The 262,271-nt window shown below is 41.8% G+C and overlaps 7 protein-coding genes and 2 pseudogenes across 19 annotated transcripts; 3 read left to right on the plus strand and 6 right to left on the minus strand.

Annotated features, from left to right (window-relative positions):
- Positions 1-8,320: 8,320 nt before the first annotated feature.
- LRIT3 (leucine rich repeat, Ig-like and transmembrane domains 3) lies at positions 8,321-25,013 on the minus strand (the record flags this gene model as incomplete). The annotated part of the gene is made up of 4 exons (XM_084877319.1): positions 24,862-25,013; positions 21,791-22,260; positions 11,190-11,495; positions 8,321-9,465 (listed from the first exon to the last, which is right to left on the minus strand). Exons 1-4 carry the CDS (start codon positions 24,975-24,977, stop codon positions 8,321-8,323), a joined length of 2,037 nt encoding a protein of 678 aa, XP_084733445.1. The 5' UTR covers positions 24,978-25,013.
- A 2,155-nt stretch (positions 25,014-27,168) lies between these two features.
- Positions 27,169-38,192, minus strand: RRH (retinal pigment epithelium-derived rhodopsin homolog; the record flags this gene model as incomplete). Its single annotated transcript, XM_084872920.1, has 7 exons — positions 37,756-38,192; positions 36,997-37,187; positions 35,346-35,445; positions 34,489-34,642; positions 32,265-32,433; positions 28,753-28,931; positions 27,169-27,265 (listed from the first exon to the last, which is right to left on the minus strand). The coding sequence occupies exons 1-7, from the start codon at positions 37,859-37,861 to the stop codon at positions 27,169-27,171; spliced, it is 996 nt and encodes a 331-aa protein (XP_084729046.1). The 5' UTR covers positions 37,862-38,192.
- Positions 38,193-40,929: 2,737 nt separating this feature from the next.
- Positions 40,930-50,195, minus strand: GAR1 (GAR1 ribonucleoprotein). Of its 5 annotated transcripts, none has more exons than XM_084873049.1 (7): positions 50,057-50,195; positions 49,292-49,538; positions 47,651-47,805; positions 47,060-47,119; positions 43,399-43,540; positions 41,620-41,691; positions 40,930-41,239 (listed from the first exon to the last, which is right to left on the minus strand). In XM_084873049.1, the coding sequence occupies exons 2-7, from the start codon at positions 49,524-49,526 to the stop codon at positions 41,226-41,228; spliced, it is 678 nt and encodes a 225-aa protein (XP_084729175.1). In that variant the 5' UTR covers positions 49,527-49,538; positions 50,057-50,195; the 3' UTR covers positions 40,930-41,225. The 5 variants fall into 5 exon arrangements, with proteins under 5 accessions (XP_084729175.1, XP_084729176.1, XP_084729177.1 ...); XM_084873050.1 differs by lacking the exon at positions 50,057-50,195 and adding an exon at positions 49,894-50,015; XM_084873051.1 differs by lacking the exon at positions 50,057-50,195 and adding an exon at positions 49,694-49,875.
- Positions 50,196-63,714: 13,519 nt separating this feature from the next.
- On the plus strand, positions 63,715-110,005 carry CFI (complement factor I). 6 transcript variants are annotated; one of them, XM_084872372.1, is made up of 18 exons: positions 63,715-63,763; positions 64,115-64,253; positions 73,595-73,642; positions 75,130-75,198; positions 75,588-75,668; positions 85,106-85,385; positions 88,402-88,555; positions 91,951-92,132; positions 92,982-93,095; positions 93,304-93,414; positions 95,351-95,374; positions 95,582-95,629; positions 98,236-98,271; positions 100,244-100,347; positions 100,690-100,793; positions 103,373-103,650; positions 107,906-108,010; positions 109,577-110,005. In XM_084872372.1, the coding sequence occupies exons 2-18, from the start codon at positions 64,197-64,199 to the stop codon at positions 109,792-109,794; spliced, it is 2,013 nt and encodes a 670-aa protein (XP_084728498.1). In that variant the 5' UTR covers positions 63,715-63,763; positions 64,115-64,196; the 3' UTR covers positions 109,795-110,005. The 6 variants fall into 6 exon arrangements, with proteins under 6 accessions (XP_084728498.1, XP_084728497.1, XP_084728499.1 ...); XM_084872371.1 differs by lacking the exon at positions 63,715-63,763 and having other exon boundaries at positions 63,787-64,253; XM_084872374.1 differs by lacking the exons at positions 63,715-63,763; positions 64,115-64,253 and adding an exon at positions 70,195-70,378.
- A 7,301-nt stretch (positions 110,006-117,306) lies between these two features.
- PLA2G12A (phospholipase A2 group XIIA) lies at positions 117,307-132,177 on the plus strand. The gene is made up of 4 exons (XM_084873121.1): positions 117,307-117,632; positions 127,284-127,360; positions 128,373-128,538; positions 131,137-132,177. Exons 1-4 carry the CDS (start codon positions 117,425-117,427, stop codon positions 131,253-131,255), a joined length of 570 nt encoding a protein of 189 aa, XP_084729247.1. The 5' UTR covers positions 117,307-117,424; the 3' UTR covers positions 131,256-132,177.
- A 2,514-nt stretch (positions 132,178-134,691) lies between these two features.
- Positions 134,692-145,067, plus strand: CASP6 (caspase 6). The gene is made up of 7 exons (XM_084872906.1): positions 134,692-135,278; positions 136,357-136,399; positions 137,152-137,298; positions 138,543-138,619; positions 142,006-142,181; positions 143,908-144,064; positions 144,710-145,067. Exons 1-7 carry the CDS (start codon positions 135,203-135,205, stop codon positions 144,943-144,945), a joined length of 912 nt encoding a protein of 303 aa, XP_084729032.1. The 5' UTR covers positions 134,692-135,202; the 3' UTR covers positions 144,946-145,067.
- A 3,725-nt stretch (positions 145,068-148,792) lies between these two features.
- On the minus strand, positions 148,793-234,466 carry MCUB (mitochondrial calcium uniporter dominant negative subunit beta). Of its 2 annotated transcripts, none has more exons than XM_084872800.1 (8): positions 234,294-234,466; positions 173,361-173,441; positions 172,679-172,849; positions 166,031-166,135; positions 156,938-157,098; positions 151,864-152,067; positions 150,876-150,992; positions 148,793-148,998 (listed from the first exon to the last, which is right to left on the minus strand). In XM_084872800.1, exons 1-8 carry the CDS (start codon positions 234,379-234,381, stop codon positions 148,921-148,923), a joined length of 1,005 nt encoding a protein of 334 aa, XP_084728926.1. In that variant the 5' UTR covers positions 234,382-234,466; the 3' UTR covers positions 148,793-148,920. The 2 variants fall into 2 exon arrangements, with proteins under 2 accessions (XP_084728926.1, XP_084728925.1); XM_084872799.1 differs by having other exon boundaries at positions 173,361-173,439; positions 234,283-234,466.
- LOC311616963 (nascent polypeptide-associated complex subunit alpha-like) lies at positions 157,107-162,010 on the minus strand (annotated as a pseudogene). The gene has a single exon. The product of its transcript is annotated as a nascent polypeptide-associated complex subunit alpha-like (transcript).
- LOC311612526 (mitochondrial fission 1 protein-like) lies at positions 180,353-182,009 on the minus strand (annotated as a pseudogene). The gene is made up of 2 exons: positions 181,934-182,009; positions 180,353-181,137 (listed from the first exon to the last, which is right to left on the minus strand). The product of its transcript is annotated as a mitochondrial fission 1 protein-like (transcript).
- Positions 234,467-262,271: the final 27,805 nt, after the last annotated feature.

The following is a 262,271-nucleotide window of genomic DNA, read 5'->3' on the forward strand; positions in this document are numbered from 1 at the left end:
GCAGATTTAAACGACGCACATGCGCAGACACGCACACGTGCTGACCCCCACTTTAGATGGTGAACTCTTTGAGCACTCCATCCGCTCCCAAGTGCTTGACACACGGTAGACACCCCATAAAGGTTTGCCGGATGCCACCGCAGGCAGTGCTTGAGATGGGGGTCAACCAACAAAGGACCCCTCCTCTGCTCCACGTTCTATTGCCCTTCCAGATTTTGCTCCAACAGCCCATACACGCAAACCACCGGTAACCTACACGGAGCTCACAGGGACAGCCCACTGCCGGAGGTGCGGTGAGTCCCGGCGCAAAGGATGCCCTGTGGAGGTGGATTAGCAAATATGGTTTGAAATTAGGCCAAAATGAAGCTTAAGCCTTCGAAGCCCCTGAGACAAACATGGGTCAACAAAGAGACTAAGCATCTGAAGGACCACCAGCTGCCTCGGCAGCCCCCCAGGCACCCGCAGAGCAGACAAGTGGGCTTGTCCCCACCCCAGTTTGCTTGTAGCACACAGGACCAGGCCCCGCAGAAGACATCTCGTCCTGATCTATCCTGGAGGCAGCGGTGGGGAGACAGTTCAGGTGTGTGAGGCCACTGCCTGAGACCAGGATCCACTTAATGCCTGACCTTCACCAGTCACTAAGCAGCTCCTCTTCCTTAGAAGAAGAGGAGAGGAGAAAAAAATAAAAAGGAAAAACAAAAAACATGAAGAGAGCTCATCAGAATACTTCCCTGCAAGAAAATATAAAGATTAACACACACACACACACACACACACACACACACACACACACACTGTGCTCCCCCTTAAAAATGAAACAATTATTTCAATTGTGATAAATTTAAATCAAATAAAATTGATACACAAGGTCCCTTTCTTCTGAGAGTTTGGCCTCTCAAACATGACCAGCCAATAAACTTGTAGCCATACATCAAGAACTCTATTGGAATGCCAAGGGAGTACGAGAGGGCCAGTTTTTCAAGGAGCAGACTGCTGTGCACGCCCATAAATACACACACACAGATGCACACGCATATTTGAAGAAGACAAGAAGCCAGGACGCACCCCGTAAGTAATGCCAATGCTTTGAAAACTAAAACCCTAAGTGTCCAATTTTATAAATGTGCAAATTGCTGAAGGGACATAAGATTCTGTTAAGGGGAAGAGCATATCCGGATCAGCAGGAGTGTGCTGGGAGGTGGGGGCGGGGGGGAGGAAGGTGGTGAAGGAGGTCTAAGGAAAGAGAATGTGCAGAATGCTGAGTTTGTAAGTATTTCCCTGGGCTAAGGACACTACTCCACTTGTCCAGAAGAGAATCAGCTGCTGTGTTTGGGCATTGGCTATATATATATATATATATATATATGTGTGTGTGTGTGTGTTGTGAGTGTTCTGTGTGTTCGGACCTAAGGGATAGATCATGTTTAAATGAATACCAAAAATGCCTGCCTAAATTAGCAGTCATATTCTAATAGCATATATGCACCGTTGAATTTTATCTAAAGATACAACTTAATTACATTCATATAAAAATCAATTTTTAATTTTTTAATTTTCCTTACATCCCAATATTTTAATTTTCACAAGCTGAGGAACCTGATCTCATCACTGATGTTCAACTGGTGCTCTGTCCACTGCCTGTCGAACATGTGAAAAATCATTATAATCATAAGCTCTGCCAATGTGAACAAGACAGTTTCATTACAGATTTCCAGCTATCATTCAGAGACAGGGATTTCGCAGGGTTTTCATTTCTTGCCTTCATTCTAATTTTTTATCTAGTAACCTGTATTTACTTTACTTGGGGGAAAAAAATCAAACCCACAAAAAATGTGGCCAGTGAACTCCAAAATAACCTTTATCCAGATTGCCAGTTGTTAACATTTTGCCACATTTGTATTTTCAGTTTCTTGCTCCTTCCAAATATATATTGAAGTATAGTTTGAATACATCATATATATCACATCCCTTCACTCCTCAGAATTACATGTGCAACTCCTAAGAACACAAATGTTGAATTTATTTGTAAAATATATATATTTTTATTGGTTTCAGAGAGAAAGAGAGAGGGAGAAAGAGATAGAAATATTGATGATGAGAGATAGTTGCTGATAGGCTGCTTCCTGCATGCTCCACACTGGGGATCGAGCCTGCAACCTGGGCATGTGCCCTGACCAGGAATCGAATCTACCTCCTGGTTCATAGGTGGATGCTCAACCACTGAGCCACACCAGCTGGGCTGAGTTCATTTTCTTACATAAACTTAGCACAGTTATTAAATTCAAGAAATTAAACATTGATATACTTATCCCATCCTTATGCCAATTTTATCAATTCTTTTAATAATGTCTTTTATACTTTTTTTTTCTTCAGTCTCCAGGAGCTAGTAAGGAGAGCATTGAATTTAGCCATTATTTAGTTTTTAGTTTTCTTTAATCTGTAATAATTTTTCAACCTTTCTTTATCTTTAATGACATATTTTTAAAATTTTTGTTGAATTTGTTGGAATGATATCGGTTGATAAAATTGTACAGGTTTCAGGTATGCAATTCTACAATACATCATCAGTACTGTATTGTTCACCACCCAAAGTCGACTCTCCTCATCACTTATTCCCCCTTTACCCTCTTCCACCTCCCCTCTTTCCCTCTGGTGACCACCACACTGGTCTGTGTGCGAGGGTTTTTTTTTTTTAATCCCTTCACCTTTTTCAGCCAGGCCCCCAACCCCTCTCCCCTATGACAGCTGTCAGTCTGTTCTCTGTATTTATGAGTCTGTTTCTATTTTGTTTATTTTGTACATTATATTCCAAACATATAAAGGGAGATCATATGGTATTTGTCTTTCTCTGATTGGGTTATTTCACCTAACATAATACTCTCCAGGTCCATCATGCAGTCACAAATGATAAGAGGTCTTCTCTTTTTTATGGCTGAGTAGTATTCCATTGTGTAAAAGTACCTCAGCTTTTTTATCCGCTCATTTACTGACATTTGGGTTGCTTTCAAATCTTGGCTATTGTAAACAATGCTGCAATGCTATAGAGGTATATATAGTCTTTCAAATATTTTGGTTTTTTTCAGATATGTTCTCGGAAGTGGAATTGCTGGATCATAAAACAGTTCCATTTTTAATTTTTTGAGGAAACTCTATATGTTTTCCACACTGGCTGCACCAGACTGCGTTGCCACCAACAGTGCATGAGAGTTCCCTTTTCTCCACATTCTCACCAACACTTGTTGCTTGTTGATTTATTTGTGATATCCATTCAGATAGGTGTAAGGTGATATCACAATGTGGTTTTAATTTGCATTTCTCTGGTGATTAGCAATGTTGAACATCTTTTCATATGTCTATTGGCCATCTGTATGTCCTCTTTGGAGAAGTGTCTATTCAGGCCCTTTGCCCATTTTTTAGTTGGATTGTTTCTGTGTTTTAGTGTTGAGTTTTCTAAGTTCTTTATAAAGTTTGGATACTAACCCCTTATCAGAGGTATCAGAGGCAAATATGTTTTTGCCATCCAATGGGTTGTCTTTTCATTTTGCCTGATGTAGTCCCATTTGTTTATTTATTTATTTTTTGTTTCCTTTGCCAGAGAATGAATATATATATATATATATATATATATATATATATATATATATATGGTAATATGCTAAGTAGACTGGATAGACCAGATGTCTTCTGGACATCCTTCCAGACCCCAGTGGCGGAGGCCAAGGCAGAGGCAGTTAGGAGCAATCAGACCAGCAGGGGAGAGCGGTTAGGGGTGATCAGGCAGGCAGGCAGAGTGGTTAGGGGCGATCAGGCAGGCAGGCAGGTGAGCAATTAAAAGCCAGTGGTCCTGGATTGTGAGAGGGATGTCTGACTGCCGGTTTAGGCCTGAACCCCTGTGGGACTGGGCCTAAACTGGCAGTCGGACATCCCCCAAGGGGTCCCAGGTTAGAGAGGGTGCAGGCTGGGCTGAGGGAACATCCCCCATGCTTGAATTTTGTGCACTGGGCCTCTAGCATACAATAAAATACAACTCTGCCATAATAAAGGAGAATGAAATCTTGCCATCTGCAACAACATGCATGGACCTAGAAGGTACTGTGTTGAGAGTGAAATAGATTGGACAGAGAAAGACAAATGCCATTTCACTTATTTGTAGAATCTAAAAACAAAATAAATACGCAAAACAGGAACAAATTCATAGATACAGAGAACATTTTGATAGTTGACAGATGGGAGGGGTGTTAGCAGTATGGGTTAAAAGGGGAAAGGGACTCATATGTGTAAATTTTATAGTTAGTAATATTGTTATAACTATGTATAGTGTCTGATGACTAGTTTTATCAGGTGGTCACTTCTTAAGTTATATATGCCTAATAACTATGTTGTACACCTGAAACTAATATAATATTGTATGTCAAATTTAAATTAAAAATAATTTTTTAAATCAAGGAATAACATTATTGAGAGGAGGCAGCCCATATTACTCCATCAAGTCAGGACAAATAACAATTGCTAGCTGCTGTTTGCCTTTCACACAGTCCTTTAATCAATAACCTCATAAAAAATAAACTATATTAGTTTATCAAAGTTTCTCCTTAGTTGTCATTTGTTGGCTGCTAATGACCATCACACTTATTTCTGCATGCTCAAAAACCAGCCTTTTAACAATTGGTTGTCAAACCTGCAAACCTCAATTAAGTTTTCTATAATTTCTGGAATCCGTCCTATTACCCTCTTCAAAAATAAGATAAAAATTACCCATCTCTGATCTTTGGTATCTCTCCTATTTGCCACAAGTAGACTTTTCAAAGACTACTAAAGAGTAGCTCTGAGATTATGGATGAAAACTCTGTTACCACCCTGTTACCTAATTCATTTGGCCTCGTTTTAAACATCTTGGGGTAAGTTTACTAATCTCTCATCTATATGGAGCTTAAAATTCTCACTTTTTATAAGTTTTTCTCTATATTCAATTTAAAAACATATCTAAAAAAGAGAAGGGAAAAAATAGGAGTTGAATGATTCTGCTACTTCTTTAATATGCTTTCTGTTATCAGCTCTAAGCAGTACACTTATCATTTCCTTCTTTTTGACTAAAAAAAAAAAAAGCATGCCTTATAGTTCCTATGTCAACTTTGTTTTCTTTATCCTCAATTTATTGAGAGTTTAAATAATTTTACACTTTTATAATAGATTTCTACATTCAACCTTGGTTACTCTCCCTTCTTTGTGTCTTTTACATATACGTATGAATTTTTAGATTACTAGGCAGCCATTCAACTTTCCTGAGCTATCTTCCATTTTATTTGAATTATTTCTCATTTATTCAACTAGAAGTTTTGTTGTGGTTGTTTTTTAATCTCCCTTTGTTAGCCATATCCCTTTCTGAGACTCAAGTCATTGGTTAAGAACTGTTTTCCCTGAACTTTTTATAAAAGTTTCTCGAAGTCCAGGGCACTTGTCTGACTCTGAAGCCCAGGGTGTGCTCCTCTGGCCATCATAAACTATTAGCTCAGGGTTCTCAACCATTTTTTACATCACAGCACTTCATGGATGAAAGTCTCCCTTATGACACACCCTCACATGTATCCCAAGTTTTACCAACCTCAAGAATATTTTGCCTAAAAGTAAAATCATATTTAACTGACACCTATATTGGCTATATGCCAGTTATGATTGCTCTCCACAGTCATATGGTAACATTGATAAACAAGCTGTGGATTATCCTATATAATAAAAGGCTAATGTGCAAATTGTCCTCTCTACCTGGAATTTGACCAGAGGACAGGGCCAGCTGGCCAACTGCCTGTGGCCCCTTCCCTCAACTGGCCAGCCCAATTAACCCCAATTGGGGCAGGCCAGCCGGACCCCCTCCTGTGCACAAATTATGCATTGGGCATCTAGTAAGAATATAACAGCTATGATATCATCGGGATAACCTTTTGTGTGTTTACACACACACACACACACACACACACACACACACACACACATACACACATATCACTAATTTCTGTCAAATCCAGTGTTTAGGAACAGGAACTATTTTCAATAAACCAAATCTTCCTTAATTCTACTTTTGTACACCAAAAGGTCATGGGTTCAATTCTCACTTAAGGCACTTACCTAGATTATGCATTTGATCCCCAGGGCAGCCAAACATCACATTATGTTTCTCTCTGTCTCTCTCCCTCTCCCTTCCTCTCTCTCTAAAATCAATAAAGTAACATCCTTCTTAAAAGAAAATCTGGCCCTGGGTTAAAGTGTCGACCGATAAACCCAAGGGTCCTGGGTTCAATTCCAGTCAAGGGCCCATACCTAGTTTGCAGGAGGCAACAAATTGATGTGTTTGTCTCACATCATGATTTTCTCTCTCTCCTCTCCTCCTCTCACCTCCTTCCACTCTCTCTAAAATTAGTGGAAAAAATCCTCCAGTGAGGATTAATAAAAAAATAAATAAAAAGCAAATCTGTTTCTTACATAATATATAGTGTTTGCTTAGAACTTGCTTCAAAGAATATTTAAGGTCTCCTGACACACTTTCATAAATCTATTCTAGCCAAGACCGGTTTGGCTCAATGGATAGAGCGTCGGCTTGGGGACTGAAGGGTCCCGGGTTCGATTCCGGTCAAGGGCATGTACCTTGGTTACAGGCATATCCCCAGTAGGGGGTGTGCAAGAGACAGCTGATCGATGACTCTCTCTCATCGATGTTTCTAACTCTCTATCTCTCTCCCTTCCTCTCTGTACAAAAAAATCAATAAAATATATTTAAAAAATAATAAATCTATTCTAGATTTATGATTTATACTCTAAACCTTAGATGAAAAAGGAATATAACTTTTAGTAAAGGTGGTGAACACTTTTAAAAAACCCTAAATTTTATTTTTAAAGCCCTTTTTCTTTCTAGTCATGTAACCCACTCCAATTCAATTTCCCTTATGTTTTTAACCTAGAAAATTTGACCAAATAAATCCACTGAAGCTGCTCTTCCATAATCCTAATACGTCTTTTATTGGATCTAAAAAAAAAAAAAAAAAAAAAAAAAAAAAAAGACTTTCAAAGTTTTTTTTCTTTATCAAAGAGGTCAAAATATAACATAGCATCATGTAAACAGCTTAGACGTGGTCCTTTGACTACCTGAATGTCTCTGACAAAGCAGAAGGGGCGAAAAGAAGGAGGGGCAGGGAAGAAAGAAGAGAGGGAGGGAAAAATAAGAGTAAATATCAAAATATTAAAGAAATTTTTTTTAAAATGAGCTCTTAAAAAGACCCACACAGTCTGTTAGCGAATGCAACAGTAACTATTTTTAAAATGGTCTTACTAGTTTTCATGTCCTCTTTTTAAACATATATTTGCTAATACCTGTGTTTCTAAGGACTAGGGAAATAGTTTTACTTGGGTTATGGATACAACCATACAATGTAGTAATGCACCATGGTACCAACAGCTGGAGCCCTCCCTCTCCATTGGGTTGGGTTGAGCCTTAGTCAATGAAAAGTTCTGTACTATTCCACTCTGGCCCTCGAGGCAATGGCATCAAATGTCCACAGCAAGAGCCACTCTCTGGTTATACTAATCTTTCCTCAATGTCCCCAAATCTATCTTTTAAAAATTCAGGCTTTCCTTTTTTACAACTTCTTTTCATGAATTCATTTTTAACAACTAAAACATTACCCTAAAACATATGTCTAACTTAAGACATTGAGGACCAGTAGTTTTATTGCTAGCTTTACCCAGTGGCCAGATAAGTTTCTATTGAATGTTAAAGGCACACTTTAAAATTAAATGCCCATTGCATTTTGAAGTTATTACATGTTTTTAAAATATGATTGCTCGCAAGCCTTAGATCAGAAAACACGGGCATTCTCGTAATCCGTCTGCAATGTGTTAATAAGCACTGTTCTAAAGCTTATTTCTATGTACATCTTCCACACAAAAAAATCAAGATTGTCTGTTCATTGTATGCACATATGCATAACCCAATGGGCACAGACAAAAAGGTGGTGAAGGTTTGGGGCAGGGGGCAGGTGCAGGCTAGAAGGGGTCAATGGGGGGGGGGGGGAAGGGGAATATAAGTAATACTTTCAACAATAGATATTTTATTTAAAAAATAAAAAATATTGTTCAGTTCAGAGGTCTGATGGTAGTTTTTTAAAACACAAAATCACTCCACTTGTGATTATTATGGAAGATGTGAAAATCTGTCTAAAAGTCATCCAAACAAAGAGCCAAATACACCCTCAAATTCTTCATTTTTTGGAAGATATTTTGTGCATTCATGTGTGCCTGAGCTATATAATCTTGGCAACAACAATCTGGTCTAGATCTCTTCACTTTTAAAAGTCATCCGAGATTCCACACTTGACCCAGAACAAAGCAGCAGTTTTTCAGGATCATCTCTGTGCCTTCGGGTCCAGAGTTCCCCTATGCTTTGAGACCTTGGGGAGAGGGTTTCAAACTGGATATAAGTCTCTTTTTCCAAATCTTCTTCCCAGAAGGACTCTGACTTACATTGCAGTTTGCAAACTTTATACAACAGGAAAACAATCAACGGCAAGACAACAACGCAGGCGGCACCGCTCACCGCCATAAGGAAGGGCTCTTGCGAATGACCTTCTTCAGCACCGTCGGTAGAAAAGGTGATACATTGGTCTTTCTGGGGAGGTGCCCCTTTTGGACAGACGCATGCTATGTACTGCCTACCAGGCTCCAGGCCGTCGATGGTGACTTGGTTCTTGCTGAAGTCTGCATCCAGCAGCAGCAGGTCCTGCTCCCCGTGCTTGGAATACAGCACGGTCACCTCTGAGTTAGGCACGGTGTTGATGGTGTTCCACATCAAGGTCACACTCTCCTTGGTCTCACTGACTGCCCTGAGGTTTTCTATCGTGGTATTCGTCTCCCTGGGCCTTGTTCGACCCAATGATGCCAGCTCTTCTTGTCTACTTGCACTAGCTGGGGGGCGCTGACTTCCACCCATCTCCACCTTTACATTTCTTTCCCCATCTGGAGGCAGCTGGAGGGACTGCCGGCTGGCCAGGGTGGTGCTTGTTGAAATTTTAGTGCTTAGAGCTGTGGTTGGAGAAACCATGGAGGAGGAGAATGGGTATAAGAAGAAGGAAGCAGCAGAAGGAGGAGATGAAGTAGAAGTAGAAAGAAAAGCAGAAGAAGAGGGAGAGGAAGAAGAGGAGGAAGAAGGCCAGGGAGATGGCAATGAACCAGGTGTGGATATAGACCTTCTAGATCCTGGCTGGCCTTCTCGCCCAGGGTGATCTCCATTTCTTCTTTCAGAGCTGTCTGATGCGATGGTGGTCGTGACAATACCAACCACTGTCACGGTAACCAGGGCTTCTGACATCCCAGCCAAATTTTTGGCCTTACACTTGTAATCCCCAGCATCCTTGTAAGAAATGTCTGTGAAGCTTATTACCGACCATCTGACTCCTTCCCCTGGAGATTCCTGAATTACTGGAAGAAAAAATAAGAAAAAATAAATATATATATAATTCTGTGAGGAGGAAAAAAGCAACATGCCAACTGAACAAAGAAGCAATTGTTTGGATCTACATGCGTCCCTTTTTCATAAGCCAAGAGGGAAATGGCATACAGCAAGTCCCTAATGGCAGCTGATGCTCTAGGTCATGCTAGGTGTCATGAGTCTATACAGAAAATAGTATTTTTAAGAGACATGGGACTGTGAATTGGGAGACTTGATTTTAGTAAACTTTTGTCCACTAAGTAGTATGTAATTTCAGACTTGTCAATTAGTGTCTTTAGGTCTTTGTTTCTATATTTTTAAAATAAGGGGATAAGAAAAAGTGATCTCAAAGATCCCTTCTAATTTTAATTCACTTTTGTCCACTAAGTAGTATGTAATTTCAGACTTGTCAATTAGTGTCTTTAGGTCTTTGTTTCTATATTTTTAAAATAAGGGGATAAGAAAAAGTGATCTCAAAGATCCCTTCTAATTTTAATTCACTATTGTCCTATAAAATGTTTATCACAAGGCCTTAATTTAATATTTCCACAAATATTTCTTCATTGTAATAAAATGCTATCTATCTACAGAGGGCATAGCAGATCATTTTCTGGCATGGAGGAGTCATCATTTGTATTCTCAATCTTTTATTTTATATTTAGTTTATATAAACTAGTAAATCATAGGTTCTTTTATTTGTAGAATAATATATAGTTTTTGAAAAATTGGAATTTTACTTTCCTAAACACTTAAATCTGACATATTTCCATTCTGTCTTGATTTCTGAAGCTTTCTGAAAACAAATACACTAAGCAGTATTCCGAGAGCCCCAAGTTTAACTCACACCTCAAGGCATGGACCATTTACTATCTATTTGTAAGGATAGTAAGCCTTGAATTTCTTTTTATCAAGTTTCATTATTTGAACCTTGATTTAATTTAACTTTCAGGAGTTTTAAGAGTAGATTGCTCATCAGAATATTACTATAGAAACTGAGGCCAAAGCATTGGCTTGGACATAGTAGGATCTGAAAAGTCTATGAAAACAATATTTCTAAAAGTTATACTTTTTTATTCACAATAATGTTTGCATGTAATTATTTACACAATCATTTAAAATGAGAAACTGATATGAAAATCCCTTCTGAGGAAATTGCAATCATTATACGTACGTTTTAAAGTGAGCCATATCCAAGATGACAAAGCAAGACAAAGGCCTTCCATGCAGTCATTCATGCAATAGATCATGTTTTCTAAGAAAAGAATCAAATTCTCTAATTTCTGCCGAAACTGGTTTGGCTCAGCGGTAGAGCGTCGGTCTGCAAACTGAAGGGTCCCAGGTTCGATTCCCGTCAAGGGCATGTATTATACGTTGGTTGCGGGCACATCCCCGGTGTGGGGTGTGCAGGAGGCAGCTGGTCGATGTTTCTCTCTCATCGACGTTTCTAGCTGTCTATCTCTCTCCCTTCCTCTCTGTGAAAAATCAATAAAATATATTTTAAATTCTCTAATTTCATCTATGTAGTTAGTCAGATACCAACTGAGGAAAATATTAACTAAGAAAATGAACTTTCAAATCCCTTTTACCTAACACTCTTGGCATATTTTATTAGAATTAACAAGCAGATTACAAATATTCCCCAAACTGAGATTAAATATAGATCTTTGAAAACTTTGTTTCAACATGGCACCCAAATTAAAAAAAAAAAAAATACCTGTGTAATTAACAGGCGAGTGGTCAGATCTGCTCCATGTGAGTTGCGGGGTGGGGTAGCCAGTGCCATCACACCGCAGCAGGACATTACTGCCCAGAGTAGACGTGATTCGGGTGGCCGAGGTCATCACCGATGGCTTCACACACTGATCCAGCTCAGCCCGCTGGAATAAAATCCCTGTCAGGTGCTCGGGCTCACTGCAGACCATCAGTGGATCAAGAAGTACTATGGCAGGATCAGCAACTTTGGATATCTCAATCATTTGGGAAATGTGACAGTCACAGAACCACGGGTTGTCCTGCAGACCTAACCCAGAAGGAGGAAAAGGCTGGTAAAGGTTATTCTGATGGCCTTAGTTTACATCACAGCCTCTTGGAGAAGCAGGTGTTTGCACGGTCTCCCTAAAAACAGAAGTGCACTCAGGGATGAAGTGGAGTCGCCTTTCTATCAGTTTTGCCCTGGATCCAGTCACGTGAATGAACAAGTCCTCTCAGTTCAGATCATGAAGGGTCATAGCTAATAGTCATTGAGCACTTACTCTGTACTTTGTTCTAAGCACTTACTAGTATTTTCTCATTTAATCCTAACAACCCTATATAGAAGACAGTATTTGTTATTCACCCTGTAAAGATGAAGAAGCTAAGACACAGGAAAACCAATAATTTGACCCAGGTCACATAGCTAATTAGCGTCAGAGCCAAGATTTGAATCCTAGTAACACAGAATGTCATAAACAAAGTGATAGAGATACTTCTAGGGTGCTATGAAATTACTTATATTATTACTAGAGGCCCAATGCACAAAAATTTGTGCACTTAGGGCGGGAGGGAGGGCATCTCTCAGCCCAGCCTGCATCCTCTCACAGTCCAGTGGCAGTCGGACATCCTTAGCACTGCAGAAGAGTCAGGAGAGGCTCCCACCACCACTGCTGCACTCCACCTGGCTTGTGGCTTAACAGAGCTCCCTCTGTGGGAGTGCACTGACCACCGGGGGCAGCTCCTGCATTGAGCGTTTGCCTGGTTGTCAGTGCATGTCATAGCAACCGGTCGTTCCCAGTAGTTCTGCCATTAAGGTCAATTTGCATATTACCCTTTTATTATATAGGATAAGTATTATAGGATGCTAAGAGGGACCTAACTCAGCCTGCACTGCATCATGATTGTGTGTGATCTGAAGACATATTAAGGTAGCACAACTTTGGTACAGCAAAAGCATTGAGTGAGATGCAGATAATGTCAGAGATAAGACTGGAAAGATTGGTAGAGGTTAGAACATGGCTTGGCATGAATTTCATCTGTTGTAGCCATGAAGATATATTGCCCAAATTCCCCTTCTGGAGAGAATCAGCCACCAGGAACAAAGTTGGTTGACAACCTCCTGTTGCAAGTGCCTTCAGGATCTGCCTCAGCTGTCAGAGTTATTAGCCGAGATGTGCTGGCCTTCCAAAAGACTGTCAGTGTGAGCTTAAAGAAGAGTGAGGAAAATGCTACTGGAAACTAAGGGAAGGAGACCCTTGTTATGGGAGTGGCAAAGTTTAGCAACACTGTCACCTGTGTTTAACAGGAAATGTAGGAAACATACTCAATAAATAAAAGTTCTAGCTAAGGACATTTCCACACTGAGTGCTGCCTGGTATCTTCTTGCTGCTCATAATAAACTGTAAAGAGACATCAGATAAAAGAAGATATGAAGTGTAAATATAAAATATTTTTATATATAAAAGCTAATATAGATATAAAAGAACCAAAACCTGCTGGGTCCATAATAAAATTGTTTCAGTACGAAGATTCCTCAAAAAATTAAAAATAGAACTGCCTTATGACCCAGGAATTCCACTTCTGTGTATATATATATATCTGAAAAAAACTAAAATACTAATTGAAAAGAATATGTGCACCCCATTATTTACAATAGCCAAGGTAAGGAAGCAACTCAAATGTCCATCAATAGACCATTGGATAAAAAGGCTGTGGTATCTGCATACATTGGAATATTAACCAACAATAAAAAGAATGAAATCCAATATATGTGGCAACATGGATGGGCCTGATGGGTACCGCTAAGTGACATAGTCAGACAGAGAAAAACAAATACCATATGATTTCACTTATATGTGGAATCTAAAGAGCAAAATAAACAAACAAACAAAAAAAGCAGACTTATAGATACAGAGATCAGACTGATAGCTGCCAGATTGGAGGGGATTTGGAGGGCTGGGTGAAGACTGTGAACGCATTAGGAAGAACAAATTAGTAGTTACAAAATAGTTATGGGATGTAAAGTAGCATAGGGAATATAGTCAATAATATTATAATAACTACCTATGGTGCCAGGTGGGTACTTGAAATATTGGGGGGATTACTATGTAAAGTACAGAATTGTCTAAGTCTTATGCTGTACACCTGAAACTAATACAAAATAATATTGAATGAGAACTATAATTGAAAAATAAAAAAATAATAAAACTTTTTTTTTTTATGCTGAGCCTCTCCAAAATTTTCAAATTAAAAAAGAGCTTCAGAATGAAAATTAATCCAGTGTGAGTGGGACCATAATAGCATTTGCTAAGGTCTCAGAGGGATCTGAGATGGTGCTTCAGAGCCTGCAGTCAGACAAAGTCTCTCTAAGGATCTTAAGGGTGATGTCCCATAGCAGCCTCCCACAAAGCCCCAGGTTGAAAGGATTTATCTCTGGAAGATTTGAGGTTGTGACTTTTTACTAATGGAGTGGATTATACAATGATTCCTAAGGAGAAATGACAGAATTGCAATTTTAAAAAATTCTAACCATGGTGGAAGATTTAACTGTTCACTATAAATTCTAGATTCCTATTTATGCCTATCTATAATTAAAAAAAGCATAATATGCTAATTAGACTGGACATCCTTCTGGATGACCTTCTGGACGAAGTCAGAGCTGCAAGGGCAGCCACGGTCCCAGGTGCCAGAGGAAGCCAGTGCCGGCAGCCGGGGGAAGGAAGGCCTGCTCTTGCATGAAGTTCGTGCATTGGGCCTCTAGTTTTTATTATAATAGCACTTCATGACTGATGGTTATTTTCTGCCAGCATTGATAAGCATTTACTGTGTGTGTTTTTTCAACTATCTTAACAATTCCTTTTCTTTCATGGTCAATTACCTTAGACTTCTTTCTCTTACAATTAGTCCCGTGAATCTATGACCATTTCCCTAATATTGATTTGAATTCTATTCAACCTGCCAACAAACATCAAATTCATCCTGTCATGTAATAATAGGTGTAGAATACTTTATACTTTCAAAGCACCTGCTGTCCAAGACTTTTTCTTTATAAGATAACAATACCAGTTGACAGTTATTGATTGCATCCTCTGTTGCAAAGACTGTATTTGTCAAGAATTGTAAAAGGTCCAGAGTGACCAACTCATCCCAGTTCCCCAATTTCTTAGAAGTTGGCAGAAGACACAAGACTCCTGTTCAGAGATGAAAGACAGTTTATTACTCATAGCTCTGAAGGGAGAGGTTATCCTTATTGCACTGGGCAGTAAGCAAGCCTACCCTTTGCTCTGGAGGGGGACATACCCCTACCTTTCAAAGCTACTCTCTACACAAATATTCTTGAAAAGGTTGTTCAGAACAAAGGGCAGTCAGTGCCTGCCTCTGCTCAGAAGATATGCAGAGATGTGAGGGACAATGACACATTATCTGCCAACAGTGCTCAGCATGCCAAAGGATCTGTCTGACAACAGCATGAGGTGGATGACATTAGTATCATCCTCACTTTAAAGAGGAGAAAACCAATGCTCTGGGAGGTTAAGGCGTCTGCCCAACTGGAATGCAGTCAGGATTTGAACCTCACTATCCTGACCTTAAAGCTCTCATTCTCCACCACCGTGTCTATGTCTTACACGGACCTCAGGAAGCTACTATGATTTTTCCAATTTCACACCAAAGAACATTAAAGCACAGAGATCATTTTCGTGGCTTTGTAAGTAGTCCTAATCCCATACACTGTAGCCTTCTATCTAATACTCCTACCGTAACTCATTTCTTCATCACCTAAAAACAGCTAGAGCCACAGGTGGCAGTGAGAAGTACTCTTATCTACAAATAACCAATGTCCAAGCAGTGGTATCTGGAGTACAAACGTCTACATAGGGAAAGATCAAAGAGCTGTAACATTAGCAGTGTCATTCGAGCCTTGAAACTGTTATAAAAATGTGTTAACAATGAAGTAAAATTCTTTTAAAAATTAATCCAACTGGCTATATCTAAAAGTTATGTAAACCAGGGAAATAGTTGTTTCAAATCCCTCAAGAACAAAACGTGCATTTATTCCAGTTTTGAAATATCTAAGGTCAAAGGTACAACTTAAAAAACCTGAATAACAGCCATCTAAGTGCTGAACACATTCATCAAGTGTTTTTTCTTCTGGGGACAAAGGTACAAGAGCCCTCCAGAGTTAAAGTGTTACTTGTACTGCATTCCTTCAAAGCAACGTGCCAACCACAGCCACAGCAATTTGCATTAATTAATTTATTTTAGATTGCTATTCTTGGCCAGGGCCAGATGGACTTTGCCTTATCTTTTTTCTAAAGGGGTAAATGCTTTCCATGCATCGCAGTAATTGGATTAAATGGGCTAACAAAAAGTAAATAAAAACAGATGGATAGCCGAAGCCGGTTTGGCTCAGTGGTAGAGCGTCGGTCTGCAGACTGAAAGGTCCCGGGTTCGATTCCGGTCAAGGGCATGTACCTTGGTTGCAGGCACATCCCCGATAGGGAGTGTGCAAGAGGCAACTGGTCGATGTTTCTGTCTCATCGACGTTTCTAGCTCTCTATCTCTCTCCCTTCCTCTCTGTAAAAAATCAATAAAATATATTTTTTTAAAAATAGTTTCTAAAAACAGATGGATAGATACAGAGAACAGACTGACAGCTGTCCGAGTGGAGAGGAGTTGGAGAGCTGCGTGAAAAAGATAAAAGCATTAAGCAAAAATAAAAAAAAATTAAAAAACACCTCAACAACACAGATGAGAGTATAGTGATTACCAGGGAAAAAGGGGGGTGGGAAAAGGTAGCAGAGGATAAAGAGGAGACAAAGGGGATGGAAGGAGAGTTGGCTTAGGGTGGTGAACACACAATACAATATACAGATAATGTATTATAGAATTGTACACCTGAAACCTATATAATTTTATTAATCAATGTCACTTCCAATAAATTCAATAAAAAGTAAAAACAAATAAATAATAAGTAAATAAGCATTTAAAGAATAAAAGAGGATATCCCAGGAGATGGACTATGATTAGAAGCTTGACCCCGCCTCTTTATCAGCTGGTGAAGAGGATGTTGATTACAGTCCCACCTCACGTGGTTTTTCAGAAGGCTGAGATGCCCCAGGAGTCCTCAGAAGGGCACCTAGCAAGGGGTAAGCCTTAGCTATGTGGAACTTGCTACCATGTTTCCCCGAAAATAAAACATCCTCCAAAAATAAGACCTACTTACAGGTTTCCTTCTGAGTGAAATATAAGGCATCCCCCCGAAAATAAGGCCCTCCTAGTCTCTGTCTCAGAATGAAAATTAATTTACCATAAACTTTGTGAAACCTAAACTGCAAGTGTTGTGACTTGGGTGAAAAATTCATGGGAGAAAATCACTGACAGTTGCATTGCAAATGCACTGTGAGCAGGCTACCTTGACAAGAAGTACTCATTTAAAGACAGTGCTATTGCTAAACATGAGAGATTTGGTTCACTGATTCTGAAAGAAATGGAGTCACAAGAAATTCAGCAGGAAATTCAGGAATTGGATTGTTATGATGATGTTCCAGAAGATGATGACATGATTGTCATTGAATAAATGAGTAAATTCTTGATACTGTAGGATTCACAGTTTGTCTGATTTGTGTTGACAACTACCGTACTACCGTACCGTATACAGGTAATACATTTCCTTTATTTTCATTTAACAATAAATGTGTACCGTATTCTTCTTCATGGAAAAATAAGACATCCCCTGAAAATAAGACCTAACGCTTCTTTGGGAGCAAAAATTAATATCAGACACTGTCTTATTTTCGGGGAAACAGGGTAGCAGAGGAGAGGCACATCCATAGGGATTGAGGAGTGTTTGCTGAATTAAATGAATGCCATTTCAAAAATTCTGTGAAAGTACCAGTGCCACCACAGCCCTTCAGGTGAACTCCATTCTGATTATGGAAAAACCCGTGTTTAAAGGATAGCAATTTGGGTACCAGGGAAAAACACCCAAAAAGGCATTGAATACCTCTCCTACTGCAGGCTTTTTCCTCCAAGATAAACAGTGTAAGGCCTATGGAGCCTGCCTACATAAATATTTGCTTATTCTCGAGGAAGAAGCCAGGGAAATTTACCTGTATTGCAACTCAAAAGTCTAATCTAGTTTCATAGTTAGTTTAAATGCTTACTTGCAGGACACTAGTTTATGTTTTGTGGCTACCTTAAAGGACAATTTTATTAAGTTGGTATTTTCACTCATGTGGAAGAGAGGAGGGAGTAATGGAAAAGCCTCTGCCTAAATTTCCATTAAATAAATACAGGATATAAAGAGCTCAGAAAAGTAATGCATTTGGGAGGAAAGTGAGTCTGGTATTATTACATACTATACCCCGAGTTACAAAGGAGTGAGGAGGAAGAGCATGGATGCCAGTGCCAAACAGCCTGCACTCATATCCCAGCTCCATCACCACGTGGTGAGCGAATTTGGTCAAGTGGCTTAGCTTGTGCCTCATTTCCTCATCTATAAAATGGGGATGAAATGGTATTTACAACAGGGTTAATATGAGACTAGAAGAAGACATACCTGTAAAGTATAAGAATTAGGCTTGTCCCTGAGTAAGCACTCCATCAATGTTAGCCATTTCTATTACTATTATATTACAATTAGAACCTTCATCTGCTGACAATCATAAACACTGGACAATAAAAATGAAATAGAAGCAGATTGTGTCCCAGTCTAATAAGACACAAGTAAATTTTCCAGGGCGCCTGGGAAGATATAATTGCTACAGTGAAATACTGAGTTCTAGAAAATCTAGGATCAGTTCTCATTGCCTTTGTTTAATGATGAGTTTTGAAGACTCAAATACATTTCAACAAAAGCAATACTAAATCCATTTAAATGCTGACACAGCATTTTCTCTTTTTTTTATTTAAAAAAAAAATCTCAAATTATCTTTTCTTCATACTTGACTTCAGCTAATATTTTATATGGTCAATAGGGATTCCTGGGACAAATTTAGCATCTAGTTGCTTCTCACTCCAAAATCGTTATAAGTTACCTCACTAGCCAAAAGCTCACTAGTTATTTAGAAGTACAGCCTCATCTCATGGACACACTTTGTGCCCTGATAACAGAGCCTTACTGTTGTGAGGGAGTTTACATTTTAAGAACCCAAGACAGAAAGACCGGGCAAAGATAGTTGTGAGGCACCCTCCCACAACCACATCAAAATTACATCTACACCACAGAACAACCATCTGCCTTAAATCTGGATGAATGGTACTAGAGAATTAAAGAATAAAGCACATCAAATCTGGTAAGAGGAGCAGATGCATGTAACAGGCTGGTCCTATACCCAAGCATGGCTTTTTTTCTTTTTTTTTTTTTTTTTTTTTTTTAAATAGAGGGCTATCTTGGCTATGGAGATGTCCCATGAAGAGCAAGGGGGCCCAGTCTTACATCAGACCCTCCAATGCTGGGAAAAGAAGTCCCCATAACTTTGGGCTGTAAAAACCAGAGGGAATTGTGGCTGAGTGACAGAGGCTCCTGGAAAACCAGGAATTCCTCTTAAAGGGCCAGAGCATATATTGGACTCATTTCCTCTGAGACCCAGCAGCTTTGGGGCAGCAGCTTGAAAGGATCCCAGGACAAATAGGGAGGAACTAATCTGTCTGACATCAGGGCAAAAACTAGGCAGCAGCTTTCTCCCAGACAGAGGTGCTAGAAGAAGTAATTGTTCCTTTGCTGAGACTTCCCCACTACAGTGCTGACATTGTCACTATATCTGAGTCTCTGGCCCACACTGTTCACCCAGACCTGGTTATTCCCTGAGACCCCACCCAATTTGTAACCTCACCCAAGCTGTTTGCAGTGGCTTTCCCATATGAATGGTCTGTCCTTTCCTAAAATCTCTCAAACAAGCAGCTGCTGGCCTCAACATGTCCCATACCTCATGATAAGTGGCCCCAGGCCCAGCACTCGCAGCAGCCAGCCTTGGTTCATAGCTTGGACTCTCTGAGGCACCTTCAAACACAACACAAGTAGCAACTATCTGCAGATCGCACTGTAGCTCATGCCAGGTGGCCCCATGCATGGCACAAGCAGTAGCTGGATTTGTATCTCACGAAAGGCCCCAGAGCCAGTACACCTAGTGATCAGCTTCAGACCATGCTAGATTACAACCCTATCACATCCACATATGACACACTCAAGGGGTAGACTTGGAGAGCACCAAAGCCCCACTGAAGCAAGTCCTGCTTCATAGGGGTGTGTCATGCACAGCAGCTCTTCCACTATAATCATACTGGTCCTCACAGCTAATTGGCCTGGGGTCAATCCTTCCCAGTGACCAAATAGCAATCAAGGCTCAACAACAACACAACAGTGCACACAGCTCAGGTGACTGGGAAGGCTGAGCCACTGGGATCTATATGACACTTACTACATAAGGCCAATCTACCAATTCCAGCAAACATAGCAGCTCTACCTAATATATAGAAACAACATAGAAGCAACCAGAATGCAGAGACAAAGAAACATGTCACAAATGAAAAAAATGGAAGCAAGCAAAATACTGGATACAGAATCAAAACAATGGTTATAAGGTTACTCAAGAATCTTAGTGAGAGCTTCAAGAACTTAGTGAGACTTTGAAGGATCTTGGTGAGAATTTCAAAGATAAGAAAGGACCAGTCAGAAATTAAGCATACACTAACTAAAATAAATAATAATTTATAGGATAATAGAGGATTCTGAGAACAAATCAATGATTTGAAAATATGAGGAAGAAAAAAAAAAAAAAAAAACACTCAGAAGAACAAAAAGAAAGAACAACCCAAAAATATGAAGAGAGTGAAAGGAATGTCTGGGGCAACTTCAAATGTAACAAAATCCTCATCATGAGATTACCAGAAGGAGAAGAGAGGGAACAAGAAATTGAAAAATCTACTTGAAAAAATAATAAGAGGAAACTTCTCTTACCTGATATATGAAATAAAACATAAAAGTCCATGAAGCACGGAGAGTCCCAAACAAGAGGAACCCAAAGAGGCCCATACCAAGATAAATCATAATTAAAACACCAACGGTTAAAGACAAAAAGAGAATCTTAAAAGAAGCAAGAGAAAAGCAGTTAGTTACCTAAGGGAGCACCCATACAACTGTCAGCTGATTTCTCAACAGAAACTTTGCAGGTAATAAAGGAGTGGCAAGAAATAGTCAAAGTGATGAATAGCAAGGACCTACAACCTAGATTACTCTACCCAGCAAAGTTATCATTTAGAATTGAAGGTCTGGTAAAGAACTTTACAGACAAGAAACAGCTAAAGGGGTTCTTCCCTACCAAACCAGTATTACATGAAATGTTAAAGGGTATTCTTTAAGAAAAAGAAGAAAGATTAAAAATATAAACAATAAAATGGCAATAAATACATATCTATCAACAATTGAATCTGAAAATAAAAATAAATGAACAAGGAATCTAATAAACAAAAAACGTGATATATAAAATAGAACCAGAGGCATGGAAACATGGAACAGACTAATGGATCTCAGAGGAAAGGGGAAGGGGGAGCAGAAAGAGATTAACCAAAGAACTTATATACATACATGCATTATCCATGGACACAGACAATAGGGTGGTGAAGGCCTGAGGAATGGCAGGATCCAGGTGAAGAAGATAATTGGGGGGAGGAAACAGGGTGATAATCTCAACAATAAAGTTTTTTTTTTAATAAAATTTTAAAAAGTAACACCCAAGGCAAATATCCCTAGAACCTAAACAAAGTCAAGATTGAAATATATAAAACTAATCACAATTAAATTAAGAGACTATGTGCATTAGGAGATCTATTTGGGGCCAATAAAATAACTGCAATCTTCATCATTTCTTTTTAGGTTACAAAAATTTGGCTGCTATCCTCCCTAACTAACTAAACTGCTGCCACCTCATACAGATAGTGATGCCCCTCTCCCCTCCTGCAGAAGCTGATGAAGGGTTGAAAAGAGACCAGAGCAGAAGGTGGACCATGGCAGGATGGAGCATCAGTGTCCTCAGAAGAACCAGGGTAGGTTGGTGGATTTTGTCACTCAGCTCCGGGCTCTCTAATAGCGGCATTAGTCTCTGCGTTTATGAATCCAACTCTCCTCCCAACTTCAACACACACACACACACACACACAACCATTATACCTACACAGGATAGATGGGTAAATTGACTTAGGTCAACTGATAAAGTGCTATTCCACGCAAAGGGCAAGTACAGAATAAGAAACCAAACTCAATAACCAAGAAACGATTGCACAACTGAGCAATATGCTGAGTGAATTATCTGGACCTGAGAGGAGCAGAGAGGCTTGTGAGCTTACCAAGAATAATTCTTGCTGAAAGCTTCCGGCTTCCAGACGATGTTGTAAGTACATGGGACCAGCTCTCCAGGAATTCTGGTGGCAGTGTGGTTAGTCTGTTGCTTGATAAATCCAAGTAGGTGAGGTTCTTCAGGTACCTGGCTGCCCCATTTGGCACACTGGTTATTTGGTTGTTGTGCAAATCCAGGATTCTTAGACGGGGCATGTACAGCAGAGATGCCCAAGGGAAGGCAGCGAGAGAATTCCCATCCAAGCGCAACTCATGCAGCTGCCCCAGGTTGTAAAAGCTGCTGGCCTCAAGGCTAGACACAGAATTGTAAGTCACCCAGAGGTACTGGAGCTCCACCAGGTAGTAGAAGGCCTCGGCGGGGATCGTGCGGATGACGGTCTTCTCTATGCGAAGCTTCGCAGTGTCCACGGGGAAGTTCAGGGGGAGCTCATTCATATCTTGGTCATTACACAGCACTGTCCTAGTGTCACAACAAGAGCAGTGGGAGGAGACCTGCTTTCCGAGACCCATTGGAAAAAACAATGCTCATTTGAAACATGCATCAAATGAAAACTCCTTACTGGTTTTCACAAAATATTTGTGGAGCCTGGTTGACCTGTTCATTAATAGTTTGCCATCATTATCTTCTTCTATGTTAAACCATATGACATAGCCATTTCTGTAGGTTAAAAATGATCAAAGATAAGAAATTTCATACGGCTCACCTACTATTGATGAAGTTCTTTATAAGTCAGGCCTGTCCATCACACACCATATTCATTACCTTATTTAATTGCTGGGCAGCCCTGTGAGGTAAAGGCTGGGTAAGAGGTAAAGGCACCAGCTCTGGAGCTGGTTTGATTTTGGCTCAGATCTAAGCTCATGCCATCTCTTTTGTGGCAAAGTCCATCCTCACCAATGGCCCCATATAGGATGGTTAGGATGGTTCATGGAAACGCATGTAAAGTTTTATACCTTCCTGACACATAACAGGCATTCAGGGGGTGCCTGCTATTTTTATCATCAATCTTCTTTTTACAGCTAAAGTAACTGAGGCCTATCACCATTAGGGAACTTGCCAAGGTTACATAGCTAGTGGGTCACACAGCCACCTTCCAACCCACATTGGTCCAACTTCAAAGTGCACACTTCACCTCTTCACGAAATGGCCCATTTTTAAAGAATCCCCTGCTGAAGTTATAAATTGATCTCTTTTAAGGAAGGAAGGAGCAAGTATTCGCAGTAGAGGCTTAAAGCTGAGCTCTATTTTAACAATGTGACTTGTGCATTGCTTCCAGCCCAAGGAATAAACCAGAAACTACAAGTTTATTATGTTCACCATTCAGTAACTTAAGTGACCTTGAGCAGGTCACAGTGTGACCTTGCTCAGTGGCACATGTAAAATAGGCATAGAAAAAACAAGCATGCCCCATGTGTAGGTATAAAATATGAAGAATCAGAGAATTTAGATGCATTGTAACTTTAAATCTATTAATCTCCCATTGCATACTCATTTCCTTTGGACTGCTGAAAATGAACAATGAAACATAAATTATAATGCATTATACATGTAGTAAACAAATCAGCCATTCGGTGAAATATATCACATTAAATGGGTGAACTTTAAAAGCAGCCTACCAGGTAAAGAGGGGTAAACACAGCGTAAAGCTGTGATGTCCTGCTAGCTAGCATCTCCTGTCTGTAACTTCAGGGGAAGACCATTCGGAACTATCAGAATTCTATGAGGACACTTCCTATTCTTCATCTCTGCTCTCTCTATCACAAATTTCAGTGCTACTTGAGACCAGAATGATCCAATTTCTACTCATTAAGTTAGCATTCCAGTGTAATGGAGGAAAGCCTGGATTGGAAGCTGAAAGACCCCGTGTCTTTATCAGCTCTGAGCGGTGACCTTGCACAGTCCTTTAGCCTCCACTTGGCTTCGTTTCTTCACTTGCAATAGAAATAAATTCTTTCTAGAGTTCTTGCCAAGAATAATACACTACGGTTTTCATAAAATCCATCAATAATGGGGCCACCATTGGAAAGGAAACATTTCTGGGTTGTATCTTAGGTACCCTGGCGTGAGCTGTGAGTGCTACCTAGCTTTTGCCAAGTAGGGCTTTGTAATTTGTTATATTCTTCTCACTGTCTTAAACCACCTAGTAAATCTCTCAAAAAGATACCAAGAGTTACTAAAAGTTTATAGAATAACAAGACAAACTACTCAATAATATGTTTAAATTTTTACTAATTTGTTTAAAGGTATAGAACATAACTCGAGTGACTCAACAAATTACTTTAAGAGGCTCACTGTTCAAATAACCTCAAAAGTCACAAAACCATCAACAAAGTCACACAAAACATCTGATTTTGTCATGAAATATCCTTTTTTAAAAAATTATGGTCTACCATGGTTAGCTAACAAACGTTCCTTTTGCATTTAATTTCTATCTCAAAGGACTCATGTATATTATGAGTATTTAATTATTTTCACTTCACAGGTAGATGTTAAAGCAACCCAGAGATTAAATAACTTCTGTGAGGCCCGACAGTGTCAGCAACTGATAGAGTTGATTCTTATCTTTCAAACCTCCTTTCTTTGTAAATTCCAATATCTTAAAATGAAAAATTCTAATTATGAACGTCTGTAATTTCACTCTTATAAGAGTCCTTTTTGCTTTCTAAAGTCTATCTGGTTGGTATGAATAACCCTCAAAATGAAATGGAAAACTTGGGAAGCAAATGATCTGGGCACCTCCTGATCGGCCCTGCTCTCTGTGTCAGGCTGAGCGGGCCACACACACTTCAGCTGGACCTCCTGAAGTGAACATTTTCTGAACACAAGTGCAATGAACATTTTTGTATGTGTCTGAAGCTCTCAAATAAAAATTAGGAGCTTTTAAGAGCTAAACTTCTGAAAATAAAAGCATAGAGTTAGCAAACAGTATTAACACAACTAAGTTAAAACTTATGTAAATTAAACCTTCTCTCCTCTGATTTCTGATCAACAGTTTGCTTTCAAATAAGGCTGATAGTGGAGTCCCTTTCCTCTGAATCATTAGGACACTTAGTAGCATACCTTGATCCCATGCCATCATTTCTGCCGTGATAATCGCAGGTGCACTGTGAAGGACATAAACAACTCACTCCTTCCAAAAAGCTAAGCACAACGCCCAGACATGCTAAGAGACGCATTGCTCCTTTTAGAGGTTATTGGAACAAAAGGTAAAGACCAAATCCTAAGCATTCAGAGGCTGGTGTGCCTGGAACACAAACAGCCATTTAGTAAGAGCAGATTACACAGGATTAGCTGAGATCTCTAGTTACTACTTAACCTTCAAGTGTATTTTGCAGGGGTTCAATCTTCCTAGCCTTTGAATGTGGTTTCAGGAAAGTAACACGTTATAAAAAAAGTGAAAACCAAACAAGTTAAGAAAATTTCAATAGTTGCTTGTATCTAGATTTGCAAAGAAATGCCTATTAAATTCCTTTCCTATGGATGTAATTGCTAAGTACATGATATAAAATTGATTTAGAATAGAGTTATCAATATTGCCAAGTATTGGCTATCTTCAAAAATAAAGTAGACAAAGTCTGGTACCTAGATTTTTTTTTTTTAGACTAAATGCCTCAATCCACCAGTGAAGGATGGACCTAGGGCTCCAGTTAGTGTGTCCTGTGGCTCGTGCAGGTCATCTCAGCACAGTGTAAGGCTCCTCCCAGCTCTTATTTCCACCAAAAGCTACCATCTCTCTTTATGAATATGTTTTATTCTAAGCTCTTTTCCCAAATTATGGGCATCAAACCATAGCTAAAGATGAACTGATATGTCTTTTAGCAAAGTTATGCTCTATCAAAAAAAATAAAAAGGTAAATTGAAGTTAAAAAATTACCTGAACACCCATAAGGTGGGAAGAATCCACAGCCATAATCAAGGGTTTATGTGTTTATATTACAAATATATATGGCACTTAATCTTCCTATTAAGTGGTTCTATCCATCATTTTGAAACCAAAAACTCTTTTAAAAGAATCAATTTTATAAAAGTAAGAATACTATGGGAGATATTATTTAAAACTAATAGAACACATATAGAAACAATAAAGTCAGAAAAATTTGCTCAATTAAAATAAAATACTACATATTTTAAATGTTCACTAAACAATCGTGTATTATCTTGCTATGCTTAATAGTTATTTAAAGTGGCAATTATGTGACTACAAATTTACTCAACATTCAACAAATATTTTATTGAGTGCCTACTATGTGCCAGGCAAAACAGGTGTGGCATGCTCAGGACGTATCAAAGAACAAACATACATCTAAATTAACAGGCATAAAGTTTCAGTTAAGCAAGATGAATAAGTTCTAGAGATCTGTTGTGCACTGTTGTACTTATACTGTATTATACACTGAAACATTTGTTGAAGGGGTAGATCTCATGTTATGCTCTTAACACAATAAATTTCAAACAAACAAAAAGATAGGGGGGAAAAACATACATAAACCCCCACTCTGACTAAACTTCATTCTAGTGATAAATATATAGAAATGCACACATAGAAAAATGATAATTAAAAAGCAGATTATATAATAACATGCACAGAGATTATATTGCTATATAAAATATATATGCAATAACTGGTATGTGATTTAGAAACAATAGGATTTAACAGTCCTCTGATCATTTTTGTTAAATAGTATGTTAATAATTGCATTAAGATTTTAAAGTTGAGAAATGCTAACAACTCATTTCAGTAATTATTAGCTAATTAATTATTATTTATTAACTATTATTATTTTTAAATATATTTTATTGATTTTTTACAGAGAGAAAGAAAGAGGGATAGAGTTAGAAACATTGACAAGAGAGAATCATCCATAAGCTGCCTCTTGCACACCCCCTGCTGGGGATGTGCCCACAACCAAAGTACATGCCCCTGACCGGAATCGAACCTGGGACCTTTCAGTCCACAGGCTGATGCTCTATCCACTGAGCCAAACTGGTTTCGGCTATTATTATTGTTTTTTAACATTAACATAACAACTACTTCTTGTCTAATGAAGGGCCCAGGCAAGATACCAGGCCATAGGTACAGGGTATTGCATGCATGATAGGGAAAAAGAGAATCATGTGCCTGGATTCATCAAAGGAGATGAGCAATAAGTTTTTATATAAAGAAATAAAGAAGCATTCTCTACAGCCAATGCACAAACAGAAATATAAACTACATTTAAGGAATTCAGTCTATTAGAATAATAATGTATGTCTGCATTTGATCTAAATGGCCTCATATTTTAAGTAAAATTAAAACATTGCCAAAAAAAAGTAATCAAAGTATATTAATAACTTGTGCTTTCCTCTTATTTCAGATTCTTCCAGAAGTCAATGGGCTTGATGTACATCCATTGGTAAAAAACTCATCATGGTCATAGTTTGATGAGTCTGACATTTGAACATGGCAAACATCGCCCTCCGAAATCTACAATAAAAAGGGGGAAAGCTGGCATTATTCTATAATGATTTGAAATCCTGTATAATAAAAGGCTAATATGCAAATCGACTAATTGGCAAATGACTGGTCGCTATGTAGCACACTTACCTCCAGGGGGCAGATGCTCAACACAGGAGCTGCCCCCTGGTGGTCAGTGCGCTCCCACAGGGGGAGTGCCACTCAGCCAGAAACTGGGCTCACGGCTGTCAAGCACAGCAGCATCCCCCAAGGACCCCTGGACTGCAAGAGGGTGCAGGCTGGACTGAGGGACCCCTCCCCTAAGTGCACACATTTCATGCACCAGGCCTCTAGTTTTAAAATATTTTCAAATATGGCTACGCTGCCACTACTGCCAATTGACATCTCCAACTTTAACATCTCCTGCTGTGAACCTTTATAAATATAGAAAGTATATGGACAGTTAAAAGACCAATTTTGTGAAATATTGAAGACATTTGGTAAAAATTAACAATTATATGTTTAAATGATGTTTCTAATATCAATTGCAATAATTTATTTACTTGAACTAAGGATATGCATTTCATGCATCCGTTCTGAGCAAGTTCAGCTGAAATTAAAGGGAGTTTGAGTATTACCGATCTTTCCAAAAGAACTACCAATAGGCTCTGAATTTAAAATGTATTCTTTATTCTTCTTATGTGGTCTGAATGGTCTTAAAAGTTTTTCTGTTTCTTCACATACCTGTAACTAAAGCTGATCTCCCAGACATGAGCATAAATACGTAGGTTTCATAGAAGCAGCATTGGCATTCAGCATCAAATTACTTGAACTCTACTAGGATTTTTCTGGTCAAATATTAAGCACAATAGATTGGTTCATTCCATCTTTCAGCAGCAACAGAAAACAAAATAACTTGAGCTTCAGGGAGGCCGCCAGAAAGAAATCCTTACTGAGGACCCTGACAAAGGGAGTAGGGTTCTTTCTCTGTTATCCTGAATGACTCCACTCTCCAGAAGCCCTTCATGTTAGCACTGGATTTTCATCTCGCATTTGAACAGCATGTCTGCTTTTAGTAAATATATGCTCCCCATTTAGGGAGTCAAACATTGCTTTACTTTGTCCATGTTCTAGTAATAGAATCACTCTTTGCTTTGAAATACCAATAGCATGTATTTTGGGAGGGATAACCATAAGAACTCGCTGAGCCTACCTCCCAGCAGTTTTTCTGCCAAGGACCGGGTGAGATGAAACTCGAATTTGGAGCTGCTTGGCTGGTAGAACTTGGGTTTGAGGCTGCTTGTGACCACCTTGCCTCCATGTGGGAAGAACCTATCACAGATCTAGAGCTCCGGGCATTTGAGGTTTCCAGTTGCCTGAGTCAAATAACTTGTACACTAGTTCAAAGTGAGTTTCTGTCACTCACCTCCCCAGAAGTCTTACATATCATCTATTGCCTTTTTAACATTCTTTCTGTATCTGTTATTTTGATCAGAAGCATTTCAGGCATTACTTACTTTTTGTTAGCAAGCACATAAATGCAGGGGTTGTAGAATGTAGAAGACTTTGCAAACAGCGGGGCAATGATGGCCATGGAGGGGGGGATCTTCTTTGGGTCCTCAAAAGAAGCCCATAAGCACACAATCGAATAAGGGGACCACGCCACCAGGAACATGAATATCATTATCACAGACATCTGTAAAAGAAATCAGCATCTGCCAAACCCAATATCTAACTAGCTAACATATCTAAGATAGCATAAAATTATCTAGATTAGAATTTGAATAAGTTTATATTGTCATCAGACATAAAGGAAACACACACACACATACCACGTGCTGCTCTTTACTCATGTACACATAAAGAAGTCACCTATGATAGCAAGAGCTTGTGAGGATACAAGGTGGCACAATTGTAAAGAAGGCCTCCTTTCCTTTGGTATGCTCGGGGAGAACACAAAAGATGGCTTTGATGAAAAGCAGATCTATACCCGCTTCTAACCCATTTCTAGGAACTGTGCTTAGACTCCTGGCTTATATAGACTAATAACATAGCCCGGAACTCAGAAAGTCTCAGGAACTGGTGGTGACAGCTACTTTTATGAAGGTGGGGCTACGCATGGAATTTAAAACAACTCACTGAAATCTGCAAAAAAGAAGCACCTAGACTTTCGAATTCCCTCTGCACTCAGGCCTGTCCTCTCCCAGAAGCACCCAGAAGTATAGGAGGGGGGTTGAAGCAGGGAAACTCAGGACTGGGGACACTGGGCTCAGCCAAGAGCCGGAGTGCTGTACTGAAAAGAGGGGTGCTGCATGCTGTCCCCTTCATGCTCTGAGCCATCGCATACAGGTAGACAGACTTGTATGTTCCACCTCGGAACATACAGGAATCTTCTCCTTAGAAACTGACTAGCCCAGAAGAAAATGCTCAGAGAATCAGATTGCCAGAAAGCCCCCACAGGAGCATCCCAACAAGAGCCCACGCAGAGCCTTCAGCTTTCTAGCAAATCGCTTTCAACACGCAAGGACAGTCACTGGCCACCAGACACTGAGGAAACATGCAAACCCCCAGGCAAAGTCCAACGCGGTTCCGAAAATCAGGAGAAACAAAAAATATGTGAACAGAAGGAAAATGGAAATATATGCATAATAACATCACAGAAGTGAGAGAAGATATAAAACAAGAAGAGGCTATTAAAAAGAGTGTGAAGTATAAGATAGTTATTTTATCTATAACAATGGTTTTTATCCTGTATATTTAAAAGAGCAGAAATTTTTTAATGCAATAGAAAGGGTAAGATCAATGAGGTGAGTCGTGCAAGTGCAGGGTCAGATCCTATCTTTATTTAAAATTAGATATTCTGTTCACTATGCATTATACTCAGTGCAAAGTTAAGTTATGCATTAACTTTGATTTTTTTTTAATACTTTATGAACTACTTTTCTTATTACTGAGTTTTTGGGGGTCTACTTAAATTTTACACCCAAGGCTTGAGCCTCACTCTCCTCACCCAATCCCAGGCCTTGACAAGGTTGAGGAAACCTCTCAGAAAATAAAAACGAAAACAAACAAAACAAGCAAACAAACCCAAACAGGGATAACAAAGGAGAGAAAAATTTTAGTAACTGGAAGATAAACCCAGGAGACTAAATATCCAAATAAAAGAAGTTCCAGGAAAAGAGAACAGAGAATGCAAAGCAGTGTGGGAGATCACCAGAGAAATGATACAAGAACCCCCTAAAGGCAGATCCTGATCTCCACTCGCCAAGCACTTACCAAGCACCAGCACATGGCTGAATAAAAAGCCACTCCGAGCAATCAGTGTTAACTTGCAGAAAACCGGAGACACAGACGCTCCTACAGCTTCCAGAGATAACACAGAGATTGCTGCAAAGGCTCAGTCAGCAGAATGCTGTCAGCCTTCTCAATGGCAACACAGACGTTAGGACTACCCAGCACGCCTTCAAAATTCTTTGAAAATCATTTTCGACTTAAACTTTTATACCATCAAGCAATCAGTCCAATGTGATAGTAGGATTTTAAGACATTTTCAGACATGCAAAAATCTTTTGAAATTTACCTCCTGATAACGTTCTCGGGAATCTCCTTGAGAATGTGCTCCACCAGATGAGAGGAGTAACCAAGGAAAAGGAAGACAGGCAACCCAGACACAGGCGATCCAACCAAGAGAGAGGCCTACGGCACTCCCCGCTGGTGGTGAAGGGGACCTGAGGATGCCAGCTTTCGGGACTGTGGTTTTAGAGAACTTCCCGTGTAGAGCAGAGCAAGAGGCCCAGAAGTGCCAGGAAGCAAAATTCCAAGAAAAGAAGAAAGTCGCTGATGCACTTAAATATACTGAGTAAATTGACTCTTCTGGTGGAGAGATTAGCGATGAATTAGTGATGAATTAGTGACAGGTACACATAGAAGGAAGCAAACAAAACTGCAAAGAGAGGGGGAGGGAGGGAAAGGACAAGAAAGGGAGAGAGAAAAAGAGGGAGAGAAAGAAAAAATTATTAACTCCATGGGAAAAGAAAGTTTGTGTGTGTGTTTAAGATTTTTTTATTGATTTTTAGAGAGAGCAAAGGAAAGAGAGAGAGAGAGAGAGAGAGAGAGAGAGAGAGAGAGAGCGTCTATGTGAGAGGGAAACATTAATCAGCTGCCTCCTGCTTGCCCCCTACTGGGGATCAAGCCCAAAACCTGTGACCTAACTGAGAATTGAACCAGCAACCTTTTCAATGCACAGAACAATGCCCAACCAACTGAGCAACACTGGCCAGGGCAAGAAAAATGTTTAATAAAAAAAATGAACTGCCCTAACCAGTTTGGATCAGTGGATAGAGCATCGGCCTGCAGACTGAAAGGTCCCAATTTTGATTCTGGTCAAGGGCATGTACCTCAGTTGCAGGCACATCCCCAGTGGGTTTGTGCAGGAGGCAGCTGATCAATGTTTCTCTCTCATCAATGTTTCTAACTCTCTATTACTCTCCCTTCTTCTCTGTTAAAATATCAATAAAATATATTTTTTAAATGAATCATAAGTTATATAAATGTCTAATCTCTGGTTTGGGCACCTGAAACTAATACAATGTTATACACCAACTATAATTGAAAAATTAAAAAATATTTCAAATGAAATAGAAATCATTGACTCCTACAGAGTCAATAAATAAAATGTAGAGAATCACAATAATCTAAAATTGACTCTTCATCTAACCAAACAAGATGAGGAGAGAGAAAGGTTGGTGTGTGTGTGTGTGGGAGTGGGAGGGGGGAGAGATTAAAAAAGATTGGTGGTATAAGAGAAATAAATTCTCATTGTCCATAGTAGGAAACCAAGAGGTAATGGTAAACAAAAATATCCAAAACAACAGATAAGCACATTGTTCAACAATATGGAGGCAAACACCAGTCAAAAGAGCCAAAGAGTAAGAATCGAGGGTGTGTGGAGAGGTGACTGCAGGGGCCAGGGGACCACATATGTATAAAGGCTTGATTGCAAAAATATTTTAGGATTTTAATGTCTTACCTTTGTTATATCTACCTGTTCTGCCCAATCTCTGTTGAGGTACTCAGTACAGTTACTGGTAACATGACATTTAATGGATCGAGTGACGTGGTAATAGCAGTAAAACATCACAGTCAAGGGCACAATAAAATTTATTGCAATAACTATCATTGTGAAAGAAACAAAAGATCTGAAAATAAGAAAAGGGAATCTAAATTACTACTTATTTAATTGGGGGAGGGAAATAGGATAATTATTTGAAACTAGAGGCCTAGTGCACAAATTTGTGGTCCTTCAGCCTGGTCGGCAATCAGGGCCAATTGGGGTTATCTCAGCCAGTCGCAATCGAGGCCAGCTGGCGTGGGGTGGAGGGGGGTGGGGGGGACCATGAGAGGTTGACTATGGGAGCACACTGACCACCAGGGGGCAGCTCCTGCATTGAGCATCTGTCTTCTAGTGGTCAGTGCGCATCATAGTGACCAGTCAACCAATCATTTGGTCAACCAGTCATAACTGTCACTTAGGCTTTTATATATATACCAGAGGCCTGGTGCACAAAATTAGTGCATGGAGGGGGGGGGGGGGGTTCCCTCAGCCCAGACTGTACCCACTCCAATCGGGGACCCCTCAGGGGATTTCTGACCACTGGTTTAGGCACGATCCAGTGGTTGGACACCCCTCTCACAATCTGAGACTGCTAGCTCCTAACTACTCACCTGCCTGCCTGCCTGCCTTATTGCCCCTAACCCCTCTGTCTGCCCGCCTGATTGCTCCTAACCTCTCTGCCTGCCTGATCACCCCTAACTGCCTCTGCCTGCCTGACTGCCCCTAATTGCCTCTGCCTGCCTGCCTGCCTGATCACCCATAACTGCCCTCCCTTGCTGGCCTGATCTTGCCTCCAACTTCCCTCCCATGCCAACATGGTTGCCCCCAACAGCCCTCCTCTGCCAGCCAATTTGGTTCTGATTGGTCATTTTCTATGCCAATCAGTGTTAAAACCTCTGCCTCCTAAGCAGCTATTGGCTCCTCACAGTTGACCCAGATTTGGTTCTAAATAGTCAGTTTCTATGCCAGTCAGCATCAAAAGCTCTGCCTCCTAGGCAGCCATTGCCTCCTTACATTTACCCAGATTTGGTTCTGATTGGTCAGTTTCTATGCCAGTCAATATCTCTGGGTCTATCGACGGGGCCTGATCAGAAAGGCAGGGCTTATCAGCGGCCCTGGTGGAAGCCTGGAGAGAAATGCAGAGAGTGCCTCAGGCCGATGGGACTGCTGGAAGTGGGGGGTGGCATGGAGGTGGTACCCGCTCTTCTGATCACTTGCACACTGTGTTTTATACCACAGTATGTGGCAGCAGCTGTGAAGGGCGCCAGGACAACCCAGCGCTGACTGCAGGACTGACTTCCGGTTGGTCAGCCTTCGGTCGTGATCAGTCATTACAACCCTGGGCTTTTATTATTAGGATAGATAATATTGGTGCCATCCAGCAGTCACTATATCATTATATGGCTTAGAATGTATACTTGACTTTTAGCCCATTTAGATTAAGGTTTGGGACCACCTATCGTTTAGATACTGTCTATGACTGCTTCAGAGGCAGAGTGGAATGGTTGTAACAGAGAAAGTATCACCCTAAAGACTCAAAATATTCACTTGTCAACCCTGTACAGAAAGAGATTTAGAGTTAGATTTAGTTTGAGAGTTAGAAATTTTCTATTTGTTTTTCTGAGTGATATGTCACCTTCTTTAACAAGCTAAATTATCCTCTTTTCCCTGGTAAATAGAGAAGAGCATCACCAGCTGGCAAGTAAATCCTTGCAGTGATGGTGCTTTTGTGCGTGACTCTCTGAAGATACTTTATCACCACGTCAGTTTGAAAAGACAGGAAGGGGCCAGCCTCGATGAAAGCAGGAGCTACATGCTGTCTAGTGATACTGTCACTCCCTTATCCCTCCCAGATTCTCCCTCCAACGTGCAAATATCAGAAGGGTGTTCTGCATCCCCTTTTCTGCCAGAGAAGAGAGAAGGAACCGGGTAGGAGTGGGGGAGAAGGAGGCTGTCGGGGGGAGCTGGGTGGCATTTACTTGTAAACAAGCGTAATTCAAAGCTTGGAATCACATTACCACCACCAAGAAAGCCCTCGCCACTCTGTACGAAAAACATCTGATCTGAGCTTAAACTTGAAAGGCTGAGAAAATGTCTACATTAGAAGCACTTCGTTATAAAGTGTGAAAGTGTCTCTTACACATCATTTTTCCGCCAGTTTATGGTACAGGTGGCCCCAGTAGGGTCTGGGGCATAACTAGCCCACCCTATGATAGGCATCAAAGCCCAAAAGAGCCCATTGATCCAGGCCCCCAGAATCATGCTGATGTAAGTGTGGGTGGTCATTCTTCTTCCTATGAACAAACATATGAAATATTAGCCTCACTTGCCCATAATGAAATTCATATCCCCACTTTGTTTTAACTGATTATTCAAAGTTGTTCTCAAGTAGATTGTTTATAGAACACTTCAGCTCACTCAAAGCCTCACTCCAATGGATAAAAGGATCGTTGGGAGGATAAGCAGAGAGAAGCGTTTTCCAGATCTGAGGAAGCAGCGTCTCCGAAGACCCCAGAGTGGGAAAGGGAGTGGCCAGGACCCCAAAATGAGAGGACCCGAGCCAAAGCTAGAAGGGTAGCAGGGCCTTGGAGGCGGCTGTGATATTTGGATGTTATTCTAAGTATAATAGGAAACCATTTAAACTTTTTTTTAAAAATATATTTTTATTGATTTTTTTACAGAGAGGAAGGGAGAGAGATAGAGAGCCAGAAATGTCGATGAGACAGAAACATCGACCACCTGCCTCCTGCACGCCCCCCATTGGGGATGTGCCCGCAACCAATGTACATGCCCTTGACCGGAATCGAACCCGGGACCTTTCAGTCCGCAGGCCGACGCTCCACCACTGAGCCAAACCGGTTTCGGCCATTTAAACTTTTGAACGATGATTGTTAGAGAAATAAAGTTGATCACAATTACAACCATTTATATTCTAAAGTGAATGTATGTCAAGTGGTACTTAGGCAAGATAGGAATTCATTGAGAAAAGTGCTGTACCTGCATCAGGACGGCAAATGGTCAGGTATCGATCCATGGCCACAACTGTGAGTAAGCCAATACTTGCCATTCCAAAAAAGATATTCAATCCAGCATAAATCTGAAAATCAAAATTGCAAAGAACCCACTGTTCTATACCTCCCAAGAAACAGTTACATTTTTACCCCAGTGCTAGAATATAAATACATTAAATGTTCTAGTATTGTACTGATTTTAAAACACATTGTCAAAGTGTAACTGGTTTAATGGAAAGTGTTTTGAGACTTCATTAATTAAAATAAAATTTAAAAAATTTTTAAGACTTATCTCTCTCTCAAAAAATTTTAAGACTTAAAGTAAAACTTCTAACAAGCATACTTTATAAACAGGGGGAAAGACTCTAAAAACAGAAAAATAGGCTATTCATGAAAGAGGAAATTGAATGCTTGTGACATAAAAAAAATGTATACCACATTATGTATTCAAAGAAGTGAAAACTATGAACACCTTTTTACACCCATCAAAATGGTAAAAATTTAAGTCTGACAATCCCAAGGGTTGGGGAAAATGGGGAGTAACAGAAATTCTTGTAAGTGGCACAACCATTTTGGAGAGCAATTTGGCCGCATCTGATAAAGTTGAAGATGAACATTCTCTATAACCCAACCAAACTCTCCCACACAATGTATCTAAAGAGACTCTCATGTATTGTAGGAGACATGGATAAGAACATTCATTGAAGCCTTTTTTTATGACAGAAAAGCATTGGGAATAAATGTTCAATAATAGAAAAATAAATATGTTGGTATGTGTTCATAAAATGGCTAAAACTAAAAAATACTGAAAGTTGCATAATGCAAACAATATGTTGATACAAAATTTAAAATATTAAGATAGTATTTAGTTTATGTACACATAAATATGTAGTAAGATTAAAACATTCACGGGAGAGAATGGAATGAGATTGGGATAGTATGCAATGACCTCCAACTATATCTAAGTTTTTTATCTTTAAAAAGAAAAACAACCTTAAGTATATATCGATAAACATTGTGGGGGAAAGATAACAAATGTAATACTGTCAACAATAAAGATTTAAAAAAACATTAAGATTTGACAAAACTGGTTCATGTATAAATGGATATTTTATCCTCTATTAGTCTTATTTTGTTCTTTATGATTTTATAGCTTAAAATGGTAAACTTAAAAAATCAGGCAACGTCTTATTTGCCTACTATCTTAACACAAATTAAAATTAATTTATTTTGTCAGTAAAAGAAAATCAATGTGATAGGTAGCCTAACTACATTACTTAGATATTATGATATATCATTAATATTTGTTATTTCAAATGAAAGCAGGATATACCTTTTTGAACTTGCAATATGCAAGTTTTCATTTGAAAATGCACCTTTTCACTATTCTTGTCTAGTTGAATGTTAATTTTTTGTTTGTTTTTTTTTCTTTTTGGTTGCAAAAAAATTTTTAATATAATATAGCAATTTCATTTCTCTAAAGAATACATTTTCCAGTACTTGTGAAACTGTTCTCAAAAAAAGCACTATACCTATTATCTACATGATCTTATTTAATTAAAATCCATGGGTTTTTTTTTTAAACATTTAAATTTATATTAATATTCTTTAACTTTAATTCCAAAGATCTCCAATACCTGGCATCCTGCATATCCAAATTTCCAACTTCCATGCAGATCTGAAGCAGCAGACATGGGATAGCCAATGCTGCTGACCCCTATGTCAGTAACAGCCAGGTTAATGATAATTGCATTTGTGGGTGTCCGGAGTTCCTTGTACGTAATGAAGATGCCCAGAACTATTATGTTGCTGAGAATACTTATCATACCTGAAAACATAATAACCAAATGTATAGATTATTAAAGAATTATTAATTTTATAGAAAACTTTCTCAGCCCTAAGTCACTGCTCTCACACGGTGTTTCAAGATTCAAAGTTGCCCTGGTTAGGTAGCTCAGCTGGTTAGATCGTCGTCCTAATATGTCAAGGTTATGGGTTTAATCCCTAGTAAGGGCACACAGAATCAACCAATGAATGCATAAATAAGTAGAACAACTCTGCTTCTCTACCTTTTTTCTCTCTCTCTAAAATCAACCAAATAAATATTCAAAGTAACTTACGATATTAACCATTAGCAATGCTTTCACTTATCCTCTCACTGACATTCTGTTACTTGATCTTGACAGCCAGGAAACAGTGCAACTATCATCACCCTCATTTCCTAAGCACCCAACTCAGAAAGCAAAAGTGATTTCGGGAGGTTGGCTAACCATATGAAACTTGAGACATTATCTCTAAACCTATGCCTTTTCTACTGCCTTATGCTGAAATCCTCTGCTTTTCTTCACCCACTTGAAAGTAAAATTACTATTAAGAGAGTAATTAAACATCCATACCTGCCATTATCAAGTAAGTTGCAACAATATTGTGTTCAGTCTGTGAAAAAACTGAGTCATCTTCATTTTTAAAATCTGAACTTTTGCTCAAATTATTCTTTAGCATTCTGGAGGGAAGATATTGAGTCAGCCTTCAATAATTATAAAATGCTATAAATGCCACTAAGGGAAGAATTTTCAGAACTAATCATTTCCACTTCAAGACCTCAAAGAATAGCCTTTTCATAAAGGCCCTCCCTTGACAAATGTGATTGGGCTAAAGAGAAAAGGATTTTAATCCCCAGAGCAAGGGGAAACTGTATTAACAAAAGAAAGAGAAATACCAGGCCAAACATTTTTACCACTTTGGGCATCAGTCTTATATCTAAGATTATCAAGTGCAAACATCCCATTTAAACAATAAACACACTCAAAAAATGGTAAACTTAAAAAATCAGGCAAAGCCTTCTTTGCCTACAATGTTAACACAAATTAATTTTTTGTCAGAAAAAAAAAAAAAAAAAAGCTGACTTAACTGTTCTCTGCTGGAAATCAGTTCTGAAATTAAGAGCCAGGCTTAATTCTAAAACCAGTGAGATTAAAGTCCCTGTTTTCAGTTGATCCTTTAAAGTTTTTCCATTTTAGATACTTTTGTTTTTTTCCATAACCATTTCACGGAGACAAAGAAGTAATCTTACACATCCTTCCAAATGTCACTCAAAGATTCTTTGTCTCTATAAAAACTCTTAAGGTAATATTGTTTGGTTTATACCCTTTCCGCTTTCTTTGCTTATACAAACATATTTATAAAAGGGTTTGAGGTGACTCCCACTTTCTTAAAAGCAAAAATAAGGAGCTATATTTATATAAAATCATCCTGTAACTTGTTTTCCCCTAAAGCCACATCATAAATCCCAGGTCTGGAAATGTAACTTATTAATAGCTGTGTATTTCATAGCATGGGTAAGTATAGCATGATCTACTTCACACTCCAGCTCAGTTAATTTACCCTATACTTTAACATGCACAAGTAATTATCTGATCATACCCACAGCACGTATCAGCCAAGTACCTGAATTCATCAATCTTGTAAAGTACAGGGCAATTGTAATATTCTGAACCACCTTATTAGAACTCAAAAAATAGGTTACATAAGTGGATTACAATCTAACATACATTTATTGTTAGACTAAGATAACCCCAACACCTTCTCCCCCATACTTTTAAGGTCATGTATTATTGGATTCTTCTCTACAATGAATTTCTTAAAATCAAACTCTAGAGAAATGCTACATGCACCAAATAGTGCAAGCATGACAGAACCACTAGAGGGCTTTATTTCCCCATTTAATTTAATTACATAATCTTAGAATGGCACTGAAGGGACCAAAGGTAATTGTTTTGCCCCAATTCCCTCAGCTGTATATAAACTGAAGAAACTGAACGAGACTGGGTGACCTGTCCCAGATCTTATAGCTATCAGAACTCAAATTTTTAATAAATGTAAATACTGCAGAGTATCAATGCCAGTGAAGTGAATTTCAACAGTATTTCAGTAATAAAATTCTTTTAAATAACTCCAGGCAATAAACAGAATACCTAAGTGGAATTCTCCCTTTTAAAACCCTTGTTGGGTTAATTTTTTTTCATTCAGTATGCAGAATTTTTAAAAAGTTGAGTATGTTTTGGTTCATAGTCCCTTCCCTTTCTGTGATTATAACTAGCTCTAGCATACACTTAAAGTACCCAGAAATAATTTTTTATAAAAACTAAATAATTCTAAAGATGACCAGCTATCTGCTATAGATAATATATTCAAAGTACTTTTTTATGCTTCCTTCATGAGTGATACAGAAAACTTATATTGGAATGAGGCATAAAATACTAAGAAATATAACTATTTCTTATCAAGATGTTCACAGAGCTCACAATTTTAACTTCATAAACTTCAGTTGTCTAAAATCAACCTGCTTTCCCTAACTCTTCCCAAATTCTCAGGAAAATGGGCAAATATTGCTTATATTTTATTCAACTGCTTAATTGCTATGGGAACAATGCATTTTAATATGATGCAATCAGAATGTTATTCAGTGAAATCAAAAGATTTAACATGTTTGAATAAGCATGAAAATATCTTTCACAATGGAACTAGGCGATTTCTTAGTACCATATTCATTAGTGTTAGGCTCCCGACATATGTGAAATTGATTCAAAACTAAATGCCCCAAAGGAAACCCAGAATGAACTACATTAAGGAAAAAACAGGAAAAATAAAATATGAAAATAAAAGATTAAAGTTGGCCAATGACCAAAAGATTTACCAAGTAAAAGGTGAAAGAAATCTCCATGTTGTAAAAGCAAAATTGCTTACTGGTAAACAGTAATTTTCAACATATTTGTTCATCATATATATTTATGGCCTACATATTAATCCTGCTACAATTTCATCAAAAGAGTAGCAAAACCCACAATACTGACACAGGCAATACTCTATGGTACTCAAATGAGCATTAGGTTGGAAAAATTCAGGAAAAGATATGATACTATCATTCCTGAGAAAAAACACAAGGGGTTAAAAATTAATGCAGAGGAAATGGTCCCATATAACAGTACTTGCTAACATGGCTACTGTATGATACAACAGCAATAGGGATCAATACCAATTTCACTTGTATTATCTCTACCTAGGAATCTGAACATGTAGCAGGAAATCAAATATTTGCTTATGGTGAATAACAGCTTAAACCTTTAGATCTCCTTTAAAAATGAAAAATAAGAACAATCAGTAAAATTTTCAACATTCAATCTATATTAAATGTTGAAAAATTAAACATCTCTTCAGAAATTTCTTGAACTTTAGTTGTCTTTGAACAAAGCTGTCCCAACTTTAATAGTTGTAATCAATACTAAAATTTTGTAATCAATTAATCATTACAATTAGAGAAACTGCTTTACTAACACACAAAATGAAAATACAATAAAGGGTGATAATGTCCTAGTACATAAAAGGCAAATATTTAGGAAGGATGTTGGTTTATAAATAATGTTAAAGTGTTCCTTCACTAGCATTATGTTTTTAAAGATGTTATATATGTAAACAGATCATTTTTTTCTACATGAAAACCACTGGGCTTAAGCTTTAGTTGTTCATTTTAACCTCAAAAACAGCTCTGGTTTAATAAACACAGTTCTAAGTAATTTAAAGAAATAAGACATTTTATTACAAAAATTCAAATATGTTTCATGTGAAAACTGTCCATTTATTAAGCGATCACAGTTCCCAACATTATATAAAACAATAAAGCGCTTGTCCAAGCTCCGAAGTGTCTATGCTGTTGCCCTCTGTTTGTGTGACGTTGACATCTGAGTGCCACTGTCATGCAGTAACTGGTTCTTCAAGACTTGCTCAGAAACAAATTTCTGATCCACAGAAGTAGACCATGCAGGTTAATGCAGAAATTAATTGGTGAAGTTCCTGTCAACAGTTACACTTAATGTCCTCTCCCTGATTAAGAGAAAATGAAAGTATTAAAGGTATGGAAATTAATAATACTATTACCCAAATCTCAAGTTTAAAATCAGCATTAGTTCTTGTAATGTTTAGCAAATCTACTTTATTAAATTTAACTGTAGTTCATATTACACCTTTTTATTTTTCTAATTAAAAATACAGCAAAATAAACTGGAAGTAGGTGATAAAACTCAAAGGGAAAAGCAAGGAAGAGTGATATAAAATGAAGCTATAAATTAGGCTAAAACAAAGAACATCATGATGTTCTACAGACTTGCTGGCAAACAAAAATAAACCTAAATAACAATTTTTAAATGGCAGATAATACCAATTCTAGAATTTCAGTCATTTAAAGCTGTTTTTTTCATACTTACCTCTGAAACCACCACCCCCTCCTCTTCCTCCTCTGAAGCCTCTACCTCCTCCTCTTCCACCTCTAAAACCGCCTAAAAATAAAAGAAACATTTATTAAATAACTGTAGCCTATCCTATTCTAGTAGGCCTACAAATATCAATACAATTCCTAGTTATACAAAAAAAAATTTCACAAATTATCTTGCACCTCTATTTCACTGTAGCATTATTTAGAATAGCCAAGATATAAAAGCAACCTAAGCCGGGACCGGTTTGGCTCAGTGGATAGAGCGTCGGCCTGCGGACTGAAAGGTCCCGGGTTCGATTCCGGGCAAGGGCATGTACCTTGGTTGCGGGCACATTCCCAGTAGGGGGTGTGCAAGAGGCAACTGATCGATGATTCTCTCTCATCGGTATTTCTAACTCTCTATCCCTCTCTCTTCCTCTCTGTGAAAAATCAATAAAATAAAATAAAAATTAAAAAAAGCAACCTAAGTGTCACTTGATGGACAATTGAACAAATACAATGTGGTACATATATACAATGGAATATGACTTGGCTAAAAAAAATGAAATCTTAGCATTTGTGACAACATGATTGAACCGAGGGTATTATGCTAAGTGACATGAGTCGGAAAGACAAATACTACAGGATTTCATTTATATGTGGAATCTAAAGAACAAAATAAAAGAATAAACAATAGAATAAACAATAGAAACAGACTCAGATACAGAGAACATTTTGATGTTTGTCAGATGGGAAGGGGTTGGAGGGCTGCAGAAAAAAGGTGAGGAGATTAAGTACAAATAGGGAGCTACAAAAAAGTAGCAGGGATGTAAAGTACAGCATAGGGAATACGGTCAATACTGCAATAACTATGTACTAGACTTAGGGGCCTCCCTTCCTTCCCCCCGCCGACCCCACACCCTGGTCCAACTCCCCGAAGAACTCCCAGTTGGGACAATTTGCATACTATGCTTTTATTAAATAGGATACCAGTATTTGGAAGTACATGTTTTTTTTCTTAAAATTTTTTTTGTCAATTACAGTTGACATATCTTAGTTTCAGGTCTAAGGCATATTCAGCCTGGGTGAGGGGCTGAGGACCATTTCCAGGCTGGTCACACACCCTTTGGGGTGGGGTCCCTGCTGGGGGTGAGGGGCTGAGGGCCGTTTGGGGGTTGTTTGCAGGCCTGCCAAGTCCCCAGCTTTGTCCAGGTCTCCCGGTCTAATTAGCATATTACTCTTTTACCAGTAGATTAGTATAGATCACATATGTCAAACACAAGTCCCGCGGGCCAAATCCAGCCCGCCAGGCCTTGCAATGTGGCCCGCACCGCGCTGTCATCACTGCACTCCGCTGTCAGTTTATGACATTGTCAGTTTATGACTGTTCAGTAAACCATTCGGCCCGCGATTTAGGCTGGATTTTAGATTTTGGCCCCTTCTCTGATTGAGTTCGACACCCCTAGTATAGATGGTCTTTGACATGACACTGGAATATACAGATGTTATTTCTGGGCTGCCAAGTGGGATGTCTGACTGCCAGCTTAGGCAGGATCCCCCAGGGAAGCAGGCCTAAGCTGTCAGTCGGACATCCCCTGAGGGGTTCTGGATTGTGAGAGGGCATAAACCAGGCTGAGGGTCGCCCTCTGAGTGCACAAATTTTCATGCACTAGGCCTCTAGTAAATAAACAAACATTTGGGAGGTTTGCCTATGTATAAAATTTAATTGTACTATATGAATTGGCTGAAACTTTGAAATCTCATTAGAAATATTCTCCTACAAGTAACTTACCGCCTCTACCGCCTCCGCCTCTTCCTCCTCCTCTTCCTCCTCCTCGACCACCCCTGCCACCACCTCTTGGAGGTCCCTTTTCACCTGGAGGCCTAGGTAAAAACCTCTGCAGTGGCAGCAGCTTATATGGGTCTATATAAAACTGAAGTAAAACAGAAACAATTAGTGTGATGACTTGGTTAATATAGTATAGTCACTAAGATTATATAATTATAACTATACCTAGACTCAAGACTGCCAGGGTTCAAATCCCAACTCTACTACATACAACTGTGTAGCCTTGGGCAAAAAGTTAGTTTTTTTGTGCCTTAGTTTTCTGATCTGTAAAATCATAATAATAAAGTAACTACCTCACATAGTCCTTGTGCAGATCAAAACAGTAATGACGTAAACTTTGGCACCTAACATGACCAATTCCACCTCCTTAGAAACAGACAATGCCCTCCAAAAATTAACTACAACTTAACAGAATTGCCTGCCATAAGAAAAAGGAAACTATTTAATACTTAGCATTAAAATAAAACATTGACATATAGCTACTTCAATATCATAATAAATGATAATTACTTTTTATTGAACATATAAAGTAACAGACCGGGGGTCGGCAAACCGTGGCTCACAAGCCACATGTGGCTCTTTGGCCCCTTGAGAATTCTAATGCCACTTCTTCAAAACAGACTCGCACAGACCGAAAACCTACTTCTGTGCAGGGGCCACGAAGTTTCAATCACACGGTACATGCGCACCCAAACATGACATTTTATGGAAGAGCCACACTTAAGGGGTCAAAGAGCCACATATGTGGCTTGCAAACCTCAGTTTGCTGACCATGTAATAGATGATTTGTTGAAACTAAACCCACCCTATATTTAGAACTAAGAATATTTTTCTTCACAATAATGAAACATGAGGTATAGTTCACAATTTTGCACAAAACACACACGAGGACTTCAAAACTATAATCTATATACTAGGTGTACCGGTTAATAATGGCAAATTTTGTAATAAAAATAAAATTAAAAAAAAACACGATAATTTCAAGAGAAACATCAAAAGTGCTTTATTCAAAGTAATGTCCATCGCTAGCTACACATTTCCCCCATCTTCCAGGTAATTTGTGGATACCGTCCCAATAGAACTTTTCTTGTTGGGAGGCAAACCATTCAGAGACCCAATTTTCCACTTCTTCATAACGCTTCAAGGTTATATAGTGTGTGTGCCATCCACAGAGCAAGTGGTAATCTGAAGGAGCAAGGTCTGGTGAATACAGCAGGTGCGTTAATACTTTCCAGGCAAGATCTTTTAACGTACCTTTCACTGGTTTTGAAGTGTGTGATGGTGCGTCATCATGAAGCAAAATTACTTTGCCGTGTCTTCTGGCCCATTCTGGTCGTTTTATGATCAAAGCGTGGTTCAAACTGATTATTTGTTGTTGATAACAATAAGTATTAATGGTTTCACCTGGTTTTAGAAGCTCATAATTCACACTTTCCTGATCCCACCAAACGTAGAGCATTGTCTTCTTTCCAAAGCGATTTGGTCTTGCAGTTGATGTTGACGGTTGACCTGGTCAACCCATGATTTTGTGGGTTTGGGAGTCTCCAAATAAATCCACTTTTCATCGCCAGTCACAATTCGATGCAAAAAAAGATTTTCTTCGTGCCACTGACACAACATTTTACTGATGACTTTTTGGTTTTCCATTTGTCTTTCTTTCAGTTGATGTGGCACCCATTTTCCTTCCTTTAAAATCCTTCCCATTGCTTTTAAACAATCGGAAGTTGTTTTCTGAGCAACATTTCATCTTTCTGCAAATTGTTTTTTAGTTTGACACACATCTTCACTCAATAATGATTATAATTGTTGGTCTTCAAACATTTTCAGTTGACCTGGACATTGTCTTTCACATCAAAATCATCACTTTGAAAGCATTTAAACCAGCGTTCACAAGTATCTTTAGATGGAGCATGTTCACCGTAATTTTCCCAAATATATGATAACTTTCAGCAGCACTTTTCTTCAAAATAATGAATTAAAACTTTCTGCAAATGTTCTTTTTTTGCTACAAAATTCGACATGTTTAAGATAATGTAAACACCTTCAGAAAATTTGACATAGCAAGTTTTGAAGTTTGTTGTCAATACAACAAAATAGCATACATATCATCGAGTATGTATCAACAACATACATGTAATCCATCTATTGAAAAAAGATCCGCATAATTAACCAGTACACCTAGTGTGTCCAAAACTGTCCTTCCTCCTCCCCCAATTCCCTTCTTCTCCAGTGTTGCCCATTTCAGTGAATGGTGACACTACCCAGAAAGATGCTGACATCAAGACATCTGAAAGACGGTGGCATTTACTTTAATTTCAACAGCTCATCAATTATCAAGACCTGTCAATTCTACTTCATCTATCTCTCATAAATCCATCTATTTTTCTCCATTGCCACTGCCCCAGTTCAAAATCTCTCTTCCAACCTGGCCCCTTCACATCGAGTACTGAACCCTTCCCAGGGAGTTTATTTTTCCAGTACTTATAGGTATAAATTTAACCATATTTCCCGAATATTTAAAAACAAAACTGAAACTAAAGTCTGAACTCTTTCTTATGATCTGACAGCCTTAAGTAATCTAGCTCCTGCTTACCTCTTGTCATAATTCATAACTTTCTCATTCCTAAATGTTCTCTGTCCAAGCTACACCTCTGCCTTTTCTGGATCCTTCAAGTGGCTTACTTTCTTGGACTTGCACACAGTTTTCTCTCCTTATAAAGCACATCCTCCTCCTCTCTGACTAGGGCACTGGTTCCCAAGCGCTAGCCTAACCACATCAAAGTCACCCAGGAGCCTTCCTTTTTGCACCGAGTCCTGGTCCCCACCTAAGACATAGCGGGTCAAATTTCTTGGGATTGCAACCCAGACATACATCTTCTTAAAATCACCCCCAGGTAATTCTGATGTGAAGCCAGGTTTGGGAATAACTGCTAGTCAACTTTCATATATATATTTAATTGATTTTTTTTACAGAGAGGAAGAGAGAGGGATAGAGTTAGAAACATCCATGAGAAACATCGATCAGCTGCCTCTTGCACAGATGCGCCCACAACCAACGTACATGCCCTTGACCGGAATAGAGCCTGGGACCATTCATCTCTCATATCCACTGAGAGATGCTCTATCCACTGAGCCAAACCAGTTTCGGCATGCTACTCAACTTTCAAGTCTCAGCTTCAAGCTCACTTCCTCAGAAAGCCAATACACTAAATTTGGTCCCACTAGTAGTAACATTTTCATAGCTACCTCGTGCACATATTTAATGTCTGATTTTTTCCAAATAATTCAAATTTTATACTTTAATGATTTGTTTAGAATTTTGGTCATGATAGGCTTTTCAATAAGACAGTTTTACATAAACTAAAAAACATACTCTAGCAGTTACAGAATTTGCTCATGAGCAAGAAATAGTTTCTGAAAGCCTGTATTAAATGAATTAGACTTAAAGATAAGTAAGTTCAATGTTTGATGTACAGAACATCTCAATTTAAGCGCTTCACTGGTGATATATTGAGGGAGTCTCAAGTGCCCTAAGCAGGACTGCCCTGAGGTAAGTCATTCACTTATAAAACCAAGGACCCTAGGTATCATGAGCTTGACTCACCTTCTGTAGCTTTTTAAAGGAAGATGCCTTCATGTTTTCTGACAATTTAACTGAAAAATACTATTAATTTTATTAAGGAAAAAGCAATTAAGATTAAAAAAAAGGAAACCTGATTTCAAGTGTAATTTTAAAAACAAGTGTTAGAATACATAGAAGTGTTTAGGAAAAGTAAGATAGGTGTTTCCAAGAGGAAATTAATATTTTCCTTTAAAACTTTCAATTCCACCATACCATTCCAGTGGCACAATCATAGCCAAAGCAAAGTACCTCGATCCTGCAGCACTTATCCAAACGGCAATCATTTCTAAAACCTTCCCGAAAGGACCTATCTTTACAATACAGGGGTGGGCAAAGTACATTTTCAGTTGAGTATGCAAACCTGAGTTTATCCCTGTATTACTTATTAGTTATTGTATTTTCCACACAAGCTGTAAACTGTACTTTCATCCATCCTTGTATATATGGAAATACATTCTCCTTTCCTGTAAAGGTCTGAAGCAACAAGTTTAATTTAATTACTACTTAGCTCCACAAAAAAGCAAACAGTAACCTTCCGATGAGATCACTACATCTCCCAATTAAAAAGGATACAAAATCTCTAAGTTGTCCAAATATTTCATCCACTTTTCCGATCTGTTCTTTGTTTTCTAAGTAAACTGGAGCGTTAAAATAAGGCACCTTGTTTTCATCTGTGGTACACTTACAGACTATGTCATCTTCACAGGGGTGCAGGAACTCTCCTAACACTGAAACAGGACAAGAAAACAGTAAAATATAAAACATTTCATCTTATACTGGCCAACCACTTCTTGTTTATCTGGGATTTCACCATATCTGTTCTTCTGGGATACAAAAGCCTCCCTGAGTTATTAAAACAATCTATAACATACTGCCTATGTGACCTGAGGTAAGGCTCTCACCTTCTCTCTGCCTCAGTGTCCTCATCTTTAACATATGGCTAATAACAGTTCCAACACCTAACACACAGCATTGAGAGCAGTAAATGCAATCTTTAAAGTCAACTGCTTAGAAAAGTGCCTGGCACATTGAGACTCCTCAACCTAGAACAGTGATTTTTATTACAATAACTATTATTATTTGATTAAACACTGTGTGGCATTTTACTGTCTATTCCTCCTTCTCCCCAACCCTTAACTACAAAACCAGTCTTGGTTGCTCCCTTTCCTTTCTCCCTTTTTACACCTTCCCACTACCACCTCTTCACCACTTACTTCAATCTTTTCCAGAAAAGTGTGGAACCTCAAAATAACGACCTTTATTTCTAATTGACTATTGTCACCCCAAACTAAAATACTCATTGCACTGATGCAAAACCAGCTCTCCATCCCTATCACCCAGGCTCAAAACCTGGAAGCTTTTAACAACTGCCAGTGTTAGCCAAGTTCTACTGAGCCTGTTTCCATTAGAATCTCTCTCCCATCCACCCCTTCCTTTTCTTCTCACTCCCACCATGAATGCTTCCTTCCTGAACTGACTGTGGAAATGGCTTCTGGCTGGGACCTTGGACTCCGATTACCTTCTTCAAACCATCCTGCATACTGATCCAGCCTATTCTTTATATTAGACTGTGTGCATCCTTTCTCCTCTCCGACAGGATTCTACCGTCCAATCTCTCTCACTTTCTATGACTTCCATAGACAATTACTCCAAAACTGCTCTAATTAGGTCTTTTCCTTGGCTTCCACTTTGACGTTTCCCTCCCAAGCAAAATTCTGACTTCTCTTACTAAAGAGTAAGATACATTCTGGGCTTTGGAGTCAGTAAACTTGCCCTGTACCTCAAATATTTTATTTACTGATTATCACTATTCCTAAACAATAACCCTAGCAAAGACACTGAACTGAGTCAGACCCTTATCTGATTCAAAAAACGGGACAACAGGGGTAAGCATAACATATTACCTATTGAATACCTTCCTTTCAGCCCAAGCTCCAGTTCCACCCCGATGGTGCATGCTAAGTGTCCTCCAGCTTTCTTAATCTCCCCCCTTACATGCCGGAGCAGGACTTTAAGTCAGTTTACAGCATCTCCAGAGCTGTGCCTCACCCACCAAGCAGGAACCTCTGCATGCGAGCTGCTGGATCTATTTCACAGCACCTGACTCCCAACTTCCTAAAACTCCCAAACCCACAGCCTCAACCTCACCCCTACTCTACCCCGCTCCCCTCCCTCCCTCACCCCCACGCAGGCTCAGCTTTGAAACCGACATACAGACTACTTGTTCCGGAGGCCCTAGGTCCTGGCCTTTGTTAAAGCCGCCGCGGCCACCGCCTCGTCCAAAGCCTCCTCTGCCGCCTCCTCCTCGAAAGCCGCCGCCGCCTCCGCCGCCGCGGAAATTTCCGCCGCCGCCGCCTCGGAAGTGGTTGTTGCCGCCGCCACGACTGAAGCCGCCGCCGCCTCCACCGCCTCGGTTAAAGCCTCCACGGCCTCCGCCCCGAAAGGACATGCTCGCGCCCACCTGGAGAGAAAAGCAAGGCGTGCGGCGCTCTGGTCCCTGTGGCCTCCGGGCACAGCACCCAACCTTCCCGAACCCCGGCCAGAGCGCCGTCAAGGGGACAGTATTCACGGCAGCACCCCGCCACCCGACCCACTGCCACGCCGCCAGGGACGAACCCGGAGGGGGAGCCGTGTGGCTTCCCCGGTCCGATGAGCGCCGGCCGACCCTCAATAGCCATGGCGCCTCGGTGAGCACCTCCTCCCGCCGCGGGCAGCACGGTCCTCACGCCGCCGTCCCTGCCTGCCCGCCTCCCGCCCTGCCCAGCGGGGCTCCGCGCCCAGCCTTCGCCGCCGCCCCGGCTCCCCGCGCCTCTCACCGGCTCCACGTGCACCGCTAGCCCGGCTGCGCGCGCGCACACCCACCCGCCCGGGGCTTCCGACGCACGTTGGGCCTCCCAGGCCACCGTCCCGGCACCAAGCGAAGGGGAGAAACGACCAGAAGCTCAAATGATTCGTTTATTTAAAAATAAAAATACTCACTGGCAAAACCAACGACGCTGTCAACTTTCCAAAACAGTCTTCAGCGCGGGAAGACAACAGTAAAACCCAACTTCAACCACTAGTTTACGACAATTTGCGACAGTCAGGCCAACGTGCCTTCCGACAAGCAAAGGAAGTGACGTAAAATTGCTGCGACCGGGGCATCCTGACGTTCCCGGAAGTGTCACCGCGGTGTTGCCCCGGGATATCCCGGGAGGGAGGGAGGCAGGAGGCGGAGACCGTCCCCCTTCCAGCCGCCCGCGGGTCTCCGGGGATGCCGGCTGGCCTCGCGTGGTCCTGCTTTTCAGGCTGCGCGGTGGTCGGTGCCGGCTCCGATCTGCTCGCCTCGGAACCCGGGAGGAGGGCTTGTCTGCGTTCTCTGGAGTTGTTTTTTTCCCTCCGTATCTTTTATTTTTTCCCGTCACTGTTTATCCACCCTGTGCCCTCTTCTAGCTCCACAGTCACCACACTGTTGTCCTTGTCTATACTTTTGTTCTCTGATTTCAGAAGAAAAATATGCTGATTGTACTTTTACTAGCCAATAACCGAGCCATATGGTACCTTCCAGATTACCAGGCTCCCTTTTATTTTACATGGAAGGAACTGACATTCAGAGAAGTGAGCTAACTTCCCCAGCTCATTAGAGGGGCAGCCTAGAACTTTGGATTCTCACCGTCCTCAGTCCCTTTTCTGGCCCTCTCCTCTGACTCTTCCCAAATAGTTCATCATTCCAGTTATTCATTTGTCCTCATGGTAGTATCATTCTCCTGGTTTCTGAATCTTTTGACTCAGATCTTTGAGCATTCTCCTTTTCTATCATTATCAACATCCCTACCCCAGCCTTGGTTGCCATCTCTTTTATCCAAAGCTATCAATTTCTGTTCCTTCTAAGGTACATTTTTGCATTGTTATCATAGGCCTCCTGTTGTCACTATGAAATGGGATTTTTGGATTGGAACATGTGGTGTTCCCTGGGCATACTGGTCCCCAGGTTCTTTGTGGGAATAGAAGGTTGAATCCACGGATGGAAGGTGGGATAGCAATGGTGAAAATTTACTGAAGAACAAGTACAGCACAGGAGGAAGGAGAAAGAATCTCACAGCACAGACTCCACGTGGGGAGGGGAAAAGAGTTCCACTGAGTTCCTTTTCTCTATGGTTTATAAAGGTTGCAGATCTTTGTGCCTTGATATCCCCTCTGATTGGTCACTATTCCCTTGGACTGGTTACCATGGTAACTCCTGAGCTCAAAGGTCAAGCTCACATGGGACATGTGAGGTTTTCCTCCTTCCTTCCTTATTATTTTCCCTTTGATCTTCTCCTTCTGGATGAGGGGCTTCCTTCCTTTATTTTGTAAATATAGACCTTTTGCTGCTCCCAGCTCCCTCATTCTGTGGAAATGTACCTGTTGCAGCTTTTCAGCTTCCCTAGTCTAAGGAGATATACCTTCTGCTGCTCTGCAGCCCTGTGCTTCTTCCATGGTCTCCTTAATTTCCAAAATTTCATAAACCTGTCTTTTTCACCCCTAAAAATTCCTGTTTCACGACCACACTTTCTTGTTATTCCTATCCTAAATCACCCAATATAACTACAAGAATTCAAAAATTCTGAAATAATAAGAGTGAACTACAACGACCTCTCACATTCTGAGCATCTTTGTTGCCTCAAAATAAATATTTCCAGGCTTTCCTTTTCTTCCTCCCATCTGTATTTCATATGATGACATGCTGACCTTACTAAAACAGTTTCCTTAACCCATAGCTATCCTCAGAACTCCGAAAGCTCCCCATTTCCTTTGGAAACATCTCTAACGTAAAATCTATGGAGGAGGCCTTCTGTATTATTACTACACACCTTCCTAGCTGACATTATTGCCTTGTTTATCTTTCTCTGCCATTGTTGAACACTTCCTGCTTGGAAAAGCTCCATTTCCCACTCCCTAGACTAACTTTTTCTACCTTTTTACCCTGGAGGAACTCTTGAAATAATTTTCAGATCTCAAACCCTATTTATTACCATACTCTGTAGATTTCTCCTCCTCACAAAGTATTTAAAATCTCCCACAAATTAAATGGAAGAGGAAACTTTAGTTTTTCCTTTAATTTAGTAAAGGTTGAAAATTTATTTTATTAAATGTTAGTATCTTTTTATAGGCTTGTGGGCAAAGGAATCGTCCACATGCTAACCTGACTAGCTCAGGGAAGGCCTACATGGCAGCCTTGCAAACTCAGAGACCTAAAGTAACCACAAAGGATAATCTAAAATTAAAACTTTTTTTAAAAATTAAAAGCAATTTATGGTGGGTAGGCCAGTATCATTCCTGACCAAGGTCAATCTTTACCTTAACTGAGCCTGTCTCTTGTCTTTTTGCATCTACAATAAAATATCTTTTGAATGTCAAAGTGATTTTCCTTTTTCCGAATCGCTCAAAGCATAGGCACCGATCTGCAGAGACCACAAATCCCCCCATTGTTATTGAGTTAATTGTTGCTGTTAACTATCCTGCACCCACCTAAGTAAAAGAAGTGTGTTGTCTATCATTTTACTTCTCATCCAATCCCAGATGTTTCCCTGCTTTGCTTTCTCCCTCCTCCCTAATCTATCACCAGTGGATTTCATATAACCCACTTACCTCTCCTTTTTTTTATTGTAATGTATAAAATAAGGTGCAAAACTGCCATTCTCTGGAACAATATCTCAATCCATTGAGATTTTGCTTCCCAGCAATTATCAATAGTTTTGGCTCAAATAAACTTACAAAAATTCTTCACAAGTTTGAATGTTTCTTATGTCAACAGATATAGATATAGATATATATATATATATATATATATATATATATATATATATATATATATATATATCACTTATGTAATAAAAGCCTAATATGCTAAGTGTTCGGTCGGCTGGTCAGCTGTTCAACCAATCAAAGCATAATATGCTAATGATATGCTAAGGCCTCTCAACAGCTCACTATGACATGCACTGACCACCAGGGGACAGATGCTCTGACCTTTATGTGGGGTCCCTCAGCCTGGCCTGCACCCTCTTGCAATCTGAGATCCATTGGGGGATGTCAGAGAGCATATTTCAGCCCAATTGCAGAATGACTGGTCTCTCTGATGCACACTGACCACTTGAGGGCAGACACTCAATGCAGGAGCTGCTCCCTGGTGGTCATCGTGCTCCCACAGGGGGAGCACTGCTGAGCCAGGAGCCAGAAGCCAGGCTCATGGCTGGCGAGCACAGCAGAGATGGTGGGAGACTCCCAGTTCCCCCAGCAGTGGTAAGGATATCCCACTGACAGTTTAGGCAATCAGACATCCCCTCCCCCACCCCGCCCCCAAGGGCTCCCAGACTGTGAGAGGGTTCAGTCTGTGTAAGGGTCACACACACACACACACACCCCACCCCAGTGCACAAATTCATGCACCAGGCCTCTAGTGTGTGTGTGTGTGTGTGTCTGTGTGTGTGTGTGTGATTTTTGAAACTAAAAATAATGAAATTTACCTATTTAATATGAAATCTTTGCTTTTGCTCTGTATATTCTCAGATCTGAGTCAGTCTTAAGACTGGCAAACTCAGCCCGCCAGTGTGGCTCAGTGTTTGAGGGTGGATCCATGGAGGAGGTCATTGGTTTGATTCTGAATCAGGACACGTGCCTGGGTTTGGGGCTCAGTCCCCAGTGGGGAGGGGAATGCAGGACCCAGCTGATTGATGATGTTTCTCTCTCATCGAAGTTTCTATTTCTCTATCCTTCTCCCTCTTTTTCTAAAAAGAAATAACATTTTTTAAAATATTTTTCAAAAAAGACTGGAATACATAGATTTCATTTGCAACCAAAATGAGATGATTTCTGTTGTTGTTTTAATGCTTATTGGACAAAAAGCTTACACAAGAAGAAAATTATAGTAAAATGTTTATTACTTTTCTATGAATGGCAGAATGCCTTTCTTTCACAGAAGTCTAGAACTTGTAATATTGCCAATCAGTAAATTTCATCGTATGTTAATAATAATCAACTCACAAAGTTCTTCCTCTTCTTTCACAGTCAGGTGCTCAGCCTGAAAAGAGGATTCAGAGAAAGGAGCCCTCCTTCAGCCATACACTTGTGTTGAAAGGGAGGGAAAATACTCTTCAGTTTTGTTCTGCAATTTCTCCCAGCGATTTGGTCAACTTGACACTTGAGACTTCCTCACAAGTGCAAGCAGCAGTGGAACTATTTGAGGATTTCTTTTTGCCGCATGATTTTTCCAAAGATTCAATTTCTATTTAAAACCAAGAATCTTGTCACTTGAAATAAAAATATTTTCTCCAGGTCCTTGAAGATACTTGTTCAACTACTTCATGTGATAAAAAAATGTCACATGAAGTAAATAGGCTAAGTTTCTGCAGCCATTCTTGATCTTCAGAGCATTTGGCAAAATCTAGCCTCCTATTTTCTTGAAAGTATTCCAAACATTCACTTTTTTAGCTCAAGCATCCTATTAAAACCCAAAACCTGCATTAGTTTCTGTTACCCTAATACCTAGTGGCTTAAAACAATAAGCTTTATTTTGAATAATCTCTGTAGGTCAGATATTGAGGAGCAGCTTGGCTTAATGGTTCTAGTTTAGGGTCTCGTGGTTGCCATCAAAATGTTGAGTTGGAGTGCAACAATCTGAAGGCACAACTGGCGATGGAGGATCAATTTCTGAGGTTGCTCACTCATGTGCCTATCAAGCTAATACTGTCTCTTGCCAAGAGGGCTCAGTTCCTTGCTACATGGGCCTGTTTACAGAATGCTTAAGCATACTCATGACCTGACAGCTGGCTTTCCCAAGAACAAATGACCTCCTAAGCCATAAGATTTTATGCACATAGCAGATTTATGTGGTCTTTGTCCAAATTTCTACATAGTTGTTGTTGTTTTTGTTTGTTTGAAGGGTTTTTTTTTGTTTTGTTTTACATTCTTGAGTGAACTTGCCATTCTTGAGTAAGTTTAGCCATTTTTGTAGTACCAGGCAGAATTTTTTTCATTTAATTTCAAAAATATCAGACACCAGCATTTCTCTGGGAGGAAACAAGTATGTTGTGAATACATCAGGATTTTTTTTCCTCAGAGAACAATGCTGAAATCGCTGATAGGGTACCATCAGTGCAGATGCCAACACACTTTCTCAAAAACGTACCTTTTGTTTCCAATATGAAGTCAAAACAGTGCATATATCTTGGCCTTTGTTTGGGGCAACATTTTACTATCATGGAAAAATTTAATTTCACCACAATTTACATATCTTGAAAATGCTACCATATGACATCTGTTATTGACATCAGGGAAGATAAAAAGTTGTTTTTTGGTTTACTACACAAAATCTCTTTAGCATCTTGTAGCATGTCATCAATCACATCAATTTATTAAACTTCCAGGGGGAAATCTTTTTAGTTTCTTACATTATGTATTATTCTATCATTTTACTGTCTATAAATTTATATACTAGAATTGTAAAGTTCTTACCAACTTTGGGGGTTTTTCTTTCTTTTTTTTTTTGGTCAAAAAGTTCTGCTACTTGTTTTTTAGACATTTTTACTGAAGGTGACTGGCTTTTTTAAAACAAATTTTTACTCTGGGATTCCAAAGTAAATTATTTAAAATTTAAAATTTTAATTTTAATTTAAAATTATTTGCTCCTTTAATGTGATTTGTAGTTGTATCTTCAATTTTGCTGGAGCCACTGCTGCATTTATAAGTTGTGATTCTTCATTATTTATCAAATTACTTACGCAGGCTAAAAATCTCTTCCATCTTTCACTTCGTCTTCAAAAATCACCACATTGAACTCTTAAGTCATGTTTATAAAACAGGTGCTAATGAAGTGTAAAGCAAGCAAACAAAACAAGGAAATCACAAAAGAAAAATGAAATCTTTAGAAATACAATTCACTTTTAACCTACAACCTCTGTTTTGCAATGTTTACAACATGATAAGGCAATAGTCTGAATCATAGTATGTACAAATCTTTTCTTAGAATTAAAATTTACCCCTTGATTTGATATCATACCAGGAAAGCTTGTTTGCTCTCAGTTGGCTGGGGTAACGGGAGGCTGGAGGAGGCTAGGAGATAGAATTCAAAGGAAGAGGCTGATGCAATCAATCTATCATCCCTCCCCTTGGTACAGTTCAGTGCTCAGCAGTTTATCAACAGCCTTTCTTTCCTATCTCACAACCAAAACAGAACTGACTCAACCAAATGAACGTAGTCATGTGGAGCTCTGCCATAAAGGTGAACCATCGCTAGCAAAATTGCTACCAGGGCTTCTTGAGCTGGCATTGTGTGAAGAAGGCAATTTTTTTAAATTTCCTTCTGGAACTCCCAATAAGCTCTCACAGAACCCCTAAGGCAGGGGTCCTCAAACTTTTTAAAGTGGGGGCCAGATCACGGTCCCTCAGAGAGCTGGAGGGCCGGACTATATGAACTACTAATTCCTACTGTAACACCTCGGCTGCGCTCACTGCCCAAAAAACCTGGCGGGCCAGATCAGACTCCTCTGCGGGCCACATGTGGCCCGAGGGCCGTAGTTTGAAGACCCCTGCCCTAAGGATATCTATGAGCCCCAATTGAGAAATCTCCACTAGACTATTTAAGCTCCTAAAGGGTGAGAAGTACTTCTTACTTGTTTTGGTATCCTAAGCATATAGCACAGTGCCTGTAAATACACACACACACACACACACACACACACACACACACACTGTTACTTAGTAGGTATTCATTGAAGTTAACTGAACTCTTCTCTATACTTTGAATTTCTGCCTACCCATTAAAATTCTGCTTGTCAACACATGACTATACAGATCTCTGAATGCATAATAATCTGACCACTCATGTAAATCTTATATAATAAAAGGCTAATATGCAAATTGTCCCCTCAACCAGGAGTTCAACCAGCAGGCAGGCCAGCCAACGGCCCATCTCCCCTTCCCCTGGCCAGGCTGCCCAGACCCACCCATGCAATACACACACACACACACACACACACACACACACACACACACATACTGAGTGGCCAGATTATTATGAGTTCAGAGATCATAATAATCTGGCCATTCAGTGTAGAACGATCAACAAAGAAATTAGAGATGGAGGGCAGAGAAAGAAGATACTCACATTCTAATTATGAAATATAAGATCTAAGAAAGCATACATCCAAATGTGTTTCTGAAAGGTTATGAAATCTAATTAAAATACTTGGTAAGGAGATAGTGTAAATGACAGAGAAGAGAAAGAGCTAAAACTTTATATGGAAACAAAATTTTATTTTTTAATCCTCAATCAAGGATATTTTTCCATTCTTTTTAGAGAGAATGGAAGAGAGATGGAAAGACAGAGAGAAATGTTGATGTGAGAGAAACACATTGATTGGTTGCCTCCTGCTTGCGCCCCAACCAGAGCCTGGGTGGAGCGGGAGCCTGCAACCAAGGTATGTGCTCTTGACCAGAATTGAACCCAGAACCCTGAGGTCCTCAGGCTGATGCTCTATCCACTGAGCCAAACCGGCGAGGGCTGGAACAAAATTTTAAAAGGCCTTAGCCAAGTTGCCATTAAATTGGAAACATTAATATGAACTCATTAATTTCTTTTTAAATTTTTAAATTAAAATTTCAAGCATAACCAAATGTTGAGAGAACAGTAGAATGAACCTCTGTGTATCTATCATCCAACTTCAATAGTTACCAGCTTTTTGCAGATCTTGTTTTTTTCTACCCCCTATATTTTTTAGAGTATATTTTTGCTGGAGTAATTTTTAGTTAGCTCTAGATCGCATCTAATCCATAAATCTCCAAAAGAGGACATTTTAAGCACAAGCATCATACCATTACCACACTGAACAAAAGTAATAATTCCTTAGTATAATCTAACAAAGTCCATAAAAGTTCCCAAATTATTTCAAAATATCTTAATAGATGGCTTGATCAAGTGGAGATCCAAACTATGTCCATGAATTACATTTGATTGATATGTCTCTTGTGTGTCTTTTATTCTTTATCAGTTTTCTCTCCCTGCTTTCCCTGCCCCCATGGCATTTACTTGTTGAATAAATTTTCTTTCATCTTATAGAATTTCCCATCCTCTTTGTGGCAGAAACCATGTCTCTATTCTCGGTATTTCCTACCAATTGGTAGTGAGATATAAAGAATTAACTATGTTCAGATTCAATTTTGCCCCCAAAAGTCATCTCCTATAGCACCACATAAGGAAGCGTGATGTCTGGTTGTCTCTCTTTTGGCAATGTTAAGATTGGTCAGTGGGATCAGTAGCATCCGGATTCATCTATTAGATAGTTCCCACTTCCCCCCCCCCCCACACAAAGATGGCGCTGAAAGTGAAATAGGAAGCTCCTGTTCCCCTCCTCCCCGCCCCCCCAGCCAAAGTCAAAGCAAAGGCTTTGAAGGCAAAGAAAGCAGTGATGAAATATGTCCACAGCCAACAACAACAAAAAAGGAAGAAGATCTACACGTCAACCACCTTCCTACTGCCCAGGAGACTGCAGCCCCCAAAGCAGCCCAAATATCCTGGGAAGAGCGCCCCCCAAGAAAAACAAGCTTGACCACTATGTCATCATCAAGTTACCCCTGACTACTGAGTCAGCCATGAAGACAGAAGACAATAGCTGAACCGGTTTGGCTCAGTGGATAGAGCGTCGGCCTGCAGACTAAAAGGTCCCAGGTTCAATTCTGGTCAAGGGCATATACCTTGGTTGCAGGCACATCCCCAGTAGGGGTTGTGCAAGAGGCAGCTGATCCATGTTTCTCTCTCATCAATGTTTCTAGCTTTCTACCCCTCTTTCTTCCCCTCTGTAAAAACTCAATAAAATATTTTTTTTAAAAAAATGACAGAAGACAACAATGTATAATACTTGTGTTCATTGCAGATATCAAGGCCAATAAGCACCAGGTCAAGCAGACTGTGAGGAAGCTCTATGTGACATTAATGTGCTCTGGATGTTGTCAACAAAATGGAGTCATCTAAACTGAGTTTAGCTGGCTAATTCTAAATATGAAAATTTTTTCACTCTAAAAAAATATATATATAATTTCCTTCCTGTCAGCTTTTTACCTGTAGCAACTATTGACGATCATCACCTAGATTAATTGGTTCATAAGGGCCTGCACGAATGTGCTAATTTTATCAGTTCTTCAGTAATTATTAGCTAAAATAAAGAAATTTCCATCATTATTTTAAGTTTTTATTTCAATCCTTTATTACTATTGTTTTTATTAAGGCTTAAATTGTTTCATCTTTGGTTGGTGAGAGCTTTTTCAAGTTGCCTCCTTTGTCTTTTAACACCACTCACGGGCCTCTGATAGCTGTCTTGCTTTCTGACACTAGGTGTCTCTGTTTGATTTATATATTTCCTCCCCAGCCCTTTCTCCAAGGCTTAGCATGCTGAATGCTGTCATAAGACACGTATGATCCAGAGGGCAAGACAGAAGTAAAAACTTTAGGAAACCAGTGTTCAGGAACCTGCGAGGACATTTCCTCTAAAATAAAAGACAAATTATTTCATCTTGCACTTCCATTCATAAAGAAGGAAGCACAAAGCCCAGTGCGGTCTGGGGGAATATCTGCTTTCTCAGGGACTGTTTCACAAGGAGGAATCCTGCTCTGGCAGCCAGAAAGGAAAGGGTTCTGAGTTGATCCAGGAGACCCTACGGTGTTGGAGGTGTCAGTGGTGGGGAAAACATTGCATAACGTTTAAGGAAGATCCAGTGGGAGAATTACAAGACCTCAGGGTTCAGGAGCAAAGTCACGCCATCTGCAGCCGAGAATTGTACTCTTTTTGAGAAACAATCTGTGCACTGCTGGATCCTGGCAAATGTGGTGGAATAACTGGGACACTCTGTGGCCAGAAACGCCCAGTATGAGCTGGGTCCTAACAGACCCCAAGACATAAGGTTGAGCAGGCAAGAGGGAACTGGTTACATCCAAAAACAGACACGGACAAAGGACCAAATGGCATGAACAAAGTGCATGAGCAGGTAGCCCAGATTCCTCACTTCCCACCCAAATCCAAACTGCTGCATCCGTGCTCTTCTCCCAGCTCACGCCTGTGGCTCAGTATGCAAGCACAAGCCAAAGGTAGCAGCTCATTACAGCCACACTCAGAACAGTTTGAAAAGACCACGATGAGGGCCCTGGCTGGTGGCTCAGTTGGTGGGAGTATGCCCCTATACACCAATAGGTTGCAGGTTTGGTTCCTGGTCAGAGCACATTCCCAGGTTGCAGGTTTGAACCCCCAGTTGGAGGCAACTGATCAATGTTTCTCTCTCACATCGATGTTTTCCACATAAGTTTCTCTCTCTCTCTCTCTCTCTCTCTCTCTCTCTCTCTCTCTCTCTCTCTCTCTCTCCCTCTCAAATGGTCCAGGCATTTCTGCCCCCTTCCCTGGCTCCCTTCCTCCCTCCCTTCCTCTGTTTCTAAAAACTCAATTCTAAAAAAAAACAACAAATAAAACAGAGTGGTGAGGGAAATTTTTGCCAATGGCAGGGCTTCAGTAGTACACCTGATCATCCACTTTTCCAGCCATGGTTTGACACATGGAAACACAGGCAATAGTGATTGTACATCTTCTTTCCCTAGAATAAAACATATTTTGAAATTAAGAATAAGAAGTGTCGGGAGCCGAAAAAGAATTAGTGACTACATCTTAAAAGACACCTCCATCTTAGACACTGAGTTTCTGACTTACCAGAACTCATGTGACAAGCTGCGGTGTGGCAGTTAACTAGAAACAATCTAAATGCCTCGCAGCATATCTGGCCATTGAGCAAGGCACACCTGTTGTGATAACTCGCCTGCCCGGAGAATCTCTGCTGTATCCTCCCCTGCAGACACATCCTGCTGATACACAACCCGCCCCGCCCTGGAATGTCTCCGCGGCAACCTCCCCCTACAACCTGTGTACATATATTGCGGCTGCAACAAATAAAATTTGAGGCTTGATCAGAACCCTGTCTTGCCTCCATTTCTCCGCGTCTCCTGTCCTCCCTCATTCCCTTCCAGGTGTCTCCTCGCTCCCACGTTGCTGTCCCGCTGGCCGGGGCAAAGAAGGTCTGTGGATGTACATATAGGAGTGGGGATAGAGTATAAAAATCTTAATATCACATAATGGTCAGATATGTTGCTAGGCATTTAGATTGTTTCTAGTTAACTGCCAAACCTCAGCTTGTCACATGAGTTCTGGTAAGTCAAAAATCTTAACACCCACCAGAGAAAAAGACATTAAATTACCAACAAACTGACTCAGCCGATTAATATCAGCCAGTTTCAGCCGTCAGCCACGCCAATGCTAGCACAAGGGGCGCAAGAATAAAGTGACTGTGACAGTGGAGATGGAGGCTTCCCATGAGGCCATTAGCATGAACCCCCCGAGGTTTATTAGCTACTACCATCAACAAATGTTCAATCTGACAGTGACAGAGACCAGTGTGGAACCCCCCAAGATAGTGCAATTCATCAAGGATACCAACAAGGCACTTGGTGGCAAATTCACACAGTTTGTCCTTTTGATCTTAAAAGAGCCAGGGGCACATTCTTACAGGAATAGACGTAAGTCCCAGGTTAAAATGTCCCCTTGGATCATGATCCTAGCTGGGCCGCAACTAGGATCATGATTCAAAGGATTGCAAAGTAACCTTTTAACAGGGGATCCCATAGGATCCCCTATCATCAGACCAGGGGACCCACTTCACAGCAAAGAAGAGGTGAGAGTTGGCCTATGACCATGCTTCACGGTCATCACACACAGCACCACCGGGACTCTGGAAGCCTCCCGGAGCGCTGGGCTGCTACGGAAAGGCACTCACTGCTCTGAAGACCAGGAGCGCTCCTCCAGGAAACAGGATACGCATTGAATCAAAGACCTCCAGAGAGCATTGCATCCCCGAGAGAGGGAAGACCCAGGTTGGGGAACCAGGAAATAGAGTCAGGAATGCCAATGATGTCTCAGTCTTCACTAACATTTAGGAAGTGCCCAGAGCTCTTTACCTGTCATTCTTTCTCCCTAAACCATATCATATATCATATGTCTGTACCATGACAACGTCCCAATTCCCTCTTCCCAGTGACCAGTTGGGGACATTTATTTGCTTCCTGTCCCCACAACCATGCACTCTGCAGGCTTAGAGGGCTTGTTCTCCAAAGGGCACAGCAAGAACCACACTGAATTAGGCTAAGCCTTCTGCCCTTTGCACACTGGGCTCCTGATGGCTAGAAGCTAGCAGGAATGAGGAGGACTCGTCATCTTGACAGGGTTTACTGGCCCCGATCATTTGGAGGAAGGAGGACAGCTGTTATATAACATGTATGAGGCCGTAGGAACCTGGACACCTTGGACACCTCTTGTGACAGGCAAGGCCTGATAACCGGGGGCTCAGACCACACTGACCACTCCTGGGAGAGGTAAGCCACCGAGGCCGGGAGGTAGGAGGTCACGGTGAAGGAAGTCCAGAATGGACCAGATGAGTGTCAGCTGCGGCCCCAGGATCAACAACAAGGATACCTCCCTCTTCTAACATTTCCTTCCAAAGGAGAGACCCACAGAGATTCTGAAGGAGCCACTCGGAGCATAGGTGGCAAGTAGATCTAAAAGGTGTACACGGTGGGCTCTGAAAGGAAATGATTTCCCCAGATTCCTTCTTCAAGAAAGGTTTTGCTAATAACACTTTCTTCTGACAGAATCTGTCAGTTCCCCGGGGGTCTGCCTCAGCTACAGAAAATTGCCGCACCTGAAGGCAGGGTTCAATAGTTCAGGCATTTCTGCCTGACCCAGGGCACTGTGGCAGGCACACTCACTCCGGAGTTCCCCGGAGCTGCCCGAGGGCCTGCCTTAGTCAGTCAGTGGTGTGGTTGTCCAGGAAAGACATGCCTTCAGGTGCGGCAGTTTTCTGTAGCTGAGGCAGACCCCCGGGGAACTGACAGATTCTGTCAGAAGAAAGTGTTATTAGCAAAACCTTCCTTGAAGAAGGGATCTGGCCCGAAACTGATTTGGCTCAGTGAATAGAGAGTCAGTCTGCGGACTGACGGGTCCAGGGTTCGATTCCAGTCAAGGGCATGTACCTTGGTTGCGGGCACATCCCCAGTAGGGGGTGTGCAGGAGTCAGCTGGTCGATGTCTCTCTCTCATCGATGTTTCTAGCTCTGTTCCTCTCTGTAAAAAATCAATAAAATATATTTAAAAAAAAAAAGAAGGTATCTGGGAAAATCATTTCCTTGTCTTCCAGAGCCCACCATTTACACCTTTTAGATATACTTGCCACATATGCTCCGAGTGGTTCCTTCAAAATTTCAAAAGAAGTAGCCCGACTCCTCTCTCTGCTCATTCCTGCTCCTTCTCCCTTCCTCTCACTGGATCATTCCTAACGCGCATTTTGCACCCACACTTTTCCACCCTCCCTTCATTTCCCCCCCCTCCTCTCCCAAATCTGTCCCACCTCTGCTTCAGGAGAAGCCAAATGGTGACAGCAGAAATTTATTTATTTATTGGGACCAATTAATAAAATTGGTCCCAAATTTATTTTACAAACACACATGAATCCTGCACTGTCATTGGTGCCAGGGCAAGAATACTTGTTTTTAAAAAGTATTTATTTTTGTGCTCAGAGAACACAACTTGAACACAGCAGAGCCAGTGCATGCGAAAAGAGCTGTTTGGTTGAGGAATTTAAGGTATTTGGCATAGCCTTTAATCTGATGCACTTTTACTTTTTGCCATCGCCTAGTCTTCGGCCTTGAGGGGAAATATGATTTATTTTCCTCAAGCACAAAAAGTTATCTTGCGGGGTGGTTTCTGTCCTCCCTAGGAAACAGAACAGAGGCATTATTCAGTAATGAGGTGGGAAATCAGTTTCCTCTGGAGGAAGCACAGTTCCTATTGGTCGCCTCCTTCTGCTGTTTGCTGAAAGACCTTTTTTTTTTTGTTTCAGTTACGGTAAACTCTTTGGACTGTAGCCAAATTCTCTTTGAGTTCAAAAGTACAAAGCTCTTTAGAAGGCTTGATCTTCTTAAATGTTTTTCCAGAGGTTAAAAATTAAATTTGAAAAAAACTATCTGGGGTGGAGAAGCATCCACAGGAGAGACACAGACCCTGAATGTCTCCACCATGAAGCTTGCTCATGCTATCCTGTTACTTTTGTGCTTCTACCTAAGCTTTTGTAAGGTAAGCAATTCAATGTTTATGCAAACTATTTTAAAAAATATTTTAAATATTGTAAAAATACGTAAAAATCTTGAGACATTATTTTTATTTAAAGATCACACCGTTCAGTTACCAACAATGGCAGGATATAGTCAGTAACAGAGACCTTTGCTAGTATCTTGATGAAAGAGCTTTAAGAAATTGCTTTTTTTTGTATGCTTTTATCTGTGCATATGAATTAAACTGAATGAGAATTTTAGCAATATAGATTGTAATTTATAGTAATCATATTCAATAAATAAATATTTTCCTGGTTGGTGTGGCTCAGTTGGTTGAGCGTTGTCCCGTGCACAGAAAGGTCACAGGTTTGATTCCCTGTCGGGGCACACTCCCAGGTTTCAGATTCCATCCTTTGTCCAGCTCCTGTGAGAGGCAATAGATTGATGTTACTCTCTCACATCAATGTTTTTCTCTCTCTCTCAAAAAAAAAAAAAAATCAATACAAAACATATTCAAATATTTACAAAGCTCCTTCTATGTGCAAAGTATAGTGCTGAGCAAATGGCAAAGCTGACCTCTACCTTCAGTCACCTTTTGGTACAGTTGTAGCAAGATGATAGAAATATTCCAAAGAGGGAGTAAGAAACAAGATTTAAATAACATCTGGGGGGAAAAATATAAGGAACTGTTACAAGACAGTATGTATTTATTGCCCCCAAAATGGTGCCAATATCATGTGCCAAGGGACTTCAATGGGAGGAAAAAATCCTTTCTGCTGGGAGATCGGGAAGAATTTATGGACCAAGTAGGATTTGAGCTAGACTTATTTCTGAATTAGATTTGATCCGTGGGGAGATAGGGAAAGTGATTTCCAGCCTGCCCAGTCTGGAGAAACAGCAAGTGCTATGGCAGAAAGATAGCCAAGTACAAGGTGCCTTTCTATCACCAGGTGAATAAACCCATTTGACCAGAGTGGAGACTTTGTGGGCATTCGGGAAGTTAAACTGAAATGGCAGATGGTAGCCCGGTTGGAAAGTCATCTATCAAGCTTAGAAATGTTTAAGACATTTTAGATATTTATTGAAGATTGCCTACTTTGGTGATCATAGCATTTTAAAATATGATTCCAAAAATTGTCTTTGTCTTGGGACAGTTCATAGAAGCAAATATTTAAAGAAAACTATCTAAGAAGTAAGATTTCATACTTCAAGTTTCTTATAACTTCTAAAATATATATGCAAAAAATAAAAATATATATGCAATGTTTATAGCAGAAACCAAATGAAAATAAACTAAATGCTCATTTATAAGAAACAGATTAAATGAGTGCACATCCATAAATGAACCACCATGTACCCATTAAAATGATGCATTCTATATTTACTAAAAAAAAAAAAAAAAAAAAGACCTTACTAAAGTCTGTTTGTTGCCCTAATTGGTTTGGCTCAGTGGATAGAGCATCGGCCTGTAGACTGAAGGGTCTCAGGTCAATTCTGGTCAAGGGCATGTACCTTGGTTGTGGGCACATCTCCAGTGAGGGGTGTGCAAGAGGCAGCTGATCAATGTTTCTCTCTCATCTATGTTTCTAACTCTATTCTTCTCCCTTCCTCCTGTAAAAAAATCAATAAAATAATAAAAATAAATAAAGTCTGTTAAATAAAAAATATACACACATATGTACATATGTATCTGTGTGCATACACACACAAATGTAGCTGCTTAAATAAATGTCAATTTAAAAGTTCTTGGAGAATATATATCAAACAGGTAACAGTTGGGAATCTCTGAGTGATGGGATTACTGGTGACTTATTATTTTCTGTTTTATACATTTATGAATTTTCAGAATTCAGAAATTCTGTCTTACTCATCCTTCACTTTTCTTTTTTAAATTCCAAAAAGTGTGTTGATTTATAATGAGAAAAAAATTGTCTTTTGAAAAATAAAAAAAAAGACATTTCAGCTACATTTTCAGTTCCTGGAACAAAAACAGAATTTTATTAAAAAATAAATAAATAAATAAAAAAAAAAAAAACACACAACAAACCTGAAAATAATAGTTTTCACTTACAAAAAGAAAAAAAAAGCCTCTTTTTTTCCCACTAACCAATAATCCAACAATAAAGTTGTCTTTATTCATTTAACAAACAGCATTTTGAGAGGAGTTACTGTCATATTTGTGAAATTTTCAGAACTTTTAAAAATACTAATTTATAAAAGAAAAATGGAATCTGGGAAGTAACTACATTTAAATGGAGGTTACCATAGGAACAATATGCATGTGTTTAAAGAAGTTCTAAAATGTATCTACATTTTCAAATAAAACAAAATATATACAGCTGGAAGAAATCTTTGTTATTTTGAAAGCTGGGAGCAGATTTCCTTCTAGGTAACAAAGAGCCCTCTCCCTTCTTGTGCTAATGGCAGAGGTGCCGGGAGTGGTATGGACCTGCACTGTCCTGAATAGTGAGATAAGAAGTTGCTGAACCTCCCCAGGCACAGAGGGGCAGAGACTCAGGAGTGAATGGCAGCGAAGTCCAGAGCGCCGAGGGAGAGGCTGCTGTAGGAATAAGCAAGCATCTTGAAGAACAGGGAGGCCAAGTGCTCCAGGCGACATGGCTGTCCACTGGGATGGCTCTGTGCTGTGATACAATCCCTCCCTGAAATCTTAAATATCTCTTTTACTCTAAAACTTGATGATAAATCTAGGTTTAAACGGGTAGCATTTCAGAAAGAAAGAAGGATACTACTGACCTAGACTCTTGATTCCAATAATTATAGGCTGTTGTTCCTTGTGATTAAGCCCTTATCCCAGTGGTCCGCAAACTCATTAGTCAACAGAGTGGCAAATCAAGGCTCACGAGCTGCATGTGGCTCTCGAGCCGCAGAATGCCGACCACTGGACTAGAGTGATGTTCAGCAGAGTGACAAGATGCTGGAAAGAGAAAATGCCCAGGAGGCAACACTCAGTGCAGAGAGGGAGGTCAGTCAAAATGGCAGATTAGGCAAGCACCATAAAAAGACGGAAAAATCAAGCCAACTGTCAGAACTAACCTAGTCAGAACTGGTTATCAGTCAAAGGTCAATAGCACCTAAGTGAGCTCTGAATGAAAGAAAAGGCAACTTTAAAATGGTAAGAGAGTCAAAACAGATTTGGCTCAGTGGATAGAGCATCAGGCTGCGGACTGAAAAGTCCCAGGTTCGATTCTGGTCAAGGGCATGTACTTTGGTTGCAGGCACATCCCCAGTAGGGGTTGTGCAGGAGGCAGCTGAAGGATGTTTCTAACTCTCTATCCCTCTCCTTTCCTCTCTGTAAAAAATCTATAAAATATATTTTAAAAAATGGTAGGAGAGCTTGGTGGCATTTCTACTTACCCTTGCCCCACCATGTCCCCAGCTCAGTGGCTGTCTTGAAGATGGCAATCTGCATTCCCAGTGTGGAACTCTAGTCCCAGCTCTAGAAGGAGCAGAGCAGACTTTATTTTAAAATAAATGCTTGAAAGCCTAACACAATGTATTGTACTTGTCTTTCTTTTACCTAACTCAGAACTGTCAAGTAAACAGCCCACAGCCATCTGGGACAGAATATTACAGTTGAGACATATACTAGGATGCTAAAGCTTGGGAGGAAAAGTTAGGGGAAGAGTATCCATAGGAAATTAGGACATTCAATGGCACCTGTAAATATTTAGGTATTTAGAAATTAACACACATGCCCAGGGCAGGATGCAAACTCAGAAAAGACCTAATAAGACCCTAAGTTTACACCTCTAGGAAATATCTAGGCTCAGTGCAAGCATGAAGTGAAGGTTCAACAGAATTGTAAATGACCTGGCTAAGCTTGAGGGAGTGCTCCAGCACAGAGCCCATTTGCAAAGTCCAGGAGAAGTTTTTTGGTGTTGATTTGAACAGTTTCTTTAGTTCTTTTTCCCTTCCTTCCTTCCTTCCTTCCTTCCTTCCTTCCTTCCTTCCTTCCTTCCTTCCTTCCTTCCTTCCTTCCTTTCTCCTTTATTCTCTTCTCTCTCCCTTTCTCTTTCTCTGACTCTCACTCTCTTTCTCTCTGGCTCCTTATGTTCAAGGAAATCTTTGCCTAAACACTAGCTGAATACAAGGTAAAGGAACAGAGACTTCAAAGACAACACGCAAAAAACAAAGTTCACAAAAACTGTTAAGAAAAGTCACTAAACAAACAGCTACAGTCTGCAGCAATCAAGAAAAGCAAGCTCTGAGAAGAAGAAAGAATATGATTTCTAGAGTAACTACAGTATAATATTAAAAATGTCCAGTCTTCAACAAAATATTATGAAGCATGCAATGAAACAAGAAAATATGGCCTATTCGCAGGAGAAATTAACAGATATGGTCCCTGAGGAAGAACAGACTTTGGACTTCCCAGGCAAAGACTTTACATCAACTATCTTTAATACATTCAAAGGGCTAAATAAAACTGGGAGGAGGGTATGTGAACAAATAGAGCATTTCAATAGAGATAAAAATTATAAAAAGGACTCAGACAAATTCTGAAGCTGAAAAGTGTAATAATGGAAATGAAAACACTCACTAGAAAATGTTAACGACAGATAAGCAGGCAGAAGAGTAAGTAAACTTTAGGATCAGGCAATTAAATTATCCAGTCTCAGGAGTAAAGAGAGAGAAAAAATTACAGGGGCCTAAGAGAACTATAGGACACCATCAAGCATACCGATATATCCATAATGAGAATCTCAGAGGGACAAGAGAGAAACACTTACAGAGAATATCAGAAGAAATAATAGCCAAAACCTCCCAAATTTGAGAAAGAATGGGAATCTACAGTTTCAGGGAGCTTACTTACCCCACAGAAGATAGCATAAAGAAATCCACACCAAGCCACATTATAACAATACTATTAAGGAACAAAAAAAAAAAACACAAAAAAAACCTTGAAAGCAGCAAGAAGAAAGCACCTCATCTTGGACAACAAATCCTCAATAAGATTAGCATCTCTCTCATCAGAAACCACAAAGGACAGAAGATAGTGAGATAACATTTTTAATGTCCTGAAAGAAAAGAACTGTCAACCAAGAATTCTATATTCAGCAAAGCTTTCTTTTAAAAATGGAGAAATTAAGGGGCACCAGAGCCAGTTAGATGGAAGGTCAGTGGTAGAGGAGGATGAGGTGTTTGTCTTCTCTGTCCTCGACTGTTATTCATCTTCCTCTCAGTATACTTCATAATTACATTGTCTGATTTAGAATATGATTATATTAATGCTTGACATTAAGCAAGTAGGTAATTACAGAATTACCAGATTGACCACTATCACTGAATTAATGCTCATTTCATCGCACTGGTTCATCTTCCTTCTCAACTTGCCTGTTGCTACTTGGAATATCTATCACTTCATTATGGTGCCAAGTCGTAACATGGGAGCGTCTGATCCAACAGGAATAAAGAATCGAGGACGGCTGAAGTCACACATAAAATAAGCCATGATCATGATTGGTTTCCACTTGCTCTGTTTCTTCATGTTTCTTTAAAGCATGATTTTAGCTTTGATAAATGGCTGATGCTGGAGAAGTCATGGTTGAAGCCAACCCATACTATAGTATAGTGCACAGATGAGGAGCCAGACACTACTTAAGTCATCCTTAGAAATGTAATCACAGCCGAGACTGGTTTGGCTCAATGGATAGAGCGTTGGCTTGGGCACTGAAGGGACCCGGGTTCGATTCCGGTCAAGGGCATGTACCTTAGTTGCGGGCATATCCCCAGTAGGGGGTGTGCAAAAGGCAGCTGATCAATGACTCTCTCTCATCGATGTTTCTAACTCTCTATCTCTCTCACTTCCTCTTTGTACAAAATCAATAAAATATATTAAAAAACAACAACAACAACAAAAAAGAAATGTAATCACAACAATATATTTTTTCCTCTTTTGAACAAAAGATGGTTTTGCTATATATTTTTACCATATAAAATATTTAAAAAAAAAAAAAAAGTGGAGAAATGAAGACATTCTCAGATGAACAAAGGCTGATGGAGGTGGTTGCTGGTAGACCTGTTCTACAAGAAATGCACCACCAGGAAGGGAGTGCTTCAGGCTGAACAAAAGGACACTGTTCAGGAACTTGAAGCCACTTGAAGAAACAAAGAGCCCCTGAAAAGGTAAATACTTTTGTGTTTATGTAGGTAAATACAAAAGCCATGTTATTTTGCTTTTAGTTCATATCTACTCCTTTTATTTCCTATATGATTTAAAAGGCAAAGGTGTAAACATATATTGTAAATCTATGTTAGCAATGACACAATGTATAAAGATGTAATGTGTGACAATAATAACAGAGTATTATTATTATACTATGGAATTATACAGAGGCTATGAACTATACAGGAGCAGAGTTTTTATATGCTTTTGAAGCTAGATTGGTATTGAAGCAAACAAAATTGCTATAAATTAAGATTTTAAAGTATAATCCCTAAGGTAACCACAAAGAAAATATCTTTAAATATATCCCCCTGCCAAAAAATAAAAATAAAAAAAGAAGAAGAAGAAAGGAAATGAGAAAAGAATCAAAATAGCACTATAAAAAAAATCAACTAAACACACAAAAAAAGGCAATAATGGAGGAAATAAAGAACAAAAAGGTACATGGCATAGAGAAAAAAATAGTAAAAGACAGAGGTAAGACCTCCCTTAGCAATTAATTTAAATGCAAATACATTAAACAGGCAGAGATTGGCAGAATTTATTTTTTTTAAACTATGATCAAGCCATATGCTGTCTACAAAAGACCCACTTTAGATCCAATGACAAATAGCTTGAAAGTAAAAGATTAGAAAATGATATTCCATGCAAATAGCAACCAGCAAGGAGGTGTAGAGTCCACACTAATGTAAGACAAAATTGACTTTAATTGTCTCGTGCTACAAGAGACAAAAAAAAAAAAAAAAAAAGGACATTAGACATGATAAAAGAATCAATTTATTAAAATCCTATCTAATAAACAGGGAATATGCTAATTGACCCTCATGCTGTCACAAAGATGGAGGTGCCCACAGCATACAGGAGGGAATATGCTAACTGACTGCCATGCTCTCAAAGATGGAGGCTCCCACAGCCACAAGATGGCAGTGCCCAGTCCCTTCAGCCCCACCAGGGAGGCAGGTGGCCAGCCATTCCACAAGCATGCCTCCGGAGTTCCAGAGTCCCTTCAGCCCCTCAGCTACCCAGGGCCACCCAAGGCTCAGGTAAGCAGGGCTGGCTGAGGCTTGTGCTGCGGCAGTGGTAGCAGCAGAGGTGTGATGGGAGCATCGCCTTCGCCTGATCACCAGGTTGCCTCCCGCCTGAGGGCTCCCAGACTGTGAGAGGGGGCAGGCCGGGCTGAGGGACCACCCTCATGCACCAGGCCTCTAATATATAATAATTATGAAAATATACACACCAAACTTTAGAGCTCCAAATATACTAGTATGATTAAAACATTGACACAACTGACGGGAGGCAAAGACAACTCTATAATAATAGTTGGAGACTTCAATACCTCACTTTCTATAATGGATAGAAAACCTAGACACAAGATCAAAAAGAAAATAAAGAACTTTAAGAGTACTAAAGCCAAACTGATCTAACTAAATATGTATATACCACTCCATCCAAAAAGAGCAGAATACACACTTTTCTCAAGTTCACATGAAATATTCCCCAGGATGTACACTATATGTTAGGCCACAAAGCATGTCTCAATAAGTTTTAAAATGTTGAAATGATATGAAGTAGTTTATCTAAAGACAATGGAATAAAACTATAAATCAGTAACAGGAAAACTGGAAAGTTCACAGATGTATGGAAATTAAACAACATTCTCTTAAACAACCAAAGGCCAAAGAAATCACAAAGGAAAATATAAAACCTTAGAGATAAATGAAAACAAAAATACACCATACCAATACAAATGGGATGTGGCAAAAGGACATGTGCTCATAGAGAAATTCAGAGGAGTAAATACCTATAACAAAAACAAAACGGGGGGGAGAGGGGGCAGAGACCTCAAAACAATCTATCTTTATACCTTAAAGGACTAGAAAAAGAAGAGCAAGCTAAATCCAAAGCTGGGAGAATATTATCTTTAAAACAAATAATATCTTTAAAATAAAGTGTATTATTCTTTTTTATTCATGTATTTAAACATTGTTAAACTATAATATTATTATTCATTTTTACCACAGACCTATATAGAGGTATAATTTTTCCCCCTTTTCTGTAAGTACATTAATATAGTTAAAATATTTATCTATTACTTTTATCCATATTTGTATTGTACTAAGTATTTGATTTTTACAGGCATAATTTCATAAATATCTATATATACAGTAGCCCCCACCTTGTTCATGGGGAATATGTTCTAAGAACCCCAATGAATGTCTGAATCTGCATATAGTACTGAACCCTGTATATACTATATTTTTCCTATGTATACATACCTATGATAGAGTTTAGTTTAATTTATAAATTAGGCATAGTAAGAGATTACCAACAATAACTAATAATAAAATAGAACAGTTTTAACAATATATTATAATCTAAGTCAAGTGAATGGCTTTGGTCATTGTTAAGTTACTTGAGCAATATAACATTAAGTTATTTAAACACTGCAGTACCACTGACAGTTGATCTGATAATGACTAACTAGTGGGTAGCATATAGTATAGTGTGTATATGCTGGACAAAGGGTAATCCTTATCCCTGGTGGGACAGAGTAGGAGCACAATTTATAAAACTTATAAGTTACATAATTCTGGAATTTTCTATCTAATATTTTGGAATTTCAGTTGACCACAGATGAGTGTAACTGCAGGAAGTGAATCTACTGATATGGGGTTCTTCTTTGGTAGGCTGGCCATGTTCTTCTCAGAATATATGACAGAAAAGCAAAAGGATAAAACCAGTTGCACAAACATCTCTTCCGTCACATCTTCTGACATCCTATTGGCCAAAATAAGTCTCAGTGCCAGGCACAGGGTATAGAGGCAATAAGATGCACCCAGTCCCAGGGAGAGGCACAGGTCAGGACAGAGATGAAGGGAGGATAGAAGAATTGGGGCCATATGCAATCTACCACAATCCCATCGTTATAGCATTTGTATAGGATCTTAAATGTTCCTTTGTGCCCTCCCATGTATTTTCATTTGATCCTCACGACAACTCTGTGAGGATATTATTTTTATTTTCCACATTTTATAGAAAAAGAAACAAAATCAGGAAGGTGAAGTCACAGCTAGTTAGCAGTAGAAGGGATCTTTCTACTTGTTCATAAAAAGCAGTAGGATGGAAAGCAGTGGCCTTTGCCTCGTTTTGAGCATTTTTTGTTTGTTTGTTTATAGGATGAAGAACAAAAACCTGTAAAATTGAATCCGAGGAAGATACCAAAGGTAATGCTGGGGTTGACTAGGAGACTGTTTCTTATTTGCTTTCCAATGGCCTACCATGTATTAGATTGACTGTCAGTGCTACTGCAGTGTTTAAGTAACTTGATAATGTTTATATTGCTCCTCACAACAGCTCTGGGGACATTATTTTTATTTTCCACATTTTATAGAAGAGGAAACAGAATCAGGAAGGTGAAGTCACAGCTAGTTAGCAGTAGAAGGGGACTTTCTAATTGTTCATAAAAAGCAGTAGGGGCCAGGCCCGGAGTGGCCGGGCCCGGAGCAACCGGGCCCAGAGCAGCTGGGTCGGGTGCGGCCAGGCCCGGAGCAGCAGCAGCCAAGCCCGGAGCAGCTAGGTCGGGAGCTGCAGTGGCCAGACCTGGAGCAGCTGGTTGTGGAACGGACCAGAGCAACAGAGGCCAGGCCCGGAGCAGCCAGGCCCGAAACAGCTTGTTCCTCGCCTGCCCCCGACCCAAGGCTGCCTCTCAGACATGGCTGGAAACTTTTGGGGGAACTTGAGGGTCTGCTGAATCAAGTGATGAAGACTTAGATCTGGATGTGTTGAGTTAGTATAGCGCTGGGATGTTGATCTGTGAGTGCCTTGTGTGGGGCCTGGATGAGGTTGGTTGATCTATTTGGAAATGTCTTTTGTGTGAAGTGTATCCTTGGGCATGTGGAGGTATTATTGATTTGAGAAAATGCTAAGTAACTGATTTACTATCTGAAAAATTTAAAGTTCTGAAAGTTTAAGGTCTCTTGCCAAAAAGAGATTTTAAAGCTATCACCTTAATTTTAATGGAGAAAGGGAATGACAAGCCCTTCCCACCCAGAACAGGTAATCCAATTCCAACCAGCAGCTATGTTTAAACAATGTGTCCATTTACATTTGAATGGCTACACCTTTTGACAGCCTACGGGCAAGTTTACATGTAAACAAGTTTGCTCTCAATTCCCAGGGCAGAAAAAAAACAAGGTTTAAAATTATTAGATTTTAAAATTTATTCTTAGAAGTGTAAAAGTTTAGGGGAGAAGAAATGAGGAACCTTTGTAATAATATGAACAATAAAGATTGATTAAAAAAAAAAAAGAAGTGTAAAAGTTTATTAATTAAAAAACAACAACAACAACAACAACAAAAAGGAGATTGAAAAACCTGATGAACAATAATAGCTGTTCATTATAGTAGAGTCTGCGATATGGGAGGGGATTGGACTGACTGCTCTGGGGGTGGACTGACTGCTCTGGGGGGAGGGGGGGAAAGGGAGGGAGGAAGAGACTGAACATAAACTGTGCACCTATGGATGAGGACAATGGGGTGTGGGGAGGGGGCGGAGGGTGGGGTGGGAACCTGGTGGAGGGGGGAAGAAATGAGGAACCTTTGTAATAATATGAACAATAAAGATTGATTTTAAAAAAAGCAGTAGGAAGGGAAAGTAGTGGACTTTTCCTCGCTTTGGGCAGAGTTGAGCATTTTTTTCTTTTGTTTATAGGATGAAGACCAAAGCCAAAAAAAACAGAGTGAGGGGAGGAGACCAGACCAGCAGGGGAGGCCAGCAGAGGTAAAGCCTGCTGGGGTTGTCTAGGAGACTTTCCTATTTGCTTTCCAATGGCCAACCATCTATCTAAAATGGTTTCATGTAGTCCTTTCTAGAACAAAAAAATAAAATTTATCTCAAAATAATTGTTACATCATTACAAATACCAAAAAAAAAACAACCCACCACCCCCGCTCCCCCTCCCCCCCCCCCCCCCCCGCAAAAAATAAGTCCATATACACAAAAAGCAGCCTCTGCTAAAGAAGTTAAATCACGTTTTATAGATGACTAGGCTATAGTAGTAATTGCTAACATTTTTTAATATGTGCTCCCAGGATATGTGAATATATTTACTTTTTTTTAATCTGAGTGGCCAGATTTGTTTTTTAATATACTTTATTGATTTTTTACAGAGAGGAAGAGAGAGGGACAAAGAATTGGAAACATCGATGAGAGAGAATCATCGATCAGCTGTGGATGTGCCCGAAACCAAGGTATATGCCCTTGACCGGAATCTAACCCGGGACCTTTCAGTCCACAGGCCGACGCTCTATCCACTGAGCCAAACCAGTTTTGGCTATATTTACTTTTAAATAATAAAACACTGCTGTACAAATAAATGCACCATAAACACAAACCACAGTTTGAACACAAAAGTAATATTTTAATAATTTTCACCATTAATCTTTAATGGGATAATGTCACTAAATACACTTCATTCGTTTTGATATTTTTCATTTGATCTTAATGGCATATTGCATATTAGCTGGAAAAGGTACCTCACAAAGAGCAGCCTACACAATTAAGCACATAGGGAGAGATTCATCATTAATGATAGTGGATGTAAGTCTATATTTCCAATAGTCTGACTAGGGGGCAGGCTGGCTTTCTGTTATAGATGAACAGTTTTGCATTTCTTTTAACCCCATAAGGTGGCTGATGAGCAGCTTCTACTGTGGTTAGAAGTATAGACTGTCATTTTCTTATTCTCTGGTGCTGCATTTTGATATTATTTTCAATCCAGCATTCATTTCTCTATAAGAATGTCTTAGCCACTGTCCATTTGTGATCACATTAAAGATCATGTTAAGTAAAAATAGACCATATAGTCTATAATGTTCCTTTATCAAGCACATGTATGTGAACTTCTGTCTTAAAACAAAAACTCTCTTGCCTTGGCTGGGTAGTTTAGTTGGTTGGAGATTCAATTCCCACTAAGGAGTGTACAGGAAGCAACTGATCAATGTTTCTCTTTCACATCAATATTTCTCTGTGTGTGTGTGTGTGTGTGTGTGTGTGTGTGTGTGTGTATTTCCCCTCCCTTTCTTTCCTCCTTTCTCTCTCTAAATATTAATAAACCTATCAGGTGAGGATTTTTTTAAAAACCCACTCTTAACCTCATAGCCCCCTTCAATTATCACCCCATTTTACACAACACTCTCAAAAATATCCTCTGCTCAATTTCTCTTGAACCCAATCTTTCTTGAACCCATTGCAGCAGAATTCCATTCCTCAAGGTCACCATCTTACTAGAGATGCATTAGACACCTCTACGAAATATTTCAAATTTTCTCCTTCCTTCTCTTTGCCTCTGTGCCACCCTTCTCTAGTTATTGGTCTGTTACTGCACTGGCCACATCTTCTCATCTCCTCTACTAACTCTTCCACATCTGCCCAACCTCTAAATGTGGGAGGGCTCACACCCTCCAATGGCTTCGCATTCCATTCACAGAATAAGCCAAAGTCTTTACAGCAGCCCACAAAGTTCCATTTGGCCAATTGCCTGCCCCTCCCTACTCTGACCTCCCATCCTCCTGCTCTCCCTCCAGCCACTTACTCTCCTCCAGCCACACTGATCCTGCAGACCAAGAGGGCACCACACTGCACATACGCTTCCACCGCACAGCTTTCCCCTAGCTGTTTCCTCTGACCATGACTCTTCATCTCTAGATATCTGCATGGCTTGCTCACTCACCTTCAGGTTTCTGCTGAGGTAAACTTCTCCCCAAAGTCTTCCCTGACAACTCTATACGATATAGCAATCCTCCACCCACCCCCCACTCCACCATCTCTATCTTTCTCACCCTACATAGCATTTGTCACCATATGTCATACTAGGTAAGCTCTTTCACTTGGTGCTGTTCATACGTGTGGCCTCAGAATACAGGATAGGGCCTTTCACATAGTAGGCTCTCTATAAATATTGAGTGAATATGTTATGAATGCAGGAACAAGTCCCAGTCTATATTTAAATATTTATAAAGATTATTTTCTTCCTACTTTTTCAATAAAACATATAAATTAATACCGTGGTCAGCAAACTGTGAATCACAAGCCACATGTGGCTCTTTGGCCTCTTGAGTGTGGCTCTTCAACAAAATTCCATGACCTAGGCGAGCCTATTTTGAAGAAGTAGTGTGAGAAGAAATTTAAGGTTAAGAAATTTGGCTCTCAGGAAAGACCAAGATGGAGGTGTAGGTGAGCAACTAATCTGCCTCACACAACAATTTCAAAACTACAACTAAAAGACAAAACGTCTATCACCCAGAACCACAGGAAAGCTGGCTGAAAGAGAAAGGAACACAAGCGCCAAAGAGCTGAAAAGCTAGGTATGGAGGCACACGAATCAGGCTGGTGGCGGGCAACTGGGGGAGTGGATTTTTTTCAACCAGAAGAAAAACAAGGTCCCGATCACTTTGAAATCCAGTTTCTGGGGATACGCGGGGGACCCAGACATCTCCGGGGAGAAGCTGGTCTGTCAGCCATTGGGTCCGAAAGTGAGGGTGACTTTTTTTTTGCAGAGGTTCACGTAGCAATCATTGTTTACTGCACTGGAGTGCGGGGACTTGGAAACTCGGAAAGGTAGAGATGGCTGACGGGAGCCATCACTGTTTGCCACGCCCCAGCCTAGTGACATCCTGAGCCCCTGCCCCGCCCTGAGGCCCTGCCCCACCCTGAGGCCCCACCCCACACATTCTACAAACCCGCCTAGGCTCCACACAGCTGCTTTTGCATAAGCAGCGAAAATGTGAGAAAAGAAAGGAGATCTCAAACAAAAGAATAGATAAAAACAAAAGACTGGATATAGAGTTCAAAACCACAGTTATAAGGTTTTTCAAGAATTTCCTAGAAAAGGTCGATAAATTTAACAAGATGCTTGAGGATACGGAAAAAAAAAATTAAACCAACTAGAAATTAAACATACACTGACTGAAATAAAAAATATTATACAGAGACCCAAAAGCAGACTAGAAGAACACAAAAATCAAGTCAAAGATTTGGAATACAAAGAGGCAAAGGACACTCTTCCAGAGAAGCAAGAAGAAAAGAGAATCCAGAAAATTAAAGATAGTGTAAGAAGCCTCTGGGACAACTTCAAGTGTACCAACATCAGAATTAGGGGGGTGCCAGAAGAAGAGAGAGAGCAAGATACTGAAAACCTATTTGAAGAAATAATGTCAGAAAACTTCCCCCACCTGGTGAAAGAAATAGACTTACAAGTCCAGGAAGCACACAGAACCCCAAACAAAAGGAATCCAAAGAGGACCACATCAAGACACATCATAATTAAAATGCCAAGAGCAAAAGACAAAGAGAGAACCTTATAAGCAGCAAGAGAAAAACAGTTAGTTACCTAGAAGGGAGCACCCATATAATTATCAGCTGATTTCTCAACAGAAACTATGAAGGCCAGACGGGAGTGGCAAGAAATATTCAAAGTGATGAATAGCAAGAACCTACAACCAAGATTACTCTACTCAGCAAAGTTATCATTCAGAATTGAAGGGCAGAAGATCCAAGATGGCTGTGCAGGTAAACACCTAGCCGCAGCCACACACAACAATTTCAATAAAATACAACTAAAATATAAAATGGACATTACCCAGAACTACAGGAAAGTCGACTGACTGGAAATTCTACAATGAGAAGCAAGGAGAAAACCAGAAGGAAGCGCGGAAGAGCTGGAAAAGCCCAAGGTACGGAGACACGCGGCACGCGGAGAGGATGGAGCCTGAGAGGAGGGAGGCCGAGTGCCTGGCTGGCGTTCCCTAGTGGGAAGGAGATAAAACTCCAACTGTGTTGGGCCCCAGTTCTGACTGCTCTGAACCCCGGTTCTAGGCCAGACCCTGGGGACCCAGGCTCATCCAGAGGGAGCTGGGCTGTAAGGCGGAACCCCGGGGGAGCAGCGAAAGGAGGTCCTGGTGGCGCGCACATTGCACGCAGAGAAGGGACAGTCGGCTGTGCCGAGGGATTGCCCTGGCCGGAAGGAGACTGGGGCTCCAGTCTGCTCTGAACGCCATCTCCAACTCCACTTACAACTGAACTGAACCCCAATACAGGGCTCATTGGGGGAGAGCATAGACTGTTTGGTAGCAGGCAAAAATCTAGGGCACCTTTCTCTCAGAGGCCCTTGCAACGAGTACTGAAAGACCCTCAGACCCAGAAACCGCATAGGGCGGGGCTGACGGAAGCCAAGGCTGTAGGCTCCACCCTGAAATCCCGTCCCATCTGTAACTGCGAAATGCGACAACGAAATAGATCACAAACGAAAGAAATGGAGGACAAAAAGCGACTGGATATAGAGTTCAAAACTACGCTTATAAGGTTTTTCAAGAATTTCCTAGAAAAGATCGATAAGACCTATGAGGAAATGAAAAGGAATCAACTAGAATTAATAAGGAGTCAACAAGAAATGATAAGGGATCAACAAGAAATAAAGAATACATTGTCTGAAATAAAAAATATTATACAGAGTCCTAAAAACAGAATGGAAGACCACAATAATCAAGTCAAAGATTTGGAACATAAAGAAGCAGAAGACACTCCTCCACAGAAGCTAGAAGGCAAGAGAATCCAGAAAATTGAAGATAATGTAAGAAACCTCTGGGACAACTTCAAGCGAACCAACATCAGAATTATGGGGATCCCAGAAGATGAGAGAGCAAGATATCGAAAACATACTGAAAGAAATAGTGACAGAAAACTTCCCCCACCTGGTGAAAGAATTAGACTTACAGAATTGAAGGGCAGATAAAAAGCTTCACAGATCAGAAAAAGCTAAAGTAGTACATCACCACAAAACCAGTATTATATGAAATGCTAAAAAATGTTCTTTAAAAAGAGGAAAAAGAAGAAAAAAGTAAAGATAAAAATTATGAACAACTAATACATATCTATCAACAAGTGAATCTAAAAAGTCAAGTGAATTAAAAATCTGAGGAACAGAATAAACTGGTGAATATAATAGAATCAGGGGCATAGAATGGGAGGAAATTGATAATTCTCAGGGATAAAGGGGTGTGTCTGTGTGGGGGATACGGAAAGAGACTGGACAAAAATCATAACCTATGGATGAGGACAGCGGGGGGGAGGGGGGGCAAGGGGGGGAGGTAAGGGCAAAGGGTGAGGTGGAGACCAGGTGGAGGGGAGCTATGGCGGGGGGGGGGGACAATTGTAATAATCTGAACAATAAAGATTTATTAAGATTTTAAAAAATCTTTTATTCTCATTTCATTGGAACATGCAGCAATTGTTTTTTAAAGCCTGTGTTCAGTCTCCCAGTCTAAGCACAGGACCAATGAAAAGGGTTAGCCTATACTCTGCTTCCATTTCTTCGCCTCCCATTCTGGCCTCAACTCACCAAGGTTTGGTTTCTGCCTCTACCACTCAACTAAAACGAGTCCCTTGACGGATCCCGATGGCCTTTGCTCATCAAATTCAGCAGCCTTTTTTCACTCTTCATCCTCTGAAGCTCTCTGCAACATTAGACACGCTGAGCAAGGGAAGCAAAAAAATCTCTTTGGCTTTCCCCACATCTTCAGCTCCTTAAATGTAAATTGTCCTCCATGTTCTGTCTTTGTTTGTGTGTTTTTTTCACCATTCCCTCCATGAATATCAGGCCCATCAGCCCCTAACATGAGTCTCAGCGAGGAGAAAGAAGAAGCTTTCAACTAAAATGAAGGTTAGAGTTTCAGTGGTTACACAGAGCTGGGCATTGTAATTGCTGTTGTATTATTGTTCCTGGTACTAAGTCTTTTAACTTGTTGTCTTGGCTCTAATCCAGTGGTAGGCAAACTGCGGCTCTCAAGCAACATGCAGCTCTTTGACCCCTGGATTTTTTAGCTTAGGAGTATCCTAATTAAGTTAACAGCAATGTACCTACCTATATAGTCTAAGTTTAAAAAATTTGGCTCTCAAAAGAAATTTCAATTGTTCTGTTGATATTTGCTCTGTTAACTAATGAGTTTGCCAACCACTGCTCTAATCTAAGGGTGACTGAAAAGTTATGACATTTGTCCAAGTTTCTATGCAAACATCAAGGAGAAATGAGACCTCAGAAAGATCTAAACTTCAGATTCTAAAGGGATAAAGGGGAGTCAAGTTGATTTCTTCTTGCACCCAATTAAAATACCACCATTTCAATATAAGGGTGATATATAAAAGAGTGACAGTCACTGCTCTAGGAGATAAGTAACCATAAAATTTCAACTTTACTAAGTGGTACATGGAACCATGAAAAGTGTGTAACAGATAGATTTCATTTGAGGTGAATGTTTCAAAAGGCAGTATATTGAATGACCTATTTGTCCAATTTTCTTGTTTCTATGGCTATTTATTAAAGTTTATTGAAAAGCACATTGGATAAGATGACTTGCATGACTTTTACAGAATTTTGCATGGCTTTATTCAACTGGTTTTTGTCTGTCTTCATAATAACAGTTGGACATGTTTTGCTTTGTTTCTGCACCAGCTTGCTGTGACCACAGCTTGGGGGCACTGAGAGGAAAGGGAGCCTGAGTTGCTGGGGGCTGGGGAGACTAGAGGACAGAACGCCCATCTCTAGAGGGGGTGGCCAGGGCATAGAAAGAACACTGGCTTTCCACAACTGACTTTTGGCGCAATTGGCCTGTTCCCAGCTCTCATCGTATTTCTCTGGATTCCTGCAGGTCTACTTGGCTTTTCCCCTCTCTAATCCATTTCCAGAAAGATTTTCCTCAAATGCAAATTTGCTTCCCAGCTTAAAGTCCCTCGGTGGCTGCTTCAGGACCTGCTCTTATCTCCCCACCACCTCTCACTCTACTCTCCAGCCTCAAGTGCACTGTTCTTTCTCCCGGTCCTGCCTGGAGTGCCTACCCACCACCCCTCTGCCAACAGCCTCCTCCTCAGAACCCTCAGAACTCAGCCCAGATATCAGCTCTTCCAGGAAATGTTCCCAAGTCTCCTGGTCAGCTAGGGGCCTGGAACACTGTCCTAGAGGCACAGAGCCCACGTGGAACAGAGATTCCTCAGCCAGGTTAGTGTGCTGGTAGGACCTGAACATTTATTACCCTAACTCATTTATTGAATTAATTGATACATGAGCTAATAATCTGTCTTCTCAGCTTCAGACACACATTTCCTCTTCCTACATAATATCGCCAGATGCATGTCTTTCAGGCATCTGAGACTCAACAGGTCTCAAACCAAATTCATAGTACCCCCCCAACAGGTGCTGTTCAGTTGATTCAATTCTTGGTCAGGTCACATGCCTGCGTTGCTTACCAGTAGAGGGTGTGCAGAAGGCACTTAATCAATATTCTCTCTCTCACTCTACTTGCCTCTCTCTCTGAAAAAAAAAAAAAGTAGTAAGAACATATTTTTTAAAGAATAAAATGAACCTTCATTTTTTAAAAAAAATTCATAGTGCTTTAATTTAACTTAATATCTATTTTTTATTAAAGTCATTATAAATCCTTACTATCACTCAACCTCAAAACCTAGGACCATCCTCCACCCCTACACGCAATAAATTGTCCAATCCCATTGCTTTTGCTTGCTCAAGTGTCTTTCCAAACTTTTCTCACTCTCACTCCTGCTGCCTCTTCCTCCCCAATTCCCTAATGACCACCCCATTTGAAGTGCACATACACACACACACACACACACACACACACACACACACAACTGCATTCCCATCAGTTGGGACTGCTCACAATTCCCTAAATACAGTCTGCACCATCCCTCCTGGGCTTTGCTGGCACCAGCCCTCTGCTAGCACCTGTTCTTCCTCCCCTTGCTCACCTGCTACCACCTCCATGAAGCCTTTTAAAATCCCCCTTGAAAGACTCTCTTCCACTTAGAAGACAGAATCCATGCCATTTTCATCTGACAAAAATTTGCACACAGTAGGAGTTTAACAGGTAGTTTTACATTTATTAATAGAAACAATCAATTTTACTCATCAGTTCATTCCCATCTATCTATATAAAAGGCTAATATGCTAAGTGTCCCTCCGACATCCAATTGGTCACTATGATATGCATGAACCACCAGGGGAATGCAGGAGCTGCTGTGACACGCACTGACCATTTACAAAGAAACAGCACTTCAGACCTGGTGCCTACAAAGCAACATGTGGCTTCCCCCACGTGGGACACAGGCCCCACCACCATCCTGACACCTCACCAAATTGCAGCGAAAACTCCCGAGACCCCATGGTGCAAAATCCAGCCCACAGTCCAGCCATGCCCAGAAACGGTGGCTGTGGGCACCTGGCAACAACATCACATAGCAATGCCCAGCTTCCTCTCCCTAGTGACTAGCCTCTTTGCAGTTTCTTCAGCACAGGAACATAACTTGCTTTATAGCCAGGTACAAACATTTTACACTTTAACCAAATGTCTGTGAAGCATTTTCCTGTGCCTCATCTCATTTGATCCTCACAGAAGTCCTGGGAGTAGGTAAATAGGAGACTCAGTAGAATCCTATTTTCTTTTCATTAGCCAGAAAATGGAGATTTAGAAAGTTTAGAAACTTGACTCGACTGAAAAGAAGTAAAAAAATGGTGGAACTTGAAAATGACTTCAGATTTTCTCACTGCATAGAATATAGTCAAACACTGCTACAGTTAAATATTTCACCCTTTGTTCTCCCTGCATGATCTACAATAACAATCTGCTTCGTGTTGATATTTACAACTCTGTCACTGACAATTACCTTGGTGTTGATATTTACTACTGTATTGCTGAAAGAGAAGTTGGGGTGCTTCACTGGGCTGGGAAAGTTTAGCTAAACCAGAAAGCAGGTCTAATTAAGCAAGTTTATTTTATATATAGATAAAGCTAAGTTGACCCATGATACATATAAAGCTTTTGCTGATGCCAATTGCATGTGGGGTGTTTTTTTTGTTTGTTTGTTTTTTAATATATTTTATTGATTTTTTACAGAGAGGAAGAAAGAGGGATAGAGAGTTAGAAACATTGATGAAAGAGAGAATCATCAATCAGCTGCTTCCTGCATACTATCCATTGGGGACATGCCCGCAACCAAGTACATGCTCTCGACCGGAATCGAATCTGAGACTTTTCAGTCTGCAGGCCAACTCTCTATCCACTGAGCCAAACTGGTTTATGTGTTTTGATCTGTCATTGTTGATCATTAATTTGGTTGATTTGGTTGACACTTCTATTATAGAGAAAGGGCGAATAGCAATATTAAAATATTTCTTCTAATTAATTTCCTTTCAATGTGCATGAATCCATGCACTGGGCCACTAGTAAGACTATATTTAGCATCAAATTTGTTCCTCCTTAACGTGACTTGTTCATTTCTTCAAAGGCAGAATTTTATGTTGGTTGTAGGATAATAATAGCTCCCATTGATTTCATGCCTACTACCTGTCGAGCATTATATACATATTTCTAAACTTTGTAATAATCTTGTAAAATAGAAGAACTCCCTCTCCCCCCATTTTATAGATGAGGAAACTCACATTCATGTAAGTGCCCAAGCTGCAGTAGAAGCTGGGCTTACTTAATTCTAAAAACAGCCAGACCACATCCCCCTTGTTACGGGGTAAGTGAGTCTGTTTTACTCCTTTTCTCCACTTGCTCATCTTCAAAACTGAAGATTTTGGCTTGTTGCACGTTAATGTTTAATTTGTGTTTTACAGGTAAGTTTGACATCCGACATACCTCAGGAGGACCTGGTGGACCGAAAGTGCTTAATTGAAAAATACACAAATCTCTTTTGCCATAAAGTCTTCTGCCATCCATGGCAGAAGTGCATCAACGGGAACTGCGTCTGTAAACTCCCTTACCAGTGCCCAAAGAATGGCACCAAAGTGTGTTCAACCAATGGGAAAACCTTCCAGACGTACTGCCAGCAAAAGAGTTATGAATGTCTTTATCCAGAGGCAAAGTTTTTAAACAGTGGAGCATGTACAGCTACAGGTAGGAAAAGCCTATTTTTGTTGTTGTTGTTGTTAATTCTCACCCAAGGATTTTTTTTTTCCCATTGATTTTTAGAGAGTGCAAGAGAAAGACAGAGAGAGAAACATCAGATGTGAGAGAGACACATCGACCGGTTGCCTCCTCTACTCCACCCTAGGGGGGCTGAGGATCCCTGCAACCCAGGCTATGTGCCCTTGACCCTGAATCGAACCTGAGACCCTTTGGTGCACGACACTCTAATCACTGAGCAACTCCAGCCTGAGCAGGAAAAGCCTAGTTTATTCTATGATATAAGAAGGAAATTGTCTACCATACTTTCTATCAGAAAACACTTTTCCTACAAAATGTTATGATGAGAATTCAAAATTCTCTCTAGTCTCAATAATAATTGTAGTGATAACTAAAGAAATAAGAATGTGCCCAGCCCTTGGGTCCAGAGCTCTTGGGTCCTGAGGCCAGTTTTCCCCTTAGTGATCCTGCAATGCTTTGTTGCCCAGCCCTTCAGAATTGTCCCTCCCTAAAAGGTCATTGACTTGGTTCAAAACCCGGTGAAAAAGTCTTTATATAAAATTGGTACTGAGATGGAGCCCCCCTCTGGATCTCTGGCCCCAATAATTTTTTCCAGCATTCATCCCACCAGCCCTGATCCAAGGGGAGCTCAGGCCACTGCTGGCCTAGGACATATACCAACCTCGCACACCTGACACCTCAGATCAGAGAGCTTGTCTACATCCAGGTGCCTAATGTGGTAACAAGGCTAGGAGGCTAATACCCTGTTTCTCTGAAAATAAGACAGTGTCTTATATTAATTTTTTCTCCCAAAATTGCGCTAGGTCTTATTTTCAGGGGATGTCTTATTTTTGGGGAAACATGGTATGTAGGTTAGTGGAGTGATTAAGATTACAAATCTCGCTGTCAATCAGATTTAATTACAAGCCCCAACTTGGTTATTGACAAGCTATGTGACCTCTCTGGGCCCCAGTGTCCACATCTGCAAGATGTGAATAATAGTAACACCTGTCCGCCTGCTCTCTGTGAGTCTGTCTCTATTTTGCTTGGTAGTTCAGTTTGTTCATTAAATTCCACATATGCGTGAAATCATATGGCATTTGTCTTTTTCTGACTGGCTTATTTCACTTAGCACAATGTTCTCTAGGTCCACCCATGTTGTTGTAAAATGTGTTCATGGATAGGAAGAATTAGCATCATTAAAATGTCCATTCTACCCAAAGCCATCTACAGATTCAGCACAATTCCTATCAAGATACCACTGGTATATTTCACAGAACCAAAACAAATATTTCAAAAATTTTATATGGACCCACAAAAGACCCTAAATAGCAACACCATTCTTGATAAAGAAGAATAAGTTGGCAGAATAATGCTACCTGATATCAAACTATACTATAAGGCCATAGTAATCAAACTATACTATAAGGCCCTAGGTACTGACATATAGATCAATGGAATAGAATAGAAAGCCCAGAAATAAGTCTACATTTTTATAGTCAATTAATATTTAACAAAGGAGGCAAAAACATACATTGGACTAAATATAGTCTATTCAATAAATGGTGTTTGGAAAATTGAACAGCTACATGCAAAATATACATATAAGTAGAACACCTTTTTACACCACACACATGAAAATGTTCTTTTTTTCTTTTTTTTTAATATATTTTATTGATTTATTACAGAGAGGAAGAGAGAGGGATAGAGAGTTAGAAGCATCGATGAGAGAGAATCATCAATCAGCTGCCTCTTGCACACCCCCTACTGGAGATGTGCCCGAAGCCAAGGTACATGCCCTTGACCAGAATCAAACCTGGGACCCTTCAGTCCGCAGGCTGACACTCTATCCACTGAGCCAAACTGGTTTTGGCAAGAAAATGTTCTTTTTAAAGGTATGATACACACCAGTTTGCAGTCGCCTAGATATTTTTGTAATGCTGAGTTAAGATGCTGAAGTACTGTGGAAAAGGAGGAGGGAAAAGCTCATTATTTGAGTCCATCTCTACTTCTTGTTGGAAATGAGTAAAACAATAGTGGAGATTATATTGTCAGTTTCAGGCTTTTGTTCTCTTGAACCATTAAATACCTTAAATATATGAAATTACACAAACCTTGCTTATATTTTCATTATTTGTTTGGTGTACTTTTAAGAGCATGGACTTTGGAGTGAGCTCAATATAGTACAGTGATTTTCAACCTTTTCCAACTCATGGTGCTCATAAAGTAATTACAAAATTCTGCGGCCCACGGAAAAATAAAATTTTTGCCTATCTGACAAAAAAAAAAATAGGTATAATTTTTACTCATTCACACCAGACAGCTGTTGTTGTGTTGGCTGTTAAACCTCTTTTTGTTTGACTAAGCAGTGTTTTCTAAACTTTTGACATATGTGTACCCCTTCTATAATTTTCGTAACGCCGAGTACCCCTCATACTCATGAGAACGTAGAATTAGGCGCAGCTAAGCACGGGGCAGTGCATACCCCCACCAAACTCTGGTGCAACGCTTACCCCCACCAAACTCTTCCCGTACCCCTGGGGGTACGCGTACCACACTTTGGGAAACACTGGACTAAGGGAAAAGAGGTCAGTGCCCCTGACTAAATAGATATTGCATGTTTTTCAAATTCTTGCAGCACACGGGTTGAAAATCGCTGACACAGTAAGTTTAGATTCCTGGCTTCACTAATTGAGTAAATACCGGGTAACTTAACTTCATGTATAAAAATGGAGGAATTTAGGTTCCTCGCGTGTAAAAATGGGGATAAGTCAGCCAAATCTTCATAGGATTGATATGAGGATTTTGTAATATTCTTTAGAACTGGGTAGCACAGCCAGTGACACATAATAAGTCCTCATAAAATAATCGCTTACCATTCCTTGTTAAATCTTCGTGATGTTTTAAGTTAATTTGAAAATTATGTATTTTGTTATTTTAAAGGCGTTTACTCAAGAGGAGAAAAGTGAATGCGTAAACATCTCACATTCTTTTGGTTTTATTTTAGGACAATTTAACATTTCCTTGAAGTATGGCAATGGAGATTCAGAGGGAATTGTTGAAGTAAAACTTGTAGACCAAGAAAAGAAAATGTTCATATGCAAAGACAGCTGGGGCATAACGCAGGCCAACGTGGCCTGCCGAGACCTTGGATTCCAACAGTGAGTGCCTGTGTCAGGGGACTTCCTCAGAGTTGATTTTCTTGTTCCAATTATTTGTTCTTTGATTACCGGACACAACTTCCTCATATGCAACCTGAGAATATGCACTGCCTGCCTCAATCCAGCATTGTTAGACGGATTAAATGTGCTCATTATTGGCTAGCTCTTACAACACTGCTGGGCACAGAGCAACTGGGAGTTTGTTAAAGTATCTGGATACAAATTCTTTGCCGATTTGGAGAGTTGCAAACATTCATTCCTGTCTGTCTCACCTCATCTAAAATTGTGTCTACTTTTCATACTTAATATTATTTATTTACTATGCATTCTTCATTTTTTTTTTCTTGATCAACCTCGCATAGATTTGTCTATTTGATTAATGGTGTTTTATTTTTATATTTTAAAATTGTCCCTTGTTTATTTTCAACTTCATTAACTTTTGCTGCTATTATGTTTGGCTCTCTCTTCTTTTCTGTTTGTAATTTTTCTAATTTCTTCAGTTAATTATTTAACTCATCAACTTTCAATGTTTCTTTTTTCTAAGATAGGCATTTAAGGTACACATTTTGCCCTAACTAATGTTTCATATGCATGCCATTGGCCCCCATAAGTTGTATTTTACTTATTGTTGAGTTCAAAATATTTTCTAATTTTCAATATGATTTCATCTCTGACCTATACATAATTTAACAGTTATTTCCCTTTCCTAATGAATAGTCGCTTTTAGTTAGCTTTTTGTTATTGATTTTCTATTTAATTATATTGTAGTCAAAGAATGTCTCTATCTGGTGACAACTGTTTAAATATTTGTTTAGTCGTGTTTTGTGCCGAATATTTCTTAAATACTTCATGTGCAGGGTTCTATTTAATAGATATGTTATTCATTAGAATAAGAAGGCATATTAACTGCCTTCTTCAAATTATTTATTTCCCACTAGTAAGTTTTCTGTGTCTTTATATTTAAGTATGTCCCTTACAAACAGCATATATCTAGATTTTTTTTTTAATGGAACATGACAATCACTATCTGCAGAGTGTAGTCCATTTACACTGTTGTGATTATTTACATTGTTAATTTTTTTTCGTATCTTATTTTGGGCATATTATTTATCCTGCCTTTTCTGTGCTCTTGTTTCTTACTTTACTAATATCTAGTAGGTTAATAAAGGTGCTGTTGCTTTTTTAATTTTCCCCCCTTTTTTCCTCTATGTGATTTGGAAGTTATACATTCCATTTCTATTCCTTTAGTGCCTATCTTTACATTAACACCGTGAATCCTTAACTTAACAAGTCTTCACCTTCTTTGGGAATAAACCAAAGAATGGCATTACCCTATCAAGTTTCCAATATTTATTTCCACCTTATTTTAATATGTCCTTGAAGTTCATTGCTATCATCATATAATAAGCAATTATTATTGTTGTTGTTCAGTTAGTGCTTACTCATATTTACTTCATTTTACCAACTTCTTGTTTTTTGTTACCTCTTGCATCTCACTCCATAAATCTGGATTCCGTTTTCTTCCTCCTCAACTGTATCTGCTAGTTGTTCCTCAATGAGATTATCTTATCATTAAATTGAGTCACGGGGTATTTATGATTTTGAACAGTTTGTGACCCACAACCTGTAATTCAACCTAATCATAAACCTAGTCATTGATCTCTCAGTATTTTATCCTTATGATACTTTGCATAAGCTCCTGGCCAGACTTCTCTGATTTGAGCCAGTGGGTATTTCCCTCACTTCCTTGAGAGCTCACTGCAGGTGGTTATTATATCTTATCTAATATTCTCAGATAGTTTTAGATTGAACGCTTTTTCAAATTATTCGGCAGTTATTTTCCTTTCCTAATGAATAGTTTGGATTACCCCAAAGAGCACCCATTTGTTCTCATATTTTGATGCTGTTTGGCACAGTTTCATGACTACTGTTACCTCATTATGGATCTGAAATAATTAACAATACCCTCTTTGTTTTGCCTTTCATGCTAATTTATCTGATATTTATATTGCTATTACTGCTTTAGTTTTATTTATATTTGTCTGAGGTATCTTTTTTAAAATATATTTTTGTTGATTTCAGAGAGGAAGGAAGAGGGAGATAGAAATATCATTAATGAGAGGGGATCATTGATTGGCTGCCTCCTGCACACCCCACACTGGAGATGGAGCCCACAACCTGGGCGACAACCCCAGCATGTGCCCTGAGCAGCAATTGAACTATGACCTCCTGGTTCATAGGTCAATGCTCAACCACTGAACCACACTAGCTGGGCTGCTCAACTTTTTTTTAAAATCCTTTTTTTCTCATTTGCTTCTAAAGAGAAGTAGAGAGCAGTTGACTGTCCAGGAATAGTTCACTATAATTCATCACCTCTAGAATATATAGCATCCTACCCACACAAATTTTGAACAAATGGAAAAGTCCAAGAAATGGCATATAGATGCCAAAATATCACCTTAATACTGTTAGAGATTAATTGTGGATATAGCTTAGTGTAAAGGCAAAATGGACCTGCTAAAGTTAAACCAACTTAACCTCCCAAATCATAGGCAACAATGGGGCCAACATGGCAAGCCTTCCAGCATGGGGCAGGCAAAAAGGCCCATCCCTGCCGAAGCCGGTTTGGCTCAGTGGTAGAGCGTCAGTCTGCGGACTGAAAAGTCCCAGGTTCAATTCCAGTCAAGGGCATGTACATTGGCTCTGGGCACATCCCCGCCGGGGCACATCCCCGGTAGGGATATGAAAGAGGCAGCTGGTCTATGTTTTTCTCTCTCATTGACGTTTCTAGCTCTCTATCTCTCTCCCTTTCTCTCTGTAAAAAATCAATAAAATATATTAAAAAAAAAAAAAAAAAAAAAAAAAAAAAAAAAGGCCCATCCCTCCTGCCCCGTAGATGAAAAAGCTGGGTTCACCTTGCCTGGTTTATATTTCCAAAATCCCCTGATCAAATTAATCCATTCCCTTTCCTGGAGTGAAGAGGAATTGGAAGATGGAGAGAGGTCAAGAACGGCACCATTCAAGGGTGAGGCAGAAGAAGCAATCCCCCTTAACAAGAAACAGGCCAGGAAACCAGTTTTTGCTGAGTGCTTGTCATGTTTAGAAATCTGGCTAGTCAGATTAAAAGGGTTTTTATAGTTAACCTTTACAAAACTTGGTGAGATAGCTATATTCTCTTTTACAGGTGAAGATACTGATGCTTTTAAGCATCTTGTCCAAGCTATTTCTTTTTCTTTTTTTTTTTTAATTAAGGTATTATATGTGTACATATCTTACCATTGCCCCCCCCCATTATTTCTCATAAGTAGAAAAAATCTATTCCCTTTCCTCTACAATAAGGTTATATGCAAAGTATTCATTACTTTTCCCTAATGTTTTATTTATTCTATTTGCAGTGGAGCTCATGATATTCAAGGAAGCTTTCATTTTCCTGAAGATCTTCATACTAGTCCCACTGAATGTCTGCAGGTGCATTGTCGAGGATTTGAGTCCAGCTTGACTGAATGTACTTTTACTAAGAGAAAAGCTGAAAGTAACCAGGGTTTAGCTGGTGTGGTGTGTTACACACTGAATGCAGGTTGGTAGTGTTTTTGCCTGATATTTTCCCTTTCTTCAAGGCTGTTTGTTTCAAACCAAGCCTGTAACAAACAAACAAATGATGGATACCCAGTTGCCAGTCACAGAGGCAAAATCATGTTTTGGAACGAGCCTAAATTGGTGTTCTTCCCCTGTTGTACCTTTTTGCCACTCAAATGTTAATTCTGTCCAAGTTTCTATATGGGAAGCAAAGTTGCTTAACCCCCTTTGCTTCCTTGAACATCTGGTTTAAGGCTAACACTGTAATCTCACGTCAATCAAACACCAGAAGAAAGCTTGAGATCTCCTTTGAGACGGTCAGCCAATACACATTTCCTTAAAATATTTGTGACCACATCCGTGTTTCCATTTCCAGGCCACTCTTTCTCCTCCATCCTGACATTGGAATATTTTAGCCATGTATTTGGTGTTAAAGGCCAAACCCTTTAGTGGTGCTAAAAAATGTACCATCAAAATGTAAATGGCACTACCCAAGTAAGTCTTGCAGTGAGGGTGGGGGTGAATGCAGTTGCATGAAAAGAAAGGGTGAGGACTAGTGTTTGCCAATATCAGCAAGAGCTCCTGGTTCCTGAGCCCTTATCCCAACCTCGGCAAGTGCAGACCGACACAGGAAGTACTGGTTTTCAGAGACAATGGCAGGGCCTTCATAAGCCAGTTTTGGTATTTATTTTTCTTATGAACAATATATACTACATCGATGCTACTGATGCATTTTATATTAATTTTTATTTGATGCCTGACTTTATCTTAATTATTCCATAAGTGTGAGTAGCATGTCACCCACAACTCCACAAAAAAACATTTCACAGAGACAATTCTTACTTTACAGCTTCTTCAACAAATGACTCCTTTCGGTGTGTGAATGAGAAACTCATTCCTCAGAGCAAGGCCTGTGATGGTGTCAATGACTGTGGAGACCAAAGTGATGAGCTGTGCTGTAAAGGTAGAGATCAACCCAGCCTTCAAACCCCCCAGACTCATCCTTCTGACTAAAAAAGAACTTTTTACTGAGTAAAAAAAAAAAAGTATACATTTTCCCAACTGTTTAAAAATGTCTTTGTAGAATTAATGTGTTTGAATCAAGATTCCATCTCATTCAGTTTTAAGAATAAAAAAAGAAAACCAAAACTCTTCTATTTGTGTTTGCATAGGGTGCCAAGATGGAAGTTTCCTTTGTAAATCGGGTGTTTGTATTCCAAACCAGTATAAGTGCGATGGTGAGATGGATTGTATTACAGGAGATGATGAAATTGGTTGTAAAGGTAATACAAGGTTTTGTGGTTACTGTTGCTCATTATTCAATCCAGGGATTCTAAAGCTTTTTTTTTTTTTTTTTAAAAGGAAAATAGTATTCTTAAGTGATCATAGGAGGATATAGCAGTAAGAGTACTATTGTGTGAGCATTAGAAGAACTATGGAATGTTCTTTTTTGTTTATTAAATATTTATTTATTTCAGAACTTTTGTTAGAAATTTTTCCCACATAACAAAAAGAGTCTATTAAAATGAACCCTTCTTTATGTATCTCTCAGCTTCAATAATTATTAATATTTTGCCAGACTTCTTCAGCATTTTATGAGTATTTTAAAAATATATTTTTATTTATTTCAGAGAGGAAGGGAGAGGGAGAGAGAGATGGAAATATCAATGATGAGAGAGAATCATTTGTTGGCTGCCTCCTGCACACCCCACACTGGGGATGGAGCCTACAGCCCAGGCATGTGCCCTGACTGGGAATCGAACTATGACCTCCTGGTTCATAATTTGAAGCTCAACCACTAACCACATCAGCCGGGCTAACTCAATTTTAAATCAAGATTACCCTGGTGTCTGGGTGGAAAATAGCCTGTACATGGTAAGGGGAGATGCAGAGAGACCAGTGGGGAAGCATTTACCTTACACATCAGCATTAAATACAAATAAGCATTTACCTTACACATAAACATCAAATAAATGTTGAAGATATGTATGGATAGATGAATCAATGCTAATTCTATTTTGTTATTACTTGGTATGTCAAATATTTGACTTCACTGAAATTTTGTTTAATTTTCCATTGATATCACTTCTTAAGTTAAAAAATTAGATTAAAAAACACTTTTAGGATTTCAAATCATATAATTTCTTTTGAAGAGTATATAAGCAGTTGAGCAAGATACTTTTGTGTTCACTAAATGTAGTTAAAATCCTTTGTAAAGAGAAGGGAGAAAGAAGTTTCAAAAAAGTTTTTCAGGAAGGAAAACAGTAAACCATGTCTTTTTGTCAGTGAATTGGCAGTTTTCCTCCCAGTTTTGTTGAGATCTGATTGATACACAGCACTGTATAAGCATCTTGACACACAACATTGTAATGACTTGACACACACATGAATATTGTGAAAGTAATATAAATTCCATTGACATCTATCACCTCATAACATTTTTTAAAAAATATTTTTCCTTGTGATGAGAACTTTCAGGATTTATTCTCTTAGCAGCTTTCAAATATGCCATACAGCAGTGCTAATTTAATTATCTTTTAACCAATTATGAATAGATATAACTAAATTGTACCTTTTGACCATAAATCGAATCTCCATGCAATGAGTTTGGTTTTTTGAGATTTGTCGTATGAGATCATACAGTATTCATCTTTCTCTGAAGCTATGAGTTCACTTCTTCCATATAATATTTTTTATTTCTTTTCTTCCTCTTCCTCCTTCTTCCCTAACTCTTTCTCTTTCCCCCTTCTTCTCCTGATTCAAAACTCCAAAATTTAAGGTCAAAGAACACGATATAATCAATTTTTTAAAGTCCACTGCAAGGGAATAATTACAACATAATGCACTTACTTTTCTTATCAATTTCTTGACTCTGTATAAAAAATATATTTAGTCAACTGTCATTGTTACTTCTGCTTACCCTTCTGTTTCTATAACAGGTCTAATTTTTCTCTTCTAAGAAAGGACAAGTATAAATCTCTTCTTAAGTCTCAAGTTAAAATGACTTCCTTGCTGTGGTGAAATTCGTGTGTTAAATGGAAGATGAAACATTTGTTATGCAGTATTAAAAACCAAAGGAAGATGGCATACTGTGGTCCACTTTTATGTTTTTGTACATTTAAATTGATAAACTATGTCTAAAATAATAATGATTTGTGTATATTTTATTCAAGTGAAAATTACTTTTTTGCTAGAGTGATGTTTTTTGTTTGTTTTCAGGAGCTGGACATCCTAACAAAAAAGGTAAATCTATTTTTATAATAGAAAATTTGCATTACAGAATTGAAGATAAGGATAAAAAATTACAACTTTTATGATATACGTATAGTATATCTTTTATAGTATAGTATAGTATAGTATAGTATAGTATAGTATAGTATATTGATACAGTTTTCTCAAATAAAAAAGTATATTTTGCTGTGGTAAATTGTTTGTTTTTTATTTTTTCAGGCCCTTTACTATCGCGTTGGGATAGTACAGAATTGAGACAAGGCAAAGGTACTGCTCTCTTATATTTTAACTGAGAAGGAAATGACCATGTGTTGCCACTAACCCAGCTTTCATATTAATTCAGGCACAGAGGCTTTTTTCCATAGTGGGGTAGACTTTCAGTCCCATTCTCACACCCCTCCACAGCCTGCTGACCAAACCGCCCACAGAGGGCAGCTCCTGCACATTCCATCTCTGCCTCAAAACCAAGGAGGGGTACCCTTCTCCTCTTCGCCTTTCTCTCAAAACCCGGCAGCTCCTGACCAAACTGCCACCAGAGGAAAGAGATCTATCTCTTTGCATGATAGGTGGTATTTTCTCAATTATTTTAAAATCCAGAAGCTCCCAGATCCGGTTCTTTAGGATCACCCTTTTCTTTCTTATTGGTATAGAATGACTACCAGAAGCTCACGGCCCCCGTTCCCCCCAGGATTTGTTAGGATTCCTGGGGGACTTACTTGCTCATGATCACCCTTGCGTGCCTAAACTCGGGGTTGTTTCTTTGTGTTCCCCCTCTTGTTATCTTGCTTCCAAGGCCGCTGATGTTGCCACCACCAGCAGCCTTCATTATTGCCTTTCTTCTTCCCTCCCTCTGCCCCTTCCTTCCTGCCCAGTTTCAGACCACAGGGCAGAGAGACGAGTTCATGATGCTCCCCAGCTCATTGCACATGATTGTCCCTGGTCCAGGCAAGACCCTACTCTTGCTTTATTTATTCTCTTTTGCCCCCATTGTTTACTCCCATTCTCCACAGCAGCCACTTTAATGTGATGTAACATGAAAGCCTTTTTGTTTATATGCATTCTCTCCCAATGTGTATGGTTATTTTGTGAGCATTCATTTTTAATTCCTGTAGCATTCTGTTGTAGATCTCTTATTTCCTTTTCTTCTTTTCACAAAGCATTCTGTTTTCAAGATCTGTCCGTGTTGTCATGGGGCTACTAAATCTGTTGCTTGGAACTGCTGCATAAAATACTCCGTGGTGTTCATCCTTCATAATTTTCTTTCTGCCTTCTCAGAAATGGGCTTTCAGTCCCCAATCTGCAATGAACAGCCTCTCCTTAGGGATGTGTAGGAGGACTTCTTTGAGACATCTATCTGGCAAGAAACGGGTGGGTCTTGGGGTACACATCTGCATCCAGTCCCCACCTTTACCAACCATGCTTAAGGATTCTCCTCAATCGCGCCAACATTTAGCATTACCCAGCACTCCGATTTTGCTGGCCTCATACTGTCAAATGGCATGGCTCCGTTTATTAATTTAAATGTGTGTAATAACCAATACTTTTAAATATCTTTTATAGGCATGCTGGTTGTTTGAGTTTTTTCTTCTCTTTCTTTCCTCTTTGCTTTCACCAGTCAACATGTTTTGCCTCATTTCATGTTGAGATTGCAATCTTCTATCTTGTTGGTTTTCATTCCAGATATTAATCCATTTTTCAGTTGAAGACATTGCATAGGTCTTCTATCCTGCCACCCACCTGTGTATTCGAAGTGAACTTTGCTGAATAGAAATCTTTAATTTTATATAATCGAAGTCATTGGCTGTTTTTCTTATGATTAGTGCTATCAATCTCTGTGCTGCTCTTCTGACATCTGATACACATCAGCTACACCGGACTTCCCCATCTTCCTCTGTTGAGAGTTTTGTATGAATGCTGAGACTTCTCTGTGATTAATGAGGGTGCTTTTGTGACAGCTCCGAGCAGAGAACTCTGTCTGCCCAGAAAATAACCTAGGTGTGTGACATAACAGATATGTGTATTTATCATCTAAAAAGAACTCGGGGAATCCAGGGCTAAGACACAGGATTGCTGCAGCAGAGTAACACTGCCCTCTGGGCAGTAACCTCATCCAAGACAGAGCTGCGTGTTGCTGGGAATCCACCTTTGGATCCCGTGTCAGTGACATCAGGATCCTGTGAGGGACCGAAATGTTCCAGGGCAGCAGAGTAAGATGAAATCATTCCCCAGAATTTCAAGCAAAATCTAAGGAAGAAAGAAGAATCTTTTTTGTTTGTTTTATTTTTTCTTTTGACTTGTTTTGTTTGTTTTATTTTTTCTTTTGACTTCTGCATCCCAATGTCTGACACTAACCATGCCCAACACTGAAACCAATGAAATGCCATTGTTTGCATGACCACTGAAAGAAGTACCTTACTGTGTACAAAAGGAGAAGGGCCTTTTTATTTATTATTATTATTATTTTTTTTTTGAGAAGGGCCTTTTTAATGACTCTTTGGGTCAGTGGCAGGGACTGCTCCCTGCCTAGGTAAGGACCTTGTGAGTGCAGAGTTGAATGAGAAGCTTTCCTTCTCCCATCCGGGCATTGTGCTTGCTCTAAATGCAGAAAACAGCAGCCCCGTGAGCTTCCCCATTCACTTACATCGACAGACACCTCAAGTGTATGCCTGCCAAATTCCACACCATTCATCTTGAACCTTCATAATTATGTAGCCAAAGAGAGGAAATCAGATGATTTGGGGGCTTCTGTGCTGTCCTTTTTAAAGGGAGGACAAGTTTTAAGACAGAAAATTATTATCCAAGTTTAATGATTGTAATGATTTGAATTTTACTATTAACACAATTTTAAACATTGGAAATTTGTTTTATTATAGAAGAAACAGAAATTTTGACTGCTAATATGGATGCAGGTAAGTTGACATTACTGTTGTTTTTTTTACTATTGGTGCATTGGTTTAAGTTTAATTTTAATGTCGAGTGTATATACAAGTGTGTGTGTGTGTGTGTGTGTGTGTGTGTGTGTGTGTGTGTGTGTATGTGTATACTATAATTAATTCAAGCAAACAATTACCTGTGGTATAAATTTAAGTAGAAAAAAAATAACATTACTTCTCTCCTTTCTTTAATAAATACTTCTTGAGAACCGCTTTAAAAATTGATTAGTGCATCTGACTAATTTTGAAGTGAAACAATACTCTGGTCCCACATGAAGTTTTTCTATTCATTTTGAACTTTATCAGGTCAAAGTGTGCATGTCATGGTGAAATAGAGAGAGAGAGAGGAAACAACAAAATTTCAAGTATGACCCAGGACATACATTTTAAAATAGAAAAATAATGGATTTCATCGAACTAAGCTTTTCTTCTTCATGGTTTTAAACCATGATACTAGAAGGTCTGCGAAGATCTGTGCTCTGGCCATTGTGCACTAAAAGCCAAATTAAATTTAAGTGTTAAGTTCCTGGCAAATTCACAAGAGCTTTTAAGTCAGGGTGGCTTGTTTTAAATCCTGACTCGGTTATTTATTAGCTATACAACCTTAGATGAGACACTTAACCTCAAATACAAAATAGCTCCCTGTTTTAGGGCTACATTAAACTGAAGTTCACACAAGACTCCTTTCTAATTGCCACGCTCCCAAATTAATTAACATTGAAACAAGTCAGGCAATAAATAAAAAATGTAGACCACAAAGCTACAGCTACTCAGAAGGGATTTTTAACAAAGGCCTTTATTTTCTATTCAAGATAACATTATTTTTCTGATACTCCCCAAGCTGGGTTCACAGACAGTGAATGAGGTCTCTCTCTTTCCCAAAGCCCAAGCTGACATTTAAAACTGGCTCTCACACTCTTCCCCCAGCCTTAGGAGGGTGGGAAGTTGTTCACAATCTCTCTCCCTTGAGGACCTACCTCCTTATTGCTCAAAGCAACTGACAGTGATATTAATTTTCTTTTCTCATTCAGAAGCACATCTGCAAAAATGTTCATGCCATGGTTAAATAGAGAGAATAAGGAGAGCATCTTATACTGTTACTTTCTTTGTCGTGAATTCTCTTGCAAATTCATGTCTTAAGCCTGCTCTACCGTGTTTTCTTCCCAGTAACAAAGGTGCCGCATCTGAATGCTCACAGAGTAAGGAAATGTCACCGTATGTCAAGTGGCTATACACATCCCCCCTCTCCTGGCCAGCCGACCCGGAGTTGTCTAGGGGTTCTCAGCACATTATCTCTCAGGGTTAATGTAATGATTAATGAGTTAATCACATACAAAGTACTTAGCATGGTGTCTGACATACAGAAAGTATTTAAAATATCCCCATATAAACAGCCTCTAAGAAGTAAAAGCAATGCCCTGGCTAGTGTGGCTCAGTGGATTGAGCATTGTCCCATGTGAAAGGTTGCCAATTTGATTCCCAGTTAGGGCACATTGATGTTTCTCTCTCTCCCTATCCTTTTCTCTCTCTCTCTCTCTCTCAAATCAATAAAAGCATATATATTTTTTAAAAGTAAAAACTATGAAAGTGAGAAAAAAAAGTGTTTTCTCTGAGACTTCCCTGAGCTGATCCAGGAGTAATGCCTGGTTATATGGCATCTCTCACTGGCCAGAGGTTGGTAAATATTTAGCCCTTTAACCAACTTCCCTCTGCCACTAGTCCACCTTTAGGAAGATTTTTGAGAGAATTGAGCTAATCTTAATATTAAGCCAGGATTTTTACACAAGATGAATAGTACAGTTTAGCATCCCAAATAATTTGCTAATGAATCTGGCCTCTTTCATATTAGCTGTGATTCTGCTTTTTTGTGTGGCATAGATAATTCAGAAATGCCTGCCCACAAGGTAACGGGTTCAAAATCATGATACAATCTCTTCTTTTCTTGAAGAAAGAAAACGGATAAAGTCATTGCTCCCTACGTTATCCTGTGGAGTCAAAAGCAGAGCACCCACTCGAAGGAAACGAGTCGTAGGAGGAATACCAGCACATGTGGTAAACCTGCACGAAAGTCCTAATGTTCCTTCCTTCCCAGGAGCAGCCTGAGTTGGGGGGGAGGGGGGGATAGGGGTGAGATATTCTATATAATAAAAGAGTATTTATGCAAATTGTCCCCTGGACAGGGAGGTCTTTTGGGAGTTCGTCCAGGGGGTGGGGCAGGCCAGGGGAAGGGAGGGAGTATCTGGCCAGCCTCCGCCAGCCACTAGGAACCCTATGAGCATGAAATTCATGTACTGGACTTCTAGGGTAATTATAAGAGACTGGGAGTCTTGCGATGGAAGTATCTTAGAGCCTCCTGCTTGTTGAATGGCAGTGACCATGCACTTGTCTTTACAGGGAGAGTTTCCATGGCAGGTGGCAATTAGGGAAGACGAGAGATTCACCTGTGGAGGAATTTATATTGGTGGCTGTTGGGTCCTGACTGCTGCACATTGTGTCAGGTAAAATATGTCTCCACTCGATTTTGAATTTCCTGAAACATGAACATGAGTAATAGAGATTGTGACAGATGATAAAACAAAAACATATCTGAGAAAAGTCATTGACAAGTTCCACCCTACTGACTCCTAAATACCCTCTGATATTCACAACAGGGACCTCACAGGCCAAACCTCCAAAGCCTACTGTGACCCCACAAACCAAATTGTTGATCCCAGCTAGCAAGGGCAGATCAAACCTATAGGTACCAAGTTACTTCGCTTGGCTCATTTGCCTGGTGGAAAGTAGGTTGGTACACCAAACGTTTATCTCCTCCATTGAAAAGGTTTTGAGATTCTTGGGTCAGAGAAGTAGGGGAGGCATAGTGTTTCTGGATTTAACATTAGCATGTGACAAAAGATGTCTCATAATTACCTACAGATCGGAAATATAATTTTTTATGCAGGACCTATAAGGCAAGTTAATAAGTGTCTGAATTCATTTGAAAGGGGTGTCATAACTAAATACCACAGAGTGGGGGTCTTAAACAACAGAAATTAATTTTCTCAGTCTGGAGCCTGGAAGTTCAAGATCAAGATATTGGTAGGGATAGTTTCTCCTTGGCTTGCTGATATCTTGATCTTCTTACTGTGTTCTCACATGGCCTTTTCTCCATGAGCCTGAATTCCTGATGTCCATGTATGTATGTATGTATGTATGTATTTTGTTAATCCTCACCCTAGAATATTTTTCCATTGATTTTTAGAGAGATTGGGAGAGAGAGGGAAAGACAGAGAGAAACATTGATGTGAGAGAAACACATTGATTGATTGCCTCCTGCATGAGCCTTGTCCAGGGCCCAGGGAGAGAGAGGAGCCTGCAACCAAGTACATGCCCTTGACCAGAATCGAACCCAGGACTCTTTGGTCCACAGGCCGATGCTCTATCCTCTGAGCCAAACTGGTTAGGGCTTTTTCTGTTTTTATAAGGAGACCAATCATAGCAGGTTAAGGCTTCCCTCCTATAACCTCATTTAAAGCTCTTTAAAGGCCCGATCTCCGAACACATCCAATCATATTGGGGATTAGGCTTCAACGTGTGAATTTTAGGGGACACAATTCAGTCCACAGCAGTGACTGCAGGAAAATACCTATAACTGCCAAAACCGGTTTAGCTCAATGGATAGAGCGTTGGCTTGGGGACTGAAGGGACCTGGGTTCGATTCCGGTCAAGGGCATGTACCTTGGTTGCGGGCATATCCCCAATAGGGGGTGCACAAGAGGCAACTGATCGATGACTGTCTCTCATCAATGTTTCTAACTCTCTCTCTCCCTTCCTCTCTGTACAAAATCAATAAAATATATTTTTTAAAAAAGAAAAGAAAGAAAATACCTACAAGTGTTGATAATGAATAAAGGTCATCTTTGAGGAGAACAGAGTTTGAAATTCTGGCCTCTGTTCTGATCATTAGAATGGATGAAATATTATTTCTGGAGCACCTCTTACAGACCAAATACTGCGCCTGGCACTTTCACAAGTGTCATTCTTTTTAACATTCTCACAGTTCTAAGAGGTAAACATTACTCTTCCGTTATACAGATAAGCAGACTTAGACTGAGAAGTTACATGACTTGACTGAAGCTACACTACTAGCCAATAGCAGAGCCAGGATAAAATCAAGGTCAACATATCTGACAGTAGCTTAGATGAAGGCGTACTTAACAAATCTGCAGATGACCCAAAGTTGAGAGGGATGAGAAACATGTTGAATGATTTAATATATTGGGTGATACCCATGAAGATCCTCATGGGTTGGAGCAATGAGCCAAAATGTAATTTCTTCCAGAATGACCCTTTTCTCTTGGCTTCTGTGATACACACTCTCCTGGTTTCCTCTCATCCTTCCGGTTTTCTCTCATCCTTCCCTCCCTTTTTTGCAGCTTCCCTCTTCTGTGACTGGGCATTATTGTCCAAGTGAAATTCTGGAGTTCTCTAATATTGAATTTGGTTTCCCCTTCTCTTCTCTCCTTAAAGTTGACTGTGCTTTATGCTAAAACAATACTACATGCTGACACAACATCTCCAGCCTGGACCTCTCCTCCAACAACTGAATATCTATAGTCAACTGCCTATCAATACTTCCTGGCTATATCTAAAGTACATTGAATTCAGAATCTCTAACACTGAGCTCATGATATGCTCCTAGCTCCAAATATGGTTCTGTCCCAGTGCTTCCTATCTCAGCAAATGACAATACCCTTCACCTAGTTACACAAGGCAGAAATCTAAGCATCATCACATTTCACTCCCTCAACTCTACCACAGCCCAGCTAATATATTACCAACTCTAGGTGGCATTTTAAGTTTCTATTTAGATAGATTATTCCTCTCTTCCTTTGCCCACTGACTTTTTTAACACTGTCCTTAAACTTAATTACACTACTTCATGAGAGTAAAGATAAAAAATTAAAAAAAGAAATCTGGGCAAGTGATCACTGTTCTTTAGAAGGGAGAATATAAAGATGAAGCATCAGAAGACCTCACTTAGAGCTTTCTTTTTTTATTAACGTATTTTACTTCCCTTTTCCTTTTTCTATTACAGAGTCAGTAAAATTCACCGTTACCAAGTATGGGTATCATTAGTAGACTGGATAAATCCTAACCCTGAGATAAGTGTTCAGATGGTCAATAAAATTATTATCCACGAAAACTACAATGGAGGCACCTACCAAAACGACATCGCTTTGATTGAACTGAAAAAACGCCGATCACAAACGAATTGTGTGGTGCCCACGACTGTCCCCGCCTGCGTGCCCTGGTCTCCGTATTTGTTCAAACCTAATGATAGGTGCATCATTTCCGGGTGGGGACGAGAAAGAGGTATGTGTTTTACCATTTGTTGTCATCAGAATCTAGGGGTTGAAAACGAATGGGAATAGAAATGCATAGGAACTAATCTCCTAGTGCTCAGAGAGAAGGTAGCATCCAATCCAGAAAGGTGAACACCCAGCGAGGCCGGTTTCTGTGTATGGGACCTGTGTACCTGCCCAGCACGCTGGGCTCTGAGGTGCCCGTGCTTGGCTTACTGCTCCGCTGCCCCCATCATGAAACTCTTCCTGCTCTTTACAGAGGGACCCACCTCACATTTTCCTTTTTCACCGACTTCTGCAGATCCCAATCTGCATTTTCTAAAGATACCCACACTCCGTGACCCTAAAGCAAACACTGATGGGTAACCATTTACCAAGAAAAAGTTTAGTGTCAGGGGGACATGTAGCACGGCTTTGATTTGTGGGAGCGATCTGGATCGAAGGTGAACAGGTTTCCATAGGGATAGAAAAAGTATATGCTGAGTCGGTGATCCCACAACCCTCTGCTCTCTTCTCCTCTTCCTCATTCTCCATGCCTCACACCCCCACATCCCACAAAGAAAAAGACAACATAAAAAATTTATTTTTTCAGCCCCTAGACTTGAGATGAACATTCATATGAATAAGAGATGTGGACACTTATGCATAAGTTATTAAAAAGACCTGCTAAATGAGAGGTTAGATTTAAACCAATACTTTTCTTTCATCTTGAAAAGCTAGCCTTGAAATTTAGCTTCCTTCTAACCTCTTAAACTCTCTTTGTAAACAGCTTTATTGCAGTGGTCTTCAGCCTCATATTCCAATGCATCCTTTCTAACTGCCACACTAAGACGTATATAATTTGTATGAATTAACCTGGATTGTGATTTTTAAAAAATATATTTTATTGATTTTGTACAGAGAGGAAGGGAGAGAGATAGAGAGTTAGAAACATCGATGAGAGAGAGTCATCTATCAGCTGCCTCTTGCACACCTCCTACTGGGGATATGCCCACGATCAAGGTACATGCCCTTGACCAGAATCGAACCTGGGACCCTTCAGTCCCCAAGCCGACGCTCTGTCCATTGAGCCAAACCAGTCCTGGCTGGATTGTGATATTTTTGAATACACAAGACTTATAGAACTAAATTTTATTAGTAATTAATTAATCCAGAAAGCATTTTGTCCTTATGTTTGTTATGTGTTTATTTTTTTAAGAATACTTAGGTACATTTATAGTATGCACAAAAATAGAGGTAAAAGAATAATAAACCTACTTATTCACCACTTAGTTTCCACAGTTACCAACATTATACCATTCTTGTTTTATCTCTCTGAATCAATCACAATTTCAATAGGATAATTAAGAAGGTTTATTTCTTTAATTTATTTTTTTTATTTTTGCTAATCCTTACCCAGAGATAACTTTCCATTGATTTTTAGAGAGAGTGAAAGGGAGGGGGAGAAACAGAGAGAGAGAAACATCGATGTGAAAGAGACACATCAATTGGTTGCCTCCCACACGAGTTCTGACCAGGGCCAGGACTGAGCCGGCCAACTGAGGTAAGTGCCCCTGACTAGAGTCGAACCCGGGACCCTCCACTTAGCCAAACAAACAAGGGCAGAAAGGTTTATTTTTCATTTTATTTTTTAAAATATATTTTTATTGATATTAGAGAGGAAGTGAAAGGGAGAAACTGAAACATTAATGATGAAAGATAATCATTTGGCTGCCTCCTGCATACCCTGCAAAGGCTGTGCAACCCGGGCAGGTGTCCTGTCCGGGAGTTAAACCCTGACCTCTTGGTTCATAGGTCCACACTCAACCACTGAGCCACGCAGGCCAGGCAAAAGCTTATTTTTAAAGGGGTTAATTACAAAGATGTAGGTGTGGGGTTGGGGAACCACAAGGGCTATGCAGAAACCCAGTACTCACAGTACCAGAACTGACACGGTTCCTAGATCTGAATGTGTAAAGGGTCGGAGAAACCACCAGAAGGAGAAATAGCTTTAGGTATAGCAATGACCTTGAGTTGAAGGTTATAGCCAGTGTCAATCTTGCTAGCTTCTCTTCTCCCCTCCCTCCTTTCTGCTGGGTCTTCTGTTAGAAAGCAACTGGAAACCAGAGGCTAATGGATTCCCACTGAAGTATCCTCTTACCTCCAGGTCAGGCTCTTAGGGCAGCGAGCAAGGCACTGAGGAGTAGAGAGTGGATCTGCAGAGCTATAAAACACATTCCCAACCCACACTTATTTTTTTTCCTGGAATATATTAAATCAAATCCCAGATATCATGTAATTTCACCAATGACTACTCTAGTAAATATCTAGAGTATTTTTTATACTTCACAAAGTGAAAGTGATTTGACAATGTCATCTAATAACCAGCCCATGTTTAATATTTCTCAAGGAATATTCCTCAAGCTGCAGAGACTACAAGGTAGAATGACAAAGGCCACTCTCAAGGGACGCGCAGCTCCTGAGGGATGCCTCCCCTAGGCAGGCAGGAGCCATCAGTCAGGAATGCTACCTTCAGACAAAACAAGGTGACACGTGCCTCAAAAATGGTACAAAACAATTCAGGGAGGGAACTATCTCCTGAGTCATTAGCAATTCTCCCACGGTACAGCAGCTCCCAGGATTTTTTGTTGTTGCTGTTGTTGTTGTTGTTGTTTTAAGTATATTTTATTGATTTTTTACAGATAGGAAGGGAGAGGATAGAGAGAGAAACATTGATCAGCTGCCTCCTGCACACCCCCTACTGGGGATGTGCCTACATGCCCTTGACCAGAATCAAACCTGGGGCCCTTCACTCTGCAGGCCGATGCTCTATGCTAGGGGTGTCGAACTCAATCAGAGAAGGGGCCAAAATCTAAAATCCAGCCTAAATCGCGGGCCGAATGGTTTACTGAACAGTCATAAACTGACAATGTCATAAACTGACAGCGGAGTGCAGTGATGACAGCGCAGTGCGGGCCACATTGCAAGGCCTGGTGGGCTGGATTTGGCCCTCGGGCCTTGTGTTTGACACATGTGCTCTATGCACTTAGCCAAACCGGTGAGGGCCAGCTCCCAGTTTTTAAAGGCTTCTCCTGACTGAGGGGAAACGATAAATTACTAATTTTTGAAAAGCTCTTATCCTGAGGAAGGTAGCCATCCTAAGACCAACTTGAGGCAGGTCTTGAAGGAGAAAAAAAGAAACTTGTTCCAGATTTGCCACAAGCTTTGGTGGGTTTTTGACTCCCTCTTCCTCCCAGAAGAGAGTATCAGTTCTGCAGTTAACTCCTATGTGCTCACTACAGCGCTAGGCTCTTCGAGGGCTGTTCTCTCAGGACAAGCCAGAGATCTCTGTCCCCAGATCAGTAGTTTATAGGTTAACTGAGAAGGCAAGCCATTTGCCATACGATGCTTAACATAGAATTTAATTACTGAGTTCACGGATTAATTATATACGTTTTTATTAAGCAACTACTGTGTTATCATGAGGCTGGGCGCTGGTGCAGCAGTGCGTGAGTTAGGCGTGGGCCCTGCCTTCTTGAAGCATAGAAGTTACTGCAAGCTGGGAAGAGGGCGGAGGGGAGATGGGCAGAGATTCACTCCTCTACCTGGGACATCTCACCCTGTGTCCTTAGGTTGTTCTCGTCTCTCCTGGACTGTGGATTAGCACCACTATCTGGTCCTTCTCCTTCCTTGGACCCAAAATGTTCAAGTCCCAAATCTCTAGCTTAAATGGGGAGGAAATCCTAAATCCTCTTTTAACCACTTTCAGATCACTTAGGAGATGGAGTTCCTCACAGACACACAAAAACACATACACACTGGTAACTTCATATGCATTTATTTTAACTGCTGACATTAACAAGTTGTTTCCACTCCACAAGCACCTTGAAGGAAATAAGAGGACTATAAGAAAATAGAAGCTGTTTAGGTGAGAAGACCCTGGTCCCTGATTCCTACCCAAATCCCCCACGGGACTAGGCAATCAGAGGAAAAGGAGTTTACCTCAGTCATCTCAGAGTACCCAGCTCTTGGACTAAACCAGTCTGACTTCAGAATGTCCCTGGACTATTTTTAGAAAGACAAATAGTATAGAAACTGGGGATAAGAGCAGAGTATGATTAAATAAGCTAATGAATTCAAAGGTTTACTCAAAAGCTTATGAATCTATTTGAGAATATGCATATTCTTATATCTTCCTAATGGTTTACTATGAGACTAAATATTTATTCAGATTTCTCATTTGTGTCTTCTAAATGTGTTTTTTTTTTCTCTCTTGCTTCGTTTAGATAACCAAAAAGTCTATGCACTGCATTGGGGTGAAGTTCAACTAATAGCTAATTGCTCTAAGTATTACCAAGATCGGTTCTTTGAAAAAGAAATGATATGTGCAGGTCAGTACTCAGTGGTTTCTCTGATGTATTTTTATACATACCCCCTAACCAAAATGTATCCTCCTCCACCTCTTCTCCCCCCCTCTTCCCCCCCCCCCCCCCCCCCCCCCCCCACACACACACCGAATTAGCCTCCTTGCTCTGGGCTCTGAACCCTTTCATTTGGTTTCCTGGCTGTCGCATTATCATACTCTTTCAGTCCCCTCCCCTTAATTCAAGTCCCCTCATTCTAATACTAAGAGGAAAAGTCTCCCTTAAGCGAGTACACAGCAGTAGAGCAAGGTGATTAAGAGCACAGACTCTGGGACCAGACTCCTGTGTTTACATCCCTGTTTTTACCCACTAGTACTCACGTGACCTTGAGCAAGTTTCCTCAAAACTGAGGATCTTAGTAGACGAGGACACTGAGATCAGAGAAGTTACATAATTTGGCCAAAGCCTTACGGACACCTGGTATATGCAGGATCAAAGCACAACCTTCTTCAAAATAAAAATCCAAGCGATCTCATTTCAAATGCATCCCACTGGAATTAAATTCTCCCTCCTCAGAAACCCCATTGCACTTCCTACAACACCTGCCACCGTCTCCTGTGACAGTGTAGTGATGCCAGTGCCCCTACCTAATACGATGCAGCAGTTCCTGCTTTTGGTGGTGAACCAAAGGCAGGGTACTGGCCAGGCAGTGCATTTATGATGTTTTGTGGAAGCCACCAATAAGTCGTGTATTACTGAAAAAGGCAAAGTTATTGACACCCTATGAGTTCTTGGGTACCGTGATTTTAAAAGCTTAGAAAGTTCTACGAGTGAGGAAAAAAAGTAAACGGGCTATTTCCTGTGCCCTCCCATGTAAAAAGGAAGCTCAGGATGACAGAGGACAAAAGGGGAGAATAGCACAAAAGCTACCAGCTCTGAGGTCTGGCTGCCTAAGTCCAGACTCTGCCATTTGTGAGCTCTATCAACTTAGACAACGGAGAGGTTAATATTTATAACCTCTCTGTACCTTATTTGTTTTATCTTAAAATCGGGATAATAATGATACCTCATAGGGTTGTGTTGAAGATGAACGCAATGAATGACTGACACATGTAAGCACTCCATAGGCACTAGGTGTTCCTGTTTTCCCATTCAGCCTCCTTTCACACCCTCATTCATGACTTCCTAATGACTTAAACCGGGGCTTGATTTAGTGTCTACTTTGTGCCTCGTTTTCCATCTTTAAAATGAAAATTGGAATTTTGAGAAAATGATACTACCTCCTGAAATAAAATATTTGGCACCATACCTGTCATACTCAGCATTTGATGCTAACATTTTCAGAATGCAATCTCATCACAGTATATACCTACGTAAAGTAGGGAAGGCAGGGAGGGCACTTAAAGAGTTTAGAGAATGAGTAGAACAAGCATTTTCCAACCTGTATCCTACAACTCCTTGGGCCTAGCAGGGGTAATGCCAGAAAGAAAGTGTGAGAAAGCGAAGTCATTTTCACTCCATGCAGAAGGCAGCATGGTGGCCTTGACGAATGTAAGTAAATGTGTGATTTCCTTTTTCCTTTGTCTTTCTCAGGTACAGACGATGGTTCCATTGATGCCTGTAAAGGGGACTCTGGAGGCCCCTTAGTCTGTCAGAATGAGAAAAACATGACATACATTTGGGGTATTGTGAGTTGGGGTGAAAACTGTGGAAAACCAGATTTCCCGGGCGTTTACACCAAAGTGGCCAATTATTTTGACTGGATTAGCCACCATGTGGGAAGGTCTGTCATTTCTCAGTACAATGTATAAAACTGTGATATACAACTGTGATCTCTTCTTCCCACTCTTTTTCTTTCAGGATTTCCATTTTAATTGAAATGATACTGCATAACTAGTACTTCTCTGGGGGTGGGGGGTGGGGGGAAGAAGCAAATTGTATTGGATATTTTTAAAGTTTGCTGCAAAGTTTATGCCATATTGCAATTTTGCTGTATAATTCTCAAATAAATATTTAGTCTAGCATGCGTGTTTTATTAGAAATGTGGTTAAATGATCTCATCATAGAGGGGTGACATGTTGACTATACTAAAGGTTTAGCTAGTTGAGTGACATTGGAGTCACATAAGCCTACTTTCACACCCTAATTATATCACGTACTAGTTACTTGAACCTGGGCAAGTTAGTATCTACTTTGTGTCTCATTTTCAATCTTTAAAATGAAAACTGGAATTTTGAGAAAATGTTATGACATACTGAAATAAAGTATTTGCCATAGTACCTGTCACAGGGAAATAACTAACCTCACAGCTCTTGTCCCATTTCCCTGCTGCCAGAAACCAATCATTGTCTCACTAACAGAAAGATGTGGAAGGCTTGTCAACCTTGAAGCTCTGAAAGCTCAGAGCCAACCACTCCCTATCTAATTAAGACAATGGTACCTGAGGCAACTTCCCTGCCAAATAATCCTGTAAATCCCTACTGATATGATAATCCACCTAATACCTGCCTAAGGGCAATGGGTGTATCCCAACCCTGAATAAAAGGGATGGCAAGGCCTGGGCAAGGCAAGGCGGTAGTTCTCCCACTAGAGATGGGCTCTCACCTGCCCCTCCCCCAATTTTCCCAAATTAAATCTTTTTCTAGTCTCTTTCATTTGTGTGCGGCCTTCTACAGAACACGAACCCTCATCCGGAACCCTGAGCCACACGGGATGTGAAAGGGGCTCCCACACCCTGCTTCTTTACAAATTAAAGGTTCTTGGAAAAAATTGTCTTTAGTTTCTCATTTCACAAGTTCCTCTTGACTCTTTTTTAAAAATATATATTTTATTGATTGTTTTTACAGAGAGGAAGGGAGAGGGATAGAGAGTTAGAAATGTCGATGACAGAGAAACGTCAATCAGCTGCCTCCTGCACACCCCCAAACCAGGGATGTGCCTACAACCAAGGTATATGCCCTTGACCGGAATCGAACCCAAGACCCTTCAGTCCGCATGTCAACACTCTATCCACTGAGCCAAACCGGTTAGGGCTCCTCTTGACTCTTGACACCTCTCCACAAACAGCACAACACAACCTCTGTCCTCCTTGGCATCAAACCTCATGGGCAACCCTCAGGGCATCCCAGTCTTCTGCTGAGCTTGCTGCCGCCCTGGCTGCGGGTCTCAGCCTCCTTCCCAGCCTTCCCCTTCTGGTCACTTCTCTCTCTTTGTGCTTCTCCTGGTGACCTCATCCGGACTCACTTTAAAATCCTACCCACCGTCCAATGACTCAAACATCATATCTCTAGCCATGACCTCCGGACGTACAGCTCCACCGGGATAGCTCATAGCATTTCAAAAGAAACAGGGCCACCCCAGGCCTCTGCTCCTTCTTAAACCCGTTCCTCCCTCCCTAGTCAACGGGTAGGGACCAAAAGGGGGTCAGTGCGCCTCATAGTGAGTGGTCGAGCGGTCGTTCTGGTCTTTCCACTGTTAGGGTCGATTTGCATATTGCCCTTTTATTATATAGGATTGGTTGATTCTTGTGTGTGCCCTGACTGCAACCTTTGTGTATTGGGACAACACTCTATCTGAGCTACCTTGCCAGGGCCTATATTAGTTTTTTAAAGCTCAGCCATCATCGTCTTGAAAGCATGGGTATGTTTTTCACCTAAATATTACCTTCAGCCCAGCTGGTGTGGCTCAATGGTTCACTGTTGACCTATGAACCAGGAGGAACCCTGTCAGGGCACATGTGTAGGTTGTGGGCTCAATCCCCAGTAGGCGGCATGCAGGAGGCAGCCAATTGATGTTTCTCTCTCATCATTGATGCTTCTATATCTCTCTCACTCTCCTTTTTTCTCTTAAACCAATAAAAGTATGTATTTTTAAAAATATTACCTTCAATTCCTGGGGTCCAGTCCTGGATAGAGCCCAACTGTTTTGGTAACAGAAATGCCTCCTCCATATTTCTCCATAAATTCCAAAATCTGTTACTGCTCAATGTTTTTTTTAAACATTTTGGTAAAATATACATAAAAATGTTACCATTTTAAACTATACAGCCCATGGCATTAAGTGCATTTGTATTGTTGTGCAACCATCTCCATCTCCAGAAATGTTTTATCTTCTCCAAATGGAACTCTGTGGCCAATGAACATAACTCCTCCTCTTCTACCATGTTGCCCAGATTTTAAATTCCTTTTGTCTCTGAATACTGGAGAGTATTCAATTACCTATGGCTGTGTAAGAAAGAACCCTGAAACAGTCATTTAAATAACAATGGCCTATTATTTTGCTCCTGTGTCTGAGGATTGACTGGGCTCAGCTGTCCTTCCAGCCTCTCATGCAGTTACTGTCCAACAAGGCTGGGGCGAGGGTCCTCCCTCAGGCTTCTTCACTCCTGTGCCTGCCTGGGCTGGGTGGACTCAGCTGGGACTATTTTCAGACCTTTCTCTACAGGGTCTCTCTCCACATGGGTTCTAAACATGGTGACTCAGAGTCGCCTGATTTCTTACTGACAAATGTCCCAGGAGAACCTACAAAACCTGCACAGCCTTTCTAAAACTAACCTTAAAAGTCAATTAGCCTCGGGAGAAACCAAGATGGTGTCATAGATAAACACCTAAACTGCTGCCTCACAAAACAATTTCAAAACTACAAGTAAAAGACAAAACAGACATCATCCAGAACCACAGGAAGTCTGGCTGAATGGAAATTCTACAACTAGAAGGAAAGAGAAAAGCACACTGAGACTCAGAGGAGCTATGGAAGGCAGAGGTACAGAGGCGTGCGCACAGAGAGGGCTGGCAACTGAGTATGCAGCTGGCTTTCTCAAGCAGGAGGGAGACAAAAGCTGTCCCGACCCGCGGGGCAACAACGGGGGCACGCAGGAACCACCTAAGAGAATGAACAAACAAGGAACGCGAAAGAATGGAGGCAAGACAAGGTTCTGATCAAGCCTCAATTTTATTCTCTGAAATGGCTGTATTTATACAGCAGAAACAAAGGGGGGCAGGGTTGCCTATACAGAGGGGTCTTTGGCATCTGGCAACACAGGATTGGCTAACTACCAGGGAGGTGTAACAGTCCAAGGTGCAACATTCCAAGGCTGGGCTATCTAGGGGGGAGGATCAGGAAGGGAAAGTGGTAGGAAGATGCTAAGCAGGAAGATGCTAAGCTGCAGGTTAATCTTATCTTCTGGCCAAGCCCTCAGGGCACCGCATAACTTCTGCTAGAAGGAACTTAATTCTATTTTCTTAAGACTGAGTTGCTTGCCTCAACTCTGCTGGCTCCCAACAAAAAGTTCCTGACTGTTCTGAATGGGGGGGTCCCTCAACCCAGCCTGCACCCTTTCCAATTTGAGACCACTTGAGGGATATCCAACTGCCTGTTTAGGTCCGAACCCACCAGGATCCTAACAGGATCGGGCCAAAACAGGCAGTCGAACATCCCTCTAAAATCCAGGACTCCTGGCTTCCAACTGCTCGCCTGCCTGTCTTCCTGATTGCCCCTAACCGCTTCTGGCCTGCCAGCATGATCACCCCCTAACCACACCCATGCCAGCCTGATTAATGTCTAACTGCTCCCGCCAGCCTGTTTGTCCCCAACTTCCCTCCTCTGCCGGCCTGGTCATCCCTAACTGCCCTCCCCTGCAGGGTTGATCACCCCCAACTGCCCTCTCTTGCAGGCCTGGTGCCTCCCAACTGCCCTCCCCTGCTGGCCATCTTGTGGTGGCCATCTTGTGTCCACATGGGGGCAGCCATTTTATGTGTTGGAGTGATGATCAATCTGCTTATTACTCTTTTATTATGAAGGTTAGAGGCCTGGGGCACCGGTGGGGGCCGGCTGGTTTGCCCTGAAGGATGTCCCGGATCAGGGTGGGGGTTCCCTTGGAGCGTGGGACGGCCTGGGCGAGGGGCTTGTGGTGGTTTGCAGGCTGGCCACGCCCCCTGGTGACCCAAACATAGGCCCTGGTATCTGGGATTTATTTTCCTTCTACAATTGAAACTTTGTAGCCTGGAGCAAAGCCAAGCCTCCTGCTCACTCAGTGGCTGGCAGCTATTTCTGTTTGGATTTGTTTACCTTCTATAATTGAAACTTTGTATCCTTGAGTGGAGGCCTAGGCCAGCCAGGGCAGGCGGAAAGCTTGGCTTCTTCCATTGCCAGAAAAACCCAAGCCTGTTCTCTGTGGCCATGGCCATCTTGATTGGGGTTAATTTGCATGCCCGCTCTGATTGGCTGGTGGGCGTGGCTGGTGGGTACAGCAGAGGTATGGTCAATTTGCATATTACTCTTTTATTAGATAAGACTAGAAGCCCAGTACAAGAGATTGGGCCCCAGCTTGCACGCCTAGCCTCCAAGCCCCGAAGCCCCATCTGGTACTCTGCCTTGGCCTTGTACTGCCCCCTCACCTGCTCCACCATCCTGCCTGTGGGGTGATGGATGGGGGCCAGGCCCCCCCACCCAGCTCTCTCAGTGCCTGGGAGCCGAGCCACGACCCCCATTCCTCGCTGCTGCTGCTGGTCACCATCTGGGGGACAATCAGCAGGACAATATGGCCCCTGCTCACACCCACCTGCCTTAGCTTGGTGCCGCCCACTCACCTGCTCCACCATCCTGCCACGGTCCCACCCTCGTCAGGGCCCATCAGGGCCAGCAGCACCTCCACTGCCACCTGCTACCAGTGCCACATTGCTGAAGCCCGCCATTTTCCATGCTGCCCCCTGGTGGTCAGTGCACATCACAGCGAGCAGTTGTACTCCCAGTCTCCCTGCCAAACTCCTAGTGGAACGACCACTGACCACTGGAGGAGACAATTTGCACATTAGACTTTTATTATCGATACGTAGGATATGCATTATCTATAGACACAGACAATAGGGTGATGAAGGCCTGGGGTGGGGCAGAAGCCAGCTGGATGTGAGCAATGGGGGGAAAAGAGAGGGACATCTGTAATACTCTTAACAATAACCATTTAAAAAAAAAAAATAGATGAGATCACCAAGGAGCAAATGTATAGAGAAAAGGAAAAAGAAAAAAAAAAAAAAAAAAAAAAAAAAAGGAAAGCCTGGGGGCTGGAACCAGGTTTCCTTGTTATATTCTGTCTTTCTTTTTGGGAGACTTAATCCCTACCTGGGAGATTTATTCCCTACCAGGCAGTTTCTGGAGCACCAATCCTGGTTTAAGGGTTCTGGTGTTGGTGTTGGGGGAGGCTCACAGAAGTAATCCAGTCCAATATCCACATTATAGAGATGAAAAAACAAAACAATAAAACTCCAGAAAGCAAAAGAAGGCAATTCTATGCACATTCCTTTTCCAAATGTGTTGAAGCATGCTGTCCAAAGTAAAGGAAAAACAACATTTGGCAACTTGTGAGGGCAGAAAGAGGCCTTGGTTTGACTGGGCAGTGTCCTGTGACTTCCACTCCTTCCCTGGAGAAGGAGGATACTACCACTGGGTCACATTTCTCATCTTCCTCCGCTATGGTGCCAGCTGACCACAGCCCAAGGGCACCTTGCTGAAGGGCTGAGTAAAGGAGGGGCCTGCATCCATCTGTGGGGAAGGGCTCCTGTTTCTAATGGCCCAAAGGCTGCATCCCTGTAAAGCGGTGCTCTGGATGTGAGAGATCGTGCAGGCAGAGTGCATGGCAGAGTAAGCTCTCAATACAGAGGGATATCATTCTTAAAAATGCCGCACCACACAATCATCGTAAACTCCTGAAGCTTGTTACACACACAAAATGCCAGCCTAGAATTTATCCGTAATTCCTTTTTAAAAATGTATTTTATTGGTTTCAGAGAGGAAGGGAGAGGGAGAGAGAGAGAAACATCAATGATGAGAGAGAATCGTTGATTGGCTACCTCCTGCACGCCCCCCGCTGGGGATGGAGCCCAAAACCCAGGTATGTGCCCTTGGCAGGAATCGAACCTGGCACCCTTCCATCTTCAGGCCGAACTCTATCCATTGAATCAAACCAGCTAGGGCTTATCCATGGTTCTTATAGAAAGGCTGCTCCTATTTGCAACACTTGGCAATACTGCCCTGGAACTTACTGTAAGATTCTTGATAACTGCCAGGATATTAAGATAACCGGATATTTATAGCTCTGGTAAAAATTACTGCAATTTTTATTTAAGGATATTGCACAGCGCTGGGAGGCAGGGGAGAGAATAGCACAGAGAAACGTCACTTGAGCTATCAAGTTAGAAAATATCATGAGTAGGGTTGAAACCGGTTTGGCTCAGTGGATAGAGCATCAGCCTGTGGACCGAAAGGTCCCAGGTTCCATTCCAGTCAGGGGCATATACCTTGGTTGCAGGCACATCCCCAGTGGGGGATATGCAGGAAGGCAGCTGATCGATGTTTCTCTCTTTCATTGATGTTTCTAACTCTCTATCCCTCTCTCTTCCTCTCTGTGAAAAATCAATAAAATATATGTATTTTTTTAAAATTCAGGCGCCCCGTTCCTCCGGGGACTCACGTGATCAGCCTGCGGTGGGCAGGGGTCCTGTATGAGTCTGTAGGACAGCACGACCCACTCCAGCAGTAAGTACTAACGTAAGGTGACCAGATTTTAACATTGGTGAAGGGGGACACCATTGGCGGGGGGGGGGGGGGGGGGGGGGAGGTCCTTGATTAAAATTTGGTCTATATGGAGCAACAAAAATTTTCATAGAACGCAAAAATAGTATTGTAATATATTTTTAAAAATTTCAGCATAAGTGCAATTTACAAATATAATAAAAAATTTATGTATAGTATTATTTTATTCTTTGGCATATTTCTCATTTGAGTGAATTTTTTTTTTTAGTAGATTGCTGTCGGTGTTTAAAGGCCATGAAATTGAATTTGTTAAATTATATTTCACACCTAAAATGGCCTTCAAAGTCTCAACACTTAATTGTGATTTTTCTGATGTCCACTCTTTATTTACGGTAGGAAAAAAAAACGCGTTCAGTCTCAGCATTAGTTCCTGGTAAGGACAGCGCGTATTCCACAATTCTAACAACCGATCAACAATGCAAACTTTGATAAGCCGTTCTCGGTAATCCGTTCTCAACAATTATTTGTTATTATTAAAGTTTAACATTATAAAATTAACAAAAATAGTATAAAACTCCTATCCTGGCTAAATAGCCACATGGCCGCCGAAAACCGTCCATTCCCTTCCTGTTCTCCCGCCGTTCCCTAGCTGGTCGTGCATTCTTTCCAAAAATCAGGACTTTTTTTAAATTATTAAAAATCGGGACTGTCCCGCCAAAAGCGGGACGCCTGGTCGCCTTATACTCACGGGAGCTGGGCCCCGCCTCCCGGGCGCCCCTCGCTCCGGCGCAGGCGCACGGGGCCCGCCTCCCGCGGGAGAGGCGGGGCGCGGAGCTGGCCTGGGGGAGCGCGCAGCCCGTGCCGCTGCCTGGGGCGCCCGGAGCGGCTCTAGGGGCCGGGGGGTCCCCGTTGCGGATGGCCCTGCTGCCGTGGCCCGCGCTCGCGGTGCTGCTGCTGGCGCTCCCCGCCGCGCTCCGGGGCCAGGAGGAGGCCCAGTCCACCGACTGGAGGGCCACCCTCAAGACCATCCGCAACGGCGTGCACCGCATCGACACCTACCTCAACGCCGCCCTGGACCTGCTGGGGGGCGAGGACGGGCTCTGCCAGTACAAGTGCAGCGACGGTGAGCGGGGCCCTGGCTGCGGGGCCGGCCTGGACCCGGCCGCTGGGGGGACTGGGGGTGGGGGTGCGGGGGGACATGCCGGGCGGACCTGGACGCTGCCCTCCGGCCCGGGAACACTCGCCCCTGCTAGACCCTGCCTTTCCTGTCACCCAGCCCCCGGCTTCCATCGCACCTGTTCAGTGACAGTGTGAGAGCGGCACTCTCCGCCCTGTTGTCACTGCTTCTGACCTTTTTTTTTTTTTTTTTTTTTGGTTTGTTTGTAGTTGCACAAGGTTGCCTCAGAACTCAGTGCCATGCGCATCATGGAAAAGGAGAGGAACACGTTCATTTTAGCTCTATAATTAGCTCCTTAGATCAGTCAGCTGAAGATGCAAAGCACACCGAGAATTTTAAAGTCATGATGGTTTAGCTGTCTCAAGAATGGGTTTAATTTTATTTATTTTTTTCCCCCTGCAGAACTAAAGAAAATAAGTTGCGACCTTTGTACAGACTTTTTGGTGTACTCTATTGTTGAGAAAGAGTTCTGGTAACTCCTCTAGAAATTTACTCTATCAACAGTAATTTATTTTCTGTCAGGTCTTGGGTAAGGATCAGTGGTGCCTCCTCCTCATTTTGGTTGATATTCATATAATGACTTTGATTTACCTTTTCATGTTTTTAAACTTATGTTTGAGTGTGAGAACTTGTTTGGTAGCATTCTTGGTACTAATAAACTCGGTATTTTGGGCAGAGATTTTTCTTGTACCGTACTAGGTTCAGATAAAGTACTTGGGCTTTGGAAATTCAAGGTTCCAGTAAGAGTAGACAAAGTCTCGGCCTAGATAATGCTTAGCAGCTCAGAAGAATAGAGCAATGTCACCAGCACAAAAACTCAAATGAACTTGATAATTTGGGAAGTGGTATGCTTAGGGAAAACCCTTTTGTGTCTTAGTAAGTACTGTCTGCAAAGGACTGCGGTTTTCCAAGTCAACACATTGATAATTCCAACATGATGAAAATTGTTCTGTCATTGCTGTCACTTGAAGAAGTCGCCTGGGAACCCTGTTTCAGCCTTTCCCATATTTTGGAATGCACGTGACCTAATAAGAGCCAAACAGAACTAGACAAACCTCCGAGCTAGAAGAACATGGTGTTAAATAGTGCTGTCAAGGGAGCTTTTAAAAAAAATAAGTCTTAATGGTAGAGAGGGTGTGGTCAGATTAATGGGCACAGACTCGTGGCATACCGTTATCCTTGCTTCATTGAAAGGAGTGGCATTACAGAGATCTGCTCCCTCTTACCATCCTCCCGAGGGTGGGGTCAGGCTTTATTGAGAGTGAGCTAACATTATATAGAGGACAAATGTGATGGTTGCTAGTACTTTTTTTCTCTTGTTCTCCTGGACAGCAGGGAAGATTTGAGGAAGAAAACTTTCCGATTTCCTTTGAAAAATACAAAGCAAAATTGGCTTGTGCCGTGTTTTTAGAACTATGAATAAGTCATTTATTTAGTGATTTGTGTTTCAACAGGATCCCTTTGGCTGTTGTGCTGAGAATGAGGAGGGCCCAGGGAGATGAGGGAGCAGCAATGCAGGCAGCAGGGCAGGAGCAGGCATTCAGACAAAAGATGGTGGTGGTTTTGTCCAGGTTGGTAGTAATAAAGGTGGTGAGAAGTGGTTGGATTTTTGGACATATTTTGAAGGAAGAACTAAAAGGATTTACTAATGGCTTAGAAGGAGGGTATGAGTAGAGTCCTAAGTTTTTGACCTGAATAATTGGAAGGATGGAGTTGAAATGGGAAGACCATGTGGAAAAAAAAAAAAAAAATCCACACACAATTTGGGGGTCATTAGTAGAAATAATAGCATATTTGTATATTTTTGAGAATGATTCAGTAGTGAGTTAAAAACAAGTTATAAAAGAGAGAAAAAGGAGAATTATTGGAGTCATGTTGATGTCCAGAATGGTGAGCCGAGGTGTTTTCCCACGGTCATGTCTCGGGACGCTGAAGAATGAGCTATAAGCGGGTTCAGACTCCCCACAAGGGGAGGGGGACCCAATAATGGGCTGCCCATTAAAGCTTTGTGGTCCAGGGCTATATATCTGCTCCAAGCCTGCTCCATGGCTACCTGTGTCGTCACCTGATTGAGTCCCTCATTGTTTTTGCCCGGCAACAAGCCTGGACTTTCCCTGTTTCCGTGTTCTTTCTGTTCCCATGCTGAGCTTTCTGTTTCTGTGGTACATCTTGTCCCTACAGGCCCTTCCTTGTTCTCCCATGCCTCCCGCTTTGAGTCCAGAAACATTTTATTAGTTCTGCTCAGTTGGTTGCTGTGGTTAGGCTGCTCAAACTGCCGTGTCTGCCCCTGCCTGTGTTCCACCTGCCTTTGCTTCCCACTGGGCCTCTGCCCTGTCTGCCTGCGCTTCAAGTTAACCCCCTCAATGTGCTTAGTCTTTAGTTCATAAATAGAATGGCCAAGAGCACAGGTGGCATAGTCCTGTTAATAGGAGCAGAGGTAGAGGATATGGTACAGATGCCGGGTAGGTGGGTAGATGCTCAAGTTCCCTTCCAATTGCCTTGTTTTTCTCAGTGAAGTAGAAGTCAAGTTCATGAGCTGGGAGGGAGGGAAGATGGAATTGTTAGAAATTTGAGGAAAATTTGGGAAGTGTGTGAACTAGAAAAATCAAGTAGCATCAGGGCCCTCTGGAGATTAATAATCATGAATTTAAAGTCTCGGGTGTTTAGGAAAGCAGGTTGGATTTTAGACTCTGTTTCCTACAAAACAGTGGTATGACCTTTGTGGGACCCAACAGCCTTCCCCCTTCGGCTTCTCATCTGCTTCACTGTCTCTCAGATGAAAGCTATTGGTCTGTTTGGAAGTTTTTACATCAAATTAAGGAAAATCTGTAGGGAAAAAAAACTATTATCTCAGTCCAGGCAGCTCTTCAGATTTCAGCTGTCCATTGGGTGATAGTCCCACGATCAAGAGAGGAGCAAAGTCGAAAAGTGAAATCAGTGAATAGTTATTTCCATGTGGTTGGGGAGTGGATTTGTTTTGTTTTGTTTTTAAAATTCTTCCCATCTAGGCTTGGGGACTGAAGGGACCCAGGTTCGATTCCGGTCAAGGGCATGTACCTTGGTTGCGGGCACATCCCCAGTAGGAGGTGTGCAAGAGGCAGCTGATTGATGACTCTCTCTCATCGATGTTTCTAACTCTATCCCTCTCCTTCCTCTCTGTAAAAAAAATCAATAAAATATATATAAAAAAAAAAAAAGTAGAGCGACTATTTGGGAGGTTAAGGCTTGGAGCAGGATAACAGCATTGGAGGTGGTAAGTGGTTAGATTCTGAATATTTTGGAGGAAGAGTCAACAGGATATGCTGAAGAATTGGATGTGGGATATAAGAACACAAGAGAGAAAAAATGGCTAATGTTTTTTCCCCTGAGCATTTGAAGGATGGAGTTGCTATTACTGGAGTAGAAGGAACATGTTTGAGGCTCAATGTTAGGAGGTACATCTTAAGTTTGAAGTGCCCATTAGACATCCATGTGGTTAGCATATGGTCATCTATAGGCCCTTTTAAGTAGAAAGCCAAAACATAAACAGTTGTTCTTAAGAATGAAGGACTCCTAACCAGTGGTCATGGACAGCAGGGTGTGGGGGGGCATGCATTGGGGGAGGGGGGTTTGGGATGGGAATGTGGGGATGAGGACAAATATGTGATACCTTCATAAAGAAATGTAAAAAAGAAAGAAAGAAAAAGAAAAAGAAAGAAAGAAAAGAATGAAGGGCTAAGAGGAGGAGGTGTAAGAGCTCAGTGACTTAGCCTCAGGCATCTGCCATCCTCCTCCAAGGCCCCCAGAAACAGCCCCCTTCTTGGACAGTGCTGGAAAAGTAAGACCGGCTTCTGTCACTGGCCTCCTCTTTTCTAGATCTAGCATAACCGTTCCCTGTGTACATGTGACTCTTCACTCAGAGGAGCAGCCTGGAGCCTTCTGTCTTCATGAGGTTGAGCTAGTACACTTCAGGTTCTACTGGATCATCTCATTTGAGCATGAGAGTCTTAGCAACACATTGAAATGAATTTTTAGATCATTGCGGGGCCGGATGCGGCGGGGATCTCCCTTTTTTGTAGCCAGCATGGAAAGAGAGATGAAATTGGTTCTGCGTAGAGGCAGCCAGGGATTGAGAAGTAATGAAATGAAGAGAGTTGATGCAGAAATTGGTTTAAGCTGGGTCCCAGGTGGGTCACCGACCTCCTCTGCTGGAGAGACTGACGACTCCTGACCCACACAGCACATCTATTTATTCTCTAATACACAGGGGGTTTCACAGGAAAACAAGGAGCCTGGGAGAGCCCAGGTCCCACCCACTCCTTCCTCCTGGACAAACACAAGCCAGGAACTAAGAACATCTCCGCACTCCCAGGGCCGGAGTGCAACTGACATGACTCTGCCAATATCCGGCTGGGTCAGCAACAATCTAAAGAATGTCCAGGTGTCTTCCAGGGGGGCCCTCTACAGATCATTACTTTGAGAGGATTATTTGCTTAGGCTGATTTCTAGAAGGGTTGCTTTTCACCCCTCACTTTATTTTGGAAGGTAAACTTACCTTTAAGTCTTGTAGTAATCAATGTTAGTTGAATGACAAGTTGATGAAATACTTTGTGTTTCTCCCAAATATCCAATTATGAGGTGGTATTTGTAATAACTGGATATATTTCCACAGTGGAACAGGCTATTGCTTGCTACTGTAGGAGGATGGTGGGAAACATTCAAAGAGAAAGTAGGTGACTATTTGGTTCATGGAAATGATTTCTTTATTATAAGAGGAGAGATATTTCTAAAGTACCTTAGAAAGTTTAAGATGGATGATAATGTCACCTCTCACTTTGTTACTGAACCATTGGTACTATTAGGAGAATATAACTGGAGTAATATAGTTCACCAAGTTTATTTCTGACCTTTTTCCTTAGATGGCAAAGGAGTATGTTTGTGAAATGATTGGCCTGAGTCTGGGCTAGCGTGTATAGTCCTGTAAGGATATATATATAAAAGGCTAATATGCTACGTGTCCCTCCCTTTGTCTGACTGGTCGCTATGATGTGCACTGGTCACTAGGGGGCAGATGCTCAATGCAAGAGCTGCTGAGCTGCAATGACTTGGCAGTGGCAGTTCTTGGGTGATGCACCCTGAAACCAGAGAGGAGGGAGCCCAATTCTTCATGGAGCCACACAAGTCCACCTTCGGCCCTGGGTTATGTTGTTGCTGGGCCACTGTCAGCCCGAATCTGGTTTACTGCACACTGGCATTCGCGTTCCACACCCTGTACGACAGCAACTTTGCAGAGCGCCCTCTCCCACTCCAGGACCCCTCGGGGGATGTCAGAAAGCCAGTTTCAGCCCATTCCCCACAGGCCAGCCCGAGGGACTCCACCCATGGCAAATGTCCCATGTTTCCTTGCACACTGATGTTTCTCTCTCCTCCTCTCTCTAAAATGAATACAAGCATGTTCTCAGGTGAGACTGAGACTCTGCTCACTCTGCAGATGCCTTTCAAGCCGCAGCACCACAGCACCACTCCACAGGAGGTTGGCTCCAGGGTGTGTCCAGCCCGACTTGCCCAGTCCTGCCCCACCAGCCACCTTTTAATTAATTTCCTTTCAATGTGCACGAATCTGTGCACCAGGTCACTAGTGCTATATAATAAAAGCCTAATATTCAAATGTTCAACCAGTAGCTATGATGCACACTGACCACCAGGGGGCAGGCACTCTGATTGGTAGGTTGGCTTGCTGTTGGGGTCCAGCCAATCAGGACTGGGCGAGATGGGCCAGGCATGCCCTGGAGCCCTCCCGAGTTCCCTCTCCAGCCCCAGTCGTGCACCAGTGGGGTCCCTTGGCCTGACCTGCACCCTCTTACAATCCAGGACACCTGACCCCTCTGGCAATGTCTGCAGGCAAGGCTGAGGGGCCCTACCAGTGCACAAATCCATGCACTGGGCCTCTAGTAATGGTATAAAGGTCTTATATTAAGGTAGAGTAGACCCCACCACCATCACCACCTTATCTGCAGCTTCACTTTCCACAGTTTAGTTAATCTCAATCAACTGTTGTCTGATAATATTAAATGGAAAAGTCCAGGAACAAACAATTCATGCGTTTTATTTTTTGTTTTTGTTAATCCTCACCCAAGGATATATTTCCATTTTTAGAGAGACTGGAAGGAAAAGACAGAGACATTGATGTGAGAGAGACACTTCCATTGGTTGCCTCCTGCACACATCCCATCCAGAGTCAGGGATCGAGGTATATGTGCCTTTGACCAAAATTGAACTCAAGAGACTTCAGTCAGCAGGCCAACACTCTATCCACTGAGCAAAACTGGCTAGGGTGACAATTCATAAGTTCTAAATTGTACAGGTTTGGCTCAGTTAGTTCCAGCGTTCTCCTGTACACCAAAAGGTCATGGGTTCAATTCTCAGGCAGGGCACATACTCACGTTCTGGGTTTGATCACAGGTCAGGGTGCATGTGGGAGGCAAATGTTCCATGTTCCCTTGCACACTGATCTCTCTCTCTCTCTCTCTCTCTCTCTATCTATCTCTCTATCTCTCTCTATCTCTATCTCTATCTCTTTCTCTCTCACTCTCCCCCTCTCTTGCTCTCTCGCTCTCTCTAAAATGAGGATTAAATATTTATGTTAGAATATTCAGGAAAATAGGGGGGATTTCTTTCACACATATGGACTCAATCTGGCAAATAACCTCTGAAATCTCCAGAAATCCAGAATAAGCTTTTGTATGTTTTGTATGTTATAGGTTTACCAAGATAATTACATTCTGTGAACTACCACAAATGTGTATGAGTATACATTTGTACATATTTCACTATAGGAGAAATAAAAATAATTAGGTAGAATAGAGTGGAACATTTGAGATCTTGTTCCCTGGCATATATATAATCAGTTTGGCTCAAATAAACTCTATATTTTTTTTAATAAATCTTTATTGTTCATATTATTACAAAAGTTCCTCATTTTTTTCCCCCTCCACCAGGTTCCCACCCCACCCTCTGTCCTTTTCCCACTCCCCACTGTCCTCATCCATAGGTGCACAGTTTATGTTCAGTCTCTTCCCGCTCCCCCCACTCCTCTTTTCCCCAAGAATTGTCAGTCCACTCCCCTTCCGTACCTCTGATTCTATTATATTCACCAGTTAATATTGTTCATCAGGTTTTTTAATTCCCTTGTTGTTTTTAGATTCACTTGTTGATAGTTACCGGTACATATTTGTTGTTCATAATTTTTATCTTTATTTTCTTCCTCTTCCTAAAGAACCCCCTTCAGCAATTTATATAATTCTGCTTTTGCGGTGATGAACTCCTTTAGCTTTTTTTTTTTATTTGTGAAGTTCTTTATCTGGCTTTCAATTCTGAGTGATAGCTTTGCTGGGTGGAGTATTTTTGGCTGTAGGTTCTTGTTATTCATGACCTTGAATATTTCTTGCCATTCCCGTCTGGCCTGCATGGTTTCTGCTGAGAAATCAGCTGACAATCATATGGGTGCTCCTTTATAGGTAACTACCTGCTTTTCTCTTGCTGCTTTTAATATTCTCTCTTTGTCTTTTGCTCTTGGAATTTTAATTATGATGTGTCTTGGTGTGGTCCTCTTTGGATTCCTTTTGTTTGGGGTTCTGTGCACTCCCTGGACTTGTAAGTCTAATTCTTTCACCAGGTGGGGGAAGTTTTCTGTTACTATTTCTTTCAATATGTTTTCGGTGTCTTGCTCTCTCTCATCTTCTGGGTCGCCCATACTTCTGATGTTGGTTCGCTTGAAGTTGTCCCAGAGGTTTCTTACATTATCTTCAACTTTCTGGATTCTCTTCTCTTCTTGTTTCTTTGGAGGAGTGTCCTCTGGCTCTTTGTGTTCCAAATCTTTGACTTGATTCTTGCGATCTGCCATTCTGTTTTTAGGACTCTGTGTAATATTTTTTATTTCAGAGAATGTATTCTTTTTTCTAGTTGATCCTTTATTATTTCTATTTGATCCCTTTTCATATCTTATATGTCTTATTTATTTTATTGGCCTTTTCTAGGAGATTCTTGAAAAACCTTATAAGCGTGATTTTGAATTCTATATCCAGTCGCTTTTTGTCCTCCATTTCTTTTGTTTGTGATCTGTTTCCTTGTCTTGGCATTTTCGCTGCTTCCCTGAGTTGGTAGGATGGGAGGATCAGCTATATCTATGCCAGGAGACAGCCTTATTTGACTAGACTTGGAAAACTGCAAGAGCCTCTGTGCTCAGCTTGGATGGGTTGGAGTTTCAGGGTGGAGACTACAGCCTTGGCTTCCGGTTAGCCCCGCCCTATGAGGTTCCTGAGTCTCAATGTTCCTCAGTGTCCTTTGGTACTCGCTGCAAGCACCTCTGAGAGAAAGGCGCCCTAGGGTTTCACCCGCTACCAGACAGTCTAGTCTCTCCCCCAACGAGCCCGCAACTGGGGTTCTGTGCAGTTGGAAGTGGGGTTAAGAGCAGTCCGGAGCTTATGTCTCCTTCCCGCTAGGGCAATCCAGCGGCTCAATCAACAGTCTGTCCAATGTGCGAAATGTGCGCGACTCGGGGACTTACTTTCGCCGCTCCCTGAGCTTCTGCCTTACAGTCCAGATTCCCTCTAGATGACCTGGGGCCCCAGGGTCTCGCCCAGAACTGGGGTTCAGTGCTGTCGGAACTGGGGTTCAGCACAGTCCGGAGCTTTTATCTCCTTCCCGCCAGGGAACGCCAGCCAGGCACTCATTCTCCCCTCCTCTCCAGCTCCGTCCTCTCTGTGCACGCAAAGTATTTCCGTACCTTAGGCTTTTATGGTTCCTCTGATTTTCCTTCTGGTTTTCTCTTTCCTTCTCGTTGTAGAATTTCCAGTCAGTCAACTTTCCTGTAGTTCTGGATAATGTCCACTTTATATTTTAGTTGTATTTTTTGAAATTGTTGTGTGAGGCTGCAGTTAGGCGGTTACCTATGCCTCCATCTTGGTTTCTCCAAATAAACTCTTTTATATATATATATATATATATATATATATATATTTATTGATTTCAAAGAGGAAGGGAGAGGAAGAGAGAGAGAAACATCACTGATGAGAAGGAATCATTGATTGGCTGCTTCCTGTATGTTGGACCGAGCCTGCAATCCAGGCATGTGCCCTTGACTGGAATCAAACCTGGGATCCTTCAGTCTGCAGGCCAATGTTCTATCCACTGAGCCAAACTGGCTAGGGCTTCAAATAAACTCTTATAAAAATTCTTAAGCCTGTCTAGTGTGGCTCAGTGGTTGAGCATCAACCCATGAACCAAGAGTCACCAGTTCAATTCCTGGTCATGGCACATGCCCATCTTGCAGGCTCGATCCCTAGTAGGGGGCATGCAGAAGGCACCTGATTGATGTTTCTCGCTCATCAATGTTTCTATTTCTCTATTCCTCTCCCTCTTTCTCTAAAGTCAATAAAAACATATTTCAAATTTCTCAAACAAATTAGCATTCTCAAGCTCATCAGAATAAAGACATACTATGTCAGCATCCAAATAGTAAATGTTCCCAAAACTACTCTTAACACATTGTAGACTTTTTTGTGTATGTATTTTCTATCATATTTGAAAATTAATTATGATACCATTTATATTTTCTAGGATCTAAGCCCGTCCCACGTTATGGTTTTAAACCTTCCCCGCCGAATGGATGTGGCTCTCCACTATTTGGTGTTCAAGTAAATATTATTTTTTATTTGATAAGTTTTATGATAGGCTCTGTAATACTCTTAATAATGCAAGACTACCAGTGTGTTCTCAGGTTCACAAGTAATTTTGCCTGTTGTAGTAGTGATCAGGTTTACTATATTCTTTTATAGCTAAAAACACATTTAAGTCCTAACAAAACTAAATGTAGTAAAATTCATGTTTTATTTTTAAACTTTGGAGATGTTAATACCATTTAAATGATATTTCCTCATGTATAAATGTGGTTTAATATAGAAGTAAGACTACTCAAGATGAAAAGGTATAGATAAGACATAATATTTTCTGTATTAGAACCAGGCTAAGTGAGATAGTTGTGTGCTTGTGGGAGGGGAAGCTGGATCTGAGCCAAATGTAATGGGTGAAAATGTTTCTGAGAGTGGATTCATAGACACAAAGATTTTGCATATAAATTAATTTTAAATAATTAAAGATAAATTAAAGATGCAGAGGAGCAATATTTTTAGGGATTGGATGAACAATGGAAGATTAAACCTCAAAAGAACAAACAAAATTTGAGTTGTAGGACTTAAAATTTTTTCAAGGACATTTCATATAAAGTACTAGTACATATTATTGGGAGAGGAGGTATAAAACACTTTGGAATATCTAAAAGTCAAGACTTGCCAAGTCCCTGGAGAACACTTTTAATGCTCTTTGCTTTACTTTTATGTTTTAAAGCTATGTTTTGTGCTTTGGACAATTGGAAGATGTGTTTGTTACCACAGCTATCTGTGACTATTCTAACATTGCCTAATGGGAAGCTTTAAGGCAGGGCTGAGAGGAAGACTGCGGAGTAACGTGGGTGGGTGCGGTGAGAGTCATAGAGAGATACACAAAATAGAAAACATTTGTGCCCAGAAATAGATTTGGAAATTATACAGCAGTCATTGTCATTGGTTCCTCTTTCATAGTTGAATGCAGAACTCCAGCAGAGGAGTTTTGAATTTCATCAGTAATAATCCATCCACATGCCTCTTTCAGCTCAATATTGGCATCCCTTCCCTGACAAAATGCTGCAACCACCACGACCGGTGTTACGAGACCTGTGGCGAAAGCAAGAACGACTGCGATGAGGAGTTCCAGCACTGCCTCTCCAAGATCTGCCGCGAGGTGCAGAAGACACTGGGGCTAGCGCAGCACGTCCAGGGTGAGGATCATCTGGCGCCTCAGGGGCCGGTGCAGTTTGCCAGGCTTTATTAATGCTTCGTGTTTCAGTACAGGATTTACCAATAGAAGTCTTCCCCTCTATATTACGTTCTCTATGTTAACTCAGCCCCTTCAATTTTCTGGGATGAGAATGCAGTGGTTTTGTAATCAGACATGATTGATAGCCATGGAAGCAAAAAGAGTTGGGGAATCTTGGGAGGAGGGACTGTGAGGCAGAGAAGAATTCATGCAAGATCTTGCAAACTCTGGACCCGTTGAATTAAGAGGAGTAGAATTGGGTCTACCTGGCATGGCTCCCTGGTTGAGCATCAACCTATGAACCAGGAGGTCATGGTTTGATTCCCAGTCAGGGCGCATGCCCGGGTTGCTGGCTGATCAATGATTCTCTCTCATCATGATCTTTCCATCTCTCTCTCCATCTCCCTTCCTCTCTGAAATCAATGTAAAAAGTATGTATATAATTTTTAAGAGTAGGATTGGATTTAGCATAGAAAGTTCTAGAAGATTTGAGTCTTAATTCTTGTCTCTTCATATATATCTGTCAGGAGGATCCTCCAAACCAACCCCAGGTTCAGTGATTTGCGAGGAGGATCAGGATTCAGCATATAATTGTACTTATGGTAATGGTTATTACAGTGAAGGGATACAAGGCAAAAGTCAGCTAAGAAAAAGGTGTTTCCCTCTCTCATTTATAAATGAGAATGGTAACATCCCTCTCAGAGAGTTGTCATGAGGGTAACATGAGACATTTGTGAAATACACATCACTGTACCATTAATATCAGTTACGAGGTTTCTTTACTGTGAAGCCAGAGAATGTACCACACACTGAGAACAAAGAAGGGCAATGAGAAGGGGCACAAAAGAAAACTAAATTTTTAGACACTTTGCATAACAGACGGTGCTAGATACTTTTGACATGTTTTTACTGATGTTTACAAAAGTCCAAAAGTAGGTCAGTTTTACCCATTTTCAAGGAAGGAAACTGAGGTTCAGAAAGAAGTAACTTGCCCCAAGTTACATGCTTCTGACTCTAAAACTTGTGTTCCGTCTACTACAGTATTCCCAACGTAGCCTCATAGGTCTGACTCTGAAATCCTACTAATTATTAAGGAAGTGAACTTGAATTCACAGCCTCTGAATCACTTACATGCTTTCAGCTGAGTTAAACTTGTACAGCTGAAGCACAGGTGGATGTATTTCCTGTGTCCTGATCTGAGCTCATACTAACGTAGCTAAATGAAGAAACAAAATTACTTGCAATCTTTTATTTAATAATCAGAATCTTTATACTTCTGTGGTTGGTTGTGTTTCTTAATGGCACAGTCTTTTGTGGAACTTTGATAATGTCAAGATTTTGTAATGAAAATTTTCTTAATGTGAATATTTAAAACTGGAAGTATTTGGACAACTGAAAGCCACTCTGTGTTATAAGTATAATATATTAGGATAATATCATCTGGGTGTTCCTAAGGAAATCTATTATCATTTTTATGGTTTTAAAAAAATGTTTCTAACCCTACCAGAGGAAAAACACCTTTGATTCCTATGTCTCCCCTTCCAAGCTAGATTTGAATATTGGTCAAAGAAAAAAAACTTAGGTCCATTCATTTTAAGCATCTTAAATGATGGGTGATCAGTTTTTAGCTGCCATTGGCTAGAAGGAAATGTTTTGAGGTTTCTCTGTTTTTAACCTTTATTTTTTTCTGCACTTTAAAAGCTTTCCTTGAAATGCAAACTTAAGAATGCTGTCAGGCATCTCTAACAGTGATATTTTTCTGATGAAAGGAAAATGAGCCCTGGCTAGGTGGCTCAGTTGGCTGGAGCATCATCCTGTGTACACCAAAAGTTTGAGGGTTCGATTCCTGATCAGGGCCCATACCTAGGTTTCGGGTTTGATCTCTAGTGGGGACTCGTTCGGGAGGCAACCAAGCAGTGTTTTTCTCTCATATCGATGTTTCTCCCTTTCTCTTTGAAAATCAATAAACATATCCTCAGGTGAGGATAAAAAATAATAATAAATAGCCCTAGCTGGTTGCTCAATGGTTAGAGTCAGCCCGCAGACTGAAGGGTCTTGAGTTCGATTCCAGTCAAGGGCACTTACCTCAGTTGCAGGGCACATGTGGGAGCCAATCAATTGATGTGTCTCTCCCACATTGATGTTTCTCTCTGTGTGTCTCTCCTTCTCCCTTCCACCCTTTCTCTAAAAATCAGTGAAAAAATATCCTCGGGTTTAACAAAAATGCATAAGTAAAGTAATAAATAAGGAAAAACCAAAAGTGTTGAACTAATTGTTCAGTGCTGCTGCAAGAGACTCGTTTGTCTAGCACAGAAAATTGGGTTGACTATTTGCATGCAAACAACAAGTTGGTGCATGGTGAAGAGGCTGACACAGCCTTTGTGTATGAAGATACCAGTATATGTCACCGGTTTCCGAGGGTCTGGGGGGATTTTCATGAGCATACGCCTAAGTGCCCACAGAGGACATGCTTGACACTGTGCTGGACACCGTGATATGGATGACGAGAGAGCGATGCTTTGCAGGTGCCCCACAGTAATGGCACTTTCTTACCTTGCAGCCTGTGAAACCACAGTGGAGCTCCTGTTTGACAGTGTGATCCATCTGGGCTGTAAGCCGTACCTGGACAGCCAACGGGCCGCGTGTTGGTGTCGCTATGAAGAAAAAACGGATCTTTAAAGAAGATGCTGACAGGAGACGGCAGATGAGGATGAAAGCACATAATAACCTTCGGCAAAGAACTAGTGTTTTTACAGCACCAAGGTGCCTTATTTTTGTGACAGGGTTATTGTAAGACCTTATTTTGACATTAAAACTTCAAACCAAAGAGAAAAGGGGAGCTGTGTTCCCGGAAGGCACTGCCGTAGTGTGCCAGGCTGTGTTGACCAGTGTCGGAGAGAGGTGTGTGTTAAGGGGTGAGTTGTTTTTTGTGTGTTTTTTTAAAGAAAGTTCTGTAACTTGGTTTTCACAACCGCGTTTACCCCCAAAATGAGGTCAAATGTAAAATTCATAAGGTATGTTCAGCATTATTTGGAAATATGGAGAGACCTTCACTCAGAGGTGTATTTGTTTACTGTAAACATTTAAATATACATTTATGCCTGGAAGGATCTGACTTTATTTTTTTCTCTATTTTAATTAATACAAAATATACTGTTTTTCTGTAGTCCATAGAGCATATGAATAAGTAACACTTCTATTAATGACAATTCTAATTACAAAGACAAAGTTTCCATGTCTATTTCTCTTATAAAATTGGAACCATTAGCTGGTGACCTCTTAAGGAGCAAAACCAGAATATGTAGGTATTATGTAATGTGCCTAGGAGGTGACGTGAACAAAATTCAGAAGCATGGCCACTCCCATGTTATGAACCATTCATATGACAAATGTCACATTTTGTTATAATCTTTGCCTAAATTGGAGAAAAGATGAATAATGAGATAAATGAAAAAGTTGTTTAACATACACATCAGAGCATTATATGCTGTTATGCTTTGATGTTTATTCCCTAGCTTGCTCCTCATAGTAGATTCTGGGATATTTTGAAAAGACAGTAACCTTTCACTAATAGCTGTCTTAATAAAAATTGTTCTTGGTATTGTTGTGTTTGTTTTTTTTCAAGTCTAATGTCGGGGTCAAAGGGGTGGAAAAGCAACTTACAAAGAACTGTCTTTTATAGATCTCTCATTTACATGAAGAATTATTAACAGAATTATTAACAGAAGAATTAATTAAGAGCAAATCCCACAACCTCCACTGCCTCTGAAGATGCGAGTGTAGACAGCTCTCCAGCCGCTGGGAGAGTTCAGCTGTGTCCTCCATGCTCTTTGCTTACCCCTGGCTGTTGACTTGCTGAGCCCAGAATGCCAGGCCGTCTGTATCTTATGGGTAGTCTGTGGCCACAGTTGTTAAGGCAAACCACTTGGAAAGTCAGAGAAATACACCACCAGGAGAAGGTACAAAAGATAAGGCCACCTTTTCACCCACTACTATTTTTTTTTTTTTTTAATTTTATTTTGTTGATTTCAGAGAAGGGAGAGGAAGAGAGAGAGAAACATCAGTGTTGAGAGAGAGAATCATTGATCACCTGCCCCCTGCACGTCCCCTATTTGGGATGGAGCCCATAACTCAGGCATGTGCCCTTGACTGGAATCAGACCTGGGACCCTTCAGTCCGCAGGCCAACGTTCTATCCACTGAGCCAAACCAGCTAGGGCTTCATCAGAGTTAATGGAAGCAATTTACACAACAGCCAACCACCCAAGGAAGACCTCAAGTAAAGGCAACACTGAGCACCCCATCACACTGATTTGCACGCTGGACAGCATTTTATGAGTGAGGACAATATGCTTTGGCTCAAGAAAAACCATAATTTATAGACTTTCCCCCTGACCCCAAAGTCCAGGCTCCCGATTTCTACATGATTCCGTCCCCAAACTAACTTTGATAAAAATTATGGCAACCAACCAATGTGAAATACCATGGCTGACATGTACACATAAGGAACTGTTTGACATTGAAATGGGGACTCAAAAGAACTGTTGGCCCAGAAAGGAACTCACTACAGACTGATTCATTTGCCTCGCAGCATAACCATTATGGCTTATCTCAGTTTCGGTCCTTATAAGGGAATTCCTTGTATCACATTATCTAACGCATCTAGGGGAAATAATGAACAACATAAATTGATGAACATAAACAGACCTGGAGGCAGAGAAGCAGTGATCAGACTGTCAGACCTCAGAAGGAAGGTTGGGGAGGGTGAGGGCAAAGGGGAGAGCTCAACCAAAGGACTTGTGTGCATGCATATAAGCCTAACCAGTGGCCATGGACAATGTGGGGGGAGGCAATACCTGGGGAGGGGTTTGGGATGGGAATGGGGGAAGAGGACAATTGTGTGACACCATAATCAATAAAGAAAATTTTTTAAAAAGATATGACAGAGACTCAACTTGGACACAATCAGGAGGGAGGAGGGAGGAGCTGGGGCTTTCTAGGAGGAGTGTGTGCTCTGGGTCATCTCTAGACCCTGTTTCTACAGAGCTCTATGGGTGGAACTGCGACTCCCCTTAGCGTCCCTTCCCTTAAGTTCCTTCTCCATCTTGGTCCAGTCCAGTGTGTGCATGTGGCTCACCATTGTCTGCAGGCATCAGGTTGCAATTCTTTACTTTTCCCAAATAAATTATTTCAGTGAGAGGCAACAAGTATTTATTTGAGACCACAGAATTACAATCATAGAATTATGGCGAAAACCCAAATTGTGTTCCAATGTCAGGGTGACGGCAATGGCTTTTTTATGACAAAAGGAAGAGAAATAATTATATGAATAGAAGGAAGGACTTTCTATTGGTGTCATCAAGCTGTCTTACTCTTTAGCTACATAAGCACACTTCATTTCATTGCATTTCACTTTACTGTGATTCACTATCTTCATTAACATCCACCAGCAAAAAGACTATAGCTCACTGGATTACTGGTTAAGAATTTTTAAAAATGTCCATAATCATCAGTCCTCATGGGCAGAATATCTGCTTTCCCATTAGCTGTACGGTGGTTTGAAAGAGTGTTGCTTGGCCTACTCCAAATGTTATTTTGCCCCGTTCAAACACTGCAAAGGTTGTAGGAGCAAGACACACAAGCAGCTCATCTGGAATGGCTGCTCTGGCTCTGTTTTAAAATGACTCCACTTAGGTCAACTTTTCACAAGCTCTACACAAGAAAGCCAAGCTTAGAAATCCTGTAACTCACTCCCTGGTAAAAGAACTCCAAGTTGTCATCCCGTGGTCAACACCAATTCAATCCCCAATTTGGGGTGCGGTAAAGGAGGAAACTCATGCAAACACTAAACCGTTACAATGGCTGTGAAGAAAGCTGGGAGATGGTAGCAGGGCCTCCAGGGGCAACAGTCTTCAGTATCCAATGGGAAGGGCGCTCCCCGAGGGCACCAGTTACGTGTACAGCCTTCCCCACCAGGGCCCCTGATTGGCCAGCCTTCCCCACCCGGGCCCCTGATTGGCCAGCCTTCCCCACCCGGGCCCCTGATTGGCCGGGGCTGCGCGCAGCTCTGATTGGACGGGGAAGCTGCTGAGTTAAAGGTGGGGGTTCCCCGGTCTCCTCTAAGCGGCAGAGACGCTGCAGGCGGGCAGCTCGGTGCAGGGGCTCAGCTGCTCCTCACGAAGTGCAGATGGCAGGAGGGGCCGCTCTGCAGAAATGGCTGCTAGGCTCTGCTCCCCCATAACCACCCCCACCCCCAAGTTAGCCGCCAGGAGCCCTTATTAGTCCTCAGGGCTCACAACCTGAAAAGCGAAGACAACATTTAACCTTAACCGAGTCAGGGAGAGCGAGCCTTCGGGGAAGGGTGGCCCGCAGGAGACCTGACGCTCCCTGTTGACACGTCCCAGTGGCCGGTCCGTCCCCCCAGGCGCCGGCGGCTCAGCCTGCACGTCCGCCCCGGCCCGAGGCGCCGCGAACCCGCCTAACCCCTCCCCACCCCCAGCCCCGCTGGAAGGAAGAACCTTCAGCCCCGGGCTCCGGGCCGGGGCGGGGACGGGGAAGGGGCGGCGCTGCGGAGCGGCTATAGGAAGCGGGACCCGCTCTGGGGAGCAGAGACCGCGGGCCAGGGCCATGGCCGCTGCGCTGGAGGTGGACGCTACGGTGGCGACGAGCTCGGCGCCCGGGCCCCGGGAGGCCGGGCCTGCAGGTGGGGTGCCCGGGGCGCGGGCTCCCCGGCGTGGCCGGGCGGGAGGAGGTGCGGGTCCTGGAGGGGAGCGCCGGGCTCCGGGGCAGCAGCGCAGCGCGGGTGCTGGGGGGGCTCCTGGGCGCAGGGCGGGCTCTCGGGGCGCCGGGGGCGCAGGGGCACTTGCGGGTCAGCGGGGTCCGGGCGTCCCCGGCGCCTGGGCACGGGAAGTTGGCTTTGGAGGTTGGGTCGGGTGTTGTTTCCTCACAAAGAAAAATTCAAGAAGTTCTCGCATCAGTGAGAGTGGAAGGACGTTTACAGAAACTTGTTCTGTAAAATTCAGCAACTTCAGGCCCTGGCCCGGCGCTCAGGCGGTCAGAGCGCAGTCCCAATCCGCTCAGGCTGAGGGTTTGATCCCAGGCGGGGCACAGGCAAGAATCAGCCAATGAATGCATGCACAAGTGGGACAACAAACCGTTCCCCTCTCTCCCCACTCCCTTCTGCTCCCCTCTCCCTTCTTCCCTTTCTCCCGCTCTCCCTCTCCTCTCCTTCCCTCTCCCCCCCACTCCCTCCCTTCTCTCTCTAAAATCAATCAATAAAAAAAGATATAGTCAGGGACACTAGCCAGTTTGGCTCAGTGGATAGAACTTTGGCCCCAGTTCGATTCCGGTCAAGGGCACCTACCTTGGTCACAGGCCAGGGCAACCAATCGAACATCGATGTTTCTCTCTGTCTTTCCCTCTCTTTCCTACTCCTCCAGTGAGAATTAACAACAAAAGACATAGACAAAGCAATTTCCTATTTCTATTGAGTCCCATAATCAAAGGACTGTCAATTCTAGGCGTATTTTACAATGAATTAATTTGCATATTTTCTCCACTTCCCTGCATGATACATTCTTTGCAACTTTGCAGCTAAGAGTTGGGTGTGAGGAAGAATTAAGCTATCCCTGTATAGTTCATTTGCTTATTATGCACCAGTTTTCCTTCTTTTCATATACCCTTAGTGTGTGGGGATCAAGAGCATCCAGATGGGATTTCCTGCTGCTTCGCTGCCAAAAGTCAGAAAGTAAATTCACAAAAATCAACTTTTGTTTTAATAGGCGAGACGCAAAACATGACAGAAACAGATGCCTTCTGCACGAGGTAAAAAAATATTGTCTTTTCTAATAAGGGTCTCTTCCTGTGGTGGTCATGGTCAGATTGAACAATCAAAACAGAAAGGGGCTGGGAAATGGAAGGGAGAGCTGAGTAGGGCAGGTTTCACATTGGAAGAGTTCATTTGTAGGTAATATGCAGGCTAGTGCCTGCACCTGGTTGTGAAAGGACTTAGCGTGATGTTTGGAATATTAGAGTTGGTGTGGCCTCGGCCAGGCCACTGTCCTTGGTTGCTGGATCCTGGAGACCCCGGAGGGAGACACACCCATGTAGATGGATGGTGGGTGGGTGTCACAGTGGCCGCTGTTTACCTGTTGGTACAGAAATATTTCAGGGCTGTCCTTGCTAGCGTGGCCATGAGGGCTTCAGTGCGCTCCAGGGGCGGGTCAGCCTGCGGAGGAGCAAACGGCAGACCTCTGTCCACACGCCACGTGGCCCTTGGGCTCTAAGGAGCTCACTATTTAATAAAACCTGAAGTGATTGCTGAAACCGGTTTGGTTCAGGGAATAGAGCGTCGGTCTGCGGACTGAAAAGTCCCAGGTTCGATTCCGGTCAAGGGCATGTGCCTTGGTTGCGGGCACATCCCCAGTGGGAGGTGTGCAGGAGGCAGCTGGGTGAGGATTCTCTCTCATCGATGTTTCTAGCTCTCTCTTCCTCTCTGTGAAAAATCAATAAAATATTAAAAACAAAACAAACAAAAAAAACCTAAAGTGATTGTTTTTTACATTTCTCATTAACAGTGAAATGTTTGATCCGGGAGTAATGTACAAAATGAACCACAAGAGGCGAGGACTTGCTTTAATCTTCAACCACGAGAGATTCCTCTGGCAGCTAGGGATGGCGGACAGGCGAGGCACCAACGCAGACAGAGACAATCTCACGCGCAGGTAGCAGTTTTACCTACACGTCAGGGTGGTGAGGTTATTTAAGTCAGTGGTTCCCAACCTTTCTGATGCCGAGGCCCTTTAATACAGACAGTTCCTCATGCTGTGGTGACCCCCAACCACAAAATTATTTTCGTTGCTGCTTCACAACTGTAATTTTGCTACTGTTAATGATTCGTAATGTAAATATCTGTGTTTTCCGATAGTCTTAGGGGACAGGTTGAGAACCGCTAGCTGGGTCGCCTAAGACCATCATTACGATTCATTAAAGGGTCGCGGGCCGAAACCGGTTTGGCTCAGTGGATAGAGCGTTGGCCTGCGGACTCAAGGGTCCCAGGTTCGATTCCGGTCAGAAGCATGTGCATTGGTTGCGGGCACATCCCTGGTGGGGGGTGTGCAGGAGGCGGCTGGTTGATGTTTCTCTCTCATTGATGTTTCTAGCTCTCTATCCCTCTCCCTTCCTCTCTGTAAGAAATCAATAAAATATATTTTATATATAAAAAAAGGGTCGCGGCATTAGAAAGGTTGGGAACCACTGACTTAAGTGATAACTGCTGATGGAAACTCGTCCGCACTGAAGAAATAACAGAGCAAGAGTTTTGAGGCTGAGCCTCAGCAGGGCACAGCCCCTCTAAGGACCTGCCTGGGTTTCCTTCCTGACCCTGTTCTGTTCCCGGTGAGCAGGCTCTGCATTGTTACAGATACACAGTTGGCCCTAAAACTCAGGGTGAGGAGTGCTGAGCCCCCGCACAGCCAAAAATCCACATCTAACTTCTGACTCCTCCAAAACTAAGTTGTCCTCAGTATCCACTGGGAGTGGATCTGGACCCCTGTGAGTACCACAGTGAACAGATGCTCCAGTCCCTTCTGTGGACGGCATAGACAATGCCTGCAGTTGGCCCTCTGCATCCACGAACTTCCAACCGGAGGATCGAAACAGTACAGGTGTTCATTGAAGAAAAAAAAAATCTGTGAAAGTGGACACTTGTAGTTCAAACCCTTGTTGTCCAAGGGTGACCTGTATTTGCAGAGTAGACACAATATTCTAACTTTGTTATCATTACTAGTAAATCCTTTCCTGCTGAGCATGACCCAGGAAAACTGTCACTGTCATATTTGATTTTTCTTTTCCCTGAAAGAAAAGACAATGTTTGTGTCATCAAAACTATATAAATTTCCTCAAATAAGTAGGGTATGTGACAACTTTGCATAGCTCATAGTTAATATTCAGTTGATTCTATCACCAGGCTTTCAGAACTAGGATTTGAAGTGAAATGCTTTAACAATCTTAAAGCAGGAGACCTACTGCTCGAAATCCATGAGGGTAAGTAGTTTTCCTATTCGTCTTCCCCTGGTGGCACTGAGTACTTTATAACCCTATTTGTAAAGACAGATCCGAATAATTAACCGTGTAGTAAAAGTGTCACAAATTAATTTGGCATGGGTTATAGGTTTTTGGTTTTGCATCTCTGCGTAGATGTTACCCACCAGATTTAGAGACCCTTGCAAAGTATTATTCCTCCAACGCTTATCTTCAGGATGCCATTAGTTATAGTCTGTTCCTCTAAAAATGAATAAAATGGCCTTTTCATTTGGCACTTAAAAGTTTAAAACGCAAACACTAGTGATTTTTCAATTGACTCCTTCCATACTCTTAAGTATTTTTTGTTTTTTTGGTTTTTTTTAATATTTATGATTGCCGAAACCAGTTTGGCTCAGTGGTAGAGCTTCGGTCTGCGGACTGAAAGGTCCCAGGTTCGATTCCAGTCAAGGGCTTGTACCTGGGTTGCGGGCACATCCCCAGTAGGGGGTGTGCAAGAGGCAGCTGGTCGATGTTTCTCTCTCATCGACGTTTCTAGATCTCTATATCTCTCCCTTCGTCTCTGTAAAAAATCAATAGAATATATTAAATATATATATATATATATTTATGATTTATTAAGTTTAAAGAAATAAAGCTAAATAACTTTAAATATATAGAAGTTGCATGCTATCACGTGATAAACTGAGTTGTAACATTTTTAGATGACTTACAAACGCCATTTTCATTTATATTAATTTTAAAGAAGTTTTAGCAAACTGCAACATGTGAATACTTAAAAATAACATATTAAATCTACCAAATCTCTTAATTTATGTAAAATGTTAAGTTTTCCTCCCCATGGTCACCCAATAAGGACACTTCTAATCAACTTTTTACAACTAGCTGACATATTCACATAACCGCTTACATTAGCCTGAAAAAATTAGGCAATAGCTAAAAATAAGCACCATGCATTTAGAGAACGGTTGGTATTCTATTTACCGGGCAGCCCACTAATATTTGCTGAGCTCCTCCTGTTTTCCAGGACCGAAAATATAATTGCTGCCTATAGATTTGTCAAAACCGTCCCTCAAGATAAAAGCATTTTTTATATAAAAGAAAATGTCTTATTTGCCAACCTAATTAAAAGTAAGAATCAGATTTATAGAAACTTGCTCAATACTATAAACAGTAACATATTTAATTATACTAACTGCCAAATTCAAGAGAGTACTAATTTTTCACATTGTTACCACTGTGTGTTTTTTTTTTCCTTAAATTCATATGAATATATGTAGTATTTTTTATTTACATCCCATCACTGATTTTTCCTACTTGTCTCCTGAAGGTCATACTCTAAGTTTCTACTGGCTTCAAAATACTGGTGATTTAAATACTTTACTTCTTGATTCTATACCAGTGTGTAATAGGTATTTTAACAATTTATCTTTATCATAATAATCACTGCATGCCATGGATTTTCAAGTCATTGGCCAGTGGAATATTATAATATTTATATAATTTAAACTTTCCGCAGAGCTCTTTCTTTAGGTATAATCGATGTATAGCGTTATGTTAGTTTCTGGTGTACAACAGAATGATTCGATATATGTGTACATTTCAAAATGTCTAGTTACCATCTTTTATATTGCAAATATAAATGAGATCATATGGTATTTGTCTCTCTCTGACTTATTTCACTTAGCATACTATGTCCATCCATGTTGCTGCATGGTAAGATTTCATTCTTTTTTAATGACTGAATAATAATCTACTTTATATATTTGTATTAAATGTGTGTGTATGTCTATATATGTGTATATATATATATATATATATATATATATATATATATATATACATACATACACCACAGTTTCTTTATCCATTCATCCATCAATGAACACAGGTTATTTACGTATCTGAGTTGTAAGTAATGCTGCATGAACATGGAGATGCATATATTTTTTCAAGTTTCCGTTTTCATTTTCTTTAAATACCCAGATGTATCGCTGGATCACATGATAGTTCCATTTTTTATTTTTTAATCTCCATACCAGGACTAACCTTTAACCTGCATATTGTTTTATTACTTTACTAGAGGCCTGGCGCATGAAATTCGTTGCACAGGGTGGAGGGGTGTCCCTCAGCCCAGCCTGCACCCTCTCCAATCTGAGACCCCTTGAGGGATGTTCAATTGTCCATTTAGACTCACCGGGTCTAAATGTGCAGTCAGACATCCCTCTCTCAATCCAGGACTGCTGGCTTCCAACTGCTCGCCTGCCTGCCTTCCTGATTGCCCTTAACCACTTCTGCCTGCCAGTGGGATCACTCCCTAACCACTCCCATGCCAGTCTGATTGAGGTCTAACTGCTCCCCTGCTAACCTGTTTGCCCCCAACTTCCCTCTTCCGGCCTGGTCATCCCTAACTGCCCTCCCTTACAAGGTTGATCGCCCCCAACTCTCCTCCCTTGCAGAACTGGTCCCTTTCAACTGCCCTCCCTGGTGGCCATCTTGTGGTGGCCATCTTGTGTCCACATGGGGGCAGGATCTTTGACCACATGGGGGCTGCTCTCTTATGTGTTGGAATGATGGTCAATCTGCATATAACTCTTTTATTAAATACGATTTTTGTATATCATTTTAGATGATATGTTGCTTACCAGATTTTCTACTTTGCTTGCTCATAAGCTTTGGAGGACATTGTGTCTTAATACTCTTTTGGAAGCTCTAAGTGCTGTAGACATACATTGAAGGTTCTGTATTTATTGGAGGTACGGCAACTCAAAGAGAATTACGTAGTTTCTGGGTCTTTCCAGTCCACTCTAAGCGGCACTCTGCTGACTCATGTAACTTTCATTGCCAAAAGGGCTTGGATCTTAAAGGGAGTTCCCCATGATATCTCTTTTGTTTTGTGTCATTGTTCTGTGTTTTAGAAAAACTAATGAAATCTGTTCAAACTATTATTTTGAACTTGAATAATTTTGATTTTTAAAATAATTTGTGGCTCTAGCCACTTTGGCTTAGTGGATAGAGCATTGGCCTGTGGACTGAAGGGTCCGGGGTGCAATTCCAGTCAAGGGCACATGCCTCGGTTGCAGGCTCCTGGCCCTGGTCGGGGCATGCCAGAAGCAACCAATCGATGTGTCTCTCTCACATCGGTGTTTCTCTCTTTCTTTCTCTATCCTTTCCACTTTCTCTAAAAAGCAATGGAAAAATTATCCTCAAGTGAAGATTAAAAAAAATTTTTTAAGTTGTGTTTCATTTATTCTAAGAATAACAAGTTCCCACCCTCCTGCAATCATAAGTATGTAACTTATGCTAGTTTTAGTAAATTGAATTTAATACTTAGATAATAAGCATCTGATCTTCATTTCTGTCTGAATTTTGTTTTTTTGTTTTTCTAGCATCAACCTCTTGCCATGTAGATGCCGATTGCTTTGTATGCGTTTTCCTGAGTCATGGCGAAGGCAACCACATCTACGCATATGATGCCAAAATTGAAATTCAGACACTGACTGGCTTGTTCAAAGGAGACAAGTGTAAGGGCCTGGTTGGAAAACCCAAGATATTTATCATTCAGGTAAGACTGGTGATGTTAACATCTTAAGTATAAAGCCCAGGGCCTGTCCGTGTGATTATTAAGATCTAAAGCAGCTTTCCCCAGTGCTGGAAAGGCCCTTTATGAATTCTAGCCAGAGCTGCAATTTCAATTATTGGTAGTAATTCTTTCTTAACATAAAAAACAAATAAAGACGCTCAGTGTCTTTATTGCTTGGATGGCATCTGAAATGACTCACAATAACTGATGTGCTCCTTCGTGGCCAGCCTGGGACCCAGGTGGAGCCACAGAGAAAGTGCCTGCTGCTGGGTGGGTGTGGAGCAAGGTGCCTGCTCAGTCAGGCTGGTCCTCCGGGAGCTGGAGAGCATGTGAGCCGGTGGGAGGGGTGCAGGCATGAAGCGTTCGAGTCCTAGCTTGCTTCATCCTTTCACACTCTCCCTTCCACCGAGATGCTGTGTGTCCCCCTGGATTGGTATTAGGATAAAAAGTTGATATTCGGATAAAACTATTTCAAGGCCTGAATAACATCATCTGGTACATCAATAAGAATTTTGAACAAAAAAATTGAATTCCTGATGTCCCAGTGCTGCAGTTCTGTATTTCTTTTTTCCTTTTTTTTTTTCTTTTTAAAAAAATATATTTTATTGATTTTCACAGAGAGGAAGAGAGAGGGATAGAAAGTTAGAAACATCAATGAGAATCATCGATCAGCTGCCTCATCCACACCCCCCACCAGGGATGTGCCCGCAACCAAGGCACATGCCCTTGACCGGAATCGAACCTGGGACTTTTCAGTTAGCAGGCTGATGCTCTATCCACTGAGCCAAACCGGTCTCGGCTGCAGTTCTGTATTTCTGAATGGCAGGGGGCACCATGGCCACATTCTACATCTTGCCATAGAACATCGAGGGGAGGGAGTGGGGTCTATAGGAAAGACGTTACAGATCATTCCTTGGTTTCTTGTGTGGACAACTGTGTGGAGGTGTCTGTGGGACATGCAGTTGGAAGGACAGGTGTAGAACCTAAGAGGCACCCGGGGTTGTAGAAATAAATTTTGGAGTAATGATGAGATGGATGATAAGGTAAGCAAATGAGTTAACCCAGGCGAGGATAGCCTGAAAAATGAACAGAGGAGAGATGCTGAGGAGAGTGGCACCGCGAGGTATTGAAATGACAGCTGTTGCTTCATGCAAAAGGGGAACCAACACTGTCCAAGAGCAGAGGACCGGAAATGACTAATGAGCTGTCCTATGGGAGGATAGCCAAAAAGGAGGAAAACACTTGACTGCCTCCAATTCATCTATAAGAAGGAGATAAAATCGCACCTCCTCATTGGGTGGTTGTGAGATTAAATCAAACTGGCCTAGCCGAAACCGGTTTGGCTCAATGGATATAGCCTCGGTCTGCAGACTGAAAGGTCCCAGATTCGATTCCCATCAAGGGCATGTACCTTGGTTGCAGGCACATCCCCAGTAGGGGGTGTGCAGGAGGCAGCTGATCAATGTTTCTTATTGATGTTTCTCTCTATCCCTCTCTCTTCCTCTCTGTAAAATCTCAATAAAATATTAAAAAAAAAAAACTCTTTAAAATTTTTTTTTTAATTAAAAATAAAATGCCTATAAAGTGGCTTCTGTTGGCGTCCACATGAAGGTGTACTGAATTATATATATATATCCGCTGTAAACAGTAAGCATTGGGAAGAAGGGGGAGGTCAGTGAGTGAGGTGGTTGTCCTCCGTGTCTTGCAGGCATGTCGGGGAGACAAGCACGATGTGCCAGTCATGCCTTTGGATGAGGTGGACCATCCGGACTGGCCCGATGGCGATGTCACCGAGGTGGACGCGGCCTCCGTGTACACCCTGCCTGCTGGCGCGGACTTCCTCATGTGCTACTCTGTCGCAGAAGGTGTGTGGGTGTTTAATACACACCTAGGATTGGCTCTCCGGGCTCAGTTCCTGTGAGCTTCGTCTTGGCTTGGCTTGGATCACAGTTTTCTGTTGGGACGAGGACGTTTGGCCCTGAAGCTCACAGGCGTAGAGTGGCTTTCTTTGGCCAAGTGGCTCAGAGTGAGAGGTGAAAATGTAAGAATGCCTTACAGAACAGTCATCCCTGAGAACTCCCAGGTCTAAAGCTACCAGGGTCTAGTTGTATTGAATATTAGCAGCCGGCTAGGAATTACTGCTGGCGATAGTGTCATTTGGTCCATACGCATGGGAAGTTTTGTTGAAAACTATTTGGTGATGATTGTTGGTTTGCAGTAATTTTTATGATATTCTTCTTTCTAATCTCTTGTCTCTCAAAATCATCGCCAGGCTACTACTATCTTGGAAATGTTTAGGTAATTAAGTAGAGTTAACCCCATTTAGATAGAACTGTATAGAACTGATCCCTTTCCCACATGAGAATAGTCAACAGGAAAAATGTACAAAACTGAATCATGGACACATCTTTGTCTTTTCCAAGGTTTTTTGAGACTTTATACCTCTGTGATTAAGTCACAGTAACTGAATGCCAGACAACTTCAGTGTCCCTTTTCCTCCTCTTTCTTAGGTTATTATTCTCATCGGGAAACTGTGAATGGCTCCTGGTACATTCAAGATTTGTGTGAGATGCTGAAAAGATTCGGCTCCTCCTTAGAATTCACAGAACTCCTCACACTGGTGAACAGGAAAGTTTCTCAGCGCCGAGTGGACTTCTGCGTAGACAAAACTGCAATTGGAAAGAAGCAGGTCCCCTGCTTTGCCTCCATGCTAACTAAAAAGCTGCATTTCTTCCCCAAAACCTAAATAAGGCTGTTTTATGTATTTGTAGTCTAAATAGATTTCTCTTTTTATATAAATGTCACTAGATTGAAGGCTATGGTACAGCAATTTAAAACGCTTTAAGTTTAATGAGAGAACTTTTTTTTTTTTTTTTTAAATAGTACATATTGCACATGGTGAAAGGGTTGGGTAGATAAAGTAAATCTTCAGGGAATTACTATAAATAAAAATCAACAAACATTTGTAATACTTCATTTTTATTTTTTAAGTTGCAAGGTTACTCAAAATATCAGGCTGATTTAGCTTGTATTTTGTGAATTTTTTAAATAAAATTTTATAATGTTTTCAAAGGTTTTTGAAACCCAAGAATAATTCATGTTTTTATCAAGTCTTTCTAATTCATATTTTTATTCATTTATATTGGCAGGTACACTGTCTCTATTGCAACTAGTCAACTGCTACTATAGTGCAAAAACAGCCATGGTCAATAAATGAGAATAGTTGTGTGTCCATAAAACTTTATAAAAACAGGAATAGGTAATAGCTTGCCAGCTCCTACTCTAATTCACCCCATCTTCCCATATTTTCCTTTTGCCTGTGTGCCAGAATTCAGAAGCATCCTTCCCATGTTCTAGACTCTCCCCAGCGCTACACCTGAAAATGCCATAGGCCTTTTCCCTCTTTTTTGGGTACCTAATATGGACCAGATATTATTGGCACTGGAGTGGTGCATCAGCAAACAAAGCACATATCTGTGTTCTCCTGGAACTTAACGTTCAGGTGAGACATTTGTAAAATATCTATCTTGGGTTTGCATGTTCAAAGTACTTTATCTCACTTTATTCTCATGTGTATCAATCCTATATAAGAAAAGGGGTTAAATATGCAAATTGACCGTCACTCCAACACAAGATGGCCACCCCCATGTGGACACAAGATGGCCAGCAGAGGAGGGCAGTTGTGGGGGGACAAGGCCTGCAAGGGAGGACAGTGGGTGGGGGGGGGGGGGAGAACCAGGTCTGTAGGAGAGGGCAGTTGGGAGTGACCAGGCTGTCAGTGGAGGGCAGTTGGGGGTGAGACCTGGCCGGCAGGGGAGTGGTTAGAGGGTGATCAGGCTGGCAGGCAGAAGTGATTGAGGACAATCAGGCAGGTGAGCAGTTGGGAGCCAGCAATCCTGGATTGTAAGAAGGATGTCCAACTCCCCATTTAGGCCCAATCCCAGACATCCCTCGAGGGGTCCCAGATTGGAGAGGGTGCAGGCTAGGCTGAGGGACTCACACACACACACACACACCGTGCATGAATTTCATGCACCAGGCCTCTAGTGATATAATTATTTTGATGAGAGGTCAGCTTAATTGCCTAGAATCTCTAGCTAATAAGTGGCAGAGCCTGCCTGACCCCACACTCTTTCTCTCCTACACTGGATTTACTCTGTTTTCTGTTAAATCTGGAATCCCACCTCCATTTCCTGATCCCACCCTCCCAACCAACTTGTTTTCATTGTATGTGCTCAGTTCTGGTTAGAGAGGCATCCCACCAAAACACAGCTAAGACCAGTTTGTGGACTCCTCCCACCACTTGTTATATTTTTCCTGACTGAGAAGCCCACCTCCCCAAATTCCACCCAAAAGACGAGGCCCACCCTGGCTGGTGTGGCTCAGTTGGTTGACATGGTCTTGTGCATCAAGAGGTTGCTGGTTTGATTCCCAATGATGTATGGGAGGCAGCCAATCAATGTTTTGATCTCACATCAATGTTTCTCTCTTCCTCTCCCTTTCTCTCTCTAAAGATCAATTTAAAAATCTAAAAACCCAGAGGACAACCAGTTGGCCTCTTTGGGGAGAGCCTCCATGTTGGAGAACCAGAAAGCATACATGAGCCATTGTCACTGGAAGGGAGCCTGGCCCTGTATGAGGCTGCCCCAGCCCAGCCAGTACTGTGTGGGTTCTTGACTTTGTGCAGGAAAAATTCACAATACGAGGCCAGGTGACTTTGAGGGAGTGTTTATTAAAGCTGGAGTCACATTCTATCCCCATGCAGATTGTCAGAATTGAGATGAGTCCTCAAGACACCCTGCAGGCGACCAAGAATCCTTGATGTGGGAACACACACACACACACACAGGAATTGGGATCTGGGAATGTTTTTCAGTTCCCAGGAGATATTCATTAAAAAAAACATGAGTGTGCCCAGTTGGCATGGCCCAGTGTTTGAGCTTCCATCTATGAATCAGGAGGTCACAGTTAGGTGATTCCAGTTAGAGAACATGCCCCGTTTCAGGCTCCATTCCCAGTTGGTTCATAGGAGGGGGTTCCTAGGAGGCAGTGGATCAATGATTCTCTCATCACGGATGTTTCTCTCTCTTCCTCTCCCTTCTTCTCTGAAATCAATAAAAATATATTTTTTTAAAAAAAACATGAGTGTATATTCGTAAATAATAAAACCCTAATATATTTCTAATTCAGAATCTCCGTTTTTCACAGATATTGATACAAATAGCAAGTGATCACTGTGTTATAGTTAAGATACAGTAAGTCTGACTCTGATCTGATTGAAAGATACAGAATACCCTGAAAACATTGAGGGTGTCGTTTTAAGCAAATCTATGATATCAGGCTGTTATCATTACCCTTGTCAAACACTGAAACAGTGAAATCCTGGATAACAGATTAAATACCATTAGTTGTAAATTTACAAAGATTTATGACCTACTTAAATCTGATGCTTAAATCTTCCAGCAATGCGTGCACTTGGGCAAATTAAGCTAAGCTTCAGTTAATTTATTATTAAATTGGGGTTAAAAAGCAGCACTGCCCTTGTCGGTTTGGCTCAGTGGATGGAGCATCAGCCTGTAATTATAGGATCCCAGGTTTGATTCCAGTCAAGGGCACAGACCATGGTTGAGGCCTGTGTGGGAGGCAACCCATTGATGTGTCTCACAGTGATGTTTCTCTCTCTGTCTCTCCCTTCCTCTCTCTCTAAAATAAAATAAAGCAAAATAAACCAAAAGAATGAACTCAATAAAAGCATGTCCTCAGGTGAGAATAAAAAATAGTTACCTCATAAGATTATAGATAATATATATGTAAAGCACCTAGTACAGTATTTGACAACATATAAAAATATTTATCTCCATAAATATTAGTTAAGATGAAACATTTTAAATGACATTTTATAAAAAAACTAGAGACTCAGTGCATGAAATTCATTGAAATCTTGGATAACAGGTCCCCTCAGCACAGCCTGTACCGTCTCCAATCAGAGACCCCTCAGGAGATGTCCAACTGCCGGTTTCGGCTCAACCCAAGGGACCGCTGGCTCCTAACTGCTGACTGCCTGCCTGCCTGATCACCCCTAACTGCCCTTCCTGCCAGCATGGTCGCCCCACACAGCCTGCTGGTCAGCTGTTACTATAAAGGCATCATGACCAATTTGCATATTACCCTTTTATTAGTATAGATGATAAAAGACTTCCAACAGCTATGTACTTAAAATGAAATGAATGTACAGTGACAGATGGTTATTAGACTTATTGTGATCACTTTATAAAGTATATAAATATTGAATCTCTATTTTGTGCACCTGAAACTAGTATATTATTTATTAAATGTCAACTATAATAAAAATAACTTTTTAAAAATAAATAAATGATGAATCTACACAAAGCCTAAGAATGGAAGTGAATGTCAAACACACGCCTATTTCCCCTCCACACAGGCAGTGACCTCAGGACAGGCTCTCAGCGTAAGTGCCAACTGACCAGCAGCCACTTCGATTTTGATGGACGCACCCAAGCTCCTTCCAGCATTAAACCTCAACAAGCAGTGAAAATCCAAAAATCTCAAGTGACAACTCGCAAGAATACCAGTATTTTGCAAGCATTTTCTTTTATTAAGACACTGAAAGAGTCAAATTCAAAACTCAAAAAAGTTCCAGTTTCTAAGTTGCAAAATCAACACATAATGAAAAAATCCAATGACATTTAAAAATGTAAGATTAGTTCTTTTCATTGAGTTCCTCTACTTGTGTTCGCAAATAGAGAGAGCGGCGTAACCGGCTCAGGGATTCATTAGCCTGTCAACAAGAAAAGAAAAAGTCCTTGATCAGAAAGCATAGGAAACACATCAGCATGACTGCTGGGGAGAAAATGTCTCCTTAGGTCAATACATATACTAAATTACCAGTGACAAATGCCGACAATATTTCAATTTATATGGATCCTTTCCTAAAAGGTGAGTTTAAGGTTTCTAATACATTCTTATAGTTCTTGTTATATTAGCTTTTCCCATTGATAATGGGTTTTCAAGTGTGATTCAGTGGTGAGAGTGCTGGCCCATGGACGGAAGGGTCCTGGGTTTGATTCCCAATCAAGGGCAAGGTACCTGGGTTGCAGGTTTGATCTCTGGCCCTGGTTGGGACTCATGGAGGAGACAACCAATCGATATGTCTCTCTCACATCAATGTTTCTCCCTTTCTTCCCTCTCCCTACTTCTTTTCCTCCCTCCCACCCTCCCATTCTCTAAAAATTAATGGGAAAAAAAATATCCTCAGGTGAGGATTAACAAAAATTTTAAACAAAACAAAACCAAAACAGAATCCACGCCGAAACCTGTCAACTTTATTACCTTAAAAAATGAATACTTGCCCAAACCAGTTTTGCTCAGTGGATAGAGCATCGGCCTGCGGACTGAAAGATCCCAGGTTCGATTCGGGTCAAGGGCATGTACCTGGGTTGCGGGCACATCACCAGTTGGGGGTGTGCAGGAGGCAGCTGATCGATGTCTCTCTCTCATCGATGTTTCTAACTCTCTATCCCTCTCCCTTCCTCCCGGTAAAAGATCAATAATATATATATATATATATATATATATATATATATATATATATATATATATATATATATATTTTTTTTTTTTTTTTAACAATGAATACTTCACAGAGTGCTCCTTTAAGTTTTAAATTCCCAGTTCTAAAACTAGTTGGAAGAACTTCCCTTAGTCTTCTTGGATTGGACCATTCAAATGGAAGAGTAGCCACTAAATTTTTTTTAAAGCATCATTATATTTCTCCTAAGTACTAATTATATGAAATAAATTTTAAAAAATTAAGTCTCTTTAATTTTTGGATTACGAATTAAATTTTAGTATAATAATATCTTGGTGTGTTTTTTTCAATTGAGGAGTGGATAGTTGAGAAGGTACCATAACAAAAGATATGAAGCTTACTGGCTATTGAGCAATAGAAGGTATTTTTACCAGAACTTTTTTCTTATAAAATTACCAAGAGAAATTTAAGATTTATTTACATGTTGAGAAGCTGCCACCTGAACAAGCTAATGAGTCCATTGGGAGGCCTAAAAGCTGCCGAAGAAATAGGCTCCGAAGACAACCAGGATATTGTTTTCATACCCTGGTCCCCCAACTTTCTAACTGTGTATGCCTGGGCAAGTGACATTAAGCACCTCTACCTGCTCATCTGACAACTGAAAAACATGAAAGGAGGAATACCACACTGAGTCTCTTAGTTTTAGGCAGAACTTGCAAATGCCTTTTAAGAGCTTAAAATTCTTTATTAGTGTTCACCTTCCTAGAATTCTTTCTTTTATGTTCTTAAAAGGTGACAAATTGCAAATGAGCCTGATATTGGGTTGTTTTCTTTAAATATACGCACTCACCAAGAAAAAGATTTCTATTGAAAGCTATTATTTTACTACCTCAAAGTCATTTAAGACATTTTCACATACACATTAAAAGCTATCACCCTATCAAATACAGAAGACAATAAAATTGTAGGATATGGAGTAGTATCAGACAAGTCAATTATTTCACAGAACAAACCACAATGCATCAAAAATTTAACCAGTGACAGTAAGCCACCAGTTGTATTTCCTTGACACTAAAGTTCTGGCTCCCATACAAGGCCAACTATGTAAAATGCTTCCAGTAAAGTACCTTAGCAAGATCTTCTTTTAACTTGTTGTATTGCACCACATCAAAATGCTGTTGCTTTGATTTCTTATAAAAGAAGTGCAGAAAATGCCTCCTCTTAATAGCTGAGTAAGTATAATCCTAAAAAAAGAGAACATGTTTTAAATGAACATAATGCCTCTGCAAGCAACATACATGCCTTAGCAACACTAAATCAAAGGCAGGTGAGTAAAATATTTGCATAGTTTCCAGAGCAAGCATAAGGCAAACAAGGAAAAGATTTCGTTTCATTTGAGATCAGCTGCTACTTTCAAAACAAACCAGCCAGGAAGAGAAATCACACATACTGGGAGAAAAAGAGAAATGGAGATTTTTGGCAAAATAATCAAGATAAAGCTAAAGTTTCTGGGGGTAAGGCACATTCTTGTGCTCCATTATGCTGCCTAAACTTTTGCCCCTCCCGGCAATTTTCCCATTATTCTCATTATAGGTTTTATGATAAATGGATTTCAGTTTCCAGTAAACTATCTCACCCATTTTCCAGTTAACTGCCTACAACTGGCCCCCACCTGCACCTGTTCTGACCAGCTATTCTGGCTGACCTTTACAAGAGACATAAATATCCTGCTCCCCTGATGCCATTTGCAAATATAACAATAAATTTATAATTCTTTACCCATTTTTGGCCTCGTGCGCTCCTCCTTCAACGACCCCAACACTAGGTCAATTTTATTTGTAGATTAGGGAACAAAGAACATAAACTTAATGTGTCATCTCAATGGAGGAATCTCTGAGTTGTAATATTTGTTTTTCTACAGAAGTTACATATAGTTTCTCTGGAATGAATATAAATCTCTATTCTCATGAAAAAGAACAAGAAAATTTATCAGCTTATAACAACCCAGATAGCAATAATTCAGGAAATAAAAAGGCTTTATTGCTCATTACTTGAATTGGATAAGGAATTATTTGGAAATGTTCTAACTTACTATTTTCCTAACACACCACTCACCTGTCGAGTCACTAGAAAGTATGCAAAGAAGACCATGGAATTTCCAAATGTGATGAAGTATGTAACTGGTTCCATGATATCCCAGGAGTACACCCACCAAGTGAGCCAGGCCAAAGCCCCACCCTGAACGGACAGCAGCGCCAATCCAGCCCACAGGAGTCCACTGGTTTTAGCTGCTGAGCGAGCTTCAATTTTAGCTTTCATCTGAGAAAAATGAACAGAAGGTTAACTCAGTTTCAAAGAAAAGGAACAAAAATAATGCATATCTATCACTTTAAAGAGGCTTAATTTATGAAAACACAGAATTTATAAAACAAATACATTAATCAGTTCACTAATAAATTATTTTTAAATTATAAAAGTAATACCTGCTCATAAAAGTTTTTTAAATAGAAAAGATGAATATGCAATGAAAACTCAAAAGCCATCCTCTGAACCCTCCCTAAAATTACATCCTGATTTTCTTCAACCCAGTAATTTTTTTTTAATATATATATATTTTTTAATATATTTTATTGATTGTTTACAGAGAAGAAGGGAGAGGGATAGAGAGTTAGAAACATCAATTAGACAGAGACATCGACCAGCTACCTCCTGCACACCCCCTACAGTAAGGATGTGCCCGCAACCCAGGTACATGCCCTTGACCGGAATCGAACCTGGAACCCTTGAGTCCGCAGGCTGACGCTCTATTCACTGAGCCAAACCAGTTTCGGCCAACCCAGCAATTTCATTTCTGGAAATTCATCCAACAAGTGCTTCTGCACACATGTGATCATCACAGATTCATTTTTAATATTAAAAGACCTAGGAGAAACCAAGATGGCGGCATAGGTAAATGCCTAAACTTGCCACCTCGCACAACAACTTCAAAACTACAACTAAAAGGCAAAATGGACATCATCTAGAACCACAGGAAGGTTGGCTGAGTAGAAATTCTACAACTAGAAGGAAAGAGAAAAGCACACCGAGACTCAGAGGAGCTGAGGAAGGCAGAGGTATGGAGGTGGGCACATGGAGAGGACTGGCAACTGAGTACGTGGCTGGCTTTTTCAAGCCAGAGGGAGACACAAGCTCCTGATTGCTCTCAACTCCAGTTCTGGGCGGAAACTCTGGGAACCCAGACTCATACAGGGAGAAACTGGACTATCTGGAAGCGGGCAGAACTCAAGGGCGGCTTTCTCTCAGAGGTGCTTGCAGCAATTACTGCTGGACACTAAGACCCTGGGGCCTCTTAGGGCTGGGCTGACAGGAAGCCATTGATGTTTGCTCTGCCATGAGACTCCATCCCATCCAAGCTATGCACAGAGGCTTTTGCATATGAATGGCCTGGTCCTGTAAAATGTAAACTTACCTATCAAACTGCAGCTGAGTCAGAGAGACCCAAAACATCTAAAAGAAGGCCAAAGTCCCCACAGCAGCTTGCACTGTTTCACACCTGGGCCTCATCTGGGCACCTCCAAAACCCAAACAAAAAAAGAGGAACCTGCACATCTCTCTGTAGCTCCTGCTGGGTGGCCTCAGGCAGAGGCTAAATTAGCACCTCCTTGGAGATCCAACAGCCAGTGTACCCAGGGGTCAGAGTAGGACCAGATTACAGCTCCTCAGATTCTGGACACACCCAGGGGGCAGACTCAGTGAGCACCAAAGCCCTACTGAAGCAAGTCTTGCCTTATAAAGGTGACTCCAGCACAGAAGTTCTCCCATTATAGACATGGCTGATCTTCATAGGCAATTGGCCTGGAGGTAAATTCCTCCCAGTGGTACTAACAACAATCAAGGCTTAACTACAACAAGACTATGCACACAGCCCACAAAGGGGTGCACCAAGAGTGTCCACCTCAGGTAACTGGGGAGGCTGAGCCACTGGGCCATATAGGACACCTACCACACAAAGCCACTCTATTAACACAGGGAAGCAGCCAAAATGTGGAGACAAAGAAACAGGTCACAAATGAAACAAGTGGAGGACAGCAAACTACTGGATATAGAGTTTAAAACCACAGTTATAAGATTTTTCAAGAATTTTCTAGAAAAGGCCAATAAATTTAATGAGACCTTTAAGGATATGAAAAAGGACCAACTAGAAATTAAACGTACAATGACTGAAATAAAAAATATTATATAGAGACCTAACAGTAGACTAGGGGAATGCAAGAATCAAGTCAAAGATTTGAAATACAAAAAAGCAAAAAACACTCAACCAGAAAAGAAAAAACAATCCAAAAATATGAAGATAGGATAAGGAGTCTCTGGGACAACCTTAAGCATACCAATATCCAAATTATGGGGGTTCCAGAAGAAGAGAGAGATCAAGTTAACAAAAACCTATTTGAAGAAATCATGACTGAAAATTTCCCCCACCTGGTGAAAGAAATAGACTTACAAGTCCTGGAAGCACACAGAACCCCAAACAAAAGGAATCCAAAGAGGACCACACCATGACACATCATAATTAAAATGTGAAGAGCAAAAGACAAAGAGAGAACCTTATAAGCAGCAAGAGAAAAACAGTTAGTTACCTATAAGGGAACACCATATGATTGCAAGTTCATTTCTCAACAGAAACTATGCAGGCCAGATGGGAGTGACAAGAAATATCCAAAGTGATAAATAGCATGAACCTACCACCAAGATTATTCTACCCAGCAAAGCTATCATTCAGAATTGAAGGTCAGATAAAGAGTTTCACAGATAAGAAAAAGCTAAAGGAGTTCATCACCAACAAACCAGTATTATATCAAATGCTGAAAAGTATTCTTTAATAAGAAGAGGAAGCCCTAGCTGGTTTGGCTCACTGGATAGAGCCTCAGCCTGTGGACTGAAGAGTCCCAAGTTGATTCCGGTCAGGGGCATGTACATTGGTTACGAGCACATCCCCAGTAGGGGATGTACAGGAGGCAGTTGATCAATGTTTCTCTCTCATCAATGTTTCTAGCTCTCTATCCTTCTCCCTTCCTCTCTGTAAAAAAATCAATAAAATATTTTTTTTAAAAAAAAGAAGAGGAAGAAGGTAAAGGTAAAAATTAGGAACAACAAATACACATTTATAAACAAGTGAATCTAAAAGTCAAGTGAATTAAAAATCTGATGAATAGAATAAACTGGTGAAAATAATAAAATCAGGGGCATAGCCAGGGAGTGGACTGACAATTCTCAGAGGGAAAAGGGTGTGGGGGGTGCGGGAAGAGACTGGACAAAAATCATACATCTATGGTTGAGGACAGTGGGGGTGGGGGGAGTAAGGGTATGGGGTGGGGTGGGGTGGGATGGGAACTGGGTGGAGGGGAGATATGGGGGCCGGGAGAGGAACAATTGTAATAATCTGAACCATAAAAATTTTTTTTAAAAAGATTGAAAGACCAAAAATTATCCATCCATCCACCAAGATACTATGCAGTTGTAATGAAGAAGCTCTCTATGCAGCCCTATGGAGCTCTCTCCAGGATGCAGGCACAGGCCCAGCATATTGCAGGCTCAGCTGCAGATCACCACAGTGAAGTGAACATTGCAATAAAGTGAGTCATGTGGATTTTTTGGTTTCCCAGCGTATATAAAAGTTATGTTTACACTGCAGTCTATTAAGTGTGCAACAGTATTGCATCTACAAAAGCAATATACATACCTTAATTTAAAAACAATTTATTTTCAAAATTATTAACCATCATCTGAGCCTTTAGCAAATTGTTATTGTTTTGTTGGTAGAAGGTCTTACCCTCAATTTGAGGGGGGAAAAAAAAAAAAAAAAAAAAAAAAAAAAGCAAGCAATACGTATGAAGCGCAATAAAACCAAGAGAAATAAAATGAGGTAGGCTTGGATACTGTTAGTTGAAAAAGAGTAAGAATAGTGTGTAACAGCCCATGTCCTTGTCTGGAAAAGGGAAAATGTAATATATTTGCACTTGCACATAAAATCTGAGATGGTTCGCAGGTGTGGGTATAAGGTACTGGGAGGACAGTGAAGAAAAACTTCCCATTGGCCAACTTTTTGTTCTTAATAATAAAGAAAAATTTTTTAAGAAAAATTAAAATGTAGGTATACAATCCAATAAATAATAGTAAAAAATCCTCTCTGCCATCCCTACATATCCTAAGAGTTAACCACTATTAAAAGCTTATTTTATTTCCAGAAATTTTCTATTCATATACAAAGTTACACCCTACCCTTTTTCAAAAATCACAAGGAGAATCACTGATTTAAGAAATGCAGTTTTTTGGGGTTTTTTGCCAAACCGGTTTGGCTCAGTGGATAGAGCCTCTGCCTGCGGACTGAAAGGTCCCAGGTTCAATTCCGGTCAAGGGCATGTACCTTGGTTGAGGGCACATCCCCAGTGGGGGATGTGCAAGAGGCAGCTAGTCGATGATTCTCTCTCATCGATGTTTCTAACTCTCTATCCCTCTTTCTTCCTCTCAATAAAAAATCAATAAAATATATATTTTTAAAATGCAGTTTTTTCCACTTAAATTAAAACAGATTCCACTACCTTCTCCCCCGAAAAGTTTTTTTCTGCGCCACTGATTCACCTCAGATGTTAGGAAGCCCTCACTGACTCTCCACTTGCAGTTCTGTTAAGCAGAGCTGGAGCTGTGGGCTAACTCTGATAGAGAAACTGGGGTAACTAGTGCAGCTAGTGCACCCCGGCTCATGTTATACTCATTTACAGAGACATACGGCCCTCCGTGGAGAGGAAGCAGAGCAGAGTCTGAGATGGCAGCCTTCGAGTCAGACCACCGGAGTTCGGGTCTGGCTCTCCAGACTAGCTGTGGGCCTTTGCTGTCTCCGTTTCCCCGGGTGAGGAATGAGAAAGACGGCAGTACTAAACTTGTAGCTCACTGTGAGGGTTAAAGGAGAACGTGAGTATATGTGAATCATTCAAACGAAGCGTTTTCTTTGTAATATGACTTGCTGTTTCTTTAAAAAAAAAAAAAATCTTCATACAGGAAGAGTGAGCGGAATGTCCATTACCAGAACCCTGGTGAGTACCTCACCTTAGTTTGTAGAAAAACGCTCCCGAGGTCAGCACTCAATAAAAACTGGGAATTGTTTTCAGACTCAACTGTGACGTTTCCTAACCTGTTCGAGGGGCTGCAGTTGTCCCTTCAGGTGGTCAATTTCCTCCAGTAAATGGTGCTCCCTCTTTTTCTGAAACTCTTCTAAGTGCAAGGCTGTGAACAGCCTGTGAACCAAGGATTTCATATCTTCCAAGTCGGTAGTGTGCTCACTGCTCAGTTTTTCTGAGAAAAGACACAAGGGAAACATAAGGCAGTCACCGCATTTTTCCTCCAGGGTCTGCAAGTCCGGGACTCACATCGGATTCCCCGCGCTGGCCCCCCGCACTGGCCCCTCAGCCCCGCTTCCTCCTGGGAAGCCTTTGGGATGGGCCTTTCTTCCCGCCTCAGGTGATTCTGTCAGCCCCTAATACAAAGACAATCTGGAATGGTAAGTTACCAGACAGCAGGCTTAAAATCATCATATTTTTGTTTGCCTTTTTTCTTTGTAATATGACTTGCTGTTTCTTTAAAAATCTTTGTACAGAAAGAGTGAGGGGGATATCCATTACCAGAACCCAGGTGCATACCTCACCTTAGTTTATAACACATTCGTTTATGGGCTCACTTTTATTGCCGAGTTCCACGAAAGATCCCTCCCCCTACCCTCCAACCACCTACCCAAAAATTATTTTAGGATCCACAGGGGAGGAAAGCCGGTGTACAAACATGTAAACCGAAGTATAATATGCATATGAAAAGCAATTCAAGTGTAAGTTCTTTATAGCAAGGTACAGATCTGAAAAGAGGCTCAGACTGACAAGGAAGGGCGTCGCCATGTCTTTAACACAGAGTTAATTCTTCTGATGGTGGATTTCTCTCATCCTTTCGCCTCTATGGATCTATGAATTCACACGAACTGGGCTGTCATACCTTTCCGAGAGTTATAACTGTCCCTCAGCCGTGGAAGAGAACCTGAGGGAGGGGACAAGGTGAGAGGAAGGACCTTCCCTCCAGGCAGCAGCGAACAACTGCAGAGGGACTTCGATCCTGGAGTCACTCTCAGCCCAGCGGTTTTTCAGGTTTTGCCAAGAGTCCTGCAGTTATTTCTCTTCTGTCTCCACCCACTTCTTCCAGACTTACCGTGGTCTTTTACTTTTATTTATTGTCTAAAGTTTTACATAGGTCTCCTTTCCCCCATATTGTGGTTTTTAATCCCTTCCACACTATAAATTAAAGCTGCCTCAAAGAGGTGAAAACCAGTAGTTCCATCCTAGGCTTTTGAGAGTTGCAGAACAGTCAGAGTCCTTTTGTTTTGATGAAATACACTCTAATATGTAAAAGGTCTCCATGCAGAAGAAAGGTACAGGTGGGCCACGACTTTGTCCAAAGCTGTGGCAGGTTTCAAAGACAAACAAAGCCAGACACCAATTTAAAATAGTAAAGACAGACTTTATTCAGTAACTATTGCACAAGGAAGGGAATCCAGCGTGTACTGAACTCAACTTCTTTTCTCTTTTTAATATATTTTATTGATATTTTACAGAGAGGAAGGGAGAGGGAGAGTTAGAAACATCGATGAGAGAGAAACATCAATCAGCTGCCTCCTGTACACCCCCCACCGGGGATGTGCACACAACCAAGGTACATGCCCTTGACAGGAATTGAACCCGGGACCCTTGAGTTTGCAGGCCAACGCTCTATCCACTGAGCCAAGCCGGTTAGGGCTGAACTCAACTTCTATTTGCCCAGAGGTGACTGAGCATTTTAAGGGAGAGAGGGGAGCATCAACGGCTTAAGCGGAGTTAGGGAAGTGGGAATTTACAAGAAGTGGGAATGGGAGGTGGTTAATGAGACTGGGCCATCTGGAATTGTTAACTGGCGCCTGCCAGATCAAGGGGTCCACCAGGCTGGGAGAGCAAGAGTTACCTCCTTGAATGCCTGCATTGCAAACAGCAGCCTCTGGGTTCCTAAGGAGACAGCTCTGGGTGGCAGAAGATTTACACTCCAGAGGAGTAGAGAAAAGGTGTGTAATTGCAAGCTTCTTACAGTTATTGCTCTGAGAGGCCTCAGACCCATCTGCCCATCACCAGGTTTTCACTGGAACAAACAGTAAATTCTCCTGAAAGTGTTGAGCTTTCTCAGGCAAACATTTCATCATCCCAGGAATATGGCCTTTGAACTGTTAGAAACCTTGTTGGTGTTTATTCAAGTCTTTTAGTGTGTGTGTGTCGGGGGCGGGGGGGTAGGGGAGAGAAAATATATTGTTCTGAGAGTGCCCAGTTTTTACAGGCCAAGGTGAGGCCTAGCTAAGGAGAGGGCGCTGACCAGCTGGACTGAAGTTTGGTCTATGTCACGTGACACAAAATGTCTATCTGAGTTCAATTGCAAACACTTTTGACTATACACTTTCAGAAGTGTGGGCATTGCAGAATTCATATGTTGTCTTATAAATTTCAATGTTTGTCTCTGGTATCTCCTAACCAAAGCCAAAAATGAGAGGGAATTGTTTTGTCTTCAGAAGGTGTTTATTCCTTTTCTATGTGCCTTCAATGTGGATTTCATTTTCACATTCTAAATTTTCAAATCCAAATTTAACAATGCTTTAGGAAAGAAATGGAGTGTAGCCCTAGCTGATTGGGCTCAGTGGATAGATAGTCGGCCTGCCGACTGAAGGGTCCCGGGTTTGATTCTGGTCAAGGACACATGCCTGGGTTGTGTTGCGGGCTCAATTCCCAGTGGGGAGGCAGGCAGGAGGCAGCCAATCAATGATTAGCTCTCATCATTGATGTTTCTATCTCTGTCTCCCTCTCTCTTCCTCTATGAAATCAATAAAAATATATATTTTAAAAGAAATGGAGTGTAGATGCATTTTTGTTTGTTTGTTTTGTTAATCCTCACCTGAGGATATTTTTCCACTGATTTTTTTTCATTCCACAAGAAGCCATAACCTTATTAATGATAGAGACATCAAACTAAGCTGCAATCACTCTTGAAACACACACAAAAAGCATCCTCCTCTTTAGATGGTTACATTGTTAATTCCATAATATACACTGTCATTACTGTTGTTCTTCAGGGCTCGGACTGCTTTTGCTCTTGACACATTTGCTGGTGACATGACCAATTCTATGTCCTTAACTTCCACACCTGTTTCATCAGCCTCTTCCTCTTCACCCTCCTCTTGTACAGTGTGTTTTCTTGAATGTTTGAGACAGCATCACCTTGAACTTTGAATTTCTCAGCAGCTGCTAGCTGTGCTTGCTGCGATAAATCCTCAATCTTGGCTTCCCCCAAAACTAGGTAGGTATCTGAAGCAGGGCTCTTACAGACATCTGGTTTTGTGATGAGAAAGAGGATATTCTAAGATACTCTAGTAACCCCTGTAACCTGCCGAAGACCCAGTTTGGACATAGCCTTTGTTCCTTCTTTTCACTCCGCCTCTGTTTTGCTTTACTGACTGGTTCTTCATCGATGTCAGCCGCCACAGCCAGCTGGGCTTGCTGTGTGGTTGCCTGTGTGGAATCTTGTTCTTCGAGCTCTGGTACTGATTCATCACTGTCAGCTTCTGTTCCAGACCCCGTCTCAGCCTGGGGCGGTGGCAGCTCATGCTTTGCAGCAGGGACGGTTTCTGTGGCCTCACCATGCACTTGGTGCGGGGAACGCGGAACCAAGATGGTGGCAGAAAGAGAGCGAGCGACAGTGTGACCTATTTTTCCATTGATTTTTAGAGAGAGTGAAAGGGATGGGAGAGATAAATGGAAAAACATGGATGTGAGAGAGACACATTGATTGGTTGCCTCTCACACATGCCCGGAGCAGGGCCAGGGATGGAGGCTGCAAGCAAGATACGTGCCCTTGGCCAGAATCCAACGCAGGATCCTGGAGGCACTGTCAGCCCAGGGCCCTTCAGTCTGTGGGCTGATGCTCTATCCACGGAGCCAAACCAGCTAGGGCTGTAGATGCATTTTTTTAAAAACTGCAAATTTGCCAAAACTGGTTTGGCTCCGTGGATAGAGTGTTGGCCTGCAGACTGAAAGGTCCCTGTTTCTATTCCGGTCAAGGCCATGTACCTTGGTTGCGGGCACATCCCCAGTAGGGGGTGTGCAGGAGGCAGCTGATGGATGTTTCTCTCTCATCGATGTTTCTAGCTCTCTGTCCCTCTCTCTTCCTCTCTGTAAAAAAATCAATTAAATATATTTAAAAAATAAAAATAAAAACTGCAAATTTACTATTTTATAAACATCATGTCCCATTAGCCTCATACAATTCCTCTGTCATTTTCCTTCCAACCATGCCTACTGCGCCCCTTCTAATTTAATTTACATTGTGAGGCTGGACAAGTCTGAGTCAGCGAAGCACCTCTTAACCCTGAGGACAAGTGAGACGTGGGCTCACTGGCCTCATATCTGCAGGGCAGGCCAAAGGCCTATCCAGATATACATAAAGCCTCACACCAAAGACTCCCCTGCTTCTTTTTCTATCACCCAATACATCACATCCAGCTTTCAACAAAAAATTACAAGCAAGGTAAAAGGAGAGGGGGGAAAAACTGAAGAAACAAAGCAAAATCTGATACAGCAGAGACTTTGGAAAGATCAGACCATGAAATTAAGACAAATGTGATTAAAATGATAAGGGCTATGATGAAAGAAGTGGACAACATGTAAGAAAAATGAGTAATGTAAACAGAAAAATGGGAATTATAATTAAAAACAAAACTATGGCCAGAAACCAAAATACCATAATAAAAGTGAAGAATGCCTTTAATGGGCTCAACAGTAAATTAGACAAAGGGGAGGAAAGAGTCAGTGAGCGTGAGGATATGTCTATTAAAACTTCCCAAACTGAAAGGGAAAAAAAGGGGGGGGGGGCGCGGTGAGAATGGGAGAAAGGGAACAGAATATCCAAGAAATGTGGTACAATTGCAAAAGATATTTATAGTATGCATAATGGGAATATCAGATGGAGAATAGAGAAAGGAACAGAAGATCAGAAATATGATATAACTATAACTAATATGATAAGGATTCTACTGAAATAAAGTAGGTAACATGCAAGAACAGATGAGAAATATAAGCTACACCAGAAATGAAAAATGCTCTTGATGGGCTCATTAGTAGATGGAACAGGTTAAGTAAACAATTCTAAGCATGAAGATGTCAATGGAAATTTCCCAAACTGAAAACCAGAGAGGGAGAGGGAGAGGGAGAGAGGGAGGGAGAGGGAAAGGGAGAGGGGGAGGGAGAGGGAGAGGGAGAGGAAGAGGGAGAGGGAGAGGGAAAGGGAGAGGGAGAGGGAGGGGGAGAGGGAGGGGGAGAGGGAGAGGGAGGGGGAGGGGAGAGGGAGGGGGAGAGGGAGAGGGAGAGGGGGAGGGAGAGAGCGAGCACTGAATAAAACAGGGCAGGATAGCAAAGAACTTCGGTACACTACAAAAGGTATAACATTCATGTAATGGGAAGAAAGGAGTCAGCTGGAAGAAAATATTTGAAGCAATAATGACTGAGAATTTCCCATATTAATGTCAGACACCAAACCATAAACAGATGCAGAAATTTCAGAGACTATCAAGAGGATAAATGCCTCCAGGCCCCATATACCTAGGCGTATCATATTCAAACTAAAGAAAATCAATAAGAGAAAGAAAACATCTTGAAAAAAGGCAGAGAAAAAGAACTCCTTACCTATAGAAGAGCAAAGATAAAGTTATGTCTGCAAAGGGAAAGGGGGTGGGGGCAGTAGAAGAGTGTAAGGAGAAATAAACAATGAACAAAAATATTTAATAAAAGTGAAAGAAGTTATGGTACATCTGACTTCTATGAAACTCTAGAAGAAGGGAGTAGAGTGAAATATTCAAAGTGTTTACAGAAAATCACCACTAACCTAGAATTCTATATCCTTCAAAAGTGAAGGAGACATGAAGACTCTCCAACAAAAATAGAGGGAATTTGTTGCTAGTACATCTGTCCCAAACAAACGTACAAACCAATTCTTTGAATGTCTGGCAGAAATTTAAAAACGACATGAAGCCGAAACCGGTTTGGCTCAGTAGATAGAGCATCGATCTGCGGACTAAAGGGTCCCAGGTTCGATTCCGGTCGAGGGCACGTACTTTGGTTGCGGGCACATCCCTGGTGGGGGTTGTGCAGGAGGCAGCTGGTCGATATTTCTCTCTCATTGATATTTCTAGCTCTCTACCCCTCTCCCTTCCTCTCTGTAAGAAACCAGTAAAATGTTTTTTAAAATAAATAAATAAATACGACATGAAAGGATTTAAACAAACTTACAAACCAATCCTTTGAATGTCTGGCAGCAATTTAAAAACGACATCCCTTTATTAACTTTTGGTCGAGAATATGTTTGTATATTTTCAGAAAACAACTCTGAGACCATCTGGAATTCTGTAACAGAGAGCAATAGACAGAAGCACTCCAGCCATGAAGACAGAAGAGACACAATTCAGAGATGGAAGATGCTGACGACGCCTCAGCATACCAGCAGACAGCAGCTGCGTGTTGCTGAAGGATGCCCAGGACCAAACCAGAGACGGGCGGACCTGCATCACCACCATTTGTCCACCAACCAGATCTGAACTATCATGGCTGGCATGTACACATAAGGAACTATCTGGCATTGAAATTGGGACGCAAAAGAACTGTTGGCCCAGAAAGGAACTCACTACAGACTGATTCATTTGCCTCTCAGCATAACCATTGTGGCTTGTTGCAGTTTAGGTTCTTACAAGGGTATTTCTTGGATCACATGATCTCACACATCTAGAGGAAATAATGAATAACACAAACAGACCCAGAGAAAGAGAACCAGCGATCAGACTCTCAAACCTCAGAGGGAAAGTAAGGGAGGATGGGGATAAGGGGAAGAGATCAACCAAAGGACTTGTGTGCATGCATATGGGCCTAGCCAGTGGCCATGGACAACGGGGGGTAGGGGGGAGGGCATATCTAGGGAGGGGTTTGGGATGGGAATGGGGGAATAAGGACAATTATGTGAGACCATAATCAATAAAAAAAATAATAATAATAAAAAAAATGATAAAAAAAAAAACGACATGAAAAGACTTAATCCTTTCCACTATGTAGATGGCCCCCTTGGAAGGCACCTGAGCATTCTATTTTGGCCCCTCTTGCCCTTTTGGACAAGAGTGACCCTCTCCTCGTGGTCCAGTTGCCCACAGCTGTTGCCTGAGCTTTCAGTTCATGCCAAGGTTGAAGCATCATGGTGGCTGGTACCATGGATCTCTCTCCCACCCAAGGGGTGAGCTGGGCCCTCTCTGGAGAAGAAATATGGGTTCCCCAAAATATGAGATCAGTGCCAGGGCCTTGCCAGCAGGCAAGGGGATTCCAATGCAGGCACTGGGGGTGGAGGCCACAGGGCATAGGATACCAAGGAGACAGAACTGAAGCTCACATCACCCTGCTTGGCCCCGGAGGATGGCTCGTTAGCCAGAAATGGGTAAGATTCCTCAGGGAAGGAACAACCTAAGACAGGCGCAGTCGTAGAGGGGCCATCAGGAGAGAACTTGGGGGTCAAAAGAGGTGGGGCACAGACCCTTACCAACGCCCCCTGCAACGTGGCAGGCGCCTGAACCTTCTCCCATTCTGAGGGAGGTCTCCTGCCCCCATGGCTGATTCGCTTCCCAGGCACAGCTCAAATCAGGACCCAGGTAACAGACAGAGACTTGGCTGACAGCAGGTGCCCTCTCACTGCAACAAGACTTGTTTGAGATGTCTTGTACCCAAGATGAGGGAAAGTGGGGTTTTTTGGTTTATTTTTGGGAAGTGGGTTTTTGATGTCCAAATTCAGCCTAGTACCAGGAATGCTCAGGGCCTACTCAAGAAGGCAAATAATCCCTTCCACTAATACTCACAGGGTAAAATAAGATTGTTGATAGAGTGTTGAGTTTGACAGGTGAATAGTAGTCAATTTCTCAGGAAATTAAATTGGCTAATTGAAATAAGCTAACATTCTAGAAAAATTGATTGTACTGTACAAAAAGCTGTTCCTAAAGTGTTAACAAAAATTCTTATTGACAGTTCATCTCATGGTAAAATTACATAACATGTAATTTTTAGAGCAAATAATTAAAATGTAAAAGCTATCAAGACTATATTATAAAATTTCCAAAAGCTTCCTAATATTTAAATTAAAAAAGGGACTGATAGTAGAAAAATACTATGTAAGGAAAAATATCCTGCGAGTAAATTACATCTAGAAAATTTGTACTTTAGAAAATTAACTTTCATTTTAAATGCTAACAGCAAGACACCCATGAAAAACATACATGGTGTCAAAACAAGCCAAAGGAAAATCATTGGGGGGGGGGGGGGAATAAAAAGGGATCCCAAGTCAAATTTATAGAAAATATCCCTTTATTAACTTTTGGTCAAGAATATGTTTGTATATTTTCAGAAAACAACTCCGAGACCATGTGGATTTCTGCAACAAAGAGGAATTGACAGGATTTTCCCAGCCATGAAGACAGAAGAGAATCAGTCCAGAGATGGAAGATGCTGACAACGCCTTGCCATACTAGCAGACAGAAGCTGTGCGTCACTGAAGGATGCCCAGGACCAAACCAGAGATGGTTGGACCTGCATCACCACCTTTGTCCACCAACCAGATCCGAAATACCATGGCTGACATGTACACACAAGGAACTGTTTGACATTGAAATGGGGACTCAAAAGAACTGTTGGCCCAGAAGGAACTCACTACAGACCGATTCATTTGTCTCTCAGCATAACCATTGTGGCTTGTCTCAGTTTCAGTCCTTATAAGGGAATTTCTTATATCACATGATCTAACACATCTAGGGGAATAATGAACAACATAAATTGATGAACAGAAACAGACCTGGAGACAGAGAAGCAACGATCAGACTGTCAAACCTCAGAGAGAAGGTAGGGGAAGGTGGGGGCAAAGGGGACAGATCAACCAAAGGACTTGTGTGCATGCATATAAGCCTAACCAGTGGCCATGGACAATGTGGGGGGAGGCAATACCTGGGGAGGGGTTTGGGATGGGAATGGGGGAAGAGGACAATTATGTGATACCATAATCAATAAAGAAATTAAAAAAAAAAAAATAAGCTACCTCCCTATAAAAGTCCCATGGCTACAGGGAAATGTTAAGATGGTCACACAGCTGTGTTTCTTACCTTTCTTGGGGCATTGTACATCGTATGTTATTTTATTAATGACAAGTTTAAAATCATTCATTAGCAAAAATCCCATCAAGGTTGAAGTTGCAATCTCAGTGCCATCTGAAAGAGAAAACAATGCAAAAACATATTTTTAGAGCAGTAAGAACATTTTCCCAATCTACAGAGAAATACTTGCTAACCCAGGTCTTTATAGGACAGTAGTGGACCTCTGCCTTTTGGGAGCTCCCTAGACCCAACACTGTTCCCACTGAGAGGAACCTTCCCTTCTGCTCTACCGTCCATCCCACCGGGCCACACAGAGCAGGCAGCTGCGTCCTCTCACCCTGTCAGTGGGGCTGGGATCCAGGTTGATGTCCCCGGGAAACTGCATCTGCAGACAGTCACAGAAAGATTCTGGGGCGGTGGAAACTTGTACAGCAAGGCCAGAGAGGGTGAGGTGGCAGCTGGGGGCTGCGGATGTCACGGCAGAGCTCACCAGGCTGCTCCTGGGCCAACCTGGTCTGCTGTGCTCTCCCTCGGTTCCTGCCCCTTCTGAGCCTGGCTTTCTCAGAGTCTGCCGATGCTTACACTTCTGTTGCTTACAGCCAAGTCCAATAGGTCGTGCCATTTTAAAAAGCCTGCCTTCCTCGTATTTTTAATTGCTATCGGTGACTGATTTGTGTTCATTAAAACTCGATAGGCAGATAGCCACATGCCACCACCACACAGGGCTCCCTCCCTTTCCAGTCCGGGAAAGATAAAAGGAGGCGAAGCTGCCGGAGGTGGTAGTAATAAACAGAGATAGTAATAAACATAACTAAACCTACGGAGTAAATCTGCATTTCGGTGGTTTATTGTATGGAGGTGGAAAGAGGCAGGAGAGAGTCTAACAGTAATTACAAATGTATTCTAGGAACATTTCGGGGGGGGAGGGGGAGAAATCTCTTGGAAAATTGTAAGCTCCATGTGCTTTTGCACAGCTTCCCACATAGCCTCGTCTGTGTTGTTATACTTTTGAATTAAACTTTAATGTAACCCAGATGTGAAGAAAGCAAAGTCATTGAGCAGTAAGCAAAAAGCTGGTGCTGTGCGGGAGTTCCTCTTTCTGTCATTACTCCCTCAGGACGGTGACAGAAGGACGTCACATCAGGCCCAGGATGAGGATGGCCTGGCCTCTGCTTGGCTACCTTACCGTGGAGCTATTTCAGCTGCATTAGTACGTGTGAGAGGGCAGTGATACTGCCCGTAAACTCAGGAAGACCCTGCGCGCCTGTCTCCCGTCTGCTCCTCTGCTGTCCTTTTGTTCCAAAGGCAGCAAGTCAGGCCTGCACCTGTGTCTGCTCCTGCACTCTGGCTGTCTGTGCTCCTGTTTATCAGCTGGGGTGAGATCATTTTCTGAGGAACTGCCAAATAATTCAACCCACACCATGAGCAAAACTGTGAATACCCTCTTCATGCCCAAACTAAATGCAGGCAGATTCCGCCCGCTGAGCCTCGCTTTATTTATTTTATTTGGCACACTGCTTTCACTTATTTTTAAATTTAAAATGTTTAAATGTTGACATTATTGCAGGGGTCCCCATTCTCTCTCTGCTTTGCCCATCCTCACCCACCTCTACCTTCCCCTCCCTTGGCCGTCACCCCACTACTGTCCGTGTCCATGGGGTATGCATATATGTTCTTTAGCTAATTCCTTCACCTTTTTTATTCAGTCACCCACACCCGGCACCTGCCAGACTCTTCCATGCATCCATGCTCCTGGTTCCATGTCATTCGTCAGCCTATTTTGCTTATTAGATTCCACATGTCAGTGAGATCATATGGTACTTGTCTTTCTCTGACTGGCTTAGCATAATCCTCTCCAGGTCTAATATTGCACAGGTTAAGAGTTCCTTCTTTTTCACAGCAGCGTAGTATTCCATGGTGTAAATGTACCACAGCTTTTTCACCCACTCATCTGCTGATGGGCACTTAAGCCGTTTCTAGATCTGAGCTATTGTAAATTGCGCTATTATGAATATACGGGTGCACATCTTCTTTTTGATTGGTGTTTTGGGATTCTGAGGATATATTCCCAAAAAGGTAGCTCCATTTTTAATTTTTTGAGGAAATTCCATACTGTTATCCACCAGAGCCTCTTTTTAAAAAGATCAACAACACAATAGTAGTTTCATCTGATTTTGCAAGTGTCATTTAAAAACTTATGTTTAAATAACTTCAGCTCCTTTTTTTTTTTTTTTTTTTTAAATCCTCACCCGAGGATATTATTTCCATTGATTTTTAGGGAGAGTGGAAGAGAGAGAGAGACAGAGAGAAATATAGATGTGAAAGAAACACATCAATTGGTTGCCTCCAGCACTCACCCTGACCAGGGCCCAAGCAACCGAGATTCATGTCCTTGACTGGAATTGAACCCAGGACCATTCAGTCCACAGGCCGATGCTCTACCCACTGAACCAAACCAACAAGGGCAAAATGACTTCAACTCCTTAAAGTATCACTATGAAGAAAAATCAAACTGCATATGATTTTTCAGTTGAAGTACTACATTATCCTTTATATCGGTGTAGGAACATCAAAGGAAGCTAATAATGATAAAGTGCTGAAATTTTCCTCCTATTCCCGAGCAAGTATCAATTTAAACCCCAAGAAAGTGCTTTCACTCAACCCGAAAGCCCCCTTTCTCCAAGATTTCTAGTCTTTCTTTGTGCTTTATGTTTCAGAGCTGCTCAACTTGTTTTTATTAATAAGCAGGGTGTGCCCTGACCAATTTGGCTCAGTGGATAGAGTGTTGGCCTGCAGACTGAGGGGTCCCAGGCTCAACTCCAGTCAGGGGCATGTGCCTTGGTTGCGGGGGGCACATCTCCAGTTGGGGGGGGGGGGTTCGGGAGGTAGCTGATCGATGCTTCTCTCTCATTGAAGTTTCTGCCTCTCTGTCCCTCTCCCTTCCTCTCTGTAAAAAATCAATCAAAAAAATTTTTAAATAAGCAGGGTGCACAACCACCCTTGCTTTAACTTCTTTATTTCATTCATTTAACAAGCATTTATTGAGTACATACTGCCTACTGGGCAAGCACTGTGCTCAGCGTTTGCATCTTCCTGCTCTCGGAAGCCTAGGAAGGCAAGCCCTGTGGGGGAGGTGCAAGGGTGTTCACTGGTCCTGTGACTGAAGGGGAATGTCTGTCAAGTTCAGGGATGGAGAATTAGGCCATTGTGACCATCAGACTAAAGCCCTACTCTCCAATTCTGGTTTTACCAGGAATAAAAGCCCCTTTCCAGTTAAATCCAAAGTCCTCACAATAACACTCAACAAGGCTTTCCATACTCTGCCCCTCCTCACCTCCGGGCCTCTGCCTGGAGACTCTTATCCTACCTACAGAGCTCTCTCGTCTCTTCCAGGCCCTCTGCAAATGTGACCTCAGCCAGCCTCCAACCCCGGCACACACACTCTCCCACCTCACTCTGCTTTATTTTTCCCCATTTCCCTCAGCTAATACTAGAAGCCCAGCGCACGAAAATTCATTCACTGGGAAAGGGGGGTTCCCTCAGCCCAGCCTGCCCCCTCTCACAGTCTGGGAGCCCTCAGGGGATGTCCTAATGGCGTCTTAGGGCCGCTCCCCGAAGGAGGTAAGCGGGCTGATCACGGGAAGACGCCGCCCCCATCACCATGCTGCTGCTGCCACTACCAGCTGCCACAGAGTCCAGTACCTTCACCACTAAAAAAATTGACTTTCTTTAAGCATTTTCAAGATGTCTCTTTCATAGGATATGACATCTTTCTTCCTTCCTTCCTTCCTTCCTTCCTTCCTTCCTTCCTTCCTTCCTTCCTTCCTTTCTCTTTCTTTCTTTCTTTCTTTCCTTTCCCTCCCTCCCTCTCTCCCTTCCTTTCTTCTTTCTTTTCCTCACCTGAGGATATTTTTCCATTGATTTTTAGAAAGCATGGAAGAGAGAGGGAAAGATGAGAGAAACATTAGTGTGAGAGGGACATTTCAATTGGTTGCCTCCTGCATGAGCCCTGACCTGGGCCCCGGCCAGGGAGGAGCCTGCAACCTAGGCACATGACCTTGATCAGAATCAAACCCGGACCCTGCAGTCCACAGGCCGAGGCTCTATCCACTGAGCCAAACCAGCTAGGGCAGGATATGACATTTCTTAGCCCCTCCAGCAGCGGACCTTCGTTTTTTCCTCCAGGCAGAGGTGGAAAAGCCCTAGGCCACCTTCTTGGATTCTTATTATGCAAGTTACCAAGAACACTGCGAGTGGAGATGTGCCGGGAGCTTAGTCAATGAGGGTCAGAAAAGGTGTTTTCTCTGCAGCTCACATGCCATCTGTGGCTTGCCTCACCGCTCATGCAGTCCCCTCCCGCCCACCTGCACATGCAACCTCCTCCTGAGCGGTCGTGACGTTATGGCATCCTGGACAATTTGCATGTTACCTCTTTATATATATATATATTTTTTTTTTCTTCACCTTATTTATTTATCCCTTTAAAATGCATACTCCACAAGAGCAGGAGTTTTTCTTTGCTCTACCTCTCACATCTAGAATAGTGCATGGTATAAGTTAGGTGCTCAATAAATATTTGTTGAGTAATTAACCTTGATTTTTCCAACTTCTATATCTATCCTTTATTAGTTATGAACTTGGATAGGGAAGAAGAATGTTTATTTCCTTTCCAAAACTGTAGCAGTATTCAACTTTTAAGTAAGCTTATTCTAAGCATGTGAATACTACCATAAAATAACAATGCCAATTTATTCATTTATAAAGAATAAACGATCCTACATTCTATTTTAAGGGCAGTAAGTCTAAGGCCATGTCAGATCACAAGGACATAAAATCTACATTTTAAATATGTTTTCACTGATTTCAGAAAGGAGAGGGATAGAAACATCAATGATGATGTTCTGCAATCCAGGCCTGTGCCCTCACTGGGAATGAACTGTGACCTCCTGGTTCATAAGTCGACGCTCAACCACTGAACCACACCGACCAGGCTAAAAGCCATATTTTAAATTTAAAATGTCTAAATGATTAACTCCTAGTCTGGTTTTTAAAACTATGCAGTGCTTGCTTGGGCAGCACACAGACTAAAATGGGAATGGTACAAAGAACTTAAGCATGGCCCCTGCACAAGGATGACACACAAATTTGTTAAGTGTTCCATTTTTTTAAAAAGTATATTCTGTTGAAACCGGTTTGGCTCAGTGGATACAGCATTGGCCTTCAGACTGAAAGGCCCCAGGTTCAATTCCGGTCAAGGGCGTGTACCTTGGTTGCGGGCACATCCCTGGTAAGAGGTGTGCAGGAGGCAGCTGATCCATGTTTCTCTCTCATCGATGTTTCTAATTCTTTATCCCTCTCCCTTCTTCTCTGTAAAAAATCAATAATATATATGTATATATATATTTTTTAAAGTATAGTCTTCCTGAGAACCAATTCTATCAAAAAACATACTAGATTGAAAGTGCTCTATAACAAAGATAAATAAAGTATTTGTGTATTTTAATTGTTCACTAGGTATTTTAATCATTGAAACTACATTTTTACATATTATTTAAGTTTTGTTAAAAATTACACACTGATGACCGGGTCACTAAAATTTTCTCAGGGCTGAGTTTTGGCTCAAATAAACTCATAAAAATTCAAATATAAAACAAAATGAAATAAAATTTACTCATGGCTAAGTTTATGAAATGAGTAATCAAAACTTGCACTAAATTTATTCAATAGTTATTTTTTAATATTACTGATTCTAAAAGGTCTCAGTGAATACCAACCATTTATTATATAAAGAATCATCTCAAGCCGAAACCGGTTTGGCTCAATGGTAGAGCGTCGGTCTGCGGACTGAAAGGTCCCGGGTTTGATTCCGGTCAGGGGCATGTACATTGGTTGCGGGCACATCCCCAGTAGGGGGTGTGCAAGAGGCAGCTGGTCGATGTTTCTCTCTCATCAACGTTTCTAGCTCTCTATCTCTCTCCCTTCCTCTCTGTAAAAAATCAATAAAATATATTAAAAAAAAAAAAAAAGAATCATCTCAAAAAATTAAAAATGAAACTGCCTTACTGCCTTGTGACCCAGCAATTCCAGTGGGAATTTATCTGAAGAAACCCAAAACACTAATTTGAAAGACTATATGCAGCGTTATTTACAATAGCAAGATTTGGATCAGTAGATGAGTGGATAAAAAAGTGTGACACATTTATTCAATGAAATAGTACTCAGCTGTAAGAAGAAAGAAAAGTGTACCTTCTGCAGCAGCATGCATGGACCTGGATATCATGATGCTAAGTGAAATAATCCCGTCAGAGAAAGGCAAGTACCTGTGATTTCACTCATAGGTGGAATTTAATTAACTGAACTAGCAGGCAAAACAGAGACAGGCTCGTCGATAGAGAGCAGGCAGACAACTTTAGTGGGGAGGTGTTGTGTGGGAGATGGAAGGATTGAGCAAAAAAAGAAAAAAGAAGAGGAAGAATTCATGGGCACGGACAACAGGGTGGTGACTGCGATGGGCGGAGGTGGGAAGTGTACAGCTGGGATAAATGGGGATGGAAATATAATGAAAGGATCAATTTCTTCCTTAGAAAGTAAAGAAGCAAAACAAAGGAAAAAGAGAAAAAGACGAAGTTGGGGGGAAAAAAATATAGACATATATACCTGTGGTGAAGACGGCTGCATTTTTGATACCTTTATCTTCATTTTGTATGTCCTGAAGAAACGAACCAACTGTTGATAACATTGGTTTGACCACAAACTGACAGCGCTCATTTCTGGATGGCAACGTGAGTGTTATCACGGGAAGGCCATGTCTGTAACTAACTGTTACTTCTGTTAAGGAAAAAAAAGACAATACAAAAACAGATAAATTTTACTTTTTATAAAGATAACTTTAAAATCAAAACCTCTAAAAGGAATGCTTAGCCATGTGTTCATAAGCCTCTGAACTCCTGTCATCATTTGCATGGCTCCTGTAGTGCCTTCACCATATGACAGTTTACAGATTTCCCTCCCATTCTATGATGTTTTTTATCATAGCACATATCACACTTTATTATGATTACCTTAGAGTGTTCCTGGGTAAAGAGTTACGTTTTTGAGGGAAGAAACATTTCTCCTTCATCTGCAACTGTTCTGAGTGCTGGGAGGGTGGGGGTTTGCCGAAAGACATCAGAGATGTCAGGGGAACAGAAAGGGAGGAACTGAACGGAGCCAGATGCGGGGTGGCAAGGGGTGGGGGATGCAAGAAAAGTTTGTTTTGCTCAAAACTCACACTCTCCTTTGATTTGAAAGAATAGCAACAAATCAGCATAGGAATCAAAGACGTGCTCTGGAAGCTTACCATCAGGTGGCGCCACTGTGCTGTAAAAATGTGCTTGATAGCATTTCAGCCTTCCACTCAGCTTCTTCACACACAAAACCTGTAAGATAAATTTTTTTCTTTTAGAAAAAGTGGGAAAGTTGAAGTAAGTACCTTTACCCTAAGATTCCTTTTGACCTTACATGGCAAGCATAATGAAAAAATCCAGCTGAAACCGGTTTGGCTCAGTGGTAGAGCGTCGGTCTGCGGACTGAAAGGTCCCAGGTTCGATTCCCGTCACATCCCTGGTAGGGGGTGTGCAAGAGGCAGCTGGTAGATGTTTCTCTCTCATTCATGTTTCTAGCTCTCTATCTCTCTCCCTTCTTCTCTGTAAAAAATCAATAAAATAAAATAAAAAGATACATTTTAAAAAAGAAAAAAATCCAGCTTCCTGCAGGCCTGGGTCCTCCCTTACCCTTTCGGGCTGCAGGGCTGGCTGCCTGCTACCAGGGTGAGCGCAGCACTGACACCAGAACCAGGTTCTCGCCTCGGGGTGAGAGAACTCTGAAAAGTCCTAGAGTGCTGAGAGAATTTTTAAATTTGGTTCTCCCTTTTAGGAGATCATCTAAAATAAATACAGGCAAGTATGTTCCAGGTATTTGCTTCTCCACGTCGGGTCCCTGGGCCAGAGGCATGAGCACGCCCTAGGAGCTGATTAGCAACGCAGAATCACAGACCGGCCCAGACTGACTGGATTAGAATCTGCAGTTTCACAAGATCCCCAGGTGATTCTCCTGCTCAGCACACTTTGCTAAGGACTGCCCTTGGTAGGTCTGTGTTGTTCGATTTGGTAGTCATATTTAAATAAATTTAAATTAAGTAACCCTCAAAATTCAGTTTCTCAGTCACCTTAGCCAAATTTTCAGTGCTTCATAGCTCTTTACGCAGAGTGGCTGCCGCTGGACAGCACAGGAAGAGAGCATTTTCTTCATCACAGAAAGCTCTGCTGACAGTCTTCTGGTTTCTACTAGTGCCCGGTGCATGGATTCATGCACATTAGAAGGAAATTAATTAGAAGGTGGCCAGCAGGGCAGGGCTGTGTAAGATGGGCCAGACACGTCCTGGGGCCAACCTCCAGCAGGCAGTACTGCGGTTCCAAGGGCATCTGCAGAGTGAGCAAGGTCCCTCCAGCAGGTGAGGTTCCTCTGCCTGGCTTGTGGGGGATCAGGCCAAAACTGGCTCTCTGACATCCCGAGGGGTCCTAGAATCAGGCTCCCTCCTCTCTGGTTCACGAGCGCGTCACCTGAGAACTGCTGCTGCCAAGTCACCACAGCTTGGCAACTCCTGAATTGAGCATCTGCCCCCTGGTGGTCAGTGCATGTCATAGCTACCAGTCAGACGGTCGAACGGTTGTATGGTCGCTTAGGATTTTATAGACAGACAGACAGACAGACAGACAGACAGATAGAGCTTTTAGCTTCTTATTTCTACTTTCCATGAAAAAGTTCATTCTAGTCTTTCTGCTTTTCTACTATTTTAGAAATCACAAATTGAGTGTTTTCCTTTACATGTTTAAAATGATGAATAAGTAGTTAAAAATATGTTCACTACTACAAAGTGAAATGACACAGACTCAAATAATACTTCATTATGCTCAAAATCAAAGCAATCCCATCAATAATAAAAACAAAACATGCATATACTTATTTCTAGTATTAAACATACCTCGGCAATTAGTTTCAACAAAATGTCATATGTCACATTAAGGCTGTTCATTTGAATTTTATTTCTAAAACTATAACTCACTACTACATGAGAAGGAAAAAAGCTGATTATTTCTTAGAATAGATGCAACTCTCAAAAAAATATGTAGAGAGTCTCCAAGTTTGATAATGGATATTGCAATACTATCAATTACTTTTAGTATCCATTTGAAAATATGTCAGAATTAATTCTCTACCAAAATCTCTTAAAATATTTTTAAAATATATTTTATTGATATTTTTACAGAGAGGAAGGAGAGGGATAGAGAGTTAGAAATATCGATCATCTGCCTCCTGCACACTCACCACTGGGTATGTGCCCACAACCAAGGTACATGCCCTTGACCAGGATCGAACCTGGGACCCTTGAGTTCGCAGGCCGACGCCCTATCCTCTGAGCCAAACCAGCTAGGGCTCTCTTAAAATATTTAATGATATAAATTATCCCCACGTATAAAGGCTAATATAAAAGTTAAAGTCCCTCCCTTTACTTCACCACAATCCCTAACTTTCCCCCCTGAAGTAATCACTACTAGTGGTGACAAAGACTCTCTTTGGCCAAATCTGACTCAGGTCCTGCGAGCGTCACTAAGCCCCGTCCTGGGCGTGTCCTCCAAGAACCCAGTTTCAGCAAGAATCCTGTCAAGTTGGTTTAGACAGAACCCTCCAAACCTGATCAAATTCTTCATCCTCCACCATCTCCCAAGTATTATCTGATCACCCTAGTCTGCCTTCAGCAAGAATCCTGTTAGGTCAGTGTAGCAAAGATCTACCAAACCCCACTGTGCTCTTCAGATATAAATCATGACTTTTCCTCGTATTTGGAGTTGACTGAATCTCTCTCTCGTTGCAAAGTCCCCCTGTTGTGGTCCCCCTGAATCCAGTCCACCCTCCTGTTCCACACCACGGGCCAGGAATAACTTTTTCTCTGGCAATGGCTTCATGTGCATCCTTCCAGATTTTTTTCTATCTATCACCACCTTTGTATATGAGTGAATGTCTATGCTGAAGACCGTACAATGCTAAAGGTATTAAAGACAGTTTATGAGTCAGGTTCCTAGATAACAATAATGATAATTTCTCATCATAAAGTACTTATTATTTAATGTGAGATGAAGTTTATGATCTACTATCAAGGAAATCATTTTAAGATGCACCCTTTTGAGAAACTCATCAACATCACCAACAAGACAGGCCTTCGAGCTGCCCCACGACCCAGCACACACTGCAGCCAATATCCTGCTACCCCAGCTGCAGACCCGCGGACACTGGGATCTCCACCTTCAAAGACACACCATCACGCAGCTAAAACAACTCCGAGACCATGTGGATTCCTGCAACAGAGAGGAACTGACAGGAGTGCTCCAGCCATGAAGACAGAAGAGAAACCGTTCAGAGATGGAAGACGCTGACAACGCCTTGCCATACTAGCAGACAGCAGCTGTGCGTCACTGAAGGATGCCCAGGACCAAACCAGAGACGGTCGGACCTGCATCACCACCATTTTTCCACCAACCAGATGTGAAATACCATGGCTGACATGTACACATAAGGAACTGTTTGACATTGGGGACTCAAAAGAGCTGTTGGCCCAGAAAGGAACTCACTACAGACTGATTCATTTGCCTCTCAGCATAACCATTGTGGCTTGTCTCAGTTTCGGTCCTTATAAGGGAATTCCATGTATCTCATGATCTAACGCATCTAGGGGAAATAGTGAACAACATAAACTGATGAACAGAAACAGACCTGGAGACAGAGAAGCAACAATCAGACTGTCAAACCTCAGAGAGAAGGTAGGGAAGGGTGGGGGCAAAAGGGGAGAGATCAACCAAAGGACTTGTGTGCATGCATATAAGCCTAACCAATGGTCACTGACAACAGGGGGTGGGCATATGTGGGGAGGGGTTTGGGATGGGAATGGGGGGATGAGGACAATTATGTGATACCATAATCAAGAAAGAAATTTATAATAAATATAATTAATTAATTTTAAAAAAAAAGATGCACCCTTTTGATAACCAGTGTTACAAAGACAGAAAGACATGAGCAGAGCAGGGACAATGGGCCAGGTGCAGAAACACCAGTGCAGAAAGCTCTGGATGCCTAGAAAGGGGCAAAGCTTGGAAAGCAAGGACCTTGTAAACTTTTTCTCCACTAGCATTTTGCTGGTCATGGGATTCAGACCCTCTGACCTTTTCCTCCCTAAAGATAACATCTAGGCCTCAATTGTATGTCAGCTCCAGGCCCACAAAAGCAGCAAACTCGGCCAGGACCGGTTTGGCTCAATGGATAGAGCGTCGGCTTGGGGACTGAAGGGCCCCGGGTTCGGTTCTGGTCAAGGGCATGTACCTTGGTTGCGGGCATATCCCCAGTGGGGGGTGTGCAAGGGGCAGCTGATCAATGACTCTCTCATTGATGTTTCTAGCTTTCTATCTCTCTCCTTTCCTCTCTGTACAAAAATCAATAAAAGATATAAAAAAAAAAAAAAAAAAAAAAAGCAGCAAACTCGACAAGTGACTCAGTGACTGCCTCAGGACCAGCTACGTTTACTAATAATGACTTCAGCCCTGGTGCTGACCAATCAGTGGAGAACCGAACCCTGAAAGAGCACACCTGGAAAGCTGATGTTATATGGAGACCCTCCCCAGAGACCTCTCCTAAGATTTCCACCTGCAAGAGAGAGATAAACACCCTCAACGCCAAGGACCCATCCCTCCCTCTCCCTCAGGCCAGCATGCCCCTGCGACCCCCTCTCCCCTCACCTCCCCACACAGGTATGCATCCCCTGAACTCTAACAGGCCCCACAAGACTTGCAACCAGAGGAGCAATGGGCAGCGGCATTTTGCTCTGGGCTAAACCCCTGAACCTGTCTCCAAAGTCCTTGTTCTCTGGCTTCCCCGTGAGCCAAAGCAGCCCCACCTAAGCTCTCCTGTTGCTTCCTCTATGCCCTTCCTTAGTTCACTGTTCTAAGGAAATGTGTTCTTGTGTGGCCAATAAATTCTTGCTTGTTTTGCTGCAATTTGTCCCTTGATTGAACTCTTTCCTTCAAGAAGACAAGAACTGAGGTCTCGTGGTCTTGCTGGTAACACCAGGAAATGCTGAAAGGCAGAGTGGCCAGAGAAAATTATCAGGGTTTTCTCAAGCATTTGTGTGACTAACAATCACCTGGAGGGCTTGCTTACACCTCAGATTCCTGGACTCCACGCCCAGGAATTTTTGTTCTAATAAGTCTAAGGTCAGAGTGTATAGAATTTGCATTTTTTAAAATATATTTTATTGATTTTTATACAGAGAAAGGGAGAGAGATAGAGAGTTAGAAACATCGATGAGAGAGAGTCATCGATCAGCTGCCTCTTGCACACCCCCTACAGGGGATATGCCCGCAACCAAGGTACATGCCCTTGACCGGAATCGAACCCAGGACCCTTGAGTCCCCAAGCCGACGCTCTATCCATTGAGCCAAACCGGCCCCGGCTAGAATTTGCATTTTTAATAAGCCCCAGGATTGTACTGAAGTTGCAGATGTACAGACCACATCACGAGTAGCTGACCCTCAATGGCTTTCAAGGCACTTAAGTTTCTGCATTTAATTCCACATTTTAGTGCTGGGTTAAGGGTTCAGGCCTTCCAATGATAGTATCAGGTCAAAAAGCTGACTCCGGCTTCCCCTTCATCACTATGTTTCCTAAATCCAATTCTAGTCACTTCACATCCCTGTTAAAACCCCTAAGCCTTATATGAAGTAGAAAGAATAAAGACCCCAGGGTTGAAAAGAAGGGACTTCTAAATTTAATTCAGCCACTTAAAGCTGGGCCATTCCAGATAAGTTATAAGAGGGGCCACTCTGTGCTTCAAGAGCTTTCTCAAGGGTTACCTGAGGATAGCAACATCTGTCTTGCAGAGCTGATGTAAAGATTAAAACAAAGCATTAAGCAAGTGCAAAACATAACACACGCCTAAAGGCTAACTCACCTCCCAGCTTTAACACTTATTCTTTATTCCATTTGCGCCCCAGGCTGTGACTGTCGGCCAGTCTGCCCAAGAGATAAGGACTCTAGAGACAGACCAGGCCAGGGGGGAAAGGTTTAAAAAAAATAAAGTCAGTCGTAACTCAGTGCCTTTGGGGTGGAACATGCAGACCTCCCTCCAGATCTGGCTGGGAAATTGGGGTCATAAAAAACCCGCAGCATCCTGCACTCCCGTTGGGAGTCAGGACAGACATTCTGTTTGAAGCAAAACAGGCCAGGTTGTGTAAATCACCTAAGGAACAGCTAAAGACGGCCAGTTCTTTGTCCTGAGGGGCCAATCAGAGAGTGAGAGACCAACAGTGGGATGGGATGGGAAAAGGAGGTATAAGAGGAGGGACTGCCCCTCCATCGGGGCTCTCACCTGGGTGTTTGCCCGCTGCTGCGTCAGCCAAGGTTTGAGCCCGGATTCGAATCTGTAATAAACTCTAGCATGCTTAATCAAATTGGCCCCGGTGGTTCATCTCTTGGGGACTCGCTTCGTAACACAGGCAAATGTGCTTTGTGTCATTAAAGTGCTTTCTTTATCTACTTCTATCTAACAAACTGTTATTCTCTCAAGGACCAACTTCAGGGCCTTTTCCTCTTTCCTGCTGGCCCTGACAATCTAGTGGAAAAAGTACAGGCTTTGCAGTCAGAACTAAGATGGGATTCCAGCTTCAAGATATACCAAGTACGCCGAGACCGGTTTGGCTCAATGGATAGAGCGTCAGCTTGGGGACTGAAGAGTCCCGGGTTCGATTCCGGGCAAGGGCATGTACCTTGGTTGAGGGCATATCCCCAGTGGGGGGTGTGCAAGAGGCAGCTGATCGATGACTCTCTCTCATCGATGTTTCTAGCTCTCTATCTCTCTCCCTTCTTCTCTGTACAAAATCAATAAAATGTATTTATAAAAAAAGAGAGAGAAAATATTAACACGGGAGAGATCTGTTTGAGTTTCAAAGTAAAAGGAGAGCAGCCATTAGTGAAAGGAAATGTATGATTACACATTGGGGCCAAGTAACAAGATCAGGTTGCTCCTAGAGTAATGTCACCATCTACAATATAATAGATTAAATAACTTTTTTATTAAGAAAACGAAGATGCAATCTCCATCCAAGTAAGGGACCCCTGTGCTCCATGCTCAAAAACAATGTATTTCCGTGTCCCCAAAACAAAAGAGAAACACAATGTGATAGGCAGGCTCAAGCGGACAGCCAAGAGGGTTCTGGGTTCCTCAGGAAAAGCTTATCCAGTGGGAGCTTATGCACTGTCCACAGCACATGTTTCCAAGTGATCACAATTTATCCCTGTTCATTGTTTTGGAGGCAATTTTTTTTTTTTTCCCCGCAAGTCAAAGCCCAATTTTATTTACAGTCATTCTAAAGCAGCACACGGTCTGAGGCTAGAGGACAGATCTCAGGGGAGAGGAGGCTGGGGCCACAGAGGGCAGTGACGGGTGCAGGAGAAGGAAGGGACATGGCGAGAATGGATGGGCCCCTCTCTGTGTGTTCTCCATGGGCTCCAGTGTGCTCCTGGGCAGAGGCAGAGGGGCAGTCTCATTTAGGATTTGGACTTGGATACAGCAAATCAGACGAGTCCAGCCAGTCCCGCCACACCCAGGGCCATGCCTCCAACAATGGCCATGCCCACCAGTCCATCTTTCTTCATGGCCTTGCCGATGAGCCCTTCCAGGTCTCTGGCCTGGTTGTTCTGGGGTTCTGTCCGCAGCGGCCCTCGCACATACTGTAGGGCCTTTTCATATTCCGTGAGCCGGCAGTTCCCCACAGCCAGGGAGAAGGCATAATCCCGCAGCTCCTCGTTGCTCCCTTTGAGCGACAGCTCCTCCTGCCGTGCATTGCCTTTACAGATGTCATTGTTGTACCTGCTTCTCACCAAGCACCAGGCATGCTCCAACTGCGTGCTCTTGGACCACGAGCCTGCTGCCTTCTCAGATTGGAATTTCTTTTCAAACTTCGGCAGGTCGCCCACAGACACCAGCTCGTTTAGCCAGGCCTCCGTGGCCGCCGGCCCCGCAATCCTCACACCTCAGACGTTACTGTGCCACCAACCCCGTGGCCCACTGGCAGGAGGGGCTGGAGGCACTTTGCAACTATTTGTTAACTGGAGGAAACTGGTAGGTATGTAAATTCTGTCCAACCTGGTAGTGATCGAAGGGACTTCCTCCCCACTATGGAAATACCAGTTTTATATCCTTTTGCAATACATCTTACCAATCTTTTTTCCTTAACATTTGTGCCATTTTATTTTTCCTTTTAGTTGGATATAACATCTGCTTGGTCCCTTCATATTATAAAGCTGTGGATAGTAAAGGAGGTCTATAAGAAATCTAACCACAAGTAACCTTAAAGGGTGATCTGGTCATAAATTTCTACCTGGGCAGGTCACGGTGGGTAGTCATGACTCAGGCATGACTTAGTAAATGGTTTAACTTTGCCTTAAACTAGCCCTGTCCATTGAAATGCCTCTTTTTCAGACCACCCTCAAAAAGAGAACACAATCCTGTTAACTATCCTGTAATCCAATCATAGAGAATTTTTCTTTTTCTTTTTCTTTTTTTTTTTTTTTTTTTTTTTTTTTATATATTTTACTGATTTTTTACAGAGAGGAAGGGAGATAGTTAGAAACATTGATGAGAGAGAAACATGGATCAGCTGCCTCCTGCACTGGGGATATGTCCGCAACCAAGGTACATGCCCTTGACCGGAATCGAACCTGGGACTCTTCAGTCCGCAGGCTGACACTCTATCCACTGAGCCAAACCGGTTTTGGCCATAGAGAATTTCTGGCCTACCTTCCTCCCCTTTATGTAATCTTCCTTACCTCCCCTTCTTAATTCCAAATGCATAAAAGGCAGCTGCAGGCTGTCATTCTCAGAAGCAAGGCTACATTCTTGCATCCATCTCTTCCCTGCTGTTTTCACATCTCAGGGATAACTTGCACCAAGGTGTTTCCAGTTAGTAGAAAGTTCCCTATCCTCTTCCCCTTCAAATAAACCTCTTTTCGTAACTTTTACTCTAAGTATGTTTTACAGGCTTGGGAAAAACACTAAGACACCTCCTAAGTACTGCTGGACTGTCTCTTGGAAAGCAACAAACTAACTTTTCAAGACAACCCCAGATATCTACTCAACCTCAACAGAATTCCCCTGCCTTCACTGTCATTTAGCAACAGTCTATTATACTTAAAAGAACAGGCTACTCTTTATTGCCTGCCCTGTATTGACTAGCTCTCTTGGGAAGGATAATAAACTCCCTCTCTGCATCTCTTTTAGTTGTGAATTCTTTCACACCCCGCATCAATGGCCAAACCCTAACGATGACCATCGACAAGCCAAGGAGTGAGGCCTTATTTTTTATTTTATTTTTTTTTATATATTTTATTGAGTTTGTACAGAGAGGAAGAGAGAGCGATAGAAAGCTAGAAACATCGATGAGAGAGGAACATTGATCAGCTGCCTTTTGCACACCCCCCACCAGGGATGTGCCCACAACCAAGGTACATGCCCTTGACCGGAATCAAACCCAGGACCTTTCAGTCCGCAGTCCGACGCTCTATCCATTGAGCCAAACCGGTTTCGGCAAGAGTGAGGCCTTAGAAGAAACCAATACTGCTGACATCTCAGCTTCCAGAAACTGTGAGTAAAAAAATCTGTGTAACCCTCCCAGTCTGAGGTACTTTATTAATGGAAGCCTCAGGAAACTAACACAAACACCGAAGCTGTAAAGTATGTTGGTAATTAAATTATTTATTGTTTAAAATTTTTAGACCAGTTTGTGTGTTAAAATTAGTACAAAAATGCTAAATAATATTTGGTATATTATATTCAGTGGACTCCTACAACATACGAAAGTTCCTGTCATGTTCAGGGGAGGGAAAAGATAATGAAAACCTTGAAACTTTGTCTAAAAAGCTATCCTATATAATAAAAGCCTAATATGCTAAGTGTCCAGTCGTCCATTCAACCAATCAAAGTGTAATATGCTAATGATATGCTAAGGCCATTCAACCACTCGCTATGATGTGCACTGACCACCAGGGGGAAGATGCTCTGACCAGTAAGTTAGCTTGCTGCTGGGGTCTGGCCAACTGGGACTGCGTGAGATCGGCCAGACACATCCTGGAGCCCTCCCACCATCCCTCCCCATCCCTGATCCTAGACGGGTGGGATCCTTCCCTTGGCCTGGCCTGCACCTTCTCACAATCTGGGACTCCTCAGGGGATGTTAGAGAGCCAGTTTCGGCCCAATGGTGGAACAAATGGTAGCTATGATGCACACTGACCACCAGGGGGCAGACACTCAATGCAGGAGCTGGGTTCATAGCTGGTGAGCACAGCAGCAGTGGCAGGAGCCTCTTCCACTTAAGGAAACTACTTAGTCTGTAGTTTCTAAAGTGGTAGAAAAGAAGAAAGAAAAAAACAGCCTATTTCACGAAAAGTAGAAAAAATAATAAGCAAAAGCCCTACAGAAACCAGAAAACTTTTTTGAGAATAAAGAAAATAAGCATCCACAATCCCACCAACCTGAATTCTTTTATGCCAGCCTTTATATATATACTAGAGGAAAAGTGCATGGATTCATGCATCGGTGGTGTCTCTCGGCCTGGTCTGTGAGGATTGGGCCAAAACTGGCTCTCCAACATCCCCTGAGGGGTTCCAGATTGGGAGATGGTGCAGGTTAGGCGGAGGGACCCCACTGGTGCATGATAGGGGCAGGGGAGAGACTGTGGGAGGGCTCCAGGACGTGTCCATGTCTGGCCTGTCTCACCCAGTCCCCATCGGCTGGACCCTAGCAGCAAGCTAACCAACCATTTGGAGGGTCTCCCCTGATGGTCAGTGCACATCATAGTGACTGGTCGAGAGGTTGAATAAATGGTGGGACACTTAGCATATTAGGATTATATTATATAGGATTGCTTAAAAGATCATAATGGATTATTTGAGAGCTGAACATTAATGTTTTATAAGATTTACCTATTTAATTAAAAATGTCTCATTATTTTAAGTTATTTTATTTAAACAGCTCTATAACCATTTATCCTATGGGTATACCAGAATCTACTTACCTATTGTTGGACATTTCCATTTTTTCTACATATTTTTTCTAGTCGGAAATGAATGCATGATCATTTTAGCAAATCCATAAATCACATACTCTCAAAATAAAAAAATAAAAATCGCTAATAATGCCACATCTAAAATTATTACAGTTAACAGTGATATATACCTTCCAGTTTATTTTCTATGTACTGTATTCAACTTTTTACCATTACAACTAAACTGATTCTAATCATCTTTGCACATAAATCTTTGTATTTTTTCCTTTAAGATATACTACAGGATGATTGAATGATAAAGTTGTAACAATTTTAGGATCCTAAAAATGTATTTTCAAACTTCTTTGGGGAATATTTTATTTCCTCTCCCTCCTCCCTTTTAAAAAATATATTTTTATTGATTTCATAGAGAAAGGGAGAGGGATAGAGAGATAGAAACATCAATGTTGGGAGAGAATCATTGACCAGCTGCCTCCTGCAGGTCCCCCAACACACACGTGCACACATACACTGGGGATTGAGCTGGCAACCTGGGCATATGCCCCTCACCAGAATCGAACCCAGGACCCTTCAGTCCTCAGGCCAGCGCTCTCTCTATATATATATATATCCACTGAGCCAAACCAGCTAGGGACGGGAATATATTCTTTGCTTCATGTTGCTTTACAATCCCAGATTTGTAGTAGTCTTCATCTAACCAAGCAGATTTTCATAAGGTTCAGAATCAAACAAAGACACATTTTGGCATCACAAGCAACAAGCTTCCTGCTGGAGACACCCTGACAGGCCACAGATCTCAACACCGCTTTACCTGAGTTTTTTCTTGTTCCTCCATAGACCCGAATCTCTCTTTTATTCCTTACCTTGATGAACTGTAGACCAGTAGTTACAATTAAATTGTCACTGAGGCCTGATTCTATTTCACACAGAGCCCTCAAATTCAACCTCTCCTTTCTAGCTCCACCTCTTCTGCCCTAAGCTCAGATCCTCACCATCTCACCCCTAAACCACTGTAACCGCTTCCTCACTGGCTTCTCCCACCAATCCAGTCCAGATTAAGATCTATTCCAATCTTCTAAAACAACATAAAGCAAACCATTTCTCAATTTAAAGACGTCTATTTGCTCTCCCTTGCAAAAAGACCAATTCCAAGTAAAACGTTCCATGAGTTGATTCCTGTCTACTTCCCCAGCATGATTCCTTATCATTCTCCAGCACCACCTACCTGCCAATCCTGTATTCCAGAAATGCCAAACATATTGCAATTTCTTGAACTTGGCACATTGTTGCATACTTCCTTGCCTTTGTACTTATTCCCACCCTTGCCTGGAAGCCCTGTCCAGTGTACCTATGTTTCATGGTCAACTCTTAACTCTCATCTTCCCACCAAAAAACACACCGAACTCATCATGTACTACCACCCTTTTTAGATGAACTCTTCTGACTTCTAGATTTTAAATCTTCCTATCAAAATCCATTTCGTAGCACACACAAATACTTCAGTCTCTCTCAGGTACTACATGAATCATCACTATTGAAATAAATCTTTTTGATCTAGGCATTCGAAGAAGTTAATCCACAACATGACTAAAACAGAAGTGCTACATATAGCATCTGACTAGTAACTGACAATAACTCCCACATCTCAGCTATCTTTCTCTCAGCCAGGTCACAATTAAGTCCCTTCTAAGCATTTGGCATTTAGGCCAGTCATTCCCCCATTCTCTGGAGACTGACCTCAGCAGGACCCCTGAAATTATATTCTGGTAGATATTTTTTTTTCATCCTTCCTTTTTTCCTTCCTTTCTTCTCTCCCTTTTTTTCATTTCAAGAAGGAAGTACTTTTGAGAGCAAATAATGAAGGATCACAATCTAGAGAGAAGATATTAGACTAATTTGCTTGTCCACTCTAGTCTGTTACCAACATGTTGAAATATTAGAACATATTGGCTTAAAAGTACGTTATTTATAATTAATAAATGGGAAGTCAGAAGAGTTCAAAAGAGAGCTATTTTGGGCAGTTAGATTTTTATCAGAAAAGCAAAATAAACGATAAAAGCTTGGAGCTCAGTGTGAGGTTCTATTAAAAAATCATGACACACCACAGGGTGGAAAACTAATGAGCCCAAGAACAAGCTTCAAAACAAAACAATAATGATCTACCTGAGGGGTTTACTTGCTTGGTTCACACGTTCCATAGAACACCACATTAAGTGGTCCATAAAACAGGGTTTTAAATTATTGAGTTCTTATTCATTTTCTATGCTTATTATTTTACCCATTTCCTTATTCAGCATTTCTTCTGCATCCTCACTCCTTCCTTACGTGTTAAATTTTGTTCACTACAGCTTTTAATAGTGTTTTCAATGATAACAAATGTATGGGTAGTAAACCCTCAATATCTGTTAATATATTCTGTTCTTCTCACTGTTGAGTTTAATCTGTTTACATTTATTACTTCACATAAAGTTTGATATCTGCCATCTTATTTTGTGCTATTTATTCTGATTTTCCTTTGCTTCTTTCTTCCTTTTTGTCTTCTGACAACTGAACTAGTGTTTTTTATACTCTTTCACCCTCTGTTAATTTGGAAGTACATGTTTGTTTGTTTCTCTATCCTTTTACTGTTTGCCTTGTGCATTTTGAAATATTCTTAGTTTAGAGTGTAAAGTTAATTTCTCTACCCTTCTACTGAACAATAATAAAGATCTTAAGTTGCATCAATCATCATTAAGAAGGAACTATTTTTAGCTTATTTTTTGGAACTCCCCAAATTGTTGTCATGAGTATTGGTATATATAGTTACTACTTGTTAGATTCATCTATAAGATTTCTGAGTATTTTGCTCTCCATTTTTTTTCTTGCATCCTTTCTTTTGTGTTCAATTTTTTTCTTCCAGAGAACTTTTAATAAGATTCTTTAAGTCTCTCAGACTTTATTTTGTTGAAATGATAGTTTATTGGATATAGAATTCTAGATTAACTATTTCCATTCAAACCCTTGAAGACAATTCTTTGCCTTTTGGCCTCTATTAACAAATTTTCTATAAATTTAAATATTTTCTCCCACCTTTTTGCTTCTGGGGCTCTATTTTCACCACAGTGTGTCAGATACAAATTTAATTTAATTTTTTATTCTTAAAACTTCTTCATTCTGCCGAAACCGGTTTGGCTCAGTAGATAGAGCATTGGTCTGGGGACTGAAGGGTCCCAGGTTCGATTCCAGTCAAGGGCATGTACATTGGTTGCAGGCACATCCCCGGTAGGGGGTGTGCAGGAGGCAGCTGATTAATGTTTCTCTCTCATTGATATTTCTAGCTATCTATCCCTCTCCTTTCCTCTCTGTAAAAAATCAATAAAATATATATTTTTTAAAAAAAATTTATTCATTCAGAGTCATTCTGAAAAGGGCACTCATGGAGTGGGGAGAGGAGTGGCCTGATAGCGGGCATCTGACTCTTAGTGTAGATGCCCTCCAGCTACACTAAGAGTCAGATGCCCGCTATCAGGCCACTCCTCTCCCCACTCCATGAGTGCCCTTTTCAGAATGACTCTGAATGAATAAATTTTTAAAAAAATATATATATTAGGGGCAGCCGGCATGGAGTCTCAGAGCCTGCACATGGCATCTCAGAGCCTGCACATGGGGTCTCAGAGCCTGCACATGGAGTCTCAGAGCCTGAATGAGGGAAAAGGGCTGCTGATTATAGGTAGGCTCAGAACAAGGTATTAGAACCCAAATCCAGTGAGGAAGGGGAAATGGTGATGACACAGATGACAAAACTGTCACACATAAGAAAACTGATAAAATATATCAAGAATGAAAGTCAAATGTATCCTGGGAGCTACCATATGGCACCAAAGAAAATAAGCATGAATCCTGTAGTACTGTAATGGAAGTGCTGGTATGAATTGTGGTTTTTTAATATGTAAAATTATAAGCAGATATAAATAAGTGAAACAAGATAAATATCACTTTTCAAAGATGCAAATGTTTAATGTATATGTTTTAAATTTTACATATTTATATTTTTACACTTATGTAAATATACATACTCTTTCCGAGGGGACCCATGAACAGTAGCACTTGTAACAATGAGCATATCTAGCATCCAGATATTTGCTTCTAAATACCACTCTCATCCAGAAGGAACCATGCTCCTTGGAGAAATGGCTAACTTCAGGGCTGGGATATAAGGACAACATAAACCTGGAGCATCTTGCTTTACTGGAGAGCAAGAAAGTGTTCAATGAAGGATAAGAGACATAGCAAAAGGATTCAGAAGCAGACTCAATAGTTAAAAATGGCACAACTTGAGCATTAAAATAAATAACAACAGGTTGGAAAAAAACAGGAAATGTATAGAATTGTGCACCTGAAGCCTGTATTATTGTTAACTAGCATCATCCTAATAAATGCAATAAAAAAAGATAGAAGAAACAATGAGTTCATCCTAATATAATTAAGTAAATAAAAAGCTTGAAAATGCACTCATGAAACAAGTTAAAAAATAAATAAATCTGTACTAATAAAAGGGTAATATGCAAATTGATCATATGGGTAATATGCAAATTAATAATAAAAGGATAATATGTGACCAAACAGCAGGCTGCATTGGGCGAGCAGGCTGGAAGGGAGAGGGGGCAGTGAGAGGCAACCAGGCTGGCAGAGAAGGAGAGTGAGGGGCATCCAGGCCATGGGGGGAGGGGGGCAGTGAGGGGCAGTAAGGGGCAACCAGGCCAGAAGGCAGAGACAGGGGTGATCATACAGGGTGATCATTGTGAGAGGGATGTCCAACTGCTAGTTTAGGCCCAATCCTCAGCAGTCAGACATCCCCTGAGGGGTCCCGAATTGGAGAGAGTCCAGTCTGGGCTGAAGGGACCCTTCCCCCACCACCGCACAAATTTCGTGCACTGGGCCTCTAGTAAATAAATAAAAAGTTTGATAAGGGACAAGATAGTTACATCGTTTTAATATGCCTCCACACAAAAGCATTAACCCCAAAGGAAACAATAGTAACTTCAAAGGGAAGAATTCTGGCAGACACCAGACTTAGTTCAGTGATTAAAATGAACATTATCATTTGTGGGGCAAAGCAAAACCCTGCAATGGAAAATAATACACGTAACCATTTTGTGATATTCCTGACAATGGTGTATCATCTGAATCAGACCACAAGGAAGTGCAGACAAATCCAAAGGGAGACATTCTACAAAATGTCTCCAAAGGAGTGAAAATCATTGAAAGTCAAGAAAAGAATGTGACTGTCCTAGATTAAAGGAGACACGACAACTACATTCAACTGTGAGTCTGAACTTGAAGCAATAAAGAACATTATGGGGGGGGGGGGGGGAGGGAGGCAAAATTTGAATGAGGTCTAGGAATTAGATGGGAGTGTTATCATTGTAATTAGCTAGTTCATTAATATTAATAATAGAAAGAAAGCAAAGGGGAGGCCAGATATGATAAGCATGGCCATCTGGGCAGCTTCACCAGGAAGCTACAGCTTCACGCTCCCAGGGAACCCCGGGTCCATTCCCCACAGATCACTGGGGACGGGTCGAACAAAGGGGAAGAGGAGTACATCCGCAGTGAAGTCAGGGTGACACAGAGAAGGTGTCTGTCTGTCAGTCTAGCCTGGGAACAACAGATTGGCTAGCGGGTGGACTCCATCAGAAGCACGCAAAATCTTTGAAAGTTAAATCCCCAAAGAGTTCTAGTCTACTATTGCTTTAGGTCAGCTATTTCCAACCGGTGTACTGCAACAGTTTGTAAAGCATGCAATATCTGACTATGGAGTCAGGGGCACTGACATCTTTTCCCTTAGATCGCCAAATGAAAAACTGACAACAGCCACCTGGTATGAGCTATACAGGTCCTATAATAGAGCTGCATCTGAATGGTCATGTTCATAAAAAGGTTGTGTCATCATAGGTCTAGGTTGGAGAAAAGCTTAAGCTCTTAAAAGTTCTCAAGAGGACAGACTGAATTTTAAAACTTAGGGGGCATCAAGAAGGAAACTTGATCTAAAATTCTCTGAGACCCTACCAAGCAACACCCACAAAAAATCCTCCAGCAGCAAGTCCCAAACTGCTGCTCCACCTGTCCCACCCTCTGCTGGCTCCATGCCTACGCCCTCAGATGCCCTCTTCCTAAACTCTATTCTATTAAAATTCCAGCCAGGAAGCCGAACAAGTGTGCTGTGGTCAGAGCCAGGCTGCCTGCGTTTGAGTCCTGCTTCCATCTGCAGGACCCTTGCCCAGATTCTTAACCCTTCTGAACCCCACCTTCCTCCCCTCTGCCTCAAGCAAACCCCAATTTAAAATTCATTCCCCCTCCATATCAACCCCTCCTGACTCTTCCCCATCTCAGTACCCCAACATGTACTATTTCTATTTAAAATGAAACATCTCTGAAGTCACACAATTGCTTTTCAAAATCCTAAAGTTCCTTTTCGATCTTTTCTCCTAGTAAGCTTTCCTTAACAGTTTAGTTGCCATCCATTCAAAACTCTTTGCCAATAAATAATTTGGTTATTTAATATTTCATTTCAAATTTCATAGACATTAGCTTTTATATTCCTTATTACTTTTGTTTGTTTAACATAAACTCGGTTGGCCTGGCCAGTGTGACCAGTGGTTGAGTGTTGACCTATGAACCAGGAGAGATCACGGTTTGATTCCTGGTCAACCTGTTTTGGCGAGTACGAAGTATTTAAAGGCACAGCTAACGTGGGCAGGCAGGGATGGGCATCCAAACGTCATTTAATACCTACGTGATCTAGGTACGTTAACCTCTCACAATCTCAAGTATCCTCGTCTATACAATGGAGGTAACCTCACAGGAGAGTACCTCACAGGTTGACATAAGCATTAAAGATGGTTAGGCACGTGAAGTTCTTAGCCCTCAGTCAGTGCAACATCACGGTTGCTCTTTTATTATGATTACTGTAATTTCTCAGGCAGAAGCAACATGACCCCAAAACACAACCAGAGACTAACTCCAATAATGGCATAAAAGCTTTTGATAATTTCAGGAGGAACAACAGAAGGAGATCTAATTCTCAATAACGGATTTAAAAACAACTGGGATTGCTGGTGTGTCTGAAGTCATTTTGAGGAGGGTAATAAGTAGGTCCTGTAAGAAGCTTAGTATTAAGTTGACAATTCTCTTTGTTGCATGTACGTCATCAGCAAGAAAGAGTTCTGGAAAAAGACCATTACTTTAAGTACATTTTAAAACAATGCAGTTATTTAAAGACTAGTGGTATTTACTAGAAAAAGTCATGTGACATTTTACTTCTCCTACTGGACCTACTTAACTTCCACTTAGTGGTTTTGTATCTTTGCTAATTCTAATTTGTTACCAAGCTATTTTCTCACTTGCTATTTATTTAGATGAAAGTGAGTATCCTAGCTAATCAAAGAGAAACATGCAAATTGACCATTCCTCTGCTACACCCACAAACCACGCCCACCAGCCAATCAGGAGTGAGTATGCAAATTAACCCAACAAATATGGGGTCCCAGATTGAGATAGGGTACAGGCCAGGCTAAGGGACCCAACTGGTGCACGATTGGGTTGGGGAGGGACTGTGGAAGGGCTCCAGGGTGTGTCCAGCCCATCTTGTTCAGTCCCAATCTATCAGCAGCAAGCTAACCTACCAGTTGGAGCATCTGCCCCGTGGTGGTCAGTGCATGTCATAGCGAGCAGTTGAGCAGCCTTAGCATATCATTAGCATATTACACTTTGATTGGTTGTTCAGTTGTTCTGCCTCTTGGTCTATTTGCATATTATTATATAGGATGCTTCTATCTCTCTCTGTCTCTCCCTTGCTTTCTGAAATCATTAAAAACATTTTTAAATGTATAATTTGCAGTTTTATAACTTGTTCTTGCTTTCTTGGAAGAGAACAAATCTATGTAAAGTATACTGTACACTAAGCATGTCAAACTCAAAGGCTAACATCGGCCAAATAAACAAGGTTTAAGTTTATGTGGGCAAGCAAAAAAAAGCAAAAGCTTCAATTTTCATAGAAACATAGATTTATTTCGATAGAGACATACTGAATACAGAGGGCTGAAATGAATGAGTAATCATTAACACAAAATAATAGAACATTTTAATAAAAGTTAATTTTTTTAGCAGTAACATACCAGATATTCAATAACTGCACAAATTAATAAGCATACGAAAATAAACCTATTTTTCTTATTCTCTGAAAGTGAAATATTTCCTGCTTGCACACACCAAATAAGTCAGTACAAGAGTAATGACGTGGCAATCAGCTGCTGAAATATTTGCTGCTAGAATTAGTGGAGTGAAATGGTGCATCTACACATAAGACGCCTAAGGGAAATGAATGCAAAACGATTATAGTAATTAGTCATTAGCAAATGCTGTAGTTCGTTATTCATTATGTATAGCAGGATATTGTAAAAATTAAGTTACGAAATTTTTATTAAAACGTTTCTTACATACCGTTACATTGGCTGGGCCACAAAAATATTCATTGTGGGCCGTGAGTTTGACATGCTTGACTGACATTGAAAAAATAGATATACATAAATGTGCCGAAACCGGTTTGGCTCAGTGGTAGAGCATCGGTCTGCGGACTGAAAGGTCCCAGGTTTGATTCCGGTCAAGGGCATGTATGTTGGTTGCGGGCACATACCTGGTAGGGGTGTGCAAGAGGCAGCTGGTCTATGTTTCTCTCTCATAGATATTTCTAGCTCTCTATCTCTCTCCCTTCCTCTCTGTAAAATATCAATAAAATATATATGTATATATTTTAAAAGATATACATAAATGCATGGGGCATCGTTTATTTCTGACTTCAGGCAAAGTGTACAAATGCATTTACAAATCCCTTTAATAACTTCTTCAAATATCATCAGCCTATTGCTCTGGACACTGAGGACCCATAGACACGTGTGACTGACCCAGTCCCTTTGGAGTCAAAGCCTATTTTCAACATGTTTTACACTGTGTGTGAACAACCCTTACTCGTACTGAACCCAGCAACGGCCCACAATAACTTCTATTTCTCTTTTGAGTATTGTAATCGTCATTGTATGCATTGTGGGCTGCATGCCAGCCGCGGCCTGCGAGTTTAGCATGCTCACTGTACATGTTTGTACTTTTGACTTTGGCACAGGTTGTTAAGAACAATTATGCACAAACATGATTGTGCACAGAGAAAGGACCGAAAGGAAAATATCAAATATTAGTATGGCTATTTCTTAGTGGTGGAATTATCAGAGTTTTTCATTTTCTTCTTTACTGAAATTTTGGTGGCTTAAATGAAAGATATGTCTGCAGCTCCCTCAAGAAAATCTAAAAGCCAGCAAAAGAGATTGAGTCACTCATGTTTGAGGTAAGTGTCAGATCCAAATCAAGCAAAATAAAGCTAGGCTTGATGAAAGGAAGGGCAGTAAGACTGAGAGCTGTTATCTCCTCAAAATTGGTTATTCTGTTGGGTAATAAATGGCTCAGAATATAGTCCCATTGGGAATATTGCACTAGAGACAAGATATTACGAAAAACTTCCTTGCAAGACTTTCAAGATTCATAGAAGCAAAAGGTACATTAGTTGGGATAGTATACATAATAAAGACCTAAAAGTTTGTTCCACTACTAATATTTTTAACAATACAAATTTTATTTTAAAAATATGTAATACACAATGTTAAAATATGTACACAGATAATAATTTACTTAAAAAAAGAAAAAAATAAGTAATACAATAACTGTTCAGTACATCTATATTCAATGTAACCAAAGCAAACAAATACCTACCAAATTACATATATATATATATATATATATATATATATATATATATGCAAGAAACAAATGCAAAGCGACACACTTGTTCCACTATTATTTAAAACAGTAAGTGTAACACATAAAATTCTCTAGCGTGAGATAGTTACAATTTAAGCAAAGCTGATCACTGGGAAAGGAAATAATTAGAAAAGCAATTTGGAAATATGCACTAAAGGGGGAAAAACAGGTATCAAAACACCCACTCACTTATCAATTCCACAAATGTTTGCTGAGTGGGAACTACAAGGCACTATGGATCTATCCCTTTCATTTTACATGTGTCCTCTGTGATGGTCTATGCCCTCTCGGTGGCAGGCAGTTTCATAGGTTACTATTCACCACGTTGGCAGTTACTTGCTTTCCTAGTGGCTATGATGGTACATGGGTGATGACACCTGTCACTCACTGATTGCTAGAGCTAATATGACTGATAGGCGTCCCTCGCCTTCTCCCTCAGCACATTCAGAGAGTGACCCTTCTTAGATGTGCCCCTGGAAGAAAAAGACAGCTTTTCACAAATAAAAGAAGACTGACTTTCTTTGAAGAGTATAGGTACTTGTCCTAAAACCACCTTCTCTAAAGGTGGTTTTAGAACAAGTATACATCTTTGTTTTAATTTGTTCAGACTTAGCAAATAATTTATATCTAGGACAATCATATTGTTCAGAACTTTTATAAAATTCCAGCATCAAGTCTCTCCTTTTAGGTTGGCCAAATTCTCCAGAAGAGGCTCTTCCAATCAGCTCGAAGGATGCAATCACATTCTGCAATATGATAAAGATGGCTGGAGTCTCAATTTCAGCAAGCTAACTTTCCCTCAGTTATCCTGTGTCCCATAGGATATGCTAGTTCTCCACTGTGCCTGGTGTCCCCAAGCTCAAAGAAATATAACTCTCAGATTCCTTCCAGGTAGGAAAGAGGCACCTGCCCAGCTGTACAGAGCAGGAGAATTTGGGGTTCTAATAGCTTCTCGAACAGCTTTTTAAACAATGCTATGTTTACAGCCCATGATTTACCCCATATTTATAGAGATACTTGTTCCATCAAATCCTAAGGTTAAGTGATATAAATTGGTTGTTTCTGGGCTTTCCCCATAACCGCCTAATCATCAGCTTTCAGAACTGTGTATTAGTTGGGGTTCAACCAAAGAAACAAACTACTATGCACAGAGATTTCTTACAAGGACTTGGCTTTGAACAACTGTGGGAACTGGTGAAGTGGTTTCTATAAGGCTGTCATCCGCATGTCTGATGCTAGAACTGAAGGTCACAGGGCAGGCGGGCAGGAAAGGAAGACAGAGACAAAGCGGGGAGAGAAAAAACAAGCTAAAAGCCACAAGTACAACCTGAGCTGAAGCTGAAATATGTGTCAGTCCCTGCTTGATCTTGATGACATAGGGATTCTGCAGAAGCTGCACCCTTCCTCACAAAGCAAAACGCACACATCTGGCCCAGGAGTCAGAGAAGCTTAGAAAGATCCAGAGTAAGCCCTAACCGGTTTGGCTCAGTAGATAGAGCATCAGCCTGTAGACTGAAGAATCCCAGGTTCGATTCTGGTCAAGGGCACACTTGGTTGCGGGCACATTCCCAGTAGGGGGTGTGCAGGAGACAGCTGATCGATGTTTCTCTCTCATCGGTATTTCCAACTCTCTATCTTTCTCCCTTCCTCTCTGTAAAAAAATCAATAAAATATATTTTTAAAGGAAGGAAGGAAGGAAGGAAGGAAGGAAGGAAGGAAGGAAGGAAGGAAGGAAGGAAGGAAGGAAGGAAGGAGGGAGGGAGGGAGGGAGGGAGGGAGGGAAGGAAGGAAGGAAGGAAGGAAGGAAGGAAGGTCCAGAGTAAGGTGGAGTAGCTGCAGGCCCAGCAGCTGCTTCACGCCAATGAGGTGTCATCAGATCAGCAACAAAGTGTGTTGGGGGCAGATAACCTGTCCGTTTTGTTTCAAAGGCCTGCAGATGGAGGTGCTGCACTCAAAGGCCTGGACATGATTCAGAGGACACGATTCTGGACTTTGAGTTGATGCTGTAATGGGATGAGGCTTTTGGGGCCTTGAGCGAGGGTAAATGTATTTTTGAATGCTGGAGGGATGTAAGTCATTGGGTGTACTACAGTATGTGATTTTAAATTCAGTCCTCTAACATGAGGGATCCTTAATTGTGGTCGTAGATACACAATCATACATGTGATGAAACTGCACCAACTTTTATAGAACTAAACACACACACACACACACACACACACACACACACACACACACGAGTACAAGTAGAAATGGGAAATATGATTAAGCTGATGGATTATATCAATATTATTATCAACATCCTGGTTTTACTATTATACCAGTATTGTAAAATAATGCCTTTTGTGGAAAAATAGGTAAAGTGTACACAAATCTCTCTGTATTATTTATTACAAACTACCTGTGACTCTGCAATTGTCTCCCTATTTCAATTAAAACAAAAAAAGATGGCCCTCTCTGATCCCATTCTTGGCATTTCCACCATTGTTAACCTGTGAGCAAGACACAGTGACTTGCTTCTAATAAATGCAACAGTAACAGAGATGGGATTTCACTGCTGGGTTGGCCCTGCAGCCTCTGGGCTGGCATGCTTTGATGAAGCAAGCTGCTGTGTTAGAGGCCCATGTGGATTGAGTGTAATCTCTGGCCACTAGCCAGGGAGAAACATAGCCCAAAGCTCATTCCCCCGTGAGAAACTGAATCCTGCTGAAGAAAACACTAAGTGAGCTTGGAAGCCTTGAGACACGATTCCAGCTCCAGCCAACAACATGCCTCCCGCCTGGAAACAGCCGGAAGCATGCCTGGATTCCTGACTCACAGAAACTGTGGGATTTTAAACCACTAAGTTTTGGTGAATTTGTTATGCAACAATACAGGCTCACTATCTGTCCCCGTTTTCTAGCTCTAATACTTTGCTGCTGGTGTCTCTTTTCCCAATTTCTTTATTCTTGGGCTTAGATGGCTTGTGTGTCTTTTTATTCCTGTCCTGAGGCCCAGCACAAGTAGAAATGGGAAATATGAAATCGCGCGAGGAGGCACCCTGCCTCCCGCCGAGCGAGGAGGCACCCGAGGGCCACCGCGGGAGTCAGGCCAGACCGGCGCGGCAGGCAGCTGGAACCCATGCCCGACTTCCAACCCTCTTACTCCCGCCTGTGTCCGCTCTGGGGCTGCCTGGGGCTGCAGGGTGGCTCAGCCAACTTCAGGCCCCCCTGTCTCTGTCTCCATCTCTGCTCCGGGCCTCACGTGTGCACTCCACCTCTTCCTGTCTGGTGTGACCCGTTATGGTGCTCCAGCCTAATTTGCATATTACCTCTTTTTATGTATATATATTCTTGTTTTGTTAGGATTTCAGGAAGAAAAGCATATGCATTTGTTGAACCTTCCATCTTTTACTGAAAATCACCCTCAAACCATCTGTTATAGACTGAATACCTGTTAAACACACACACACACACACACCCCCTGCAATCCATATACCGAGACCTTAACTCCATTGCGATGTTATTAGGAGGCAGGGCCTTTGGGAGGTCATGAGGGTGGAACCTCCATAAGGGGATTAGTGCCCTAACACGATGAGTTAGAGACACCAGAGAAGGCAGCTATCTGAAAGCCAGGAAGTGGGCTCACACCAGAAACCAATCTGCCAGCTCCTTGATCTTGGACTTCCCAGCTTATGGAACTGTGAGAAACGAATATCTGTTGGCTAAGCCATCCAGTCTATGGTATTTTATTATAGCAGCCATGAAAGACTAATCTAGCACAAGACCAACAAAATTAATGAGAGAAAAATTACTGAGCAATCTACTCTAAATGATAGTAATTCTATTCTAAAATTTCATGTCATGAGTCTAGTGAAGGAGATCAGGAGAAAGTCTGTTACAAAACGCACCCTTTTCATTTTAATCACTTGATCAATACAGCATAATCACAGGGCTTTATTTCCTTCTGATCCAGTTAGCTAGCAGTGGAATTTAAAATGCCCCAGTTTGCCATCTGCTTTGTTTTCTCTAGCATGAGTGATACCAATACAAAGAAACAGTCTTCAATCCATCAGCCCCTTTTTAATGGAGATAAAAAAGAAATACATGCCTAGACTGTGAAGTCCATGTGATTCAAAAGAATTCACATTGAGATTTGGCCCCAATTTCAAGAAACCTCACTCACAGGTAGGCAACTAAATTACCCCTTTCGCTTCTCTATGAAGTTACTGATTAAAGGAAAAAGTGAGTGTCAGAATGGCATCAGCATCCCTGGTGGGTATGGGGAACTAAAACTTCCCTGGATTTCTCAGTGCTCCTGTAAAAATCCCTGGCCTCCTGAGACATGGGAATGTCTATATTATAAAATGCCAGTGATCATAATGCTGTAATGACCAAATGACTTGTCACCAGGAGGTGCATGGAACACCTCTCGGGCCCTCCCCCAACGCATCCCCCAACCCCGGGGCGCTGGCAGCATCAGCGGAGCATCGCAGGGCACCAGCAGTGTCCCCAGAGCATTGTGGGGTGCCAGCAATGTCTCCAGATGTTGTAGGCACCAGTAGCATCCGGGGAGCGTGCAAGGTGTCATGGGGCAGTGGACATGGCCTTGATGGCAGGCTAGGCCTAGGGAACACTACATACACATGATTTAATCGTGCACTGGGCCTCTAGTCCTATCTAATCAAGAGGGAATATTCTAATTGTCTGCCACGCCCTCACAAGATGGCGGTGCCCACAATCAAAGATGGCAGTGCCCCGTCCCCTCAGCCCCGCCGGGGGTTGGCAGGTCATCCAGCCAGAGTCCCAGAGTCCACTCAGCCCCACCTCATCCAGCCTCAGTCCCCCAGTCCCTCAGGCCTGCTTCATCCAGCCAAAGTCTCCTACTCCCCTCAACCCCACCTCACCCAGTTCCCACAGCATCCAGCCTCACCCAGCCTCGATCCCCGTCCCCTCAGCCCCACAGAGAAAGGCAGTTGGAGGCGATTGGGCCTGCATGGGAGCAGTTAGGCGTCAATCAGGCAGGCAGTGGAGTGGTTAGGAGTCTATCAGGCTGGCAGGCAGAGTGGTTAGGGGCAATCAGGCAGGTAGGCAGGCAAGTCCAGGAACCAGCAGTCCCAGATTGTGAGAGCGATGTCCGACTGCCAGTTTAGGCCCAATCCCAGCAGTCAGACATCCCCCGAGAGGTTCCAGATTGGAGAGGGTGCAGGCTGGGCTGAGGGACACACACACACACACACACACACACACACACACACACACACACCAGTGCATGAATTTTGTGCACTGGGCCTCTAGTATAAGATATAAAGATAAAGACTGTTTGGCCCGGCCAGCGTGGCTCAGTGGTTGAGCGTTGACCTATGAATCGATCCAACCATGGATCGATTGCTGGTCAGGGCTGGGTTGTGGCTCAATCCTCACCCAGTGTGGGGCATGCAGGGGAGTCAGCGATCAATGATTCTCATCATTGATGTTTCTCTCTCTCTCTCATCACTGATGTTTCTTTCTCTTTCTCTCTCCCCCTCCCTTCCTCCTCTCTGAAATCAATAAAAACATTTGTTTTAAGAAAAAAGATAAAGACTGTTTGCTTTCACTTCCCCTAGATGCCTTTTACTCTTCATATACTATAAGGATTAAATCTACAGCCATTTGTCTAGTTTATTGGTCTGACTGGAAAGAGATGATAAAACATTTCTCCACAAGAGGGCCAATGGGTACAGCCCAGGCTGGGCCCATAGGTTAAGTTCACAAAGAGCCGGGAAGACAGACCTAAACCCAGAGTTAGGAGATATTTCCCAGGCATAAAACCCTGTAACTTGTAAGTCTATTTCTTTCACCAGAGGGGGAAGTTTTCCGTCATTATTTCTTCAAATAGGTTTTCAATATTTTGCTCTCTTCTTCTGGCACCCCATAATTCTGATGTTGGTACGCTTGAAGTTGTCCCAGAGGCTCCTTACATTATCATCATATTTTTTTTTCTTTTTATTTTTCTGGTTGGATGTTTTTTGCTTCCTCATATTACAAATCTTGTTTATCTAGCTCTCAGAAAGGGGCATTTGCACTTCAAAAAGTTAGGGTAAGAACCTTGGGTCCTTTCCACCCTATCTCAAAGGAGCAAAGGTTTTCTCCTTCCTTTTGTGGCTTGTTCTCTCTCCTGTCTATGGGGGGAAACCTGACACCTGCATAGAGACATTACTCTCTTCACACTGCCCATGACCCAGGTCTGAGGTACCGATGCTGCAATGGTACCCAAGCTGTTGATCTGGTTGTTATCAATAAACAACTCTTTCCCCTGACCCAGATGCCTCATCTTTCTGCAGTTTTCATCTACACACAGGCATTTTACCGTGCTTCACAGATGTTGCGTGTTTTGTTTTGTTTTGTTTTTTACAAAGTGCAGGCAAGACTCTCCACTAGCAAAAAGATCATGACTTACTTTATTGCAGAACCAAACCCCAATGTTGCCAACATATGCCTGTAATCACATACTATACAAGTACACTAACATCTCAAACCCTTCATAGTTCTTGACAAAAATAACAGAACTACAGACATAAGAGTCAATAAGAAGTCAGAAAGGGAACATCCATTAGGATGCAAACAAGACCTCAGTATAATTTAGTCTTACAGAAAAAAAACCTCCTCAGAGGTGAGAGATGCATATGGGATCTTAGGTTAAAAAATATAATAAAAACGTGCTCTGGCCGGGTGGCTCAGTAGATTGGAGTGTTGTCCAATACACCAAAAGGTTTGATTCCCGGTCAGAGCAGATGCCTTGGTTGTGGTTTTGATCCCTGGTCAGGGCACATTTTCTCTCACATCAAAGTTTCTCTTTTATATCAAAGTCTCACTCCCTCTCTCATACATATCCTGGGGTGAGGATTAAAAAAACAAAAAGAAAGGTATAATAAAAACATGCCTCAAAATTCCCCAAGTTCCCTTAGGGGGGTGGGCATTGGCTCTCAATTCTAGCCCAACCTAATGAGATCTTGTCTCAAAGCTAAGTTCGGAAATCAGGGTTTGTCGCAGCCCCTCTCAGACCGACTCTAACCAATAGCTGATAGGGACCCACGGATGTCCAAGGGCCGAACACAGTATTTCAGGCCCAAAGAGTTGATCACGTTTACATCACTGTGGGCTCCCTTAAACATCAGATAGATGATTGTGTTGGAATATCTCTAAAATAGGAAGATTATTTGACTTTGGGTAATGAGCACACAGTGCAATATATAGATCTTGTGTCATAGAAATGTACACTTGAAACCTATATGATCCTATTATAAAAATTTAAAAATAGCCTTTAATCTATAAATCTACCACTTTACTACAATATCACAGAAATGTAGAAAGTGAGAAATGTAGGCCGCATGGCATCTGGATTTATCACAGGCCCTGAGCACTGGTAAGAAAAGGAAAAGGCTGCCGAGACCAGTTTGGCTCAGTGGATAGAGCGACGGCCTGCAGACTGAAGGGTCCCGGGTTCGATTCCGGTCAGGGACATGTACCTTGGTTGCGGGCACATCCTCAGTTGGGAGTGTGCAGGAGGCAGCTGGTTGATGTTTCTCTCTCATCGACGTTTCTAACTCTCTATCCCTCTTCTCTTCCTCTCTGCGAAAAATCAATAAAATATATTTTTTAAAATTGTTTTAAAAAAGAAAGAAAAGGAAAAGGCTGCAGGAGGTGCAAAGGCTCAGACTCTAAGTCACCAATTGCATCCCTTCTTTTTCAGATGCAAGCACCAGGGCCCCAAAAGATGAAAGGAACTGCTAAGGGGACACAGGCACGTGGCAGAGCTAGATCTAGAATCTGGATCTCTTAAATAGCATTGAAGCACCTTCTCTATTTAATCACCAAAAATCTGCATTTCCCTCAGTGGAAATTTGTTGTTCATCAGCCTTGATCGGTGGTCGGCAAACTCATTAGTCAACAGAGCCAAATATCAGCAGTACAACGATTGAAATTTCTTTTGAGAGCCAATTTTTTTTTTTAAACAAACTTCTTCTAACACCACTTCTTCAAAATAGACTCGCCCAGGCCATGGTATTTTGTGGAAAAGCCACATTCAAGGGGCCAAAGAGCTGCATGTGGCTCAGCTCGTGAGCCAGTTTGCCGACCACTGGCCTAAAAATACACCCCTAAGTCCTTGCCAAGTACCTTCCTCCATACCAGGAAAACACTGCCCTGCAAATTATATACATTTCCAGCTGTAAATTAGCATTAACATGGTTTTAACAGGAGGTATAAGTTTGGCCAGCCCAGCAGGTGAACTGACTGTGAATTCTCAATACCACCCCCAGGTTTCAGCAGAGAACATGCAAAGGCAGAGACACCAACAAGGACCTTTGAGACATCATTTCCTCAAAACTACTTCAGTACAAGACTTTAGATATTCTAAAAACACATGCCTAAATACTTAACTTCAGAGAAAAAGAATAAAGGCTACCAAGTTATTTCCTATAGTTCAGATGTTTTCCTATCACATAAGACACAGAACCCAGCTGGTGTGGCTCAATGGTTGAGTGTCAACCCATGAACCAGGGTTCGATTCCCAGTCAGGGCACATGCCTGGGGTTGTGGGCTTGATCCCCAGGGTGTGCAAGCAGCAGCCAGTGGATGATTGTCTCATCACTGATGTTTCTAGCTCCCTTTCCCGCTCCCTTTTTCTCCTTGAAATCAATAAAAACATTTTTTAAAAAGACAGAGCCAAAGAGGCAGAAGAAGATCAAAGCTGGAAGGGATTTGGAATGAAATGAAGTAAAACAAGTTTCACCTGATTTGACATTCTATTGCAAGCAAAGCTCAGCACTGAAGTAAAACTTCAAATTCCACTGTAAGCCATGGTATCCAATTCTGTTCTTGGACCACATAACTTAATTAAATATCCAACATTAAGAGTACCTTCTACCTTCTCCACTTTCACACACACACACACACACACACACACACACCCCAAATGAAGCGATAGCTGGTTTCTCTCTTTTTTTTTGGGGGGGGGGGGGGGCAGAGGGGAGCCTTAGATATCAAAGACATTTCATGCTTTTTAATCCAAAAGTTAAAATTTAAGCATTCTTCAGAGATGATAAATACTCAACCTATTTATTCTGGCACAACTTTTGGCTGATAAAGAAGAACTGACTGACCATATTCTAAACAACTGAATATATACTCCACAACTGAAATATTTCACAGTTATTTCTTTTTATGCCAATTCAGAGAACAAAATAAAACTAACCATTTGGCTATGGAGAGTAAAAGGAATTAAATAAGAGAAGTGTCAATGTGAAGTTCTTAAACAAATCTCTCTCTCTCTCTCTCTCTCTCTCTCTCTCTCTATATATATATATATATATATATATATTATTGATTTTTTACAGAGAGGAAGAGAGAGGGATAGAGTTAGAAACATCGTTGAGAGAGAAACATCGATCAGTTGCTCCTGCACACCCCCCCACCAGGGATGTGCCCGCAACCAAGGTACATGCCCTTGACCGGAATCCAACCAGGGACCCTTCAGTCCGCATGGCCGACGCTCTAGCCACTGAGCCAAACCAACCAGGGCACAAATCTCCTCTAATCAGGCTTCACTGGCAATATGGAAAATCAAGGGCCCACATCAAAATTAAGAGAATTTTCCCAGATTTTCATGTGATTTAAACTCACTCCAGAAGACTCATGTTCAATCCTCCACCACACCTGACCTTGTCCCAGTCGGGAACATCTGTCCTTCCGAGCCCCCTTCCATCTGCACTTCAGGCTGAGCTGCTCTGTCTTCCTGGAGTATACTCTTCAGGGACTAGTTAGAGGGCTGCGTTCCCTCCCTCTCTATAATGCCAGCATCTAGAAACCGACAATATGCCCCACAGTGCCTCTCACAGTTCTTGGGGAAAGCTTAGAACCTCATGCAAACAGGACACCGGGTAGACTGCTGTGACTTTGCTGAAGAACATATGCAAGCTGGACCCACTGTAACCCTCACAACAGAACCACACTTTCAACAACCTGCACATAACCTACGAAGCAATTTTTAGTTACATACCGTATATATTCAGTGCTCAAAACTCACAAAACTGCATCCTATGGTCAATATTCTACTTTAGAAATTCTCCCAATACCATACTGGTTTTGTTGTTGTTGTTGTTGTTGTTTAATATATTTTTATTGATTTTATAGAGAAAGGGAGAGGGAGAGAGATAGAAGCATCAATGATAAGAGAATCATTTATCGGTTGTCTCCTGCATGACCCCCTACAGAGGACCAAACTCACAACCCAGGCATGTCCCCTTGACAAGACCCCAATCTGAGACCTTCCAATCTGCAGGCCATAGCTCTATCCACTGAGCCAAAATGGCTAGGGCACCATGCTGCTCTGTGGTCTCATTTAAAGTCAGATAATATGACACTTGTGGCTTTGTTCTCTTGTTTCCCCCCTCAGAATTGTTTTGGCTGCTTGGGGTCTTTTGTGGTTCCATACAAAGCTAATGATCTTTGTTCTAGTTATTGGGATTTTTATGAGGATTGTATACTGCTTTGGGTAATGTGGACATTTTAACTAATGGGACATAATTGAGAGCCCCAAAATAAAACCACATGTATATGGACAAATAATATTTGACAAAGGAGCCAAAAAACATACTGTGGAGAAAAGAAAGCCTCTTCAATAAATGGTGCTCAGAAAATTGAGAAGCCATGTGCAAAAGAATGAAACTAGGGTATAGTTTGTCTCAATGTACAAAAATAAATTTAAAATTTTAAGGCCTAAGTATAAAACCTGAAACAATAAATTACATAGAAGAAAACATAGGTACTGAACTAATGGACCTTGGCTTAGAAAAGATTTTGTGAATTTGACCCCAAAGACAAGGGAAGTAAAGACAAAAATAAATGAATGAGACTATATCAAACTACAATTAACAGCCAACAAAACAAAAAGGCAACCAACTGAATGGGAGAAGATATTTGCAAACAATAACTCTGACAAGGGGTGAAGATCCAAAGTATATAAAGAACTTATATAACTCAACAAACACCAAACCAACCAATTAATGAAAATTGGGCAGAGGCCAAAACCGGTTTGGCTCAGTGGATAGAATGTCATCTTGCGGACTGAAAGGTCCCAGGTTCGATTCCAGTCAAGGGCATGTACCTTGGTTGCAGGCACATCCCCAGTAGGGGATGTGCAAGAGGCAGCTGATTGATGATTCTCTCTCATTGATATTTCTAACTATCTCTCTCTCTTCCTCTTTGTAAAAAAATCAATAAAATATATTTTTAAAAATAAATAAATAAATAAAATTGGGCAGAGGATCTGAACAGACACTTCCCAAGGAGACATACAAATGGCCAACAGATATATGAAAAGATGCTCAACATCACAAGCTATTAGGGAAATGCAAATCAAAACTACAACGAAATACCAACTCACACTTGTTAGAATGGCCGTTATCAACCAGACCAGTAATAACAAGTGTTACAGAGGTTGTGGAGAAAAAGAAACTCTCATTCGCTGCCTGTGGGAATCTAAACTAGTAGGGCAGTTTCTCAAAAAATTAGGAAGAGAGTTACCATATGACCCAGCAATCACTCCTCTAGGCATCTACCTAAAAAAATGTGAAAACATTTATTCGCAAAGATATATGCACCCCTATGTTTACTGCAGCATTATTCATGGTGGCCAAGACATGGAAATAACCAGATCGCCCTTCGATATATAACTGGATAAAGAAGATGTGGTACATATATATACTGGAATACTAATTAGCCATAAGAAAAGATGAAATAGCCAAAACCGGTTTGGCTCAGTGGATAGAGTGTTGGCCTGAGGACTGAAAGGTCCCAGGTTCGATTCCGATCAAGGGCATGTACCTCGGTTGCGGGCACATCCTCAGTACGGGTTGTGCAAGAGGCAGCTAATCGATGAATCTCTCTCATCGATGTTTCTAACTCTCTATCCCTCTCTCTTCCTCTCTGTAAAAAAATCAATAAAATGTATTTTTTTTTTAAAAAGAAAGAAAGAAAAGATGAAATAGTGCCATTTGTGACAACATGAATGGACCTTATTAACCAATGTCACCCTAATAAATTTTTTAAATAATTTCAAATGTAGCCCTATTTTTATATATCTCCAAAGTAAAGAAACTGAGGATAAGAAAGTTACTTACTCTTAGAATTGAGAGAAAAAAGAAACTTATTTTATTACTCGTAGCATAATTCTAACAGTCTTCCAATGAAAATCTTTTAAGAATATTCCCTCCTCAGAACATAAAAGCAATACAGATAACTGATAGGAATATATCTTAATTGAGGGGTACTTGTTCCTAGTTAAAGAAAGAATGCAGTGAGCCTACCACCAGATAAATTGGTTGATGGTAAATTTTTTGGATGTGCATCAGTAGAGGGAAGAAACGCAAGATGTTCCAAACATTCTTATCTAAAATATGATAAGGCAGCTCTGAATACAAGCCATGTCTAAGAAAGAAAAACCAGGATTCCTACATGACCAGGCAGAGGAACAGAATAATGTATACTGAGCACCTTCCATGTGCCAGGCACAATGCCAGGCCCTAGAGATACAAATGGGATGTTAATCCCCCCCCTCATCAACCTTACTCATCAGCAAAGCTAAAAGAAAGAAAACACCAATTAAAATGTGATTTCAGTAGGCTCATCCAGGAATGAATCTGGGCAACACCAGCGAAGAGACTCAATTCAATTCAAAGCGAGTCGGTGTCTATTTCTCAGTTTCTATATCCCAGACGGTGATTAAAATGATCGTTATTTGTAGAACTCTGTCCAAGATGCCTAAACCTAATGACTTTCTCTACTGCTTTAAACCAAAGCAATTGGGGAGGAAGCTGAGGTGTACAGCTCAGATCTGTGTCTGCAGGGGGAGGGAAAGAACTTACGGAAGCTCCAAGCACTTTCTGGGTTAGAGCGAAGTGTCTTCTTTGGACAGACTCCCTTGAAAGTTATTCCTAAAGGGAAGGTATATGCCAGTGGGTAGATACTGAGCTAGACCAGGATTCCCACCAGTTCTGCCCTGCCTTCTGACAGGTTCTCTGGGAACATCAACCCTACTCATTCAGAGAAAGAGGAACCTGTTGGGGAGGCATAGCCTTCGCTTTGAAGCAAAAGAGTAGCTGAAGACCTTATTCTTTAGTCTCCCACCTTCTAAAGAAATTTATAAGGGGATCAGTAGCTGTCATTTGGAGGACTATTAAAAGAATGCCATAGAAGATCAATGATCCAATAAAAAAAAATGGGCAACGGACCTAAATAGAATCTTTTCAAAAGAAGACAGAAGAAAGGCCAAGAGACACATGAAAACATGCTCAAAGTCACTAATTATCCGAGAGATGCAAATCAAAACGACAATGCGGTACCATCTCACACCTGTCAGAATGGCTATCATCAACAAATCAACAAATGACAAGTGTTGGCGAGGATGCAGAGAAAAGGGAACACTTGAGCACTGCTGGTGGGAATGCAGACTGCTGCAGCCACTGTGGAGAACAGTATGGAGTTTCCTCAAAAAACTAAAAATGGGACTCCCATTTGACCCAGTAATCCCACTCCTAGGAATATATCCTAAGAAACTGGAAACACCAATAGGAAAGGATATATGCACCTCTATGTTCATAGCAGCACAATTTACAATAGCTAAGATTTGGAAACAGCAGATGATTGGATCAGAAAACTATGGTTCATCACACAATGGAATACTATGCTGCCATAAAAAAGGAATTCTTACCATTTGCAGCAACCTGAATGGAATTGGAGAACATTAAGCTAAGTGAAATAAGCCAGTCATTGAAAGAAAAATACTACATGATCTCACTCACTTATGGATAATAAAGAAAATTATAAAATGTTGAACAAAAAGAGAGATAGAGGCAGTAAAGCATCAAACAGACTGTCAAATTACAGAGGGAAGGTTAGGGAGAGGTGGGGGCAATAAGAGATCAACCAAAGGACTTGTATGCATGCATATAAGCATAACCAATGGACGCAAAACTCTGGGGGGTAAGGACATGTATGGGAGTAGGGAACAGTCAATGATAAGATATGTACACATATAATACCTTAATAAAAAAAATGGGGGGGGGGGGAAATGCCATAATGGCTATGCACACAAAAATAACTTCGAAAGCACAGTATAGTCACATTAAAGAAAACTAGCACCTAAAGTGTGAAACCTCACTAAGTCTAATCCCTCCAATCACTACACCTTTATGCTTAAAAAAAAAAAAACTTAAGTACTGTTACTACTATTATTCGATGGTTCTCAAAGCATTTTCCAAGAAATCTACAGAGGTGCCCCACAAACCTGGTGAGGGCAGCCAGAGGGAAAACGGAGTCTAGAACCTCTATGCCTTTTCTGCAGGGGTCCATTTTATCCGTTTTATATTTGGGTTTCATCTAAACATAGCCCTTAAAAACAAGATTCTACTACTTAAGTCTGAAAATCTGTTAGTTCTAAGTTGTTTATACCTTTAGATTCCTAATAGTTAACCATAGTAGTCGCAAGTAAAACAGGGGAGAAAAAAATTAGTAATAATAATTCTGAAAACAACCTAACTTTAAAAGAACAGTGCTAAAATGCAACTTTAAACAGTCACTTTCACAGAGCATTTCTCAAGATAATCTAATTATCAAATGCAAAATTCCAAGAAAAAATTATCTCAATTAAGAAGGTATAATTTAATGTTTTTTCCTGGATTATTTTAATTAGTTCAGAGTTTCATCTTTTAGAAAACATAACTCCACTCAAGGATTTAAGGAATTTTATGTGAGAACTTAAAATGTAAGTGAAAATTATGTAGAAGCCTTAAATAAGTACAAAGCTCACAAAACTCTACATGGTGATTCTGTTTTGCTTTAAATGTAAGGTTTAATCAGAGTCCCAACAACTAAAATATTGTATGGAGGAAAAACAGAAATCAACCACTTACTTTATGTTCCTAATCCAGAACTATGCATTTCAAAGTACAAAACAAAACTGTCACACAAGTTCCCTGACCTCGGAGAATGTCTATTCCAATTGAATGCCAATTTGGGGTACAGTGAAAAAGGAAACTTTATTCAGTGCCAACAGCTCAACTGTGAAACAGCATGGCTGTGAAACCAGCACAGCAATGGACAAAATAGTGTCACAGCCCAATGATGAATCAACAAGGCCTGGGGCAAGGAGGTCTTGGGATGAGCTAGACAGCTCTGCTTTGGTCTCCTCTGCTCTGGTGAGATATCTTCAGTGCTTCAGTTCCAGCCAGCAAAACTAGTCCTCAGTGGGAAGAGAAAGTGTACTCTCTCAGAATCAAAGGGGAGCTGACTTATCTAAACTAATAAAAGAGAAATATGCAAAAAAAAAAAAAAAAATTTGCATATACCTCCACAACACCCATTAGCCAATCAGGCGTGTGTATGCAAATCAGCACAACAAAGCTGGTGGGTTAATTTGCATACTCAGCACTGAGCGGCAGGGTGGGGTAGGAAATCTGCTATGATTGGGGGGGGGGGGGGGGGTGTTGTTATGCACTGAGAGAGCTACAGGAGCGGCACTCAGGCTGGAGCAAAGACTGAAGGCTCCGGTCAAAGCAAAGGAAAAAATTTTTAAAGATTTTAGGGAACTATTGTTTAATATCATAGACAAGTTTCCATGTGAAGCACTAGTAAAGCTAAGAGGTCATCTTTTGGGTACACTTTAAAATTTAATCTCATAGCTCTTATACAATTCAAGTATCCATTTCAGACTATGAAGCAATCAAGTATATTCAAATTACTCAGCATAATCGAAGCCTGAAAAGATACTGTTTTATAATTTTTTTTCCCAAAGAAAAAGACACATCAACAACGAAGCAGCTGAGCTGTTGAGAGCATAGGCCTTACAGGCAACAGGCCTGGTTTGAGCCTTTGTTGCTTTATCAGCTGATCAGTAAATGGTAAGGTGGACACCTATCTCCCAGGGCTTTGGTGAGAGGGCCATAAGATAACTGAAGAAATATATACATATATAAGTCTCTACCTCCGGTGCCTGGCACAGAGCTCCTAAAACCTTTGCAATTTCCTAAATGATCAGAGTACCAGGAGCATCTCTTGTTCTAATGAGGCAACTCTGGGTGGGCTCCTGGATGGGGGCTGGTCACCAGTAACCAGTAAGGCTAAGCCACGATTAGAAGCTTAGAATTTTGAGTCCTACCTGCCCCCATCCCTGGCAGAGGAGATGAAAATGGAGCTCATAACTGATCGTATCTACGTGAGGAAGCCTCTATAAAATTCAAAAGTATAGGTTCTGAGAGCTTCCAGGCTGGTGAACACATCCACACCAGGCGATGACACACCCAATTCGTGGGAACAGAAACTCCTTCGCTTGGGACCCTCCCAGACCTCACCCAGTCTCTCCTTCATCTGGCTGTCCATCTGTATCCTTTACCTTATCCTTTCATAAACTAGCAGATGTAAGCAGATGTTTTCCTGAGTTCTATGAGCTGCCTTAGCAAATTAATCAAACTTAAGGTGGGTGTCCTTGAAACCTCTGGTCTATAGCTGGTTGGTTGGAAGCACAGGTGATAACCTGGACTTGCAATTAACAACTGAAATGTATGTGTAGGCGGTTGGCAGGCAGTCTTATGGGACTTAGCCCTTAACCTGTGAGATCTGGCACTCTCTCCAGTAGTGTCAGAATTGAGTAAGCCAAAACCGGTTTGGCTCAGTGGATAGAGCATCAGCCTGCAGACTGAAGGGTCCCGGGTTCGATTCCGGTCAAGGGCATGTACCTTGGTTTCGGGCACCTCCCCAGTAGGGGACTTGCAAGAGGCAGCTGATCGATGACTCTCTCATTGATGTTTCTAACTCTCTATCTCTCTCCCTTCCTCTCTGTAAAAAAAAAAAATCAATAAAATATATATATATTTTTTTAATTGAGTTAAACTGGATACCCAGCTGGTATTAGAGACCTAAGTGTCGTTGTGGGGTAAAAGCCCCATACATTTGGTGACCAGAAGTGGTAGGCGTAGGAAAGGAGATTCACAGAGAAGAAACACTGAGTAGGGAAGAACTGGGTATTGCCCTGAAACAGGAAGGAGAATGAGGGAGATCACTCATGGAAAGACCTAAGGCAGTATCCAGCATATGCTATGCATTAGCTATCATTATGAATATTAAACAAAAGGAGGGCTGACTTCAATAGCTGCTGGTATGAAAAGGAAAGCAATACTTAAGAGGTATGACTTGGAAAAAATTACCTTCTTCATTAAAAATGATTTAATAAAGTACCTGAAGTCAACCTGAACCACTAAAACTAAAAATTTTGCAATTTTAGTTAAATAAATGTTCGTGTTTAAAGGAACAATAGGAATGATTTCTGAGTGACTATCTGGCTGGGTCCTTCAACTCAGGATCGCTACTCCCCTCGAGGAGGCCGTGGGTCCATTACCACCACCACTCCATCCCCAACTCAGCCCGTTGTTCCTGCTCCATCCTTGTGGTTCTCCTGCACAGGCACCTCTGTGAATACTCCTTTATATGCCCGCTCTCCTCTAATGGTCCTCATCTGACTAAGCCATCTGTTTCCTGTTAGGACTGTGAACTATACAATCACTTTACACTCTCACAAGCAGTCCAGAAGCGTTCCCACATCATGACATGCTTTGTGCTTTAGTATTATCTTTGGTTTTCTTTGCAACTTTGATGGACTTAAAAAAAAAGGATAGTGATAGCTGAAACTGGTTTGGCTCTTTCAGCTCAGTGGTAGAGCATCGGTCTGTGGACTGAAGAGTCCCGGGTTCGATTCTGGTCAAGGGCATGTACATTGGTTGCGGGCACATCCCCGGTAGGGGGTGTGCAAGAGGCAGCTGGTCAATGTTACTCTCTCATCAACGTTTCTAGCTCTCTATCTCTCTCCCTTCCTCTCTGTAAAAAATCAATAAAATATTTTTTTTAAAAAAGGATAGTGATATCTATTGCACTGTTGTTTTTACATTTATTTGACTATCAGTGATAAGTAATACTATTTTTCATATTTATTAGCAGTTTTTAATTTCCCTTTCTGAGAATCACTTTCGTCTTCTGCTCATTTTTCTACCAAAATCTTACTGTTTTTCCTATAAATTTGAATGATCTCATATACTAGTACATTTGTTATATGGATGAAAGGAACAAACTTCTGCCCTAACTAGTTTGGCTCAATAGATAGAGCATCGGCCTGTGGACTCAGGAGTCCCAGGTTCAATTCTCGTCAAAAGTATATGCCTTGGTTGCGGGCACATCCCCAAGTAGGGGATATGCAGGAGGCAGTTAATCAATGTTTCTCTTCCTCTCTGTAAAAAATCAATAAAATGTTTGGGGTTTTTTTTAAAGGAACAAACTTTTGCTTGACTTAGTTTAAGCAATAATGGGAATTTACTCGAAGGCCATATGAATGTATCTTGTGGAGCCTAAATGGAAGGATCAACTAAACTTTAGGAGTGTCAGGTTGAGGTTGGGAAGTCCTCTTGATCCGTATTTCATTTCTCCTTTTTTTGCATGTTAGTATGATGCTGCTCTATCAATAGAAAGTGATTTGCATTGCTTCCTGGTCCACATGGTGGAAAATGATAATTACCAAACAGCTCCAAGTATACAATTCACTCTTCAAAAGAGTAGCCAAGAGAGATGGCCAGTCTAGACCCAATTCCAAATTCCTAGGTCAGGTGGCCAGTTGAATGAAAGCCATGTCTTACTAACATGACCAGTTTTGCAGCAACCATATGTTTAAGAGTAAGTTACTGAAAAAAGCAAGATGACTAGCAGTGACCACAAAGGTATTTTCTACAGTTTCAAAGACAAGACCATTACTATGCTAAAATATAACAATAATAGTTGTAATGGTCACTGTTGTACCGATGGAAGACCTTTTCTAATGTATAATAGCTTTAAATAAACAGGATATTATAAATATTAAGATATTTCAAACTAATGCAGTTCCAAAGGTCCATTATAGTGACTAAATTTCTGTCCAAGGGAGGTCACACTTTGATATTTCCACATTAATTGCATAGACACTGGCACAAATTCAGACTCCGTGGCACAATCCCACTAAACAGAATAAACAAGTTAAATGAAACTGCCTGGTCTGGCCAGTGTGGCTCAGTAGTTGAGTGTCAACCTATGAACCAGGAGGTCACGATTTGATACCTGGTCAGAGTATGTGCCCGGGTTGTGGACTTAATCCCCAGTGTGGGGCGTGCAGGAGGAAGCCAATCGATGATGTTTCTCATCACTGATGTTTCTATCTCCCTCTTCCTCTCCCTCCCTCTCTGAAATTAATAAAAATACTTTTTTTTTTTTTAAAGACTATGTACCTGAGACCTCACAGAACATTAGGCGATGGAAGGTAGCTTAGGTCACCCCAGCTGACCTTCTATGTTTTCATCTGGTCCTGACCCAGGTCCCTACACCCCTACCTAAGTCCATTTCTTGGCTTCTCAGTAATCCACCCCTTATCTTTATATCTAACTTTCTCCTCATGTACTTGTAAGTCTCATGTCTTTTTTTTTTTTTTTTTTTCTTTTCCCCAGATTTCTCTGACTTTTCTCTCCCCCTTTGGGTTAGATTCCCTGTTCCTGGGACATTTGAGTGCTGTTTCCCTGACTTTTGGTCTAAACTACAGCACTGTATCAGAATTACCACCACACTATGAGTGCCCCAGCCCTGGTCTGGCCTCTGTCTCCCTCCCATTGTGGCCTGCCCAGGTTGGCCATGCCTATGCGTGCAACTGCCACTCTCACATACTGCACAGGTACTGCCTCATCTCCCCACCTCCCCCCACACTGTGATGGTTATCAATTTACTGTCTGTAAGCTCCAAATTCACCCTTCTGACTTCTCCGTGAAAATGGATCTGGGCTCTTAAAATATGTTGGCACGTCTTTTCTTGTTGGCACTGAAGTTTTGTTAGGAGGGACACTGGAGAGACACTGAAGGAGGAAAGAGTTTGGCTTTCTGGTTCTGGTGCGTTCACCGAGCAAGCTCCTGCAGCATGGGAGGGGGGCCTCTCCAGGGCTTCTCTAGCTTCTGCCTGATTCTTCTAGTAACTAAAGAGTCACAACTTTAAGAAGTAGCCTATCCGGGGACTTTCCCCCTTCCCACATGGGAGTCAGTTCGGGGACCCTTTTCCCCTCCCTATGGGGAGCTCCATTCTGTGGGACTCTCCCCTCCCCTCTCCCCACATGGAGTCTGTACTTGTTCTCCAATAAACCTCCATCTTTGCTATACAAAAAAAAAAAAAAAAAAAAAAAAAAAAAGTAGTCTATCCATTGGTAAATCATCAGAATATATACAAATAGTTTCTTAAATAGAGCTGAATTCTGCTCACCCTTTAAAAAATTTTTAATTGGTTTTTGAGAGAGAGAAAAAGAGAGAGGGAGGGAGAGAGAGAAATATCGATTCGCCGTTCCATTTATTTATGCATTCATTGGTTGATTCCCTTATGTGCCCTGAGTGGGGATCAAACCTACAACCTTGGTGCACTGGGATGATGCTCTAACCAGATAAGCTACCCACCAAGTCACGGCCAAATTCTGCCACTCTTAGGAGTGATCTTTGCTCTGAAGCAACAAAGAATGACAACTTTCTTTCACATACAGAATAGGGCAAAAGTAGGTCTACAGCTGTTCATATGAAAAATAATATAATAATTAACAACAAAAAAAACACGAAATAAACTATTTCACATACTCACAGCTGTTAACCTAGTTCTGCCAAATCCTGTAATACCTTCTCACATATTTGAAAACAAATATTTTGCTTCTTCATTGCCTTCTTTTTACTAGATTAAAAAATATCCTGCCACTTTAATCGTTTCCTATATAAACACTCAACATCTTAAATGCCTTCTGGATGTACCTCTGCCCCACCAACTCACCAAGAGTCCTTCGAAAGTACTGCCCCAGTCAGAAAACACAACAGCCCTGACGCATGTGACAGGCCCGACGCGATGTAACGGACGGTCACCTGTGTGATGAGGAAGCGGGACCTCCCTCAGTCAGTCCCGAGCCACCCCCGGGGTTCTGGAAACCCAGCGCTCCTAGGGGGCTTGTGGATCAACCGAAACCCCCACATCCTTTGTACACGATCACCTTCCACACTGGGATTGACTCGCCCTACTGTTCTCTTCAGTAAGAGAAACTGCCTTCTTCCAGCACTGCTCACATGGTTTCCTCTTCTCCTCTTACAGCGATGGTGACACGCGCTTACCAAGGCCAGGCCAACCTGCTCAGTGTGCGATGAGCACAGTAAGCCTCCAGCTCCACAGGACCTGGCATCGTCTTTTATGTTTTGTCCTTGCAGGCCAGGCACGGCCACAGGCACAGCTCACAATATCAGAACCATTCATATCAGTGATAATATCATATATTTCTAATTATATATATATATATATATATATATATATATATTCCCTATTGTATATATAAAAAAGCCCTTTAGACAACTCTTTTACTGAAGTCTTATTTATGTTTCATGGACAATTACATATAGGGTCCAAGTTCAAGGGATGTATTTATGGCAATCTAGCCATTTCATTATCTAGAACAATAATGATACTGAAGTACATGAAAAGCAATGGAAAGGAAAAAATGTCTAATACCTCAAGCCGAAAGGATGTGATTAAGTAAATAATGTGATTAGGAGACATTATACAAGGTCATCTCAATAAATCTCTTTCTGAATATTCCCTGAACTACAGTGGATTAGTCTCGGTATCATGTTATATTCTATGGCATATTTCTTCCTAAGACGCAGCATCTTTCAAGTACCCTAAGTATCAATTTAAAATTTCCTTTTTTAGACTAAATTTATAACAGACTAGCCTACAAAATGTCATTAAATTCACATACTAGATATGCATGATACTTTTCTAACTTGTACTTTGCTCCTTTATCTATTATATTAATCACACAAGTCCTCTAAAGAAAAGTCTTTTCCTAAAACCATGTCATCAGCATCTTCTCTGCATTACACCTTTTCCCCCCTCCTTATCCAGGTATCATTGCATAACTTGAATTCTGGCTTCAATTTCTAATTGAAGCATTAGAATTTATTTCCCTCCCTTCCTTAAAGTGCACAAGTGAGATTACACCCTTCCCTATTAAGTTACAGCCCGGAGGGCAGTTTATAATGAGCCCAACCAGGTGTCAAATGTTCCTATTCCAGCCCAAATTTAAAATGCTGCATTTTCACCATTTCCTTTTTAAGTTTTCTAGAAAGAAATAAAGTTTCCCTGTTTCCCAACATCTATTGCTATGGAACACATATAAATGAAGCTCACTGGAGCCTTGGAAATTAGTGCCCACACAAAAAAAAAAAAAACAAAAAAAAAAAACAGAAAAACTATCTTGTTTCTGGCCAAAGAAAGGGACAAAGGCAGAAACAGCTAAATTCCACTGAAATCCATTCTCCCCTCTTCCACAGGAATCAAGTTTTAGCTGGAATGTGACTCCCAGCCAGAAAGACATATCTCAGCCCCTTTGCAGCTAAATGTGGTCATCTGACATATTCCATGAAATATTCAATGGAACAAGAGCACAAGTGCTATGCGATACTTTCAGGCCTAGCCCATAACACCTTGCAAGCCTAAAAAAATATATATATTCTATGCTTTTCTGACTTTGGAAGCTGATAGAATATGATAGAAGAATTGGTCAGCTTGTGTCCCTGAATGACTCTGGAGCCGCTACTGCTAACCTGAAAAGTTCACCTCAGAACCATTTCCTGAGAGAGAGAGAGAAAAAAAGAAAAAAGAAAAAAGAAAAAAAAACTGGCTTTAAAAAATATGGAAGTTTAATTATTGCTGGGTCTTCAGTTTCAGCAACAAGCTTACTCCAACCAGAAAATTCATTTTAAAAAGAAGGTTCAGGGGGGGAAAAAGCATATGCTAATATATACTAAGTTCTAATGCTGAGTCAGATGAAAGACAAATGGTACCACAGTTTAAGGATGATTCTAAGGAGAAATAAACCTACTCGAATAAATGCCTGTGCCTGTGCACTGCTTCCTGAATGTTTCTTACCAGAGTCTTCACCTTCACCACACCACCATTTCACTTCTCCCACCATAAGGAGAACTTGCCACAGGATTCTGATTTTTCCTCTGACTGTGGGCAGAAACTCATTATCTTAGTCCCAGCCTTCCCACTCTCTTCCTTCTTTCATACCAGCCAGGCACTGTGGCCCCATGGTTAGGTATAACCCTAATCTGCTGGAAAATACAAAGGAATCAAATAAGAGATGTGTTTGCTTACTTGTCCTCAACTGCCTACCTAATACCGTGTTTCCCCGAAAATAAGACATCCTCTGAAAATAAGACCTAGCGCATGGAAAGATAAGACATCCCCTGAAAATAAGACCTAGTGCAACTTTGGGGAGAAAAAAATTAATATAAGACACTGTCTTATTTTCGGGAAAACAGGGTAGGTAGGCAGTTGAGGACAAGTAAGATGACATTCAGGTTGCCTAGGGATCCAGGGCCCTTCCATCTAGTTGTTCCACATCCCCTAGGGTTGTATGCCCCCGCAGGGTCAGCTGGCTCACCTCTTCCATACGCATTCCAGCCCAGGGGAGGGAGAAAAGGGTAGAAAGGAGAAATCAGGTTCCTCATGCAGGATATGCAGAACTTAGGTCACATACTGGCTGCAAAGAAGGCTGAAGAATGTAGCATTTAGAAATGGCCCAATACACTAGAGCCAAACGGGCATTATTAGTTATGCCTGAGAAAGTAAGGCTAGGAAGTAACAGGATTTCATGTATCTTTTAACAGAATCCATGCCCAATCTAATTTGTTAATGTAATGTTTCCCAAACTGTATCCTGTGGACCACTAATCTGAGAGAAGTTATTGGAATGCTTCAGAAAAAAAGAGTTCTGTGTTCAAACTCTTTCCCACTCTCAGATTGCCCCTAAACCCATTAGCAAAGTAAAGTTCCCCAAAGTTTGTGGTAAAGAAACCCATTTAATTTAGTGTGGCTTAGTCCAGAATTCTTCAAACTGATGAGAACAGAGGATTTTTTTTTCTTTCTTCAGAAAACGATGATAGTCTGAGACAGAGTTTAATTCAGTAACTGTAACTCCTGTAAGATTTTATGCACAATGTCTATCTAAAACTGTAAGTCAGATCAAGGACCACGCTTAATCTGCAGGGAATACTTCCTGCAGTTTGATCAGACTGGCAAGAGTTCTTACTAGACCCCAAACCCTTTCTAAACTATTCTTTGTGCTTATGCAGATTCTTCCCACTCAGATATGTCTGCTAAACCCTTAGCCTGCTCTCAGAGCTTAGCTGAAATCTCACTTCTTCTCAACTTTTCAATCCTATCTAATAAAAGAGAAACATGCAAACTGACTGTATCTCTGCTACAACCACAAGCCACACCCGCCAGCCAATCAGGAGCAAGTATGCAAATTAACCCAACAAAAATAGCAAAGCTGTAGAGAGCAGGAGGCTTGGGTTTCCCCCAGCGATGCAGGAAGCCAAGCTCCCACCCATCCTGGCTGGCGCTGGCCTCCACTCAAGGCTACAAAGTCTCAATTATAGAAGATAAATAAATCCCAACAAAAATGGTGGCAGCCATGGAGCTGGAGCCAGCCAGAGACTTGGGTTGTCCCAGTGATGGAGGAAACCAAGCTTCCTGCCCACCCTGGCCTGCCCTGGCCTCCGCTCAAGGCTACAAAATTTCAATTATAGAAGATAAATAAATCCCACATACCAGGGCCTCTGCTTGGATCACCAGGGGACTTGGCCAGCCTGAAAACCACCACAGGCCCCTTGCCTAGGCTGCTCCATGCCCCAAGGGAACCCCCACCCTGACCCGGGACACCCTTCAGGGCAAACCAGCCGGCCCCCACCCATGCACCAGGCCTCTATCCTATCTAATAAAAGAGTAATATGCAAATTGACCAGCACTCCAACACACAAGATGGCTGCCTCCATGTGGGCAAAGATGGCTGCCCCCATGTGGACACAAGAATGCCGCCACAAGATGGCCAGCAGGGGAGGGCAGTTGTGGACAATCAAGCCAGCAGGGAGGGCAGTTGGGAGCAATCATGCCTGCAGGGGAGGGCAGGTAGGGGTGACCAGGCTGGCAAAGGAGGGAAATTGTAGGCAACTGGGCCTGCAGGGAAGGGCGGGGGGGGGGGGGGGGGGGGGGGCGGGGGTTACCCAGGCATGCAGGGGAGAGCATTTGGGGGGACCAGGACTGCAGGGGAGGGCAGTTAGGAGCAATCAGGCTGGCGGAGGAGTGGTTAGGGGGGTGATCAGGCTGGCAGGCAAAAGCAGTTAGGGGCAACCAGGAAGGCAGGTAGGCGAGCAGTTGGGAGCCAGCAGTCCTGGATTGTGAGAGAGATGTCCCAGATTGGAGAGGGTGCAGGCTGGGCTGAGGGTCACACTCCCTCCCCACCCACTCCCCATGCACAAATTTCATGCACCGGGCCTCTAGTCTATATAAAAAAGCTAATACGAGAAGTGTCCTTCACACTGTCTGACCGGTCACATGATGTCACTGACCACCAGGGGGCAGACGCTCAACACAGGAGCTGCTGAGCTGCAGTGACCTGGCAGCAGCGGATTTCGGGTGACGCACCCCAAAACCAGAGAGGAGGGAGTCCAATTCCTCGCTGGGCTGCCCTCTCACACTCTGGGACCCCTTGAAGGATGTCAGAGAGCCAGTTTTGGCCCGATCCCCGAAAGGCCGGGTCGAGGGACCCCACCTGCTGGAGAGACCCCGCTCACTCCGCAGATGCCTTTCAAGCCACGGTGCCAGCCCAGCTGCAGCCGGCTGGGGAGGGACCGTGGGAGGTTGGCTCCAAGGCATGTCGACCCCAGTCCTGCCCCACCAGCCACCTTCTAATTAATTTCCTTCCAATGTGCACAAATCCATACACCAGCTCACTAGTTTATAATAATGTCCTTTCTCTGAATTCTACTAGTTATTTATTATCTGATATTTATTTGATCCTCATGAGCCAACTGGAAGTAAGCTTTCAGACTTAGCATGAACCACCAAAACTCCTTCACTAAGATCTCAGGGCTTAGATAAAAAGGCAAAAACCTCAGCTTCTGGCCCAGAAAAGCAGCAAAACCAAACAAGTGACACCATGGGTGACATCAGGACCAGCTGCATTGACTAATGACACCCCCCTCTCCCCCCTCCTCCACCCCCCCCCCCCCCCGTCATGGTGCCAATCAACCAGTAGAGGCCATGACCCTGAAAGGACACACCTGGGAAGCTGATGAATATTCTATTGGGATCCTTCCCCGAGGCCTCCACATAAATACCCTAGTCCAGTGGTCGGCAAACTCATTAGTCAACAGAGCCAAATATCAACAGTACAACGATTGAAATTTCTTTTGAGAGCCAAATTTTTTAAACTTAAACTTCTTCTAACGCCACTTCAAAACAGACTCGCCCGGGCCGTGGTATTTTGTGGAAAAGCCACACTCAAGGGGCCAAAGAGCCGCATGTAGCTCAAGAGCCCCAGTGTCCCTAGAGTTCCTCAGGTCCTCCCAGACAGAGGTCCTGCGGAACCCTAGGCAGGGCCTTTCCCCTCCCCCACAGGTCTGCATTCACGCTTCACTTCTACATGGAAACCGAGGTATTATTACAGGGAAAGACTTATATGTTTTCTAATCAAAATCTATTTCCCTTTCAGGGGGTTTAATTTCCAAAAGATTAATTTTGTCTTTTGCCCAGAAGCTGTATCTTACAAATAAGCGTTTTCATAATTGATTTTAAAATTAATGCTCTAAATTATTTAAGCTTTAATGATTAAGCTTTTAGTACTAACACAGATAACTTTTGGCAATTGCAGCACCTCAAGTCTAAAACCAGTATGATCTAATACTCCCAGAATCCCCTTTAGAGGAGCCCTTGTCTCTGGAGACAAGTGCTGCCTTTCCATGTAACCACACTTTAAAACAGGCAAGAAGAGACTCATCCAACAGGCTGTCCTTACAGAATTCTTTCATTAAATTATGTCTTTCAAAAAATCCTGATGCGGAAATAAAGCAATTAACCAACATATAATTTAAAACTACTGCTTTCTTTCTATAAAAAATAAAATATGTATGATTACTTTGGTTAACGTTTAAAAAAAAATCTCAAATTATTCAAGGCTTGTATTGTAAAAAGGAGATAAAATTGCTTTAGGTGATCCCCTGGCTAGATTAAGTGGAGAAGAGGAAATTGAGAACATAAGACCTGAAGAGAACTCATAAAAAAGGTGTAATTAATTCTGCTGGCAGAGTCCCGCAGAGACCTCATCAAATCTGGGTGGGGGTGAGGGTGAGTGCGTACTAGAACTCACTCAGCCTTGGAAGGAGAAAGGAATTCAGGAAGGTGATGGAAGGGAGACAGTGCTACCTGGGACACCGTAAATGGTAAGAAGGGAGGAAAATACGTGACCAGCCACAGGGAGAGGATTAGCCCAGCATGACCGACTGTGGGTTGCCTAAGGCGTGGAACATAAAGTGTGACTGGAGGGATGAGGCCAGAACATGATTTTGGAATCAACTGTAGCTTGTTCTAAAGCTTGTTCAGCTTGGGTTCACTATTAACAAACCTACAACAGGGTATGTACACGGTCAAAAGAAACCGTACTTTCTCCTGAAAAGTAAAAATTGCTTTATTATCTGAAAGATTCCCAAAGGGGAGTTGCAGAAATGAGTTTTCAGATTATAAAACGTTAAAGACACATATCCTCTACCAAGGGCTTAGTCAGCCAATGCTATGTTGATCTATTTGTGAAACATTTTCTGAACCCAATTTTTTCCAGGTTTATGGTCACATTACTGCCAGTCCCTCTAAAAAGGCATGCTGTACTCTAGCTGCATTACTGGCAGAAAGAGCAATTATTTATCAACACCTTTGAAAATCCCCTTTTTAAATATCCTACTCAGCCTCTGAGGGAAATGCTACACCCAAAACAAACAGAATGTTTAGCAAAAAAGACAGGCAAACATGAACATTAACCCATACACACACACACACACACACACACACACACACACACACACGCACACAGAGTCAGAGAAACAACAGGGATTTGTTTTTTTTTTTTTGTTTTTTTTTTATTTATTTATTTATTTATTTATTTATTTTTTACATATTTTCTTGATTTTTTTTTATTGCCCCCCTCCCTCCCTCCCACACATCCCCTCCCTCCCCATAGTTTTATGTCCATTGGTTGTACTTATATGCATGTATACAAGTCCTTCGGTTGATCTATTATCTCCCCCTGATATCCCTACCCTCCCCACTGTAATTTGACAGTCTGCCTGTTGCTTTACTTTCTCTATATCTGTCTCTTGGTTCATCAGTTTATAAAGATCTTTATCATCCACCGATGTGTGAGGTCATGTGGTGTTTCTCTTTCGTTGATTGGCTTATTTCACTCAGCATGATGCTCTCCAATTCCATCCAGGTTGCTGCAAATGATGAGAATTCCTTCTTCTTTATGGCAGCATAGTATTCCATTGTGTAGATGTACCAAAGTTTTTGGATCCAATCATCTGCTGACGGGCACCTAGGCTGTTTCCAAATTCTGGCTATTGTAGATTGTGCTGCTATGAACATAGGGGTGCATATATCCTTTCTGATTGGTGTTTCTAGTTTCTTGGGATATATTCCTAGAAGTGGGATTACTGGGTCAAATAGGAGTTCCATTTTCAGTTTTTTGAGGAAACTCCACACTGTTCTCCACAGTGGTTGCACCAGTCTGCATTCCCACCAGCAGTGCACGAGGGTTCCTTTTTCTCCGCAACCTCGCCAACACTTGTCGTTTGTTGATTTGTTGATGTTGGCCATTCTGACAGGTGTGAGATGGTACCGCATTGTTGTTTTGATTTGCACCTCTCGGATAATTAGTGACTTTGAGCATGTTTTCATGTGCCTTTTGGCCTTCCTTCTGTCTTCTTTTGAAAATATTCTGTTTAGGTCCATTGCCCATTTTTTAATTGGATCATTCATCTTCCTTTTATTTAGTTGTATAAGCTGTCTGTAAATGTTGGAGATTAAACCTTTATCAGTGGTAATATTTGCAAATATGATCTCCCACACCGTGGGCTTTCTTGTTGTTTTATTGATGGTTTCTTTTGCTGTAAAAAAGCTTTTTATTTTGAAGTAGTCCCATTTGTTTATTTTCTCTTTAGCTTCCATTGCCCTAGGGGCAGTATCAGTGAAGAAGTTATTTTGGCATACGTCTGAGATTTTGCTACCTGTGGATGCTTCTAGTATTTTTATGGTTTCCCGTCTGATGTTTAAGTCGAAACAACAGGGATTTGTCAAAAAGAATGATACCTCCTCCTTCCTCCAGTCAGGTTCAGGGATTTATTATTTACTGTTATGCCTAAGAGGTTGAAAATAAGCTAATTCATCTTTAGGCCCTAGGACTGTGATTTAAGCAATGCATTCATTATAAAAATACTCTTACCACAACCAAATAGTTGAGAGTTCCCAGTAGAGTTGAATATAATAGGATTACCACGTGTGACCCTTGCAGTTATACAAATTGAACCATCTACTCAATCTTGAAATCTTAAGACCCGCAGGTATTATAGAACTCAAACTATGGGCTGACCCTTGTCAATCCTGCAGATTTTTGAAACACCAATCAGAAAGGATATATGCACCCCTATGTTCATAGCAGCACAATTTACAATAGCTAGGATTTGGAAACAGCCTAGGTGCCCATCAGCAGATGACTGGATCAAAAAACTATGGTACTTCTACACGATGGAATATTATGCTGCCATAAAAAGAAGGAATTCTTATCATTTGCAGCAACCTGGATAGAACTGGAGAACATCATGCTGAGTGAAATAAGCCAGTCAATGAAAGAGAAACACCACATGACCCCACTCATTTGTGGATAATAAAGATCATTATAAACTGATGAACAAAAAGATAGATACAGAGACAGTAAAGCAACAAGCAGACAGTCAAATTACAGCAGGTAGGGTAGGGAGATCTGGGGGAGATAAGAGATCAACCGAAGGACTTGTATACATGCATATAAGTACAACCAATGGACACAAAACTCTGGGGAAGAAGGGCATGTAGGGGGAGGGGGGGGAATGGTAAGATATGTACACAGATAATAATTTATTAAAAAAAAATCCTCTGGGGAGGGAGGGTATGTACAGGGGGGGGGCATTGGTATATGTACAAAAATAATAACTTAATAAAAAAATATATAAAATAAAATAAAATAAAATAAAATAAAATAAAAATCCTGCAGATTTTCCTCCCTAAAGTTTGGCACAATATAGCTTTGTATACCTGTCCATTTCTTGATATGAGGTTTAATGTCTTATGTCACTTTTTGTTCCTGCTCACAGCAACAGGTATTTCAACTCTAGTTCCAGCTTTTGCCTTCCTTTTCACCGTTCCTTATAGGTGCCTATTTCTTGCTCTCAAATCTATTCAGAGAAATTACCTTCAGTGGGCTTTGTTTATATTGTAGAGTTTATATCATACATCATTTCTCACCAATGTTATAAATCCTAGACAGAAATTAATGATCACCAAAAGAGGTGTCAAACAAAAAACTATATGCAATGCTTTCTATTCCCTTTATGATGAACTTGTAGCTAAAGAAAAATAACTTAAAATCAAATGACAACAAAATAATAAAAATAAATAACACCATTTATGAGTTAATAAAATAGGAAACTCTCAGAAAAAAAAGATTTACAGGTCAAACTATATTTTAATTCAGGCGGGGATGGTAGAGGTAGCAAAGTAACAGGAAGATCTAGGGCAGGTGAAGGTACTAAGAAGAAAAAAAGGAGGGTGAGAGGAGAGTGAACAACTTGGGTACCATCACATTTCTTTAAGAGAGACAGCATCAAAATGAAGTTCTCACAGCAATTCAATTCAATGCAATCAAAATTCGGCACTTTTCTGAGCAAAACAACCAAGGACACTGCTTGAACAAGAAAGAGATTGGTTTTCCACACTTTGACACATAACTACTTAGAATAATATATTTGTTCAAACACCAAAGAGCTGGTTTTAAATTTTTCTTACAATCCGTATTTATGTATAACTTTGTTTCATTAAAATATGATCACAGAAAAATGAACAATGACACAAGTGGAGGAAAAATTGAAGGTAGAGTAGATAAAACCAGGAGTGTAGCAAATACATAAAATGCTTATCATATCATAAGGTCTTTCACAGTTTTCTTAGAAGGTGGGTCTAAAATTTGACCCCTAATCTTCCTGGCAGCAAGTGCAGGGCGAGAACCCCCGCTAGCTATACACTTCACTATCTGGACAATGAACCCCACATCTGTTCAGGAGGAGCTCAACAATTCTAATACTAGACAGAAAACTGTCCTATGGGTCCTTTTATTTTATTTTTTTAAATAACCATGTTATGGGTCCTTTTAAAGGGCACCTTTTAATTGACCACCACGTTTCATGGGGCTGTTTCTTAGAAGGAATGCCAGTCTGAAAAACGCAGTGGAAACATCTGTGGAGTGTCCTATACCACACATTCTACATACACAGCTCAGCCCTAGCAGGTCTGGCTCAGTGGATAGTGTTAGTCCATGCGTAGGGGTGTCGAACTCAATCAGAGAAGGGGCCAAAATCTAAAATCCAGCCTAAATCGCGGGCCGAATGGTTTACTGAACAGTCATAAACTGACAATGTCATAAACTGACAGCGGAGTGCAGTGATGACAGCGCGGTGCGGGCCACATTGCAAGGCCTGGCGGGCTGGATTTGGCCCGCGGGCCTTGTGTTTGACACATGTGGTCCATGGACTGAAGGGTCTCAGATCTGGCTCCAGGCAAGGTCATAGACTTAGGTTGCTGGTTAGGGCGAGTGCAAGAGGCAGCCAATCAATGTGTCTCTCTCAAAATGATGTTTCCCTCTCTTTCTGTCTCTCCCCATCCCTTCCACTCTTTCTAAAAATCAAAAGAAGAATATCCTTGGGTGAGGATTAACAACAGCAACAAAAAATTACACAGCTCAGAGAACAGAGAGCTGGGATGTTTTTAAATCCAGGAAAATTAATACTGCGGTAAATTAAACAGGATCAAAAAAGAAGATACTTCTAGAATACATTTGAGATCATGTTTTATTATCCACTAGAGGCCCAGTGCACTTGCAATTCATGCACTTGCGGGGAGAGGGGAAGGGAGAGAATCCCCTCAGCCCAGCCTGCACCCTCTTGCAGTCTGGGAGCCCTCAGGGGATGTCCAACTGTCAACTTAGGCCCACTCCCCGCTCCCAGGGAGCAGGCCTAAGCCATCAGTAAGACATCCTTAGTGCTGCCGCAGACGTGGGAGAGGCTCCCGCCATCACCACTGCACTCACCAACCATGAGCTCAGCTGCTGGCTGAGTGGCACTCCCCCAGTGGCAGCACACTGACCACCAGGGGGCAGTTCCTGTGTTGAGCATCTGACCCCTGATGGTCAATGCATGTCATAGGGACTGGTCGTTCCACCGTTTAGTCGAGTTGCATATTAGCCTTTTATTGTATTGGATTGGTTTATAGCTTATTAATTAGCTCAAGATACCTATTATATAATGGTTTAGGATTCTAATGCTAGATACTCTTGAAGAAGCAACATTTCATAAATAAGAACACTGATAATGACAGAATGGAGTATTAAAGAGAGACTAAATCTCTTCTATTATGAATGCTCATCCATCAAACAAATTCCTATTTCTTTTGAAAATGAAATGTTATTACAACTACTGCGTATAACTGCCACTCTACTGACTGCCTAAGATCATAAAAGAGAGGATTTTCAACCATTAAGACAACCACACTGACACTGACAATATTGTATTTAATGGTATACTTATACCACCTGGTAAAATAACAAAATGGCAATTGTAAACATGGAGAGGGCTTTCTTTTGTTTTCTTTTTTAAATCATTTTTATTGCTCGATTACAGTTGACATACAATATTATATTAGTTTCAGGTGTACACCAAAGTGATTAGATTATATAACTTACTAAGTGATTATCCCGATAAATCTTATACCCACCTGACACCACAGTTATTAGAATATTGACTATATTCCCTGTTCTGTACTTTACATCCCCATGACCATTCTGTTACTACCAATTTGTACTTTTTAAACCCTTCATCTTTTTCACCCAACCCCCAACCCCCTCCCATCTGGAAGCCTTCAAAATGTTCTCTGTATCTATAAATCTGTTCTGTTCTGCTTGTTCATTTATTTATTTTATTCTTGTTGATTTTAGAGACAGAGAAAGAGTAAAGGAGGGGAAAAGGGAGGGAGAAAGAAAATGAGAGAGGGAGGGAGAGAGACACAGATTTGTTGCTCCAATGATTTATGCACTCATTGGTTAATTTCCCCCTCCTCATCTAATCCTCATCCCGGGATATTTTTCCATTGATTTTTAAAGAGAGTGGAAGGGAGGGGGAGTGACAGAGAGAGAAACATCAATGTGATAAAGACACATCAACTGGCTGCATCCTGCAAGTGCTCCAACCAGGACCTGGGATGGAGCCTGCAACCTAGGTACATGCTCTTGACCTTATTAGAATTCAAGACCCTTCAGTTCACGTGCTGATGGTCTATCCACTGAGCCAAACTGACTAGGTCCCTTTTTATTCCTAAGGATTGTTTTTTATTTATACCAAGCATTTTACTTCTGAAAATTCCCTAGTTCAGCCCTTTTATAGTAAATTTTTTTATTGTAGCCTCCTTAATTTAAAAAATGTATTTTTTTAAAATCAATTTCGGAGAGAGGAAGGGAGAGGGAGAGATAGAAACATTGATGAGAGAGAAATAAGGATCCGCTGCTTCCTGTGTTCCCTGTATTAGGGATCGAGCTCACAAACCTAGGCATATGCCCTACCTGGGAATCAAACCCGTGACCCGCTTGTTCATGCAATGATGCTCAACCGAGCCACCCGGCCAAGCTCACTGGTTGATTCTTGCATGTGCTCTGACAATTGAATCTGTAACCTTGATGAACCTCTAACCAACTGAGCTACCTGACCAGGGACTGTTTTATAGATTCAACTGTTGATAAATTCGTATTTATTGTCATTTGTTGTTCATAGTTGTGTGTGTGTGTGTGTGTGTGTGTGTGTGTGTGTGTGTTTTCTCCTTTTCTTTAAGACTATAACACTTCAGTAATACTGGTTTGGTAGGGATGAACTCCTTTAATTTTTTATTGTCTGGGAAGCTCTTTATATATCTTTCACTTCTAAATTATCTAAATGAAGCTTTGCTACATATAGTAATCTTGGTTGTAGATCCTTGCTTTTCATTACTTTGAATATTTCTTGCCAATCCCTTTTGGTCTGCAAAGTTTCTGTTGAGAAATTAACTGATAGTCTTATGAGAGCTATATGGAGGTAGCTCACAGCTTTTCTCTTGCTGTTTTTAAGATTCTCTGTCTTTAACCTTTTGTATCTTAATTATGTTGTGTCTTGGTATGAGCCTTTTTGGGTTCATCTTGTTGGGGGCTCTCTGTGCTTCCTGGACTAAAAATCTATTTCCTTCACCAGAAAAGGAAGTTTACTGTCATTACTTTTTTCAAGTAGGTTTTCAATTTCTTCCCCTCTCTCTCCTCCTTCTGGCACCCCGTGGAGCAAATGTTGGTACACTAGAAGTTGTCCCATAGGCTCCTTATACTAACTCATTTTTAAAATTATTTTTTCTTTTGCTTTTCTGATTGGATATTTTTTCCTTCCTTACATCCCAAATCACCATTTTGGTTCCTGGCTTCATCTACTCTATTGTTGACTCCTTGTCAATTATTCTTTTTTCAGTTAGTGTATCCATTACTAACTCGTTTTTTATGGTTTCCACGTCCTTTTCTATGCTGTTGAAGTTCTAAATTTATCTACTCTTCTCCTAAGTTCATTGAGCATCCTTGTAACCAGTGTTTTAAACTCTGCAAAATGGAGATTGCTTGTCTCCATTTTGTTTAGTTCTTTTTTTCTGGAGTTTTGTTCTGTTCTTTCATTTAAGATACATTTCTTTGTCTCCTCATTTTGGCAGTCTCCCTGTGTTTTGTGTGTGTGTGTGTTTGTTTTGTGTGTTGTTGTTTTTTTGTAGTTTTTCTATGTATTAGGTAGAGCTGCTACTTCTCCTAGGCTTGGTACAATGACCTAATGTAGTAGGTGTCCTATAGGGTGCAGTGGCTCATCCTCCCTGTTCACCGGAGCGGGGTGCTCCAGACACACCCACACTCTCCATGTGGGCTGAGTATACCCTCCTCTTGGAGTTGAGCCTTGGGGGTTGCTATTTGCACATCAATTTGAGGGATGTACCCCCAGGCCAATCAGCTGCAAGGACTGGCTGTGACCACGGTGGAGGATCAGCTGTGCAGGGGCCCGCCCCGCAGAGCACGACTTATTTCAGTGGGACTCTGGTACCCTGAGTCTTCCCCTGAGTATGTTGCCTGTGGAGCGGTTGGGTGGTGCTTTGACATGGTCTGAAGCTGTCTTCTGGGTGTGCTGGCTTCGGGGTCTCCCAGGAAGTGAGGCCAAGGCCAGCCACTGCCTGTGTTCTGCCCAGGGCCACCGAGCTTGAGTCACAAAGTGATCTGAAGATTGTTGCTAGCTCGGAGGTACCCAGAAGAGGCCAAGCAGTGAACCAAGGCCAGCTGCCACTAGTGCTGGGCCTGGGGCCACTTAGCAAGAGGTACAGAACATGCCATAGCCAGATGCTGCTTATTGGAGATGTTTTAAGAAAGCCTGAAATATCCAAGAGAAGCCATTTGTATGGAAAAGCTACTGCAAACAGCTTGGGTGGGCTTGAAAGTCCAGTGGGACATGGTCTCGGGGAATCACCAAGGCAGGACAAACAGTGATAACCAAGTTGATGGAGACTCGGCTGTGGCCACTTGCCAGTTCTGTGGGGTAAGGGCTCATCACAGGAACAATGGCCTCTGACAGCATTTCTAACAGAAAACTGGCCCCCAGCTCTTTCCCTGATGCCCAAATAATTCCGTTCCTCCCCAAAGATCTCTTGTGCCTTTCAAGTTGCTGCCCCAGTGCTGGGGGTCAGAGGGAGTGAGTCTGAGTAAATCCATGTCAGGGCCTGTTAGAGGAATGGCCGGACGCCAGCAGCCCTCTGGCTCACTCAACCACAGTCCCAGCTGGTTTTTATAGCCAGGAATTACGGGGCCTTCTCTTCCTAGCACTGGAACCCTGGGCTGGGGGCCTGTTGAGGGACTGGGACACCTCTATCTTCAGCTCCACAGCTGAGATATCCCTCCCAATTTTTAGCCACCATCCCATGGATGTGGGACCTGCCAGTTCTGAATCTCCCTCCTACCAGTCTTGCTGTGGCCTATTCTTTTTATCTTTAGTTGTAGGACTTGTGTTCAACTAGATTTCAGGCGGTCTGAATAAAGGTTTTTCTGTAGTTTTGTTGGTTTTTTTTTTTTTTTTTTTTTTTTTTTTTTTTTTTTTTTAATCAAATCCCATTGTTTTCAAACAGGCCCAAACAGACTGAATGGCTTGGCTAAGTTCACAGAGCTAAGTGGTGGCAGGGCCAGTTCGCATTTAGACATCCTGATTAGTCTCACACCAACTAACCAAGCTGCTCACTTCTATTCTATTATGTAAACACATTAGTTTTTATAGCTATTAGCCCAACTAACATTAGCCCCATGTTTTCTACCTTTGTTTCACAGGTACCTCATTCAACAAATATTTATCTGCCAAGATACAAAATAATTTCCTAGTTTAGTTTACAATTTGCTGCAATAAATGGTAGAACCTAAATTAAAAAAAAACAGTACCCAGTACTAATACTTAAGTGCTGGTAGGATAGTAATGTTTAATATTTAATAGACAAACCTGTCTAGAATTACTTTGAGACTACAGCATCATACAACCAATCACTGTCCTCAGAAGAGGGAAGAGAATGTGCCAATTATAAACACTAGACAGGAAAGTTATCAAACAAGAATAACACGTGTATGAAGTTCAAAAGATGAAAACAATTTCTAAATTAACATTCTGTGGCAGGGTTAAAACAGGTACATGCTTTGTTTCTAGAAGTTTAAAAAGGCACACTCAATACTTAAACTTCTCTGCAAAGTACACTCAATTTTTTTTTTTTTAAGTTTTAAACATAGCTTATATAGAGGCTCTGCTATACTAGGGGCTTGAAATCATATCAGGGAGTTTCTCAAACTAAGGAGAAAAAAAAACTGAAATTAAGGAAAGTGGAATTAAGCCAGTGTTTTCTGTGTAGGAGATAATTCACCAGGTGCCATCATCACTCACAGCGAAGTCCCCGAGTGCGGAAAGGCCGGCAGGAGCCACCGATTGCCCTGACAACCGCTGGAGCGAGAGTGCTGACAGGCAGAAATGCTGCCACCAAAACGTAACCATGGATACCAAGGCCAGCAGTGAAAGGTAAGACAACAGGTTCCTCCTCTCTTATGTTTCAGGTGCAATCTATTCTTTAAAATGCAATTCTGTTACACTAACCTCAATTTCAACCAACTTCCCACACACACACACAAAACACTAGCAGATCACGTGAAGGATGAAAACTATATCTTTCTCAAAGTTACTAAATTCCTATAAGGCACACTCATAACTCAGAAAAGGCCAACTACAATTGGGAATACTATAATAGACAAGTCATTGCAAGCTGTGGGGTTGCAAACATCCCTGGTCTGTCCCCCGCCCCCCCCCCCCTGCTGTTTTCATGGGCTCTCGGGATTCTGAATGTTTGTGGCAGAATGTGCAGAAACAGTACTTATCTTTAGCCACAGGGCTTTTCACATCAAATAGGGCGACCGCAAAACAGTGAGACTTTAGAATGAAAAATGTCCCTACTGCCAGTTAATCTGATTTGCAGGAAATGATTTAGTAATCCTAGGTAAAACTCCTAAGCAGTCAGTATATTTCCACCAGTTTCTTTATGGTACAATTTCAAAGAGGCATAGAAAGAAGCAAACTCTTAGGTTTGTCTTCAGTCCTTTGGGGTGTCTTATTTTTATTTTTTAATTGATTTCAGAGAGAAATCAATTCTCTCTCCAGGAAAGGGAGAGAGAATCATCAAGGATGAGAATCACTGATCAGCTGCCCCCTGTCGCCCCCTACTAGAGATCGAGCCCATAACCTGGGCATGTGCCCTTGACAGGAATCGAACCCAGGACCCTTCAGTCCACAAGCCAGCACTCTATCCACTGAGCCAAACCAGCTAAGGCCAGGGAATCTTTTACCAGACAAATGAAAAGAAGTATTTCCACTTCTAAAGTTCAGCAAAATTTATTTAATAGCATCGACAGTCAAGACTTAAAAACCTTCGAATTAGAAACAGTCAAATGTAAGGCTTCTTAAAATGATTAGCTAAGGGCAAAGTACTAACCAAAGTTCTAGGGCAAAGTTCCCCTAGATTAGGCCTAATAAACCCCACTGTATAATTTCCTGCTATTAGAGGAGCATCTGCACCCTTGCTCGGGCATGCAATGGCACTCGCTACCCCAGTGGTAACATCAGGTGGGGAATTTGGAAAAGAGGCTTAGAGTTGATTATTTCAGAGAGGACAGCCAGTCTGGGGTTCCATAACAATTCTATTCAAAATGTCAGATTTGATTTTACAAAAAACAAACAAACAAACAAACAAAAAAACCCTGAGTCATTTACGTTTAAATGGTGTACGGTAAAGGGTGTTCCTTGTGTTGTGTTGTTTTACTGTTTGCTATTCCTTTGTAAAGTGCAACACATAAAAATGCATTTTACAACCCTAACCGGTTTGACTCAGTAGATAGAGCATCCGCCTGCGGACTAAGGGGTCCCAGGTTCCATTGCGGTCAAGGGTGTGTACCTCGGTTGAGGGAACATCCCCAGTGAGGAGTGTGCAAGAGGCAGCTGATCGATGATTCTCCCTCATCGTTGTTTCTAATTCTCTATCCCTCTCCTTCCTCTCTGTAAAAAAATCAATAAAAATATATATTTTTTAAAATGCATTTTACAAAATGGAAAGACTACTTAAATCTACTCTAATTAGGGGGCAATAGTCAGATATGTACACATATAATACGTTAATATAAAAAATGGGGGGAAAATAAATAAATCTACTCTAAATCTACCATTTTACACTTTAAGGAATCGGCCCCTTTCCCCAGGTATCAGTAACACAGCACCCTCCCTCGTTCTCTTTCAAACATTCAGGGGAGGCATTTAAAAAATGCGTTTAAGAACCTTTTGTAGTTCAAAAGCGTGGTGATGGCGTGTTCGCGCTCTGGTGTGAGATGTGCCTCCCGCAAATCTTGTTACAACACGGGCTCATCACCCGTCTGGCGTGGCGCACACACACACACACATACATACACACACACACTCCCTGCATCAACCTCTGAGGCCCTTGAGAGAATTGGAGGGGAAAAATAAACAGGAAGTGAAAGTGACAAGACACCAAAACCGGTTTGGCTCAGTGGATAGAGCGTGGGCCTGCGGACTGGGGGGCCCCGGGTTCGATTCCGGTCAAGGGCACATGCCTTGCTTGCGGGCACATCCCCAGGCAGCTGATCAATTTTTTTGGCTCTCTGTCCCTCTCCCTTCCTCTCTGTGAAATACCAATAAAATATATATTTTTTTAAAAAAGTGACAAGGCATTGGCCTTGCAGCTGTCTGCCCTTCTTGCAGACTGCACAGCTACAGGATAAAACATTCTTTCCTCTGTCACCATCGGAAACTAACGTGACGCGGGGTGGGGCTGGAACTCAGAAACCCCGCCCTTCCGAGCCCCAGGGCCGGAGGGCAGGCTCTTTTCCGGGGCTGCCCTCCCCCCGCACCCCGAGGCCGCTCCGGCGCCCACTTCCTGCTCCCCGCTCCCCGCTCCCCGCTCCCCGCAGCGGTGCCCGCGCCCCTCGGGCCAGTGTCCGCCCGGCTGTCACCGCACCCGCTCAGGCCCCACCGGCTCCGGGAGCCGCACGAGAGTGGTTCCCCTCCTCCGGGGCCGGGGCGCGGCCCCCCTCCGGCCGCCTCAGCCGTCGGGGCGCGGGCTCCCTCGCGCCGCCAGCCCCTCGGCCACCGGCCGCCGGCCACTGCCTCGCGACGGCGGTTGGGGCGCGGAGAAACCGCCTTCCGGGATCCCCGGCCGTTCCCCGGGGTCCCCGCACCCCCAACCAGGTCGGGGGGTCGGCCCCGGCGCGCTCCCCCCGCCCCCCGCCTCCCGTCCGCGGCCCGGCGACCGCCGCGGGGAGCGAACTTGGCGGCCGCTCGGCTTCCCCGCCCCGCGAGTGACCCACAAACTTTTCCCGCCGCCGCCCCGGGCCCGGGCCCCGCTCTCACCTGCGGCGGCGGCGGCGGCGGCGGCGGCCGCGAAGCCCCCCGGCCCGGGGCGCGGGGCGCGGGCGGGCGCAGGCGGCGGGGGCCCCTCAGCAGCAGCATCCTGCGCGGGGCGCCGTCCGTCCCGCCGTCTCCCGGCCCCGCCTGCCCCCGCCGCCTCCCCCGCGGCTGGGCGGGCGGAGCAGGGTGTGCCCCTCTTCCACTTCGCGTCCGTGCACATCCCGGCGCGAGACTGTTTTCTCTCCTCCGACCAAAAAAGAAAAAAAAAAAAATGGGGTGTGGGGAGCGCGCGAGCGAAGCGCCCTGCGCCCCGCGGGTTTCGGGGCGGCGCGCCGCCCGGCCCCCCTCCTCCGCGGGGCCCGCACCTGGGAGCTCCCCGCGGAGCCGCCCCGTGAATTAGGGGCTCCCAGAGCGGCCTCCTCCATGGGGGGCGGGGGGGGGGGGGGACGAAGGGGCGCCAGGCGGCTCTCCGGGACCTGGGCCCCTGGAAAGGGGTGGGCCGAGGCTCCAGCGCTCAGTTGGCGAGGGGGCCGCGGTGAGCGCGGGGTCCCCCATCCCCCCTACACACACACACACACACACACACACACACACACACACACACACACACCCGCCTCTGCACGCACCAGAGGCTGGCCCACCCTGAGCGCTTTGGGACAGTCGCACAGCCAGGAACTTTTGCAGCAGGCTTCTAAGTGGAGGAGCTAAGGGACTGGGACTTGGTCTCCCCAAACACCTGGAGTCACCTAATGGCCTCATCGTGTAAAGCTGCCCATCAGTGTGTCCCGTGCCCCTGCAGCTCTGCTCTGGGCTGCACCCCCAGAAGGACAGCTTGCGTTTCCCAGATCACCTAGACTGGGGCTTCACTCTCAATGGTCCATGCTAGAAGTTGCCGCCCCCACTCCCTCCCTGCAAAGGAATTAATACCCTGTTTCCCCGAAAATAAGACAGTGTCTTATATTAATTTTTTCTCCCAAAGTTTCGCTAGGTCTTATTTTCAGGGGATGTCTTATCTTTCCATGCGCTAGGTCTTATTTTCGGAGGATGTCTTATTTTCGGGGAAGCACGGTAGCAACCTAATCCAAGCTATCACATATCTTACAGTAAGTTGCTAGGTAAAACACCGGCAGCCCGGTTACTTTTGAATTTCAGATTAACAACTGCTAATTTTTAAAATTAAGTACTATGTCCCAAATATTGCCTTGGTCACACTCTTTAAAAAAAAAAAAAAAAGAAACATTTGAGATATTTTTGTTTATCTGTAATTCAAATGAAACCAGGCATTCTGTATTTTCATTTGCTAAATCTGCAAGAGGCTTGCGTTACTGGATCAATGCTGGCCAACAACGCAACAAGTGGCAAAGCTCTCCTTTCTTTATTGAAAGAAGATGGAGGTTTCTAGGATAGCAAAAATTTGTAAACAACGTTTCAAAGGCAGATTCACATGTTAACTAGCATTCGCATTTCCTTTTTCCAATTGATTTTCAGAGAGAGAGAGAGGATGGGAGAGAGATAGAGAAACATCAACTTGTTCCATTTATTTTTTATGCATGCATTGCTGCTTGTATGTGGCCTAACATCAAACCTGAAACTTGGGCATACCCGGTGGAAGCTCTAACCAACTGAGCTACCAGGCCAGGACTGCCTTTGCATTTCAAACTAAAATTGCCCCAGGCAGGTAGTAAACAGTAAGTCCACAAGGGAAGTGATTTACCTGAATTCTTTCCTTCTATTAGCTAGTGCTCCAAAAGAAAGAAAGACGGTTTATGTTGGCTGTCATGAATGATTCTGCAATGAACAGTGGGACTACAGCTATCTTTTTGAGATACTGATTTAATTTCCTTTGGCTATATGCCCAGCTGTGGGATTGCTGGATTAGGGCAGATCTATTTTTAATTTTTTTTTTTAAGAACTTCCATACTGTTTTCCATATGACTGCAGCAACTTATATCCCCACCAACAATGTACAGAGTTCCCTTTTATCTAAAAGCCAAGATATGGAAATAACCTTAATGTCCACAGAGGGAAGAATGGATAGAGGAAATGTGACATATAACCGTGTCTATTATATGTTCTATATGCTCTATTATCTACTATATGCTATTATATACACATATATACAATGGGATGTTTTTCAACAATAAAAAAGAAGGAAATGCTGCCATTTGTGACAACATGGATGAACCTGGAGGACATTGTGGTAAGTGCAGTCAGTCAGGCAGAGAAAGACAAATACTATATGATCTCACTTTTACATGGAATCTAAAAAAGTCAAACTCATAGAACCAGAGAGTAGAACGGTGGTTGCCAGAGGCTGGGAGGTGGGGAAAATGGAGAAAGGTTGGTCAAAGGATATAAACTTTCAGTTATAAGAAGTAATAAATTGTAGGGATCTAATACGACTCAAATAATGCTGTAAGATATACTAAAATGTGCTAAGAGAGTATATATTAATTGTACTTACAAGACCCCTCCCCAAGAAAAAGCTAACTGTGAGGTGATAGAGGTGTTAAATAACTTAGTTGTGGTAATCATTCACTATATATATAAAATATCTATTGTATATATATAAAAGCCAAGCGACCAGAATGACCGGTCCCTATGACAGGCACTGCTGCAGCCAACTGGCCTGATTGGGCCCAGACCGGCCCCTCTGAATTTCCTGCAGCCCCTCCCGCCAGCCAGCCCAGCTCCCAATCGCCCCCCCACACACACCCTGATTGGGAATGGGGCCAGCTGGCAACCTCCCTCGTCCCCTCCCCCTGCCAGCCTGGCACCCAGGGCCCCATCAGGGTGGGCTGGCCAGACTTCACCCTTGCACAAATTTGTGCACTGGCTCTCTAGAGTGTGTGTGTGTGTGTGTGTGTGTGTGTATGTGTGTGTGTATATATGTGTGTGTGTATGTGTGTGTGTGTGTGTGTGTGTGTGTGTATCAAGTCATCACATTAAATACTTTAAATATATACACTTTTTATTTGTAAGTTATACCTCAATAGAGCTGGGAGAGGAGAGAAAAAGAAAAATTTTATTAGGAGGGAAATGAAGAAGAGGAGGAGAAAATGTCCAGAATCTGCCCCTACATATCACTGTGATACTTTTTTAAAATCATTTTATTGATTGATTTTAGGAGCGAGAGAAAAGTCCATTTGTTATTTCACCTTCCTGCTGCTTCTTGTATATGCTTTGACTAGGGATCAAACCTGCAATCCTGACTTGTTGAGAGGATGTTCCAACCAACCAAGCTACCTGCCAGGGCCATACTTTTCTTTTTTTCTTTTTCTTTTTTCTTTCTTTTTTTTTATTTTTTATTAAGGTATTATATGTGTACATATCTTACCATTGCCTACCCCCCAACTCCCATACATGCCCTCCCCATACTTTTCTTAATGATAGTTTTTACCTACATTCCCTTTAACTGCCTTTTCATAGGACAATTTTATAATACTTCCTGTAGAGAGAATAGAAAAGATAACTTTCTCTGACATGCTGACTAGTTTTATGTCATTGATAGTTGAGCAAAGTGTTCCTAAACTTTATAACTCACTATTGGTAATGTGTCAATTCTTATGATTCTTCTTAAATTTGGGGAAACTTCCATCAAGTGTTTTTCAGATATGAACAGCAATATTTGAAAGAGTATTCCCCAGCCGAAACTGGTTTGGCTCAGTGGATAGAGCGTCGGCCTGCAGACTGAAAGGTCCTGGGTTCGATTCCGGTCAAGGGCATGTACCTGGGTTGCAAGCACATCCCCTGTGGAGGGTATGCAAGAGGCAGCTGGTCGATGTCTCTCTCTCATCGATGTTTCTACCTCTCTGTCTCTCTCTTCTTCTCTGTAAAAAATCAACAAAATATATTTAAAAAAAAAAAAAAAAAAAAAAAAAAAAAAAAAGAGTATTCCCCAGACTAACTTCTGGGTCCATTCATTTCAAAGGCCATTTCTTTATTACTAGCCACACACTCCTCATAACATGCATATTGCAGTACAATGTCTGGCCCTGCACTTTTGGCTGACAACACTGGGTAAGTTGGTCCAGTAGGCGACAGGGGTGTCCTTGAAAATCATTCCTACAGGGGCCTGGCTACCAATAACTTAATAATACTGGAAATGACAGTAAGGCACATAAAACACCCCAAACTAAATGCGTCTCCAAGTCAACTTACTCTCTGCTGGATATTGATTCATGGGTGGCTGTGCCAGAGGGGTGGCTGTACAGGAAAGAGATCATGGTCTTAACTGAGTTCAGTTAAAATACCTTACTTTTAGAAAAATCACAATAACATACCCCCTGGTGAACACACTGCTAGGAACACACCCTCCAAATGCCTTAGAAGAGGCTTGTGCAAGCCAAGAGCCCCGAAGCTTAAGCTAAATCACCTTTGATGACACAGAAGTCCCCCGTAAATGCTCCTATTATTACTCCAAACGGTTTCACAACACGTAAGACCTGCCCCTTTTGCAGAATGTATCACATTTTGTTTATTTATACTCACATCTGGCTCTCCAGCTAGGTTATAAATGCAAGGCAGGTGCTCGGCTTTATTAAATCTTTGTGCCCGAGTGCCTAGCACAGTTCTTGCTTCACATTAAGAGACTCCGTCGACAACCAGCAAATAAAATTATGCTAATGGAAAGGAAGCGATATTGCAAGAACAGCTTAAAAGAAATGTGACTGAGAACGCAGCTGGGAGCTCTGGTTGCAGATAGGAAAGAACAATGTGCAAAGACAGGAAGGGCTTGTGTTAAATGCTCTAGGGAAGCATCATAGACCTCGGGACGAAAGAGAAATGCCAAGTAAGTACAGGAAGGGACTTCAACGCAAACGACTGGTGTGATTCCATTTACTAAGACCTCCAGAAAAGGCACATCTGTGGGATGGAAAGTAGATTAGCGATTGCCTGAGGCCAGAGGAGGAATTGGCAGCGATGAGCATGAGGAACCCTTGGGGGTGATGGAGATGTTCAGGAAGGGCTTGTGGTGATTGTTGTCTAAGTCTGTAAATTCACTAAAGATCAGTTGTACACTTTAAATGAATGAAATTTATGATATGTAAATTATAACTCAATAAATCTACTTACATTTTTTCCCTGAAAAGTGAGAGCAGAGATTCAAATGTTCAAAGGCTCTATACATGTATAATACATGTAATACATGTAATACATATTTGAAATGTACAATATGTAAGTTGCACTTATTTTAGTATTATTATTTTCTTTTTATTTTTTATTAATCTTCACCTGAGGATATTTTCCCATTGACTTTTTAGAGAGAGTGGAAGGGAGGAGGGAGAGACAGAGAGAAACATCGATGTGAGAGAGACACATCGGTTGGCTGCCTCTTGCATGTGCCCCAACCAGGGCCTGCGATGGCCTGGGATGGAGCCTGCAACCTATGTATGTCCTTGACCATTATCGAACCCAGGACTCTTCAGTCCATGGCTGATGCTATATCCACTCAGCCAAACCAGCTAGGGCTATATTATTATTTTTAATCAAGGACATGTTTCATTGACGAGAGAGAGAGAGAGAGAGAGAGAGAGAGAGAGAGAGAGAGACATCCATCTGTGGCTTCCTCCTGCAAGCACGGACCAGAGATCTATAATAGCAACCCAGGCACTTGCTCCAATGGGGAATCAAACCTGCAGTCGTTTTGGTGCACGGGGCCATGCTCCAACCAACAAGGCCCCTGGCTGGGGTGGTACTGTATTTATGAACTAGCTCATGTTGGGTAGTTGTCCCCCTACACTGTGGTGAGGTTTGTTGTGCACCCCAAAGACCTATGTGTGCTGGGCTGAGTGTGGACAGTGTCTCCAGTAAGCCCTTTTGGCCTGTGGTGGTCAGAGGTTCTCGTGCAGCAGTTTGTGGACCCCCTGGTTCCCAGAAGTATGTAACTAGTGAAAAAGACATGACATTTGAAACGAATGGACCCAGAAGCCAGTCTGCAGGACATTCTTCCAAACATTACCACTCATGTATGAAAAACACTTGGTGGACGCTTTCCGTTTTCCCCATTTAAGAACAATCATAATGCCGAAACCATTTTGGCTTGGTGGATAGTGTCGGCCTGCGAACTGAAGGGTCCTGGGTTCGATTCCCGTCAAGGGCATGTGCCTTGGCTGCGGATGCATTCCCAGTAGGGGGTGTGCAAGAGGCGGCTGATGGATGATTCTCTCTCATCAATGTTTCTAACTATCCCTCTCTCTTCTTCTCTGTAAAAAATCAATAAAATATAAAATAAAAAAAAGAATTGACATGACATTACCAATAGCAAGTCCAAAACCTTAGAAACATTTTTTGTAAACTTTTATATCAATCCTAGAGCCCCACCGCACGAATGAAATCGCTGGATAGATGCCCCGTGCCCGCCCTGCTCCAAGCACCTCCTGATGACCGAGTGTGGTCATGAGGCCATTGATGCCTTTCCCTTCTTTCCCTGCTGCCCCGAGCTAGCATGCATGAGATCCCCCCATTGTATTGTGTGGAGATTGCGCTCCACAGGAACCTGCCTGATCCAGTGCGGCCTGGGGTCCTTCACTGTGGGAAAGGCTCTATTTAAATGAAGACCCTGCTTAGATACTAGGTGCAGGCTGAGCCGCTTGCCATTTGTGGAGGGTTTATCATCCCTCTGACTGTTTCCTTGGAAATCACAAACGCAAGATATGAGTAGAATACCACATCCCCTTATCTGAAACCCTGCCTCTCTGGCTCCGCTCCGCTGGCGGCTGACCCATGCCTGACTCTTGCAGGGTCCCTGGCCCCCCTGCCTGTGTCTGCAAGCCACCCCATGGACAGGCCCCCTGTCTCTGTCTCCACTCCAGGCTTCACCTGCACCCACAACCTCCTCCTGTATGGTCGTGCAATTTAGGCATCCCAGCCTAATTTGCATATTTCATATATATATATTTTTTATATAAAAATCTTATATCTAAATTTTCATATCAATGATATAAAGTAAATCAATTAAGTTAGAGAAAAGACAGTTATCTTTTCTATTTTTTCTGTAGAAAGTATTATAAAATTGTTGTCCTATGAAAAGGCAATTGAAGGAAATACAGTCAAGATACTTTAGGGTGGGGAGGGGAGGGGGAAGTATCACAAAATGATGTATCAGGGCAACTAATTTTTTAAAACATTTTATTCTTATGGGTATATACTTTTATAAAATGTGTCATTTATGACTTATTTTCTCATTCTAAATATATATCATTACCATGCCAATTTTGTATTCCTAATTTTGTATTATTTTTCTTAAAGAGAATCCCCCAATTAATATAAGCTTCAGGCTCCATAAAACCTGGATCTGCCCATGTGAGCCAGCATAAGCACTTTGTGTCATTTTGTTTAATCATTACAAACACTTTATGGTATATTATTAGTTCTCTAGTAAAGATTAAAAAAAAAAAACTGTATCTTAGTTGGTTAGGTAACTTATCTAAGGTCATATGTCAGAATTCAAGCCTGGAATTAATTATATAACTACTAGAGGCCCAGTGTATGAAATTCCTGCACAGTCCCTAGGCCTGGCTGGCGATCAGGGCCGATTGGGGGGCCTTCTGTCTGCCGGCCGGGGCCTTTCTTTGTTCCGCTCCACCCCCTGGTGGTCAGCACATGTCATAGCGAGCAATGGAACTCCTGGTCTCCTGGTCGAACTCCTGAGGGGACACTTTGCATATTAGCCATATATATCCCCAAGGTTTTAGCCTTGACCTTGCATTGCCTAGCTTTTCTTTCTTTCTTTCTTTTTTTTTTTTTTTTTTGGTCTGTTCTTGAAGAACAAAATTGTATTCTAAAAATAGATCTCAGGAACAATAAAGTACTAAAAGTCGGTCATTATAATAAAAAGGAAAAAGTAAGAAAAACTTGCTTTAGTTTTTTTCTGAAAAATACAAAATTATCACTGTAATATACTGCCAACTCTCATTTATCTGTATGTGAATTTAATTTTCAAGGAAATTATCAATCATTGATTGGATTCTGCCTAATATAGATATACATCTGGATTGCTTTTATATTCAAGTAAATACATTTTCCAGGAATGCAAACAATTGGAAATTTGCTTAAGTAATATAATTAAAAAGATAAATTTATGCTTGAGAAATGTGCTCCAAAGCAGATTACTGGTCTGCATCTCCATTTCCCTCAGTGTTCTGCATATAATTGTGGACAAGCTCAGGGAAGGTCTGCATGGCAGTCTTGCAAACTCAGAGACCTAAAGTAACCACAAAGGATGGTCTGAAATTAAACTTTAACCAAAGCAGTTACGGTGGGCAGTTAAATCCTAGGCTGGTATCTTCACTGACAAAGTCAACTTTTACCTTAACTGAGCCTATCTGTCTTTTTGCATCTATAATAACATACCCTTTGAAATGTCTGGGTAACTTGTAACTTCCCTTTTTCTGGACCCCTTGGGTGCCAGGACAAATACCACAAATTCCTTCATTATCATGTTAATTGTTCTTACACCCACCTAAGCATGTGTCTATCATTTTACTTTTTATCCAATCCCAGCCCCACCCTCCCTTTGCTTTCATGTAACCTACCTATGATACATCCCTTTCCTTTGATTGCAATGTATAAATACAAATGTAACCACCATTCTCCAGAGCATTATATCAATTTGTTAAGGTTCTGCTTCCTGGCATATGTAAACAGTTTGGCTCAAATAAACACATAGAAATTCGTTACAGGTTTCACTGTTTTTTCTTTTTCTTTTATTATTATTTATTAATTATTATATTATTTTTCTTTTTTTCAAATTTAATAAATTTTTATTGTTCAGATTATTACAGATGTGTTCCTCTTCCCCCTCCCCTCAATTGTACCCCTCCACCAGGTTCCCACCCCACCCTCTGTCATTTCCCCATTGCCCATTGTCCTCATTCATAGGTGTACAGTTTTTGTTCAGTCTCTTCCCTCACCCCCATTCCCCTTTTCCCCAAGAATCATCAGTCCACTCCCCTTCCATACCTCTGATTCTATTATATTCAACAGTTAATATTGTTCATCAGATTTTTTAATTCCCTTGGTTTTCAGTTTCACTTGTTGATAGTTACATATTTGTTGTTCATAATTTTTATCTTTATCTTCTTCCTCTTCCTAAATAACCTCCTTCAGCAATTCATATAATTCTGGTTTGGCGGTGATGAACTCCTTTAGCTTTTTTTTTATTGGTGAAGCTCTTTATCTGGCCTTCGATTCTGAGTGATAGCTTTGCTGGGTAGAGTATTTTTGACTGTAGGTTCTTGTTATTCATTATCTTGAATATTTCTTGCCATTCCCTTCTGGCCTGCATGGTTTCTGTTGAGAAATCAGCTGACAATCGTATGGGTGCTTCTTTATAGGTAACTACCTGCTTTTCTCTTGCTACTTTTAATATTCTCTCTTTGTCTTTTGCTCTTGGAATTTTAATTATAATGTGTCTTGGTGTGGTCCTCTTTGGATTCCTTTTGTTTGGGGTTCTGTGCACTTCCTGGACTTGTAGGTCTAATTCTTTCCCCAGGTGGGGGAAGTTTTCTGTCACTATTTCTTCCAGTATTCTTTCAGTATTTTGTTCTCTCTCATCTTCTGGGATCCCCATAATTCTGATGTTGGTTTGCTTGGATTCTTTTATCTTCTGGATTCTTTTATGTTCTTGCTTCTGCAGAGGAGTGTCTTCTGGCTCTTTGTGTTCTAAATCTTTGTTTTGATTCTTGCGATCTTCCATTCTGTTTTTAGGACTCTGTGTAATATTTTCTATTTCAGACAATGTTTTCTTTATTTCTAGTTGATCCCTTATTATTTCTAGTTGATCCCTTTTCATATCCTCATAGGTCTCATTTATTTATCAGCCTTTTTTAGGATATTATTGAAAAGCCTTAAAACAGTGGTTTTGAACTCAATGTCCATTCTTTTCTTTTCCTCCATCTCCTTCCTTTGTGTCCTGTGCCTTGTCTGCATTTTAGTTGTTTTCCTGATTTGAAGGAATAGTTTTGTGTATTAGGTGTTCTGGTAGAGCCCAGTTGCACAGCCTTCCCAGTTACCTGGGACAGTTTTGGTGTAGCCCTTTATGGGCTATGTGTGCAATCTTGTTGTTAAGCCTTACTTATCACTGGGAAGTGTTGATCTCCAAGCCAATTGGCTGTGAGAATCAGCAGTGTCTCAGCTAGGAAGGCTTCTGTACTCTGCTTGGATGGGGCGGGGTCTCGGGGTGGTACAGGCAATCTTTGGTTCCCTGTCAGTCTCGCCTTAGAAAAGTCCTGTTCGCGGTGAGTCTCACCAGATTGGTTGCAGGCTCGCGCACCTCTTTGGTGAAGGCACAGACAAGCTTTGGATTCTGGCCAGTCCCTCCTTAGAGAAAGCCAGCCTCTGGGAGAGCTTCTGTGCTCAGCTTGGATGGGGCAGAGTCTTGGTGTAGACAAGCTTTGTTTTCCCGTCGGCGTCTCCCCAAGTGGCTCCTCCCCAAGTCCTGCAGTAATGGCCTCTGGCTTCACACACTTCCAAGAGATCTCTGCCCGCTGCCTGACAGTCTGGCCTCTCCCTGATGGGGCCATCTATCAGAGCAATAGGGTGATTCTGTTTTCCTCTCGAACAAGAAAGCCAGCCGCACATTAGCTGTCCACTCTCTTCGCATGCCGGGAGTAAGCCAGCAGCACTCTCGGCCCTTCCTCTCCGTGCGCCAGGATTAAGCCAGTGCCTTTTCGCACACACAGTTCTCCATACCTTCAGTTTCTGAGGGTTGGCACGCCTTCTCTCTCCTTTCCAGATGGCAGAGCCTCCTCTCAGCTAGCCGTCCGATGCTTCAGGGAAATGCCTTCCCTGTTTTCCAGTTCTAAATTCAAATTTGTTGTGGTAGACTGCATTCGGGTGTCTACCCTATGCTGCCATCTTGGTTTCTCTCAGTTTCACTGGTTTTTTATGTTAACATAACTGATGCAGGAATTTTAGGGGGACATAGGCAGGCTTAGGGATTTTTTAGAATTGGGGTCCGTGGGAAAAGTGTGGGGCTGCAGACTGAGAGAAGGTACGTTTCCCTAACACCAGGAAGCCATGTGCAGTTACACCTCCATAAGACAAGGAGGCAGCAACAGGAATATTTCCATAAGACAAGGGAACTGGAAGTAGCCAAGAAAGGTCATATTTACAAAATAAAGAGAAGGAAGCCCTTTGTTCCGAAGGCGGAGAAGAAAGCCCAGAGGGAGGGAGGGGGGAGAGAACCTCACATGTGTCATGTGAGGTTCAACCTTTGATCCTCACATGACACATTGATCAAGTGTGTGAAGCCAGAGGCCATTACTGCAGGAGTTACTATAGTAACCAACCTGAAGGGAAAGTTGGGGGAAAGCCGTGGGGGAAAAAGAACTCAGTGGGACTCTTCCCTCTCCCTCCCTGGGAGTCTGTATTCCTTGATCGATAAGTCTCCACCTTTGCTATACCTCTTTTCCGTCCGTGGATTCATTCTTCGATTCCGGCGGACAAAGAATCTGGGTTCCAGTCCAAAAATTCGGTATCATAACAAACAACAATAACAAAACAAAACCTGACTGTATTAAAGTATTAAACAAATTATAAACTTACATACACAGAAAAGACATAACTAAAGTATTTCAAACCAAAAGCACAGGAAATGTTAAAGGCATATGGCATTTAGTACTTTAAAAAGTGGTTTTTATCTAATCAAGTGCTAAAGAAACAAGTACTCAAGAGAATTTCAGGCCTATTTACAAGGTTCTGGCTGAGTTCAAGTACTGAAATACCAGGAATGCAGGGACAAAACAATTTAAATGTACAAAGGCCCATTCTATAAAATGCATCTTTAAGTATATTTCGCAGAGATCTGAAAGCAGTAGTTGAAAGACAAGTAAGGGCTAAATTAATAACTGACAACTGTCAGCCCACATCTTTTTTCAAACTAATGTAAACACATGTGTTTCATTAATATTTCCGCCATACGTAATGTGTCACATACATCCTGTCATGTCCATATGTTGGATAATTTTTATCTATATTCATTGCCTCAATTGACCATAATGCAGAGAGTAGAACTAATCCTTTTATATAAAAATTCTCAATATATAAATATTCTCTATAAACCAAATACTGGTCACAAAAGTTACATTTACTGAATGTAGGTGCGTGTTTATTGGAACATCTTAGCCCATTTTTAGACTATTAGAATTTGGCATGATTTATTTTGAGCCATCTAAGATAGAAATTGTAAGGTTTGAGGTGCAGGAAACTGACCACCAAGACATATTAAGGGCAAGTTTATTCCCCAGTAATGAGCGGGACTCATTACGGAGGTAGAGAAATCAGAATTGAAGGAGTGGGGAGAGGAGAAAGGACCCAGCTGGGCTGCCTCCACAGACAGAGATGGAGAGAGCAGCACATGGTGGGCTGGGGGAGCCTTTTGAGGGGAGGAACAGGAAAGGGTTGGACCCAGGGTGGAGCAGGAAGGGGTGGGCTCCAGGGCACTGCACCACACGCTGATTGGTGGTTCAATGTCTTGGGGATGTCTGTGGCAAATGCCAGTAATGTCATAACTCCGCCCAACAGTTGCGGGGAGGGAGGATCTCACAGAAATAGTATCTTAATATTTAGAATGACTGAATACTTCTTTTGTCAAAACTTGACCCTGTAAAGATTAAACAAATAAAACAAAAACACATTCCAAAAAAATCTTGACCCCGTTTTGAGTGCTGGAATATAAACTGTAAAACTGAAAACACTCCAAAATATGTTGGCTGATATTGTCCTTACAATTCAATGCTTTTTCTCATTGTCAACGTAATACATCCAAATGAAGAGGAGTGGTCTGAAGAATACCCAAATAAGGAAGCAGAAAGTTTCCTGTTCTTAACAATTCCTGTTTTAAAACTTGATCAGAATTTATTCCAAAATACATTGGTGATTTAGTGTAAAAACACTATTTCCCCAAGTTTTTTGAGTAAAATTAACAGTGCAGAAAAATGCATCTTACTGCAGGTTTAGTAGCTTGAAGGGAGCTCCACAAACCTTGGCTTGATAAACAGAGAATGAGTTTGTAGTTCTGGCTATAGAGTTCTAAATATTATTTTGGAAATCATATGAGTTTTTATTTTCAAGTTAGGAATGTTTTCACTACATTAAACATTTCTAGATAATGAAAGCAGCTCTATATCTCTTAAAAATATTCACTAAATACATAATAGCTGACTTTTTTTGTTGCAATTTTTGTGTTAATTTTAATGGTAAAAGGGCACAAGAGTAAAAACCTGATAGCTAGCTTGTTATGCCATAACAAGCTAACCAAACTGGACAAAGAGAATAAATCATTTCACTTATTGTTTCTATGACTCTTCTTTTGAGCAGATTCATAATAGCTGATTTTGAAATAAAGCAATTTTCAGGGGTGGCCATATTCTCACAGTAGCAAATAATCTAGCAAATAATTTAATTTATTATTAATTACTAACAACTAAGTCTTTTTAAAAATACATATCTCTTATTGATTTTTAGAGGTGGAGGATGGGAGAGGGAGAGAAACATCAATGTGAGAGCCAAACATGGATTGGCTGACTCCTGCAGGCCCCCTAAAGGGAATTGAGCCAGCAATCCAGGCATGTGCTCTTCACTGGGAATCGAACTAGCATCCTTTTTGTGCATGGGATGACACCCAAGCCACTGAGCCACACTGTTTCTCTAAAACATTACATGTTCAGCCGAAACCGGTTTGGCTCAGTGGTAGAGTGTCGGTCTGCAGACTGAAAGGTCCCAGGTTCCATTCCGGTCAAAGACATGTACCTGAGTTGCAGGCACATCCCCAGTAGGGGGTGTGCAAGAGGCAGCTGGTCGATGTTTCTCTCTCATCGACGTTTCTATCTCTCTATATCTCTCCCTTCCTCTCTGTGAAAAATCAATAAAATATATTTTTTTTTAAAAATGTCCCGGGTTCGATTCCAGTCAAGGGCATGTACTTTAGTTGCGGGCACATCCCCAGTAGGAGATGATTCTCTCTCATCAATGTTTCTAATTCTCTATCCCTCTCTCTTCCTCTCTGTAAAAAATCAATAAAATATATCTTTAAAAAAACACATTACATGTTCAACATTTCAATTTACTGAAAGTACAAAGGGAGGGGAAAGTAATTATATCAACTGTCATTGAAAGCTTGAAAGAAATTATTAAGAAAAACACAGGCTTGCCAGTGGCTCTTTGACAGGACTAAACCCAAGTATCAGTTCTGGTTTTATTTATTTATTTTGGTGGTGTTGTTTTATTGGATAGGGAGTGGTGTGAATTTTGTTTCTAAGCCAAGTACTAAACTTTAAATATATTTTTATTGATTTTCTTACAGAGAGGAAGGGAGAGAGATAGAGAGCTAGAAACATCGATGAGAGAGAAACATCGACCAGCTGCCTCTTGCACACCCCCTACCGGGGATGTGCCCACAACCAATGTACATGCCCTTGGCCGGAATCGAACCTGGGACCTTTCAGTCCGTAGACTGACGCTCTACCGCTGAGCCAAACCAGTTTCGGCCCAAGTACTAAACTTTAAAACATAAAATGCTGATGCTTTCTGAAGAGACACAAACTAAAATTATGGTTAAGAGCTGGTTTACTCATACAATTTCTGCTGTGTGGCATTAGCAAGTAGGATATGCCCAGCTCTGAATAGCACTGAAGAGCTTTGTCTGAGCAACCAAGACAATCAACACCCTCAGTGCTGTGGCAAGCTCCTTATTTGGACATGCAGATGGCACCATGCCCTCCCCTAATGATGTCTGCCAATTACTGGCCCTCGTGACCAATGCCACAGAAAATGGGACACAACTTGTCTTATGATATATTTTCTAATAGTGAATATAACCAAAACATTGACTGTACACTCCAAATATTCATTAGAAACCCACACCAAGCCCTTTTAAAAAATGTTTTTATTGATTTCAGAGAGGAAGAGATAGAAACATCAATGATGAGAGAGAATCATCGATCAGATTCCTCCTGCATGCCCCCCGCACCCCCGCCAGGGGATCAAGCCCACAACCTGGGCATGTGCCCTGCTGGAAATCCAGCTGTGACCTCCTTGTTCACAAGTCAATGCTCAACCACTGAGCCACACCGGCCAGGCACACCAAACGCTTTTTACCTTTAGTAATTATGAGGAATTTTTACATATTTATATAATACTAGGGGCCAGGTGTACGAAATTTATGCACAGAGGGTGCAGTTCCCTCAGCCCAGCTGCACCCTCTCCAATCAGGGACCCCTTGGGGGGGATGTCCGACTGCCTGTTTAGGCCTGATCCCAATCAGGCCTAAACCGGCAGTTGGACACCCCTCTTGCAATCTGGGACTGCTGGCTCCTAACTGCTCACCTGCCTGCCTGCCTGATCGCTCCTAACTGCCTCTCTACTTGCCTGAGTACCCCTAACTGCCCTCCTCTGTCGGCCTGATCTCACCCCCAACTGCCCTCCCCTGCCAGCCTGTTTGTCCCAACTGCCCTCTCCTGGTGGCCTGATCTTGTCCCTAACTGCCCTCCCGTTGCTGGCCTAATCTTGCCCCCAACTTCCCTCCTCTGCTGGCCAATTTGGTTCTGATTGGTCAGTTTCTGTGCCAGTCAGTGTCTCTGGGCTTACCAACAGGGCCTGATCAGAAAGGCAGGGCTGATCAGCAGCTCTGGTGGAGACCTGGAGAGAAATGGACACTGGGCTGCTGGCCAGGGTGGAAAGGAAAGAGAGAGGCAAGTGCTGGTCAAAAGCTGCCACAGATGCTACAGATCAGCCCCTGCTTCTCTCTTCAGGTCTCTTTCCAAGCCTCATCGAAAGCCCCCTCCGCAGTCACTGCTGGGTCACCAGGCCTGCAGGGGCAGTAGTCAGCGGTTTGGGTTGCCAGGGCAACCCAGCTCTGATTTTTCAGGATGGTCAGCCTTTGGTGGTGATCTGTCATTACACCCTGGCACTTTATTATAGAGATAGTGTACATTATATGTATGGCCTGTTGATACTATTTTCAAAAAAGGGAACCCTGATTAATTGATAGCGTTGTATCAATCTTCTTTCCACTGGTCCTTGGATGTCCTCAAATGATGGCATCATGTTCATCAGTGGTTCTGTACCAAATGCCTCTTCTTGAATAACACATTTTGCACCCAATGTAAAGAACAGATTTCCCCATGTTAAACCACTGACAAAGCTGCCAATGTCAAAACCTGATCCTATATTTTCTTCAGAATTTATAGTTGCTGTGATTGTCGTTGATGAAGAAACAGACATTGCCGAACTATTGTGGGTTGTGGTCAGGGTGGATGTTGACATCTGGAATGTGTTTTATGAAACACCTGTAATTTGGGGTGTGGACTCCAAGGTGGTGGGAATCATATCTGTTGAGACCCGGTGTTGTCATTTTAGATGTTGCTGAGGGTTTTTAAGTGGTGACGGTCACATTTCTTGAGAGGAAGCTGGAGTCATTGGTAGTTATGTTGTGGTGACTGTCACTAAGAAAATGAGTTGTGGGTGTTTCTCAGTGCTTTTGCAAGGTTCACTTGTAGGGCTGAAAGGCTCTTGTGGGGTTTCCCCTGTTGGGTCAGTAGTGGCTCTGAAAAGCATGGAAGGCTTTCTGTCAGGAGGTCCCGGGACATCTCCGGTCCACGTGGCCTTCAGCAGCACTAGCATCAGCCACGCCCCGTGAGGAAGGCGCTGAGCCCCCTTGTTCTGAGGACGGGATATGGCAGCTCTGTGTCCCCATCTGAGGTGGTGGTGGCATTACTAGAGGGGCCGTCTGCGCACCGCAGCCCGTTCTACATCCCCTTCCGCAGAGCAGGCCTCCCCTGCAGGCACCAAACAGGGCTGGGTCAAACATGGTGCATGGGTAGAGGGGGGTTGCCTAACTCTTCTGACATCTCCTGGCCACCTCACCCCACAGCCACGGCTCTGGTAAGGTGAAGTGAGGTGAATCCTTGATGTGCAGGGTCAAATTTTTTCTTTAAATATTTGGTATTCTGTTCATCATGGATTCTTTTTGCATTCATTTTGATTTTTAAAAGAATTACATTAAAGTTGTATTTATCTTAATGACACTTTTGGGGTACCCCTTCAAATTTTGTGCCAAGGGCACACTCACGGCACCCTAGTTCTAGTCCTGTGTCATCATATCCTTAATTAGAATATCAATATTCAAATGTGTGCTAAAACTTTTTAAAAGCATATATATTTGCCGAAACCGGTTTGGCTCAGTGGATAGAGCATCGGCCTGCGGCCTGAAAGGTCCCGGGTTGGATTTTGGTCAAGGGCATGTATCTTGGTTGCGGGCACATTCCCAGTAGGGGGTGTGCAGAAGGCAGCTGATTGATGTTTCTCTCTCATCGATGTTTCTAACTATCCCTCTCTCTTCCTCCCTGTAAAAAATCAATAAAGTATATTTAAAAAAATAAAAATAATAAAAAATATATATTTTTGTTGATGTCAGAGAGGACGGGAGAAGAGGGAGAAAGAGAGAGAAACATCAATGATGAGAGAATCATTTATTGGTTGCCTCCTGCACATCCCCCACTGCGGACGAGCCTGCAACCCAGGCATGTGCCCTGACCGGAACTACTTTCTGTGTGCAGAACTCGGTTCTTCACAGATAATTTGACCAAATATGACATTGGTACTGCTTGCCTGCCACTGTCAGAGGGTGGAGCCCCAGTCAAAGTGGAAGGAAAGTTAATTTACAAATAGAGTTTCTATTTATGTCTCCTGTGTCCTCTGCAGATGCCGGCAGCACTGGATTGTAAGGGGGCACAGGCAGGCTCCTCTCACGTATCTTACTGGGATCCCTCCTCCCCCTTTTGAATTTACTGGTAACTAGGGAAGGATATTCCTTTTCCCTATTCTGCCTCCAGACCCTAGCCTTCAATTTTAACAACTAGAGTCATAAAAAACTTTGTACTCAAATAAGAATACCTATTATTTTCCAATACATAGGGAAGATTCATAATGTAAGGGCCATATATTAGGCTTCAAAGGAAATCTCAAAAAAAAAAAACAAAAAAAAAAAAACTACCGGATCCAGCCGGTATCACAGGTCCTGGAGGTAGGGCTAGAAGGTTTCAGAGAAATAAAGACAAGAGAAAGCGGGGCTTCAGGAGGACTGCTAGTCCAGGGTGAGACTGCAGCAGCTTTATTAGTTGCAGGCGTACATTTATGCGGCCTTTCTTGGCGTTTCTCTAAGTGTCCCTTTCCCAGGACAAGGCCGCCCGTCAGCTCCTTAAGGCGTTCTTGGAAAAAGATACATAGAGCAGGCATCTGGCTAGATATCATTGAGAACAGCTTAGCTGAGAACATCCAGATAAGTCATGCATCACACGCACTCCCCAACAATGGGGCTATGGTCTGCCCTGTCCCTAGTTGACCCTAAGGCTTAGGGGAGAGCAGGTAGGCGTCCCTACCCTGTGCTCCATCCTTGCCCTCGGGCCCCACGGAACACGGCTTCCCACAAAAAACTTAAAACTTACAAGCATATAAGCTGTGTTCATGAAATCAGAAATTAACAAAAGGATAAAAGCATCACAACCACTGGGATTTAACCAACACACGGACAGTCTTGGATTAAATAGGAAATAAGTGGAAATTGAGAACTATTTTAAATGGAATAGCAATGAAAGCTTTTAATACAAAAGCCATTATTATTCAAGAAAAAGCATTTATTAGGTAACAGGAAAGTTTGAAAATAAACTAAGCTTATAATCTAAGAAGCTAGAAAAGCAGCAGCAAAAATAAGCCTAAAGGAAGCAGCGGGAAGGAAATGATAAAGGTAGAAACAGCCACACTTCCTCTCTCCATCTTCTAATGCAGCCTCCCCAGACAGCGAGGCAGTAAGACCAGAAGGTTTTTGTTTGTTTCTTTTGTTTTTTCAAGGCATAAAGACAGGCAAACCTGAAACAAGACTAACCTAGAAAAAAGGAGGAATGCATAAACATAGCAGAAAGAATGGAAAAAGCTGGCCCCCGATAACAATTGCTTTCATCAATCACATTAAAACTTGCTCAATAAAGCCGAAACCGGTTTGGCTCAATGGATAGAGCGTCGGCTTGGGGACTGAAGGGACCCGGGTTCGATTCCCGTCAGGGGCATGTACCTTGGTTGCGGGGCATATCCCCGGTGGGGGGTGTGCAAGAGGCAACTGATCGATGACTCTCTCTCGTCGATGTTTCTAGCTCTCTATCTCTCTCCCTTCCTCTCTGTACAAAATCAATAAAATATATTAAAAAAAAAAAACTTGCTCAATAAAGAGAAGCTAAGCAGATCAATAGTCACAGATTGAAACAGTGGTTAATGACCTTCCTGGAAAAATCACCCAAGCCCGAGGCTTAATGGGCCAGTTCAACCAGAACGTCAAGAATAGAGAATAACTATTTTATGTACAAAAATTTTAGCTAATTTATACAAAATGGCTCCAAAGCATCAAAGCAGCTGGGAAGTTATCCAAGTCATTTAATAAAACTAGTATAATGCTGATATCAAAATTAATAAGTAAACAGTATAAAAGCCAATGACAGGTCAATCTTATAAATATTAATAAAACAGATCCTAAATAAAACATTGACAAATGGGACTCAGTAGTATAACAGAATGATCAGGTAGGATTAGTCCAAGCTGCCAGAATCAATTCCCAACGTTCACATCCTCTTCATCCCCCGCGTCCTCTCTAAACGACACTCAGGGGCTGATTCCTTCAGTGGCCGCACGCTGCCGCCACCCTGACCCTCTGCAGCGGCCCACCGTGCGCTGCCAGACTCCTGTAAGGGCCCAATCACACCACCTCTTTTTCAAAGCCCTTCAAAGGCCCTGCGCCAGTTGTGGAGGGAAACCCCAAGGCCTCACCATACCCCTCACCTTGGCCACACTCACTCCTACTCCCTGCCTGTAGTCCTCATTCTGCTTCAAGCTGTGCAATGCAAGGGACCTTGTTCGTTTTGTTCGCGGCTCTGAAACTGTCACCTAACAGGGACTGTCACATAGCAGGACCTTAAATATTAAAGATGAAAGAAGGAAGTTAAAGATGAAAATTAAAACAGGACTTCTAAGTTTAGAACCGCAACCACCTTTAAGAATAACACACACACACACACACATACTTCAGATTATATGTGCAGGGGCTGGGGGCGGGGGGGGGGGGGGGAGGGGAGGGGAGGGGGAGGGGGAGAGGAGAAGGGGGAGTGCCAGATATTGTTCAGGGCTCTAATGGTAGAGTGATGATTGAAAAAGATGAGTTTCTCGCCTGCACAGAACACAGTGAGGAAGCTAAACAGAACAAGTGATTAAATAAAGTGGAGTAAATGTTATAATAGGGAAGGTACCAGGGCCCTCGGGCACATACACTAGGGGGACCCCACCACAGTTGGGGATGAGAGTCAGGCTGTATCAGTGCTCACTAGTAACTGAAGAAGGAATGGGAGCTAGCCAAACGGAGAGGCGAGGATGTGTTTGTCGCACAGGAAACAGCGTGTTCGAAGGCCCAGAGGCATAAGAGATAAAGGTATAACTCTCTACTAATAGGTTATCAGGTGAAAGTCAAAATTTGGTATCAGTCAAAACTTAGCATAATAATTGGCTCTCGCAGGTTCTGCCCAGCGGTTAGAGCATCATCCTTCAGATTGAAGGGACCCCAGCTTGATTCTGGTCAAGCGCACGTACTTCGGTTGAAGGCTGTATCCCCAGACCCGGTTTGGGTACACGCAGGAGAAAACCCCAAAACTTAACCTAACAATTGTAGCTCACTGAGGAGCATCAAGTTGTGAAGATTGATGGTGTATGGACATAATGGACTGCTTGCCTTTGTATATCTTGCAATAGCGGATTGTGGGGGGCTGTTTCTCTGTTTTCCGTGTCCATCACGGAAAACGACAGGTTTCTGAGTTAAGGAGCTGGGGATTAAGGAAGAAAGAGACCAGATGCAGAAATAGATTCATGAAGCTGGGTGCTAGGTGGGCACCATCTCTCTGATGGAGAGGCAGCAAGCACCGAGCCACGCAGCAGGTTTATTTTATAGGGTCAAAGGAGCTTATTTGCATACTCAACTAGGCCCTAGCATTACTGGATTTACATATCTAGACCCGCCCCTGCTGACACCTGGACAAAGGTACTCTGTCAGTGCCTCGGGCTCAGCTAACAATTTAAAGAATGTCCATGTGCCTTCCAGGCGGCCCTCTACACCGGATGGTCTGAAGCAAATAAGCATGGTTAATAAATCAATAAGAGAAAAGGGGGAGTTAAGGTGGCAGTAGCCCACACTAAAACTTTTGGCCCTTAGTCTCTAGTGGGGAAGTTTCAGTGAAGGTAGAATCTGGTAGTGAGGAGGCAAACTAAAACCAGTGAAATGAGGGGAAAGAGCTAGTCAATACAGGAGGATGGTTACTGCGATCACTGTCATGCTATTATGCCAGGACACCGACTGTCACTTACCAGGTACTTACTACGCGCCAGATGTTCCACTAGAAACTTTACACATTCGTTCCATGTAATTCTCACAAAACTCGTGGCATGAAGTCATTATCGCAAGTAGGAGTCATTATTAGGAAGTCATTATCGCAAGTAGGAGTCATTATAGGAAGTCATTATTGCTATTACAAAGGCTCAGAAAGTTTAGGGTCTTGCCCCAGGCCACACAGCTAGCGCAGAGACTAGAATTAAAAATTTGTTCTGTTTGCAGAGGGACTAAAATTCAAATTTTGTTCTGCCTGGCTCTCAAACCTATATATTTTTTTCTGGTAGGGTTGGTCTAATATAATGTGGCAGATCTAGGGCTAGAACTGACTTTTTTTTTTCTTCTTCCATGACTGAATTTCCTCACACTGCACCTCCCAGATCATCTTCCAGTTTCTATTCAGTTCAGTATAGAATAGTAAGTTGGTATTCTTTACCCAGTGGGAGACAGAAATCTAAATTTTTTGAAGAGTTTGACACATCAATGATCTCTTCTTTTACTGGGTTGCTGCAATATTCCATTAACTTTTAGAGTTGAACATGGAAGTCTGAAGAGGCACTTTGGAAAATCCTGTAGGTCCCAGATGTAGTCCTCCCAGCCCTATGAGACAGCAGCAAATTAATGTCTCTTAGAGTCAAGAACAATCCCCTTCTGGCTGTTGGATAAGGAGCCCAAAATGGCCAGAGGGAGTCATAACTTCCGATTCAGGGGGAACATTATTGTGTGCCCTGGCAAAGCACCTCTCCTTCGGGAACGAAGCCCCTAAAATTCTGTGACTAGGGTAAGCAGGAATGCTCTCACTTCCACTGATTCTCAGACCTGTGTCCTATGGGAGACAAATGTGACTTACGGACTCAAAGCATATACTTCATCCTGCAGGAGAGGATGGTACACCAACAGTCACTACAACTGAGTCTTCAGGAGGATTTCCAACGTTCTCTCAGGTCAGGTACTTTTTTGTTGTTGTTGCTAATCCTCACTCAAGGATATTTTTCCATTGATTTTTAGAAAGAGTGGGAGGGAGGGAGGGAGGGAGGGAGGGAGGGAGGGAGGGAGAGAGAGAGAGAGAGAGAGAGAGAGAGAGAGAGAGAGAGAGAGAGAGAAACATCGATGTGAGAGGGACACACGGATTGCTTGCGGGCTGCATGTGTCCCAACCAGGTCTGGGGATCAAATGTGCAACGGAGGCACATGCCCTTGATGGGAATCAAACCTGGGACCCTTCAGTCTGTGGGATGACACTCTATTCACTGAGCCAGACTGGCCAGGGCAGGCCAGATGCTTTTTGTCCTAGTCCCCCCTCCACTACCTTGCACATAATAAGCATTCACTAAACGTTGAATCAATTTTTAAGTATTTTAAGTTGGAGATAAAATGAAGTTGTACAGATCTACAGTCTAGACAATGTAGTTATCTCTTGGTTATCTAATAGTTTAAACAAATGTATGGCTTGACCCACAAAGAGGATTTCCCTTGGCCACTAGACTAATACCAGAGCAGTGCAGTTGGTGCCAGCGTGCTGTCTTAAAAGCGGGTTCTGCTTTTCTTCCTGAGGTGACTGATTATAGGGAAATGCCTCATAGGACAGAGGTGTGAATTGAGGGCTGGCTGCCATGGGTCTGAGTCACCTGCTCATGCAACTTACCTCAGGATCAGCTGAGCCTGGTATCTTACCTACTAATTTCGTTTAATAATAGACCATTTCTGGGCATGCCTAACTTTACTGCCTGGTTCACATTCGTCAGTTCAGTTCATAAGGGCACTTGGTAGCTTGTAGTGGACAGTTCAGTAGCAATCTAAACGCTGTTCTCAAAACAGAAAAGTTTTTTTTGCAGAAGAGGATATGGCTGTGTTCCAAAACCCTAGTGAGGTCTGTAATTCTTTTTAGCAATGAAAGGATAATAATTTTTAAAATATCTTTTGATTTTTACAGAGAGGAAGGAAGAGGGATAGAGTTAGAAACATCAATGAGAGCTGAAACCGATTTGGCTCAGTTGTAGAGCATTGGTCTGTGGACTGAAAGGTCCCAGGTTCGATTCCGGTCAGGGGCATGTACCTTGGTTGCGGGCACATCCCCAGTGGGGGGTGTGCAAGAGGCAGCTGGTCGATGTTTCTCTCTCATCGACGTTTCTGGCTCTCTATCTCTCTCCCTTCCTCTCTGTAAAAAAATCAATAAAATATATATTTTTAAAAATCAATGAGAGAGAAACATCTATCAGCTGCCTCCTGCACACCCCCTACTGGGGATGTGCCTGCAACCAAGGTACATGCCCTTGACTGGAATAGAACCTGGGACCCTTCAGTCTGTAGGCTGATGCTCTATCTACTGAGCCAAACCGGTTAGGGCAACAAACCTCATTCTGTCTCTCTTCATCTGTATTCTTTACTCAACACTCCAGGGAATCAATTAAACCTGAAGTTGGGGGCCTTGAAACCCCTGATCTAGAGCCAGTTGGTCAGAAACACAGGCAACAAACCTGCACTTCAACTGGCACCTGAAGTGGGGGCAGTCTTGTGGGATTGCTGGCCTGTGGGATCGGATGCCATCTTCCGAGAGTGTCAGAATTGAGTTGGATCGTAGGACACTCAGCTGGTGTCACAGAAGATTGCTTGGTGTGGGTAGAGTCCCCACACACCTGGTGTGTGAACTGTTGTGAGTGTGGTAGTTGGTAAAAGAAAAAACTGGAGGTGGACTAACCTACCGTTTGCATACCTTTCAAGGGTGGCTGTGTGTGATCTGACCGGAGGCAGGCATCCTTCTGCTCCTCGTTCGCAGACATGCAGGCTCCTTCGTTTTTGCCTACCCCAGGCTGGCTGAGCTCAAGCCAAGCTTTCACTTTTGGATCAGCTTCTGACACATCAGAAGGCAATGCTTTAAGAGCCTCTTGTGGCCTGGAGTCATGGCTCCCTCCCCCTCAGGCTGGATACACACACACTTCCTGTCCACTCAGTTTCGTGTCAAGTGCCACTTCTCATGGGTATTGTAAGAAGGCAGAGAGGACACCCAATTTGCTGGTTGGAACAGATTGCCTCTAAATTCAGGGACAAAAGATAAATTATAAAATATCTGTTTTGTTTTTCAGGTCTGTTTCAAGTGCCACACACAGATTGCTATTGTTTTAGTCATCTGCCTTCTTTCAGTTATTAGTGATTCCATCTAAATAATGTCTGTGGTGTTTTCCTTTTTTTTTTGGCCTTTTAAACTATTTTTTAATATTTTCAAAAGTTACTCTGAATAGGGCTCATACGTATATTAGGAGGTTTTCACATCACTTGGGATACTTTCTACCCCCCCTCCCCCCTCAAATCAATACGTGGCTTTATTGCATCTTTAAATATCGCAAATACGTGTGAAAATCAACCGGCATCTTGGTGTTTCTATAGCTGGACAACTTAGATCTGATTCATCAGCCTGCATGCAGACCTGTTCCTTTTTCAGTAACACAGATACTACCCCAAAATTTTCTTATACTGTTTGTAACTGTTGTGGCTTGCTGAATCAAAGCAACTGAATTTGATTCAAGTTCAATGTTGTTTCCTTTAAGAATCAACTCATCTTTCTGGGCCTAAGATACTGAACAAGCAACGCCTGACCTCATCCAAACTCGGCAGAGGTATTTTTTTTCCAAGACATTTCTGAATTCAACAAGAAAATCTCCTGAATCACAATGCTGATGGGGAAGTGAGCGTACACAGACCTCACCTTGTGAAAAGCCCAGTGTGACACCCTTGGTCATGTTCTGTGCATGACTGCAGATAGGGCGAGCCACGGCCAGCTCCTCTCCATTTCCCTACCATTTGTCAGCCCGGAGCCTCTTGTTCTTGCCAAGGAGACTGAGCTCTGCATTGATGTGGTTAGAGTCCCTCTGCAGGGTGCCTCTGGGCCCTTCACAGAAACTGTGTGTCCCCTAGAGCGATGTCCATGTTTTCTGGGATACCCACAGTCCAACTGTCTTCATCCTCACAGTAGATGCGGCAAAGAGCACCTGGGATACTCTTTTAAAATATGTACCTTCTTTGGTCAACCCCCTACCTGGAAATGTTCATCCCCTTTCCACAATCAACGCTGAGAACTGCGGTCTTGGATGACAATTACAGATAATCGAAAGCAGGCTCACAGGCCTCCTGGTAAGCATGCCCCTTCTGCTCACTCAGCTTCACAAATGATTGGAGGCTTGTCCCATGGGCAGCAATGAGAATGATTGCCCTGAACCCCTCAGGATTAATCTCATCATTCCCATGTTCCGGTGAAGTCAGTCTCCACGTACTCTGCAACGCTCTTGTTTGCAGACACTAACTCTCTTGCAAACCTTTCAAGGGTGGCTGTGTGTGTGTGTTTAATGTCATTATATACATAAATGTTTTCTTTTAAAAAATATTTTTATTGATTTCAGAGAGGAAGGAAGAGGGAAAGAAACATCAGTGATGAGGATCACTGACTGGCTGCCTCCTGCATACTCCACATTGGGAATCAAGCATGGTGCCCTGACCAGGAATCAAACTGTGATCTCCTGGTTGATAGGCTGATGCTCAACCAACTGAGCCATGCCAGCCAGGCTAGGGTGGCTGTGTTCGATATCAGACTCCAGGCAGGCATCCCTCTGGTCATCTGTAGACATCCACACTATTTTTTCCTTGCCTACCTCCGGTTCTGAGCCAGTGTCACTGGGCCACATAATATCCCATCCCCATAGGCCCATATACACAGGCCCCATAGGCTCTCAGTGCTGCTACTCTCCAGTCATTTTTCCTGGCAATTTTAATGGCCAAAGAAATGACCCAGCTAAAATCCTTATTCTAAATTCTGACCTCCTCACCTCCAGACATCTTTTATAACACTTCAACTATCCACTCCCAGACATCCCCTAGATCTCATAATTATCAGTATCTAAATTTCCTCAAAACCTCACTTTCCAGCATCCCATATCCTGAGATCCAGTGCTTGAGCTTTTTGACCTCAACAGGACCTCTAAACTATTAAGCCCGCCCATTTTCTCTATTCATCACTTATTTTAAGTACCTTTCGCTTAAATGAGTCATTCCCTTGCTCCTCAGTTTTTTGTAGCAACCTTGCTTACATCAACTCTGCACTCAGCAGCTGAATGTGGCTGGAGACAAGAGACACAGCTATGCTAACTGGCTTCACTTTTAAGTCCATGACTCATACCCCAAGATAGGCCCTCAGTGCTGCTTAACAATCAGAATTCATGCCACTCATCAGTCCAATGTCTCCCTCTCCTAGGAGACCATTGCTCAGGGGACAACTCCGCCTTTTTCACAGAGAAAACAAGAGCAGCCAGAGGCACCTTGCACATTCACCTGCCACAAATCCCTGTACTTGGATGGCTCTCTTTCAGATACCCACGTGGTTTTAGGCCCTGCTCGACTGCCACCTTCTCAGAGGACATTCTCTGGTTACTATTAAAATAAAGTATTCTTGATTCCCTTTACCCAGCTTTGTCTGCACAGCATTCATCACACTTGACATACATAAACGTATTGTTTTCCCCAGTACTCACCACCCTCGCTCTATAGTAGGGGTGTCGAACTCAATCAGAGAAGGGGCCAAAATCTAAAATCCAGCCTAAATCGCGGGCCGAATGGCTTACTGAACAGTCATAAACTGACAATGTCATAAACTGACAGCGGAGTGCAGTGATGACAGCGCGGTGCGGGCCACATTGCAAGGCCTGGCGGGCTGGATTTGGCCCGCGGGCCTTGTGTTTGACACATGTGCTCTATAGTATAAGCACTGAGAAAGTGGAATTTTTATCTGTCTTAAGCCTGGAACAATATCTGACAAGTATTAAGTGCTTATAAATATCTGTGGAATGACAAACAAAATATCCAAAGAAAAAAGATTTTTATCTTTCTTAAAATAGAAATATGACACTTTTCATTATAAAATTACAATATTTAGTTGCCCTTACAGTGCTACAGTTTTTTCTAATGTTCAGTAAGATTCTCCCTTGCTAGAGGCAGAGTGGTATGGGAACAAGTACAGTCCTGGTGGAGGCAGAAGTGGGGTGGGTGGGGAGAATATCTGGCTTTTACTCTTAGCTCTATCACTAATTGGTAATGTCATTTAGGGAGAGTCATTTTACCTCTCAGTTGCCTGAGGGAATGGGAGATAGTACTTTTATTTCATCCACTAAGCACAAAACCCATAAAAATCATTCACCACACACATCAACAGCATTTTTTTCTTCCAAAGTTCATTGATGGAACTTTCAAATGTATAAAATAAAATTCCATCCCACAAAATAATATCGAGCATTTTCAGTTTTTACAGTAACTAAGCAATTAGTAAATGATTTTTTCCCCCAGCAGAATAGAATCTCTCTGAAAATTCAAGATGGTAATCTTAAAGTCAATGAAATAGGATACTCACATGTTATGAAAATTTTCTTTTTTTTCTTTTTAAAAAATATATTTTATTGATTTTGTACAGAGAGGGAGAGAGATAGAGAGTTAGAAACATCGATGAGAGAGAGTCATTGATCTGCTGCCTCTTGCATACCCCCTACTGGGGATATGCCCGCAACCAAGGTACATGCCCTTGACCGGAATCG

Source organism: Pipistrellus hanaki (genome assembly GCF_964339955.1).
Source record: "Pipistrellus hanaki genome assembly, chromosome: 1".
Lineage (NCBI taxonomy): Eukaryota > Metazoa > Chordata > Mammalia > Chiroptera > Vespertilionidae > Pipistrellus > Pipistrellus hanaki.

Coding starts and splice junctions, on each gene's coding strand:
- GAR1 (XM_084873049.1), bottom strand. CDS start 49,526: ATGTCCTTTCGGGGCGGAGGCCGTGGAGGCTTTAACCGAGGCGGTGGA. Junction 47,120..47,650: donor TTGGACAACTTAGAGATTTT/GTATCCTTTTTA, acceptor TAAAATTAATAG/TATTTTTCAGTTAAATTGTC. Junction 41,692..43,398: donor AGGCGGAGGCGGTAGAGGCG/GTAAGTTACTTG, acceptor TTTTATTTTTAG/GCGGTTTTAGAGGTGGAAGA.
- CFI (XM_084872369.1), top strand. CDS start 71,243: ATGCTGTCACAAAGATGGAGGTGCCCACAGCATACAGGAGGGAATATG. Junction 85,386..88,401: donor TGGAGCATGTACAGCTACAG/GTAGGAAAAGCC, acceptor GTTTTATTTTAG/GACAATTTAACATTTCCTTG. Junction 92,133..92,981: donor GTGTTACACACTGAATGCAG/GTTGGTAGTGTT, acceptor CTTACTTTACAG/CTTCTTCAACAAATGACTCC.
- PLA2G12A (XM_084873121.1), top strand. CDS start 117,425: ATGGCCCTGCTGCCGTGGCCCGCGCTCGCGGTGCTGCTGCTGGCGCTC. Junction 117,633..127,283: donor CCAGTACAAGTGCAGCGACG/GTGAGCGGGGCC, acceptor TATATTTTCTAG/GATCTAAGCCCGTCCCACGT. Junction 127,361..128,372: donor CTCCACTATTTGGTGTTCAA/GTAAATATTATT, acceptor TGCCTCTTTCAG/CTCAATATTGGCATCCCTTC.
- CASP6 (XM_084872906.1), top strand. CDS start 135,203: ATGGCCGCTGCGCTGGAGGTGGACGCTACGGTGGCGACGAGCTCGGCG. Junction 135,279..136,356: donor CCGGGAGGCCGGGCCTGCAG/GTGGGGTGCCCG, acceptor TTGTTTTAATAG/GCGAGACGCAAAACATGACA. Junction 144,065..144,709: donor GTGCTACTCTGTCGCAGAAG/GTGTGTGGGTGT, acceptor CCTCTTTCTTAG/GTTATTATTCTCATCGGGAA.
- MCUB (XM_084872799.1), bottom strand. CDS start 234,381: ATGCTGCTGCTGAGGGGCCCCCGCCGCCTGCGCCCGCCCGCGCCCCGC. Junction 173,440..234,282: donor CGCCGCCGCCGCCGCCGCAG/GTGAGAGCGGGG, acceptor TTTATCTTACAG/GTTTTGTGTGTGAAGAAGCT. Junction 166,136..172,678: donor TGCAGCCGTCTTCACCACAG/GTATATATGTCT, acceptor TTTCTCTTTCAG/ATGGCACTGAGATTGCAACT.